Below are 265,654 nucleotides of genomic sequence, written 5' to 3' on the forward strand. Positions count from 1 at the left end.
TGATAATAATAAAGGAGAGAATACAATCAAACAGGTGAACAAAACAGAGCAATACACTAAATCCTGTGTGTATTTTGTTCTGTTTGTTAGAAAACTAGATCTCAAAATTGTAAAGAAAGAAAGAAAAATATATATGTAAATATATATATTTATATAAAATTAAGTATAATGAAAGGAAAGAATGTGACTAGGGGCATTACAACGCCTGACCTCAAGCTGTGTTACAAAGCTGTGGTCATCAGAGAGTGCACAAAAGCACACATAAATCAATGGAACAGAATAGAGAACCCAGAAATGGACCCTCAACTCATCTTCAACAAAGCAGAAAAGAATGTCCAATGGAAAAAGGACAGTCTCTTTAATAAATGGTATTGGGAAAATTGGACAGCCACATGTAGAAAAATGAAACTGGACCATTCTCTTACACCAGACACAAAAATAGACTCAAAATGATGAAAGACCTAAATGTGAGACAGGAATCCATCAAAATCCTGGAGGAGCACACAGGCAACAACCTTGTTGACCATAGCCACAGCAACTTCTTGCAGACACATCTATAAAGGCTAGGGAAAAAAAATAATAAAAAAAATAAAGGCTAGGGAAACCAAAGTGATAATGAAATATTGGGAGTTTATCAAGATAAAAAGCTTTTGCACAGCAGAAAAAACAGTCAACAAGACTAAAAGACAACCTACAGGATGGCAGAAGATATTTGCAAATGACATATTGCTAAAGGGCTAGTATCCAAGATCTATAAAGAACTTATCAAACTCAATACTCAAACAGTAAGTAATCCAGTCAAGAAATGGTCAGAAGACATGGACAGACATTTCTCCAAAGAAGATCTATGCGTGGCTGACAAGCACATGAAAAAATGCTGACGCCTGGGTGGCTCAGCAGTTAAGCATCTGCCTTCAGCTCAGGTTGTGATCCTGGAGATCTGGGATCGAGTCCCACATCAGGCTCCCTGCATGGAGCCTGCTTCTCCCTCTGCCTATGTCTCTGCCTCTCTCTCCCTCTGTCTCTCATGAATAAATAGATAAAATCTTGAAAGAAAGAAAGAAGAAAGGAAGAAGAAGAAGAAGAAGAAGAAGAAGAAGAAGAAGAAGAAGAAGAAGAAGAAAGAGAAAGAAAGAAAGAAGAAAGAAAGAAAGAAAGAAAGAGAAAGAAAGAAAGAAAGAAAGGAAGAAGAAAGAAAGAAAGAAAGAAAGAAAGAAAGAAAGAAAGAAAGAAAGAAAGAAAGAAAGAAAGAATGTTCCACATCACTGTGCACTGGGGAATACAAATCGAAACCACAATAAGATACCACGTTACACTGGTGAGAATGGCTAAAATTGACAGGTCAGGAAACAACAGATGTTGGTGAGGATGTGGAGATAGGAGAACCCTCTTCCACTGTTGGTGAGAATGCAAGCTGGTGCAGCCACTCTGGAAAACAGTGTGGAGGTTCCTCAAGAGGTTGAAAATAGAGTTATGCGACAACCCAACAATTACACTACTGAGTATTTACCCCAAAGGTATAGATGTTGTGAAATGACAGGACACCTGCACCCCAATGTTCATAGCACCAATGTCTACAATAGCCAAACTGTGGAAGGAGCCACAATGTCCTTTGACAGATGAATGGATAAAGAAGATACCGTGTGGGGCAGCCCGGGTGGCTCAGTGGTTTAGCACTGATTTCAGCCCGGGGCGTGATCCTGGAGACGCAGGATCGAGTCCCATGTCGGGCTCCGTGCATGGAGCCTGCTTCTCCCTCTGCCTCTCTCTGTCTCTCATGAATAAATAAATAAAATATTAAAAAAAAGAAGATACAGTGTGTGTGTGTATATATATATATATATATACTTTTCTTGGAAAGCAAACTTCTCCTTAAGTTCAAGGGTTATTAAAGACACTGGATCCCAATGTGGGATATAATATATATATATATATATATATATATATATATATATATATATATATATATATACTCTGGACTACTCCTTAGCCTTCAAAACCAATGAAATCTTGCCATTTTCAATGACATGGATGGAACTAGAGGGGATTATGCTAAGCAAAATAAGTCAATCAGAGAAAGTCAATTGTCATATGATTTCACTCATAAGTGGAATTTAAGAAACAAAACAGAGGAACATAGGGGAAGAGAGGGAAAAATAAAACAAGATGAAATCAGAGAGGGAGACAAACCATAAGACACTCTTAATCATAGGAAACAAACGAGGGTCGCTAGAGGGGAAGGAGTTGGGGAGATGGGGTAACTGGGTGATGGGCATTAAGGAAGGTACATGATTTAATGAGGCATGGGTTTTATATAAGACTGGTGAACTCTACTTCTGAAACTAATAATACATTGTTAATTAATTGAATTTAAATAACTTTCTTAAAAGAGGAAAAAAGGTCAGGATTGGGTAGCAACATACTGGTCAATGCTTCTGGATATCTTCATACACTCATAGGCATTACTCAGTTATTCCATGGAGTGAACATATGCCACCCAACTGGGGACATGGACAAAAGGACAAGTTGAACTGACTGCTATGAGGCAGTCCCTCCAGAAACAAGGATTAGAATCAATTATTCTATACATAAACCACATCTTCTGGTTTATGTATACAATGGAATATTACTCAGCCATTAGAAACGACAAATACCCACCATTTGCTTCAACGTGGATGGAACTGGAGGGTATTATGCTGAGTGAAGTAAGTCAATCGGAGAAGGACAAACAGTGTATGTTCTCATTCATTTGGGGAATATAAATAATAGTGAAAGGGAATATAAAGGAAGGGAGAAGAAATGTGTGGGAAATATCAGGAAGGGAGACAGAACATAAAGACTCCTAACTCTGGGAAATGAACTAGGGGTGGTGGAAGGGGAGGAGGGCGGGGGGTAGGGGGAAATGGGTGACGGGCACTGAGGGGGATACTTGACAGGATGAGCACTGGGTGTTATTCTGTATGTTGGTAAATTGAACACCAATAAAAATTAATTTATTAAAAAAAAAAAAAAAAGAATCAATTATTCTACTGCCAAGAAAAACCTCTCCAGCCAGGAGATGATGTCTGAGACACTGTCAACCAGGGTCCCCGACTGACAGATTCCATTTAAGTGACACCAACAATTATAAATTCTTTCTAGACCACCATTTGCATTCCAGGGATGGTAATTCTTATGTAGAACCCAGGCATTAATTTGCTTCCCTCCTGGAAATATAGTGACATGCACATTAGTAGCGGTTATAAAAGGTCTTCAAGTGTTTACAGATAACAAAAGCCCCGAAGATATCAGTTCACTTTAACTCACTGGCCAGGACTCTTAAGAATCATAGAATTGCCCAAGACTTCCTCTGTCGCCTTTGGTAATACATACTGTTGTACTTGAGTACTGCCTTCAGCCAAGTGGAAAGTTCAAAACAGAGTGAACCACCTGCATTTCCAAAGTAGACTCTGATGGCTTATAGGATTTGTTCAACTTGGGCCTGGGATTTAAGGGGGTGAGGTTGACACTGTAAGTTGGCCTCATCCTGATGCTTGGAGTCCTGTTAATAGTAACCTTAATTAAATGCTGTACAAGAGGATTTGAATGGATTTGGTTTTATTCTGTGTCAGTCAGATTAATGAGCATGGCTGACAGAGAGGCCTACTCATGGGAACATTTACCAGAATCCAAGATAATTGGGTTGAATGGCAGCCTTCCCAAAGATATGTTTGTCTTAGCCCCTAGAACCTGTAAATGTGACCTTTATTAAGAAAAAGGGTCTCTGCAGGTTAACTTGGTTAAGAATCTTGAGATGAAATTATCCTGGATTATCCAGATAGCCTCTAAATTCAATGCCAAGTGTCCTTATAAGAGACCCACGGAAGAGAGCCACAGAAAAAAAGGAGGAGGCTGTGTGAAGATGGAGGCCAATGGTAGAAAGACGTGGCCACAGCGAAGGCACACTTGGGGCCACCAGAAGCTAGAAGAGACTGGGAAGCATTTGAACCTTTGGAGGAAATATGGCTGTGCTAACACCTGGATTTCAGACTCCTGGCCTCTGCACAAGAATACATTTATGTTGTTTTAAGCCCGCCAATTTGTTGTTATTTGTTAGGGTACTCTCGGAACACTAATACTACTGTGTTGAAAAGAGGGTTGGAAATTACTGGGAAACATTTTTCCACACGTATCTTTTTCTGTTTATCTTGCAAGCAAGGCACTGACAGTCCTGGATTATCTTTTGAAGGAATAGATTTGGTAGAGCTAGTGTTCCCCTTCAGAGCAGTGGGCAGGTCTGATTACTGGCCCTTTTAGAAAATGTGAGCTTCTAGGCTCAGGCTTGTCCCCCTGTGATGAGATCCACCGTGTGTTCAGGTGTCACCTGGCTGCTCTGCATCAACTGTGGGACCTGGGGCTCAAGGGGTGGCTGGTGATGCTGATACTTTGGCTACTGCCATTACTGTGGGGAATATAATTGTTTGCCATCCCCAATCCCAGGGGATTCATGTCTTCTGTCAGAATCCAGGAAACTGGTAGATTAATTTATTAGTTTGAATGTAGGTGAATTCTCAGCATTTTCACAGTTCTTGACAGATACTATTCTTAGATGTTGTGTAATTAGGCCATCAGTACCTCTTTACCTCCGTCCCCACCTTATCTAAATGCCTAGTTCAATCCTGTCCCCTCTCTTACAATTCTCTGAAATTATGTGAACATTATTTGTCAAAGAAGTACATCATCTGTAAAGAGACTGACTTATTACAACATTTTATATTTTCATCAGTTAGTAAAGGGGGGTAAAGGAGAGGGAAATTCTTGCTTTTGAAAATCTGCTGAATCAAGGAATGGAGAGATTGATGCACACATGAGCAGGAGCAAATTTTTGCATCTTTACAAAGTCATATGGAGTCAAGAATGCTTTTGTTAGAATCTGTCATCCGTACTTGTCACCTCAAATTAGATGAAGAACTTCTCCATTGACAACTTCTCTACAGGCAGGAGATGTGATTCCACTCCTGGGCAGCCCCTGAGAGCTGAGATAAGCAACTGTATCGGTGCATGTTGAACTTTATGAAAAGACTAATGACTAGTCTTGACAAATTATGACTAATTTGTGCCATTTGTGGTTAAATGTCATCAATGCATTGTATCAACAATCCTGTCATCATTCAAAACCAGGCAGAGAAAGGAATAGGAAGAATGTTTTAGTTAACAAGCCTAAGCTGGTCAGGGCAGGCTAGAGACAAAGTCCTGAGCTGTCAAAGCTCATCCTGACTGCCACCCACTCCTTTGCTAAGCGTGGCACCTTTCTCTAGGACCTTCTGCTGCCTCCAGCTGCCTCTAGCCAGCACCCTTGATGCCAAAGCTCTGGGTGCTCCCCCAGGCCTTAATGTACTGCCAAACATACCTGTCCAGGAGTTTCCACATCATCCCCATTGCAAGCAAAAGGCACCCCATTCATCCTACCTTGCTTTCCAATTGGGTCACTCATGGAGGGCCCTGGAAGATGCAGGTGGCAACATTATAGCCTGAAAGCTGTTTTCCCCAAACCTGAGAGACTGTATCTGATGAGCTGAGTGGAGAAATAAATCTCTATGTTGTGTACACTCTGCCTTTTACTTCAAAGAAAGGATCATCCCTGCTCAGCAGTTCCAGAGGAGAAAAGAGTTGTTTCCTATATAATCTGCAAGATAAAGACTCTGGTTCCAGCCCAGGTCACATACCCATTTGGGGACACTTGCTGAACTGGGCAGGCCTGGGTCACAGGCCTAATGCTCTGCCTGGGATGGCCAGTTCTTTTGGGTAGAGGGTGGGTGAAGGGGTAGGGTGGAGATTCTAGCCAGATCCAAGATGGAGGCCCACTTCCAAAGGCTTATGTAGACCCAACTCTGATACGGCTATGAGGAGGCTGGGTGCTTCCACATCTAGACATGTGAGGGCTTGGGGAGTTCAGCACTCAGTCACACAGCTGGCTGGGGTTTAGTCTGCTGATCTCTGAAGTATTGGCCAAATTTTGATCACTAGCATCTAGGGAAAGTACTTTCTAAGAAGACCCAATGTCAGATAATGCCAGGTCACATGGAACTGTGTTCCTCAGCATCAAGGAGGCCAAGGCCCTTTAAACATTGTGGACTATTGTTCTCTGTATCTTATGCTGCACCTGTTGACAGTCATTAGGATGGCACAGCAGATAGTGGCATTCATTCTGCTACTCCTCACACTCATGCCTCTAGCAGGTATAACTGAGCCAGAAAGCACCTCAGAATTGTTTTCAACAAAGTTGTCCAGGCAGTCATTCCTGGTAGGTGAACTGGTATTGAGATAACACCTATTTGTTATCCTTTCACCATGCTGTCACAAGCCAATTAATTGATGACTTGTGTTTGCCATGTCTTGGCCATATGTGAAATTTCCAGTACTAAAATTGCATAGAGACTACACCAGTTTAGGGTGCCTGGGTGGCTCAGTCGGCTAAGTGTCAGACTCTTGGTATCAGCTCAGGCCATAATCTCAGGGTTGTGGGATTGAGCCCCACATCCAACTCTGCACTCAACGGGGAGTCTGCTTGAAATTCTCTCCCTCTGCCCCTCCCCTTACTTGTGGGCATGTGCACACTCTCTCACTCTCTCAAATAAGTAAATAAATCTTAAAAAAAAAATCAGACATTACCAGCAAGTGCTGAGCATTGTGAAAAAGCCTATCTCAATAAGGCCTCAGCAAAAATGTATACTGGAATGATATATAACTTTTCAGGCACAGCAGTATTATCCAAACTAATAGATATCCAGTAGATGTCTCCATACACATATGATCTTTCCAGATTTCCTTATTTAAGGATGAACAAACTGAAACAACAACATACAAGTAAGAAGGGCATGGCCCTGAAGACGCAGAGCAAATTCATGCTTTAAAGGAGATTTACTACTGGAAAAATGGAAGCCAACTTTGGAAAGTGGCTTCTCTGTGATCTCAAACAGTTACCAGAAAATAATAACTTTAAAAAATGATATAGGAAATACAAAGAACAACCGATAAGGATGCAAGTTGAGACAAAATAGAGCTGGATTAAAAGAACAAACCAAAAGTAAAACAGATGAGGGCAAGAGAGAGCAGCACAGCCAGTGTAGAAAACTGAATTTAAAATGTAAAATACAAGTTTAAGAGTCTTTCCAAAAACATGAAGGCATAACGACAAAGGACATGGTGATGATTTGAACAAAACAATGAACAAACTTCAATTAATGTGTATATATATATATATATATATATATATATATATATACCTGCAGTAGTTTTATAAATGAGTACTAAACTTTTAAGGAAAAAAATAAACTTTTAAGGACTCTTTATTATGTCTATGTTGTCATGGAGAATAGAAAAAAAAAGAAAGTTTCTCCATCTTATCTTATGAGACTACAAAGTTTCTTCATATTAAAACCAGACACCATCAGAGGAAGAGAAAACAGAATTATAGGTCAATTCTACTAATAAACATAGATTTTAAAAATTCTCAATAAAATGTTAATAAATCAACTCCAGCAACACATAATACAATAAGACATCATGGACAATACAAGGATATAGGATGTTTTAACATTAGAAAATTAGAAAATATGGGATCCCTGGGTGGCGCAGCGGTTTAGCGCCTGCCTTTGGCCCAGGGCACGATCCTGGGGACCCGGGATCGAATCCCACGTCGGGCTCCCAGTGCATGGAGCCTGCTTCTCCCTCTGCCTATGTCTCTGCCTCTCTCTCTCTCTCTCTCTCTGTCTCTCTCGCTGTGTGACTATCATAAATAAATAAAAATTTAAAAAAAAGAAAATTAGAAAATATAATTCAACCTATTATCAGATTAAAGAAGATAAACCTGGGATCCCTGGGTGGCTCAGTGGTTTGGTGCCTGCCTTCAGCCCAGGGCATAGTCCTGGGGTCCTGGGATCAGGTCCCACATCGGTCTTCCTGCGTGGAACATGCTTCTCCCTCTGCCTGTGTCTCTGCCTCTCTCTCTCTCTCTCTCTCTCTCTCTCTCTCTCTCTCCCTCTCTCTGTGTCTCTCATGAATGAATAAATAAAATCTTTAAAAAAATAAAGAAGATAAACCATCTCAGTAAAGCAGAAAATGCATTAGATGAAATTCAGCATTCATTTATAATTTATAAAAAAAAAAGAAATTTAGTCAACTGAGACTAGAAGGAATTTCCTTAAAATAATGAAGACATCAATCAAAATTCTACATCACACATAATACTTACTGTTGAAATGATAAATCTTCCCTTTTAAAACTAAGTCACAAAAATGCCAAGTATCAAAATCTATTCTTGGAGATCTTAGCTGCACAGCAAAGCAAGGAAAACAATAGAAAGGCCTAGAAAGGAAGAAGCTAAACCATCATTGTTCACAAATAACATTAGTTTCTACATCAAAAATCCAAGAGAATCTATAGAAAGATTATTCAAATTTATTAAACACATTTTATGTTATATATCAGTATGCTTAGGCATGTCCAGTGGATATCAAATGCTCGCCCTCTGCCAGGTATGGTGCTACATGTGGCGTATCGAATGGTGAATAAGAGAGATAGGGATCCTGCCTTCATAGTTCACAACTAGTGAAGGAGACAGGCAGTTAAACAAAAGGATAATAATAAAGTGAAATAAGTGTTATTATAGGGCGAGAATTTGTAGTGAGAGACTCTGTGCAAAGAGGGCAAATGGGTTAAATAAATCTTCCCCAAAGAATTGATATATAAGCTGGAATTGATATGAAAGCTGAAAAGCAGTTAGGCAAAGAGCCTGGGAAGAGCATTCTAGCAAGGTGTTGTTCAGAGTGTAACTAGCAGAGGATGGTAGAAAAGTTCTGCACAACTGGATGTGCAGAATCAGAGGGGAAGTGGGAGCAGTCAGCACAGGGCCTTGGAAACCATGGTGAGTAGAGTGAGCATTATCCTAAGGGTGGTAGATGCCATCCAGAACTTTTGAGAAGTTTGCATTTTACAAAAACAACCCTGGCTGCAGTGTGGTGAATAAACAGGGAGAGGATGTACCAGACTGAGCTAAGGAAAATGGTTGGTGGAAACTGCAATAATCCCAACAAGAGACAATGGTAGCCTATGCCAAGGTAGAAGCTGAGAGGAACTGGACAGGTTTGGGATGCATTCAGAAGACGGGGTTGGACCAGGAGACTGGTTGGATACAACATATGAGGGAGGAATGACATTCGAGTATATTGCTAGGGTGTACCAAAGACTGGAAACAAATGCACTCAAATGTTCAAATTATCTATAAGTCATAAATGTATGGATAATTTTTGTGTTCTTCTTATATTCCTGAGATCATAGACCTGAGCTGAGGGGTGCCTGGGTGACTCAGTCGGTTAAATGCCTGCCTGCCTTTGGCTCAGGTCATGATCCCACGGTCCTGGGATTGGATCCGGCAGTCAGGCTCCCTGCTCAGTGAGGAATCTGCTTCTCCCTCTGCCCCTCCTCTCCCTGCTCATGCTCATTCTCTCTCAAATAAATAAATAAAATCCTTACCAAAAAAAAAAAAAAAAAAAAAAAGACCTAAACCGAGAGCCAAACTCTTAATTGAGTGAGCCACCCAGGTGCCTCATCCCAGTTGTCTATGAAGTATTTATTCCTTTCATAATCAAGAGAAAATTATGAATAACTCTTTTCTTGTTCCTAACATCTTAATCCTTAGCACTTTTCTAGGAAAACTATTATAACACATATTAACAGAACGATGGGTTGTCCATGTGCTGTTCTCCCATATGATGTATTTTGCTTTTTATTGGTGGTTTCTAATGCCAATTTGTAATTCTGAAAGACTGCCTGGTGTGGAAGCTGGCAATTAATATGAAAAAGTGGGAATAGCCCAAGTTTTGTGAATACAGGGACCTCTATTGTTTATCAGCTTAGTAGTCTTGGGAAAGTCACCTAAAGTCTCTGGAAATACTCTCTCACACTTTCAGTGTGAAGTGTAATAATGTGTGTGAAAGCACTTATACAGATGTTAGTAGTTATGTGGCACCGTCTACAGGTCAAGTTCAAACACCTTCCCTGGCACTTTGATCCTTGAACAACTTTCCTGAAGTTAACCCTCCATTTCTGCCTTCTCACACTTCACTCTTCTGTTAAGCACTCCCCATAACTCTGTTATACTCACTCTATGCTCACTTTCACAGCTCCCTGTACATTTAAGTATTTGCAAAGTATGAAGTGGTGGTACACATATTTTCAAGATGATGCCTAATAGTTTGTGTTCATATGTCCTGATTTGCCTGTTGTCCTGGCATCTCACACATTTTACATTTATCTTTTCTTTTTACATTTATATTGAATAACTGTGTCCTTTACTGTGCATAGCTTTAGAAATCTGAGACCTCCTTGGCCTGCTAAATCCTGGTAGACTTTGGATTTGATCCCACAGGGCTCAGATCTTGAGCAAATGATCTCTCTCTGAATTTCAGTTTACTCCTCTATAAGTTGGAGGTAAGAATATCCACCTTATAGTGATTAGGAATCATATTCATAAAGTGACTGGCACATGGTAGGTGCTCAATAAACCCATATTGTTATTCCAGAGGTGCTGTAGTAATTATTCTGATAATTTTTTATTTTTGGAAAACAAGCAAAAATATGTTATTGTCATCAATATGACCAGCTTTTTGGTGAAGGAGAGATATGGATTTTTAAAAAATATCTTTAAAAAGATATTTATTTATTTTAGAGAGTGAGAGAGAGACAACAGAAGCAGGAGGGGCAGAGGGAGAGAGACAATCTCAAGCAGACTCTGCACTGAGCACTGAGCCTGATGCAGGGCTTGATCTCATAAACCTCAGATCACGACCTGAGCTGAAACCAAGAGTCAGTGGCTCAACCAACTGCAACAACCACGTGTTCCGGGATATGAGTGTCTGTTCAAAATAATATTTTACATATTTTTACATGTACAATTCTCTGTGCCCAGTCTACATAATTCTTTCATAACCCCCCTGAATTAACCCAAGTAAAGACCAACTATTCAATCAAGACAATAAGTCCCCCAAATCTTCAGCACCCCTGGAATAAGTTATCCAATGGAAAACCCCATCCTTTTACCCTCTACTCCTCTTACCTATTTTGTGGTTCATACTAGCTTTTCAGATGTGATGGATAAAACTCAGTGTACTAGGGCAAGGAACCAGAGGAAAATTTAACCATCAAACTTCATCACTTCCTGATGTAGGATGACATACACTCTCAATTAACATGTACCCTGGGAAAGCATAGAATAAAAAAGAAGCAGGCACTGTATAAATAAATGTAACCTTCGTCTTTTAAAATTATATTAAAGTTAGGTTTCACCCTTTCAAACATCCAGACTGTGAGCTGGATCTCAAAATCTTCCAAAGCTACTTCCTCCCTTGGATAAACAAGTGTCAACAGTCACAGCTGTTGAAGGATTCAAAGGGCAAGCCCAGGGATGCATCACCTTGCACCAGTCAGTCACCAAGGGAAACCAAGGACCTGGAGGTGCCAATTGACTCTGAGCAATGGGGAAGGCCCAGGGATAATGGGACATCTTTCAATTGGCCTTTGTGGGAAACAAACTTTTTCCCCCCCTTTTCTAAGACCAGGGAAGCAAAATTCCATTGACCATTGTTCCTAGAATTTTGGCAAGCAATGGTATCCTACAGGTGTTCTCACAGCCTGCCTTGTGGGGATGTTCAACCAGGAAGTGGGTCCATAAACAGGACAGAACCACACAGACACAAGCCATGTGAGGAAATCCCCAAGGAATTGGTCAGCACAGACATGATTTTCTTTCATAAGCAGAAATGTTCCTTTGGATTTCCTTTCACAGGGATGATTTAACTTCATCTATAATTCTTTTTTCTATCTCTACTTAGGCAGTTCTGGGAAAAAAGGCAAATTATACTATTAATGTGGCCATTTTAATTGTATCCCCATAGATGTCCTTCTTTCCCATAATCTACTTCCCATAATCTACATAATTTCAAAAAATTATTTCACTTTTAATTTCTTTTTCTACTTTCTGATGTCTTCCTCAGATATTAAAAAACAAATTATTTACAAACAGGAATCATTTGCAAATGGCCTTTTTCCCAGGAGAGAAATGTCCAGGACAGGTTGTAGATTAAGATAATCAGATGCACTATTTCCCAGAGATGAATCTCAGTTTTAATGAGTTTTAAATGTTTTAGGGACTTTACTTAGAGCTTTTAAGACTATGTCTTCATTTCACCTCTATTTTTAGGTTTCGAAGGGTGAAGACACTTGTCTATAAAAAATGAAATGGGATCCAAGAGAATTAGATGTCAGTGGGTCTCCAGGAGAGTACACTCTGTAGAACATGAGAAGGCCAATCACATGTTTAGGCAGTGAGTCTGAAGGCGTTTGGCTACAATTCAAGTGAGCATGTCCCTGGCCTGGAGCCAGAATCATGAGCTGCAGAAACCATTTGCACTTTGGACTGCCTGGAAAATGCTGGTGGTTTTTGAAGCATACACATACAGGTAACCTCTGCAGGACTCACACACATTCTACTGGGAGTCCAGAGTCACATGTTCTTTTTTTTTCCTATTCAGGGAACTTAGGCATATTCCCATTTCTGTGATTTAGTTTTTAACAGAAGAATTGGCATAATTCCTATATTCTGATCCTTCCCTGCAAGAGGAGTATTTGCATAGATTTCATTAATTTATGAGCTGAAAAAACATATAAACTGTTTATGGCTCCTTGGGTGAGACATGCAGTTGAGAGGTGACATTTTATATGCATTAGAGGCCAGAGGAGTAGGTCCTCCAGTTTGATATCTTTTTTTTTTTTTTTTTACCACATTATGAAGGAAAAAGGGAGCAGGATTGAAAAAACACAGGTTTTGGTGACAAAAGCAGCTCTACCTTTTATCAACTGTGAGATGTCTGGTAAGCAGTTCCATTGTGCTAACCAGTTTACCAGGGAAAATGACACAGAGTTTCCTTAGGTTACTATGAGATTCTCCCAGTAACAATGCTTGGCCTATGATGGGCAGTCGATAAATCTTAGGTTCTTTTCCTTACTCTAAATTTTGATCAACAGCCCTGAAAAATGTTATTCTAGCCCATTCATTAAACAAAAAACAAATGATCCTTTTTGAACACCAGAAATGTACAAGAGTATAAGCGCAATTTCCATCATATGCTCAGTATTGTTAGGTACAGTGAAGAATATTTAAACACTATAAAATAAATAATACTTAAAACCCAAGAATCAAAGGATGACCCAATCATCCATAATATATAAAGAACACCTACAACTCAACAACAAAAAGACAATCAATCCAATTAAAAAATGGGCAAGAGGGGTACCTGGGTGTTTCAGTTGGTTGGGTGGTTGGTCATGATCTCAGGGTCCTGGGATTGAGCCCTATATTGGGCTCCATACTCAGTGTGATCTGCTTGTCCCCCCTCCCTCTTCTCCTCCCCCCCCCACTTTCTCTCTCTCATAAATAACTAAAATATTTTTATAAAAAGGGACAAGAAATCTGATTATTTCTCCAAAGAAGGCAACTAATAAGCAGAAAAAAAGACGCTGAACTACACTGGCCATAGGGAAATGCAAATCATAATCATCTAGGATGATTATCATTAAGAAAACAGATAATGACAAGTGTAAGAAAGGATGTAGATCAATTGGTATGCTCATACACTGTTGTTAGGAATGTAAAATGGTACAGCTACTTTGGAAAACAGTGTGGCGTTTCCTCAAAACTTTAAATATAGAGCTACCAAATGACTCAGCAATCCCACTCCTAGGTATATACCCAAGAAAAATGAAAACATGTCCACAGAAAAACTTGTACATGAATTTTCATAGCAGCGTTATTCAAAAGATCCAAAGTGGAAACAACCCAAATGTCCATCAACTGATGAAGGAGAAACCTAATATGCTGTACCCATATAGTGGAATATTATTTACCAATAAAAATGAAGTATCAATGCTTGTTATAACATGGACAACCCTTGAAGACATTAAAACGCAAAATATTCATAGCAAAAGATTACATATGGTATAACTGTATTTATATAAATTGTCTGGAGTAGATGAATCTATAGAAATAGAAAGATTAGTTGTTGCCTAGGGTGGGTTGAGGGAGGTTTGGAAGAGTATATTAGTTTCCTAGACTTGCCATAACAAAGAGTTAAAAATTGAGTGGCTTAGAAAAACAGAAATTTATTCTCTGATAGTTTTGGAGGCTAGAATTCCATGATCAGTGTTGGTGGGGCCATACTCCTTCTGAAGGACATTGGGATAAAGGTCCTAGGCATCTACAGAAGAATCCCTCCTTACTTAATCTAGCTTCTGGTTACCTGAAATCCTTGGCTTTCCTTGGTTTGTAGAAGCATCCTTTCAATCTGACTCTGTCTTTATAAGGAATTCTTCCTATATGCCTATATCTCTTCATCCACATTTCCCTCTCCTTATAAGGACATCAAATCATGTTGGATTTAGGGACCACTCCAATCCAGTATGACCTCATCTTAACTTGAGTACATCTACAAAGACCCTGCTTCTGATTAGGTCACATTAATAGGATCTGGGGGTTAGGACTTGAACATGTCTCTCGGGGGACACAATTCAACTCACAACCCGGAGAAATGGGGAGTGACTGCTGATGGGCAGTGTTTCTTTTGGAGATAATGAAAATGTTTGAAACTTGATTGTGATAATAATGGTTGTCCAACTGTATGAAAATACTAAAAAGTGTTGGATTGTACACTTTAAGTAGGTGAATTGTATGGTATGAGAATTATATTTCCATAAAGCAATTATTTAAAAAATAAACTCTAAAACATGGTCCCTGTCCTTTTCTGTCTACAGTCTAATTAAGCAAATCAGTTTGTTCACGTGAAGCAAATGAACAACAGAAGTCACTATACAATGAAATGTCAGGTCATTCTGTGTGATGATCGATATTGTAGACACCTAGAAAAGACGATGAAGAGCGCAGCATAATCCCAGAAAGCTTCATAGGTAAGGTGTGATTCATATGGAATCTTGAAATATGAGTAGGATTTAAAATTACTTCTTGGGCAAACAAAGGGTTGCAGAAGGGGAGGTGCGGGGATAAGGTAACTGGGTGAGGGGCAGTAAGGAGGGCACATGAGATGAGCAGTGGGTGTTATACTATATGTTGGCAAATTGAATTTAAATAAAATAAATAAATAAATAAATAAATACACAAATACATACATACATACATACATAAAATTACGTCTGGAGGATTTAAAATGGCCTTAAATTCCCCCCACTGCTCCGTGCTCTTGGGTCTCCTCCCGCCCTGGCTTCCAGGGGCTGCCTCCAGCTTCAGCACCCAGCCCCAGCCCCAGGCCCCTCCGGGTAAGCCCCCCTTCCCACGCCCTAGCAGACCAGACCCCCGCGGGATGGGCTTTCCCGGTTGGTCCCCCGTTTCCCCACCTCTCCCGGTGCTGGGGACTTTATGGAAGTCCACTTGGTGTGCATCTGTTGAGCCTGGAAGGCAGCTTGCTGGTCACTGTAGATGCTCTCCTGGGAAGAATCAGAGAGATGGAAATTCTCCCTGTGTAACCCCAGGAAGCAGCAGCCCAGGCCAGGAGCCCAGGAGCTGCGCTGGGGAGGGAGGGAAAGCTCGGTGCGGAGAGAGGAGGAAGCCCAGAGCCCTAAGCGACTTTTGGAGGACTCGCTTTGGTTCCACCATTGTGGACTGAAAGGGATTCATTTCCCTGCGGAAAGTGTTTTTGCATCATTTTCTGAACTCTATATGGCTAGTAGATGATTTTTTTTCTGGCAACGGCCTGTGCCTGCACACCTGCCAGATGTCCTAGGCAACTGAGACGTCTCACCTGCTCATCTGTCCACGTTTCCCACTAGATCATAAGCAGCGTAAGCACAGGAACTGAGTCTTTTTCCTTAAGTGTCTCTCCCTGACAAAGCGCTGCTCCAGGAACATTGGGGCGGTTGATAAATTGTTTGCTTAGTAAATCCGTTAGTTTACAGATAGCTTAGGCACTGATACTTTGTTTTATTTAATACACTCACTGAATGCTGTCTTAATTTCTCAACCAAAAAAGTAATAAGTGCTTAGAATATTGTGAACATCAATTTTGATAGAGAGTGATTTTCCTATATTGTGCAAAGGTCAAGTAAAAATTAAAGTAATACATTAATAATTCTGTTACTGATTTAATTATTTTAAGTAATGCTGTTAACATTACCTGAATGCTTTCTGCATCATAATATGTAGGATATTTTCTTTTATCATATTATATCATGTGTCTAAATTCCCAAGAAATAGATGGGGCATTTTATAACAAAAAGCATATGAAAATGGCCAGTAATTCTCAAACTGCACTGAGCATTAGAATCCCTAGGGTATCCCTGGGTGGCGCAGCGGTTTGGCGCCTGCCTTTGGCCCAGGGCGCGATCCTGGAGACCCGGGATCGAATCCCACGTTGGGCTCCCGGTGCATGGAGCCTGCTTCTCCCTCTGCCTGTGTCTCTGCCTCTCTCTCTATCTCTCTGTGACTATCATAAATAAATAAAAATTAAAAAAAAAAAAAAGAATCCCTAGGATGTTTGTGTAAAATGCAAACTCCTGAGTCCCACTTCTATAGAGTCTGATTAACATGTCTATCGAGGGGGCAGGAAAGAGCATTTTTAACAAACAGCGACAGTGACTCTCCCTTAGGGCTGATTTTGAGAAACATTGCAATAGTATCAAACTAAAAATCAGGATCAAAGAGAAGGAAGCATATGAAAATGGTAGCTGAAAGGGCCAATGCAGTGTCTCAGATGCAGCTTAAATTTATTTTGAGGTCTTTGGCAACTGCAGAAAAAGAGAAAGATGATAATTTACACCGTTCTCATGACTAGGAAGGCAGAAGTGTACTATTCCTTAGGAGACAAGTGTTTTCCTAACACTAGATACCGAAAAATATTTTTTATATGAGGTCTTTACAGAAGAGATGCCCAGGCTTACTCAAGGCTGGGCGCAGAAAGGGGTGTTTGCTGAGTGGGAGGTTGTTACCAGTGGCTCTGCTCTCAGGAATGTGCCTGCCGCAAAAGCAGTGATAAAGCCAAACACAGATAAGTTCTGTTCAACAAATATTTATTTGCCATTTACCATGTGCCAGATACTGTACAAAATGCTGGTGAAACAGAGTAAAATAGCCCTGCTCCTGAGAGGCTGATGGCAAGTGACGCCAAAGGTTATAAGCTGAGCAAGCAGCTCACCGACAAGCATGCAGACTTCAAGTCTAGGAAGTAAGCAACAGATTATATGGGAGAGTTGCCTGACACATGAGCAGGAAGTGCCCAGGGGTTGGATGGAAGCAGGAAAGTGTGCTTTCAGTAGGGTGAGCTTTTAACGTGGGTCCTAGATCAGCTCACAGAATCCAGGCGTGATAGGAGCCCCACCAGGTCAGAGAGGCCACTTGAAGTGATGATGTGTGGTGTGACGGGTCCTCCACATGAGTTAGGTTCCAGATAGGGTATAGGAAAAAAGTTACATTTAATCAAAAATTTTCTCTTACAAAATTCCTTATATTGTTCATAAAATAAAACATGCATATACACAACATATGTAGAAGTATGCAGTATGGTAAATAGACCATGCACAAAATGCAATTTTTACTTATTTTAAGTTATACCATTTAAATAATTTCCTTTTTCCTACTCACTGTTGAAGCATAGATGGTTCACATAGTTAAAATCATGTATGCTGTGAAATGGATGATATCTTCAGTAGGATTTTTCTAGTTTTTGCAACAAATACAAAAAACAGATTCCACATGAGTGATACTTACAGCCATCTTCAGTAAAATCTGAATGCTGAAACTTAAAAATGATTCTAGCATTGAGTTCATAGGGTATAGTATTCCGTGGGCTAACTTGACTTAAGGTGGAATTTAAACAGCCCAGAAGTGCTGAATTCTAGATGCTTCATCCCTATGACATTCTCTAAATCCTGTCCCTCTGCACAGCTCTTTGTAAGAGTTGGCGGTAAACTGTTTAAGCATTTGATGTCTACAAGGGCTGCTGTGCTGGTCTTCCCCATTTCTGATTCAAGCCAGTTCCTTTAGGAAAACAAAGGAGGGGACTGTAGAGATGACGCTCAGATGTGAATATCATGAAGTGTAGCCTATGTTTCTGCCAGAATAGAAAGCTATCCCACGTTCACAAAGAAGGTGGCCACACAAATAAAGATTTTTCTCAATAGCTCTGGGTCGACTTTAGTACTTAAATACATTTTACCCTGAAATTTTGAGTTCTTATCCCTAAAACAAGGCAGAAATAGTTTTGGTATAGAAAAAAAATTCAAAATAGATGATACAGGTTGCCCACTATAGATGTAGAAGAGGTTCAAGAGGGGTTTTTCTGATGGTGAGCAGCGTGACACATCTCATAGAACCGTAAGAATAAGTTAGTCATAAAATGTATTAGGTTTCTGACTATGTGTCTCCTGCTTGCTTTCATTCCCTGGCTAGGCTCTGGCCTCATCTGCACACCCTCCCTGCCACCTGAACCTCAGCAGTTCTTGTGTTTGGATCGTTCCTAACACATGAGTACCAACAGCTCATAGTGACCTCACTTTGCTCAACAGTAGGTACAGGCTACTCCTTGAAAGGAGATCCACCATGAATGGGACTCCAAGGTAGCATTGCCCCAGAGAGCTTGAATGACAGAATGTAAGTCTCAAAGAGACTTTAGGCCATCATAGAACAATCCTGTTACTTCATAATTCTTAATACAAATTTTCCATGTGCAACATTATCTTATCCTGACAAAAGTAGCTTTTAATTATGATTTGGCTTATATAAGGGGTTGACTTTGTTATTTATTTGAGGAAATTATGGTCTCAATTTGCTTTCGTGCTTGCATGTTTTTACAAAATTTAGAATGTACATTCAGGTTAGCTGCTTTTGGCATACAATCTAATACATACCTGAGATCAGTGCATCCCAACTGGGGTAGGTCTTGTCAGAAGTAATACAGAGTGGTTCTAAAGCTATGAGCATGTTTCTGGGTTGCCTTCACTATCTCAAACACTTTGCAAATAGAGCACGGCTTCCATCTTCCCACGAAAGAGTGAGCCCACAATGTCTATGGATTGATCTTTGATAAGCTTGGAAATATCAGATTGTACTGGGCTCATTATAGAGCAGACAAAGTTCCTGAAAGCTATTAGGGGGTGGCACAGGATCCTCAGAGGTAGAGTTGCCTGTAGACCTAACTGCTTTGCAACCTCAAAGGGGAAATGTTGATGTGAATAGACAATTAGGCATGCCCTCCTTCTTTTTTTCCCCCATATTTGCCACTAGGTCCTTTATATTTTAGTGCACTGAACTTGATGATAAATCAGATCATAGGTCAGATCAGATGATAGAACCTACAGGAAACCAAAGCTCAAGAAGTTTGGCAACTTGCCTGAGGCCATATTCCCAGGAGATGGCAGACATAGGATTCAGATATGAGACTGTCTCCACATGACTGCATTGGCCTCCCATGCTGGGAATATTATGCAAAAATTATCATCACTTCATAATTCCTATAAGAAACTTACAGATTTAAAAAAAAAACATGGTTTTATGTGTGCAGATACACAGATGCTTAGTGTTTGCTCTACAAATGTTTTCTGGAAGGTTTCACTCAAATGAGGTGTTAGGCTTGTGAAAGAGTTCAGGCCCTGGGTTCTACCCTTTGTCTCCATCTCTGTCTAGGGCTGCATAATCAGAAAGAGTGGATGTAAGAATCAGCAGTTGAACGTAGATCAGAGCATAACATTTATATATAACTGATGGTTTTAATATAATGAATGGTTTTATATGAATAAATGACTGAGTAGGGTTTCCAGGAAACCATGCTGAAGAATGAGGCTTAGCACTGAAACCTGGGGTGTTCTGCTTCCTCCCTAAATCTAGACTTTTGGGGCCCACTCAGTCCACATACAGAGCAGCTGCCAAGAACCTCAAGCTGGCCTCATCTTCCCCATGGGCAGAAAGGAGAGAAGGAGTGGAAGAGAAGCATTTTACACACTGGGAACAGGAAGCAAGAGGCAGGTCATAGGCCGCCTGATGGCCAGTGGTCCCAATAGGGCCACAGGCCAGGCACCTGGGACCTGGGGCACATAATCCTGTGTTCTAGTAACGTAAGTCCCAGGAATGCAGGCACTCATTCACCAGATGAGCTGTCCCCTCACCAGCGTGGGAAGGACAGCAGGTGTCCTCGCTCCATGCTCCCCTCTCAGGCAGGGAACAACAAATCCTGTCCTCTTTGGAAACATGAACAAGGATGATAAATGTTCTTGAGCATTTGAACTATGTCCAGAGCATAACTGAAAACCAGAAATAAACAAGCAGCTTCGAGCCAAGATGAAGTTACAGTGACAATCTTGTTAGCCAGCAAACGTCTCGTGCTCGAAGGGTTTGGGAGTCTTGCGAGTGTCTAGCCAGAAGCAGGGCACATCACATTCTCAGCATCGTTTTCCTTAGTATTTGTTTGCTATAAATTTATATTCAACTTGCTCTTAAATTTCCTTAATTTTTGCAGTAAGATACTGTGCTCTATTGGAAAGTAGTGTCCAATTTTGTATTAAATGACTCCAAATCCATTATTTTACTGCTAAGTTTCCATCAACTTGCCCAATCATCAGCTAGGTGTGTCAACACAGCAAACACCATTACAGCTACTACTTAGTCACAGTAGCCAAAGAAATTTTAGTTTTTGCATTTTATTCATGTGGTGATATAATTTTCTTTAAAAAAATCAACAACGATGTATTTATTTTTAGGGAGAGACAGAGAGAGAGTGTGAGTGCGCACAGAGGGAGAGAAAGGATCCACAAGTAGACTGTGCTGAACATAGAGCCCATTGCAGGGCTTGATCCCAGGACCCTAAGATCATGACTTGAGCCAAAATCAAGAGTTAGTCACTTAATCACCTGAGCCACAGAGGCGTCCCATTGTGTAGTGATATAATTTTCTATAATAATTTCAAATATACATCATTCTTCTTGCCAATTTGACTCTTGAGCTCACTTTTCCAATAATACAAAGAACCATTGTCATTCATTAATTGTATGTAAATGTAGTTACATTAATTGTAACTACCATGTACACGGCACTCATCATGTGCCAGGCACTGTTGAAAATACTTAATTCATTCCATCCTCCCATAATCCTTTGCCATTATTAGCTTCACTTTACAGACGAGGAAATCAAGGCAAGTAAAATTTTGAAAGCTATTATGTTTTTTATATCAAAAGATGGGGATATAGTCTATATTACACCCACACACCCACATACCCACACATTCATGGTCTATTTTTCCTCACTAGCCAAAAGTGTGCATGTGTGTACATATTAGATTTTATTTCCCATGTACCCCCTACCCCATGCATGCATAGACTCCCTCTTCATTACCAACATTTCCCACCAGAGCGGTACATTTGCTATAATTGAGGAACCTACTTTAACACATTGTAACCCTGAGGTCAATGTTTACATTAGGGTTCATCTTGGTGTTGTAATTTCTGTGAGTCTGGACAAATGTATAACACCACGTATCCACCATTATAGTATCATACAGAGTAGTTTCACTGGCCTAAAAGCCTTCCACGCTTTGCTTATTCATCGTTCCCTTCCCCAAACCCCAAACAACCACTGATCTTTTTATTGTCTCCATAGTTTTGCTTTTTCTAGAATATCATGTAGTAAGAATTATACAGTATGTAGCCTTTTTGGATGAGCTGCTTTCACCTGGTAATATTTATTTAAGGTTCTTCATGCCTTCTTATGACTTGATAACTGGTTTCTTTTTTAGTGCTGAAAAATATTTTGTTATCTGGATATACTACAGTTTATACATTTACTTATCTATTGAAAGACATCTTTGTTACTTACAAGCTTTGGCAATTATGAACAAAGCTGCTATAAATAACAAGTGCAGGTTTTTGTGTGGACATGCATTTTTCAACACCTTTGGGTAAATACCAAGGAGTGCAATTGCTAGATCATGTGGAAAGAGCAGGTTTAGTGTTGTAAGAAACCACCAAACTTGTTTCTTCACTGGCAGTGATTGGCAGTCCCTGTTGTTCCATATCCTCCACAGCATTTGGTGTTTTCAGTGTTCTGGTTTTTTGGCCATTCTAATAGGTGTGTAGTGGTATTTCATTGTTTTAATTTGCATTTCCCTGATGACACATGATGTGAAGCATCTTTTCATATGCTTATTTGCCATCTGTATATCTTCTTTGGTGAAGTGTGTGCTAAAGTGTTTGGCTCATTTTTTAATTGAGTTGTTTGTTTTCTTATTGTTGAGCTTTAAGAGTTCCTTGTGTAGTTTTCATAACAGTCCCTTATCAGATATGTCTTTTGCAAATATTTTCTCTCAGTCTGTAGCTTGTCTGTCATTCTCTTAACAACATCTTTCACAGAAAAGAACTGTTTATCTTAATGAAGTCCATCTTATCAAGTCTTTCTCTCACACTTGGTGTTGTTGTAGCCAAAAATTGTCACCAAACCCAAGGTCATGTGAATATTCTCCTATGTTATCTTCTAGGACTTTTGTAGTTTTGCATTGTACATTTAGGTCTGTGATCCATTTTCAGTTAATTTTTGTGAAGAATATAAAGTCTATATCTAGGTAAAAACAAATTTTGTTCAGCATCATTTGTTAGAAAGACTACCTTTGCTCCACTGTAATGCTCTTGCCTCCTTGTCAAAGATCAATTAACTATAATTAGAGAGGTCAATTTCTGGGCTATTTATTCTTCCATTGATCTATTGTAATCTATTCTTCTACCAATACCTCACAGTCTTAATTACTATAGCCTTACAGTAAGTCTTGAGTTTGGATGGTGTCAGTCCTCTGACATTGTTATTTTCCTTCCATTGTATTGACTGTTTTGGGTCTTTTGCTTCTCCATACAAACTTCAGAATCAGTTTTTCAATACCCACAAAATAGCTTGCTGAGATTTTGATTGGCATGGTGTTGAATCAATAGAGCAAGTTGGGAAGAATGACACCTTGACAATATTGAGTCTTCCTATCCATGAACATGGAATATCTCTTTATTTGTTTAGTTCCTCTTTAATTTCTTTCATCTTCTTTGATTTTTTTTGAAGTTTTCCTCATATAGACCTGGACATGTTTTGGTACTAGGATAATGCTGACTTCATTGAATGAGTTAGAAAATATTCCCTCTCCTTCTGTGTGTAGAAGGAGAATGTAGTGAATTGATATTTCTTCCTTAAATGGTTACCTTTTGTATGTCTTTTAATTTTATATATATATATATATATATATATATATATATATATATATATATATCTGTAAATAGGCTTTTGGTAATGTGGTGGTGAGGTGTGAGAGAAGAGGAAGCATTCCATAGTACTAGTACTAGGTCTCAGTCTTTCCTGAGCTTGTACTTCAAGCTGTGAGCTTCACCTGTGCTTCTTGGTTGCCCCCTTCCCACCCCTTAGGTGGTACAGGATGGCTAGAATGGGCTGGAGTTGAGTATTTCCCTTCCTGCAGGTCACTTAGCCTCTGATAAAGCTCAGCAGATTAGGAGGCATTTAAATAGTTTTTCCTGAGGGCAGACTTTTTTTTAAGAAGAGCAGAAGGCTCCGGCATATTTTTAAATGCTTCCTTTCCCCCTTTTTCACCAGAAGCAGAGGGGATTTTCTGTATTTCACAAGAACCTAATAGAGCTCTAAGGGGTAAGGATCCCAAAATTGTGACACCTCTCCCTACCTTGTCCACACTGACCCTTCAGCAGTGTCAATCAATTACAGGCATACCTTGGTGATGTTGTAGGCTTGGTTCCAGATACTACAATAAAGCAAATATAGTAATAAAGCAAGCCAAATGAATTTTTTGGTTTCCCAGTACACATAAAAGTTATGCTCACCTACCATAGTCTACTAAGTGTGCAATAGGATTATGTCTAAAAAACAATATACATATCTAAATTTAAAAGTACTTTATTGCTAAAGAATGCTAAGCATCATCTGAGCTTTAAGTGAATCATAATCTCTTTGCTGGTGGAGGGTCTTGCCTCAATGTTGATGGCTGCTGCTGATCAAGGTGGTGATTGTTGAAGGTTAGGATGTCTGTGGCAATTTCTTAAAATAAAGGACAATAATAAAGTTTGCTGCATTGGGATCCCTGGGTGGCGCAGCGGTTTGGCGCCTGCCTTTGGCCCAGGGCGCGATCCTGGAGACCCGGGATCGAATCCCACGTCAGGCTCCTGGTGCATGGAGCCTGCTTCTCCCTCTGCCTGTATCTCTGCCTCTCTCTGTGTGACTATCATAAATAAATAAAAATTAAAAAAAAAAAATTTTTTTTTTAAAAAGTTTGCTGCATTGATTGACTCTTTCTTTCATGATCTTGCTATAATGTGTGATGCTGTTTGACAACATTTTACCCATAGAAATACTTTCAAAGGTGGAGTCAATCCTCTTGAATCTTGCTGCTGCTTTATCAACTAAGTTTATGTAAAATCTAAATTCTTTGTTGTCACTTCAACAATCTTCACAGCATCTTTACCAGAAGTAGATTACATCTCAAGGAAACACTTTCTTTGCTTATCCATAAGAGGCAACTCGTCATCTGTTCAAGTTTTATCATGGGATTGCAGCAATTCAATTACATTTTTAGGCTCTACTTCTAATTCTGGTGGTTTTTTTTTTCCTTTTCTTTTTTTGCTATATCTACCCCATCTGCAGTTACTTCCTCCACTGAAGTTTTGAACCCCTGAAAGTTATTCATGAGAGTTGGAATCAACTTCTTCCAAATTCCTGTGAATGTTGATATATTGACTTTTCCCCATGAGTCATGAATATTCTTAATGACATCTAAAATGGTGAATTTTTCCAGAAGGCTTTTAACTGACTTTGCCCAGATCCATCAGAGGAATCACTATCCATGGCAGTTGTAGGCTTACAAAAAGTATTTTTTAAACAATAAGACTTAAGAGTCAAAATAACTCCTTGATCTGCAAATAGATGTTGTGTTAGTTGGTATGAAAACAGCATTAATCTTGTTGTCCATCTCCATCAGAGCTCTTGGGTGACCAGGTACATTGCCATTGTGCTGCCATCCAGGCTTCGTTGGTGAATTTATAGGGCACAGACAGAATAGATTTCCCATAATTCTTAAGGGCCCTAGGATTTTCAGAATGGTAAATGAACATTGGCTTTAATTTAAAGTCATAATCTGCATTAGTGCTAACAAGAGAGTCAGCCTGTGTTTTAAACCTTTGAAAGCGGGCATTGAGTTGTCTCTATCTATGAAAGTTCTAGATGGTATCCTCTTCCAATTGAAGACAATTTCATCTACATTAAAAATCTGCTGTTTAGAACATGAGAGACTCTTAACTCTGGGAAACGAACTAGGGGTGGTAGAAAGGGAGGTGGGTCGGGGGTGGGGGTGACTGGGTAAGTCAAGAACTTTTCCTTTGCATTCAAAATTGGCTATTTGGTGCAAAAGGCCTAGATTTTAGCCTATTTCAACTTTCTACACATCTTCCTCACTAAGCTTAATCATTTCTAGCTTTTGATCTAAAGTAAAAGACCCATGACTCTTCCTTTCACTTGAACACTTGGAGGTCATTGTACGGTTATTAACTGGCCTAGTTTCAATATTGTTGTGTCTCAGAGAATAGGAAGCCCAAGGAGTGGGAGAACGGTGGGAGAAAGGCTGGTCAGTGGGGCAATCAGAGCACACACGGTTTTTGTGGTTCTTTTTTTTTAGATTTTATTTTATTCATGAGAGAGAGAGAGAGAGAGAGAGAGAGAGAGGCAGAGACATAAGCAGAGGGAGAAGCAGGTTCCATGCAGGGGGCCCCTTGTGGGACTCATTCCCGGACTCTGAGATCACACCCTGAGCCAAAGGCAGACGCTCAACCACTGAGCCACACACATTTATTGATTAAGTACACCATCTCATATAGGTGTGCTTTGTGGAGCCCCAAAATAATTATGATAGTAACATTAGAGATCCCTGATCACAGATAACAATAACAAATATAATAAAAAAGAAAAGGTTTGAAATATTGTGCGAAATACCAAAATGTGACAACAGAGACAGAAAGTGAACAAATGCTGCTGGAAAAATGGTGCTGGTAGACTTGCTCAACACAGGGTTGCTACAAACCTTCCATTTGTAAAAATACAGTATCTGTGAAGCACAGTAAAGTGAGGTGTGATAAAATGAAGTCTGCCTGTAGAGGTCAGGTTTTCCTATTTTGGTACTGGTTTTTGTGGAAGCTTTAACTATGGATTGCTTCTCCAGTAAGTTGTGATTCTCCATAGCCTTCTGTCAGTCTCTCCAAATCTGGAGGCAGCAACGTGACCTGTTCCCTTACTTCTCTTACAGATCTAAGGAGAGTTGTCAATTTTTCAGTTTGTTCAACTTTTTACTTGTTGTTAAAATGGAGCGGCAACTTCTAGGCTCCTTCCATGCCAGACCAGAACCCAAAGTAGATTTCTTAGTTTGGTTTTTGTCAGCTGGAATGAGTGGTGACAGAAAAAAAGTAGGAACTCAAGTTTTGAGTTCTTTTGACCTCAGAGGTCTGAATTTGAGCAGAAGTTATTGCATTTATAAGCCTTTAACATATATTCTATTCTGTCTCCAGGGGTTGGTGTGATTTCAATCTGTCTCTGAGGATATGGGGACATGAATCTGAATAAGACCAACTCCCAGTAAGATCTGATGGGAGCAGCTCTGAATGGTCTGATCCCATCTCAAATAAAAATTGGCTGGAAGAAAAAAAAAAATTTGCCTGGAAAGACCTAGACTGTCTGCCCTTTATCAAGTCACTACATTCTTCCATTATTTTCCACATAGTATTTAATGTATGAAAATATCTCTTCTGCAGTTCTGTCCTTCTACTCCAATTTTGCCTGATTCCTCTTCAGGCCAGCTGCCAGCTAGTGTTCTGGAACTTCCCTTCCTGGCACTCCTTGGTGGGACCCACCCCTTTTCAGAACCCATATCTTCTTGTTTCTTGTTTTACTCCTTTGTTTACTTGAGCATATCTTCCTATTACTTCTTTAGAAAAATACTTGAGAGATAGGCTTTCTGAGTGCTTGCAGTTCTGAAAATATTTTTGCCTGTATTCTACGTAATTGGTAGATTGTTTGGCTGCAGAGCTCTAGGATAAGAATTATTTTCCTCAAACATTCTATGAGAGCTGCATATATGTGTGTCTCAGCAGTATTCTCTGCTCTTGCAACTAAGTTTAACTGTGAACAGCTTCTTGAGTAGAGCCTGGAAGTGGGAAGGGGTATTCAGGGTTATGGGGATCCTATGTAGAGAGAGCCTGTATGGGACGTGGACCTTGACATCCTCCAGGCCAGAGAGAGTCTGGGGCCTCAGAAACGTTGCCTGAAGGCAAGAGTCAGAGCTCCAAAGTTATTGGAGAGAGCTTGGTCTATGAGATCCATAGATAAGAGGAAAGATGAGAGGGAGAACAACTCAGCTGACTAGGGTCACCAGGTTGAGCCAAAAAGAGAGACAGAGACAGAGAGAGACTGAAGGAGAGAGGGAGATATGGGACATCTAGTTAAATTTGAATTTGATATGAATAATAAATAAAATAGCTCTTTTAGTGCAAGTATGTCCCATGTAATATATTTTATTTGGCAACCCTACAGCTGACACAGCTGTCCTTGGAAGGATTTGCTGGTCTTTCTGGCCCTCAAGAGTGGCTGGTGATTTAATGGGTGAGCTAAAGCCTCTGTATCTTTGAGGCTGGAAGAGCACTAACCTTTATAGCTGAGGAAACCAGGATGCAGGAAAGCTTGGATGAGAAACAGGATTTTCCAGCTGATAACTTGTCTGTCTACAGAGGCAGAGAGCACTGACCTTCAATAACCCATGGGATCACTTAAGACTTGGCCCAGGGTGAATGATACTGCAGGTAGACAAAGTAACAACCAAGCCAGAGAGGGAAAGAATACTCACAGCACCCTGGATGGGCAGCTGCCAGCAAAATCGCATGGCTTGTACAGGGCAACTTGAACCAAAAAAACCAATTAGTGCAATCAAGGGGCTCCAGTTACAGCATTAAACCGCTATAACTGGAACTCAAGAACATGATTTTGAGTTTAAAAGTACAGCAGATGTATTGAAAAAGAGTATGGCAACTGCTGAGAAGTGAACACAGGCTTAGAAGAGCAAGTGGAAATATCTCTCCAAATAGCAAAAATTTATTTTATTTTTTTCAAATAGCAAAAATTTAAAGACAGAAACCATCAGAGCAAATCTGAGAGCCAGAAGACAGACCCAGAAGTTGTAATGTATAAATAAATAGGAATTGCAGAAGGAGAAATAGCAATAGAGAGAGGAAAGGCGCTATTAAAACAAATAGATGAAGAAAATCTTGCAGAGCTAAAGAAACCATTCAGATATAAAGGGATCTTTAAGATCCAAGGGACGGAGCTACACAAAAGGGAACAAACAAGACAAATTCCAGTAAAATGTGCTAATTCCAAGGATAATGACAAAGTTCTACAGTCCTCCAGATGGGAAGGACAAGCCATTGACACCAAAAAAGAACTGGACCACAACTCTGCAATCAGAAGACAGTAGGTTAATATCTACCGACAACTGTTAGTGTGGATTAAAAAAGCAAAACCCAACCACATGTTCCTAAAGAAACCCACTTTAAACAAAGTGATGGAAGTTGAAATTCAAAGGATGTAAAGAGATATCATCAGATAAATATAAATCAAAAGAAGCCAAGTCTGGCAATACCAATGTTGGAAGAAGCAGGGAGAATATTATTATTATGTAATATAAAAGGCAAATTTATAGATAGGTATAACAACCATTAACCATGTTCACCAATTAATACAGAAGCTAAATATATAAAGCAAAAACTATTAAGAGAATCTAGTAAAAATACATTTATAATAGGGATTTTAAGATACTTTTTTCAGAATCAGACATATCTAGCAGACAAAAAAAAAAAAATAGGAGGAAATAGAATAAAATAACCAGCAAATCTGACCTAAAAGATGTATGAACATTGTATCTCATAACTTTGTTTCTTTTGTGTTTTAACGGAACATTTACGAACATTTACAAAAGTTAGTCTTGTATTTGGTTCAGAATAACATCTAGGATATCTAATATCTAATTCACAAAAGTAGAGATCTTATAGGCCACATTTCCTGACCGTAATCCCAAAATGGGGAGAGGATAAGTAATGAAAGGGGATGCCCCCTAAGAAAACCCCTCTTGTGACTTGAAAATTGAGAACCAATGTCCCAAATAACACGTCAAAATATAAATACTATCTAAAATGCAACTAAATATAAAAGAAATATAATAAAACTATAATAAATATATAAATACATAGTTTTATATAAATATAAATAAAATTTAAATAAAGCCAAAATTACCCAAACTACCTACCAGGCAGTAATGGAGAAAACTTTATACCAAAACATATATGACACAGCTCAAACATTCCTACTGGGAATTTATAGCCTTAAATGCTTTATTATTAAAGAAAAAATAGAAAAATAAATTTAGAACTCAGTCTAAGAAGTTAGAACAACAACAGCAAAATAAACCAAAGAAAAACTTGGAAGAGTAAATGAAGATAGAAAATAATGAATAGAAAACAGATGAAGTAGGGGGTGCCTGGGTGGCTCAGTCAGCTAAGTGTGGGACTCTTGATTTCAGCTCAGGTGTGATCTCAGTTTCCTGAGATGAGCCTGAGTCCAGCGAGAGTCTGCTTGAGGATGTGCTCCTTCTCCCTCTGCCCTTGCCCCTGCTCATGTGCATGAACACACTCTCTCTCTTTAGTTATAAATAAATAAATCTATCAAAAAAGCCAAAAGCAAATAAAGTAGAAAAGAGAAGTCCATCTCAAAGCCGATTCTTATGGCAGACTCCCCTAAAGAGTTGAAGCCCCAGCCTACAGGAGGAAAACGCAGGGAGCAAAGGAACATGGTGCAACAACAGGCTTATTGAATTGACTGGACTGATCAGCGTGCAGTCAGCAAACAGCTTTGTTCTCTCCCACCACTGCCTCACACATTTTTTTCTCAGAAATATTTCTTTGTTTTTGGTGACATTTCCGGTAGACCCTATGACTTTTTACCCACTTTGGAGTCTAAAATCAGTCCCATACTTAGATATTTTGTAGTTTGATGCAGCCTAAATGAAAACATGAGTATCTCTTCCCATTCAGTGATTTTCCAGTCTTTCCCACTCAGATCTGATCCACTGCTTTGTAGACCATGGTGAGATAGGGGTGTGGAGGCCCATTTTATCTCCATTGGCTCCCCCAAGCCTCCTCCACTGTTGGGACCAAGAGTGTGCAGAGGGAAGGATGAGCCCACAACATTTATACCATTTCTTTTGTTGGTCGTTAGCCCTCCTTCTTGACTCATTTTCAAATTCTGGTTCTTTCCTGGTGTGCAGCAACCTTGGGAGATTTCCCTTGGAGACCTCTGCACCTGCAATGGTTTTCCCTGGAGCACCTGAGGCACATGCTAGCTAACCTCTGCAAGACTCCAGGTATCCCTAGTCCCTGCCTTCTGCCTTTTGCTTCTGTGGGGTTTTTTTGTTTGTTTCTTTTGGAATTCAATTCCCCCTGGCAAGCAACCCTCTTTCTAGGATTCAGTTCAAGATGACCCAGGCCCTGCTACCTATTGATACTATGGAAAAAACACAAACATGCTTTTGCTGTCAGATGGTGGAAATACACCTATTCCGACACAAGCCTGTCTCCCTGCCCTGGTTGTGCAGACTGCTCAAGGCCACCTGCCCCCTTAAGACTCTTCAAGGAAAAAGCTATAGCATTCTATTCACGAATGTGCCTCATGCTTCAGGAGACACAAGTCAAGTGTCAAGTGTCCTGGCACTCCTCCTGTGCTCAGCCCTGGCCCCAGCCAGCCTCCTTTCTATCAAATATGCATTCCTACAAATATATTTCTTAAAGCTTGCTGCAGTTGGTTTGTGACAGGAAGTGAAGGAAACAAGAGCCTTCCTCAGCACTCCCATCTAGACTAGCAGCTTCTGCCGAGTGGATTCTCGGCAATCCCACTTTTGAATTTCTTCTAGTTTTCTTTCTTATTAGCTGGAGGAGTATGTTGAAGTAAGCGATGTTGCACACCTGGCCGAATGGAATAAAATGACATATCTCATGCCATACCAGAAAAGATCTAATGGCTTAAGGAGGGCTGCTGTAGGAGGGGTGGCCAGGTGTGATTGTCAGAGACCAACCAGGGTAAGGAGCGTGTCTGAATGGAAGGACTCGGAGGAGACATCCCAGTGTAAGATGCCAGGGTGCAAGCAAGGCAAGGAGGCCCTTTGCATAGAAGGACATCATGTTGCAGGGTATCAGGACATTTGGGGTGAGGAAGTGGCTCTCCCAGGGGATTGGCCTGGCCCTACCGAACTAGGCTAGGGAGGGAGGGTATCCTGTGTGGGGAGCAGGATGGCTAAAGTGCCATCGTAGGGTTATGGGAGATTGGTTATAGGCCGGAGGATTGGTCAAAGAAGTAACTATACTAAGGAAAATGGGAATCAGGTGGAAGGAGTTATGAATAAAGAAAGGGAGAAAAAGGAATCAGCCCTGCAGTACTGATTGAAATTGGAAGTATCTTGAGATCACAGATTTCAATATATAGAGCTATAGAAATAAATATGGGTGCAAAGGTGTGTGTACATTCCTTATCGGTCCACTGAGAAGGTTCTAAGGGCAGAGATATTCCAAAAGCAATGAGCACAGTAGTACTAGGATCTTGATTTCTGAAAACCATTCTCCACTGAAAGGAGCCAGAGCCCCTTGGAGAAATGAGATTCTAGGACTGGGGCAGAGTAAGTTCAAAAGGAACCTGGAACATCTTATAGTGGCAAAAAGCAAGGAGTTGCTCAAAGAATTTGGGATATAGCAAAAACATACAGAAGCCAGTTTGAAGAGATGCCTACAAATCTGGGGCAAATTAAGCACCCAAACAACTAATGATGGAAATGCAAATATCCTTTAAATGAGACTGCAAACCATGAGAATACATACGCACGCACACACACACACACACACACACACACACACACATATATTGAAAGTGAAAGTTTAATAAGAGAATATTTACTTAATCTCAAAACACTCCCTAAGAAAATACCACAGAGAGAAAATGTAACTTTGCAGTGCAGAAGACTGGAAGACATTAATGTTAAATAAGTTATCAAACTGGACAACACTAAAAATAAATCATGTGCCACATGATAGGGTGTCGTGAAGAGAACACAGCATCACTTCTGTGGATTTTTCTCCAGAGGTACATAACCTGAATCTAATAATAGGGAATAGTTTTAAACTCAAGTTATATGAAATATCTAGCCTATAGGGACGCCTGGGTGGCTCAGTGGCTGAGCATCTGCCTTCGTCTCAAGGAGTGATCCCAGAGTTCTGCGATTGAGTACCACATTGGGCTCCCCATGGGGAGCCTGCTTCTCCCTCTACATATGTCTCTGCCTCTCTCTCTGTGTGTCTCTCATGAATAAATAAATACAACCTTTAAAAAAAAACAAAGGAAATTATTGGGGATTATTATTGTTATTGTTTTTGACAAAACTCACTGGTAATATTGTATTATTGTCAATGTCCCAGTTTTGATGATTGTGTTGTGGTTATGCAGGAAAATGTCTGTGAGGTGATGGGGCATCACACTGGCAACTCCTCTCAGATGATTCAGGAAAATGAAAGTTCTTGATATGTTTACTTGCAACTTTTCTATAAATTTGAGATTGTTTCAAAAATTTTTTTTAAAGATTTACTTATTTGAGTGAGGGAGAAAAAGGGAGAGAGGGAATGGTGGGGAGGGGCAGAGAGAGAAAATTTTCAACCAGACTCCCTGCTGAGCATGGAACCCAACTCGGGGTTCAGTCTCACTACCCATGAGATCATGACCTGAGCCAAAATCAAGAGTTGACGCTCAACCAAGCCATCTAGGTGCCCTAAAATGGTTTCAAAAAAATTTTTTTTAAATTTAAAGTTATGGAGAAAGTGAAAAGACTACCAATTGGGAATAATATTAGCAATGCCAATGTCAGAGAAGTAGCTAATATGTTTAACATAAAAAGTTAAACATGTTAAACTGATAAGGACTAACAAACTCAAGAGAAAATCAAAATGTGAATGATAAATAAAAGGTTACCTCAGTAGGTGTCAGGGACATGCAATTTAAAATATTAATCAAATATCATAAGGCACATATCAAAATTATAACAATATTAAAAAGTGGTGGTCAGAAAAGGTGATTTGAGGATGTGGGATGAGTTTTTTCATACGTTGATGGTAGACATCTAAATTGTTAATTGTGGAATGAATCCGGCAATACCTGTTAAAAATAGGCATTCCATTACAACTAGTAGATAAATAAGTTCTGCAGATATAACGCACAACATAGTGATTATAGACAACAATACTGTATTATAAACTTCAAAGTTATAAGAGACTAGATCTTAACTGTTCTTTACATAAAAAGAAATAATTATGTGACATGATAAAGGTGTTAGGTAATGCTATTGTAGTAATCATATTGCAATAGATAAATGTGTCAAACCAACAACTTACACAATGTCATATGGTGATTATATCTCAATAAAAACATTTTTTAAAGGACTTTCCCCTTGACCCAGAAATCCCATTCTATGGAATTCATTCGCTACATAAGGACACAGAAACAAGAATGTTTATTACAGCTTTGTTTCTAGTTACAAAAGACAAAATAGTGAATTAATAGTGAAATATTAATAGAAAAATGATCGGGATACAACCATTCCAAAGAAAACTATGCAATATAAAGAATGTTAGCTCTATGCCTGTTGACTAAAAGAGATTCCTACATTATAGTTTTTAGAGACAAAAAGCAAGATGCAGAGAAATATATAAGATACAATCCTATTCTTTCAGCAAAGTTAACTTCCCAATATATGTACATATATTTTATATTTGGTTACTTGAGCTTGTAGAAAGATACATGGAAATATATATATATGCTTGGGAGAAGGGGTGGATATAGATAAGAAGGAAAAGATGAACTTTGACAGTACTGCTCCGTTTTGACCAATTTCTATTGCTCTACAATCAAGTCTTAACATTTGGGTTAATTGATTACTGAAATGCTAGCAGTTTGGTTAATTAATTGAGAAATACTGTTACTTTGAAAATAGTAAGAAGGAATAGTCTGTAGATCTATTGCTAGGCCCCAACTGAGAAGGCTGGGATCTGAAAAAAATCAGCAGTTGGAAGCAGGACAAGTGACTAACATACTCAGCAGAAAATTTGTGAGAACGGAGGGCCAAGAGAAAGTTAAACTAAAATCCACAGGTGATGATCATTTACCAAAAGCGTGGGGAGGTTCGGGAGGAGGAGAGGAAGATTGCCAATGTGACAGTCAAGTGCCAGAGCATATTGCAGGCCAAGAATGTGTAAGAACTCCGACTACTCCTAATGGTTAGAATCATCCAAGTGGAAGATGAAGATGGGTATGGAGCTTAGTGATAACTCAGAGGAGTGAACTTGGTGACAGAGCGGTGTGGTTGGGTCTGCCTGTTGGCACTTCCAAACCCTCACCATTAAAAGATTTGGGCAGCTCCTTGTGGCACCTGGGTGGCTCAGTGGGTTAAACGTCTGATTTAGGCTCAGGTCATAATCTCGCAGTCCTGGGATCAAGCCACCACCGGGCTCCCCATTCAGTGTGGGGGTGGGGGAGCAGTTTTAGAGGTGGGTAGGGGTCTGCTTGTCCTTCTGCCCCTCTTCCTGGTCAGGTGCAACCACTCTTTCTTTCTCTCTTTCCTTCTCTCCCTCCCTCTCCCTCCCCCTGCTCTCTCTCTCAAATAAATAAATAAATAATTTTTTTTTTTAAAAAAAGAAAAGATTTGGGCAGCTCCTGGTTCCAATAGAAAGGGAAGAAGGATGGAAACCAATATATATATATATATATATATATATATATATATATATATATATACACAAGATTTAAGAATATAATTCTGTTGTTAGAAAAATGCTCCTAAATACTTCAATGAAAATAAATCTGTCAATACTAACATTAATATTAATACTAAGACTAGTTAAGGGCTCTCACTAAGGGCCAGTAAATTAGTTTTTCAAATGTATCCTCACTTTTAAGCTTCACAACATCCAATGAGGGAGGTACCATTATCTCCCTTCTAGAGATGATGAAACTAAGGCTGACAGAAATTGAATAATTTTCGGGGATCCTTGGGTGGCGCAGCGGTTTAGCGCCTGTCTTTGGCCCAGGGCACGATCCTGGAGACCAGGGATCAAGTCCCACATCGGGGTCCCTGCACAGAGGCTGCTTCTCCCTCTGCCTGTGTCTCTGCCTCTCTCTCTATCATGAATAAATAAATAAAATCTTAAAAAAAAAATTAAAAAAAAAAGAAATTGAATAACTTTCTTAAAGTCACATAAGTAAAAATTCCCAGAGCCAGGACTCAAACCCAAGCCTATCTGACTCCACAGTTAATTATTCTGTTTGTACAAACCCTGATATTTATAATGATGGCCTGGAGTCATCCTGAAATGTTAATTCCCAGTGCCCTTTATTTCAAAACTCAGGGAAACTTAAACTATATTTCAAATATTTTCAGCCAAATAAAACTGGGTTTTCCAGAATGACCCATTCTTTTTTTTTTTTTCAGAATGGCCCATTCTTCAAGGATTCTGGGTAGCTGAAGCTTTAACTGTACTCTGTAGCTTGTTACTAGATTTCAGTAATTATAGCTCTACAAATTGATTAAAATTGAGTTGCAAATAAAATTTTTATGAAATGCCATAAAATATATTGGTTGTAAATTTTGAGTAGTACATAAATTTTATCTATTGCATTTCCTTGCAAACTTCCTTTTTTAAAAAAAAGCCTTCTAAATGTTTTTGGCAGGATTTTTTTTTTCTAAAAAATACTTCAATATGGACTTTTTCTTGGCAATCCATATGATTTCCTGAACTCCTGCTGAGTATAAACTTACTACGTAAACATAAAACTTGATTCCCCCAGTAAAAGCATCAACCATTTGCAAATGCCAATAGGCTTTATAAGCAATTTGCAGCTTGTAAGTTCATCTTCTTTTTCCATATTTTCTCTAATGTTTGTAGTATGGGCCACAGAATCCTTAATAAAGCTATTTATGAATTCTTCTTTGCTTCAAGGCCTCCTGATCTTTTGACTAAACATTCCTTTATTTTCCTGGGGTAATGAATCTGATTTAAAAACTCTAGCTAACTTACCTGATCACATTTCCTCCAATATGTCAACTTAGCCATAACTGCTTTGAACATCTAACCTTTCCTTAACCCCCATCCCATTCATACAACTACACATAACAATATATACAGTTCCTTTCCATTTATCAAAAGAAAGAATCCTTGGGGAATAAAGATTTGACAGCTCCTGTTACAAGATAATTGTAATACTTAAAAAAGAGAGAGAGAAATAGAGAGAGAGAGAGAGAGAGAGATGAGACAGATGGTGTACACTGGAGACATGTGGAAGTTTGCTTGAAAATAGCTTCAGGAATTCAACTGAGACAGAGAAGAAATTATGCAAATTATAATTTTTGCATAAAAGCATCATGGAAAACAAGGAAATTATCTTCATCTTTAGTCTTCCACAATCTTGTAGAAGAGAAAAATGTCAACTGGATTGATACTATCTTGGTTTCCTATTTGTAAAAAACTCTAGAGCAGCTCATTTTGAATTACAGAAAAAAGAGATTGTTTTGAGTGAGATGATTAAAGACATTATCTTCTATATTGCTATGCTTAGGTCTAATTCATTAACACCAACCACTAATACATTTTTTTGATGAGTTATTCAATACTTGTAGCATGTGTAATTTACATGGGGAATGCTTTATAATAAATTTATTAGGTATTTCATCACATGAAGTTCAGTGGCATAAACTGATGATGGGAATTTCCTTTTAAAAATCATGTTTATTACTTCAAGGAGTTATTCTTTTCTTTAAAGATTTATTTATTTATTTTACAGAATGGGAGAGGGGCAGAGGGAGAGGTCCAGCAAACTCTGCACTGAGCACAGAGCCTGACACTGGGCTCAGTGCTGGGCTGGATCTCACCACCCTGAGATCAAGACCCTGAGATCATCACCTGAGCCAGAACTCACTACCTGAGTCAGATGCTAACTGACTGTGCCCCCTGGGCACCTCACTTTAACAAATTTTCCAAATTGTTCCTTTAAACTTTGCCTGCTTCACGCATGACACAAAATTTTAAAGGAAGAAAACATGTACAAGAAGCTATAAGAATAGAAATTCTAAGGAACAATGTGAAGATTGGCATGAATATTTTGGTGGTACAGGTTTAGGGGAATGAGGGACAGAAAATAGTAAGGAAATTGTTGACAAAAGGAAGTAAACCACTTCCTGAATTCAAGCCAATTTTCAGAAAAGTGAGTTGAAGTATAGCATGATCAGTACACGTGATGATAATTATGCTTTTAAAAACATAAATAAACACATTTTATTTGGGAGCAAGAAAGAGAGAAGGTGAGGTACTAGCTACAGAAAAAAGGAAATGTTATGATGGGATAATTTCTACTCATTATTAAATCATAGAATATAGGCTTCTATTCGAGTATACATGTGAATTAGGGTGAATAAATTGAGAAGGACCCACTTCTTCTGCTCAGTATTATAATGAAAAATTGAACCTGGGTCATGAGTCTCTAGTGAATTCAAGCACATGTCCATGTGTGTGTGTGTCTAAGCTGATCTATTTAAATGCATTAGAAAAGTCAGCCTTTATCTTTAGATTTGATCAGAAAAAGTCTCAAAATTGATAAATAATCTTTGATATATAAAGACAGGTTACCAAGAAAGATGATGGAATTTCATTTCCTGAAGATGGTTAGATAGAGTGATGGATATTTATCTACTCTCTTTAATAGTTGGGTCAGGTAAAGTTTGCTTAGAAGCAAAAAGACCACTTGAAAGCTTAAACTTTTAGAATGATAATGAAATTTGACAAGAGAAAGTATTTTTCAATAGAAAGGAAGAAATCCTATTATATTTTCCTCATGTAGGTTAAATTTTTCTTTGTACTTGAGTCAAAAAATATTAGAGGCATCTAGTTTTCAGTCATGTTTTCACTGAAGCTTAACAGTATTGAGCAAGAGGACCTTCTGAGGCTTGATATGGGTGACCTTCATCACATTTGAGGGTCCTAGGGCAACTTGGGGCCAGCCATGTGTGTTTCTCTGGGCAGACTAATATTTTACCTCCTTTCAAACTTATGTTCTTTAAAAATCTATCCAGTATGGGGTGCCTGGGTAGCTCAGTCGGTTAAGAGCCTTGCCGTTGGCTCCGGTGGTGATCTCAGGGTCCTGGGATAGGCTCCAACTCCCTCTACCTCTGCCCCCGCCCCCCCAAAACTCATGCTCTCCTTCTCTCTCTCAAATTAATAAATTAGATCTTTAAAAAATAAATAAATAAATAAAAATCTGTCTAGTATTTACTAAGAGGAGAGACAGCACTATATGGTGAAGTGGGCAGTGAAGAGGCATACAGACTAGAACGAATGGAGGTGGAAAATCTCAATGGCTCTTCTGTCCTCAGAAAACCAGCAATGGCTCCAGTCTCCCATATCTTTCTCAACAGCACCAAAGCTCTAGAGGGCCTTTTGGAGATGAATTTCTTTGGTCAATGCCCAGGGTACCTTCTTTTCATGTGCTTCTGGGTGACAGTTGGCTAGTGTTTCTCAAATAGTTGTCCCAGCATCCCATGCATTAGGATCACCTGATTCTTTAACCCCTGCTACACCTACTAAGTGAGAACCTTTAGGAACGAGGCTAAGTTGTCTGCATTTCTGACTAGCTTTGTAGGTGATTCTGACTGTGCTACACCTCAAGAGCCACTCCCTGAAGGCCAGGTTAGAATTAGAGTCAGCTTAGAGCACTCCAGCCTTCCCCAGGTACTCTGCTGTCAAACAGTTCCTCAAATATTCAGACCTGTTTCAAAAAGGCTGGAGGAAGATTCAGTTCAGTTACCTCCCACTCATCAGTCTTTCTCCCTAACATCATCCTGATTGAACTGAAATCTTTGGGGAGTGCCTATAAATACTCCATCTGCTCAGATTTTCTGCCAGACAGTGGCGTTTGCACCACCTTCCCACTACCGTAGACCAAAATAACTTCTTTGGGCTTTGCCTGACTCTAACTGATAAATGAGGGTGCTTCAAGACCACTTGGCTCTTCACAAGAGGAATCCATTGCCCTTAGATGTCCTTTATGCAGTTAGGATGGAGATACACTTTTCATGCTGGAAAGAACCTTAGAGATAATCAATCCAATTATGTGAGAAAAGGTGCAGATGTACATAGAATCGGAGACTGGAAACAAATATTATATTGAGTCCCCACTATGTGCCATACATTTTTTCAATGAGTTTTGTCATTATTTTTTTACAGTAAGCTTTCAAAGTAGATAAGTGTATTCATTTGTATAGATAAGGAAGTTAGAAACTCAGAAAATTAAGGAAATTTGCAGTCATTTCACTAACAGGTAGTGGATTCTGAATTGAATCTAGATTCTGATAAAAAAAATATGTACATATATATACATATATATATATATAGAGAGAGAGAGAGTGAGCACGGGCACACACTGCATAGGGTGGGGCACCGGGGCAAGGTGCAAGGGAGGAGCAGAAGAGAGGAGATATTACACAGGCTCCATGCCCAGCGCAGAGCCCTACTTGGGGCTCGATCTCACGACTCTGAGATCATGACCTGAGCTGAAATCAAGGACACTTAATCGATTGAGCTACCCAGGTACCCCTCTAATAAAAGTAATATTAACCATCATTTATTAAGCACTTACCATGTGTTGAGCATAGTTCCAAGCATTCTATTTTTCTAACTTATGTAAAATCTCCACAAATCCCTGAGGCGGGTAGTCATTTTAGGTCCATTTTACCAGGAAAGTCAGGCACAGAAGACTAGAAACTGGCCTGAAGTTCACCTGGTTAGTAGATGGAGAAGCTTTTGATTCCAGAGCTCTCTCCAGAATTCAGTACTCTCGAGAGACTGAAAGCTAGGAGAGGGATTTACTATTCAGGTAGAAGATAAACAGTCCTGAAAATAAGGTTTGGGAGAAGGGGCAGATTTAAAAAGCACTTCCGATGATCTTTGGATCATTTATCGGTGGGAGGGGGAGCAGAGGGAAAATGAGGGGCTGGAGAGAACTCTGAATTTTCCTGCTTGGTTGGAAAACAAAGTAGATGGTGACCAAGATTTAGAATGAAGACAAACTGGCATTGCATTTATGTTCTGTGTTACATAGCTGGCATTCAGCTTTTTCTGCAGCTTAACTGAGAATAGAATCATGGGTCCTTTTCATCTTCTACATATTGACCAATAGATTATAAGAAAGACTCTCCCTTTTTAAAAATTATTTATTTATTTATTTATTTATTTATTTATTTATTTATTTATTTATTTATTTTAAGAAAGACTCTCAATGGAATTTGGAACATTGCCCGATTTCCTATCTTTGGGGCAGTGAGGTACTAATATATTTGTAGCTTTAGGATGGGAAGATGTATGATTCTATACTTGATTAATTATTTGTTTGAGAACCATTCACTGGTACCCACCATGGTTGGCTGTCTAGGCTACCAAGGTGAAGAAGACAGACCCGGTCCATGTCTTCAGGTTGCTTATATTCAGGTAAGGGAAATAGGCAATAAATAAGGAATCAAAGAATGAGATTCTGAACAGTACTGTGAAGGAGATAAATAAAGTGCTGTGGTAGAGCATGATGGTGTAGAGTCCAAGTGACACGGGTTCATAAAACGGGAAAGATACATGATTTTTATTCCAAGTATGATAGAAAGAAATTGATGTTTTGAAAAGGGGTGTAATATGATCTATCATGCATGTTTTTGTATTTTGCTGTGGGTGTCCCTACATTCAGGGCAAGACTGTGGGGACAGGAATGGAAAGGAGCAGAGAAGCTGGTTAGGAGGGCCAGAAACAAAGAGCCACACTGGCTTGAAAAAAGGTGCAATGGAGATATTTTGGGGATAGCTGGCCGACTTGTTGATGGAGAGGGATGAAGAGAAATCGAAGACAACCCCTAGGTTTCTAGTTTAAACAACTGGGTAAACGGTGCTTGCATTTCCCAGTGTCACTGGAGCTGGGGGCTAGATAAGTTTTGAGGGATGGGATGCCTGGGTGGCTCATCGGTTAAACGTCTGCCTTCGGCTCAGGGTGTGATCCTGGAGTTCCAGGATCAAGTCCCATGTTGGGCTCCCTGCATGGAGCCTGCTTCTCCCTCTGCCTATTTCTCTGCCTCTCTCTCTCTGTCTCCCATGAATAAATAAATAAAATATTTTTTAAAATGTCACTATACTTAAAAAAATGTTTTGAGGGAAAATGATGATCAGACACACGTATGAACATGCATGTCTAAGCATGATACCAAAGCTTACAAAAGAGTGCTCTGGTCTGGGAATTCAAAAGCCTGATTTGTGTCATAAATTTATCACTAGAAGCAATAGCTGCCTTACACCTCATTTTTTTCCCATCTGAAAATGGGAATGATTATATCTATCTTTACTACTTCAGAGGGATGCTTAGAAGATAAATGAGATAACGTAAGTGAAAGTAACTTTGAAGTCTTGGGAGGATGAAACTATATTAAGTGAAGCTATCATTACTGTGTACAGGGTGTGTTTATATTTTTCTTGTATCTCCTCAGAGTCACAGGGGCCCTAAGTATAATATGTTTACATGTTCATGTTCAGTTCCCAGAAATGATAAGATGAACATGCTTCTCTTTCCCCAACTGTTCCTTCCCCTGTAGTATTCTCTTGACAGGGTTTTGCAATTCTGAGTTTCTCAAACTTTTCAAAGACCATGGGAAGGGAGGATTTTGCCCAGTCTAACTCTGCCTGGGTAATTTCTGGCAGGTAATGATAATGAGATCTTTCTTTAATAGAGATGTACAGATTACAAAGAATGAACACATTATTTCATTGACTCTTCCAAGGACACTAAGAAAAGTATTATTTTTTCACCATTTAACAGAAGAGAGATGGCTCAAGAGTTTTTTAGCTAGAGTAATGAAGGCTAATATTTGTGTTCTATAAAATATAGCGAACTAGCACCAGGGACATACAACTGCAGCCATGAGCCAGATAATATTTGTGGGACTGGGGGCGGGGGTGCTCGTGTTGATCACTGTAGTCTTGGGTATGCTGTCTTCAGTTCTCTGATAACGGGTGCGATGATTGATTTTCTTGCCTAGTTTCACAAGCCGCACCATTCCACACATGACCTTCTATACTGTTCTCTCTAAAAACAAACAAAAAAACCCCAAAATAAGAACAAAATAAAACAAAATTGTTCCTTGCTCTTCAGAGTAAATACATGATGAACAGTGTCGTCTTTCCCCTGGGAGCAGATAGAGTACACTTGGTTTTGCCTGAGGCGGTCTGTGAGAAAGGGTACTTGGAATCCATAGGCCCGAGGTTGAATCTTCCTTCAGCATTACTGATTGTGTGACCTGGGGGTGAAATGCACCTATCTGGACTTCGGTTTTAAAGACTGTAAACTGCAGGTACTCATAGTTACCTGTTTGTTGACTGTGATGGTATCCAGCCAGCCCCACTATCATCAGTATAGTCCAGATACAGAAGAAAACAGGCTATGTAGCCACTTTCAGAGTGCTTTGTGGATTATTGTTAAAAATTCTCCACCATGTTCATTCTTTTCCTTGCTTTCTCAGTTCACATGCATGTGTATTTGCTCACTCCTAATGGAAGGGGAAGTGGGCTGTTATTTCTGGTATTCACACAATAGGACTCTCAGCATATTAATCTATTTAAAACAAAGCTAAGGCATGATGAGGTCTGAGACTGCGTAAGGATCGAATTAATGGATGTTTAGATCATACAGCGAAGGATACATAATCATGAACTGCTATCAGGTTTTTCTTAGGTAAGTGATCTCATTGGTCTTGAATAGTTTAGCCGTGGCCTGGGTGGAGACGAGAATAATCCGGCTCCCCTTTGGAACGTCATCCTGTTTGCTGGCCAAGCAGGGATTTCTCACAAGATCTCTCTAGAACCCTTCTTATTTTCGTCTAGTTTCTGCACCCCTTGGAGGAAGGATATTTGGGATAACTTTTTCTAAGTTGATGGTACGTGCAAGTCACATTATGACAACGTTGAGATGATGACAACATTTTAATTTGTGTTCCCCTCTGAATCGAGTCTGAAAAACACATCTCAAAACCTGTGGACATGTTTTTCAAAACTACATTTCAGAGTTTACAGGTGTGCGCCTGGGGCAACCGAAGCAAAGATCACAGCGATGGTTAGGGCTGCTCCCAGGCTCGGAGACAAGAGGCGCCTGTGAGCGGGCCTGGACGGGGCCGGCCGCCCCGGGTCACCTGAGCCGTCCCCAGGAGGCAGGTGTAACAGCAGCCCCGCACACCTGGCGTCCTCGCCTCTGCCCTCCGGGTCTGTCTCTGGGCCTGCTGAGGTCTGTGCCCCGGGCAGGCCGCGTGATGCCGGGGACGGGACGGACAGCTGCCCCGGGGCTGTCCCCCTTGACTCCCACACAGGGGAGCCTCTCTCGGGCCTCGGGGGCACCGCACCCCACGCTCGCTCCGCCAGGCGTCTCCACAGGGCCGGGCGGACAGCGGCCAAGGAGGCGAGCCCCGTTCCGGCCCCGGCCCTCCGCTCGCGCCCCTCCCGCCCCGGGCACCCCCGGGCACCCCCGGGCACCCCCGGGCAGGAGGAGGACGTGGGCCCCGCCCGGAGGCGGCTCCCTCTTCACTCCCCGCCCACTCCCAACGCTCCCCCTCCCCGCGGCTTCACGGTCCAGGCCAGCTTCCCTCAGGAGCGGCCACCTCCCCCGCTCCCGGGGACCCCGCTTCCTGGGCTCGCGGCTTCCGCAGCGCCCCCTCCGGCCGCCACCCCTAGTGCCCGGGGCGGGCGGGGCAGGGACCTGGGCGGGGAGGAGGGCGCGCCCGCGGGGGGTACGGGCTGGGGAGGCGCGGTGGTGGGGGTCGCCCTCCCCCCCGTGCCCGGGGCGGGGCGCGGTGGTGCCGGGTCGCCCCCTAGTGCCCGGGGCGGGGCGCGGTGGTGCGGGGTCGCCCCCTAGTGCCCGGGGCGGGGCGCGGTGGTGCCGGGTCGCCCCCTAGTGCCCGGGGCGGGGCGCGGTGGTGCGGGGTCGCCCCCTAGTGCCCGGGGCGGGCGGGGCAGGGACCTGGGCGGGGAGGAGGGCGCGCCCGCGTGGGGGTACGGGGTGGGGAGGCGCGGTGGTGGGGGGTCGCCCCCTCCTGCCCGGGGGCGGGGCGCGGTGGTTTGGAGTCGCCCCTCCTGCCCGGGGCGGGGCGCAGTGGTGCGGGGTCGCCCCCTCGGGCCCGGGGCGGGGCCGTGGTGCCGGGTCGCCCCCTCCTGCCCGGGGCGGGGCGCGGTGGTGCCGGGGCGGGGCGCGGTGGTGCGGGGTCGCCCCCTCCTGCCCGGGGGCGGGGCGCGGTGGTGCGGGGTCGCCCCCCCGTGCCCGGGGGCGGGGCGCAGTGGTGGGGGGTCGCCCCCTCCTGCCCGGGGCGGGGCGCAGTGGTGGGGGGTCGCCCCCTCCTGCCCGGGGCGGGGCGCAGTGGTGGGGGGTCGCCCCCTCCTGCCCGGGGGCGGGGCGCGGGGGTGCGGGGTCGCCCCCTCCTGCCCGGGGCGGGGCGCGGTGGTGCCGGGGCGGGGCGCGGTGGTGCGGGGTCGCCCCCTCCTGCCCGGGGGCGGGGCGCAGTGGTGGGGGGTCGCCCCCTCCTGCCCGGGGCGGGGCGCAGTGGTGGGGGGTCGCCCCCTCCTGCCCGGGGCGGGGCGCAGTGGTGGGGGGTCGCCCCCTCCTGCCCGGGGCGGGCGGGGCAGGGACCTGGGCGGGGAGGAGGGCGCGCCCGCCCCGCAGTTCCCGGAGGTGCCCCGCCCGCCCCGGGGGGAGGCGCTGTGGTGCGGGGCCGCCCCCTCCCGCCCCGGGCGCCCGCCGCGGCTCGGCCTCTTCCTCCTCCTCCTCCTCCCCCGCCCTCCCGGCTGGGAAAGTGGGAGGTGGCGGCGGCGTGCGCGCGTGAGGGGGGCGGCGGAGAGGAGTCTCCGGGCGCCGCCGCGTCAGAGACCCTGCGAGCGGCGGGCGCGGCGGGGCCGCCCGTGCCTCGGTCTCCGCCGCCGCTGCGGGGCCGCGAACAAAGAGGAGGAGCCGCGGCGCGAGGTAGGGCGCGGGGCGCGGGGCGCGGCGCGGGCGGACCCCGGCGGCCGCCGAGGGGTGGTCGGGGCGCCCCTCCCCTCCCCTCCCCTCCCCTCCGTCCCCCGCCCGGCCCCGCGGCCGCGGCCTCGCTGCTCGCTGCCTCTGAGCCCGGCGGGAGCGCCCCGGGCCCGGGGCCGCGGACTCCCCGGGGCTCCCGCCTGCTCTCCGCGGCGGCACTTCGGGGGCCGCCCTCTGTCCGCAGCTCGAGGCTGGGGTGTGTGTGAGTCCTTGGGAACTTCAGCAGGCGTTCGGGGGCATTTCGTGCCCGGCCCGACCCGGAGCGCGGTGGGGACCCCGCTCCCCTCCCGCTCCCGCTCGGCCCGGGGCCCCCTGCTCGTCGCCGGCACCTGGCCCTGGGGTGTGTCCGCGGGCCTGGGCCACCTGTACCTGCTGGCGGCGCGCGGGGGCGCGGCCGGGGCTCCCCGACCCGGCGGGAGCAGCTGTCGGTGCCTCCGCCAGAACCTCCTTCCCTCCTCTCCCAGGCGCTCCCGCTGACACTTGCTTCGGCGGCAGGGGCGAGCGGCGCGGGCACTGGCCTCAGTGCTTTTCCCTGGATGGCCCCATTTTCATAGGATGCTCCCATTTTTCAGCCCAGCGTTCCATTGTCGAATTCTTTGGGCGACGATTTTGCCAGATTTTCTGAATGGGATTAGGACAAGCTGCTCAGAAATATGTTTCGGAGTTTGTCAACCCCTGCTCTGAAGGGTGCTTTCCTATTTCAGCTGCTCTCAGACAGACCTTTAGCGGTGTCCTCTCCAATGGTCAACCTTCGGCTCGTTTTGCTGGGGCAAGATGAAACAGTTCTATTTTTAAGAGCAGCGAAGAAACATGTGTATTTAATATTGGGATCATTTACCACAAGTGATCACGCGAGGCATGGTTTCTTAAACACTGAAGTGGCCTAAAGATTGGGAGGTTTGTTGGGTTTAAAAGTAATTTCAGGTAGAGGAAACTTTCCGTTGCTTCTGTTCAGCTTCTCATACGTATTGGAGACTTTATTAAGGCAGCCAGTATCACTTTGAGAGCTGAAGAAATTATGTTCTTTATTGCATTTCATAAATCCCGTTTTACTGCAGGAATTCTGTATAGTACCTGTTAGCTGTTTCTGCACAGTGAACTCCTAGATACCTTTAGGGATTAATTTTGAATTGTTTAAAAAGCACATTTTGTTTTTAATTGTTGACTTTGGAGTTCAGGAACCACATTCCAAAGCAAAGCTGCACTATTCAGAGGAAGCACTTTTGTGTACTCTTTGGTTCTTGGCTCCTCTGTGAACCTTCTCCCCAAATAACAGTACTAATTTTTTTTTTTTTGTCTTCTCTCTCCCCCCCTCCCCCATCACTCCAGAGCAAAGTCTGAAATGGATGTTACATGAGTCACTTTAAGGGATGCACGGAACTATGAACATTTTTGAAGCTTTTTTCTCAGTAAACTAGATAAAGATGGATGAATCTGCCTTGTTGGATCTTCTGGAGTGTCCTGTTTGTCTAGAGCGGCTTGATGCTTCTGCAAAGGTCTTGCCATGCCAACATACGTTTTGCAAACGATGTTTGCTGGGGATTGTAGGTTCCCGAAATGAACTCAGATGTCCTGAGTGTAGGACTCTTGTTGGCTCGGGTGTTGAGGAGCTTCCAAGTAACATCCTGCTGGTCAGACTTCTGGATGGCATCAAGCAGAGGCCTTGGAAACCTGGCCCTTGTGGGGGCAGTGGGATGAACTGCACAAATGCATTAAGGGCTCAGAGCAGCACTGTGGCTAATTGTAGCTCAAAAGATTTGCAGAGCTCCCAGGGAGGACAGCAGCCACGGGTGCAAGCCTGGAGTCCCCCGGTGAGGGTGAGTAGCCTGCAGAAGCAGTTTGGTGAATAAAGGTGGTGACAACTGCATTTTTTTTTTTTATGCTCCAGCTTTATATTTTCTAAATCACTTCATTGCCAAGGAAGGCACACTTAATGGAGCAGATAGGAAATTATACCTCACGTTTATTTTTTTCCCACTTTTGGAATGAGAATGGATATAAATAACAAAATTTTCATTTTTAAAAATTCTCTCCAGGACACCTTCGTGGCTCCATGGTTGGGTGTCTGCCTTTGGCTCAGTTCATGATCCCAGGGTCCTGGGATTGAGTTCTGCATAGGCTTCCCGGCAGGGAGTCTGCTTCTCCCTCTGCCTGTGTCTCTGCCTCTGTGTGTCTTTCATGAATAGATAAATAATCTTTAAAAAAAAAATAAAAAATAAAAATTCTCTCCAGATAGTTCCTAGTACCTTTTAAGATAAATTTTGAGAAACAGGTAGGCGTTATTCACTGAAATATAAAACAAAGCAGTTTTTTGATGCTCATTTTAAAATGGAAATTTGGTGTGATTTTTTTTCCCTTTTTCATGGAGTTGGGAGAACCATAATTACATATATATGTGTATATGCATAATATATGTTATAAATATGTGTGTGGGTGAATCACAAGTAGGAAATTAGACCTTAATTTTTATGTTGCATTGAGCCATTCTAGTCATTCTCTTGGTTTTATGAATGCACAGCACAGAATTTACTGGTTGGAGGAATTCTTAACAAATCATGGCCACAGGTAGCAGAGTTTCGTTGCTGTAGCAACGAAATGTCATTTAGGACTATGTCACGGAGAATCTAGCTTTATGTTGGGTTTTACAGGGAGTGAAATGAAATGTTTGCATCAGAATGATTTTTCTTGGGTTTTGGGTTTGGGCTGAAATGATTTTAAATGAAGCTATTTGGATAGTTACCACATTTTAAATTTCCTAGAAGGTAAGGTATTCTGAATAAGTCTATATTATGTTGTGGGTGATGGCATCCCAGTAAGACACATTTTTCTCATTTTTATAAAAATAAAAAGTAGTTATGGGCATCAGATAATTAAAACAATTTCATTTTGTTGGAAGAAATGATTTTGATAGTTGGCCTGACTGACAAAATAGGTTTTTAAAGAACAGTTAATTTGGATAAGAATTTTCTTTTCAAATATTCATGGTTAACATCTAAAGCTGACTTCTTTCATTTAGTGTGAGAACAGCCATTGGGATGGCATTAGATAGTATAAATTTACAGATGGCTATTAGAGGGTATACCAATTCCCTTCCTTCTTGAGCTCATCTTTTAAAATAATACAAAATATTTATATCACTAGATGTAAAGTAGGAAAGCATTTTAATTGCTAGGAAACAATTTCTTTATTAGGCTATCAGGCTTCTTTTGATTTGTATTTAATTTTTTTTTTTAAAGACAATGAAAACTTTGGGATAGGGAGATATTCTTTGCATATTTGAAGCCCATGTGTTGTGAAGTTGGTCTTATAGCACTTTTCCTGGATTTCCTTTATTTTATGGAGTTTACTGGTGCATTGATTAGTGTATATGGTCATTATTATTTTAACCTCACAACCAGTGATGAAGTTGGTCCTTTCTGAGACATCTGACCCAGGTCTGCTTAGCTTAGTGAGACAGTAGTTTTGCTTCTCTGGAGAGATTTTGTTTCCTTGTTAATTAGACTAGAGATGATGTAGCTTCTGGCTATGAATGAAGTATCTTAGTTGTTGACACGTTGCCTTACTTGTTGTGAGGAATGCATTGAATGTTTGATTACTGATAAAAAGGAATTTAAAGGGGGGCGCCTGGGTGGCTCAGTGGTTGAGTGTCTGCTTTGGCTCAGGTCTTGATCCCGGGGTCCTGGGATCGAGTTCATGATCCCGGGGTCCTGGGATTGAGTTCTGCATAGGCTTCCTGCAGGGAGTCTGCTTCTCCCCTCTGCCTATGTCTCTTGCCTCTCTTTCTGTGTCTCTCATGAATAAATAAAATCTTAAAAAAAAATAAAATAAAAAGGAAGTTAAGAAAAGGGCTTAATTAAGCATTCAACTTAATGTCCTTTGAATTTGTTTTCTTTCTTACATAGAAATTGACTATGTAATGCTGTAATGTTCATTTATCTCAACTGCTAAACTCTCAAAATTGAGCTCCATTTATCTTGGGTAAATTATTTTGGGATTTTGATGATGTTACTGTTATTTTTCTGTCTTATATGAATTCCTAATTTGCATCATGTTTTTTCTTTAGCGTGAGAAAAATTATTGACCAAGAGGCTGATGAACTTGAGCCTTATAACTTGGATAAAATAGTTGAGGTAAATAAAACAGAAGATGATGTCTGTTACTTTAGGGGATGGGGAGGCACAGATGGTAGAGGACAAAACAAAATTACACAGTAATTTGAGTTCATACAAATGCTGAAATACTTATAAAAAGAGCAGTTTTATTTTTTCTATTCTAAAATAATTTCTCATTGATAGTTACTGGTACCTTTTGCTTTCAAGTATTCAAAACAACCAGAGTAGGATGCCGGGGTGGCTCAGTGGTTGAACATCTCATCTGCCTTTGGCTCAGGGCATGATCCTAGAGCCCCAGAATCGAGTCCCACATTGTGCTCCCTACATGGAACCTGCTTCTCCCTCTGCCTATGTCTCTGCCTCTCTCTCTTTGTGTGTCTCTCATGAATAAATAAATGAAATCTTTAAAAAAACAAAAAACAAACAAATAAAAACAAAAACAAAACAACCAGAGCTGTACAAATAGTCCAAGTACCTGAAAGATAAATATATCTCAGACAATCCTCCTTTTAAAAAAGAAATCTGTAGCATTCAGGCATGTGGAGGTTGTAATGCACTCCTTTGGACACTTTCCTGAGGTGAGTGACCATAATAAATCCCAAACATGCATTCTTCTCTCTTAGATTTTCTGACACAACTAAGTGGTACATGAGCCTGTTTCCACATGTTGCGCAAAGCTGAAAGTGATAACATGTGGAATGTTGCTTCAGTGTATTAGTTATGTTCTATGTTCTATTAGATTGTGACCATGTGGCTTCCTCATGCATTTAGCCGAGGTAGATTGAGTGTTATCAGCAGACACAAACATTTCCAATGTGTGACACAGATCTTCTTCCCAGAATTTTAGTGTTTCCTGCCTAATATGAAGGAGAAAATGAAAAAGTGTTGGATTGGAGTCACTGTGGGAATCCTTCAGGTCTCTACCTCATGTAAAGAATTCCTGTTGGTTTTAGGCCAAAGTTGAGCAGTGGAATGAGCCACAGGGTGAGGGGCATTGCAGATATTTGCTTAAATGGATTAAAAATGCCCACAGAAGATAGATAATATATAAAAAAATATATAAGGGCACCTGAGTGGCTCAGTGATTTAGAGTCTGCCTTTGGCTCAGGGAGTGATCCCCGGGGTCCTGGGATCAAGTCCCACATCGGGTTCCCCATGGGGAGCTCGCTTTTCCCTCTGCCTATGTCTTTGCCTCTCTATCTCTGTGTCTCTCATGAATAAATAAAATTAAAAAAATATATATATGCAAAATTCCATATGGGAGACATGTTTAAGTAATTTCTACAGAATTATGACATAGTAGAATGGTTAAATTTCTGTTTTCTATGAGGGGTTCCATTCGTTCAAGATCTATTCATACCTGTGCACCTATCTGTCTGTCTAGGAATTATTAATGGTTTCACACTGCCTCTATCTCAAAGTGAGTTTATTCAGCAAAAATAGATCCGCATAACCACTGATTTATGCTAATTCACACTTCGTTTATTCTTTCATTTATCTAACAAATGTGTATTGAGCACGTACTGGGTGCCAGGCACTGCTGTAGCTGTTCAGTAGATAATGATGAATAAATGAGATACAAATTCCACTTACGAACTTAGGAGTATGTGTCAACCTTGGGGGAGAGACACACATTAATAACACAGCAATGCAAGTACGTAATTAAACTTGGTAAGTGTTATGACGGAAAGCTAGGGGAGAGGATAGGAGAAAGACCTGTGTTTAGTGTGAAGGTAAATGTGTGTGTGGGAGGTGGTCAAAGGAAGCTTCCGAAGCTTCCTTGATGAAGAGGCATTTGAGCTGAGATCTTAAGGATAAAATGATTTTTATTAGTTGAGAGAAGACTGGGCAGGTGAAGGAGCAGGGGGAAGAGTATTCCAGTGGCTTTGATCTGTTGTGGGACAGGGTATGGATTCTGGGAAGAACCAATGTAAGGGGAATGTGGACTAAGCAAGGGACAGGGATAGTGACCTGAGATGAGGCCTCAAGTGCAGTAATGCACAAGGCATCCAGAGCCACCACAGGCCACAGGAGGTTAAGGGCCAGATGAGCAATATAGCTAGTAAGTGCTCTGCATTTGGGCTTACAGTTATGAGTCATTAGGACTGAGATCATCAGGGCTCCGAATGGAAATGGCAATTTCGTGTCAGAGGACTGAGAGAGAAGGAAGGTAGGGAATTCTAGATTTGGGTGAAATTTCCTTCTGCAAATGTAGAATATGCATTCATTTCTCCATAGCTACACTCACAGCTCCTTTCTCTCCCTTTCCCTATTGCTGACTATTAGAGGCTGAATTGTGTCCTCCTCTACCTTATTCCCCAGATTCATAAGATGAAGTTGTATCCCCTAGTACCTCAGAATGTGACTGTGTTTGGGGAATAGCAACTTTAAAGAGGTGATTAAGGTCAAATGAGGTCATATGGGTGGGCCCTAATCTACAATATGAGTGATATATCTGATATATATATATATATATATATATATATATCATCTATATCAGCCAGTCATATATATATTTTATATATATATATATATTATTTTTTTAGTGAGAGAGAGAAGTGAGAGGGGCAGAGGGAAGATAGGGGAGAAAGTTGAGTCTACAATGAGGCTCCAGGTAGGATGTGGGAAACTAGTGCTATGAATTGCCCCATTGGCCATCTGTAACCTCCATTAACAGGTACCTGTGGAGAATTTTTTTCTGGCTCACTTCTATGCTATGATACATCGTAGAACAGAGGTGGCATTCATGCATGTTTTTGTTGAAAGAGAGTGTACATTATGGGGAAGTAAATAAAAGAAACAACAAATAAGGCAGTGTATAGTGAAGCATCAAGCTATGGGATAAGAAATGGAAAAAGTCTCTGTGGTGAGGTTTGTGTATTGTGGCCCCTGGATTAAGTGTGTGGTCCAAGAATGGAGTGAGTGTGGATTAGGGTGGACTGGACAGGGCAGGGTGTGCTTCCCTTCAGTGGAAGACTCAGTCCAACACTGATGCAGGAATAGATAGATGTCTTTAGTGGTTTGGATGATGGAGACGTTTGGCTGTTTCTGAATGGCTGAGTTAAAATAGAAAATTGTGTTTGTTTTTGCCAAACAATGTTTGTTGGAGAAATTATTGACTTTTATTGATCATTTCATTCCTGACCCCTGCTTTAGTCCTTATGTTCATCTTGTCCTTGACTTGACTTCTATTCCCGTGTCATCCTCAATGGCTAGGGCTCAAGCCTCAGATTTGGGACTGGGACAGAAGGCAGGGATGGAGAGGAGTCTGGGTGCATACTGATGAGTAATTAAAAAAAGAAATGCTTAACGACTCTTTTCTTTATTACACAAAGTATCATGTGACCATTATCATGTAAATCTTGCAACAACCCTCTGGGGTTAAGTACTATTATTATTTAAAAAGTTAAAAAGAATGTGAATTTCAAAATGAGTTCCTAAAAATATTCTGGTGGTAAAAGAATTCAACAATATAGATGTATAATATTATGAAGTGTGCATAGCATTCCACATCTCTTCATATATGTTTGTATGTATGTATATGTATATATATATATTTACGTAAATGGAATTTCACACTCTGTATCTGATGATTTGATAGTTCATTTAATATATCTGGGAAACCTTTTCATGTTTGAGCACATATATCTGTCTCATTAAAAACACACCTCTTTACTGAGGTATCATACACAGAGAAGTGTACCTATTTTAAATGAACAACTCATTTACCATGCTTCATTCTTTTTAAATGACCTGGAATTTTCTCCCTATTTAAAAAAATTAAGGAATACACACTCATAGTAAGAAACTTAATGGTAGAAAAGGATGTAATGGAGAAAAATCAAGGCTTTTAATCTCTCCATTCTTAACCTCTAGGAGTGACTACTGTGAAGAGGTTTTTTGTGTGTCCCCCCCCCCCATTTATAGAAATAAGATCACATTATATATGTTCTTCTGCAATTTGAGGTTTTTTTCTTTTTTCTTTTTAGAAAAAAGGCTTTCCATATCTGCTCTCACTGATGTCTAAGAGGGTGTTCTGTACTATCATTCTCATTTTATGAATGTGGAGAGGATGGCAGAAAGAGGCTGAATAACTTGTTCTGGGTCTCCTAGCTAGAACGTGGTGGAGATGGGCTTTCACCCCAGAGCGTCTGGTCCCAAGAGCTTCTTTCCCTCCTTTCCCACACTCTACTTAAGTGACAGACATTCTTCCAGGGTCCTCATGCTGCTTGTAACAGGGACAGCTTTTAAGTGGAGGTACTTGTGTCATTACTGTCGGTGTATGCATTGTTGTTGTTGTTTAAAGGGACATTGAAGCTCCTTTACAGTGACAGTAGACCAAGAAACCAGATTTTGTTTAGCTTGGCACATGGAAGGAGTGTGGTTTCGAAGAAGAGGTTGTGGCCTCAGTTTCTAATGCTGCCATCAACCAGCTGTTTGGCTTTTCTGGGTTTTGTATCCTCAGCACAGAAGTGCAGAACCTTAGGTCCCTAAGCTCCATGCAGGGGATGGGAGGACAAGAATTGCTGAGTTTGGTTTATCTTGCACTTTTCAGAACCCTTTGTGGTATCTGGCACATAGTATGCATTCAAAAAGAGGTTTGTTGAATGAATGTTTGTTAGTTTTCTGGGGCGGCTATAGCAGAGAACTGTGAACAGGGTGACTTAGAACAACAGAAGTTTATTTTTTCACAGTTCTGGAGGCCAGAGTCTGAAATCAAGGTATTGGTGGAGCCATGCTCTTTCTCACACTTTCAGGGGAGAATCCTTCCTCGCCTCATCCTAGCTTCTGGTGGTTCTGGCAGTCCTTGGCTTGTAGACGCATCACTCCAACCTCTGCCTCTGTCTTCACATTCCTTTCCTGTGTGTCTGTCGAAATTTCCTTCTTCTTATGAGGACACCAGTCGTTGGATTAGGACCTCCCCCACACTAATATAACCTCATCTTAACTTGATTACATCAGCTAGACTATTTCTAAGTAAGGTATTGGGGGTTAGAATTTGAATATGTTATTTTAGGGGACACAATTCAGCCCATAACAGATTGAATGAATGCAGGGATGAATGATTGCGTGACGTGAATTCTATTTTTTTTTTAAGATATTATTTATTCATTCATGAGAGAGACACACACACACACACACACAGAGAGAGAGAGAGAGAGAGAGAGAGAGAGAGACAGAGACACAGGCAGAGGGAGAAGCAGGCTCCATGCAGGGAGCCCGATGTGGGACTCCATCCCTGGCCTCCAGGATTATGCCCTGGGCCGAAGGCAGGCGCTAAACCACTGAGCCACCAAGGGATCCCCCATGACGTGAATTCTAATCACCTTGTAAGGATCCTTAGCTGTGCGTTCCCTCAACAATTTATTTGTACATACCCCCTTTCTTCCTTTTAATAGGTTGCCTAGTGGATAAATGCAAGAATTGATGTGCAAACATTTAGAAAATTATAAAGTCAACATAAATGGATGTATTATTGTTAGTATCATTACTATACAAATTATCAGTCCTCATAGGGAATATAATATCACTTCTACTTGGGTGACAAGAAACAAATAATTGAGAAGAAGTATAAAATTTCACAAAATGAATGTAGAGCTACACAAAATGAGGACATTAGCTCAGTTATTTTGGTCCCTTACCTGCAGGAAACAACCTGATGTATGTTCATTCTCTTCGGCTACCCCTGAGGGTTCTCCCCCCATTTCCCCCACTTGATTACTATTCCCTTGACCCTTATTTCTCCTGGACAAGACTGAAAGAGAGGAAGGGAAGGGGAGATTATTCTATTGTTGCTAGCTGGACAGAGAAAGGGAGGATAATGAGATAGTCTAGTTTTGGTTTAGTCACAAGCCCTTGCCCTTCTTCCTGTTCTCTGAAAAGTCCTACCTCTGCTGTGAGTTCTCTGGCTTCAGCCTCCGGCTCCTAGCTCCAGCCTCCGCTGGTGTGGAACCTCTGTAGTTTGTTCACTTTTCTGTCTTCTAGCCACCTTGCATTGTCCTGTCATGCAACCATGGTCTGCGTTTTCCAAGTAACTGAGAGGAGGGATATGAAAGAAATGGTGGAACAAAGAGGAGAGCAGGATTCCTGTGTCGTTCCATTTCCTTCCTTGAATTGTTTTTCCAGGTTGCATTCACAAATTGCTCCTTTTTCCGTCATGATTAGTCAGTCTCTGGGCTGGGGAAAAGAAAGATTAAAAAGATTTAAAAGATTAAAAATAGATACAAAAAAGATAGGGGCAGTCCTACCTCCACTTCACCATTCCAGGAGTCCCTGGCTCTTCTTTGCACACCTCCATTCCTTAACTCACCTCCTCTACTGGGAAGAATGCTTGCTTTTCCCCACCACCATCAGGTGCTCACTCTGTTTATGAATCCATACGTCTCCAGTCCATTGCATTGATATGGTTTAAGCAAACCTGAGACAGTACTTGAAAAGCCTTTTTTATTTTAAGCTCAAGACAGATGACTTTGTAATTCGCTTTCTAGCAGGATTCTTTATGAGGATTCACAATAGTAGAGCAACATAGTATACGTAGTACAGTATAGTGACAATACTTGAGATAGAAATATTATGTATAGCAACATAGTATAGTGAGGAACTTGGATATCAAATCAGATGTCAAGTCAGGCAAGCCTCTTTTACATAGTAACATAGAATAGTGAGGTGTACTTGTGATAGAAATACTACACTTGGAAACAGTTTTGCTAGTAAGGCTCCCTCATTGTGGAATTTAGACCTCTCACCCGCACAAAGCTTTTATCAGAAAGAATGTGTCTATCCCTCTACCTCTTTATTTAAAAAAAAAATTTTTTTTTAATTTCTGAGACCTTGAAAGTAGTAACCTTAAAAAGAAAAATTCTGAGCCCCAATCCCCCTTCTTCTGTTCCTGCAATCCTTTGCAGTGTATATGCCTGCCAGTGCTTAGTCAAGAGGATGGTAGCAGTTGTTTCATGAATAGTGACATATGGGTAACTGTAAACACAGCCATGTTAAAGATAAATGTGTGAATGGGCTCTTCCGGGGTAGCAGGGAAAGGAATGGAGGTGCCACTTCAAATGGTTGACAGTAGCAGTTAAGTAGTAGACTATTTGAGTTGTGAAGCATGGATAAAAGGGAGCAGTAGGAAGATGTGCAAATGAATTTTTAAGTTATATTAAATATAGTACAGAGAGGCAAGGACTGGCAAGTTTGAACATTTTTCTGTTAGCCCAAGAAAATAAAAAATTCCTTATTTTTGCAAGAAAAAAATCCTTTTTTAAAAAAATCCTTTGAAACAGTGTATGTTTATTGTTTCTAATGTTGCAATGACTAAACAAGAGTGGATTTTCATTATTTTAAGATATAGTGAGTAGTCCTAAGCAATGAAGAATTCTACAGAAGTAAAATTGAGGTTTATTACAAGGTGCCCCATATCTAGTTTTTATTTATGTGTAAGGGATGCCACCCCTTCCCCCAGTAAAACAATAGCAGTAGAGTAAAAATATCAGTGCGGGATACTGACAGCTCTGGCATCTGTATAATATTCTTGGAAGTATGGTTGAGCACTAATGTTTAAAAGTTGAACATTGATTTGTTTTAAGGAGATACAATTCCTGTAGAGCTAAAAGCATGTGTACACTCCTAATTACATAACTATTCAGTTTTTAAATAATTTTAAAAGTTCTTTAACACAGATTAAATATTATATATAAAAAATTAAATTTCAAATTTTTATTTGTTCAGCCTATTCAAAGTGACATGTAGTTAGCAAATCTCAGTTTTTCCCCTGATAAGCTTGTGTTTTAAGCACACTTTCAATGAACTATTTCTGGTATTTCATGTTTTTACTTTTTTCCTCCACAGTTGAACACCGCTGAAGAGCTTAAGTCTGTAGGCTAAATATTTTTGGCATTTTTGGTGGGCCTAATTATTTTCATTCAGTATTTATTTCATAGTACATGATACTATGTGCTGGAATTAACACTTTCATTTTCCTCTCTTCTGTTCATTTTTATAAAACAAGTCCAGAACATTAGATGATATTAAAAACCTGATCTTTGCTGTACAAAGACAGTGATGCAGCTGTCTAGAGTGTTCATTGAAAGGCACCATCATGTGACAGCTCAAAATGTTTATATATTTCAAGAAAGTTCCACTCCTATATCAAAAAAGTATTGAGTGTCAGTATAGGAATATGAAAATGTATGCTGTGCAGAAGTTGGCAATCACCTACACGGTGATAAGAATGATGGTTTTTACTACTGGCTGTGTGGCTGACTTTATGCTGGTGATTTCTCTTTTATAGGCCATGGTTTCCTTTTGTAAAATGAGGGCCTATTTGATATCCCAAGTTCCTCTGCTTCCCTGATTTTTTTGAAATAATTAAGCTTTGACATTGAACATGATGAACAAACTGAGGTTGGTGTCTGCATATCATCTTGGTGCGATGAGGTGAAAGGTGGCTCTCAGAGTCACCCATGGACACCAGACTCTAATATCCCCCAAGAAGCCCACACTTCTGTCTGCCACAGGAACCTTCAGAGGAACTGTTGGATAATTTGGGAGTCTAGATGTGAGGTAGAATAGAGAAGCAAGGACAGTGTAGGGAGCCTGACTTGGGATCAGGCTCCAAGGAGGGCTGGTTTGCTTGATGGGCCTTTTTTCCGTGGAATGGTCTACCTCGATCATGCCTGAATATTACCTTCGTGTAGTAGTCACACCGCTGGAAAATCTGACAATTAGAGATTGTCCATATATTAAAATGTTCTGCTCTTTAGAAGGGGTATGAAATCATTGAAATATGTTGCTTTTCCCATTCTTACTGACTTGAGAATACTTGCTCCGATGGACAGAATTCTTTATGCTGAAAGGGAGAGATGGAAGTAACAGAGTTTCTTTTGGGGTCAAAGAAGCCTGGATGAAGGGAGTGCAGAGGGTGGTTAGTGGAGTGACCATGTAATTTATTCTCTGCACTTTGGAGTGTAAAGGGATGCTTTTGATAATTTTGCAGAGTCAACGGGGTAAGCTGGGTCTGTCTGGGACAAACAAGGCCATATGGTCATCCTAGCTGAGAGCAGTGTGAGTGAGCCCAGGAAATAGAAGAAAGTTTCATCAAGTATGGGGAAGATGCCAAAGAATACAGAAGCTCTTTCAAACATTTTCAGGCTAAATGCAAGAGAATTGATTTTTTCCTGTGAATGCTTCTTTCTGTGGGCTCTGTGGTTTTTGCTGGAGAAAAAATGTTACATAGTGTTGGAAAGGCAGGGGATTTAGCTTTAGGCAGACCTTCCTCTATTCTTTGTTATCCATGTGGCTCTTGGGCATGTTACTTCATTACCCTAATATATTTATTTGTAAAATGATGAAGATCTACTTTCCAGGGTTGTGAGGATTTTATGAGATAAAGAATGTTAAGTGCCTAGGACCTGGTTAGACGTTCAGTAAATGTTAGTTCTATCTTTTCTCTTTCCAGAAATTAGAACTTTTAGCACCTTATATCAGTTACATTGTAAAATTATCTGTGTGTGTATGCATGTGTGTGCACGTGCATGTGGGTGTGTGTAGTCTGGTTATTTAATTAATCCACATTTCCAATGTTAATGCCGCAGAAGATTTTGTTCTCTTTAACAGACAGACTTTAGGTGCACAAGCTGTCCATCAATTAGTGCCTGCACATGATGCTAAATATCTGGTTTAAGTCCTGCTTCTAACACTAACTCTGGTGTGACACTGGTTCTTCGGGCCTCATCTGTGAAAGGAGATGGTGAGCAACATTATCTCTCATACCTCTTCCTGTTCTCTCATCCTATAAGACACAGCCAGCAGAATTCATTGTATTAGACCATCTGTGACTGTTTTCATTGCCTGCCTGCTTTCCTTCCTGCCTTCATTCTTGCTGTGGGGAAGATAATAGTTCAAATAATTTAAATACTGATCTTTGTATTTAAAGACTTAGTACTAAAAAGACTTAGATCTCTAAAACTTCTGTAAAGGAAACTAGATGTGCTTTTGTAGTGCAATTTTTGTTCAGTGCACTAAGTTTTAAAAGTTAGTGTCAGGAAGGATTTTTATGCCTTCACACAGGTTCTTAAATGCTACGTGTTTTATTCCTTTGTGGCTGATTTTTGTTTACCATTCCTACCCTTTCCTACCCCTCGCGTCCATAGAGCATCAAGATTATGTTCCATGTTTTCATTATTTTTATATCTCCTGTCTAGAGCAACTGATTGCTATTTTTATGTGATTAGAGCTATCTTTGGCTAAATAAATGCATTTACATAACTGATAACTTTCTGGTGAATTTTTAAAATGCTGCAACGGTAAAGAGCCTTGCTGTGCTTCAACTTGAAGCAAGTTGGTATTTTTTTTTTTTTTTTTTGTTAAATGGAGCTTCTATTTATAGTTAAAATATTCACTTCCTGAGTTTGAAGGGTAAAAAAGGACACTGAGTGAATATTTTATGAATATGGTCATCTACTGTATTTTAAAAAGCCTCTTGAAAGGGGCATTTCAAAAGCTGGTTGGTAACTTATTCCTGTGACTTGCAAGCTTCATCGCCAGGAAGTTCCTTCTTTTGTATCAAATACAAATCCCTGTCCTTGCAATTTAATCACATTCCTCTAGTCTCATCCTTAATGGAAAAGAAGTGCTCCCTTGTACGTTCTCCTTGTAACCTTGCAGGCCGTTGTGCCGCTGACCTCCTCACTCAGCCATCTTTTATCTGGCCTAAATAACTGCATTTCCTTTACAGGTCCTCTTAGGACTCATTTCCTGACATTTTAATCATTTTAGTAGTTTTCCTTTGGATGCTGGCCAACTTCTCATCTTGCTTGGGTTCAGGTCCAGAATAGCTCTTAGCATGGTACTGAAGTCCCAACTAGACCATCGTGCTGTGGAAGGCTGCTAGCACATGATCCTCCTGAGCTGGCTGCTCGTTTGTACTTCCTGATGCTTATGTATCTTTAAAAATAACTCACTGTTGCTGATTCATACTTTGCTTAGACCCTCAGAGTTTCTTTTATATAAAATTTGTTTTTCCCCTACCTCTTACTTGAGTGGTTAGTTTTTACTACCTTTCTAATTAAACTGCCTCCTGTTGTTTCTGTAATCCTTATGGCAGCATCAGCAATTTGCAGCTATTGATGGGAACAGAAAAATGTCAATCCAAAATGCTATCTCTTTAATAGGTATTTGTAATTATATGGATGCTTGATCTTAAACACATATATAACCTGTTTATCATATATATTTTGAGTATCCTCTGCCCCCATTAGGTTTTTGGTCGTTCTTTAGTTAATTATGTTTTAGTTTTGTCTCTGAACCAAGTTGTAAATAACCTGAGAGCAGGAACTCTTGTGTTTTATATCTCTTTTCTGTTCTTTACTGTTGAAAACTCAGTGTTCAGTAAGTACATCTTGATGGGATTGATAGATTCTTTGCATTCCAGAATCCCAAAGTCCGTTTGAACACAATTACATCTTCATCGGAGAGAGTGCCTAACCACATGTATATTTTTGGTGCATTTAATCATATTCAGTTCTCCATTATTTAAGTCAGCAATGAAAGTATTACCCAAAGGCTGGGTAAACCCTCATGAAACTTGACTGTAACTGGATCCTGAGTAATAGTTCACTTGAGGGTGGCCCTCAAAACATTTGTGTTACACCCACCATGGTGGTCTGGAAATCATGTTTTCCTAGTTTATTAGAAAGAATGTTCTGTTGAATTGAATCGGAAGTCTTCACAAAAGTTAAAATATGTCATCTGTTATCTCCTATCCCCCAGGCACCCCATCGCTCTGACATAGAGGAAAATGAAATGGATATAATAGGAATTAGCTACCCAACAGTCAAGCTGATCTTTACCAAACACCTTGTGATTTCTTTGCTTGCATATCTACTTTTGGAATGCAAACATTACATGTAATAAAGGCCTCTGTTTTGATGTAGATTTTCTATATACTAAGTAATTCCTATGGTAGGTAATCCTGTGGATGGTAGGAAGCACAGGTAATGATGTGGTTTGTAATAGCACCTCCACATTCTAATTCCCATAAGAGGCAACATGCTCATTCAAAATAAAATTAAAATTCTCAAGAATGAAGTGGAAAGGGGGGAAAAAGGCAGTTAGAAGAATAAATTAGCCCCAAGTGACTCTTTCCAATTCTCAAATTATAAGCCAGTCAGCTATGATATGAAACATGACAAGGACCCCAGGCTCTCTAAGTCAGGTAGCGGCAAGGCTGATATTCTATGATTGTTAATATATCAAATATTTAACTATAATGTGTGGAAATACCTCGAGTTATTATTACCCCTCTCAGGAGACTAAGCTATGTGATACCTACAAATAAGTAACACTAGATCCACCGAACATTTCATTATAGATGAAAGAGAATGGCATATCTCCAGGAGCAGCATTTTAGGAAGGCTTGGTAACTTTAGAAATGTGTCATGCTGTGGTTTTTAGGTATGCAGTGAATGAAGAGCTTTGTGTGGAAGGGGTAAGAATACTCTGAATACTTATTATGTAAATTTGCATATGTTGCTAGGTTTATGTACGTTTTTCCTTTGTGATCCCAGCTTTCTTTATTTCCTGGACTGAGAAGCAAGTTTATTTTTCACATCAACCCAATATGTAAATTGGTCAGTCCTTGCTGGTGGCTTTCTCCTTCCAATTTAGTGGTGTCAGGTTAGTATCTGGGCAGAGAGTTCCCATCATTAGCAATTAGTTAGCATCTTGTCTGTGTAAATGCAGCCATGCTATGAGCCACCCAGCCCTTCTGTAAGTGGAGGCTTTTGACCAGCTTGGGATTTATTTAACGTGGTTTATGTTTAGTGATATATGTTGAAATTGAGAATGTATGAAAACCGAGATTGTGTTTAGTGCAGGCATGTTATCAGTCATTAGTACACATTTCTTTGTGTCTGGAGTGAAAGGTCGCCATTTCTTGGTACTCTTACCAGACAGACTGGGATATTAAGCCAAAGAATTCAATAGGTGGGTTAAAGATAAATTGAGACTAAAGTTGATTTATAGTTTATTTTATTTTATTTTAAGATTTATTTATTTATTTATGATAGACAGAGAGAGAGAGAGAGAGAGAAAGTCAGAGACACAGGAGGAGGGAGAAGCAGGCTCCATGCCGGTAGCCTGACGTGGGACTCAATCCCGGGACTCCAGGATCGCGCCCTGGGCCAAAGGCAGGCGCTAAACCGCTGAGCCACCCAGGGATCCCCGATTTATAGTTTAATACTTAATATCAATTTTCCTAGTCCAGTGTCATCTGAGAAGCATGCAGAGTTGCTAATTATCGACAGCCATGTACTGGATAATATGCTCTGCACAGGTGGGGAGTAATTAAATCACAATGATATATCTGTAGCTTTAGGATGAAAATAGTAGTAATTTTAGTTTGACTCCAAAATCACATTTACATGATCATGAAATCATTTTATGAGCTGATCACATGGAAAAATGTATATCTGATTCAAGAAAATAAGTTCTTTATTACTTGCCCTTAAGGGAAAATATGTAATGATGTTTTGTGATCTTGAGTGAGCTAATGAGTTGAGTGAGCTAATGAATTTGAGTAAACTGATATTTTGTAATTCTGCTCTGTTTGTTGCATCTAGGTTAGCAATGATTGAATTCATTCTGTTCTTGAATAACTTATTTTGCATTGATATCACTGAAAAAAGCAAGCTATAGTAAATTTCATAAGCTGGAAAACTCAGGATGCCTTAGAATGTGAAAATGCTGAGCTTCCTTTTATATACTGAAACATCGGGTTAATTGCCTTTATTTTCCACATCTTACAAAGTTCTTGAGTCTCTGGACAGCATACCAAAGTTCTTATTTCTGTAGATATGCATTCTTTGTTTATAGTCTACAACTGATAAATACCCTTATTTGGCACAAACACATATGATCAAAGGTGATCTGAACAGTATACAGGTTTGATTAATGAATATACTAGGCTTTCTTTAGGTTTGAACAAAGAATGGTATCACAATCGGTTTTGTTAATAAAATAAATAGAGGTTAAAGATTAGAACTCTTTCTGGTAGACTGTGCAGCCCTAAATCATTCAAAAGAAATGAAGCAGTTTTTTGAAACAGATTGTGTTTCCTTACGAAGGAAGCCACCTTTGTTCCATGTCACTGATGCATTCTTTATAGGTGAGGTCACTCTGCATTGCTGATATCTTTTTCCTTTCATAAAAGGGAGATGTGGACCGCTCCCAGTGCATTCCATTTCTCACAGCCCATAAAATAAGGCTTAAATGTACCTGTCCATTAAAAGCTTTTGAAGGACGAAAGCCAACCTCAGAGGCTTTGTGAACCATGAATTGACAATAAAAGACAGTATGCTTCTGTTTTTCAAATAGCCTGTTTAAGGACAAAAGAACTATTCACTCCTACATGACTTTCATGTAGTTATAATAAAAGCTAGGAGGATGGTCATCTTGTTTTGTGCATGATTTTAAGGCAGCTCGACAGATTATTTGAAACAATATTTTTGAGTTATTTAACAAAGTCACTGAGAGGGATGTGTGGTATAAAGTCTATAAACACACCTTTATGTCTGTTTCTTTAGATAGAATTAAATTTAAGAAGTTAGCTCCTCAACCCCCACAAAATCTAAAGGGTTTAAAGTATTTATAGAGTATCAGATTGAGCTTTAACTATTGAAATAGTCTCCTAACTAATCTTCCTCTTCTACTTGCATCTCCTGGCATTCCCTTACATCTCAATGTGAAGGGACACTCTCTTGCTTAAAACTATGCAATGGCCCATTAGACTGAAACAGTATGACTGAGCCATATCTTTTCCTCTACCTTATCGTTTAAGCTTATATATTTTGCTTCAGCCATACAAATTTTCTTGCTCTTCATCAAACCACCTGGGGCCATTTGTACTCATTCTCCATGGAACCAGGAAGGAAGGTCTGCTTTTACCCAGATTTCAAGATGGCTGCTTTTTTTTGTTTTGTTTTTTAAGATTTTATTTGTTTATTTGATACAGAGAGAGCACGAGCAGGGAGAGTGGCAGGCAAAGGAGCAGGGAGCCTGAGGTGGGGCTCCATCCCAGGACCTGAGCTGAAGGCAGACACTTAACCACTTACCCGAGTGAGACACCTAGGTGCCCCAGGATGGTTTGCTTCTTCAATTTGATTTCTTCTCAGATGTCACTTCCTTGGAAGGGTCTTCTCTGGCCACCATATTCAATCTTTTAGTCTGATATTTTCTTTTTTTTTTATAAGTATTTTTTTTTTAAATTTATTTATTCAGAGAGAGAGACTGAGAGGCAGAGACACAGGCAAAGGGAGAAGCGGGCTCCATGCAGGGAGCCCGACGCGGGACTCGATCCTGGGTCTCCAGGATCAGACCCCGGGCTGCAGGCGGCGCTAAACCGCTGCGCCACCGGGGGTGCCCTGATATTTTCTTTATAGCACTTATGTCCACTTAAAATTATATATTTACTTGTTTACTTTGTCCCCACCCCCACCCCCATAGACGGTAGCTCTATGAGGGTCAGGACTGATTAAATTTATTGCTGTCAGTATACCCAGCAGCTAGAACACTGCCTGGTACACAGTACGCCCTCGGTAAGAATTTGTTTAATTAACAAATCAGTGAATGAGTTTTACTTGATGTATGTTGGCCCTAATAACTCTGTAAACCTCATGTTGAAAAAATAATGCAGGGATGCCTGGGTGGCTAAGCGGTTGAGCACTTGCCTTTGGCTCAGGGTGTGATCCTGGAGTGCTGGGATCGAATCCCACATTGGGCTTCTTCCATGAAGCCTGCTTCTCCCTCTGCCTATGTGTCTGCCTCCCTCTCTCTGTGTCTCTCATGAATAAATAAATAAAATCTTAAAAAAAAAAAGAAAAAATAATGCAAATAGGAATATGATTGTTGATCATTCAGATGTTTAAGTTAGAACTGAAAAGTTTTATAGATAAGTGAATTAAAGTGTCCTATTTGCTTCCTTAGGAATTCATTTTGTATTGTTTGGCTTATGACTGTAAAAATGGAATGATTTAAAAAATAATTTTGCCATGAGCCTTTTTTTCCAGTACAAGAGGTGAACAGCATGATTTCAAACTATAGCACTATCTCTGTTTTTAGCTTTTGGAAATGAATACACACCCTTTATAACTGATACTGTCAGCATACTTCAGTACTCATACATTTAAAGCTACCTAGAACACCCAAGATAATGAGAGCATGGAAAGGAGCACTGTCTTTTTCATATATTTCTGCAAACTCCTATGCTTAACATATTCTTTAGAAGAGAAGTGACATTGTTTTCTGTACCTAAAACTGTTTAAGGAGTGGGTGGAAACACCTATTAATCTTGGCTGTGTCGTGACTTGAGAATATTTGCTCATGGGATGTTGTGTAGATTCAAATTAGCCTACAAGTATCCATTTTTTTTCCTTTGCAAAATAATACTACTGAATTGTGGGTTGATACTGTTGAGTGTCCTGAGCCTATTGTTTAATGTTAGAAATGAAGTTCTTTTTCTAATCTAATGTATGTGCATTATATGTAAAATTCACTTAAGTGTCTCTGTGTAGACACTTTATAAACATGATCACCATCACTTTCCATCATTTACCATCCTTAAATCTGTATGTGTTTTTTCTAGCTTATTGACATGGAGTCAGAGCTTGCTAAAAATTTATTTTTCCTATTGTTGCCCTGTGTGCTTCTATGAGAGGGATGGATCCTTGTATTTTTTTTCACTAACAGATAATTCTGTGTTTTATCATATATTGGTACTGGTCTGCTTTCCACTTAGAATTAGAGGTTGTCTAGCACCTAGGTGGCTCACTCAGTTAAGTGGCTGCCTTTGGCTCAGGTCACGATCCTAGGGTCCTGGTATGGAGTCTCAGGTCCAGCTCCCTGCTTAGTGGGGAGTCTGCTTCTCCCTCAGCCTGCTGCTCCCCCTGCTTATGTGCTCTCTCTGTGTTAAATAAATAAATAAAATCTTAAAAAAAATAGAGGTTGTCCCCCCTACCCACTAATGATTCTGGGGCAGTTCTATAAAGTCACTGTACATAGGCCCATTATTAAAGCCAGGCTCTAGCTTGCACCTTTAGTGTTGCCTCACATGACCAGGCTGTGTCCTGTGTTAGTCAGTGTCCCCTGAATCAAGTACATATCCCTGATGTTGCTGTGGGTTATCCACCATTCATTCGCTCAGTAAATATTTACATGGGAGAAGATCCTTGAGCTACTTTGATGATGTCTTCTTTTCACCCACTATGGTCTCTGTCTAAAATATATCAAGCTTGTTTTTTCTTTTCTCATTTTTTTTGCTTGCCTCTTTTTTATCCCTATTTATTACCCACTCCCAAATCTCCAATTTGAGTATCTCAGTCTTTGTTTTATAGTCATCCCTCATTTCCCAGTAAGCACATCATGTCTTAATGTCCTTTTTAAAATTCTTTAACCGGGGGATCCCTGGGTGGCGCAGCGGTTTGGCGCCTGCCTTTGGCCCAGGGCGCAATCCTGGAGACCCGGGATCGAATCCCACATCAGGCTCCCAGTGCATGGAGCCTGCTTCTCCCTCTGCCTGTGTCTCTGCGCCTCTCTCTCTCTCTCTCTGTGACTATCATAAATAAATAAAAAAATAAATAAATAATCTTAAAAAAACCTTTTAAAAAAATAAAATAAAATTCTTTAACCGTATGGTTAAAGAATTATGGTAGAAAAACCAATGGTGAATAAAGCACATAGTAAAAAGAGGCATTAATAAGTATACTTTGCAATTTTTCTGCAAAATGGAACTTTATCTCCTTTTACTTTCCCTTTTTAGATGAAGAGCTATGAAAGTATTCAAGTTTTTCTATAGCAGTTTTACAGGATTGTCATAATAACCTGGGATTATTTTATAGATTAAAAAATTTGGATTGGCTTTTAGTTTCAGAATAAAATAATTGCTAGTTAAATGACATATATTAGTCGATCAGACCTAGTTAACATAAGTTTGTGGCTCTCTTAAAATAAAAGTTGAAGAATTAAATTTGTTTCTTGGTAATTTGATTTGTAGGAAGTCGGGAACAAAGGATTCCAAACAGGGCTTTTAAAATCAGTTCTAATTAATCGCGTGTGCAGATGCATCAGCAAAGATTGGGAGGCAATTAGTCTAATTATGTTTAAAATACAGTTGCATGCTTAAATAGATAATCACACCCTCAGGCTTGCCTATCTTTTTATACTTTATCCTTTAGGCACGTAGTGAATTTTTTGGCCATTAAGCATGACCTCATCAGTGTCTGTGGAGCAGAACAGAGTGACAGAATGCAGATGAGCACGATTGCACGATCTCCCAGCTCAGAGTTCGTTACTTCAGTGATAATACCTGCACAACACACCTACATACAAAGATTAAAACATACTACAGAAAATTTATGTTCTCTAGCTCACCGCTCCCCTCCACCACTGCCAAATCTAACTTTTGGAAAGCTGAGCTCTCTTTATGAACTCTTTCTTTCGTACTCCAATTTGGAGTAAACTATGGCTGAGTCCTATTCTGAGTGTTATGAAATAATTTGAGTTTCAGAGTAAACCTTGAATAAGCAACACCTTGCCTAACAGCATACCATTTGCATGACTCAGTTACAGGCGAGGTAGAGGGGCCAGGTAGAAGTGCCATCTGGGCTTCTGAAGTACTTTTTTACCTCTCAGGTCTTCAGTTGCTGCAGCTTACAATGGATGTGACACACCTGACAAAACTGTTTTTCTTTTCAGCTTCAGCAATTGCTATCTGGACAGGTGAATGAACAGAGATGTCTCACCTGTCTTTCATTAAAAACTAATGTGACCATTTTTCTCTTCAGTAGATTCAGCTTTATTGGAATCTTTTGAAGGTGGTCTTGTGTAAATATTCCCCTATTGCCCTTCCTTTGGTTTCTGGTAGCATTAAAAATGATTTATAAATTACATTTTCATTTTATAGGCTATTCCACAGTTAGAAGACTACAGTCTTTATTACCAACCTACCACAGCGATTTTGCTTTTTCTTTCAGCTGCATTTGCTGTATTTCTGACCATATTATTTGTAGCAGAAACTGAGGTTTATTATCATTGCTCTATTTATAACTGGATTGTGTGGTTTTCTCCACGTAGGCAAAAACAGAATCTTGAGGATAGATAGCTAGTGATTTTAGGACAGTTGGAGCTTTGCTTTCTGGACTATTTTTGCTAATCTTGGTAGGAGAACATGGTTTACTTCATCTGTGGCTATCAAAATATAGTGGATTTAGGTGAATGATAGATAGACTTGGATGGAGACTTGAAACATGGACATTTGAGTATGCAATTAATATTGGTTAATATGGCTTGTGCTCTGACTCCAGTATGCGCCATCATTAGGGCATTTTGTTCACATTTCATGCATGGACATAGGCTTAAACCTAAGTAGATTTGTTAGATTTTTGTTGACAGTACCATTTTACTTCTTCCCTTGAGATTACCTTGTTAGAGTTGGTAGTTAAGGTTGTGTTTGAGACGTTTATTCTTCCTTTAATCTTTAAAACAAACTACTCTTATTATGGTAAACACAAGTTGTTTTCAAATTTAGACCAATTTAGGAATTTGGTTTGTAATACAAAAGATAAATGTATTATTTTAGCAGGTTTTTGGTGCCAATTGTGCTATCATTATGATGGAATAGCTGCTTATAGAATAGAGGTATGTTTACTGTAGTGTATAATACCTCTGTGTGTTAAGTGATTTATATAAGTATGTAACCTGTGTTTTTGCATAACCATTACTAAAAGCTGGATGAATTTCAGTGTTTCTTTTCATGATGAGTCTTATGTACCACCCTCTTTGTTTCTTATTAATAGGATGTTAAATGATAGTACAATTTAAGGATATTAAAGGAATTAGGTTAGAACAACAGAACTGAAAACCATTGACTAGGTTTAGAAAAGCTTGGTGCTGCAGGGTTGTCATTGTGTCTTGGTTAAATTTGTGCAACTCAAAAAATCATTATTCTCTTCTATATATTATTTCATTAGATATCCTTCACATACATATCAGTTTATCATAAGTATTTCCATGTGCATTTTGGGTAGTTAGGACACTGGATTTTATATGTCTTTCTCCTTCAAGTAATGCTGGTTATAGTTTGATGAATTTAAATTTATTAACTTATGGACTAGGAAAGTTTAGATTGATTGACATTCTGGCATTAGCAGTATAGTGTATTCTTGAGTCCACAAAAAAGATGTATTGTGAAACTCTAGAATTGGGTAGAAAGAGATCATCTGTGTAGTGGCTTCAAAAAAACTGGGAAGAGCTTTTACAAAAGCAGCAGGAAGTACTTACTGAATCAGCACTCGTCCATTGTGTGAAGGGGTTTGCAGATTTCTAATTAAGCCACTGAATACTTACAGTCCTCAATTCACATGGAAAAATTTTAAAATGGTGGCGAGGCGCGTGTACGTATGTGTGTTTGTATAGGGCAGCTGCTTGTAATGATTGAGAGTGAAAATTAGAAAAAAATAATGTATGTGGAAACAGCAAGAAAAATTGAAATAGAGCGTCTTTAAAAAAAAGTAGAACCACCAAAAAGTTACTCCGTGTAATTTTGAGACCAGACAAAGGGATGGCCAGAGCATAATAGGAGCATGTAGAAGCCTGTTGCTAAATCAGAAATGAACAGGAATGCAGTTCAAAACCTCATTTACTACTCTTTAGTCTGTTGCCCTAGAGACAGACTTAACATATTGACTTTGGCAACTCCAGGGTAGCCTGCCATGTCCGCAGTTATTTAAGTGAAAATCTGAATTTGTGACTTAAAAATATAAGTTTTCTGTATGTAGTCAATACAGTCAATTACATTTGGTGGTGGGGAATTTCCAGGAGATTTTAAGTCATCTTATGGAAAATAATGAAATAAATGGATAAACAATTCTGATTCTAAAAAGTTCAAATAAGAAAACACAGTAAATGAAAGCAAGACTTAATGAAAACCCAGTGCAAGAGCTGTTGAGACTGATTTAAATTTCAGGCACCGTCTCGCTTTATAGCATGAGTGAGGTAAGTGGAGAACATAGATAACAAAATTAATAGAGGAGTGCTTAAAATATTGTTTAAAGATTGAAATGAGTTAGTCTAGAATGGTCAAGATCCCATCTAGTCCTAATTTTAAATGATTCCTTAGAGCAAGTGAGCTTTTCAGCTTTCTCTTACACCATCTCTGCTGTGTCTTGCCTTCTGGCATTGTTATTATTCTGTAGTTGCAGTGAAAATGGCATTTCAAAGATTTTCCTTGAGAAACACTAATCCAACTAGGGATTGTTTAAAAAGTGTCAAATGAAAAAAAATCATGGAGTTGGGATAAGGGGCTTGAGGACTGGACAGCTGTAATGGAAATGAATTCTTTTCCCTGCAGTGCTATTTTCCAAGACCACCTGCATGAAAAACGCCAGGGTGCTCATTTAAAGTGCAGGTTCCTAGTCCCAGCCCAGAACCAGAGATTTTGATTTCCGGGGACTGGGACACAGGAATTTGTATTATGAACAAGGTCTGGTGCACACTTAATGTTTGAGGGAAACCAATTCCAAAATGTAAATGCAAATCTTGCCTATTAAGCTGCACAGATTGAATGTTTCAAATCTCTCTTTCCTCTGAGTATGATTTTAGAAGTGATATTTCATCCTAAAAATATTGCCTAATAGAAAAAGATTACATAAATGCTAGAATTTGGGCCACTGAACAAGTGAGGTGCCTGTGGGGGGAGAAGAGTTTTCATGGGAAGCAGTTTTATGTTTGTGATTAAATCACACATCAGCTTAATGATTGAAATGGTTTTAGGCAGAATATTTTCCCTTTGGGGAGAGTGACAGAATCATTTAGCACTATATTTTTTTACTCCTCTGTTAAAAAAAATATTCTAATTGAAATCGAAAAATATTTGATTAAGAATCAAATCCCTTCTTTCCTACCAAAGGATCCTCTTTATAGCTTTTTTGGCATTTAAGGATTATTGTGTATATATATCATCTTCAGATTTTATTCAAAATATGAATGACCAGAAACTCAAATGACCTGAAACTTTATCTCCTATTTTTTTTAAATTCTTTTTTAATCTTTATTTATTTATGATAGTCACAGAGAGAGAGAGAGAGAGAGAGAGAGAGAGAGGCAGAGACATAGGCAGAGGGAGAAGCAGGCTCCATGCACCGGGAGCCCGACGTGAGATTCGATCCCGGGTCTCCAGGATCGCGCCCTGGGCCAAAGGCAGGCGCTAAACCACTGCGCCACCCAGGGATCCCCCTATCTCCTATTTTTTGAAAACAGTTTTTGATGCTGTGCTTTCTACTGATTAACTGTCTGCTTAACAGACTTAGGGACTTCAGCCATAAGGACAGAGAAGCCCACACTGACTTTGCCAAGGGTCAGAGGGCCTTGTAGGAAGGAACTAGCTCCTGTGTCCCTGGAAGTGCAGTATGTATTCAGTGACTACACTACAAATGACATTTCAGCAGGATCTCAGCCTGTGCCTTTAATTTTTCATTTTAGAAAGATAACCACCTTCTCCTTTTGGTTGTTCCGATGCCTGCCTTCCTTCCTTCCTTCCTTCCTTCCTTCCTTCCTTCCTTCCTTCCCTCCTTCCCTTTCCTGATGCATTTTTGGAGCATTCCAGGACGTGCTGGTTTTCTCAGAGTCAGCCCAGGTAGAGCTCAGGTGTGCCCCTGTTGACAATAAGCCTATGCCAAAGCACATTTCATTTGCTCAGATACATTCCAACACTTTTCTATCCCTAAGGCCTTTACTTTAGTGGATAATTTAAGACACAAACAGAACCCCCCAAAATCATGTCAACAATTCTATATGGAATTGGAGGTCAAGTTCACTGCCTATTTGCTGAAGGATGAATTTGAATCTATTGAATCTATTCAAGTGCCTCCTCAATAGTATTTAGCATGTATTTCCTGTTAATTTGAATGTTTAAACTTGGTCCATTTCACAGACTTGAGCAGTGGCACTGATTTGAATTTTTTAGACCCTAGTAAACCTTTAAACAGAAGGCTTCACTTACTTCAGGAAGGCCTTCCTGATGAGAGGATGATGCTTAGGTGAAGTTCAGTTAGGTCTTGTAAGCACATGGATCGTTGTACTGAATGAGAGGCTGGTGTGCAAGTGAGTTGAGTAGTATATAAAGCAGGTTAGTATTCCAAGTTGAACACGGTTTCTTAAATTGCTTTCTTAAGTGGTTTATTATAAAACACCTTGGGAAGTTTTAATTGACTTTGAAAAAGTTGCTTGTCTTAGGATTCCACTTTTTGATATCCCAATGTCTATTTTGGGTTTATGCTTTGTAAATCTTACTGTAGATCTTAATGATTTTTAAAGAAAAGTTTTTCATTGGTAGTTTCATGTTATAATTTGCAATTAATTAATGGCAGTTATTCTGAGTACTTCTCAAATAAGGTACTCATTTCATTGATATAGGAATGTTTGATCATGAGGTGTACGTTGCTAAAGCTTGAATGGTTAAAAGTTTTAAAACTTAGACTGCCTTTTAATTTATTTGGAAGTCTCTGAACAGTTATTTGGTAAAAACACATATTTACACACTGATTGTGGAGCAGTGACTAGTTCCAGGGTTGATCCTTACAGATGTCTGTCTGTTTTGTTTTCTGAACAACACTTGTAACCCAGAAATCACTTCATTAACCTCTCATTCTATCCGTCTATGCTTGACTTCTTGAACTTCAGCTTTTTTTCTGCTTGCTGCTTGTGCGCTTGGCCTGCATTATATCCTTCATAGTTTAACAGAGATAAGTGATGGTAACAAAAATACTCCCTTTATACAAAGTGGGTAGATTTAAAAGCTTTCTTACTGGTGCAGTCTTGGCTGAAATAGTGACCCACAGATGGTTGTGAAAAGGCCAAAATCCCACATGGAGGAGGAATAAGAAGAAAGATCAGTGCAGTATTACTTAATTGAGCAAATGTATCTAGTATAGTCTGTGTATAGTATAGTCTAGTATAAGAATTAACCAAGGCCAGTGCCGAGCAGTTAAGGTATCTTTTGTGAAAATGCTTGCAGGACCCGTATGATATCTTGAGACTGGAATTGGGCAAGGAAGGAAGAAGAAAGAAAGGCTAAGCTGGGAGATTATTTACCTGTCAGTTTTTATTCCTGAAATAGTTAAATAGCCTAAAAATCTAATAGGAAGAAAGGAATGGGCAGCTGTAAATGCTGCTTCTGACAGAACTAAATGTGAGGCAGTAGGGAATAGGAGGAAGATGGTATCGCAAAAGAGTTCTTCACAGCATTCTATCTATTACCACAGCCAACATGTTTTCAGAATGGAAGTGACTATTCCCTAAACTAATGAGCCTATAAGAATTTGTATTCAGCAGTCAGATGATGGGAAGAATAAACCCTGGCAGCATAGTTGGCTGAGTTGTGCCAGAATAAAGGAGGCAATGACTTGTTTCTTGTGAAGAGAGCACAGAGCTGATGCTTGACCTCTGTGCTGTCAGATCTGATCTTGCAAAGTCATTTTACCCTGGTAGACAACGACCCATAATTCTCAGCCTCATCTACCTTATAGGCATCTAGTAGGAGGACAGAGCTGTAAGAAGGTACTGTGTTTGAAACCGAAGTGTCCTATAGTTTCATAGTATTGGTAAAATGGGAATGCAGCAGAGAATCTATGGCAGCTTAATATTCTGTCTTTTTCTCAGTGGTGAAGATGGCTAGGGCCAGAGTTCCCTACAACCTTTCACAGTAGGATTGCTGGCTGGGCTCCCTTCTTCCTGCTGTGATGAATTTTACCTGTATAGGCTGGATTTGGGCTGCTGTCTCAACCCTGGACAATCTTGGAGATAACATTTCAGTCTCAACTTTTTTGGGGAGGGAGGGGGACTTCTAGTCTTAGTATTGTCATTTCTCACCATTAACATTATAGAAAAAAATGGCAGCATTTGAGCATTTTTCTAGAGGCACCCTGGAATCGTGGCCAAGTGCTTATAGAGGCTGTGCCGACCTGTTGGCTTATCTTCTTGTCTTTCAGTCTCTTGTCAGACAGTTGTTTAACTTAGCATCTTCCAGTTCCAGGAAAGGAAGTTTCTACTACTTTCTCATTTCTTCTCCTTGACCTTTGACATAAGTCTAGAATAAGTCTAGAGTATCCAGAAACCTCTGGCATTTTTCTCTTTTCTTTCTTAGGAGCTTTTTTTTTTTTTTCAAGATTTTATTTATTTATTCATGAGAGACACAGAGAGAAGGCAGAGATACAGGCAGAGGGGGAAGCAGGCTCCCCGGAGGGAGCCCAATGTGGGACTTGATCCTGGACCGCCAGGATCACTCTCTGAGCCAAAGGCAGATGCTCAATCACTGAGCCACCCAGGTGTCCTTCTTCTGAGTTTTTGAGAGAATTGTGTGTACGCGCACTTTTTTTCTTTTTTGGAAAGAAGGTTCATACACTTTTTCCTCAGACTTTCCTAGGGCTCCATTACCCCAAATTGTTAAGAACCACAGATTTCAAATAAGCCTGTTTCTTATATTCTAATTAGTGCTGTAGGGCATTCTCTCTCTGCAGTCTTATTATTAATTGCTTATTAGTAATATATGTCCATCTGACTTTCACTATTTTTATTCTTTTGCTGGCCTTTCTGGTCTCAGGGCACTCTTCCTTAATTATTACTATTTTTTAAAATTATTACTATTATTATTTTTTAGAGAGGGAGCGAAAAGGGGTAGGACAAAGGGAAAAGGAGACGGAGAGAGAGAATCTTAAGCAGGCTCCATGTGAGGCTCCATCTCACCACCCGAGATCATGACCAGAGTCAAAATCAAGAGTCAGGTGATGCTTGGGTGGCTCAGCGGTTGAGCATCTGCCTGCTGCTCAGGTCATGATCCCGGGGTCCTGGGATCCAGTGCTACATCAGGCTCCCCATGGGGAACCTGCTTCTCCCTCTGCCTATGTCTCTGCCTCTCTGTGTGTCTCTCATGAATAAATAAATAAAACCTTTAAAAAAAAAATCGAGGCACTTAACCCACTGAGCCACCCAGGTGCCCTACCTACTCTTCTTAATTTTTTAAAAGCTCTGTAACTTGCCACAGCCAAGCTTCCTAGATTTCATCACTTTACCTGTGATTTAGCTGGATATATCATTCCCTTCCATTAGCCACATTCAGGGCTTTCTAATTCATATTTGCATTAAAAAATATGTAAAACTCCACAAATACATATTATTATAGCAGCCCCCTGAGTAGGTTAATTTTTAGTAGAGTAGGATATTTTTTCAGTATGTCAGTGTGGTTCTTCTCTACCTTTAAGAAAGCCTTCCTCTATTTCTTTCCCCAAAACTGTCTAATAAAGACTTCAGAATTTTGTCATTGTAGCATGCTAGTTTTTGATATGGGGAACCATCTTATGGGCAGGTACAGCCATTTCTCCTCTTGAAATCAGTTGTAATGATCTCCTGAGTAAATAAAGCACCTGGTGAAAATGGTCTTTGAATGATTATGCTTTTTAAAATGTTTTATGATTCTAAGCATGACCCTATTCCTAATCAAATCACCTTTACTCTGTGTCTAGAACATTCCAAGTTGGTTTTTCCACATCACATCACTTCTTTTCTATCTGCTTATTCTATCCCTAGCTACTTGATTTGTGTGCTGGTTCATTAGTAGACATTACTGTGCATGTCACACAGCCAATTGGCACCACATTTTTGGCTCCTTCTGATGAATCTCTTTCTAGTTGGCTGGCAAATTAAATCTGTTCATTGAGATGGGTGTGTGTGTGTATGTGTGTGTGTGTGTGTGCGTGTTTATATTTATATGTGTAGTACTGGCAGAGGATGGGGCATAAGCAAAAGTTGGTTTGGTTAAATATAGTTGTCTCTTCTCTATCTTCCTTATTTTTCCTTTTTCATCATTTTATAGCAAGTGGATCATGCATTTTATTATTCAGTTTTTATGCCTGTCAGTCAATTATTTGTTAGCTTTTGGATCTGTATTTAGCATTTTATTATTAGAATAATGAGAAACAGTGTATATATTTACATATCCATTCCTCATATTGTAAAGACCTGTGACCATAGTGACAATGTAAGTTAGCTTGCATGAAAGTATCTAGGATCAGGGCCCCTGGGTGGTTCAGAGGTTGAGCATCTGCTTTTGGCTCAGGGCATGATCCCAGGACCCGGGACTGAGTCCCACATCAAGCTTCCCGCAGGGAGCCTGCTTCTCCCTCTGCCTGTGTCTCTGCCTTTCTCTGTGTCTCTCATGAATAATAAATAAAATCTTAAAAAATAAAAAAAGTATCTAGGATAAATAGTGGATACTTAACTGTTTTCCAGACAATGTTCTGGGTCCCTTTTTTATTCTTAGAACAACACTATAAGGTAGTTGCTATTATGATTATTGAAGATTTTATTTATTCATGAGAGACACAGAGAGGCAGAGACACAGGCACAGAAAGAAGCAGGCTTCCTGCGGGGGAGCCTGATGGGGGACTCATCCCAGAATCCCGGATCACGACTTGAGTCAAAGGCAGACGCTCAACTGCTGAGCCACCCAGGTGCCCCTATGGTAGTTGTTATTATTATCTCCATCTTACAGACGAGGTAATAGACACAGAGAGGTTAAGTAACTTGTTTAAGGTTACACATCTGAAAGTAACTGTATTATTTAGAATAAGTTTTAAAAAAAAAAAGAATAAGTTAAGCTTTGGGGCACCCAGGTAGCTCAGTTGGTTAAGTATCTGACTCTTGGTTTCGCTCAGGTCATGATCTCATGGTTCTGGGATCAAGCCCATGCCCTGGGCTCTGTACTCAGCAGGGGAATCTGCTTGAGAGTCTCTCTCTGCCCCTCCTCCCATCACCCCCACACTTGATCACTCTCTCTCTCAAAAAAAAATAATCTTTAAAGAAAGAAGAAATAATAGGTTAAGCTTTGGTACAGTAATGGACAATATGTGTAGTACCTTAAATATGAGAGGCTCAACACAGCAAAGACTTATTTCTCACGATGCATGGCCAATGTGAGGTACCAGGGGGCTCTCCTCATTGTAATTACTAAGAGACCCCAGCTGACATAGGCTCTGTCTAAACTTATACTTTTAGGAGGAACAGGGAGTCAAGCTCTGGCTCTTAAAGTTACCTGCAGTGACACATTTACTTCTGCTCACATTTCATTGTCCAAACCAAGTCACTCAGCCATGACTCCATTTAAAGGAGGTAGGGAAGTGCAGTCCTGCCATATGCCCAGAGGGAGAAAAGGATTGGAGTGTTTGTGAAAAGGTCTAACAATTACTACAGTGGTGGACCTGGACTGGAAAGCAGGCAGTCAGGTTACAGAGGCTGTGACATTGTTATAGCACAGTGACTATTACACAACAGCTTCTTGAGGCATGTACTGTCTACAACAGTTTTGTCACTTAGGATGCAGAGGAACTGTCATTGAAAGACATTAACAGTTCTCAGTAATATGCTCATTATTATGATTTATAATTATTAATATGACATGCTAGTATATGAGAGACGTATAGCATATTAAGTGAGAACATGGATTCTGAGTTATGCTGCTTGGATTACAGTGCCAGCTCTGTCACAGATTACCTCTGTTACTTTGGGCACATTACTTAACATTTCTGTTTAATTGCTTCATATTTTTTTTTAAAATTTTTATTTATTTATGATAGTCACAGAGAGAGAGAGAGAGAGAGAGGCAGAGACATAGGCAGAGGGAGAAGCAGGCTCCATGCACCGGGAGCCTGATGTGGGATTCGATCCCGGGTCTCCAGGATCGCGCCCTGGGCCAAAGGCAAGCGCCAAACCACTGCGCCACCCAGGGATCCCAATTGCTTCATATTTAAATGGGAAAAGTAGTAGCAACTATCCTACAGAGTTATTGTATCATTGAAAGGGATTTTTAAAATTGTGTTTGTTTGGTGCTATTAGAATAAGTATGAAATACATAATAATTTTGAATAGATGCTACCTACAGTTTTTTACTATGAATTTTATCCTGCTACAGAATAAATGGCATCTTTAAAAACTTAACTATAGACAAAATAGTTTAATGACTAGGTTTGTCTGTAAGGATATCACTGTGTTACATAAGCCAGATTATTGTAGTGCTTGGGTACTGTTTAACGTTTACATGTTTTCATTTGTATTCGTTAAGAATTAGAGCAGTGTTATACTGAGTCTGATTTCCACAGTAGGATAATAGGTAGAATTCTGTTTTAAGAATATCAACATAAAAGAACTTGTTAATTTAATTATTAAAAATATCTGTGCCCAGCAAACCTAAAACATGAAAATGTAGATGTAGAAAGCTTAAATTAAGGTTGTTTTGTGTGTTTGTGTGTGTGGCAATTTTATACGTTTATTTGACAATCCGTGGCTAGTTCTCATCCACATGAATGGTCTGCAGATTTTTGACAGTAATGACAGGTACCTAGATAACCAGAGTATAGAGCTTAGAGTTTCTTTGGTGACTCTTCCTCTTCATTGTATTTCCTGGACAGCAGCACATGGATATGGCATTAGACATGACTTACTCCTTTGGCCCAGACACCTTTGTTCAACTTGGTGTTGAAATGTACATCTGGACTTTCCATCTCCTTCAGGCAGATTTCAGAATCGAGTGCCCAAGTGGCATGCTTCTTGAAACCTACTCCTTGGATGAGCTTATGAATGCTGGTGGTATATTTTCTGGTCCCTACCTCCTTGATGGCAGGATGGCCTATCTTTTCACCACCCTTCTATGTGAGAGCCATTCCTTCGGGCCCAGGTTGGAAAGCTGGCTTTTGTTTCTTAAAGTTCTAGAATAGTGGTTGTCAGTGGGGGTAAGGGAGTGATTTTCTCTATCCCTGCCCAGGGGACATTTGGCAATATCTGGAGACATTTGTCATATTGGACTGGAGGAAGTGGTACTACTGGCATCTAGTGTCTCAAGGCCAAAGATCCTGATAAACATCCTCCAATACACAGGATAGCCACCCTCTCCAACCAAGAATTATTAAGTCCAAATGTCAGTAGTGGCAAGGTTGAAAAACCCTGTCCTGGAAACAGAAATCAATTTGCCATAGATTGCTTTAAGTAGAAAGAATCCTTAGAGTGCAGGTAGATTCCTGTTGTAAATACCATTATAATGACTTATTGGAAATAGTATGAGGCTATTTCTAAATACTGCCAAGCAGCTCATTCTAGCAAAGGTGTACTGTGAGGTATAGCAATGTCTATTAAATGATAAGTCTGGTCTTAGAAATGTGTTAATTAATCCTCATGAAAGGAGCTATTAGGATATCTCTGTATAGATGTAAAAAGTGTTCTTCACCAAATCTGATATTCTTTAACCACCATGGCAGTATATTTGAAGAGTTTTGTGTTAATTTGCTTCCTGGGAGAAGTGGAAGATTTGGTACTTGATTTTAGATCATGTTCTAGATGAGGGTGTCTTAGCTTTGAACCATGGACCTTTTGGGCTAGATAATCCTTTTTTCGTGAGGGTTTGTTTGTAGGATGTTTGGCAGCATCTCTGAAATCTACCCATTAATAGATGCCAGTAGCAAAATCCTCCCTATCCCCTCCATCTGACCATTGTGGACAATAAAAAATTTGGCATTGCCAAATATTCCCTTGTGGGATGCACCTAACGAAGAACTTCTGTTCTAGAGTAATTGGGATGAGGACACTGCTTTCTCTGGGGTGTTCAGGTTGACTAAATGGATAGGTTTAGTAGAGTGAGGTAGGAATGGGGAAAAAAACCTCAGCAAACCAGGAGTACTTTTCAGCTTTAGGAATATATAGAAAATCAGAATGATAGTTGGAGAAGATTTCAGAGTACAGGATGAGGAAGCAGATGGTAACTAGCAGGGACAGAAGATGTTTTATAGTGGCTCTGGAGCAGGGGTCAAAATAGAGAAATCGAAGGGGAAGAAAGACCCTAAGACTTACCTGAAAGCGAGGTTTTCAATTATGTGCCATAATGAAATGTCAGCTTGTAAGGGCAGAGCTGACAAGTATGAAGGAGTAATGGTTCTGTGAAATAATGGTGTAGAGAGAGGCGGTTTGCTGATTAAGTTGCTCATTATCTGGAGGCTGTAAAGAAAATCAGTCAGTGAATTATGGTGGTGAAATCTAACTTTTATTTTTCCAGAAGCCAAACCACTCATCCTCACAAAAGAACCTAAAATAACTGGGTTTGTTTTTCATGACTTAACAGTGGCAGTTCTTGTTTATCAATGAGTTGGTAAGGTAAAATATAATGCAATGAGTTAATAGATTTAAAGAGCTTGGAAGAGTACCTGTCCCATGGTAACCTTTCCATAATGCCATCAGCTGTTCAAATGAAGACCATGAATCATCATATTCAATATGGTTTTAATTTTAAATTATTTTATTATAATAATGCTTTGAAAATTGTTAATTCTTCTGTGATATATAGCTTATATGTTGCTTTCCAGATAATCAGAATAGTAAATTAACCAGAACATCCCACTTACCAACTATTCTGAGGAAATCAGAGTTTTGATATTATAATCTGCTACCTTTAAAGACTTAATATTTACAACCGGGCAGTTTCCACCTTTGATTAGAGTTGTAGATTACATGATGTTCAGAGTTTATGGATTAAAACTAAAATCCTGCCTTATTGTTTGATATTGTGAACATTATTTGGGTATTTGTGCACATCACTGAGAAGGGTAAAAAATACTTAATAGTAGCCAACTTTCAGGACTGAAGTGCAGTTTATAAAAATGTACTGAATCAACTTCATTTTGTACAGCTATGGTGTATGTAATAGGCCGTTTCGATCAGAAAGTATCTGATTAGTTAAGTCCAGTTCATTGCCCCAGCTAAACCAGGTTGGCTACAGTTCTATGATATGACCAAAGTTTGCCTTTTATTTTAATTTCATGGGTTGGGAGAAGTTCAGTGGGATGAGAAGACCTGGATTCAAGGGGCCTCTTAGCTATTATTTGGTCACCATTATGTGACCTTGGGCAAGCCTTTTGATCTTCGTGAAGCTCAGTTTCCAACATTAAATATGGGAGTAACAGAGGCCACTCCACACAAAGTTTTTGTAAGAGTGTTCTAATTTTGAAGACGCTGGGAAAAATCATGAAGCCTGTGGACTTGGCCTACCTGTTTTTTCTAATTTCTGTTTCTCTATTATTTTTATTCTCCACATTGCTCTAGTGATTTTTCCCAAGTATGGATCAGAACCACCAACTCCCCTGTTTACCTGTTTAAATCTCTTCAGAGCCCTCTATGAACACAGAATGAAGTCCAAAACTGTTAGCACAGTGTAGCACAGTCTAACAGAGCCTGTAGGATTTCACCTCCTCTGACTCTCACTGCACAGGGCCATACCAGTGCCCTCACTGGCTATCTAGTATATAGACCACTCTCAGCAATTCCTGCATGTCTGCCTTTGTGCAAGCCACCCCCTTTACCTACAATGCCTTTCCTCCCTTTCTTCCTCTGACTAGCTCCCTGGCCTGGCACTCTCGCTCCTCAGCAAGGATGTCAGGCCTTTCTTTTTGCCAATACTCTGTCTTAGATATATTTTCATTCTGGAATTATTTATTTATTTAATTTTAGTTTTCTTTTAAAGATTTTATTTATTCATGAGAAACAGAGAGAGAAAGAGGCTGAGACACAGGCAGAGGGAGAAGCAGGTTCTCTGCAGGAGCCCCATGTGGGACTTGATCTCAGACCCCAGGATTACGCCCTGGGTCAAAGGCTGAGACACCCAGGGGTCCCTCATTCTGGAATTTTTTAAACTGTTGACATCTTTTCGTTTGTTCTTTTTCTAGGCTAATAGGTTTTGAAAGACAGGACTTGATACTACTATATCTTTCTATTTCCAATGTCTGGACAGTGCTTGACATGGAGTAGATATTTGAATATGCTTGAGTGAATCGATAATTGAGGAGAGATGGTTCAGGTAGAAGTAGAAAAAGGCATTGGAAAAAAAAAAAAAGAAAAAGGCATTGGTTCAGGACTGTGATGGGAACAGTAATGGGTAGTAGGTTAATGGTTACAGAGAGTTGGCAGAGGTGTAGGTATCCTGTCACAGCTTTGGGCCAAAATGAATGTTGGCAATTTAGATAGACTCTTCAGAAATGTATTTTTCTTTTTATTAATGGCAAATTTAGGGCAACAAACATGGTCAGAGACAGTGTAGTAAAAACGGTAATATAATAACTGTAATATAGTAACGACACATTTGTTGAGTGCCATGTGCCAGTACTATTCTAACTGCTTGGCATATTTTAACTCAGTTAATTCTCACAGCAGCCCCACGAGGTAGGTGTTATTACCCTCTCCCTTATATAAATGAAGCAGGGTGGGCTCTGAGAAAGTGAGCATGCCTACGACGCACAGCTGCTGGGAGGCAGAGCCGGATCCCACTCCAGGCCCCAGAATGTGTGGTCTTTCTGTTGTTACTTAACATCTCACAGGAGCAGGACAATGATCAAGACATTGTTTTTCAACTTGTTGAGCCTCATGTATTGTAGATCCCATTTGTATAGAAGTTTTAAAAAAGGGGAGTCAATAATATTTGAATAGTTAACATTGTAGGATTAAAGTTGAAATTTTATCTTAGATGTAAATAATTCTAGAATTTATTGAAAAACAAGGTGAAAACAATTTGAAAGAAATTCCCTATCATTTTAGAATTAACCTCAATGTATTTTAATTAAATGTTAGTTTTTATTAACTCAGTGAATGAAGGAAAAAAACTTTTGACATGCCTTTTATGAATCTACTGTGTATATGTAGTGGATGGAACATCCATCGCTCTATTTGAGGGCCAGCATTTTGAATGAGAGACATTTTGACTATTTATAAACATGGCATGGTCTGTTTATACTTGGATCATTTAACGTTATGTTGAGTTAAACAGTATTTCTTTTAAATGACCCATCCATATAAATACAATTAGAGGCTACAATGCATTTTTTTTATTTGTGTTGTTTCAAGTAAACTTAATCATAGTTGCAATTTGGCATTGATTCTACATTTGACATTTGTACCTATATTTCATAAGCTCTCATGAGCTAAACTGGGGTTGCTTTTGTTCCCAGTTGTCTTGTGAATGCTCTGGGTGCTCAAAAAAAAAAAAAGAAAGAAAGAAAAGAAAAGAAAGTGGCCAACAGAAGTATTAGGTAATTTATTTGAATTTGACAAAAGAATCATTCTTAATTAAATTCAAATACTTTAATCATTTTATGTAAGTCTCTTCACCTAATAAAAAAAGAATTGTAAAGATGAATCCATTTTCCCATAACTAAAGTTGAAATTAAAATGTCATGATTTATTTTTATTGGAAAGCACTGACACTTGAGACGGAGTTCAGATATCTTTGGTTAACTGAATGGAGACCTTGAGAATTTCTGGAAAGACTCACTCTTTTGAGATAAAGTAAAATTAACAAAAGTGTAGCCATAGGTCATCCTGCCTATAGCAGTATGAATTAAGACTATGGACAGGAGCCTTAGGACCTTTTCTAGAATAAGCCTAAAATGAGATCATAGTAGATATTAAACTTTGTGAACCTAAAAGAGTTATTCATTGGGGTTATTGTGCTTTTGTTATCCTACTTTTTGATCAAAGTAAGCTATTTTCTGGTTTGCACTCTTTGAACCATCTGTTATTTCTTTTAAGAACAGATTTTTAAAAAACAATTTTAACACTACAAAGTTATAGGAGATATTTGTGGAATTATTCAGCATAGTCTAGAATTCATAAAGTAGAACAGAAAAATCTAAAGAATTTTGTGTGTGTGGATATGGTATATGTCTTTGTATCTATGTGAAAAGATAAAATGGTATGTGTACTAATGGATGATTACAAATTGTGCCAGGCGGGATAATGCCCCTCTCCCCACAAGATGTCCACATCCTAATCCTTGGGACCTGTGAATATGTTGTTACCTGACAAAGGGGAATTAAGATTGTTAATCAGCTGACTTTGTGATGAAGAGAAGATCCTAGATTATCCAGATGGGTCTGATGTTATCACAAGGGCCTTTAGAAGCAGGAGAGGGAAGCAGAGTTAATGCTAGGTTGAGAAAGACTTAAAGCTCTGCTACTGGCTTTAAAGATGGAAAAAGGACCTATGAGCCAAAGAATGCGTCTGGTGGGAAAGGCAAGAAAATAGATTCTTTCCTAGAGCCTCCAGAAAAGAATGCATCCCTGCTGACACCTTGATTTTAGCTCAGTGAGACCCATTTTAGACTTCAGACATCCAGAACTGTAATAACTTTGTGTTACTTTAATCTGTGAAGTTTGCAGTAATGTGTTACAGCAACCATAGGAAACTAATGCACATGTATACTGTAATATGTTTTGGTGGCTCCCTGTGTTTGAAGACTACTTGATTTTATAGCCTGTAATTTTCTAATGCAGATTTTTAGAAGATACACATTTAGAGTATCTATGTATTTAATGATGATGTACTTACTATTCATGGAAACAGCTTGAAAAGTAGAATAGTGAAACAACTTTGAAGATTAAAATTGAAATGCATTATGTTACTTTTATAGGAAATAAAATCCTTTATAAAGTTCACATCAGGCATTTGGGATTTAGTATCATTTTATGACTCCAGAATTTATGGGGTTCCCTTCATTCACTCTTGTGGCATTATTTTTTCAAGGTTTTCCTTAAGAATTTTCTAAGGTGAGGTATTTGGGGATGCAATTAGATTCTGCTCAAGTATCCAGAGATGGTATGTTTCCAGTGGGAAACTGTATTGTAGCTATCCTATTGCCCTTTGACACACCTCTTAAAAGTGACTGGGTTTATCTCAATGGCACTGTTCTGCTTCCTGGGGATGTTGTCTCTCTACTCTCAAGTTGTTTCCAGTCTACTGGTGGAAAAAGGCACACAGAGAGAGTAATTATAGATTAATATGGTAGTATAGAAAAATAAATAATGCATGGATGCTGTACAACACCCAGGGATCCCAACTACCCCTGCCAAATGTTGTTTCAGAATATAAAATGCTAATTCAGATTTAGAAAGAAACATTATGCTGCTGTGGGCTCATCACAAGTTGTAAAGCCTAAATTCCAACTTGACACCTGACACCTGTTAAGAAAACCACATGCTTTTGTAGCCATAGATGGTCTCCATTAATCATTTTGCCATTTACCTATCAGTGAAAGATGAAATATTTGGTGATAATTACAGCTTTTTCAACAGGAATATTTTAAAAATATGTGAAATAAGGAGTAGTTCTTTGTTTATCATCTGCCATTCAGAACTTTTTAGTGTCTAATAAATTAAGAGTTCTTTGAAAATAGGTTATTGATTGTTGATACAGTCTAGTGAATTTTTAATTTTTTTCCTGTTGCTATTTTGTAATTGGAATTAACTGAACTCTCGATTCTTTTTTGTGTGTTTTTAAAACTAGTTTGGTAATTGAGATATAGTACAACTTAGGTTTAGAATTGGGGTGAGTAATGCTGTTTTAACTTATTCAGGATGTCACCATTCATAGTTCTTATAAGACTTTAGCTTCATTGATAATTTTGGCAAACTATATAAAATATATTTGCAAAGATGCATTTTCATTATCTCTAAATGTTTCCTATAAGATTGGTGATACATCATGACCAATTACTTTAAAAGCTCCTGATCTAAAGACAATTGCTGCTGCCTTGTGCTTTTTCTGTAGTTTACTTTTTGGGGGGAGGGCTAGTTAAATGTGGTTAGTATGAGCGATGATTGATTATCTCGTTAATTACTTAGCTTATCTTTGTATTCTGTTCTTTCCTGCTCCTTTTTGAAAAATCAAGCTCCATCAGATTTTTTCTCATTATAGCACTCTGTATATTTTGCTTTTCAATGCTATGGAATGGTAGTGTTATGGTGGCTTGGAAAAAACTTTACGGATATACACAACTACAGTAAAAAGCAGAATTTTTTTGATTTATGAATTTGAAACTGAATTGTAAATGTCAAGTGATTGAGAAAGACAAACTAAGTAGGAGTTTAAATGAATTTCAGAAACAAAACATACTGTTTTATATATAGCATGCTAAACGGTGTCTAGAAGATTGTTCTTCATTCATTTACCAAAGATACTTAACCACCCACCTCTTTCATTCACATCAAGTGCATTAAACAAAAGAGACAAACTGTGAATCATAACATTCAGTTGTTCTGATGTCATGACATTAACTAGAATAATGGCATTAGTCAGAATATTGATTCTTCTAGAATGATTATTAGTTGTGTTGCCATCTATAGCGTTATTCCTTATCTCATCATTCACTTCAGAGTTTCACATACTGTTGACACCAGTCTGTTATGCTGTCAGCGACATGGCGGCCACCATGGGTCACAAGGCCTGATGGTGTTCCCTTCTTTGTCGAGGAAGAAACAAGGATGCCTTTTCCTCTCCAAGGATGTCTTTCTGCCCGTCTCTTCTGTTATCCTCTTCCTCAGCAGAAGGTGTCATCTTGCAGTTTTATTCTCTGTTTGCACTGGAGTTCTTCTCTTTAAGCCCCGTAAGTTAACTCCCACTGTTAAGACATTTAGGCGCACATGCACTCACACAATCTCCTCTCAGCTCTGCCCAAGCTACCCCCCTCCTATGTACTTCCTTTTATCGCCACACCTTGACAAATAGTGTACTCTCGTGTTGGTTTCCTAGACTGACTCACTTCTGTTAGCACTTTGCAGTCACTTTCTCTCTCTCTTGATGAAACTGCACTGTTGGCAGTTCCTGACTCTTAGCCACAATGTCCTTTGGCCTTTTTCAGGCTTTCTCACCCTTTACATCTGTGCATTTGACCTCACTGCACACAGTTGTGTTCTTGAAACTGCTTCTTCCTTTTCTCCCATCACCACATTCTGTATCCACGGTTTTCTCTGCCGACCTTCTGTCTGGTGGTGGCGCTATTTCAAACTTGTGACTTGATTGGTCATCATCTTGCTAATGACTCCCAAAAAGTGATCTCCAGCCCTGATGTTTGAGCTCTGGCCCCACATATTCAGTTGACTTTCCCACTTGTGAGATTGGCCAGCACTCAAACCCAGGATATTATCTGAAGCTGATGCTGGACATACTCCTTTTCTTCTGAAACCCTCTCCTCTCTCTCCATAATGCCCAGCTTTGTTCATGGTCCTGTCATCCCTCTGTCAGCCACAGTAGAATCTCAGTGTCAGCCAGTCATTAACTGGCACTGCCTTTGTCTCTGTGATGTCTTTTGGATTCACCTATGCAGAGCCTGCTTCCTTTACCCCTATGGATGCTGTAATTGGCCTCACTCCTCTGACTGGTCTCCTTCTTTTCAGTTTCTCCTTTTCCCATTTAGTCTGTACACTGCTATTGGAATACTCTGCTGAAAGCATGGAGTGCTTCTTTGGCACCCTGTTGCCTACAGGATGAGACTACAGATTTTGAGCTGGCTCTCTAGGTCCTCAGCGATCTCTTCTCAGTTTCCCATTCTAACCTCATCTTTGATTTTCCCTTTTGAAGTATTTTGCTTCACCTGGATGAAGCTACATCATGCAGATTCTAATGGCTCTGTCAACAAAATGCCCCTAGTCTTGCTACTTTTCAGCATCTCCACTATAATGACCCCAGTTCAAGCTGTCACAATTAGCTGATTATGGTAGCCTTGTACCTGGTTACTGTGGGGCTACTTTGATCTAGACTCACTTTTTTATACAGTAGACAAAGACGTCTTTTAAAGATCGAATTCAGATCATAGTTCCATGAAAGAGACAACATGCTATTTCCTATGTTCCAACTCTCTAGTGGCTTCTCACTTATGCTCAACAAAATCATATCAAGTATTTATGACAATAAAGCCAAACAGGATCTACCTCAGTGGTTCTCAGTGGGAGATACTGCTCCCTTTTTGTCACCTATAAGAGTGTTTAGAAATAAGTCATGGTTTCTTCTGTCATTACAAGGATGGTGCTATTGGTATTCAGTGCTTCAAGGACCATGATACTGAACAGAAAGAAGCCAACATTATCCTGTCCCAAATGACAACAGTGCTCTTACTGAGATGCTCATTCTTACTTCACTTACCTTTCCAGAAGCATTTCCTGCCTTTTTTCTCCTTCACTTATTCTACTCTTGACACATGGGTTTTCCTGCTAGTCTTAGATAATGCCAGACTGTTCTGCTGCAGGGCCTTTGCACATACCTCTCCCCACCCCACCCCCGCCTCAATCTTTCCTCTGTTGGAATCATTTATTTTCTCACTTGATTCAGGTCTGCTCACATACCACCTCACTGATCACCCTTAATAGAAATCCTCCTAAGCCACTGTGCCCTTGCTCTGCTTTATTTTTCTTCTTTGTACTTATCACTATCTGACATGAACTTTTATATTATTTGTGGATCTCTTTGTTCATCTCCAGTGGAAAATAAAGTTGATAAGATCAGTGATTTTGCCTTTTACAGTGCATCCTCAGCACCCAGAACAGTGCCTGTGACTGTGTGGTGTTCAGTAAACATTTGTTGACAGTGATTTTTAGATATGAATCACTTTTGAATATGGAGTAGAATAATTTGAGATAAATATTGACAGAATGAGCAGATGTTAAACACTTGCGAGCCTCATGCTGTGGTGTCTCCTCTTTGTTTACCTATAGAGTGTATTTTATTCGTATCTCCAATTCCCACCCATCCTTTGAGGGTCTTTGTCAGCTGTCCCCTCTTTCATAGTCCCTTCTATGATCTTTCTAGCTCCTCAGAACTCTCAGAGGACTTTGTAGCTCTTATTATGTGTGCTGACTTCTGTTATTTATGTTTCAGTGTTCCTTGCTTGTCCATGCTCTATGTCCATTTCATCCTACTATCCCTGTGTGCTGAGCACAGCACTTTGCAGTGGGTGTCTGTTATATGTCAGTTGAATAGGTATCCTTTTGTGTCTGCCTGGGAGAAAGGGCCCCCCTCTTGACATTTATGCCTGGACAGCCCTGGAGCACTGCCATCAGGGAGTCAGCATGTTGGAGTACTGATACCACTTGGGAAGAAAAGTAGAAGCAATATTGTGTGTGCTTCATCTTTGTAAAGGGCTACAACTGAGCAAGCCACATGAGGCATGATACTACACCTCCTAAAAACTCACAGGAGGGCAGCCCAGGTGGCTCAATGGTTTAGTGCCGCCTTCAGCCCAGGGCCTGATCCTGGAGACTGGGGATCGGGTCCCAGGTCAGGCTCCCTGCATGGAGCCTGCTTCTCCCTCTGCCTGTGTCTCTTCCTCTCTCTCTCTGTCTCTCATGAATAAGTAAATAAAATCTTAAAAAAAAAAAAAACTCACAGGGGTACAGGGATGCTGTCCACACAGGCTTCATAGTCTGCTCAGATCTTTCCATTTGAGACAAAATTTTCTCAGCTGAACTTCTGTATTAGAGATGTGGCAGGGAGCAGGACAGAAATGGGGAATAAACATGTTCTATAAAAGTTATGTCACAAAATAGAGAGTTGTTAATGTACATTCTTTCTCAATTTTAATTATAAATGCATTTAAGGAAGTGAAAGATTAACAAGGGAAGCAATAAACTGAAATGTGTCCTCAGATTACGATTCCATTTTTATTGAGGCAGAGTTTGTTATTATTTTGTTATGGTATTTATCTAGCAATGTGGTTAAAATGGAGTTAAAGTCTGTTATCTTAAATCCCTGTTGGTAAGGTGTCAAAATGTACAGAAAAGCCAATGATTTACAATTTATTAATTACAACATTGCTGATTTTATAGTGTAGTATGTTTTGCCTTTGGAAGAAAAGAAGTTGACCTTAAAAGAACAAGCAAATGGATTGAATATATATATATATCATTATCATCAGATAGTAGACATCTACACTTGATAATATTACAAGGAAAAATTAGTATTTTCTCAGTGGATGAGGGGAGGAAGGCTTTATTTATTTTTTTAAAGATTTATTTGAAGGGGGGGCAGAGAACTTGGGAGAAGGAGAGAGGCAGACTCTCCACTGAGGTTTGAGCTCCACAAGAGGCTTGATCTCACCGAGATCATGACCTGAGCCAAAATAAAGAGTCAGATGCTAAACCCACGGAAGCCACCCACATGCCCTGGAAGGCTTAGTTTTAGAAGGATGAATTTATGTAGCTCTTATTACTGAAATCCATTCACCCACTAAGCACTAGAGTTATGCTTTAGCTTAGCAATTCACTTAGGATCCCTCTCAAAAAGGCTATCAGAATTGTAGAATGCAGATATTATGTAAAAGAAGAATTTTAAGATTCAAGGCAAATTTTAGGGAGTAACAGATGAAGTGTTGTATCATCTTGAACCTAACAGCTACATTCTTTTATTATAAGGCATAAAAGATACTGCCTTTAATTGTACATAGGTATGTTACAAATAGAGTGTTTATATGTTAGAATGAAATGCTACATATCAAAAGTTTTAGCCTAATCCATATATCTGGTTGAAACCTGTTTTCCTAGTGTTAATGTTTTTAAAATTTTCCCAGAACAGAGTTGTTAGTATAGCTGATTATGGTAAATCTTAAGTTATACATTATTTTTCTTTGATGGAGATCAAAGTAGTAATTTGGAGAATTTTTGAGTTTTATTTTTGTGGAAACTAGTTCTTAAAAGTGTTTCCAAATCTGTGTCTGCAGGATGAAGACTCAGCTGGTTGACTGTCTATCACACTTTGTAAGAAAGATCTGGGTTTTTTTTTTGTTTTTTTTTTTTTTTTTGCATTCAGATGCTTCTGAGAGTTCTGTTTATAAACATTGTCAGAAGCAAAGAGTGTTAGGAATCTTCCACTTGAAAGGAAAATGACAAAAAGAATAAAGTCATTACTTGACTTGCCTGTGGTTTCATGCTCAGCCTCTCATCTTAATGCCATTGAGGATTACTCTTGCTCACTAGAGAGCACAGAATGATGTTGTGTCAGCAAATTGAAAACAGTATAAAATGCAGTGTGTGTGCCTCTCATTTCTGATTAACCACTTGAGACCTTTTGATATTAAAGTTAAGTTGTGTTCAAACTATTTTGATACATGATGTTCAAAGTACTTTTGACCGAACCAGAATTATTTGCCAAACTTCTAATTTTAAGGCAAATTTTACCTGTTGACTGATCTTTAGTCTCATTACTTTTAACAGTAATCAGAACCTCTGCAATGACTTTGTTCTTGAAAATTATAAATACTAACCTCATAAGATTTGTAGATTCTTACTGTAGATTATATTTTCAGGTAATTTCAAGTTCCTCTGTGCATTACTTACCAATAAATAATAGGAGGTTAGTAAAATCAAGCTTTGTCTTGCATGATGGTGAGATCTAGGGCTTTGTGGGTCAGTTGTTTGATTGAGGAGTGATCCCTCTGGAGCTGGGTACCCAGGTGCCCAGACTTCTGGAAAGAGGGCAGAACTGCACATTGCTAAAATTGCCAAAGACCAGAAGACGGCTGCTCTTGGAACAAAGCAAGTGTTCCTCATCCCCAACACCTGCCCCACTCCTCAACCCACCCTTGTGAGAATATGCACTCTAAAAGTACCAGAAAAAGGGAAATTTATCCTGTGGAAGAGAGGAGCAACAGAAGTTCATTCGGTTCATTCAGTTTTGACTGAGGAAAACTAGTGTAAATATTTAATCATAGAACTTGTGAAATGAAATGTATTTAAAATGAAACCTAGTTTTCATCAGTCTTCATGTGAAGAGTCAGCTAGCTGTAGACACCACTTGCCACTTTGAGTTATAATTATAGGAAGTTCATAGGAAGGAAAGAAAGAAAATTATGTTAATTTTAATTTCATTATTAAAACAGTAAAATTATGCAGTTTATAACACAAAACTATTTCTTACATTAGTTGCTTTTCTCTTAGTTATAAATAGGCCATGTAATGTGAGGCATGCTGGTAGACAGATGATTCACTTTGGCTGATTTGAAGTAATTTTAGTATTTCTTTGAAGCATAAACCAAAAGTTTCTCCTTTCTCTTTTCTTCTTTCATCCCTTCTGTCTTTCTCTTAATTTAGATTACATAGGCTAACTTGAATTGATTGCATTAATGTTGATTGTTAATAACAAACTGTCTATTCAAATATCATTTCAGGGCAGCCCCAGTGGCGCAGTGGTTTAGCACCGCCTGCAGCCCGGGGTGTGATCCAGGAGACCAGGGATCAAGTCCCACGTCCCGCTTCCTGCATGGAGCCTGCTTTTCCCTCTGCCTGTGTCTCTGCCTCTCTCTCACTCTCTCTGAATGAATGAATGAATGAATGAATGAATGAATGAATGAATAAATAAATAAATAAATAAATAAATCTTTTAAAAAAAACAAAAACAACTATCATTTCAGTCAGCTGAGACAAAATACAAATCTGGGAATAAGCAGCATAACCTATATGTGAATAAAATGATTTTACACAAGATAACAAGTAAATAAATTATTCTGATGATTGTTTGATAAGGACTGATAGTAGAGGGGCACAAAGGAAGAAATAGTTTCACCTTTAAAGTGTGTAGACCCCTGGCTTCACCAGCAGGAACGCATGAACAGTGTTCTTGAGTTTGGGTTCTTTAGAGTAATCAGAGCAGCTATCTACTATTGGCCCTTTGCCTGCAAATAGGCCTAAAGGAAACAGAAAACAGTAGACAAAGAACAAACACAAGCTGCCCCTTATCCTTCACATATTTGGTAAGGGATTTCGGAGGAAAGTACATTAGTTTTTTAGCAGGCAATCTCTGGTGGCGTTGAAGTAGTTTCTTTTAGGAAGAAAAACTTGAAAATAAAGCATGGCTCCTTTATTTGGCACTGGCTAGGAAATAAGGTATTCTCAGGGATGAGTATTTAATCTAACTGGAGTTTATTCTGTGAGAGTCCAGAACCCTTTTTCTTTTCTTGTAATTTTTATTAAATCTTTCCTTCCACACATGAAGGGCTCCCTACGTCCACCGAACAAAGACTACACAGCATAGATTAACCTTTTTCTGGGGGTTTAGGATTACCCTTCCACTTATTGTTGAGCAGTCTCAACATAGTGCAGTCTGTTTCTTTGTCTTTTGTAGAGGTCAAGCTGTCAGTTATCACCTCTTCCATGTTGTTATGCTTGCATCTGTCAGCTACTCCTTCTAATTTTTTCTGAGTTAAGAAATCAGATAACTAGGTTTATTGTGAAGTCTCTGTTATATAAGGAAGGGTTATTAAGGAGTTTGAGTATGGAGGTTTTGTGATAAGCTGTATTTTGGTGGGGTAATCATGCTTCTGTGTTCAGTGGCTATATTTTAGATTTATTTTATAAATAAATTTTATATTTATTTTTGCAGATTTGTAGATCTGCAAAAGTCTGACTTCCAAATAGTATAAATTACAGTATTTTTAAAGTACCTTGAAAGAATTCCCAGGTACCTGAGGCAAAATTTTACTTCTAGATGCCCTTAACATTTTTTATTCTTAGATGCTTCCTTCCATAAATTAATTAATTTATATAGTTGTTAGGCACAACACTACCTACTTTGCAGACTTACAAAAGCATTTCAATATTAGCTTCAGGCAGCTATGACTAGGCAGTGAATGTGGCTCTGATTTTTTTTTTAAACTTTATTTATTTATTCATGAAAGACACACAGAGAGAAAGGGAGAGAGAGGCAGAGACACAGGCAGAGACAGAAGTAGGCTCCACGCAGGAAGCCCAATGTGGGACTCGATCCCAGGACTCCAGGATCATGCCCGGGGTCAAAGGCAGGCGCTAAACCGCTGAGCCACCCAGGGATCCCCATGTGGCTCTGGTTCTTAAATTAACAGTAAATGACTGATTTCTCTGTATTTAGTGTCAGGATGGTAGTATTCTCTTTTGGTCTCTGCTCTGCAGCCTTTCCTCCCTGTATTGAGGGTGGCTGATCCTCCATACCCAGGCTCCTGGTCCCAGTCCAAGGACATGGATAAAAGAAGTTTTAGTACAGGCCAGAGACTTTGACGGGAGGAGAGTCAAATATTTTACTTAAATATTTTAAGTAATAAAATATTTGCCAATCTAAATGTGTGTTGTATGTATATATGTATGTTTATGATTTATAGTTAAACATGGCTGTGTCAACCTTGATTCTGATGCAAACTCTGGCTACTGCTTATTCTTGCTATATATGAATGCATTCACATTTGAATTACACTTGACCCTTAAATAATGTGAGTTTGAACTGTGCAGGTCCACTTATGCGAATTTTTTTTCAATAAATGCAATATGGCACTGTCAATGAATTTCATTTACCAAAAATAGCAGGAAAATACTGAAGACTGTTAGCTCGCTTTCTAGAAATAATTCATGAGTTAGCAATTAATATAAAAGAGATGAGACAATAATTCCCATTAATAAATTTGACTGCATGTTTAAGAAAGCTGTATTAAATCAAGTTATGAAGATATTTTCCTATGTTTTTGTGTTGCTATTTATAGTTGTGTAACAGACCATCATTGAATCTGATGTCTTAAAACAACAATTTATTATTTCTTATAATTCTTAGATTGGCTAGGCTTAACTGTGCAGTTGTTCTGTTCTTGTGCTATCTGCTGGGGTGACCTGACTGGGGCTTGAACGTCCAGGATGACTTCACCCTCAGCAGGTGCTGCTTTGGCCTTTCTCTCTCCATGTAGTCTCAGTCTAGTCTAGCTTCTTCACATGTTGCCAATATGCCAGGATGGTTTTTAATTTATTTTTTATTTTAATTAAAAAATTTTTTTTAATTAAAAAATTTTCTTTATATTTTTAAAGATTTAATTTATTAGAGAGAGGAAAAAGAACACGAGTTGGAGGAGTTGCAGAGGGAGAAGCTACTCCTTGCTGAACAGGGAGCCCGATGTGGGACTGGATCCCAGGACCCTGAGACCATGACTTGAGCCAAAGGCAAATGCTTACTTAACCAACCGAGCCACCCAGGCACTCCTATTCTAATATTTTTTAAACTTTATTCCTAATGTATTTAGTTTGTTTACTGTTAACTACTTTAAATAGTTAAATACACCAAAATAGTTGTTTAATTATTATATATAGTTTATGTGTGTGTGTATATCTAGAAAACTAGAGTACAATTTTTGCTTGGAGTAAGTAGGCAGTTACGCTGTTTTGCATATGTAGAAAATTCTCAAATGAAAAACAAATTCTCAAATGAATTGCCCTCAAGCTATTCCTAAATATTAGAGTGCAACTTAATTTTTTTTTTTTTTTTTAAGATTTGTCCATTTATTGTAGAGAGAGAGAGAGAGAGAATATGTGAGCTGGGGAAGGAGCAGAGGGAGAAGGAGAAAAGCAGATTCCCCACTGAGCACAGAGCCCTATCTGGGGCTAGATCCCACGACCCCAAGACCATGACCCAAGCCTAAACCAAGAGTTGAATACCTAACTGGCTGAGCCACTCAGGTGCCCCAGACATGAGTTTTTGATGTAAAAACATGAGGAGAAAGCATTTCTTGTTTCTGGACATTTTTTACACTTCATAGTAGTCGTTGCATAGATCTTGTTTACACTCACGCTAATAGCAGACTAAGTGCAGTTATAGGAAATTTTACCTAAAAAATAAGATATTTCAAATACTAGGAGGAAACAATGAAAAAATGCCTGGCTATTTTAAATTCAGGAATCATAAAGATAAATGCTAAATTAATATTTTAATGGTTAAATGTCTTATTTTTAAGCATTATAATTTCAAATTATTTTAAATTCTTTATTCTTTATAGAATATGGGCTTTTAAAGATTCTTTATTATTTGTCTGCATTAGAAATAATGAGTTAGGCATATAGCTAATATATACATATACTACATTACCTATTAAAAAACAAGTGAGTATGCCACATATTCACAGATAATAAATCTGTGAATTTCATATTTCTGAGAGAAATAAAATGGAACTTTCATAATAAACAAATGATGTAATTAAATAGGAAATCTAAATAAGGCTAAATCTATTAAAGAAATTGAATCAATAATTAATAATCTTCCAAAACAGAAAACACCAGGTCCAGATTCACTGATAAATTCTACCAAATGTTTAGGAAAAATTCTATCAATTCTCTGCATTCTCTTTAAGAAGATAGAAATAGAGGAGCTCCTTTCTAACTCATCTAGGAGGCCAGGATTACTCTAATACCAAAATTAGATAAAAACATTATAAGAAAAGAAAACCATGGACTAATATCTCATGAATGTGGATGCAAAAATCCTCTAGAAAATATTAGCAAATTGAATCCAACAATGTAAAAGGAATTATACACCATGATCAAGTGGGATTTATCCTACGCATGTAAGTCTGTCAAGTTCATCATTTAAAAATGAATTAATGTAATCTATCACATCAACAAGCTTAGGAAGAAAAGGAACATGATTATCAATATATTCAGGAAAAACATTTGATAAAATCCAATGCCCATTAGTTATAAAACTCTTATTAAACTAGGAATTGAGGGATGCCTGGGTGGCTCAGTGGTTGAGTGCCTGCCTTTGGTGCAGGGCGTTATCCTGGAATTCCGGGATCAAGTCCTGCATTGGGCTCCCTCCATGGAGCCTGCTTCTTTCTTATGTCTCTGCCTCTGTCTCTCTGTGTCTCTCATGAATAAATAAATAAAATCTTAAAAATAAATAAACTAGGAATAGAGGGGACTTCCTCAACTTGTTAAATAACATTTACAAAAACACTATGGCTACCATTATTCTTAATTGTGAGAAACTGGAGACTTTCTCAGTAAGATCAGGTACAAGACAAGGATATTGCCTCTTCCCACTCCTTTCCAACATCATACTGGCTAATGCAATAAGACAAGAAAAGGAAGTAGAATGTATCCAGATTGGGAAGGAAGTAATGAAAGTGTCTTTGTTCTCCACATGACATGATTGTCTATTTAGAAAATTCTGAAGAATTAACCAAAAACTCCTAGAGCTAATAAGTAGTTATAGCAAGGTTGCAGGGAGCTTAATATACAAAAATCAATTGCTTTCATATATACCAGCAATGTACAAGTGGAATTCAAAATTAAAAACAGTACTATTTACATTAGGACCTCCAAAATTAAATGCTTATATATAAAGCTAACGAAATTTGTATAAGATCTGTATGAAGAAAACTACAAAACTGTGATGAAAGAAATCAGAGAAGAACTTAATAGGTATTCCATGTAAGTGGGTAGAAAATGAAAGAAAATGAAAAATGAAAGAAATCAGGGAAGAACTTAATAGATATTCCATGTAAGTGGGTACTGTTGATCTTTCAGTACTGTGAGAATACCAGTTCTTCCCAACTTGATCTCTAAATTCAGTGCAGACCCATGCAAATCCTAGCAAGTTATTTTGTGCATATCAACAAACTGATTCCAAAGTTTATTTAATAGGTAAAAGACCCAGGATAATCAGCACAATATAGTAGGAGACTAATAAAGTTGGAGGAATGGTGTCGTCTAATTTTAAGGCTTGATGTAAAGCTAGAGTAGTCAAGACAGGGTGGTACTGGCAAAAGAATAGACAAATATAGATATATGAACAGAACAGAAGGCCAAGAAATAGATCCCCATAAATAATCAACTGATCTTTGACACAGGAGCAAAGACAACACAGTGGAGAAAAGATAGTTTTATCTTCTGGACATCAACATGCAGTAAAATGAACCAAGACAGAGACTTTACACCTACCAAAATAATTAACTCAAAATGAATTATAGACCTAAATACAAAAATGCAAAAATATCAAATTCCTAGAAGATAACTTAGGAGAAAATCTAGGTGACTTTGGCTATGATAATAACTTTTTAGGTACAACACCAAAGGCATGATCCATGAAGGAAAAACTGATAAGCTAGACTTCATTAAAATTAAAAATTTGCTCTACAAAAGATAGTCAAGAAAATATGACAAGCCACAGACTGGGAGAAACTATTTGCAGAGACACATAAGATAAGGGACTGTTACCTAATATCTACAAGAACTCTTCATATTCAACAATAAGAAAGCAAACAACCCTATTAAAACTGGGCAAAAGACCTGGGCTGGTACCTCACCCAAGAATATACACAGATGACAAATAAACATATGGAAAAATGTTCCACGTCATATATTATCTGGGAAATGAAAATTAAGATAATAATGAGACACTGCATACCTATTGGAATGGCCAAAATACGGAATACTGACAACACCAAATGCTGTTGAGGATGTGGAGCAACAGAAACTCTCATTCATTGCTGGTGGAATGCAAAATGTTATAGCTACTTTGGAAGATAGTTTGGCAGTTGCTTACAAAATAAAACATACTCTTAGCATATAATACAGCAGTTATGCTCCTTGGTATTTACTTATGTTCACACAGATGTTTATTCATAATTGCTAGAACTTGGAAGCAACCAAGATGTCTTTCAGTAGATGAATGGATAAAGAAACTGGTATATTGGGACAATGATATATTTTTTTTTTCTGAAGATTTTATTTCTTTATTCATGAGAGACACACACAGAGAGAGAGGCAGAGACCAGGCAGAGGGAGAAGCAGGCTGCATGCAGGGAGCCGGATGTGGGACTCAATCCGAGGACTCCAGGATCATGCTCTGAGCCAAAGGCAGATGCTTAACTGCTGAGTCACCCAGGCGCCCCAATGATGATATATTCTTCAGTACCAAAAATAAGTGAACTTTGGGGTGCCTGAGTAGCTCAGTTGGTTAAGTATCTGAGTCTTGATTTTGGCTCAGACCATGATCTCAGGGTCGTGAAATGGAGCCCCATGTCAGTCTCTGTGCTGGGCACACAGCCTGCTTAAGATTCTCCCCTTCTCGCTCTGTTGCCACCCCCCATTGGCTCTTGTGTGCTAGCTCTTTCTCTCTCAAAAAAAATAATAAAAATAAAAATGAATGAACTATCAAGCCATGAAAAGACACAGAGGAATCTTTAATGCATATTTCTAAGTGAAAGAACCCAGTGTAAAAAGGCTAAATATTGTATGATTCCAACTGTATGACATTGTGGAAGGGCAAAACTGGAGACAGTAAAAAGGTGAGTGGTTGTCAGGAGTCTTGGGCCGGGATGGAGGAATTTTGGAGCAGTGAAACTATATTCTATATGATGCTATGATGGTAGAATGTTATACATTTGTCAGAACCCGTAGAATGTACAACATCAAGAGTGAACCCTATTGTAAACTTTGGACTTTCATAAGGATAGGTTTATCAATTGTACCAAATGTACCATTCTAGTGGGGGATGCTGATAGTGGAAGGAGGTGTGAATGTGTGGAGCTGCAGTGGGTTTATGGGAATTTCCTTAAACTTCCTGTTCAATTTTTTTGGTACATCTAAAAGTGCTATACATTCTATTTAAAAGGAAAAAATGGGAGGAAATGATGAAAAAGAAAAAATATGTATTTTGCTTAGATTTTAAAAAGAGTCCTGAGGTTATTGTGTCAATATATTGCTTCAAACTAGAAATGTTTACTTTGTCTTTGCTATTGATTAAGTATTTCAGAGAATATTTTAGAAACTAACGACTAAGATATTACATAGAAACATTTATTTCTCTTTAGCACTATTCATGAAAGTCTAAGTGATTTAACATCAGTTGAGTCCCTGAATTGTGCTAGCATTTACTGGTACAGTACAGTATTATTTGTCTATTATGTCCATTTTGCAGATAAGAAAACTTGAGTATCTTATGTTATAGTGTGAGTTAATGGTAGAACCAGGATTTGAACTCCTTATTTAATTTTTCTAGTAATATTTACTGACCTTCATTATAGACCAAGCTTGACATAAAAAATACTACAGTTACAAGGTAGTTAGGATTCTTGTCCTCATACAGCTTAAATTCCAGTGGGACAGGCAAGACAAGTAACTATCCAGGTTCGGTGCAAGTGATAAATGCTGTAGATAGGAGAATGAATGCAGTAGGAGAATTTAGGGTGAAAACACCTGACACTGACTTGGCATCAGGGAAAGCTTCCTGGATGAGGTAGATTCTTGTTTGAGAACTGAAAAATGAATGGACAATGACCACTCTCCTCTCCTATAACAAACTGCCTTTTCTCCTTTGTTTGGTGTTTTTCATCTCTTTCTTCATTTCTGTTCTTTTAATCCCTTATTTTTCCGCCATAGAAACTCAAGTTTTGAGAAAAATATTCATATCTGTATTCATACCTGGGGATTTATGCATGGTTGAGGCTCCCAGCCTACTTCTTGGCTTTGTCCCTTGAGTTACAAATGACTTGGAATGAATGTTTGGTAACTTTCTAGGAGCAGGACCTGAATGAAGGAGGTAGATAAGCCTGATACAGCTTCAGGGTAGATGTATGATGCTTAATTCAAAACTCTATGATCTCATTTTGTCCTTGGGATGCTAGGACAGGGTGAAATTGGTATAACTAAGATGGCTAGTAGTCATTTACTGGTCTTCTAGGTTATGTGTATTTGATTTAATAGGAATGAAAATAGTTATTTACTAGTTAATAGGAATGATAATAGTTATCCAGTTTTGCCCTTCCACATACAAAATTAAATAAGGAGTTCAGAAACATTTGACTTCTTAGCAATTGTTAAGTTTAAAAAAAAAACGAACATAAAATAGATGTGTGTGTATACACATGTATTTTTTGAAACTCTTGTGTCTGTCTTGCTAAAAAGGAGTATAGCTTTATGGTATTCAAATTTATTTTTCATCTTTTTCTCTAACCTACCCAGTGATAACTATTTCCTTTCTCTATAAAGAGTTTCTGTAGGAATGTAAATAAAAGTGAGAGGGAAAATGAGAGCACAGTGGGTTTCAGTGGGTAACAAAAGGATGAATGGAATTCCTCCAGAAGATAAAGTGGGTGGAAGGGCAAAGGTCATTTAAACTCTGGGCAGAAACTACTAATACTTGGGGTCAGACAGCAGGGATGTGGTTGGAGAGTTAGTGAAGGAATGTAGTTTCCTTTTAGGAAAAAACAAAACAAAACTGGAAGCCTTAAAGTCTGAACTAAATCTTTACATTTTTAAAATAAAGTTCTTTTATTTTAGTATGTTTCATTTTATCTGTTCCATACTCGCAGACAGGAAAACCTGGCAAAGCAGACTAGAAGCTGTACTTACCGGGTTTTGTTTGGGTTTTTGCCTAGACCCTGCTCCTCTCTCTGTGGAGAATCTGCTCACCCTCACTGCCCACTGCCCCCCACCATGGTGTTGTCATTAGGCCTGTGATGTGAGTCCGGCCCTGTAGGGAGGGTTGCTCCTGTGAGTGCCCTTTGGAGAGTGGCACCTGTATAAACAACCCCATCTCCTGTTGTCCTCTGTTGCATCTTGGTGGTTTTTGACACGGGGATAAGCAGTTAAGGATAAAGTAGCTTTCTAAACAAGGGTCCTCTCCACAGAGGTAGATGTGCTGGAACTGGCCTAGGCATCACAGTCCGCTGTTGGGTTTATCTCTCAGCAGAGCTCACAGCAGCCAGAAGCTGGAGGGCTGAGCTTCAAGAGTGCAGAAGACCACTTGAGCTGACCACAGATATGGACAGAGCTCTCGGGTTTTTTTTTTAAGTTCTTTCTAGGGTAGTGTTGATTGAGAGGCCAGAATCTAATTCTAAATGATTTTAGTATATTGTGGTGAGTTATTTTAAAATGTAAGAATTTTGGTTTAGCAGATGGAATAATATCCAGAAGTTAGCATATCTCATTTCTTTTTAGATTACTGCCCCATTTACTTTGTCCTTAACTTGTTTATTCATTTCTATTGGTAAAATGACAATAGTACTAAACTATAAATTTTCTTATATCTCATGTGGCTTGGTGTATCTTCTGCTGTGTACCCTATACAGATTGGACTTTTGATATTCCTAGGGTATCCTAAGAGCTTGAGCCTGAGATTCTCAGTACAATTTTCCCTTACTATCTGAAAGTAGAGAGTTCCTGTGAAACCTTTTGTAGGCCAAAATGGTGCAAAGTGAAGAAGCAAATACTATTAATTTATGTGGGAAAGTTCTCGAGTGTTCCCAGGCTCAGAAATAACCTCTTTCAGGCTATTTTGATACCTTAAGACACATCTTGCTGACGGATGCACAGAATAAGTCAAGATAAAGGAGAGATACTCACAGACACGTTCAAAGCTATGGAGCTTGGTGTTGAGATGCTGAGTATAGTTCGAGGAGAAGGAGCTTGAGGATGCCCTTCTGGCTGCACCAGGCTCAAGCTGCCTTTATAACTACTGCAAAACAAATGATGAATGCTGTTTTCACTTTTGCCTTTTTTGATAAATGCAGAAGTCCTTTTGGGATTTCTTTTAGGTTACCTGGAACAGGTACAGGTTTCCCCTGATATCCTGTGAAACCTTTCATATGTCAAAATGTCTTATAGTGAGGAAGCAATTACCATTTTGTAAAAGTGAATCCTCAGATTTCTTCTGGTTAGCAAAAATAGGTGGTAATGTAGGGTCCTTTATATAAGTGAAGTGGTATAAGGTGAACTTTCAGAATGTAGGGGATACCTGCATAACTTAGCTTTATAGTAACTTTGTGGAGCTTTGTATATAGCAAACACTTTTTTTTTTAAAGATTTTATTTATTCATGAGAGACAGAGAGAGAGAGAGAGGCAGAGATACAGGCAGAGGGAGAAGCAGGCTTCATGCAGGGAGCCTGATGTTGGGACTCGATCCCAGGACCCCAGGATCATGCTCTGAGCTGACGGCAGACGCCCAACCACTGAGCCACCCAGGCGTCCCTATGGCAAACACTTGACCCAAATATTTCTAGACTTCATTTATTTAATTTGAATCTTATGAGCAGTCTTTGTTGTACATTAGACTTAAGGGCAGTATTGGCACACCCCTGTTTGCAAGAGGTCATGAATCCAGTGGAACCTCAAGCATCCCCTGTAACCAGAGTCATATGTATGGCACACAAAGGTGTATCATTTTCAAATATTTGGAAGTACTGTGTCATTTATAGTAGTAAATGACATTTCATACATTTTGTCATATTTTCTTAATGTTCTCTTGAAATGTTCTGATATATTCAAGAGTGCTCTTTAGAACAAATGTTAAGTTCCTTGAAATTACTCATCTGATTGTAAGTGCTGTGTATGCTTCTCAGGTTTCTGTGTTTGCTGCATTCCAGAATTCCATTACTGTTTATTCCATTTAAAGACATTAATTAAGATGCACCTGGCTGGCTTAGTTGTAGAAGCATGAGACTCTTGATCTTGGGGTCATGAGTTCCAGCCCTACGTTGGGTGTAGAGAGAGAGATTACTTAAATAAATAAACCTTAAAAAATAAAGACATTAATTAAAAAATGTATTTATTGTACTTGGTGGAGAGAGGAAGAACCAATTATAAAAGGCCCCAGATTTTAAGCTTAGTTCAAATGTAAATATCTCTAATGAGCTGGAATGAGGTGGTTTTGCCAAAGGGGATCTGAGAATATCTTTGGACAAGGTTTGCTTGTTTTCTTAAGTCAGGATATGGATATTCATTCTCTCTCTCTCTCTCTCTCTCTCTCTCTCTCTCTCTCTCGTTAAAAAATATTTTAAATATTCTTGATCTTCTCTTTCCTTGAGTCAGAAGAATTCCACTCAGTATCAGTATGGTATGTTGGCAAAATTCAAGAAAGGGGAAGATAGAAATTTATTAGTCCAGTTAAAGATATCATTATGTCTGTTTAAGGGCTCCTCTCAGAATTACTGTCTAATATTAATAAGTGAAAAAATATGCTGGAAGATTTTTCTGACAGGTGAATATTTGTTAACACTTTAATGAGATGAAATGGCTTAAAAATAACCCAAGAAGGATATGCTCAGTGCTGCAGTATGCCCCTTAGTGTAGGGCCATATATTTGACACACCTGGAAGTTGGCCTGCATTTTTAGGTGATTTGATCTTATTTTTACAGAATCATAATTATTAATATAAAGAAGATAATGCATGAGAGACTTTGCCATGCTTATTATTGCCTTATCAGTGGTATTACAAAAATATACTTTTCATCAAGAAATCTGAGAAGTCATTTCTGTTTCTCCAAAGCCCTACATGTGGTGTTAATTTTGACCTGATTCATAGGTCCTCTGATACCCTAACACACAAAAAGTTGTGTGTAAAATAGCTAGACTTATTGGCATTAACTTTCTTGCAGCTCTTGCCAACAAAGAAATACTATGTACTAAATTTGAATCTGGTTTCAAAACAAATGTCAAAATTTTAAAACACTGGATTTACTGTAACATAAATAGCGTATTTAATGAAGCTATTTCTCTTGACTCCCTTGTTACTCTGTCAGCATACGGCATGTAGCTAGTAAATTTACATTTTAATATATGATTCCTATCTTCCCTTCATTCACTAATGACTGAGACTGAGAAAGGAAATTTAGCCTTTTTATAAAATCTTTTAATTAGCAAATCAACTTCTTAATATTATAAATTGCTTCAAATTCCAGAAACAAGATAGATATGAGCCTGGATGGTTCAAAGGGGAGAAGTTGCTATCTGTGATAACTAGGCAAGATTCAGTCTTATCTGTGTCATTTAGTTATATATTAAATACCCAACATCATACTCTCGTTGTTTTTAGCATTGTAGAGTCTTAAGTATGCTTTGGGAAATTTTTATGTTTGAGGGTTTTTGGAGGATAGAGACAATATATTAACATAAAAATATGCTGTTCTGATTTTGAGGATGATAAAGCCTTTGACAGGGAATAAGGTAATTTAATGAAATTATGTGCTGGAAGTTTTGTTGAATTAGTTTAATTGAAAGAAGATGTACACTTCAAAATTAAAAGGAACTACAGTATTCAGGACCTTTAGGTAAATAGACCAAATAGTATTACAGTTGTTAGAAACTAATTCTCTATTTTATCATATTCATTGTGGGATTTGTTTTGCCTTACTTCATCTTATTTAATAGCCTACCATGAAGTTTACTTATCCTTTGAGTTTCTTTTTTCCTCAGGGTTAAAGAAGTTAGAATGATGGAGAGAGAGAGAGAGAGAGATTACTAGTAACTTTTGAATCCCTCTGAGTGCCAAAATTATACCAGGCACTTTCTTCACAGTAGTCTTTTGGGATAAAAACAGTTTTAATTCCTGTTTTGCAAAAAGTAACTGTTCAGGATCACACAGCTAGTTAGTAGTGCAACTAGACTTTAAACCTTGTTAAGTTTAGCACCAAGCTCTGTATTCTTTCTTCTGTAAATGTGCTTCGAAATCAATGATTTCATAGAATCACAGATTGCTGCTACCTCTCAGGGAGTCTGAAGAACAGAAGAGTTATCTCTTGACTAGAGTTGGGGGGGTGGGGGTGGGGTGGGGTGGGGGGGATGCAAATTATTCAATCATTCATTCAACAAATATTTTTATATGCCAGATACTGTTCTATGTGTATCCTTAACCAAACAGGCAAAAACAGCTTACTTTTTTTTTTCTTCATCATTTACCTATAGTATACATTTATAGAAGAGACCTCTTATTTATGGTAGGAATTGTTTGTTTTTTTTAATTGATAAATTTATTTTTTATTGATGTTCAATTTGCCAACATACAGAATAACACCCAGTGCTCATCCCATCAAGTGCCCCCTCAGTGCCCATCACCCATTCACCCCCACCCCCACCCCTCCCCTTCCACCATATGGTAGGAATTGTTGAGCATTTAGAACAACTCCAGGGTATCTTTATTTTGAAGGAACTATAAAAAATATTTTGAGTAATGAGTTAATACTCTTTGATGCAATAATATATCTAGCAGCTATGTTAATATGTGGCATAATTGGAAAGTACTACATAACATTTCTTTAGGTGTGTTCTTTTTATTTTATTTTATTTTTTATTTTATTTTAATTTTATTTATGATAGTCACACAGAGAGAGAGAGAGAGAGGCAGAGACGTAGGCAGAGGGAGAAGCAGGCTCCATGCACCAGGAGCCTGACGTGGGACTCGATCCCAGGTCTCCAGGACCGCACCCTGGGCCAAAGGCAGGCGCCAAACCGCTGCGCCACCCAGGGATCCCCTCTTTAGGTGTATTCTGTGAAGTATTTGGTTGAATCATTTTGGAAAATGTTTGGTTAAAGAGATTTCTTTACTGCAGAACATCTTAGAGCCCTTAATATGCTAATGTGCGTTGTCAGTCTTGTGCAGTATTTCCCAAACTTATGAACCTTGTTTTTCTAAGAGATGTCTAGCCCAAATAGTGTGCAGGAGAGCTTCTAGTACTGTCTAGCTATAGAATGCTGTATCTTCCTTCTTTACTTGTTTTTTTTCCTACTCAGAAAGCACATAATTGTGTCCTTTAGGGTTCCTTTTATTGAAGACCATCTCAGCATTTCTAATGGTAAATATATTAATCTCTAGGTGCAAAAATGAAATATCTGATGACAACAATGTGTGTAAGGAACTCCAAGGAACTCATTTGTCATAAACTCTTCTCTGCTTGTCATGAAGTTGCTAGGTAAAATTATTATGTTATTTCTTTAGAAATAGGCACTTACACGGGCCTGAAATTAATTGATACTTTGATTTTTGAAGGTAGATATTTACTACCATTGTGTTTTCAGAGGTTCAGACAATTGTCAGTATACTTTAAACCCAAATAATAATTATAAGCTGGCTGCGAGATGAAGACTTTTATTCACTTTTAAATTACCCTTTAAAAAGAACCACATCCCTCCTTCAGATGAGTTGGCAAATTGAAATAGTATTTGGACTCCATTTTTCATCTACACAGAGACTCACTGTTTGAAGTTATTAAATGTGTACTCTTTTTGCCTAGATGTGTGGGCAGGAGAGAAAATAGAGGGCTGAGCTCGAGGTTGATCTCATATCAGGAACCAGCCTCCTGTAGAAGGAGGTAAGCATTAAATTGAAGAAGCAGGGTAAAGGAACAGTTTTTGTTAGGGCTGTAGTCCAAACATGGTTCTTTATGGTCCCAGCATTCAAGCGTTGTGTGGCACAAAGTAGGCACTCAGTAAATATTTGCCCAGTGACTAAAATCATAACTTCCTCTTTAATTCTATATCCTGAGTTTATAGTTCTGGGGAACTCAAAATTTTTTTCTTTTTTTAGGATGACATTTGCTAGGTTTTATGCTTAAGTGTTTTGTGTACATTGTCTCATTGTAATTCTTACAACTGTCAAATGGAATGCTTTTCCATTTGACAGATGTGTAAACTGATGTTTGAGAACATTAGATACTGTGCCCAAGGAGCCTTATTTCATAATCAATGGAGCCTAGAATGAATCCAAGTAGGCAGATGCTGGTACCTGCAGTTTTAATGAGTATCCTGTGCTACTAGGTTTCTCTACTTGCCTCTGTAATGATGATAGATGGGATATTGGTTCTTATTCCTAGAACTTTTAATAGTTAAGTCTTTTATTTACATTAGAAAGAAGAAAATCAATGTATGATTCTGACTGGGAAAGAAGAGCTGCAGGGGAAGCCAGTAATGTTTTCTCTGTGACATCACAGAAGTTACCATGGAAATGATTATGGTATTATGAATACAGAATTATAACCTCAAGTGGGAAATAAGCTGCCTAAGGAGACAAGGCTGAGAAATAGCAAAGTTGTTGTCATGACAGTGCCTTTCAGGTTTTAGATGAACAAATTTAGCAACGTGAGGTCTAAATGCCCAGTCCCTCTAAGCATGCCTGAAACATCAGTGTTAAATTATTTTAACTCTCCCTGGTTTTGTTACTATTTTTGGAACTTGTTGAAAGTAAAGTAATTCCCATGTGTGTATATGTGCTTTTAGTTTAGCAAATATTGTTGGGCTTTTTTTTTTTTTTTCCTGAATCTTCCCTGCCTAGCTTCCTCTAATTCCTTCTTCACGATATCCCCAGTGGAGATAAACTGTTTCCTGGTTTTTGCATCAACACATTCCCTGTAGAGTAGGTTAGCACTGGTATTTATTAATTGTTAAAGCCAACTCTGGCAGTTGCGTGGAGGGAGTGTAGTAAAAAAGTGTTATTTTGGGGGATCCCTGAATGGCTCAGAGGTTTAGCACGTGCCTTCGGCCTAGGGTGTGATCCTGGAGTCCCAGGATTGAGTCCCATGTCAGGCTCTCTGCATGGAGCCTGCTTCTCCCTCTGCCTGTGTCTCTGCCTCTCTCTGTGTCTCTCATGAATAAATAAATAAAAATCTTTTTTTTTAAAGTGCTATTTTTCCAATAGCAAATTTAATTTCAAATTCATCATTTCTGTATCTGTTTAAGAAATGCAGTCCTTAAAAAAAAAAAAAAGCAGTCCTTTCCAAAAAATGCTTGTTTAAAAAAGATTGGTCATGTACTCTAAACTTTGTCAAAGAAAACTGGAAGTGGTATTGCTCTTAATTTCTTTATGTTTGTAATCCTCTTGTGTTTTTATTTATTTAACTAACATTTTGTCTGACTTTACTCTGACTTGCTGCAGGGTACACCGAAGACTTTGTTCTCTTATGGCTGTCATTTTGCTTTGAAAGGGCTAACAATTTTATACAGGAACTTCATAATTGTCTGGCACTTAAACTTTAGAAACTTGCCGATTTACTTATTTCACTTAGTACCATAGATTACTCTGGGATCCAAAATCTCTTTCCAATCTCTTCTGGGATCTGAAGTATTTTTCTAATCTGTGATTAGAAAGAGAGTAGTGAGTAACTGGAACTTTCTTTTCAATTAGAGGGAATTTAAAAATGGTAAAAGGAACAGAGAGAGTTGAATTGGTCATAGGTTATGTGACAGTGTGTCAGTTGACAGTCAAGCCTGAAACAAAAGAAAGACTATGTAAGGTATGTGTGTTATAAGACTTATATGTAGATTGGTGAACCTGTTACGCAGGTTAAGAGTCAGAACATTACCATTACTAGTAAGGTTATTTGTATGTTCATTCACTGTCCCATTTGTCTTCCAATTTTTGTGTTTAACATTTACTTGTAAAAAGAGTTGTGTAGTTCACCACATAAGTACAAGTAGTTTTGAAGTAGTAGTAACATACAAACTGTAGCAATTTGTTTTTCTCATTCAATATTGTGCTTCTTATTCATCCATGTTGTTTTGAGCTGTAGTTCATTCTTACACATACACATTTCTTTTCCAGTCTTTACTTTGACTTTATGACTTATTTAGAAATGTTTAAAAATTTTCTCAGCATATGAAGATTTTAAATTTATTTTTATATTATTGATTTCTAACTTAATTGCTTTGTGATTTGGGAACATGGTCTATATAACACCTATTCTTGGAAATCCATTGACACTTCTATTGTGGCTTAGCAAATACAAAATCTTTGACAATGGGTATATGAAAATAGTGCATACTCTGATTATTTGGTGCACTGCATGTGTTCACTACCTTGAACATCTTTTGGAATCTCCTACTACATGATAAGTTTACTAATTTCTCCTGTGTTTATTAAATTTCCTTTATTCACATTTGAGGCTATTTTTAATAGGTATATGGATAGAATTGTTATACCTTCTGTTAAGTTAAATTTTTATCATTATGTGGATGCTCTCTTTATATTGTTTTGAAGCTCATTTAAAAATGATATTAATATATTTTAACATCATTTATTTAGGTTAATATTTGCCTGGTATTTTTTTCCATGTTTTCAGTCTTTTTATGTCTTTATGTTTTAGGATCTCTTTAGTATTGCTGGATTTTAATACTCTTTTAAAATGCATCACATCAGGGGCACCTGGGTGGCTCAGTCGGTTGGTCATCTGACTCTTGATTTCCTCTCCAGTCCTGATCTCAGGGTCATGGAATTGAGCTCTCTGTGGTGGTCTGCACTTAACAGGGAGTCTGCTTGGGATTCTCTATCTCCCTCTGCCCTGCGGCCCCTGCTCAAATAAATAAATCTTAAAAAAAATTCATTATAACAATCTAATGCTTAACTGGCAGATTAATTTATGTTTATTATGATTGCTGATATATTTGGTATTACCACCGTCTTATACTTTCTGTGTGTCTCACTTTTTAGTCTTTCTCTTCTCCATTTTATTGTCCTTTTTTAATTGGTTGAATTTTGTGTTCTTATTACACTACACTATACTTCTGGTTTGGAAGCTATAACGAGACTCCCAGGTGAGCTCTTGAATGTATATCCTCTTCTTATTCTTGAGCGTACAACTCAACTATATTTCCCATCTTCACTTGCTATTAAATATACCATGTGGTTGAGGTCTAGAGAATAGAATCTGAACAGAAGTGATGTGTGCCATTTTGGGACAGAGGCTTTTAGGAGTGCCTGAACCTCATCCATATGCTTTTCTACCTCTGGTTTCTGGATGTAGACGGTGATGATACTCTAAGGATTGATGGAGCCACAAGATGGAAAGAACCTGAGACTTTGTGTGTGGAGGAAGATCACTTGCTAACTAAACCTTAGACTGTTTTGAGAAATACTGTATTAAGCCAGTGAAATCTGCGTGGTTTGTTATGGTAGCTGGTGTATTCTTGAATAATGTAGAAGTTGTACACTCTTTTTGTTCTTTTAGTGGCCCCCTTGCCCATGTATTGCTAGCTGAGTCTGAAGTTAAACCTGACTTTAAAACCCTCCCCCACAACGCAGGGATCTGAGAACACAACTCCAGTTGCTTCCCTCTTATCTTTCATGCTTTATTTTTTTTTCTTTTTTTGTAAATCCTAGACATTGTTGTTGTTTTGCTTTGCCTTCATTTTACCATTTTATTTCCTTGCTGCCTTTTCTCGTCACTCAGACTTGCTTTCTAGTCATTTACCTTCTTGAAGTATGTTCTTTAGGAGTTCCAGTAGGTAAAACTCTACTGGTTATAAATCCTCTTAGTTTTCACCTGTATGAATGTGTCTTTAATTTTCTCTTGTTCTTCAAAGATACTTTCACGAACTTTGGCTTTTATTTCTTTTGAATCTGTTTTCAGCCTAATTGTCATCCTTTGTTAGTCTACCTTTTTCTCTTTTAAAGTTTTATCTTAATTATTGAACTCTGCCTTGCAAACTAGTGATAAACTATGTTAATTAATTGAATTTAAATGAAATTTTAAAAATTTAATCTTTGTGTTTGATGTTCTGTAATTTGATTATAATGTATCTAGGTGTGGTTTTTTAATTTATTCTCTTGAGTATTCATTTTGTTTAATATATTTATTTATACATTTTAAAGATTTGGGCAAATTGAATATCTAAAAAAAGGTCAATCATTTGATTTATTTCCATAGAAAGTACATTATTTTTAATAAATTGATTTACAAATATACAAATCTAAATACATGTGTTGGTATGTGTATATTATATTGAACATGATATAAAAATGTATTAAAAATATATATTTTATTTATTTACCTTTGGACATTTACAAAGGTGTATTAATATCAAATACAGGGATCCCTGGGTGGCGCAGCGGTTTGGCGCCTGCCTTTGGCCCAGGGCGCGATCCTGGAGACCCGGGATTGAATCCTACATCGGGCTCCCGGTGCATGGAGCCTGCTTCTCCCTCTGCCTGTGTCTCTGCCTCTCTCTCTCTCTCTCTCTGTGTGTGTGACTATCATAAATAAATAAAAAAATTAAAAAAAAATAATATCAAATACAGGGCAGCCTGGGTGGCTCAGCAGTTTAGTGCTGCCTTTGGCCCAGGGCCTGATCCTGGAGACCTGGGATCGAGTCCCGTGTCGGGCTCCCTGCATAGAACCTGCTTCTCCCTCTGCCTGTGTCTCTGCCTCTCTCTCTCTCTCTCTCTCTCTCTCTGTCTCTGTCTCTCATGAATAAATAAATGAAATCTTTAAGAAAAATCAAATACACATTTATATTGACCAGTCCTATGGAAAGTTATGGAACATAAAAAGTTAAGAACCTGGTGGCAACATTCTTCTCTATGTAGACTATATATACAATGCAGAAGGAGAACGCTATTATCAATATAACCAGGAATGTTAAAAATATTCATTTGCCCCTATTTTAAGAATTAGGCCTTTATTTGCATTTTAAAGTGTTGAAAGCTACAATAACCTAACAATTTCTGATTATAGAAAGCAAATGAAAGGTGGAGACAAGAGAACCTTGTTGTGGACCTTTTAATAATATAATTTACCTTTTGCTCCAGCCTAAAAACATTGCTAGAAAGGGCGGAAAATCTTATTAAATGCAATAATTTTGGACCAATTGATTTTTCTAAAGTACTATTAATGAAACTTTTTCATTTCTCCCATCAAAGGAGAACATTTGGGATTTTGGGGGTCACTTTGTATTTAGCAGTCCGCTCATGTGTATCAGTTGTTTTCTTTCTTATACAGCAAAGAAAACAGTTCAAACAGTTGAAACTTTTAATATTTCCACTTGATCAGTGTCCTGTAGCTAAGTGCCAACTTTTAGTCATATTTTAAAAGGCGGTAATATTGTTTTAACCAAAACTTGCAGGAGAAATTTTATCATTTATCAGTTATGAAAGTACTAGGTCTGTTTAACTTCTGATTTTATTTGTTTTTTTTTAATTTTTTATTTATTTATGATAGTCACACACGGAGAGAGAGAGAGAGAGGCAGAGACACAGGCAGAGGGAGAAGCAGGCTCCATGCACCGGGAGCCCGATGTGGGATTCGATCCCGGGTCTCCAGGATCGCGCCCTGGGCCAAAGGCAGGCGCCAAACTGCTGCGCCACCCAGGGATCCCCTAACTTCTGATTTTAATACAGAATGTCAATTTTATATTGAAAAGTTTATTCCCATTCTTACCATTCCAGATACAGTTTGCTTTATAAAACATAATACCACAAACATAGTTATTCTAGAGTAGTACAGTTAAAAATAGAAGTGATAGAAATATAGATATTTTTCCTTTTACCTTTTTTCCTCCTTAACAATGTAAATCTGGTTTACACAGTCCTAGCAACTAGAACTTGCAAGACCAAGGTGTTAGTAGGGTTGGCTTCTTCTGAGGGCCTCTCTCTTTGGCTTACAGTTGTTTGACTATGGCATCTTCACTTGGTCTTCCCTCTGTGTCATCTTTTACTTGATTGTTTTGTTTTGTTTTACTTTGAGTGTTTCTTTCTCAGTATTTTTAGACTTAATGTTTTAAGACTATTACCTATTTAAAGGACTTCAAAAGTAGAGAACAACATATTTTGTTGGATAAAACTAAAGCAATAATAGACAAATTCATGGGTTAATATGGTTAGACTTTGAGGAGATACAGTAAAGGAACAGCTTGTGAAAATAAAACACAGGGCCAGGGTAGTGGACTAGGTAATTTAGGTTAACCCTCTTGCTGAGGAAGATTGGAAAAGCAAGTTAAAATATTAAAAAAGTCTTCTTGGAACAACCAAAATGTCTTTCAGTATGTAAATGGATAAAAACAGACCCTGGTACATCCAAGTGTTAGAATATTATTCAGGGCTAAAAAGAAACAGGCTCTCAAACCATGCAAAGACTTGGTAGAATCGTGTCTATTGCTAAGTGAAAGACTCCAGTCCTAAAAGGCTACTTCCTGCATGATTACAACTCTGACATTCTAGAAAAGGCAAAACTATAGAGACAGTAAAATGATGATTGATTGTCAGAGAGTAAAGAGTGGGGGAGGATGAATGGGCAGAGCATTGAGGATATTTAAGGTCATGAAAATACTCTGATTATACATGTCCTTGTATATTTGTCCAAATGTGTGGAATGTACAATGCCAAGAGTGAACTGTCAATGTAAACTATGGACTCTGGGTGATTATGATAAGTAAATGCAGGTTTTCAGTTGTAATGCATGTATCACCCTGATGGGGGATGTTTGTAATGGAGGAAGCTATGCATATGTGGGGGTAGGAGGGTTTATGGGAAACCTGTACTTTCCTCTCAGTTATGTTGTGAACTTAAAACTGCTTTAAAACATTAAGTTTTGGGATCCCTGGGTGGTGCAGTGGTTTAGCGCCTGCCTTTGGCCCAGGGCGCGATCCTGGAGACCCGGGATCGAATCCCACATTGGGCTCCCAGTGCATGGAGCCTGCTCCTCCCTCTGCCTGTGTCTCTGCCTCTCTCTCTCTGTGTGTGACTATCATAAATAAATAAAAAGTTAAAAAAAATTAAGTCTTTAAATTAAAAAAAAATGGGGGATCCCTGGGTGGCTCAGCGGTTTAGTGCCTGCCCCTGGCCGAGGGTGTGATCCTGGAGACCCAGTATTGAGTCCCATGTTGGGCTCCCTGCATGGTGCCTGCTTCTCCCTCTGCCTGTGTCTCTGCCCCCCCCCCATCTCTTTCATGAATAAATAAATAAAATTTTTTAAAAATCTGCTTGGAGGCATTGGGGAGGTTATAAGATAGTGAAGAGTTGTGAGGCCAGATCAGGGAGATTAGAGGCCCAGCTTCTAAGAAATCATCATTTCCTGAAATTAGATTAAGGTGATTCTAGAGTAGTAGTCCCACAAGTATCTGGCAGAAATAAGCCTAAATTTTTTCTGTAAGAGTATAACATCCTAATCCTCAAGTTATTTTTACTAACAATTTTGCGAAAACAGTGTCGGGCAGTCAAAAATAAACACTTGTGGAAGAAAGACAAATATCAGCAAAACCTAGAAAAACAAGAGCAATAGAAAAATGCATAGAGGGATCCCTGGGTGGCGCAGCGGTTTGGCGCCTGCCTTTGGCCCAGGCTGCGAGCGCGATCCTGGAGACCCGGAATCGAATCCCACGTCGGGCTCCCGGTGCATGGAGCCTGCTTCTCCCTCTGCCTGTGTCTCTGCCTCTCTCTCTCTCTCTCTGACTATCATAAATAAATAAAAATTAAAAAAAAGAAAAATGCATAGAAGCTTTATATATTGGTGTAACGAGAATCAGACTTTAAAATATCATGTTTACTATTTTCAAGAAAAGATAAGAATTCAGGAGAACTTTCTAGGTTAAAGAAAATATGCAAAATAAAACGGAGCAAAAGAATAAGAAAAAGAAGAGAGGTTAAGAGACATAAAGGATGTGGTAAGAAGCTTTGACACTCTTGTAATTGGAATCTTGGACGTAGATGAGAGCTAAAATAGCAATATTTGAATAGAAAATGGTTTAGAACTGTTAAATAGCCTCCATCTACAAATTTAATAAGTCCTATGAACTCCAAGGATAAATGAAAAGAAACTCATATCTAGACATATGGTTGTAAAACTGATGAGAACAGAAACAAAGAGAAGATCTTAAAAGCAATGAGAGAGAAAAAAAAACTACTTTCCAAGGGGCTATACTTATACTAACAGCTGATTTCTTAGCAAAGATAGTGGGAGTCAGAAGGCAATGGGATGGTTTTTTTTTTTTTTTTCAAATTTTTATTTAAATTTTAGTTAGCATCAGTGCAATATTGGTTTCAGGAGTAGAATTCAGTGGCTCATCACTTACATACAATGCCCAGTGCTTATCATAACAAGTGCTTTCCTCAGTACCCATCACCCATCTAGCCCATTCTCCACCTATCTCCTTCCATCAACCCTCAGCTTATTATTCTCTATTATTAAGAGTCTCTTATGGTTTGTTTCCTTCTCTCTTTTTCTTTCCCTTCCCTAATGTTCATCTGTTTTGTTTCTTAAATTCTATATATGAGTGAAATCATATGGTTTGTCTTCCTCTGACTGATCTCACCTCACACAGTATATTCTTGCTCCAACCATGTTTTGGCAAATTGCAAGGTTTCATTCTTTTTCATGGGTGAGTAATTTTCCATTGTATATATGTATTTACACATCTTCTTTATCCATTCATCAGTCGATGGACATTTGGGCTCTTTTGATAGTTTGGCTATTGTTGATAATGCTGCTGTAAACATCTGGGTACATGTGTCCTTCTGAATCAGTATTTTTGTATCCTTTGAGTAAATACTTAGTAGTGCAATTGCTGGGTCATAGGGTAATTCTATTTTTAAGTTTTTGAGGAACCTCCATATTATTTTCCAGAGTGGCTGCATTGTTTTGCATTGAGATGATACCTTTAAACTGTGGAAAGAAATAACTGTCAACTTAGAGTTTTCAGCACAACAAAAATATTCTTCAAGCATGAGGGTGAAATAAATTCATTTTCAGACAAACAAAACTTGAAAGACTTTATCCCAACAGATTTTAACCAAAGAGAATAATAAAGGGTTTTATTTGGAAGGAGAAAAATTATCCCAGGTGGTCAGAAATGCAACTTCAAATGAATATGATTAGATTATAATTAGAGAAATCTAATACCTTGTCTTGTATAAAATAGTAATAATGTCTTTTTGGATTTAAAATATATACGACAAGTAGGTTTTGAAACCTACAAACAAACTAACCTAACAAAATGTGTTACAGGAAAATGGGAGATAAAACTACATTGAAATACCACTATACTCGGCAAGTATGGCAAGGATATGGGCTACCTGGAGATTTCAGAAACTACTGGTGGAGAACGTGAATTATTCACCCACTTTCGGAAAGTAGGATAATGTGCAGACATTATGATATATACATGCCCTATGATCCAGCTTAATATAAATGCATATAAAAGACACATTAAATAATCATAACAGAGCCATTCATGATAACTAAAACTTGGAAAGATCTCCAGTGTTCACCAAGATTAGATGGACAAATTGTATATTCATACAGTGGAATATATATACATATACAGAGTGAAAAGGAATGAACTAACAACTACATGTAACCACCTGGATACATTTCACAGACATAAAATGGAGCAAAAGAATCTGGGCGTAAAAGAATATAAGACTGCACGATTTGCTTAAATAGCATCTTAAAAAGACAAAAATGGAACCATAGTGTCAAACAATGCATACTTAGGCAAAAGATTGGTTGGTTGCCTTTTGGGAAAGGGAGGAGCTAGTTATTAGGATCATGAGGGAGGCTTGTAGGTTCTGGCAAGTTCTATTTCTTGACCTTGGTAATGGTTACATGAGTGTTTTTCCTGTGATAAATCTTTGAACTGCCTATTTTGTTTTGTGCATGTTTCTGTATTTCACAACAAAAAATGTTAAAATGCATACTCATACAATTTTCAAACCATACAGAAGAAATTTTAAATGGAGAACTATTTTAACTTCCTATGATCTAGATGTGTGTCTGTTTGGGAGGTCCTTTTGGTCTAGTTTTTTTTTTAGCAGCTCTCATGCTAGCCATCAGGAGCATGCTAGTCCCCTTTTACAACTCTGGCCCAAATATGAACAAAATCCCTCACAATGTTAGCCCAGCTGAAAAAAAAAAAGATTTTATCAAATATCCATGGAAGAAAAGCAGAAAAAATATGAGCAACAACAAAGGATCATAAACCTGAAAAACAGTCTCTTTTGTTCAGATATTGAATCTGACAAGAGCTAATTTATTCCCAAAGCTCATAGACTCTGTCCTTTTCCATCCCTGAGAGAGTGTCTATTAACTGCTAGGAGAGACCTCATACTCCGTTCCAGTTTGTAGGCCAAGGGACCTATTCTTCAGGTGACTGGCAGGACTGTGTGATGAGACCCTCCTTCCTTATTGTATCGATGGAGTGATGCATTCCCTGACAGGTTTTACACTGTAATAATTACTTGGCCATGCAGTGAGCTAAACAGTCTTGGTAATAGGGCAAAGTCTCCTTATTTGTCCCAGAGGGAACAATTTTGGAATGACAGTTCTAATTTGCAGACTTAATATCTGTATATATCGAAGTAGAACATAACAGCCCTGGAATAGCTACAGGTATTTATTTATGTTTAAAAGAAAAAATACGCCCCAAATAACTCTCTGGGGGTGGAGTCCTTGTGCTTTGTCTGTTGGAGGCTGACACATCTGCAGCATTCTGCCGAAACTTAAAACATAAACCTAAACTTAACTGGGGGAAGGGGAAAAGGGGAAAAGGAGCTGACCTGCACCGAGCATAGCCTACTTCTGTTATCCTTGGTGCTTTGCATGCTCTCACCACCCCTTTCAGCCCCACAGAGCACTCAAATGAAGAAAGCGAATGTTAAGGAAGTCAGGCAGCTTGCCTCAGAGCAAACAGCTACTAAGCATGGTGGAGCAGGTCCCAAAGCTTGTTCTTTTCCTGTGCACTCTACTTTCTTTAATAATGTAGGGAAATAAGAATTTTATTTTTAACCTAGGGTATTGCACTAATGGCCCCTGAAGCAGAAAATTTCTGAAAATCTGTAAAAGAATCTCTAGAACGAGACAGCAATAATGTATTTGCCTTCCCACCCAGTTCTTTCCCTGTCCTAATGCCAACGTTTAGATTGTCATGTCCAGAGCTGCGATGAGGAGTAAGAAAAAATTCATACTAACTCACCATGACTTCTGCTCTCTGTGGCCCCACATAGAACTCATCGAAATGTATGACCAGATCTTTAAAAGAGTGGTTTTTGTTTGTTTGTTAGTTAATATTTTATGTATTTATTCCTGAGAGACGCACAGAGAGAGAGAGGCAGAAACATACATAGGTAGAGGAAGAAGCAGGCTCATCATGGGAACCTAATGTGGGACTCGATCCCAAAGACCCTGGGATCACCACCTGAGCCAAAGGCAGATGCTCAACCACTGAGCCACCCAGGCACCCCATAAAAGAGAGTGTTTTAATGGGACTAAAATTGCAGCAAAATATCAGCACTAAGAGCTGATGACTTTCCTGCTTTATGACTTATTTGACTAATTTCAGAGAATCCTTTCTGAATTGATAGAAATGGCTTGGGAAGGGGACTGCGTTCACTGTTGTGATACATGTTTGCTTTGTTCTGGTGGCTCTTGAATGCAGCATCAATGAAAGCAGAATGGTAAAAACCACAGTGTGTTCATCTTAGACACTTAGAAAAGCTTCTATTGAAGTGGTCAGAATGTCCTTACAGTAATTGTAAGCCAAAGCTATATTTACTAGAATGAGACTGCTATTTGTTTCCCCAGAAATTTTCATTTTCAGTGTGTATATATGCGTTGTGCCTCTGTGTGTGTGTATTTTTTCTTTTTCAAGGTAGCTAACTTCTTGAAAATGTCAAGGTGATTATATAATTTCATTGAAAAAGTCAGTTACAACCAGTACATTGATAAACTATTTCCTTAGCAATGCAGCCACCAAAATATTGGAGAAGAAAAGAGCACGTGTGTAACATTCCCTGCTGAAAGCTTGAAGCACATACAAAAAAATAAGATAGGGAGTATGGAAGAAATTATTTTGCCAGTTTTGTCCACTTCTGCACAAAGCTTTTCACTTAAAATTTATTGAACTGTGGCAGGCAGGTTGAAATTATTAAATAAGCCAGAAAAGCTGTAAAGATTTTGAGTATGTCGATGTTTTTAGATGTGGGCTTTTTTTTTTTGTCAGATTTTCAGTGAATTATGATTATAACTACATTTTCATTATTTTTTTGTACTGTAAAGAAGGGAAGCGTTTTCAGAAATGGTTAGAGAAAAACAGTGTATCATTCCTCAGTGGTCATACTGTTAGGATCAGTGGTCATACTGTTAGGATAATAAGCATGTACACTGCCTTTTTTTTTGTAGTTAGATTTTGCTCTTACCTTGCAATAGTCTAAGAGCAAAGAGCTGCCTGAAGGTATGAACACTGGTGGTTACAATGAGAGTGATGAAGAAAGTATAAAGATTGTGTTGTTAAACTGAGTAGGAATTTCCCCCAGTGTTATATATCTTTGCTGCATTAATATTTTACTTGAAGAATGAATGGTTGTGGGAAAGCCGCTTTTCTCTATCTAAGCATGCCTTTCAGCCAAAGATATTAGTTTCCTAGGGCTTCTGCAACAAGTTACCACAAACTGGGTAGCTTAAAACAATAGAAATTTATTTTCCCATGATTCTGTAGGTAAGGAGTCTGAAGTCAAGGTGTTAGAAGGGCCATATTCCCTCAGAAGGCTCTTGGGAAGAATCTTCTCTTCTGTCTTCCTAGCTTCTAATGATTGCTGGCAATCTTTGGTATTCTTTCACCTTCATCATTCCCAAGTTGGCCTCTGATATCACGTAGCCTCCTTCCTTCTGTGTATGTCTTACTGTGTCTTCACACAGCCTTCAAAGAAGCAGCCCTTGAACTTAGAGCCCAGAAGAATCCAGGATGACCTCATTTTAACAAATTACGTCTGCAAAGACCTTATTTGCAAATAAGGTCATTTCTGAGGCTCCAGGTGGACATGAAATTTTGGACTGTTTAACCTAATACAAGTGTACCTCTTTTTTTTTAAGATTTTTTTTTTTTTTATTATTCATTCATGAGAGACACAGAGAGAGGCAGAGACATAGGCAGAGGGAAAAGCAGGCTCCCTATAGGGAGTCTGATGCAAGATTTGATCCCAGAACCCCAGGATTACGACCTAAGACGAAGGCAGATGTTTAACCAACTGAGCCACCCAGGTGCCCCTGAAACAAGCTCATTTAAAGCTTTTAACCATAAACTAGAGAGATAGTTGCTAGTAGCCCTAATAGTTTAAGAAATATCAAAAAGAATCCTTTTATATAAGACAGAGATCTTGAGATTTTATAGAAAATCTTAATTTACCTTGGAGTGGAGATTGTACTAGAAATTGAATTTAAACAACAGATTCTTTTTTTTTTCTTTAAAAAATTAAAATTCTGGCATAGTTAATATACAGTGATATATTAGTTTCTGGTGTACAATATAGTGATTCACCAATTCTATACATTACTCAGTGCTCATCAGGATAAATATGCTCTTAATTCCCTATTTACACCCATCACCCCACTGATCTCCCCTCTAGTAGCCACCAGTTTGATCTCTATAGATAAGAGTCTGGTTTTTGCTTTGTGTGTGTGTGTTTTGTTTTGTTTTGTTTTTGTCTTTTTCTTAACATATGAGTGAAATCATGTGGTATTTGTCTTTCTCTGACTGATTTCATTAGTAGTATACCCTCTAGACCTACTCATGTTGTTACAAATGGCTGAGTAATATTGTATATGTGTGTTTACCACATCTTCTTTATCCATTCATGTATCAGTGGACATTTGGGCAGTCTCTATAATTTGCTATTGTCAATAATGCTGCAATAAACTTAGAGATGCATATATTTTTTTGAATTAGTGTTTTTGTATTCTTTGGGCAAATACCCAGTAGTGGAATTACTGGGTCATATGGTAGTTCTATTTTTAAATTTTAAGGAACTTCCATACTGTCTTCGACAATGGCTGTACCAGTTTGCATCCACACCATCAGTGCACGACAGTTTCCTTTTCTCCACATCCTCATAACATTTGTTGTTTTCTTGTGTGTGTGTGTGTGTGTGTGTTTTAGCCATTGTGACAGGTGTGAGGTGATATCTCATTGCAGTTTTTGATTTGTATTTCCTTGATATTGGGTGATATGTAACTTTTTTTCATGTATCCGTTGGCCATCTGGTTGCCTTTGGAGAAATGTCTTTTCATGTCTTCTGCTCATTTTTTCCTTTGTTTTTTGGGGGTGTTGAGTTGTATAAGTTTTTTATATATTTTGGGTAATAATTCTTTATTGGTTATGTCATTTGCTAATACCTTCTTCCATTCAGTAGGTTGTCTTTAGTTTTGTCGGTTGTTTTTCCTTTCCTGTACAGAAGTTTTTTATTTTGATGTAGTCTCAATAGTTTGTTTTTGCTTTTGTTTCTGCTGCCTGTGGAGACATACCTAGAAAAATATTTTTACAGCCGTCAAAGCAATTACTGCCTGTGCTCTCTTCTAGGATTTTTATGGTTTGAAGCCTCAGATTTAGGTCCTTAATCCATTTTGAGTTTATTTTTGTATATGGTGTAAGAAAGTGGTCCAGTTTCATTCTTCTTCTTTGTTTAATATATATATATGTGTATATATATATATATTTATTTATTTATTTATGAGAGAGAGAGAGAGAGAGAGAGAGAGAGAGAGTGCACACATGGGGGGAGGGGTGCGGCAGAGAGAGAATCCTCAAGCAGACTCCTTACATCCTGAGATCATTACCTGAGCTAAAATCAAGAGCCAGTTGCTTAACTGCCAAAGCCACTCAGGTGCCCCCCAGTTTCATTCTTTTGCATGTTATCTCAACACCATTTGTTAAAGAGACTGTCTTTCTTCAAAGGATAGATTCTTACTGATAGGATATTTTAATAGTCAAGAAAATGTTTATTTGTGGACATATTTTTATTATTAACATTGGCATTTTCTAGTATATGTGCTGCTGAAGCGAGCACAATATTGGCATTTTCTAGAGAATATTTTGGAATATGTGAAGTTAAAGAATCCTTTTAAAACAGTAAGTGTAATTTTCATTATTTCGTGTACCTAAAGGAAAAGAATAGTTTATAATGGAATCAGAAAAAAAGATTGATATAAACAATCATTTTATAGTCGATCTTTGAGAAGAAATAACTTCAGTTTTATAAAATGAGATACCTAAGCTGCCTAAACAAATTACTAACAGTAAATTTGGGCACCTTTCAGCCACTCGAAAGTTAAATACTCAGAAAATAGGACAGTCATTCCTCATGTTGGAAGAGGAAATCCTTTCTTTACTTGCAGTAAAATTTTCTATATAACCTGCAGTTCTCTAAATCTTTTAGTTCTATATCATTACTCTTATCCTAATAGTTAAAAAAAAAAATGACCTGAGCCCCCATCTCACACATTTTGGGAAGTCCAGTGTCTGTCCTAGTGTTTCTGTGGATCTTGGGGAGGTGGGCAGTGGAGAGTAACTTTGGTGGAGGTGTGTGTGCAGGAAGCTCATGATGTACATTATTCTGGTCCCTGTAGCTTTGAAATCCTGTTCCCATTGGGCTCTGATTACTCTGTATACATACTTCTCAGCTGTGATTTGCTGCCATCTTTCAGATGTTGCCTTAAGCTGGGGGAAGAATCCCCCTCCTTCATCCTCAAAGCACAGTTTATCCAAACCTGTTGTGTATAGCAGCCTCCCTCTACTGAAGGCTTGGATGGATAGAGGAGGCTGAATTAGGACATAGTTTAAAATGGACAATTTAACACCTTCAAATTCCTATCACTCCTAAAACCTCTGGCTTGAGGCTGTGGCTGTGACATTGGGCTCATCCCTACCCTCCCACCCTACCTCTCACCCCCAGACCCATTTTCCCCTCCTCTGGGGCTTTATCCTGTCCTTCTTCCCGCTGTCCTGCTCCAGTTTCCTCCTGGGTGAGCAGAGCCTGGACAGCTGTCCAATTCTTCTTACCTAATTATGTAGAATAAATCAACTCTTCTTTACTTCTCTTCTTTCCTGTCCACACCAGCTTTGAGGCTGTTAGCAGTTGATAATCACTTTTTTTTTTTAAGATTTTATTTATTTATTCATGAGAGAGAGAGGGGGGCAGAGACATAGGCAAAGGGAGAAGCAGGTTCCCCACGGGGAGCCCGATGTGGGCCTCGATCTGGGGACTCTAGGATCATACCCTGAGCTGAAGGCAGATGCTCAACTGCTGAGCTACCCAGGTGTCCCGGTAACCACTTTTTAACTAACATATTTGCTTAAAATAAAAGAACAATATTCCTTAATAGTACTTTTTTTCTGTGCAGCTAAAGAGATCAGCTGAGACTGCGATTCACTCTTGAAAATTTGAGAATTCTTTTCTTTCTCTTTGCTATATTTAGAATATTTCAACAGTTTGAGAAGGAGTTAAAAGTTACCATTTCATCCTGCCACTGTTTCTCTCCTGGCAGTTGTCCCTGAATTCAGGTGTGGGCCCCCCAAACTGCAGAGACTATCCTTCTCTTTCATCATTTTATTCTCAGTGCCTAGTCCAGTGCTTGGTATGTGGTAGGTACCTAGTAAATATTTGTGGGATGAAAGAACAACCTCTGTCTACACAGAGAAGGAAATCGTGAAATTCCCATTAAGACTTGTCCCTTTTGATTAAAACTTCATCCTAGGAAGCAGATGACGCAAATAACATACTTGTAAGACATTTGGAATAAGGAGACTTTTTCCCTGGTGGTCTTGTGGCATCACTATTTGAAACCTAAGGTGAGGCACAAAGAATTTGAGTCAGGAAAGTAAACTATCAAGCAAATTAATCTTTCACATGTATAATCTTGTCCACTGCTGTCCATTTGCTACTGTTAAGTCCACTTTAGTTTTAGGTAATGCTATTCAAATATAACTTAGTTTGTTGTACACCCTAGGGCACAGACGTTCTCTGAAATATTTCCACACATTGCCAGTGTGCAAAAAATAACAAACTGTCTTACCTCAGATGATTGGGAAGTTAGGAATCTTTTCTTCACCAGCCTTCTTCATACAGAGATAGATATCTTCTTTTTGGTGGCTCATAGTTAATTAGTGGTTGCTGTGGATTGCATTTAAAGGTCATGAGCCTTAGCTGTCTTCAGAGTATTATTACATGGTTAGTTTTGAATGGGTCAAAAGGGAAAGAATAGCTAGTTCTCCTCATGGGAGGCTCAGAAAAGTGAAGTAAGTTGTGATGAAGTGAAGCAGTTTGGATTCAAGCCCAGGTCTAGCTGACTTCACAGTCCATGTTGGTTACACACTGCTTTGTGGCCTCACCATCTGGTTTTCTAGAATCTTCCAGCATGGAAGGTCAGATCTATTTTTTGATACGTGCATGTGTGATGTGCCCTGGTATTGCTGATGGAGTTAGAAACACCTTAAAATTTAGAGTTGAACAGAATGTGTTGCCGTAAAGCATTCAGTAGATAATTTGCCTTGAGAAAATAGACATCTGTGGGAGATCCTCCTACTATAGCAAATGGATTTCAGAGGTAGGGGATGTAGGTCCGCTGATGGGGTGCCCTTGAGGTCTGGTACCTTCTGTGAGTGAATTTCTGTTAGTCACCAAGGATTGTTAATGCTTTCCAGCTTCCTTACTACTACATCCCAGGTAACAGATTGAGGCAAAAAGAGTGACATACCCTATTATTGTTTTTAAAAACAAACAAGCCTTCCTGTTGGCCTTGCTAATGGAGACAGTCTGTCAGCTTTTTCTTTGTAGTCTCATAAACTTCATGATTTTATGGAAATAACATATCTCTTTCCTACATTCCTATTATCTCAGCAAAGGCTTCCAACAAGTCCTAACTCATGTCCTGACTCATTTTTTTGGTGACATTAGAAAAAAAAGTCAGCAGTTATTAAAAAGTCTTGGAAAAAACCACTAACAACCACCTTTCTTCTCTGATGATAGAAAAAGGCAATTAGGGATCCCTGGGTGGCACAGCGGTTTGGCGCCTGCCTTTGGCCCAGGGCGCAATCCTGGAGACCCGGGATCGAATCCCATGTCGGGCTTCCGGTGCATGGAGCCTGCTTCTCCCTCTGCCTGTGTCTCTGCCTCTCTCTCTCTCTCTCTCTCTCTCTGTGACTATCATAAATAAAAAAAAAAAAAAGAAAGAAAAAGGCAATTATTTACATACTATTTCGTGATATATTCTCTTTAAGAAAACAGAGTAAGCATCCTAATACCTGGACAGTGTACTGTTAGTCTTTACACTTGGCCACTTTGCCTCCTTGAAGTCCTACTAAAAAAACAAATATTCAGCTGAGTAAATATCAAGATCAAATTGGCTTTATTTAATGATTCATAAATCAGGCAGCATCCTATCTAGTAAATAGAAGCACCATTGAGCCACAGAAGAGGAAAAGTTAGTAAAGGCAGAAAGAGGGTGGAAAAAAGAAATTATTAGCAAAAACTGGATTGCTTCAGGCAGAGTCACCCACCCTCATCATAAGGGGAATTATTGAAAAGATCTTTTGGGCAGATGACCTCACTGATGCTTGATCAGGTAATCCCAATTTGGGTGGTTAAAGGTTACATTCCTGGGAGAGGTTGAAGCTGCAGTTAGGTTAAGTATTAAATCTTGGTTTGCTGATGTGGGGCTTAGCACAGATGACTCCATTTTGGGTATGTTGTCTCTTAAAAAATTGCCCTTTTTTTCAGACTCCACTTAATTGAGAGATGTGATAAAAATTTAAGATATTAACACCACTCTTAGCTACTGCTGTATAGTTCTTGTAACTTTTTTGATCCTTTGTGTGGTATTCACAGGCCATGACATTTTTTGCTTAATCTCTGTATAGGCCATGATTTTAGGTTCACAGTTTTTAGGTTGGTCATTGTCTTTATTTGTTTTCTGACATTCCAGTCTTGGGGAAATCATTTGCTTGACGGTTAGCAGCTGTGAATGTGCATTGAAAGATTTGAAAGAACACAATAAACTGGGGAGATTAGTATGATTATTATAAGCAGGGTAATTCCTAGTGTTTGGAGTGTACGTTGGATCTATGGTCCACAAGACCCAAACCAATCAAAATCAAGTAAGTCATGGAAAGACTGTATTGAAGGAGTCCCCTTTTAAGCCAAGTGGCTTACTCAGTGATTTTATGTGGGTGAGTTTCAGTTTCTCCAGGAGTGTTAATCCAGGTGCAGTGGGTGGTGTTGGCAACACAGACACCTCTTTGCTCAGTTAAAGGATAGTTAAGAGCTATTCTATTATCAAGAACAACTTTGGCCAGAGAGTCTAATGCTTTTGGTCAGGCATCTATTGTCTTAGCAGTGGATTCTGCATTATTTTTAAATGTGAAGGGGAGGTTTTTCATTATAGATTTATTTACATTTACTTCTAACCAGGGATATAGGTCTTTACCAAAGGATGTGAATCCTGAATCATAAAAGACTTATAGTAGATTCTTTCTGTCTTGATAGCATAAATTCAGCAGAGTTGACCAAATGATTTGTTAATAATTAGGTGCAGTTAGATAGCGTAAGAGGCACTTCCCAGTTATATGCCAGCTCTCTAGGTATTCATAGGCCCAAGGAGAATGACAACCACCACAGACAAATCCTGTCAGGGCACAAACCACTCCCATTGGGGTGGTACTTTTAATGGTCATATTGGAGTTTTGATAACAAATCCAGCAGTCTGAAAGGCAAGGTTTCCCTGTCTTAGCAATGGCTTAAGAAATATGTATGATGTTTTATCTTTCCTGGCCAATGCCAGAGTAAAGGAAAGAAAGAAGAAGAAGATGTTTTATGTTTAAAGTATGAAATTTTGATTCGATGTCTTGGGAGAAAGCAGTCTACCTCACTATCAGTTACTTCTCTTCCTGATTAATTTGACTTGGACACGACCAGATGATAAACGGAGCCTTTTCATCTGTATAGTTCCAAGGAGATTGAAGGGCAGTCTTAGTGATTCCAAATCAGAAGGCTGAGAGAGAATTGGAAATATTAGTTTGGTGAGTTGTAGCCAGATATTTGAGGAAACTTGAAGAATTTAGGATTCAGTTCAGCTTCAAAGACAACAGGATTAGAATCTACTATAGACAAGGATACAAACATAATTTTTTTTCTTTATAGTATTTCCTATTTTTTCTCCCAAGGATAATAACAGTAAAACTAATTTGTTTGCATTAGACTTGGCCTGGTTATTTACACAAGTACAAGACTAGTAATTGACCATATAAGCTTCTTTTATGATTGCTTTGTAAGCAAGAACCTTGTAAACAAGATGGCAGGCTGAATTTTTCAAGGGGCTTTATTAGTTCTATAAAGTCAATCTTGGATCCTCAAAACTGTGTGGTCAAATATGAGTCTACACATAGCTCTCTCAAATACAATATTCTAGTCAAAGCCTTGATGATATGAGCAATGTTCCCAATTGGGTCTTGTTACAAGGAGAATAGATTTTTATTGGACTTATGCAAATAACTATATTGTTCTAGAAAGAATACTCAAGAGTTTCTGAATTCTGGAGGGATCAGGTAGGAAGAAAGGTAAATGTTTCATCTTTGTTCACAAAGGCATCTTTACCACATTGTCGATAGTGTAAGGAAAAAGAGAAAAAGGCTTCCTAAGATTTGGAAAAACAAAGTATTAAAGAATCAGAGATGTTTCAAACAATAAGTCTGAAAAATGATTATTCTTCTCTTGAATTTATTTAGTACCATTGAATTAATACTTGTTTGATTTGTTCAGTTTTTTCATTAGTTCTGGAAATTGCTATCCAGTTCAGTTTTATGATCTTAAAGTTATCAGAAACCATGTTCTAGGCTTTCCATGTGAGTGTCCTTGAAGATGAAACACTTTTGCAAAAGCATTACAGTGATGTCAGTAAATGACAAAAGACTTAAAAATCCATATGATTAAAGATCTGGTGGAAAGTTCATTACAATGCAGCTGTCAGAGCAATTTGGTTATTTCATTGATAACACTGAATGATAACATTTCAGGATAAGAACTAGAATTACAAGTAATAACATACCAGGACACAGTTTCATATGATTTCTGAAACATATTAATAACATATCTATACAAATATAATCTAAGAAGGTTTAGTATCATGTATTTGATAATACTTCCCATGTAATTTAACAAACCAAATAAACCTAATTTGTGTAACATCTCTCTTTTTATAAAAAGAGTGAAAAAATCTTTTGAGATGTTATAGGGACCCCACTAGAGAGTCCTGAAGTTAATTTCATATCAAGAAGATGAGTGTGATTTTTGGGAAGTTTGTCAAGAATATCAAAAGGTTTTAAAAACTTGATTAAATAGACAAGTGATTATAGGTCACTGTGAAACAATACTTAGTTATCTATTTAACCATAGTACAGTTAAAGACTTTGAAGGCAAATATAGAAAGTTAGTTTTTAAAAACCTTAGCTCTTTTAATAAAGAAGACTCAGTCTTCTTAAGTAATCAGAAACCTGATAAAGACGCAGAATTTTGACAAATTTTTGACAAGACACAAAATCCTTGTTTTCTAGGCAGATGATTTAAAAGGTTAAGAAAACCTTTTATAGTGTCTTATCAGGAGTAGAAAAAACCAAATTCTAATTTTGTAGTGACTTACTTTTGTTATTAAAATTCATTTAACCTAATTAATTTTATTTTTTAATCTTAGCCAGCTTGACCACACATTAAACACATTAAATTTTTTTTCTTTTTCCATAAACTTACAACTTTCTTACATTTATATTTTGTCCTATGTTTTCCTCCTTACCATTTTTAAATAATTAACCTCTCTTTAGAACAAACTTTCATTTCCCTCTAACAAAAATGTATTTTCATTCCTCATACCTTCTTTTTTCTTTTAGGATTTTATTTATTTATTCATGAGAAACACAGAGAGGGAGAGGGAGAGAGAGAGAGAGAGAGGTAGAGGCAGAGACACAGGCAGAGGGAGAAGCAGGCTCCTGTGGGGAGCCCAATGTGGGACTTGATCCTGGGTTTCCAGGATCATGCCCTGGGCCTAAGGTGGTGCTAAACCGCTGAGCCACCCAAACTGCCCCCTCATACCTTCTTTTACTGAAAACACACATTCTACTTCTATTTCATTTGGAGATATTTTCCTTCTTTCTAGTGGCTTTAATTGAATCTATTAGAATTTTTAACCCTCAAGAACCTTAATTGTTAGTGAAAATAAAGAAATATTATCAACTGTCTTTTATAATAGCTTTCTGTGGCTTGGCAAATCTAAAACTACTTTTTATAATTTCTAGAAATATATGTTTTTCAATAATTTTTCAGCATAGCAAAAAACACATGTTTACTAATAGACCCAAATATCTTTAGTTCCTCTGTAAAAGGAAACAAAAAGTAGATAAGCCTGTGTTCAATAATTGATGTTTCAGCATTTTATCTTATTTGGAAGTGATCTGGCTACATAATGAATTTAACTTAACTCACCATTTAACTTAATTTAGCAAAACTTTAAGGTTTTAGATTACAAAAAAAACTGGGGGAAAGTATTTGAAAGTTTGCTAAAAATGACTTCTATTTCACTTAACATCTTTTTCTTAACAATTATATTTAGACTACCCACAAAAACTTAATGAGACGTTAGACAAAATCAGCCACATGCCAAGCTATTGTTCTTGCTGACAAATTCCGTAAGAGATAAAATGAACTTACTTGATTAGTAAACCCAGGTAGAATATAAGTTGTGTGTCTGTATTGTGTTTTATGCTGGTAACTCAGAAGACATGCCTATTTTAATGAAACCAAACTCAAGCTAGTTTTTATTTGTCAAAGGTTAACCTGGATCAGTGAAACTGAAAAGTATTTGGGTTTGTTTCTGTTGTATTTTTGAGAATTTTTATGAATACTAATTTATATAAGCACTTGATTTTCTTTAAGACACTTAAATAGAGGTCTTTCACAAATTAATTTTGGCATTGCCATCTAGAGGTAGAAAATATCACACTCATCTATAACACACACATATATAAACACATAAACAGACAGATGCAAACAGAGACCTTATAGTTTCACAACACAAGATTTCCCATTAGCCCAAGCTCCAATGACTTCCCCCTTTTGTTTCTCTTTTGATAAGAACTACTTCTCTGAAGTGTGTACTTTAACATTTACATCCCAAAGCACCGGAAAGAATGCAGGTTACAAGAATTTTAAGATAAATGGGGAAAGTTTGGGGATTGGTAAAGAGGAATATGTGGAATTTAAGTTGCCCCTAGAGTTGCATTTGTAGTTTTGCAGAGATTTTTAAGTTAAAGATAGTTGCTCTCAATTCCTCAAGGGATGGGGTTGCACCTTCAATGACCTGACAGGTTGATCCACTCATAAATCATTTTACAAGGGCTTTGGGAGGTTTTTCTTCTATCCTGGATACATAGTTTTATTTTGTAAAAATAAAACTTCAGGGAGAAGGCTTAAACGTTTTTTTTCTATCAGGTTCTGTGGTTGGCTAGTTTTTCACAACAGAACTACTTTAGTTTTTAGTTGAGACAAACAGTAAATATTTTTGGCAGTATTGGATAACCCCTTGGACTCAAGACACATCTCCAAAGAAGGATACAAGAGAGATTTTACTTCCCTCTTTCTTACCGGGCACTATAGCAGAGATCCAGGAAAACTGAGGCTGGTAAGAATTGTCACCTTTAACCAGCTTCTGCCAGTTTTCCCAGGATTCCATCTACAGGCTCTTGAGCAATGTTTAAAGGAGGTATAGCTCCAGTATCCAGAATTTGGCAAGGTTTTTCATTAATTTTTAGTTTCCCTTGGCTGATTAAGAGAATAACATAGCAGTTTCCCAGAAAATTCCTCAGAGTCTCATCAACTCTGGGAGAGGCCCATATGGACTCCTTTGAGGGCAGATATGAGTTCATTTGAGTTGATGTTGAAAAATTTGCACAGGCCCTTTGAGAACAATCTCTTTCCCAGTGTCCTAGCTGATTACAACTGAAACATCAATCCCTCACCGTTGTTTTCATGACGGATTCCTAGGAGAATGCATTGCAGGTATTTTATGTGGCTGGCCTTGGAACTGTTGTAACTATAAAGCTAATGGTTTGGCAAGATTTTATTTACAGTCCTGTGTCTTTAGATTTTCATTAGCTTTCTGCAGTGAACTTTTTAATGAAGCTGTTACGGAATCTTTTTTTTTTTTTTTTTTTTTTTTTTTTGCGCTGTTACGGAATCTTTTTTTTTTTTTTTTTTTTTAACAATCAAACTTTATTTCCTTGTACATAACATAGATTGACAGCAAGATTTCTAAGTAATCATCCCTTTATTTAGTTTAGATAAAGACTTCCAGCACAGAACTCTGTTAGAAATTAACCATTAGGAACCATGTAAAAGAGATGTAAGGCACGTACCATATAATGACCAAACAGCAGCTTTAATTTTTCTACAGAATTTACTGCAAGTTACCACATAATGAAAACAAAAGCAGGTTACTCTAAATGTGTTGAATTTGTTTAGTAATTTAAATAAAAACATATGACTCCCATTATACAGATAATTCTAAATCCTCTCTGAAAAACAAATCAAGAAATATCTATCGGGAGATGACATACCTATCCTAGCAAACCAAAAATTAGGCTGTTCTCTTCACAGAATATATGGAGAATGAGTAACTATCAACACAGTGAATGTTTTAATATTTGGGGGAATATTGGAAACCTATTTGTTAAAAAACAAATTTCTCTGGACATTGTTTATCTCGTCCTTGTAGATCCAGATGAGATTAGTTCAGAAAAGCAGTCTTCTTGAGTCTAGAAAATCTTCAGTCCAGGACAGTTCTGGGCTAATCAAAGAATCTTTACAAACAGGCTTGGATATCACATAGTAGTATTTTAAATTAGCTTGCTTAGCCAAAGGTATGGAATTAATGATCAAGTACCAGGATTTTCTGTTAAAGCACCCAATGCCAAACCACTACGGGCTGACATTCTACTTCCTACCATGATGAGTCTGATTAGAGGTAGATGGGAGGCATAAAGAATATGGTGAACTATAAATAAATTGTGCTCCAATGCCCATATCTCTAAAGATAAATCTTGGTTTTTTTTTTTTTTGTTTTAATATAAGAAATTCACTAAATCAAATGAATGCTGATTAGAGCAAAGGTAGTGTAAGTAAAACTGGGGGTAGGAGACCTCTATTTGCATTGGAAGTATATGAAAGAATGAATCATTCTAAGAGAAGAATCATTTTCCCAATAGTCCCACTGCTGTGGATGATATTTTCGTGAGCCTGGACCACCTTCTCCAGTGAATACTGAGAACCTATCACAGGTTTCAACCAACCGATTTCCATTCCAGCTTGAAGGGCCATTGCAAATTTCCTAAATTCCTCCTTAGTTGATGAATAAAGAGCAGTTCCAATTATACTGGTTTCCTTTGGGATGGTGTCCCGTGGGTTTATTTCAATAGGACCTCTGCTGCCAACAACTATTACTCGTCCTCCATACGACAGAAGATCCAAATCATTACTAAGATTTACATTAGCTAGCATTTCAATGATCACGTCAATGCCTTTTTCACCAACAGATTTCTTGATTTTATCAATATAATTAAGTTCTCTATGATTAAACACTTCATGGGCTCCATTCTGCAAGACAATGTTTTGTCCTTCCTCGGTACCAGCCGTACCCAAAACTTTTAGGCCGTAAGCCCTGGCAATCTGGCACGCTGCTATTCCAACTCCTCCGCTAGCCCCATGAACCAGAACACTTTCTCCGGCTTTCGCGCGGGCACTGTGGAGCAGAGCTCGGTACGCGGTAAAATACGGGATGCCGATGGCAGCTCCTTGTTTCAAGTCCAGTTTCTCCGGCAGTATGTACACAGTGTGATCTGAAGCAAGGGCATACTCAGCATAGCCCCCAGAGATGGTGGCGGTAGTGAAAACTCTGTCACCTTTCTTGAAAGTAGATACATTCTCTCCAATAGCTTCTATTATCCCAGCCACGTCTGAACCCGGCGTGTAGGGTAAGAGTGGTTTTCTTCTGTAAGTACCAGACCGAATATATGTTTCCACGGGGTTTACACCACATGCGTGGACTTTGATCAGAACCTGATGGTCTTTTGGAATTGGTACTGCAACATCCGACTGGAGTTTCAGCACTTCTGGTCCACCAAATTCAAAAACTCGAATCGCTCTCATCAACTTCCCTGCAGTCGCAGTCGCCATGGTGATCGGCTCCGGGGCGAGCTCCCGCCGGAGGGGGGACGGGCCTGGGTACTTAACCGGCCGGCCCCGCCTCCCTGTTACGGAATCTTAAAGACACTTTTGGAACCTTCTACACACCAATGAAAATAGGTATCCCGTTCTGTTTATTTGATATGGGAACCCTTAATTTCAAATACCCTTCTGAAATCAATTTTGTCTAATTGGAATATTTCCCATAATGGCCATTGTAATTCTAAGTTGGCTTTTGTAAGATTTTGTTATTTTTGTAGATATTTACAGCCTTTAGGACTGCAGTTCTTAGACATAAAATAAGGAAGTGTGCCAGAAGATGGCATGCTTAACTGGTGTTTGAAGATCTCATTTTTATTACTACTACTACTACTACTGCTACTACTACTATTACTACTATTATTATTTTAGCTGGGCCTTTGGGTCTGAGCCAAATTAATACCTAAAAGATGTATGTCATGGGGTTTGGAATGGTGTGCTGTTTTACAGTATACCTTATTGCATGGAAATTTTCTTGAACCTAATGGGTAACCTAGTGTCCATCTAACTTGTTCCATGACCAACTTATCCTAACGTGGGAATTTTTTAATTAGGTGGTGAGGGCTTTATCATCTTTTAAGTGCTTGACCTATGCTCACCAATTTTGTGGTTTTTTGACTTCAAGATTCTTATTAGCAGTTAGCCTTTGTCTACACAAAACAAGACAAACATTAACATGTGCATCTTAACATACCAGCAGTAACCAAGGATTTTAGTGCACAGTGCCCAAGAGATGGCTGTGAACACCACCAGCAGTTCGCACTATGGATTAAATCAGCAACTCCAGTAAGTGGGGACTCTGGACTGGAACTGGGGGAAGTGATTACAAACGACTGGTAAATTGCCAGCTGAACTGTTAGAGGTGGAAAGTCTGCATTGTGTGAATGGGGGTCTTGGTCTTTGGATTTTGCATGAGAAGATTTCCATGGGGGATCCACTCTAATAAAGACAGCCAGAAGGAAAGTAGCAAGCACAAAACAGTTTATAAAGCAAAAGTACACTCTCTAGGTATGACAGTGGGCAGATGCCTTGAGGTGGAACCAGCCCTAAGGTTGTTTGAGGATTGGATATTTGTTGTGCCTCTCTGGGCTGGGAGGAGCTGTGCCATTCAGTCTTGCTGGTCTCTGATGGAGGTTGTTTCTGGTCATTTGAGGGACCCCTCCCACAGGTTGGGAGGGGGAATTTTTGACCGTACAAGGTATGGCAGCCTCTCTCCATTGAAGGGGCTGTACCCACAGTGCAAATGCATTACAATGAGCCTATGGGTTATTCTAGGGCAGAAGTAGAAGAGAATAGTGCATGCTATGCACCTGTGGCTCTTGATCTGTCAGCCCCAAGGCCTTAGAAGCCACAAGGTCAGGATGTTGTGTTCCCAGGCTTTTAATATATAGCTTATTTATCACCATTCTTGCCTCCAGCACATGTCTCTGTCATTCCCTCTTTATGGACTTGGAACTATACCTCAGGGTATTCCTTCCACTGTTCAGGTCTAGCTTCTGCCTAACAGAATCAAGGGCAAGGAGTTGGATTCTGGATGGAACTGTCTGCCAGCTCAGACTGACCTAATAAGCCCTGGATTGGAAAGCTAATTAGATTAGGAGCTCAAAGCAAAGAGAGCAGAACTCTGAACATAGGAGAACTCACCCATGGCCCTCAGAAGAGTTGAGAAAAAATAGTGAATTCAAAAGGGTTTGTGGGGTATCATGCCTATGTTTCTCTTTGTCCCTGAATGCTGTCAGAAGTTCACTTCAGATCCCACCACTGCCACCAAATCTGATAAAAACCAAAAATTCCGCTGAGTAAATTTAAAGATCAAATTGGCTTTATCAGTGATTCATGAATTAAGCAGCATCCCACCCAGCAAATAGAAAAGAATTCTCCTGAGCTACAGAAAAGGAAAGAATTTTAAGAGTGTAAAGGGACAGAAAAGGAAATTATTAGCAAAGAATATGCATTGTTTCAGGCAAGGTCACCCTCCTAATGTGAGGAACAGGAGGGGTCTATTGGACAGATTATTTCATGGTGCAATTCAGGTTAATTCCAGATTGTCTGGTTAAAACCTACATTCCTGGGAGAAGTTGAAGTTTCAGTTAGGTTAGGTATTAAGTCTTGGTTTGCTTACATGAGGCTTAACACAAATGACTCCATTTTGGTTTTTTAATAGACCTTTTTGCAACAGAACCAGCTATGAAGAGAGGCAAGAAGGGGATGATGGTAATTAACAGGGTGCTGAGCTAATCGTTCATGTTCAGAAGAAACATTTTCCATAAGCCCTTTGTAAGTCACATTAGAGCAGAATTGGTTTTAAAAAACCTAAAATTACTCTATGATAGAGACTAATAAACGAGTCTCTTTTATTTTAAACTGTACAGGTTAGTTTTTATGTTAGTTTCCATATTCTAAAAGCCCCCGTAATAATATTTTTGAGGAGTTTTGAATTTTCCAGGTAATGTTAGGATATTAAGAATACTTTGAAGATAGAAAATATTTTGGCATTCTTAATTATATGTGTGTTGAAACATGTATACATTCTATGCTATGTCTTTGTGTACAAGCCATTGCTTAGTAAATGATATTTTTGGTTATATTCTTTTGGAAATGGTGGTGTTTTATACAATCATTGGTAATTTGGTTATAAAAATGAGCTATTCCTAACAAATCAGTTGTAATTTTTTTTCATTTATAGAATTAGAGTAAAATATAACTAACTTGAAAGTTACTAAATCACGTATTTGACTTTTCCTGAATTAATCTCTATTTCAGATAGTCCATTCCATTCTCCACATAAGCAACAAAAACTTCATTTATTCATTAAACAAAAATTAGGTAAGTACTTACCTCATGCCAGGTACATTTTCAGGCACTGAGGATACAGCAGTGAGTAAAATGAATATGATCCCATTCCTCACTTTAATAGAAGAGGCAACTGTCTCTATACAGCAAAAAAAATAGGTACCTAATAGAACATCATGTATATATGCATGCATGGATAGATATGAATTGAACTGTAAACACCATAAAGAAAAATGTAGCAGAGTAAGAGGATTTAAAGTGTTAGGAACAGAAATGTCAGATCATTTTTTTGTCAGACCATGCATCTTTAATTTTTACTTTAGAAAATTTTGTCAGCAGCGCCTTTTTGCAGCAGGGCTGGTGAAACCCTGAAGGGAGAGGTGAGTTCACTCGGGCTCTGGAGACCACTTGCAAGAATGGCCATTTGGGTGACAACCTCATTTTTAGTTCCAAGAGCTGAAGAAGTTGGAAGTCTCAAGTGTTGTGTGGCCTCGTGCAGATTTCCATCCCATTCTTTTTTGGCACCACAATCTTAGAAAAATGAGAATAAAAGGATAAGAGTAGTAGCTTCAAAGGGCAGAGTGGGCAAGATACTACATTTTGAGGGTAGAAAGTTTCAGTTATGCAAGATGAATAAGAAATCTGCATAAGATTGTGCTTACAGGTTAGCAATACTGGAGTATACCCTTTAAAATTGTTAGGAGGATAGAGTGCATATTGAGTTCTTTTACTACAATAAAATAAAAAATAAAGTAAAATAAAAATTAGACAAGATAAGGATTTAAATTTGAATGTAGTGGATAGTTACCAACATGATATACATAAAAGAGTGTTGGGAAGACTTTTACACACTCAAATATCATCAGAATGCCTCAGATTTCACCATTATTTTCATTTCTTTGATACTTAAATCATTTTATTAATCTTCAGGAGGCTTCTCTTAAAAGGGTTTTCCAAAGTGAGTGTTTGCTAAAAAGTATTTTGGATATGGGATATAGGGAGGGAGGGATGACATGAAGATTAGGTACCAACCAAATAAGGGAGGAAAGAACATGATAAATTACATGGAAAGGTCATTATTTTCAATATGGTTCCCTGGATGAAATATGAGCCCCAGTTCCTCTTTCTGCGCTTTCCCTGGAATAGTGGCAGGAGGAACTGACCCACTGTGGAATGCTCAGTCAGCAAGGTTTTATGATTTCATTGCAACAGGGGAGAAAAGATATTGTGATTCTGTTTTTCTATAAAACAAAAGGAGTAGAACAGATGATTTCTAAACTTCCTTCCAGATTTAATAGTTACTAGGACTGTGATCTTAAATAATTGTAAGAAAATACTTTGCGTTTCAATGGAAGGATTGAGCATTTCTCTACAGTATGTGTAAGAACGCTCAGGATACTGTATAGGATTTTCCTAAGTACCTGGGTTAGGCTACATTTCAAATTTAATTTACTTTACTAAGAAAGAATACAGCGCCCTTCATTCCCTAGAGTGAACACATGATTAAAGAGAAAAGAAAGGGTCACTGGCAGGTGAAACTCTTCCTCTGGTTAGCGAGGGGAATGCTAATAGGTGCCTGAGACATCTGAGATTTTTTTTTTAAAGTATTGTTTGTTTAGGTTAGAGTTTAAAAAGTTGAAGAATAAAACTGAAAGTATTGGGTTTAAATTGTGGGTTTTGTTGGGGGAGTTATGTTAAAGTTTACAAAGTTGAAGAGTAAAAGTGTCTTGAATTTGTTTCATGTATACACTAACATGAGGTAAATTAGTATTTATTTCCTATATCACAGTGTGTATGTGGTGCTTTTACTGAATTTTACTTAAGTAGGCAACAGCTAAAGGCTGAACCAATTAAATAAACACAAAAACAAATGGGGTGGGTGGGGGGACTAGGAACCCAAATCCTGGATGGACTAGACTCCTCTTGTTTACTCTGTGTTAGTCTGCATACTAAACGTTCATCTCTTTTCTTTTTCCATTTTTGCTTTGAAGCTCAGCACAAATGTAGCTGGTGATGGGCAATTCACCAGACTAGTTAAAATTCCTCTGGTTGTGGCAGTTTGTTAAGCTGTAGTGTTATTATTGTAACTGGCTAATTATGTAATGTCAACAATTCAATGAGGTGGAGGATCAGTATTTATACAAGCAGGACTTGGAACACGAGCCTTTGGCCTCTCTGGTTTTGGCACATTTTTCTCATCTACAGGTTTTCAGTTTAACTCCTTTTTTTTTTTTTCCTTTCCCACACTACTTTATTCTTCATGGATAATCCCTTCCCAAATCAAGACACATTAAGTTGGAAATTGGAAAGGAAATAATCAGTTAAGGCTTAGGTCTCATTTTGCTGCATTTGCTTCTTTTGCCTTTGGTGTTATGCAGATGGTCTGGTGTTGGTTGTTCAGCACTAGAACTACAAGTTTTCTTTTTAATTCTGCTTGCCCCTCCATGTATTGGATGTGGCAAAGATTTTTGCAGCTTTCCTTTGCATTAAATTTAAGGTATTTTATATATTCACACCTTCCTGTAAGAAGCTTATTGAGGAATGGAAATCTAAGGGATTTGCATTCACTCTGTAATCTACCATGATTACCAAGGCTGCTGGTATGACTTAGTGGGTGGAATATGTCTTAGGAAAAAAATACATAATTCTGACAAGATGCTTTTTGAAAAATCCCAACCAGCTGTTTCAAGTAGAACACTGTAAAATTTATTCAAAGTCAATTTTATTTCACTTGGAAGCAAATGTAGTTCAAAGAATGAGCTAAAGTAAACAGTGAAATTTAACTTATCCAGAGTTCGAGCAGTGTTGTCTTTGTATAGGGCTTTCAGCAGCTTTCTTTTCCATTGTCAAGCTGTGTACCATTTTACTCAACTTACCCTTGTCTAACCTGTGGAGTGTGGGGAGTTCCTCAAAGCAGATGTGAGGTCTGTCCCAGGTGGCCTCAGATGTTGGACTGGCCAAGGGATGAGAATGTTGAATATGGAGTCACATAGTGAATTAGTTTATCTTGGCTGTAACAAATTAACATAAATTTAGTGACCTAAAGCAACACAACCTTATTATCTTATAGTTTTATAGGTCAGAAGTCTAACACAGGTCTCACTGGGCTGAAATCAGGGCACAGGCAAGGTTGTTTTGTTTTTTGGATGCTCTAGGCGGAGAATCTGTTTCCTTGCCTTTTCCACTGTCTAGAGGCTACACAACGTTCCTTGGCTTGTGGGCTTCCTCCATCTTCATAGCCAGCAGTAATTCATCTCTGCATCAATATTCATAGCCAGCAGTGTTCTTCCATAGTCATATCCGCCTCTGCCTCTGCCTCTGAACTCAGCTGGAAATGTTTTCTGATTTTGAAGACTTTATGACTATGTTTAGCCCAGCTAGATAACCGGGGATAACTTGCCCATCTCAAGGTTCTTAACTTCATCACATTTACAAAGTTTCTAGCTGTGTGGCTTTGGGCATTCAGCTCACCTTTCTGTCCTGATGTGTGGGAGTTGGGCTAAATAATTTTTAAGATCCCTTTTAGCCCCAACATCCTTTGAGTTGATGCCTCAAAATAAGGTAGGTTCATAATTTCTAATTGTGATTTTTCTTTTAAACTCTCAAAGATGTCATCTGTGAGAATCAAGGCCTTAGCGCCTCTTTATCAGCCTTGTAAGTGAATATTTGTATGTGTGTTCACATTATACATGCATATATGTGATGTTTTCCATTCCATATATACAGGGAACTGTATATATGAACTAACTACATATATAGGATCTTTTTTCTTTTAACCTCTTAACTCCATTAAATTTGTTTACATATATGTAAGCAACTTTAAGGTATAGAGATATTTTAGGGGCACCTGTGTGGCTCAGTTGGTTAAGCATCCGACTCTTGATCTCAGAATTGTTCAAGTCCTGCTTTGGGTTCCATGTTAGACATGGAGCCTACTTTAAAAAAGAGAGAGAGAGAGAGATTGATTTTAAAACATTCGAGTATTTTTTAAATGGTAGATAATACCATTTACACGTGGTTAAGATGTATCTCATTGTAAAATTAATAACATGAGGGACACCTGGGTGGCTCAGCAGTTGAGTGCCTTCAGCCCAGGGCATGATCCCAGAATCCCCGGATCAAGTCCCACATCGGGCTCCCTGCATGGAGCCTGCTTCTCTCTCTCTGCCTGTATCTCTGCCGCAACCCCCCCCCCCCACGTGTCTCTCATGAATAAATAAATAAAATCTTAGAAAAAAAATTAACATGAAAGATAGCTTTTACTAGACTAATCTTTTTAGTGATATGGACATATACAATGGATTATCAATGGATTATGAATATTCTTTCATGGTGCAGCCTGAGTAGCTCAGCGGTTTAGTGCCGCCTTCAGCCCAGGGTATAATCCTAGAGACCCGGGATCGAGTCCCACATCGGGCTCCCTGCAGGGAGCCTGCTTCTCCCTCTGCCTGTGTCTCTGCCTCTTGTGTGTGTGTGTGTGTGTGTGTGTGTGTGTGTGTGTCTCATGAATAAATAAATAAAATCTTTTAAAAATATATTCTTTCTTGTTTATTTAATAAACTTTCATTGCCTATACAGATTGTGTGTTCATTCGAATCAGTGTGGGGATCTTTTGATGCTTAATTTTGTAACTTCTCTGTGTTTCTGTTCTTGCAAGTGTTGTCCTTTATTTAGTTGATGTCTTATTAATTAAAGGATGAAGAATGCCTCCTTTGGTACAAGCGGGTATTTATAAAGTAAAGATCTCTAGAGTACAAGCTGAGGAAGTCTTTAGGAAAAGATCTATCTTTTCTGAACGTATTTAAAATTGGAAGACAGAGATAAGCAAGACCCTATTTGTGAGTACACTTGCATCTACCTTGTGTTCGGAGTTAACAAAGGATGGCATAACATCCCTTACTTGTTTTATAATAATTGAGTGCTGGACTTTGAGATGGCTTATCATTCTTTCAAATATAACTAGCTAACACTGCTTTGAGGAGTTGTAGACATTACCATTCAGTGTTCTGTGCTGTATTTAGATACAAGATATCTAAATGTTTCCTTTTCCTTCAAAAAGGAAACATGTTGAAAATTAGTGCTGAGAGAAAAAAGGGGTCTCTGAACCCCCACCCAAAATTGACTATTCTCTGGGCAGCAAAGGGACAGCAGGTTAGCCAGCCTTCACATGAATACTTGTTATTGACTAAGAAGGAACTCATTATTAGAAAAAATGTTTCTTTGCATTGAAAATGAGCATGGCCCGTTGTAACTTCCCTCTGTTGTAGTTTTAGGCCCTAGAATTATAATACTGCTCCATATGTCAACCCTTTGAGTGTTTAAAGATTATACTCTGGAATAAAACCCACTTACTGAATGTGTAACATTGAGTAGGTTACACAACCTCTCTGAGCCTCAGTTTCTGCATCTGTTAAGTGGGAATAATAATAGCCTACCCTACAGTGTATTGTGTGTGTGAATGTATGATGGCACATTGAGAATGCTCAGCAACTACCAACTATTATTGTCTTCACCTTCTAGGTTTTTTCTCAAGTCTTCTAAGTCATTTAGGCAAATGTTCTTTACTATGATTTCTAGACCATTCACTTTTCTAAAGATCAGTTTATTAATATTCCTCTTATAAGTTGGGATACGCAGAACTGAACAAGATTCTGTAGATGTGGCTGATCAGTCGGTACATGGAAGGTCTGTTCCTTTCTCTAATTGCCACCAGCATCTCATTTATGCAGGCTAATGTTCCAGTGAATCTGACAGCATCCTTGTCTCTCGTGGCTTATATTGAACTTGTGGCTAGCAAAAGTCCTTGAGTCTTTTTCATTTAATCTGCTTTTAGGGCAGGTCTTTTGTAGTTTCCTATACCTATGCTAGTGGTTTTATTTTTATTTTTTTAAAGGTTTTTTTTTTTTTTTTAATTTATTCATGAGAGACATACAGAGAGGCAGAGACACTGGCAGAGGGAGAAGCAGGCTCCCTGCAGGGAGCCCGATGTGGGACTTGATCCCAGGACCCTGCGATCACATCCTGAGCTAAAGGTGGTTGCTCAACCACTGAGCCACCCTGGCATCCCTGTGCTAGTGGTTTTAAACAATGAAATACACTAGTAAATGTTCATCCCAGGAAATACTTGCTTTGTTTGGTCCGTATTTCTCATTGATGAAAATCTTTCAAAATCCTATTTCTGTCATCCATCATTTTAGTTGGCTAGCACTTCTAGTTTTGTGTCACTGGCAACTTAATTGTGTCCTAAATGCTTTCATTGAAATCATTACTAAAAATGCTGGACATCCCAAAGGATGGACAGTTACAAAGCTTTGGGGTACACCACAGAGCTCTCTACCCAGGTTACTTTCTGTTGATTCATTTATCCATTTTACCAGAGTCAGGTTTCTTTAATAAAACACTACAGACTGTGGGGCTTAAGCAACAGACATATATTTCTCATAATTTTGGAGGCTGGGAAGTCCAAAGTCAAGGTACTGACACATTTGTTTCTTGTTAAGGGCCTGCTTCCTGGCTTGTAAATGGCCACCTTCTTACTGTGTGCTCACATGGCTTTTCCTTGGTGTACTTTTGTGGAGAAAGAGAAAGGAAACTCTGGTGTCTCCTCTTAAGAGCACTAATCCTACCAGGAGAGCTCTACCCTCATGACCTCATCTAAACCTAATTACCTCCCAAGGGCCCTTCCTCCAAATGCCATCACATTGGAGCTTATAGCTTCCATATATGAATTTTGGAGAGGCCATAAACTTTCTGCCCATAACAACCAACATGCATTAGAGTCTCTACAACTTGTTAGGGATGGACATAGGCTTATGATCCTTACTTGAATAAGGTAAGCTGGGTTTTAGAGCTTATGTTCTAGTATTTTGGAGTGGGTGAGGGTAGACAATAAACAAGCCAACAAAGGAATGACTAGTATAACTTCAGGTGGTGAGAAATGCTGAAGAAAATGAGCATGGTAGAAAGAGTAAGGTGAGGACATTATGATAGATGTTGGTTGTGGGAGGCTATTTGGGGATAGTTAGGGAAGGCTTTTCTGAAGTGATGTTGGAGTAGACACCTGAGCAATGTGCAGAAAAAAACCTATAAAGAATATTGTAGGCATAAGGAAAAACAAGAGAAAGATCCTGAGGCAGAAAAGAGCTTGTAGTGGTTATAAGCATCAACAGGGTTAGGAGTTAGAGGTTAGAGTGAAGGAGGTTGGTTAAAGATAATGCAAAGCCTTGGAGGCCATGGGAAGGAGTTTGTATTTTAATATAAGTGGATAAGAAAGCCATCGGGAAGTTAACAGGCAAGAGAGTGTAGATACCAGACTCTAGGGGTTCAAGAGTGGCAATATGGAGATAATGTTATCTTAGGTTAGTAGCAATCGAAGTTGTAAGAAATGCACCAGTTTAGGATATATTTTGAAGGTAGAGCCAGCAGGATTGGTGGTGAATCAGACATAGAATATGAAAGAGGCATCATGATGAGGCTCAGTTTTTGGGTCAAGGCAGAATGGTGGGGCCATTTACCAAGATGGGAAGAAGTGGTAGAGGATCAGGTTTTGGTGGAGTCAGGTGGAAATCAAGAGGTCTATTTTAGACAGGTCAACTTGGAGACATCTATTAGACGTTCGATAGGAGAAATAGAAGCACTTGCAGCTCAGGGGAGAAGTTGTAGCTGAGATCAGGCTTGGGAGATATTAGCATGTAGATAACAGGTCTTGGCCCTTTATTTTTTTTATTTATTTATTTTTTAAAGATTTATTTTATCTATTCACTCATGAGAGAGAGGGGGGCAGAGTCACAGGCATGAGAGAGAAGCAGGCTCCACGCAGGGAGCCTGACGCAGGACTCGATTCCAGGTTTCCAGGATCAGGCCCCGGGCCGAAGGCGGCGCCAAACCCCTGAGCTACCAGGGCTGCCCGGTCTTGGCCTTTTATATGGGAACCATGAAGGAGCTTTTAAAAAAGCCTATATTTCTGACCCAACCCTGAAATTTTTGCTTCATTGGTTTGGGGTGGGGGTTTTTATATAACTTTAAAAGAACTCCCTAGTTGATCCTAATATGCAGCCAGAGTTGGTAATAGCTGGCATAAATGGTGTTAAAAGAAGGGAATAGATGAGATTGGCTTGGGAGTAAACTTAGAAAAGAGAAACTGTTAAAAGCTTGAATCCTGGAGCAACTGAGGAAGAAGAATCAGAAAGGACATGAGGAAGGTGACTGATCCCTGATTCCCATGCTGCTCAAAGTATGGTTCCTGGACCAGCAGCATCACCACTGCTATCTCCCAGGAGCTGTTAGAAATGCAGCCTCTCTAGCCCTACCCAGACCTACTGAATCAGAGTTGCATGTAATAGGAACGAACACCAAATGACTCATAGGCCTGAAAAATAAAGTTTGAAAAGCACCTGTTTTGATTTTGTAATCATGTTAAGGCTTCCACCAAGTATGAATTCATTCATTGGTTCTCCATTTCTCTCTCACACTCAGGGAAAATTAAAATGGAAGTATCATGCTATATCCTTAAATCAGATTGGTGGTATTGGGAGCTGCCCTTATATTTCTAAAACACTTTGTGAGAAAGAGAAATGGCTTTATTTTCAACATTTTAAAAGCTATCTCAGATTAATGAAGTTTTTTTTTTGACTGTGGCTCTAAGAATTCATATACTATCAACTTGCCTCCTACTCCCACCCTACTCCCTGCTTAAAAGTAAATGATGAGGTAACTGATAGTTGGGATGATATGTTGACTTCTTAAGTTTGCATGAGAAATAGATATTTTTGAAAGTGACATGTATTTCATAAGTTTAGTAAACTAACCTCTTTTGATCTGAGGAAAGGCATTATGGTTTTATTTCCTCCAAAGCTAACATGCTTCACTCTCCAGGCCCCATGATCTACAGCATGTCAGGAACACCAGCTCCCAGACATAAAGTCTTAAGATGAAATCACATTGATTAGTGTGGCCAGGTCTTACAGAAGTGGGAGGTATGGTTGTGGAACCAATTTATGTCTTTTTAAAAAAAAAAATTTGTCTTATTTTATACTATTGTTCTATTTTTAATAGTCATAAAGATAATTAGCATAGCAAGCTAAAAAGTCTGTATTTTTATAAGAGAATTTGAAATAATAAATGAGATAGTAGGGGTTTTACTGATGTTCTGTTGATATTGCATTAAAGTGCCAGAGTCAATTATTTAGTGCAACCAAATATCCTAATCAGTAATAGGATTAACTGGAAGTGTGAACAGGGGGTCTGTATTTAGGGTCTACCTAACTTTTCTTCTTTTCATTTTCATTTAAAGGTGATTATGTGGTTGCTTAAGAATATATAAGTGGCCTTGACTGCATTTAAAATGCTGTTTCTCAAATTACATTGTAGGTACAGAGCTCTCTTTTATAGTATCCATCTTCTTTGCATATCTGAATTATTTAATAAACAAGATAATTAAAATTTATAGTTGACTATATTAGAATTTTACACACTGCATTCCTTTTTCTTATGCACTTTATTTTTAAAGTTATACCTGTTCATGATATAAAATATGTAACCACACAGAAGAGTCTAAAATAGAAAATTAAAGTGTCTCTTCTCTCATACCCTAATCTTAGTTTCCAGAGCTAAGGGCTTATACTGTGTTCTGATATTTGGTTCTTCTACTGGTTTCATGCACAACCTCAAAAAATGTGTTTCTTTTTCTTGATTCCTTAGCCTTGGACAATATCAATTTCGGATACTAAGGGATAAAATTGAGATTCCTTCTACTTCCCATCTCCCCTTCCCTAACTCCTGATTTTTGTTTGTTATATTATCAGAGTTTATAGAGTTCTGTTATGAGGCTGTAATTAATTCTTCTTTTCTATGTTTGGAGAATGATTCTATAGGTTGAAACTCCATAAAAACACTTTGTGGTATTCTGATTATATAAGCATTATTCACTGCAGTGTGGTTGGGTCCATTAAAAAGGGAAACATAACCTGTGTCACCAGATCCTGCTTCAATATAAGTAGGATGAATGTAGCTTCGAAGTTCTATGGATTCTCCTTAAATTTCTTTTCCATTTTCTTTATGTCTTCTAGATCATTTTTAGCCATCCATGTTTCTTGTATCACATATCCTCTCTCTAGGAGTCTTCTGTGGGCTTGTTGGGGGTAGGATGGGAGATACTTCCTTGAACTTTTTTTTTTTTTTAAGCTTTATTTATTTATTTAGAGAGAGAGCAAGGGATAGGTGTGGAGGGGCAGATGGAGTGGGAAAGAGAGTCCCAAGCAAGACTCCACACTGAGCGCAGAGCCTGATGGGGGGCTAGATGTCACAATCCTAAGATCATGACCTGAGCTGAACCGAGTCAGATACCTAAATGACTGCCACCCAGGCGCCCCTGAACTTTTTTTTTTTTTTTTTTTTTAATCTACGATAGTCACACAGAGAGAGAGAGGCAGAGACACAGGCAGAGGGAGAAGCAGGCTCCATGCACCGGAAGCCCGACGTGGGATTCGATCCCGGGTCTCCAGGATCGCGCCCTGGGCCAAAGGCAGGCGCCAAACCGCTGCGCCACTCAGGGATCCCTGAAATTTTCTTTTTTTTTTTTTATTTGAAATGCACAGGGGATGAACTTCCTGAGATTTTGTTTATTCAAGAATATCTTTCTTTTTTCCACATAAATATTTAACAACTTAGCTGGCTGAGTTTTTCTAAATCACGTTCCCTTAGAAATTCAAAGGCATTGCTCTGTCGTTTTCTTTTATCCAGTATTGCTGCCAAAAAATCAGATTCTGGTTCCATAATGGTAAACTTTGCCCTAAATCTTTGAGAATTTTTTCCTTATCTTTGGAATTCTGCAATATAAAGTGATGTCTCCAAATATGAATATTTTTTTCCTTGTTAACCTTAGTACTTAATGACATTATTGTAATTCAGATCTTGAGTGTCTTTAGCTTATGAAACTTTTCTTCTAATCCTATTTCTTTCATTATTCTCTTCCCCCTTATTTTTTTTCTTTATGATTCTTACTTTAGATTGGTATTAGGCTTTTTTAGAGGTACCTTTCATATCTCTTAAATTTTTGGTTATTTTTCACCTCTGTCTTTTTTCTGTATGTTTTGTGATACATAGTTGACTTCATGACAATGGTTACCATCCTGGTATTTAGCCCTGCCCCATATATTTTTCAATCCAGCCACTGAAAATTTTTCTGATTCCATTTGCTTTCGTTTTTGTAGAAATTCCTAAAGTTTTCTGGTATGTTTTCCCTGTTCTCTAGAGCTCCTGTGGTTTATTTTTTAAAAAATATTCTTTGTTATTTCAATATGACCTTAGGAAAAAAGGTCACTCAAGCAATTAAATGCATTTGTTTAGCTCATCATTGCAAAATACTGCCTTGATATAAGTCTCTTTCTTTGATTTCTTTGCTTAGGTCAGATAAAATAACAAAAATACAAGTAGACACCCATGTCAGTCAGTGCCCTGACCTTCTGCTTGATTAGTACATACAGGCAGTTACCATGTGGGCCACTCTACTAATTTTCTAAGTGGAATTCCTTTGAGTAGCACACCAGACATAGACTGCCAACTTGAATGGAGAGTGCAAGATAGGAGGGGAGAAGCTTCCTCCTCTTTCTTAGAATTATGTAGTTGATGAGAATTACCTAGAGGGAGAGACTGATCTAATTTATTTCAGTAAATATGTTTTCTGTATATAAGATACATTATTAGGCTCTACAGCTGATTCAAGAAGGTGTGAGAGACCATCCCTGCCCTCAAAGTGTTTTGAGTCTGGTAGCATATTAGTAAAATACTCAAATATATATAATAAAAGGTATCATAAAGCCAAGAGAGAACTGTAAACAAAACCTTCTGAGGTTCATAAGGAGAATATACATCTATATTGGACGATAGAGAAGGGACTTGGGAAATATGATGTTTGAATTGTGTCTTGAAGCCTGGATGGACTTCTGACAAGAGCTCTTTGGGTGGAAGGAATGGCAGAGAAAAGTCCCATAGGTTAGGGAAGAAGGATCATATCAGGGGAACTAGAGTGCATCTGTTTGGTTAGAATGTTGGAGATATTCCAACAAGTATTTGAAAAAAATAGTTTGGAGTCAGACTATGGGCATCTTAAGTGCCAGAGAGAAGGGTTTGAACTAAATTTGTTAGGAATGGAATTTAAAAAGGTTGATGAGACAGATGATTTTGTAAAAGCTGTATTTTAAGAAGATGAATCTGGCAAATTTCTGTAGGATGGAATGAAGTAAGAGGCAGGCAGAAATCAGTCATCCAACGAGTTGGTTCTGTGCCATGTTCTGGGCAGTCTGGATACTAAGATGAATGATATCCAGACCCTGCCCTCAGGTCGCTCACAGCCTGGTGCACATGAAGAACTAGTTGCCTTATTCAAAGAAACATTTAGTTAAATCATTTTAAAAAACATACAGATGTGGTATTTTATATTAGTAGGTATTTTAAAACCGTAATTTAATTGGTTGTCAATGGCTATCTCAGATGATCAATTTCTCATTGTCTCAAATTTTCTATTACAAATAGAGCTAGAATGATGTCTTATCTTCTTTGTGCAGTATGTATTAAATGCTTAATGAAAGTCTTGGATCCACACATATGGACTCTGCGCATAATTTTTATATTCTTTGCTATATATTTAATCACCTAGAAATGTAAAAAACAATATATCATTTTCATATAATGGTTCATTTTGGTTGAAAATACCTATAATTCATATCCTATTGTTAATAAACAATATATATAATATATATATAATAAATATAGGGGAAAATAGAAGAGCTGGATTTGGGCTCCTCAGTGTTGGATTAGTTAGTAAATCTTCTCCCCCTTACACTTCTTATTTCATATTTTTAATGATCAATATACTTAAAGTGGAATACTTATTTTTTTTAGAGAAAAGTTTCAATAAACTACTTATTTCAAATTAATTATCTATTGGTAAAATTATCCATTGAAAATATTTTTTTCTTCATGGCATTTCTTGTGCAGTCATGTAATAGAAAAATTAGATTAAAAGCAATTTGCATTTTCTAGTAACACTTATTTAAGTATTGCAGAATATTTACAGATATTTTTAAAGTATCATTTTACAACAGACTTAAAGGTAAAAGACATTTGTTGAAATAAGTATAAGATTGTCTCTACATTCAGTTAATACTTAAATTTTTGAAAGCCAAAACTCCAAAGCATATGCATGTAGATTGGGTTTTTTTCTTTTAATGAAGACTTAATTATCTTTTAAAGATCTTGATTCTACCCTATGGGTTTCACAGGATTGGTTTTATGTCCTTGTAATAGATTTATTTCAAAGTAAGAGGATATTATCCTGCAGTAATTACTTAGTCTTCACTGTGTAAACTTCATATTAATTAACTGGCAGAGCACTCTTGTGGAGAGTAGTAACAATAACACACATATTATGTATTACTTTTTGACATAAAAATAATGAGATAAAAGAGGACCTGGTGTGACTGACCATAGCTGAGCTTGCCTCTACTTTTGCAAGTAACATTGCAACCGGTTGTGATAGATTTTGGAGTATTGAGGCTGACTTGATTTGATTTGATTTCTACAAACTAATTCATATTCTCCTTTTGTTTTCTTTCTAAATGCCCTCTACTAGCTCACTCTCCCATACCTTAGTACCTTCTTTATTCTTGAGATTCCACTCTTAAAAAAAGAAACAAATGACAAAATCATCAAGAATACAATTGCTCTTTCAAATGGTCTTATTGCCAAAGAAATCATAGTCTTACCAGATCACACATCATAATCTTTGTTCCTTTGCCTTTGGACAGAACCAAACTTGTGAGATTGTCCTATTTTTAAAAGTCTCCAGTGAAAGAGATAGAATAATCCATTGCAGTATTTAACAACCCTCACTGGCAAGAAATTCTTTTCTCCAACTTAAATAATACATACATCAGTTTAAGCCTTTATTTTTTCTTCAGTGAATATGAAGCCAATTTACTTTCCTTGTGTAAAGCCTTTTCATTGTATTTGAATACTTTCTTTTTTTTTTTTTTCAGGGATGATGTAGCTGTTTTATTTTTATTTTTTTTTAATTAATTTTTATTGGTGTTCAATTTACCAACATACAGAAAAACACCCAGTGCTCATCCCGTCAAGTGTCCACCTCAGTGCCCGTCACCCATTCCCCTCCAACACCCGCCCTCCTCCCCTTCCACCACCCCTAGTTCGTTTCCCCGAGTTAGGAGTCTTTATGTTCTGTCTCCCTTCCTGATATTTCCCAACATTTCTTTTCCCTTCCTTTATATTCCCTTTCACTATTATTTATATTCCCCAAATGAATGAGAACATACACTGTTTGTCCTTCTCCGATTGACTTATTTCACTCAGCATAATACCCTCCAGTTCCATCCACGTTGAAGCAAATGGTGGGTATTTGTCGTTTCTAATGGCTGAGTAATATTCCATTGTATACATAAACCACATCTTCTTTATCCATTCATCTTTCGATGGACACCGAGGCTCCTTCCACAGTTTGGCTATTGTGGCCATTGCTGATAGAAACATCGGGGTGCAGGTGTCCCGACGTTTCATTGCATCTGATTCTTTGGGGTAAATCCCCAACAGTGCAATTGCTGGGTCGTAGGGCAGGTCTATTTTTAACTCTTTGAGGAACGTCCACACAATTTTCCAGAGTGGCTGCACCAGTTCACATTCCCACCAACAGTGTAAGAGGGTTCCGTTTTCTCCGCATCCTCTCCAACATTTGTTGTTTCCTGCCTTGTTAATTTTCCCCATTCTCACTGGTGTGAGGTGGTATCTCATTGTGGTTTTGATTTGTATTTCCCTGATGGCAAGTGATGCAGAGCATTTTCTCATGTGCATGTTGGCCATGTCCATGTCTTCCTCTGTGAGATTTCTGTTCATGTCTTTTGCCCATTTCATGATTGGATTGTTTGTTTCTTTGGTGTTGAGTTTAATAAGTTCTTTATAGATTTTGGAAACTAGCCCTTTATCCGATATGTCGTTTGCAAATATCTTCTCCCATTCTGTAGGTTGTCTTTTAGTTTTGTTGACTGTATCCTTTGCTGTGCAAAAGCTTCTTATCTTGATGAAGTCCCAATAGTTCCTTTTTGCTTTTGTTTCTTTTGCCTTTGTGGATGTATCTTGCAAGAAGTTACTGTGGCCGAGTTCAAAAAGGGTGTTGCCTGTGTTCTCCTCTAGGATTTTGATGGACTCTTGTCTCACATTTAGATCTCTCATCCATTTTGAGTTTATCTTTGTGTATGGTGAGAGAGAGTGGTCCAGTTTCATTCTTCTGCATGTGGATGTCCAATTTTCCCAACACCATTTATTGAAGAGACTGTCTTTCTTCCAATGGATAGTCTTTCCTCCTTTATCGAATATTAGATGACCATACCTTTCAGGGTCCACTTCTGGGTTCTCTATTCTGTTCCATTGATCTATGTGTCTGTTTTTGTGCCAGTACCACACTGTCTTGATGACCACAGCTTTGTAGTACAACCTGAAATCTGGCATTGTGATGCCCCCAGATATGGTTTTCTTTTTTAAAATTCCCCTGGCTATTCGGGGTCTTTTCTGATTCCACACAAATCTTAAAATAATTTGTTCCAACTCTCTGAAGAAAGTCCATGGTATTTTGATAGGGATTGCATTAAACGTGTAAATTGCCCTGGGTAACATTGACATTTTTACAATATTAATTCTGCCAATCCATGAGCATGGAATATTTTTCCATCTCTTTGTGTCTTCCTCAATTTCTTTCAGAAGTGTTCTATAGTTTTTAGGGTATAGATCCTTCACCTCTTTGGTTAGGTTTATTCCTAGGTATCTTATGCTTTTGGGTGCAATTGTAAATGGGATTGACTCCTTAATTTCTCTTTCTTCAGTCTCTTTGTTAGTGTATAGAAATGCCCCTGATTTCTGGGCATTGATTTTGTATCCTGCCACGCTACCAAATTGCTGTATGAGTTCTAGCAATCTTGTGGTGGAGGCTTTTGTGTTTTCTATGTAGAGTATCACGTCATCGGCGAAGAGGGAGAGTTTGACTTCTTCTTTGCCAATTTGAATGCCTTTAATGTCTTTTTGTTGTCTGATTGCTGAGGCGAGGACTTCCAGAACTATGTTGAACAGCAGTGGTGAGAGTGGACATCCCTGTCTTGTTCCTGATCTTAGGGGAAAGGCTCCCAGTGCTTCCCCATTGAGAATCATATTTGCTGTGGGCTTTTCGTAAATGGCTTTTAAGATGTCGAGGAAAGTTCCCTCTATCCCAACACTCTGAAGGGTTTTGATCAGGAATGGATGCTGTATTTTGTCAAATGCTTTCTCTGCATCTAATGAGAGGATCATATGGTTCTTGGTTTTTCTCTTGCTGATATGATGAATCACATTGATTGTTTTATGAGTGTTGAACCAACCTTGTGTCCCGGACATAAATCCTACTTGGTCATGGTGAATAATTTTCTTAATGTGTTGTTGGATCCTATTGGCAAGTATCTCGTTGAGAATTTTTGCATCCATGTTCATCAGGGATATTGGTCTGTAATTCTCCTTTCTGGTGGGGTCTTTGTCTGGTTTTGGAATTAAGGTGATGCTGGCCTCATAGAACGAATTTGGAAGTACTCCATCTCTTTCTATCTTTCCAAACAGCTTTAGTAGAATAGGTATGATTTCTTCTTTAAACGTTTGATAGAATTCCCCTGGGAAGCCATCTGGCCCTGGACTCTTGTGTCTTGGGAGGTTTTTGATGACTGCTTCAATTTCCTCCCTGGTTATTGGCCTGTTCAGGTTTTCTATTTCTTCCTGCTCCAGTTTTGGTAGTTTGTGGCTTTCCAGGAATGCGTCCATTTCTTCTAGATTTCCTAATTTATTGGCGTACAGCTGTTCGTAATATGTTTTTATTTTTATTTTTTTATTTTTTTATAAATTTTTTTTTAATTTTTTATTTATTTATGATAGTCACAGAGAGAGAGAGAGAGGCAGAGACACAGGCGGAGGGAGAAGCAGGCTCCATGCACCGGGAGCCTGATGTGGGATTCGATCCCGGGTCTCCAGGATCGCGCCCTGGGCCAAAGGCAGGCGCCAAACCGCTGCGCCACCCAGGGATCCCCATAATATGTTTTTAAAATCGTTTGTATTTCCTTGGTGTTGGTAGTGATCTCTCCTTTCTCATTCATGATTTTATTAATTTGAGTCTTCTCTCTCTTCTTTTTAATAAGGTTGGCTAATGGTTTATCTATCTTTTTAATTCTTTCAAAGAACCAACTCCTGGTTCTGTTGATCTGTTCCACAGTTCTTTTGGTCTCGATATCATTTAGTTCTGCTCGAATTTTAATTAACTGTCTTCTTCTGCTGGGGGTGGTGTCTATTTGTTGCTTTTTCTCTAGTTCCTTTATGTGTAAGGTGAGCTTTTGAATTTGAGTTCTTTCCAGTTTTTGAATGGATGCTTGTATTGCGATGTATTTCCCCCTCAGGACTGCTTTTGCTGCATCCCAAAGATTTTGAACGGTTGTATCTTCATTCTCATTAGTTTCCATGAATCTTCTCAATTCTTCCTTAATTTCTTGGTTGACCTTTTCATCTTTTAGCAGGATGGTCCTTAACCTCCACGTGTTTGAAGTCTTTCCAAACTTCTTGTTGTGATTAAGTTCTAATTTCAAGGCATTATGGTCTGAGAATATACAGGGGACTATTCCGATCTTTTGGTATCGGTTCAGACCCGATTTGTGACCCAGTATGTGGTCTATTCTGGAGAAAGTTCCATGTGCACTTGAGAAGAATGTGTATTCAGTTGAGTTTGGATGTAAAGTTCTGTAGATATCTGTGAAATCCATCTGGTCCACTGTATCATTTAAAGCTCTCGTTTCTTTGGATATGTTGTGCTTAGAAGACCTATCTAGTATAGAAAGAGCTAGATTGAAGTCACCAAGTATAAGTGTATTATTATCAAAGTGAATACTTACTTTCATACTGCCCCACTGATACATTTCACCTTCTTCAGCTTTTCCATCGTATTTTCCAACACTTTTATCATCTATACCACTCCCCATGGAACATGCTACAGCTCTCTGTTCATTCTGTTTATGGGATTCAGAATGTAGCATGGACATCTACTGAACACCTGACTGGTGCTAAGTGTCGGGTCAGATTATAGCAGAGACCCTATATTACATACACATACTCTGTACGTCAGTGATGGGTTTCTTTTTCAAAAAGGAGCCATCTTTCTAGGCACTAATCTCCATACATCTGGGCTTCAGATTTCTTATATTGCCAGTTTTGCTGTTCTCTTGATTGCCATAAGTTATTCACTGTGATACTTTTGTATCTTTTCCTCCATGTGCATACATGGTCACATATTCGGTATATGTGGTTATTTCAATATTTATTTCTAAGTGCTGCTACTGTTTATATATATATATATATATACACACACACACACACACACATACATATATAATTTTTTAAAAGAATTTTATTTATTTATTTATTTATTTATTTATTTATTTATTTATTTATGAGCGACACAGAGAGAAGCAGAGACACAGGCAGAGGGAGAAGCAGGCTCCTAACAGGGAGCCTGATGTAGGACTCGATCCCAGGATTCCAGGATCATGACCTGACCCAAAGGCAGATGCTCGACCACTGAGCCACCCAGGTGCCCCTATATATTTTAATATTGAGATAAAATTGGCCTATATGAATTGTAGTTCTTAAGTGTACAATTTAATATGTTTTCACACATTTGTATAGCTGGGTAATCATCCCTTCAAAATGTAGAATCTATCTCTGATCTCAGAAATTTCCATCATTCACCCTTCCATTTATATTCCCCAATCCCTATGGACAACTACTGTTCTGATTTATATTACAATAGAATGATTTTACCTATTCTTGAGGTCATATAAATGTGTAGTATTAATTTTATTTTTTTCACTCGTGTATCACTTTTTTTTTTTTATAACTTAAGGATTTCATTATCTTTTCTCTTGTTGATGGACATTTGTTTTTCAGTTTTTGGTGTTATAAATAGTGCTGCAATGACATTTCTGTTACTGGTCTTTGTGTGGACATATGTCTTCATTTCCTGGTTATTACCTAGAATTAGAATTGTTAGGTCATAGAGCAGGTATATGAATAGCTTGATAAGAAATTGTCAAACAGCTTTCCAAAGTGGTTGTACCATTTTAGACTCTCACTAGCAATGTATCTGAGTTCTGTTTGGTCTGTATCTTCGACAGCATTTTCTGTTATTTATTTATTTATTTTTTTTAAAGATTTACTTACTAGAGAGAGAGAGAGAGAGAGATGGAGAGAAGGACGTAGGAGGAAGAGGGGCAAAGGAAGAGGAAAGAGAATCTCAGCCAGACTCTGTGCTCAGAGACTCAGAGCTTGACACAGAGCTCAAACCCACAGCCCATGAGATGATGACCTGAGCCAAAACCAAGAGTCAGATAGATGCTCAACCAACTGAGTCACCTAGGCGTCCCTGTTGTCAGTCTTTTAAATTTCATTTTAATGACTGTGAAAGAATATCTCATTATGGTTTTATTTTGCATTTCACTACTGGTGCTGAATACCTTTACATGGCTCTGTAATCAATCATTTCCTTCTTGAATTATTATCTTCATATCATGTCTGTTTTTAAATTCATTGTTTATTGTTGATTTATAGAAGTTCTTTGTATTTACAGATTAAAATTATTTTCTCAATTGTCTTTTGATGGACAGAATTTTTCAATTTTATGAAGTCTAATTTATAAATTTTTATGATTGATGTAATTTTTGATCTATCTAATCACTAATCTGTGCTTTCTTCTGGAAAACTTAGTTTTAACTTCTACGTTTGGTTTTTGGGGCTCATCTCAAATTATTTTTGTATATGATGTGAGGTAGGAGTCAAGACTCATTTTTCCCCATATGGGCTTCCAATTATCCCAGAACCATCTGTTGAAAATACTTTCTTATCTTAAATTGAATTGCTTTGGCACTTTTGTCTAATTGCCCGTATACATGTGGGTTTATTACAATGTTATTTTACTCTGAAACTATGAACTGTCTTTCATAAATAATATCATGTCTAAATTATGAGTGTCTCTCTTTGGGATATTAATGGAAACATTGGATTTCGCCCCCCCCCCGCCAAAAAAAGTCTAAAACCAGGCCATTGAATGAGATTGAAGCCTTACCTGATCTTTCTATTTAAATTAAAAACCTACTCCCACAGACCCCTCTGCCTCTGTATTTTTGACTCCCCTAAATTTCTGGGTTTCTGTAAGGATTAGGCAAGGGCCACATAGCATTCTGATACACAGTCATTCTTCTTCATCTAGTCCCATGCCCCCACGGGCAGGTGGGAGGTTTAGGAAAGGGCAGGGGCAGATTCCTTGCCAGGAATCAAACTTTTTCAAATAGACAGAAACTTGACCTTTTACCAGGAAACATCCCTCATCCTGCCATGAGTCCCCAAGATGATAGCTCATGTTACTGCAGAGAATTTTCCCAATAACTTTTCCTCCTCTTTGCAAAACACTATTGTAATTATTAAACATGTGATGAAACAGAAAACTAATATTCAGGGCAATGAGTGACATAAATTTCCTGAATTTTATTTCTGTGACTGCATTCGCAATAGCTGTCTTCCCTTAGAGAAATACAGTAAGATTTTTTTCTGTAATGATTTGCCTGTCAGTTGGATACCCCCTTCTTAAGGCCAGCTAAGAAAAAAAGCTATATATCAACTACGTGACTATTTCCTCATAACCGCCAGATGAGTTTGAAAGGAAAATATTTGTTTGCTATGGTTTGGTATATAATTTGTTTCACATTTTTTAAATGCCAGCATTTTGTTTAGTACAAATTCAATTGCCCATTTCCAGAACAAATCATGTTTTTAGTCATGTTTCTAGAGCACATTGAAGTGGACACCAGGTGAGCAGACTTGCTCACATTTCCTTAGGGTTTTCTGTGGCACCTTCATGTGCTTCACGCTTCCCAGCAGCCTTTGGGAATGAGGAATGAAATTCTTTCCACAGTGTTTCTGCTCCTCCTACATCTCAGTGTCAAGCAGCCACCATATACTGTGTTCCATAGGAGGCACTGAAGACAGTTTCCAAAGGATGGGCTCACGATCTGCTATTCATGAGGAGTACAAGAGGCACAGAAATACATAGGTGCATATATTGTACAATACATTTCAGCTGGTGAGCCTGACTATCCACAGAATTGTCTTTTAAGTTGCTTTTCCTTTAGGTATGCTATTTTTACATTTCGCCTTTCACGTCATAGACCCCAGCCACCTAGAGATAAATTCATTAATTTATTTATTCAGCAAGAATTTATTCACAGACATTGAGGTAGGTTATCGTGGTAGAAAGATTCTGCTTGTTCTCTTCCTACCTCTCAAATCCTTAGGTTTTTTTTTTTTAATCTCTTAAATCTAGGTATTTCCTAAACAGTGCGCTCAGTCCACTTAGATCACTCTCCCCCCCCCCCCCCCCCCCCTTAACACAGCTCTTCATACTGTGCTTGAGTGCCCCTTCAGGCCTTCCTGGACAAATAGGAGAGGGGAGCCCCATTGAGGCCTGAATCTACCCCACATAGGTGGATTTATCTATTCCCTATACTGCAGTCCTAGAAAAAATTTTAGAATCTCATATAATTTTTTTTCTTAAGTTTGGAAAACTCTGTCTTCATTCTCTCTCTGGATGTTTGAACATAATCTTTTGACCTCAATGTATTTCATTCTGTATTTACATTTGATTATTGATTAAATAAATGATTATGTATTATCATTTGAGTAAGAAGCAGTGAGAATACTGCCCAGGGAAATGGGTGAGAAAGAGGCTACTTTGTCTCCTCTCTTTTAAACCTTGGGTTTGTTTTTTTCTCCCTCCACCCTTTCCCTAAAACACTGATATCACTGAAACAACAAGGCTGAAAGCTGTAACTGGCTGAGTGCTGTTTAGTCATGAGTTGGGACAGAAACTCCATGAGGGCTTGTGGGTTGGGCTGCAGTTGCTGACGGTGAGGAGAAGGAGCAGACAGGGAATAAATGTGAATGAAGAAAACATGTATTTCTTCATTTTTGTTTATTCACAACTACCATCCTCAAAGTGCTGGCAGATAATGATTGAAGTGAGTCTGATGAGAAGATTTTATGTGACTGTCTTGGGATGGATGGCAGATGGTAGCTTAAGAAAGTGATCATCAGATAAAATGTCCTAGCACAGTACTCTCCATAAATAAAGTTTAAAGGAAAGTACAGATAAAAAGATGGACTATCATGGGATTATGGGATTCTCAGTCCTTTCTGATACTGCTTTGGAAAAATAACTTGTAGTATTCATCTTGGATGTTGGTTATATTGAAGTTGAAACATTCCAAGTGATGGAATAATAGTTGAGTAATAGTTGAGTAATAATCCAACATAGGCATCTTGCAATCAATACTTAATACTTATTAACTATTAAAGAATCAGTATTTTTGTGATATACTATTGGTATATTCTGATAGATTTTCACATTGTGGGTAAAAGCCAACATGTATTTTGTTGTACAAAGGACAATTAATTAATTAATTTATTTATAAAAGATTTTATTTATTCATTTGAGACAGAGAGAGAGTGAGAGTGCACAAGCAGGGGTGGAGAGGGACAAGTGGACTCCCTGCTGAGCAGGAAGCTTGGTACAGGGGTTGATCCCAGGACTCTGGGATCATGACCTGAGCCAAAGGCAGATGCTTAACTGACTGAGCCACCCAGGCACCCCTACAAAGGACATTTTAAAAATCCTTTTTTGAACCCATTTTGCTAACTGTTACTCTGTGTATAATACTTTATATTATTGTAATTTCTTTGTGCTTCAGTTCTTTCTGGGAAGTTTCTGAAAGTCAAGTAGAAATCAGCCATAGTTTGTGCCCATTTAGTTATAACTAAATTATTAAATTATACACCCTGTGGTACTGCTCCTACAGCAAGAGTATCTTCCAGATACTCTTTTTAATAGGTCATTGAATCTCTTTTACTTTATGGAGCAGTAAGAAATGCATGAAGGGATTTGAATTTAAAGACGCTGTCTTGCATGTATATCTGGGCATTGGCATTTAGAGTCTATAAAATAAATTGGCAGTGAATGTTTTATTTACCCATCAGAATCTCAGCCACATCATCAAGTAGCCCTTTGCCAGATATATTGGAATACACTTGATGGTACAAAAATGGAGTGTAGAGTGTTTAATCAAAAATATTTGTGTGCAGGTCTCATAAGGATTTTATTTTTTAAAGATTTTATTTATTTATTCATGAGAGACACAGAGAGAGAGAGAGGCAGAGACACAGGCAGAGGGAGAAGCAGGCTCCATACAGGGAGCCAGATGCAGGACTTGATCCCTGGACTCCAGGATCACGCCCAGGCCAAAGGCAGGCGCTAAACCACTGAGCCATCCAGGGATCCCCACCATAAGGATTTTAATGTTATATAAAATATCTGTATACATTAAAAAAAAATCTGTATACATAATGTAGAAGGAGAATTAGTTGAAGAGTAAAACTGGCCCATTGTCATATTTATTCCTTTTAAATAAGTAAAATAGTCACTATTTATTGAAATGTATTTCTGATTAAGAATTATTATAATAATAGCTCACCTATCTAAATTGCCAAGGTTTTTGATAAAGCTGGCAGCATGAATGACAGCTGCAAACCCAAGGTTAGACTGCAGAGTCAGTTTCTCTCTGGCTTTCTCTCCTTTTAAGCCTCCCTTTCATGTGTAGCCAAGTGAAATGTAAGCTCTGCAGATCCTCGGAGGCCTTGGCCTGATGAGAGGATACAGAAGAAAGGCAGCCGTTTGGAAAGCCTGCTGAAGGCATAAAGGGCAAAGGGCCTGGGCGATGACATGACTCCCAGACCTTTCCAAGGAGATGAATGAGAAGGCATTGCCTCCTTGGGCCTGGGATGTATTTTATCCACAAGAGTAGTCCGAGGCTATCAAACCAATTGTTTTGGCTTTATCTTTCAGATGTTGCAAAAGGAAAATGCGTTCTTTTATTGCTTTTCCAAGTCGTTTGACCATTTATCCTTAATCATCTGTAGTCTGTGTGGGAATAAGTCTTTTAAAGATCACTGAACTTTGCTTGATTTGAAATCAGAGTCGAATTCATTTTATTTAATGTGGGAAACCTTCTTTTGAGAAACTTAACACAAACTGGCTTTTTAGACTCTTAGAATTATTTGAAAAAGAACACCATGGAAAAACACAGCCAGATGCACAAATGTCTGCTCAAGGATTAGATTGCCATAAGCTTTATGATTCTTTCTCTGTGGTTATTGATCATTGAAATAACCTTAGCAGTCCAGATTTGGCAAATCAGTGTGAATTAATGAATTTTAGGTTGCAGTCTCAAAGATGTAACTAGGCTAACCATAATGTATATCACTGTTATCATAAATTTTATCCTTGCCATTCATTGTATTAAGAATGTGTGATTTTAGGAATACTGAATAGATTTGCTTTAGTAGAAAAGTTAATAAGCCCATTGGGCTAGTGGTGTGTGGAAGTGATCTGTGAAGAAATAAATTCCTTTAGTTCCCACATGAGCATGTCACAAAAGAACCATACTGTGGTTTTTTGAGAATTTTACAGATCTCTTCAAGGGGCAGTTCAGAGTAGTTTCTAAGAGTGCTAAGTCTTGGTGCATGGATTTGGCTGGCATGGATTTGGACAGAGTGGGCCAAACAGAGCTAATTGAGGTGGGGAAAAGATCAAGAGAATAGGCCATAATGGTGAATAGAGTTATTTGTCACCGAGTTTGTAATAGGATTTTCAATTAATTCATGCAGGCTTCCAATGCCTTACATTAGCCCTGTCAAGATGAACTACAGCCACATCTAAAATGCCATCCCCTATTAAACTGTGCATGTCAGTGAATTTGTAATTTCTTCTGTTCAACCAGAAGATGAATGGATTTCACTTAGAAAACAAATGTGTGCTTCAGAAATTCACAGTTTGAAATCCCAGCACTTCCTAGGAGGAACATTCTTTACATTGCTATATAGTGAATATGTATTAAAAATATAATTGTTATGTGAATTCATCCAAAAGGAGAAGCATCCAGCTGCATAGACACAAATACATTTCCAAGTGCTGTGTTTCACTGGTGAACAAGGCATTTCGTACTGGACAATGATGATGATGATAGTTCATGCATGTAGCACTTACTAACTGCTGGGCCTTTTGTAGTGCTTCACTAAATCCCCAGAACAACCCAGATGAAGAAATTGAGGCACGGAGAGGTTAACCTTCTCAAGATCTCATAGCTTGTGAGTGGCTGAGCTGGGATTCAAACCCAGGCATTCTGGCTTCCAGCGTCTGTGTTTCCAACCTCCTTGAAAATGCCTGATCATGGTGCTATCAACTTGTTCCAGAAGTTGGTTTATTACAGTACTTGCCAGTGCTCTGTCTCTGGTTTGATCACTCTTGCCCTCTTTCACAGTGATACTTATTTCTCTGTTTATTTACTGTTACTTTGTCAAATCTGTCTTGGGAAAATTCGTTATTATGATAACCTGACTTCAAGAAATATGTAATAAAATAGAGAATGTAGTGAGGCATCTCTGTGAGAGACAAAAATTAGAATCATCCCACAAAGTTGGACACTGAAGAGATACAACTAAAGTTCACAGGATTGTGAGGCACCAGATTTCCTGATGGGCATTTTCCTTCTGCAGAAACCAAAGGGCACAGCAGAATTGTTTATAAGATTCATGGCCAGATAATAGGAGTCATGCTTTCATAGGCAAGATCTTAAGGCAGGGTCCAAAAGTCAGAGGGCATGTGACGGTTTCAGAACTTCTGGAAGGCTCAGCTCCCACCTCCTTGGGATATTGGCCTTGAGAGCAGCTCTCATTAACCAAATGCAACATCACATGGATCAAGCCAACACAAGATGACTGCCAATAGCATTTCGAGAGCCAAGAATTGGCTATTCCTCTTAGGCCAAACAAAAATATTTAACCCAAAAAAAAAAAAAAAAAAGTTTGGCTAGGGAGTAGGCCAGACTCTAAATCTCTGACTAGAAACCAAAGTAAATTTTAAAAACTGTATTATGAAGTTCTGTTGCCTCAAGGGTATAAAACTTAGAACCACTTTTTTGGGGGAGTGGGGAGATGGAGGAGCCCAGGGAGAGGGCAGTACTATGAGTAATGTTTCATATTCCTCTACTTCATTAGAAAGATTAGGCTGTAAAAAAAATTTTTTTTCAAGTAGTTTAGGCCTGTGCTTTGCTCATAAGCTGTCTGCCTGCCTGTCCCCTTCTGTCCGTTTCCCACTCTAATGCCAGATTCATCTCCTGACACATGCTTCTTGCCATGGCCATCTGTATTTCACACCTGTGAGGGCTTGTCATTGCCTGAAGGACACAGCATTTGAACCTCTTTACCATGTTTTTCAAGACCCTCCATGAATTAGCTTCTGCCTACTTCTCCTACACTTTATGTTCTGTAATTCCTGTCTGGGAACACTGCATTCTTTAGAAAACTCCAGTCCCTCTGCACAGCATGCTCCCTGTCTTTACGGGTGCTGTCCTATCAGCTTTGAATGCCTCACTTTTTTATTCTTCCACTCCAGCTTTGTGGCTAACTCCTATGTGTCCTTGAAGACTTGGCTCATGTGTTACTTTCTCCAGGAAATGTTTCATTTTCCCACCCACTAAACGCTAGAGACCTGGGCTCTATGTTGAGTTAGTCTTGACTAAAGATGATAACACAGTTAAATTTTCAGACATTTTTGGATCATTCTTTAATTAAAACTCATCTCTTTCCTTAAGGGTATACCTCAGTTACCTTGTGCCAAAGCGTTATACAACTACGAAGGGAAAGAACCCGGAGACCTTAAATTCAGCAAAGGTGACATCATCATTTTGCGGCGACAAGTGGATGAAAATTGGTACCATGGGGAAGTCAACGGGATCCATGGCTTTTTCCCCACCAATTTTGTGCAGATTATCAAACCGTTACCTCAGCCCCCACCTCAGTGCAAAGCACTTTATGACTTCGAAGTGAAAGACAAGGAAGCAGACAAAGATTGCCTTCCATTTGCCAAGGTAAATTTAGAATGAGATTTTCTGTTTGCTGCCTCTTCCTCTGGACCCGGATACACAGCAGTATGGCCGGTATTTCTTTTTGTAAAAAGATAGAAATAGTTTTAGTATTTCACTGTGCTTTTAAAAATACCCAGAAGCAGTTTTCTTAAAGTCACAAAAAAATATTTTGTGCATAGGCTGTTCTTAAATGAAAGATAATTTTGGTTGATATTCTTTGTGGTATCATTTTCATATTTAGAGCCTAAATTTAATTCTAAGCCACTTTATAGGATGTGTGTGCAACTGAGGGATTTTAATTTACTGAATTATGAATAACAAAATAAAACATCATTATTTTCTTATTTTATACATAAATTTCTTTGCTGAAAGCACACAGGAGTATATCCACTGAATTGATAAAATGCTTTAGAATTTTAAGTAGATTAACACAATAGTGTTTTTAATAAAGAAAAGCAGTAGGATATGCATTTTTTAAATGGGCATTTGGTATATTTTGAGAGAGAATGTGAGAAGAGCCTGAGAATCAATCTAAAACAGAAGTTTAAGAGCCTGAGATGGGTAGTATTTGAAGTTATAATTTGTGGATCTAAACCAAATGCGCAGCCAACCCTTGTATAGAAGGAGTTCATAGTTTTATAACTGTCTGAGAGGACCAACAGTTTGATTGTGATAGTGGCCATTTAGTTCGTGATAACATTGGATTCATGTACTAAAGATATGTCATAGCATTTTAATTCACGTACTTTTAAAACTTGAGCCCCTTTATTGAAAAGGAAAATTAAATGATGAGCTAAATGGGATTAAGTAGACTAATGTTTGCTGTTTCTTCAGGATGATGTTCTGACTGTGATCCGTAGAGTGGATGAAAACTGGGCTGAAGGAATGCTGGCAGACAAAATAGGAATATTTCCGATTTCATATGTTGAGGTAAGTTAATCTGTAGAAAATCCAATCATGTTAGTACTCAGCTTAGTAGACAAATCTTATTTATGCATTTTGGGCATTAAGAAGTTCTCCCAGGAGTCCCTGGCTGGCTCAGTCAGTAGAGCACACAACTCTTAATCTCAGAGTTGTTGGGCATAAGCCTACTTAAAATAAATTTTTTTTTAATTAAAAAAAAATTAAGAAAAAAGAAGTCCTCACAATCATTTTGCAGTGTATACACACAGCAAATCATTAGGTTGTACACCTTAAATGAATACAATGTTTTATGTCAATTATATCACAATAAATCTGGGGTTAAAAAAAAGAAGAAGAAAGACAAAAATCTAGCCTGCAGAAGACAGGAGGAGGAGAAGGAGGAGAAACTAGAGAAGAACACATAACACAAAGAACCAGGAATGCCCTGTCCCAGATCACTGGGTGGATTAGGAAGAGTTCTTCCATCGTGCCTACAATTACTGAAAACTCTGAGATGTTTGAAGCTCCACTTTGTCCCTCTGCTAAAGCATTCTTGTGTCTTGTTAAATGGTACTTAATGCTTCCTATCAGTACCTATACTGTTTCCAGGTGTTCTATTTCATTTGCCAGCTTTCGCATCAGAAGGTTGATGAAGTTCTGAATAAGGTGGGAGGTGAGTGTGTATTTGTTTGCTTATTTTTTTTCATTATCTGCCAGGTGATCAGAACTATAACTGATTTGCAAAGTAGGCCTCTAACAAACATAAAGTAAATGAATAAAAATTCCCCCATGTCATTCTCTGCAACACCTCCCACCTCTTTCCCCCTTTTTAATCAGCTTTACTTGGAAAGGTTATGGCCAACCTGACTCACTGAAGTCTTTATAGAGAGTATGTATAACATGATTGTATTATTTTAAAGAATAACATAAATTAAAAATGAAATAAGATGTTACAATTATAATAGGCTGCATTACATCATACATCATAAACATTCATGTCCTCTAGTCATAAGAGTTTCTTGCTGAAGACAAATTAAAGGCATTTTTAAAGAATGAAACAGTGCAAACAACCATACAAAGTTAGCTGGGATCACAGAAGGATTCTGGAAGAAGTGAGTTCTTTTTTTTTTTTTTTTTTTTTTAATTTATTTATTTATTCATGAGAGACACAGGCAGAGGGAGAAGCAGGCTCCATATGGGGAGCCCGATGTGGGACTCAATTCCAGGTTTCCAGGATCACTCACTGAGCCACCCAGGTGTCCAAAGAAGTGAGTTCTTAGTACATATCTGTGTGATGGATAAATAAAGGTTAACCAAAATAAATGGAAGAAATGCATTTTTATGGCAAAAAGAAGATCCATGCAGGAAGACTGGCATGTGCAAGAGCCAAAAAGTAAGAACACAGGTTGTTTAGGGTAATTGAAAGTAGTTCTGTCATTTAAGATATCAAAGCATGTGTTTTAAGCACATAAAAAAAAAAACCACCATTACTTATTTTTCCATCTTTTTGTCTGAGGCATTTGTTTTGGCACGATTTTTATTTTTTTATTTTTTTTATTTATTTATTTTTTAAATTTTTATTTATTTATGATAGTCACACACAGAGAGAGAGAGGCAGAGACACAGGCAGAGGGAGAAGCAGGCTCCATGCACCAGGAGCCCGACGTGGGATTCGATCCCGGGTCTCCAGGATCGCGCCCTGGGCTAAAGGCAGGCGCTAAACCGCTGCGCCACCCAGGGATCCCTTGGCACGATTTTTAAAACTAAAATGACAAATTGTGTCATTGAAGTTAGCACTCAGCTTCTCCCATAGACAGTAAGATTGCCAAAATTTCCATTAAAAATCTGTTTGACTACTGTATACCCATGGAGAAATAATTCAAACCATGTATGAACCTTGAATTTTATCCATACCCTTCACATGTTCTCATTTATTGAAACATTTTTTTCTCCTTTGAAAGTAAACAACAGAAAAAAAATTCCTAACTCTCTGGCAATCCTTACTATATATTATTTATATATTCTAGCTGTGGGTCATGGAAAATTACAAGCATTTCCAAGTATCTGAATAGTTACACTGAAAAGCATGGGTAAGCACAAAATTAGTAATGAAAGCCTGTCTTTACTTGTTAGGTATTATCAATATTACATGCCAATACTTGGTTTGTGATGCATGAAAAAGGATTGCTATACTTTTGTTATTGAGCAGGTGTAAAATTGCGCAGAGAGGCATAAAAGATCCACCCCTGGCAAATCCAGAGTCATTTTGAGTCACTTGGGATTATTTATTCTAACTTAAGTTGGAAAGATAAAAGTCTGTCCAAGTGGAAGTTATTTTCATTCTCCTGCCTCCTTTCTTTCAAATGAATATTTTTCTCATTCGAACCAGAATTTTGCTAGTTGAGACGAGATAAACAAATCGGCCATCTCTAAGAAACTGTGAACATTTCTTTGATGTCAGGCCATCAGATTGAATTTTCTGGTAGGAGCAGAGCATCTGGGGATTAGTAACACCTGGTTTAGCCTGCAGGGGAATTGAGGGGAGGTGGATTTCAATAGCAACCTACCAAAATTGAACTGTTTAAAGTATAGACTGTCTTACAAGGCAGTCTTAGATGGGTTAAAGCCAACTATAAGGAGTCAAAAACTGAGCCTTTTTCCTGAAATGGTCTTTCTCTTGCTCTGTAAACCTCTTCAGGACCCAGACTATCCCCAGTATAAAAACAGTCTGTGTTATAAAAATCCATTTACAAAACATTTTCTTGAATCTTATAAATATACTTTTAGGTCTCTATGATTGTTAGGTGCTTTTGGTTTTTTCACAGTGCTTCAAAAACTGTTACCTTCCCTCCCAGATGCTCTGAGAGGATCAAAAATTTAAGATATTTTGAGGGGTCTGGCACTGCTGTGTTTTATGCATAGTGTTTGGAGCTCAGATTAAACTCTAATCCAGAATATGGCAGAGTATAGTAATGATCAAATAAGAGAATCTCACCACTACATATAATGAAAGAAATGAGTTCAGAATTGAATTCTGCGTCTCACAGTGACATCTCTGATCTCCACAGGCCTGTCAGCAGAAACTGGAACTCCCCCTCAACTCCTGCTGGTTGGCTTTGCTAATGGCAATGCTCAAGGGACTTGGTTATGGCAGACATGCTAGAATGGGCCTAGGGATAGGATCGTGGACCTAGAGTAGAATCATGGGGTCAGAGGTTCAGCTGTGGAATTAGAGGGTGGGGATAAATTGAAAGGAGCTGAACATTAGAGGTGGGTAAAGAGAATTGAGTGGGAGGATTGAGATACTGAAGAACTAGAAATGCTACTGGAATAGTTTGCCCTCCCTTCTTGTCTTCTTTCTCTCTCCCTTAGCATCTCATATCTGTGTACTACAATCTGCACCTGTGTTAGAATAAAGTAATAAAATGGTTGTGTGGTATAGCCACAAATTACCCTTATGAAAGTACAAAATTCTTCAAGATTTGAACAGAGTGGGAGCTTCTGATTGAGGAAAGCGAGTAGGACAAAGAATGGCTATATAAATGGCCTTGAATTCTTCTCTTGGAGCCTTTGTTTAAGCTCCTAAGATTGGGGTTGAGCCATAGAGGTTGTGGATTCTATTCTGCTTAGACAAGATCTGCCTAGATTTGAGCAAGCTGGAAAGTCGGAAGAGGTAGGGGACTCTTAGGGAAATCTGAGGAATTCTTGAAGACACCATGCCAGGATATGTATAAAAGGGTATATTTGTCAAGGACTGAATGTAGCTTAAAAAAGAAATCAGTAGCTTTCTTCTTTATTTGTTAAAAAATACCAGTCTTCTGCAAAATAGGATGGAAGACTTTAACAATGTCATTAATTCAGAGCTGACTCATTCAAGTTTAGCACTCATTTGAGCAAGTATGACATGATTCTTAGCAAGCAAAAAAGTTTGAATGAAGTAAATGCTAACTATGGGATTTGGGATGTTTTCAACCATTGTGCATTGTAGGTTCTGGTGAACTATAAATTTCTATTAAGTTTATCATTTTATTTTGATTCTTATTCATTTGAAATATCACTCATTTTTTAACAGCTACAAAAAAAATTATTTGGCAACCTGCTACTCTGCTATAGCTATAATATAAAGATAAGCATTTTTTATGTGCAAATGGCATGAAGTCGATATGGCCCAGTAGACAGACAACTATGTTTACTCTTTAGTTCCTGCCAATAAGAAGGGCTATATTTCTCATTTTTCAGATCTCTGATCAAATGTCACTTCTTCTGACAGACTTTTCCTCACCACTTTATCTAAAGTAGTTCCTCCTCTTCCACTTGCTTGACCTTATACACATGGTGGTTGTAGGGAGAAACTTGGACTCTAATCCCAGATGGCTGGGATTCAAGTCTTTGCTCTACCACTAAGTGTCTAAGTGACCTTGGTCCTTGTCTCTTCTTTTGTACAATAGAACTACGTAATAGGGTGAGTTAATTCCAATGATGCTTAAAAGCAGTACTGTAGCACCTAGTTGGAGCTGTTATGTGATAGCTGCATTGTTGTTCCTTTATAGCATTTTATATTCTCTGCAACTACTTGATGTGGTTACTATTTCCCTGCCCCATTAGGAAGTGAGCTCCTAAGGGTAGCACCTTGTCTTATTTCTGGTTTACCTTGGTCCCCTGAAGTCCTTGTACAGCATCTGCCTATTGGCTCTCAATAAATATTGGTTATATGAATGAATGAGCAACCTAACAACCTTTAGAGTGAAAGGTTCTAAACAAAACCATATTGATTTTCAGATGTTGCCAGCTTTTACATTTTTCAGCTAATACTCCCATCATTCACTACCTAGGCATCTAGTTCCTCACTGATTTATCTTAGTGTTATTTCAGGAATCTCCGTTTCTCAAAGCCTAGAAGATCTGTTGTATGACCTTAATAAGATCTTTTTTTTTTTCTTTTTGAATGAGGTTGGGTGAGTATTTGGTTGTGCCTACTTTAGAATTTTTCCAGACCAAATAATGATAACCATATTTTGTGGGTTAATCTTGAATCCTCTACTGATTATTTATCTCGAATACACAGATGACTCCCTAATACTTTCTGAGATGAATTTTCACCTGCTTAGGATTATTCCTTTGACTACTTTGAGCAGAGCTGCAGTGGCCTTATTGTCAAAGATCCTCAATTTTTAAAATAACATTTTTGAGTTATAAGTGTCATTACAATAACTATACATATTTAAAGTATACAGTTTGATCAGGTGCTATTTGTTGTTTTCAACTTTTAGAAGCAACTCATAGGCAAATCTTGGGAGATATTTCTGTGGCTAGGAAAGAGAATTAGTACTATCAGCCTTAACAGGGAAAAGTCATATGTGCAGGTCTCAGAGATCATAAGTGACCTTAAGGATAGGAGTGCTAGCCTTCTCCTCTATGGTCATGGAATCGGGAGATAATCATCTGTGCTCCAGAAAAGAAGAAGTAGAGGTTTAGGTACATAGTTGGAAGTTGCCAAGGTGACTGATCCTTGGAGAAGCTCAAAATAGCAGTAATTTTCTATCTTAACCTAAAGCCTTTGCTCTAGAGAATAATGAGAGCAGAAGACCAAAATAATAGTTTGTGTGGGGTTTTTTTTTTTTGTTTTTTGTTTTTTTTGTTTTTGTTTTTTGTTTTTTTTTTTAGAGAGAGAGGGAGAGTGAGAGAAAGGAGAGGGGGTGGAGCAGAGAAAGAAGGAAAGAGAATCTTAAGTAGTCTCCATGTCCAGTGCATGAGCCCAATCTGGGCTCAGTCTCACAATCCTAAAATCTTGACCTGAACCAAAATCAAGAGTCAGATGCTTAACTAAGTTACCCAGCTGCCCCCAAAATAATAGTTCTTGTTTATTAATCGTGATTTAATAATCAGAGTTGATTGAGCATTATAAAAAGATATTCTATCTGTATTTTTCAGTGTATTCTTTTCTTTTAAAATTACAAAGTAGGGACACCTGGGTGGCTTAGCAGTTAAGTGTCTGCCTTCAGCCCAGGGCGTGATCCTGGAGTCCCGGGATTGAGTCCCACATTGGGCTTCCCGCAGGGTGCTTGCTTCTCTCTCTGCCTGTGTCCCTGCCTCTCTCTGTGTCTCTCCTGAATAAATAAATAAAATCTTTAAAATAAAATAAAATTACAAAGTAAAATGTTCAATTAATTGAAATCATTTTTAATAAAAGAAATGTAGGAAAATTTGGAGAAAGTTGGAGAGAATAATTATATTGCTTAGCATCCAAATTTCCCCTTTATTCTGAAGTAAATTAATTTTTATAAAAGAAACTTAGAGAAATTGTTGGAAATTCAGAAAGGCATAATTACTATGTTGCTTACCACACTTATTCCTTCAGTTCTGAGGTAAATTAATTTTTACAAATGAAATTTAGAGATATTGTTGAGAAATCAGTAAGGGAGAATTACTCTGTTGCTTAGCATCATACTTTTGTCAGCAAGACTGAAGGGCAAACCAAAGGTTTTTATTTGAGGTGTGAGAACTGCAATTCAAGAGACGCAGATTCGAGCAGGAGTTGAAAATGTGTTCCAAAGTGTGTGGAAAAGAGGAGGGCTTTTAAACATAAGAGGGGATTTCCAGTAAAGCCACATAAATTGTCAAGAATTATGATTGGTGCTGACAGGCTGAAGCTATTCTGTACATGATTGGTTGCTAAGGGCTATCACTAAGTAAAAAGTCCATTTGTAAGTCAAAGAAAAAGTTCATTTCTCTTGAAATGGCAGAGTTGCAGCTGGTGCTCTGGGATGCTTGTGGTTTGGCAGTGACCTATACTTTAAAGTTTACCTTTTCTTTCAGGTGGGGATATGAAACAAGCCTTCCTTTCTTAATGGCCTCCTGGCTCCATTTTAAATACCTCTCCTAGCAAGACTGACTTCATTTTGATGCTTCTTTCACATTTCTCCCTTTGATTGAGATCTTTCCTTGGAAAGATTTGAGGATCGACTAGTAGGTCATCCAACATTAGTATAGGTATCCTCAGCTCTAGGAAGGCTCATTCTTATAAAGTCACATCCCACAGAGGAGGGAAAGTAGAGGTAGGATTACTGGTATATTTGAGGAGAGCTTGTGATCGTATTCGCACAACAGGGAGGTTTTTAGGAGACAAGGCTTGAGTAGTTTTTCTAATTTATACTCGAGTAGTTTTTCAAATTTATAGGTGTATCAAGAAGGTGTTGTCATCATATATGGAGGGATCTTCATCAGGGTAATCCTCATTTATATTAAGGACTCTCTTTTGTCTTCCAGATTTCTGGGAACCTTGAGTTACTAGTTTAAGAATTGTGAGTGGAGTTGTTAAATAACCCAGGAGACATTGTCCAGGGAGTCTCCAGCTATGTAAATAGTCAAATGTCTATGGTTTATTTTTATACGTACAGATATGTGTTCCTGAGGGTACATAAACTACCCTTGCCAGTGTCTGCTTACTTATAGATTCATTTACCAGTATGGAAGAGGGTATATGATCAAACCAGGAATCTGTATGTAGGTTGGTGTAACTGTTTTTTCAGGCATTGATTGGCTTGTTTGCCCAGCCTATAGATCTCATTCTAGTTGGGAGAAGGTGTTATATAGAAGGCCAGGGGAAGATATAGTAGGAAAATATTTATTTTTGAGTGAAACCATTGATAAAGGAGAGCTAATGGATATTGTAGGTACTCCTGCAGATAGGAGGAACCCTAAAGCATTGGGGGTTTGCTTTACCTGGCAGCAAAACTATTTTGACACAATAAGTGGAGCTTGAAAGGGTTATTTGATTTTTGGTGCAATTCAGAAGGGATGAAAAATTATCAACAGGTATAAAAAGGGATCAGCTGTTTTACCATAGTTGGTAAGGGGCTGATGACGACGTATCTAGCAATCAGATAAGTTTCCTGCTTTGGCGATAGCCTAGAAAAACCAAATAAGGGTACTTTTATGTTTCCATATGGGCTAAGGACAGAATAAGTAGGATTACGGGAATCATCTTGGGTATAGTAAAATCAGAACTCTTTAAACAGAGTTAAACAATTACAACCAGGAGGAATAAGAAGAAATCAAGCAGAGTGCAATTACTGCTTTAAAAAGGAGTAGGATACCCAATAATTCATGAATGTCCATTGGCTAAAGAGTTTAATATATGGACCTAGTCTAGATTCTTGGAAAACAATCTACATCAGGTGTCATTTGCCTGGTTGGGTGGTAGTCTTCAAGGTAGTCTTGGGCTCTGGAGACTTTTAATTTGAGATCCCCCAAGGCTCAAGATGACCACTCAGGACTTGATGCCCTTTAAAAATGAATCCATGAGTCAATACCCCTGAGTTTAGTAGCACAAAGATTGGTTAATAATTTGGTATGGTCTTTTCTATTGGAGCTATAAGATACCATAAGGATGATGTTTCCAATAAACAGAATCACCAAGTTGGAGGTCATGGTAACGTATATCTTTGTCTCCCTGCAGCATGCTGTGAAAAGATTGCTCTGTGAGCAGTAGGTCAATTTTGAGGGCTTTTATGAATTCTTTGCAGTAGGTTAAAAAAATCTTTTAACAAAAGTGGTTCATACATTCCATCATGTAGCCTCATAGGTCTGCCAATGATCATTTCAAAGAGTGACAATTTGCTTTTTCCTGTAGATGTGGACCTAAAGCTGAGTGATACTAAGGGTGGAATTCTGGGCCTAGGCACTTTAAAGGATTCTGTGGTTTTTGCCAATTGATTTTTGATCATCCTATTGGTACATCCCACCAGTCCTGAGGACTGGAGATGGTAAGCACAATGAAAATGGTGGACATGCCAGATTTTACAAATTGAATAACCTGACCAATGAAATGGAAACCTCTGTCACTGTGGAGCTCTAAAGGAATATCCCAAGCAAAAATACTTTTTTTCTAATAGTATTTTGCTTACTATTACTATATACTATATGCTATTATAGTATTTTGCTTACTATTACTATATATTATATACTATAATAGTATTTTGCTTACTGATGAGTCTATGGCTCTGTGTCATGGAAATGCATCTACCCAATGATAAAACATACCAGTATAATTACCAGTATACCAGTAAACATTACCAGTATAATTTTGTATCCCTAAGAAAACAGCAACTGGATGAAGTCTATTTGCCATAAACCAAAGGGACTTGAGGCTAAGGGAAAATGTCCCATAAAGGTATCAGTGGATTTCTAGGGTTATGTTTTGGACAGATTTGACATTTCTGCTACACTTGGGAAGGCTTCCAATAGTACTGTTTTCCCCTTAAGATCATTCTGTCAGTGTTCCAATCAGTTAAGTCATGGGTATATTAATTGTTAATACAGGGAGGACTGGCCATCCATTTGGTCCCACCCATAAATTCCTTTTTATTTTAAATTTGCATCCTTGTTCAACATATTTTTTTCTTATTTTGTTGGGCAGCCAAATGTGGCCCATCATATCGATAAAGGACTCAGGCAAGGTTAAGGATGTCCTGATTGTCTTAAAGGGTAAATTGAGGGCTTCTCTCTTGACAGCTCCATCAACCAAATGCTTTCTCTTACTTTCTTCTCTATTTGCCATAGAGTGTATAGGAGTTTTCATAGACTAGAGTTTTAGATAATTGAATGGATTCTAAAAGGCTTAAAACACAAGTGCTATTTTTTTTTTAATCTTTTGTCCAGAGGAGATCAGAAAACTTCTTTGTTTCCAAAGCATTGCAAAGTCATGGGTAACACTAAAGCATATTGACTGTCAGTATAAATATTGGCAATTTTTGGCTAAGACACAAGGTCAAGTTAATGCATGGGGTTCTGTTTTTTGGGTGAAAGTTGCTTAGGGCATTGTGTCAGCCTCATTTGTTCATTTAAGGAAACAATTACGTAACTGGCCTGATACTGTCTTGTTTCATCTTTTAGGTAAGGTCCATCAGCAAACCAAATTAATTCAGTGTTTTTAAGAGGGATTTCCTGTAAATCAATTCAAGGAGTCAGCAGTTGGGCTGTCAATGTTAATCATGAGGAAGTTTATTTGGAGGCAAAGGGAGAAGAGTAGCAGGGTTTAGTGTATTGTAGCAATCAATAGAAACATTAAGAAGACGCCTAATCAATAGTTAGGGTGCCCTGGGGCAAGAAGGTTGTGGAGGCTCCCTTTTTTGCTAGTTCTTGAAGAAGATAGAGACTGGTTTTGAGAGATGCCTCTCTAGAAGTTGAACATGGGAGGAGTTATGTACATATTACAGAAGGGAGAACTGGTGTGGAAACTCATTTATTGGCGATATCTGCCTTCAAGATTTGAGAAAAGTAGGTTGGACTCTTAATGTGACCTTGAGACATTACTGTCCACGTGTACTGTTGTCCTCCCAAGTGAAAATGAATAGAAACTGACTTCTAGAGTTGATAGAAATGCTGAAAAAGGCACTTCAGAAATATATAATTGTAAAGAATTTGCTTTCTGGTGGTATGGCTTAGAGCAAGGTGTGAAGATGAGGCACAATGGAGCTCTGGGGTATAACCATATTGCTTATTGGTCTCAGATCTTGGACAAAAAACTCCATCCCTTTCCATGAGGTTTTTGGAAAGGATTGGAATGTTTCAAGGACTTATGAGAACAGTGAGACCTTGCCTAATATATTACTCAATAATGAGCTTAATTCCTTGAGTAACCTCTGCATTTTATTGATGAGTATTAAGCAGGGCTTATTTTCATCAATTCATATTTTTAATGGAATATACAATGAATGTAGCCAATATCAATTGCATTGTAGACCATACTTCAGGTAGAATGGAATCTAAGAAGGGATTTGGTTCAGTTACGGTGCCTGAAAAGACTGGGATAGCCATGGACAAGTCTTCTTGAGGATTGTCAGTTGTCTCTTTTGAAAAAAAGAAATGTGAGCTTTGTATGCCTCAAAGAAGTCTTGTCGTAGGAGGTGAATAGGGGCAAAAGGAACTAAAAGGAATTGATGAGTTCCTTGAATGAGTCCATGATGAAAAGGAATAGGAAGGAATTTAGAAACAGTGGATTGTTTGAATTGGATTGACTAGAAACACCCACCATTTGTATAGTTTTGGTACTCTGAGAAAGGAAAGATGAAGCTGGTGGGGTTGAGGACTGATTATAGCCGCAGTGTCTGTTAGAGCCTTAGTTACCTCATTTCCAATGAGTAAGTCTATTTTCCCCAGGGAGTTAGTCAAAAGCATGAGGAAAATCCTCATTTGATCCTTGGAGCATCCCTACTGTTGAGAGTGTTTAGGTTGGAATCCCTGGAAGGAATTACGGTTTCAGAGTCTATTGGTCTTATAGGAGCCTCTTATGTTGTAATACAAAACTTTTCCCAGTGTTTGGGATTTTTTACAGTAGTGGAAAATCCCTTTAAGGGATGGCTTGCCTGGTAGATTTTGAAGGCAAGTTTCGTTAAGTGTTACATTTATAAGCTCATTATTTGAGTGGCTTAAATCTGGGTACTTAAAACTTGGGTGGCTTTTTTCTTATTTTTTGTTTGGATTATTTGGTTAAGTGTTCAGGCAGGTTGACTAGGTTGTGAGGATCCACAGTGCCTCAGTTAAGCTACTTAGGTTAGACAAGTGTGCTTAGTTCTTTATTGAACCAGTTCAGGAAGGTTGAGTTAAGAAGGGTGGACATTTCATAATTAATTGAATCTAGACAAGAATATTGTCTTTAGATTCTTTCAGGGAGATTAAGCATAAGCATCTTTATCAGGTTTTGAGTACATGTTGGATCTTTTTCTAGTCAGTAATTTTAGGAAAAAGTTTAGGAACCTCATTTTAAATTTCTTTTGCTAGTTTGAGAACATTTAATCAGTCAGTTGCTCTCCACTTATTGAAATTCTCAAAAAGACTTTTCTAATTTACTATATCCATTCTTTAGCTCTACCTTCACCATTGAGCATGGAAATCAGTTGGTAAAGATTGGAGTAACCTAGTTGATTAGTGTGGATCACTAGGTTAAATTCCTTTGAAAAGCTTACAGGATTATATTTAGGATCTGAGAACTCTGTAGTAATAGCTCAGAGTTCTGTTTTTGTCCAAGGAGTGGAGGTCACGGGTGGGGTGGAGGGGGGCGTAAACCACCTTCATTAGGTTTAACCTTAAAGGCAGTGGCAAAGTCTAGTAGCTCAGGATCTGAATCATTATGGAAAGAAAGTTCAGCTAGTGAAATACAGAGATCTGGTGGGCAAGCAGAAGGAGCAGAGGGAATACAAACAGACCACAGATGAGCCTTCAGAAGACTCCTCAAGTTTAGTGAGTCTCTGAGACAGCTCAGAATTAGCCTTGGTTAATTTCAAGTTAGCATTCTGCAGGAAAGCAATTTTGGAAGTACTTATGCATTTAGAGGTCTTGAAATGTCGATGAAAATAAGCTTCCCACTCAGGCTGTTTTGTCTTACAACATCTTTCAATTGGCTGCACAGATAAACCAATTTAGGCCAGTTCAGTTGTAAGTTATCCTGAGTAATCATCGGTCAGCATGACAAACATTTGTAGGACAAAGGTCCATAGTTTTTTAAGAGTTCCAGAAGGAGACTGATTAGTAGCCTTCTCTTTAGAGAATGAACTACCCATTTTAACAAAGAGTGTGTACTCTCCAGAGACAAAACAGGAAATCTTACAAAGGCTGGCAACACAGTAGACCCAAATAGAGCCTGAACCTTAATTGAGATGGGAGTTCCCCGACCAAGCGGACTACTAATGCAACCCGAAAACCTTGAGGAGATGACCGAGCATAATGGACTCTTGTAGGCACCTTACTTGAATCCACAGTGGCAGCAGAGGTGGGGAGAGGAAGGCCAGTCACTTTGAATCCCACTTCTGATAGCATGGAATGTCAAATGAGAAATGCAGCACGACTGAAGGGCAAACCAAAGGCTTTTATTTGATGTTTGAGAATTGCAATTTAAGAGACACAAATATGAGCAGGAGTTGAAAATGTATTTTGAAGTGGGGAGAAAAGAGGACTTTTAAAGGCAAAGGAGATTTCCAATAGAGCTACAAAAATTGTCAAGAATTATGATTGATACTGGAAGCTGAAGCTATTTCTATCTGTACATGATTAATTGCTAAAGGCTATCACTAAGCAAAAAATTCATTTGTCTTAAAGCAGTACAGTTGCAGCTAGTGCTCTGGGATGCTTCTGGTTTGGCAGTGATCTTTTCTTTCAGGTGGGGACATGCAGTAAGCCTTGGTTCCCTTAATGGCTTCCCGGCTCCATTTTAAATAGCAATACTTGTTTCATTTTGATGTTTCTTTCATATTTCCAGTTTTAAATTCTGATAACTGAACACATAGGAGTGGATTTTTTTTTCTTTTTTAAGCATTGTGGGCTTTATCTCCTAGTGCATGTTTTTTTGTCTTCTTTCAGGAGATTACTTGATACAAGTAATTGTTGCCTTTTGTTCTGCCATAATGATTAGAAAGAAAAATGAGCACTGGTTTCTGAATTTCTAAGGGCAAAGGAGGGTCTCCTCTGGACTCCAGGAACAGCTGCTTAATGCATATGGCTAGAAGCAACTTGACTAGACTCAATCTGACAAGAAGGCCTTTAAATTAGGTAATGAACTTTATTTAAGGCAGTTGACAATCTATTATTCAGTAGCCTCTTTCTAATTTAAGTTTCCTTTTTGTTTTCTATCTCAAGGAGCTGAGATTCTTAAGATCAGCTAATGTTTATTGAATTCTCACTGCATAAATGGACAGTTTCCAGTACTGAGTAGTTTTAAAGAACATAAAAATACAGGTCTCCTGTAGTGCCTTCATCAGAGGATGAGGATAATGACTAACCAGAGTCTAACATACACAATGATTCCCCATGGAACCCTCAAATTACTAAGCCTGGCCATATCCCCTAGACATACCCAGAGCCCTAGCTAAGTTAATCTACTGATTGTTCCTGAAAAACATACCTTAGAAGTGCTGCCTTTATGGCTCATCTGGTATATTTTTTTTGTCCAACTATCTGTGGGAAGCTCACTCTTTCTTCAAGGTCCAGATTAATACTGCCAGTTCTCCTAAAGTCTTTCTTTTCTAATTCTCCTATACAGAAATAAAACAAAAACACCCAGCCTCCTCCTTGCTTTGGAGTTCTGTGATACTCAGTTTGTACCATTATAGATCTGGCACATGCTAAGAGTATAATTATGTGTGTAGATGATTTAGTGTTTTCCTGTGTTCCTTGGGAGCCACATCTTACATAAAGAATATTTTTAATGATTTTATTTCAGTAATATAATCACATTGTGGAAAAGTTGGAAAAGAAACAGCCCTTAGTATCATCACATATAATTTTGGTAAATATCTTCCCATTCTTTCCCCTTATGCTTTAATGATAATACATACATGATTTTTCCATTCTCTACATTATTATAGTACTACTAATCATCAGGTTCTTAAACTACATAATAAACATTTTGGTAGCTAAAATCATAATTTAGTTAATTTTTCCCCCTCTTTCAAACAAGTTAAGTGTCTTGTTTAGAGACACCCAGCCAGTAACTGAGAAGTGAATAGTGGTATCTATTCTGCTGTCCATTGCTACCCCATACTTCTGCCCCACAGTAGCCTTATAGCATATGTAATACTAGTGTTCCTAATACTGGTACAGAATCACTGTTATGCTTTGCTTAAAAAGTATTTAGGACATTTTCATTTTTCATCAAGAATCATGATAGCTTTTCAAATTTCTAACACCTAAGAGGTTAATTTTCAGAAATGACTCATCATTCAACAATTTCAAATATCTGAGGTTGCCTTTTTTTTTTTTTAAGAGAAAAGCCACAAGTTAATTAAAACCATAGTATCTTAAGGCCTTTTAAATTTTATTATTTATTATTTTAAAGTTTTATTCTATTACTGTATACATCTTAAATTTGGTAGTAACTAAGGCTTTAAGAAGCAAAATAGATTAATTTTAATTAGCCAAGGGTTAAGTCCTTTCTTGTATCTTGAAGAAGATTGGATAAATATTCTGTATTATTCTGCACATTTGTGTGCATATGTGGCATATAAGCAGCATGAAAAGAAGCATCTTGATTATTAAACCACTAGGGAACAAGCTTCTCTAAAATGAAATCAAATGTATTTCTGGAAAATTTTTCTTAAGTGTTGTAAAACAGTATTCCTTTTAAAATAGTGTTTAGTGGCAATGTGCCTATTAGGCTTCACATGTGTGTAGAGTAAAAATTTCTCTATGCTGAGAAGAAGGGAGATCTTAAACAAAAGTGCAAAGTCATAGTGATCAATATTCTCAGTATTTTTCTGTATAAGATTACTTCTTGCTGATTAGCCTTCCACTTTATTCCTTATAACCTATCACTGCTTCATACACTTACACTTGAGGTACCAGGGCAGGAGAAACCTTGATTCACTGGTTTATTAACTGATTACGTATCACTTTGGAATTTCTGTCAGTGTGTCATTTCACACTGACAAATTTTTACTTAGAATTTAGTGACAACTACATATCTTAACCTCCTGATACATATTCCAGATGTGGCATTACTAACTACCTCTGGTAATGAGGTACTTGAAAATAAAATGTGTCATTGGAATGTATCCTTTTGGTTTGTAGACATTTCTTATTTGTGGTGTGCATTTGGTGAACAAATATCAAACAGAATGAGACACACACAAATCTAATATATTGTTAGAATTATAGACACGGAGAACTGAAATGAGCTCAACTTTTAAATTATTCATTGGTCTGTCTCTCTCCTTGGCATCATAATAAGATTGCAGATCTGTTGCTTCAGAATTTAACAGGAATGACTGCCTCTTTAGCATTAACCTTTAGGGTAGAGCTCTGTAACCTATAAAGCTTTATAAGAATGTGAGTTATTCTCACATTAGCCTTTCTCCCTACTCCTTTAACTTCCCACTGCTTCATGCATTCACACACACACACACACTCTCTCTCTCTCTCTCTCTCTCTCTCTCTCTCACACACACACACACACACACACACACACACACTTTAGGTCCCAGGGCAGGAGAAACATTCGTTCACTGGCTTATTAACTGATTATATATCACTGGAATTTCTGTCGATTCTCAGAAGAATCACAACACTTGCTCAGTGCCTCTCTGTGATTACCTGCAATTAGCCCTGGGCTACTTCAGCCCCTGCAACTGCCCTCCTGGCTGCCAATGAACTGCCTTTTCTTTTTTTTTTTTTTTAATAATAAATTCATTTTTTATTGGTGTTCAATTTGCCAACATACAGAACAACACCCAGTGCTCATCCCGTCAAGTGCCCCCCTCAGTGCCCGTCACCCACTCACCCCCACCCCCCTTCCTCCTCCCCTTCCACCACCCCTAGTTCATTTCCCAGAGTTAGGAGTCTTTATGTTCTGTCTCCCTTTCTGACATTTCCCACCCATTTCCTCTCCCTTCCCTTCTATTCCCTTTCACTATTATTTATATTCCCCAAATGAATGAGAACATATAATGTTTGTCCTTCTCCGATTGACTCATTTCACTCAGCATAATACCCTCCATGAACTGCCTTTTCTTAGCTCTTATTTTGTTGTTCTATTCTCCCAGTGACATCCACCACTATTTTTCCTTTCTTTTTCCCCTCATGGGATTAATCATCCCAACCACCATTCTTAATCTTCCTGAACCACTTGCTGTTTTCACTTCTGGGGTTTTGGTTGGTGGGTTGGTCTGGGAAACTATGCAGGGCCCTTCTGTAGCCTGAAATGCTGAGTGCCTTTTGCTTTCCCTCCTACTTGTTATCTTCTCTACTTTTTCTTCCCTAACCAGAGAATGCCAACTAATGTGACCCCACAAGACTTTCATGCTTAGCTTGCAGAGTGGGTTTGTTTTAATTCATTGTTAAGATGGAAAACTTAGGAGATTTCACATAGGCCTAAATTGCTAGCTTTCCTTAAAGAAAAATCAGCTGACACCAGCAAGAGCTGCCTCTGGAGAGAGGACCGGCACTCCCCTGTGCAGCAGAGAGGCCACTGTTCCCTGTTGGTTTCTGTCTGACCTTCACTCGTTGACCTCACCTGCCCTAGCTCTGCTAACCCATCATTTTTGCACCTCTTACTTTTAATGTTAGAAATCCATTGTGCTATTTCTGAGGTCTCTTTTTCTCACAAGTCAGAGGGCGTGTGTCTGTGTATCCCTTTTCTCCTATGTACTGCGCATAGTACTATGCCTGGCTTATAATAGTCACTCAGAAACAAAACAAAACAAAACAGAACCACACATTTGAATGAGTGAATGACTCCATTAGGTTTGATTGTGGTCACCGTGGATCTGAGGGCTCTATACTTGACAAAGAGGTCTTTGCCTCTGAGTATTTTGAATGGGATGCTTTTGTTTTGGGTTGAGGAAAAGTATCAGTACTTTACATAGGAATAGAAACTTTATAGATATTAAGTCCAACTTCATGTTACACACAGCACATAGGAGACACACCCAAGATAAAGTGACTTGCCCAGGGCAGCAGAGCAAGTGAAGGACCAGTTGGGATCCCTCTGAATAATGAGAATAACTCACATTTATATAGAGCTTTATAGGTTACAGAGCACTTTAACCTGTATTCATTTTTACCTCGGGTATACAGAACTGATGTTACCTTTCCCATTTTATACAGCTAAGGAAACGGAAACCATGGAATTTAAATGGTCTATCCAAGATCACTTAGCTAGTGAGAAGAGACCTGACTCCAACCCAGACCTTGCAACTTTACATGCCCAGCTTTTCCTATGGTTTTCTTTCTCCAACAATCCTTTATTCAGCTCACTAAGACAAAATTCTTTTTAGGCTTTCAATGAATAAACACCCCCTCGTCCTTTACATTTCAGAATTAGAAACCTGAAAAAGAAAATTCTGGTTTTTTTTTTTTAATGGTTGGGTCCAGCAGAGGTGAAGAAAATGAAATAAGCAAAGGAACTAAGTAACTGATGTCTCACCTCCTAACCTAGTGCAGTGGGACAGTTACTTTGAAAATCCTTTTCCCTTGGACATCATGAAGGTTGTATTGAGTTTGTTTTCCTCACCACCCTGCTGCATAAAGGAGTAACCCATATTACCAGAGAACTGCCTCAGGGCTCCAGAGGCTTCAGGAATGTAGGCTAGGGGAGACAAGGGGAGAAGTTTCAGTTGTCCTTTTTCTGTTCAGCAAATTCGTTGTGCGTGCTTAGTGAGCCTCGGGACACAGCTACCTTGGGTGCAGCTCCTCTCTCCTCAGAAACCTCTGAGAGTCTAGAGCTGTGCTATTATGTACGTGTAGATACTGAGCACTTGAAATGTCCCCATCCAGATTGGGATGTCCTATAAGTATACAATATACACTGGATTTCAAAAGAAAAAAATGTAACTATTTTAATAACATTTTAATTTTTTAATATTTATTCAATTTCTTTTCTAAATATTTTACTTATTTGAGAGAGAAACAGAGCACACGCAAGCGAGAGAGAGAATAAGGAGAAGCAGAGGGAAAGGGACAAGCAGACTCTGTGCTAAGCACAGAGCCTGGCATGGGTTTGAGTCCCCCAACCCTAGGATCATGACCTGAGCCAAAATCAAGAGTCAGACGCTTAACTGAGCTACCCAGGCACCCCTATTTCAATAACTTTTTAATGTTGATTATGTATTTATCTTGGATAATTTGGATTAAATAAGATACATTATTAAAATTAATTTTAGCTGTTTCTTTTTAAATGTGGCTATTAAATTTTTTTATTACACATGTGGCTCATATTATACTTCAGTTGGACAGTGCTGTCCAACTGAGAGAGCCCCTTCTTCCCTTAATAGTTCTAAGAGACTGACATTTTTATTCTTTCAACAAATATTTACAGAGCCCTAAATGGAGCTGTTGGCTGAGGGAGGCTTTCAGATCAATTTAAAAGACTCCTGAGTAATCCCTTCAGTCTTTCTAATTATTCCTTTTTTGTGAGGGAGTCTTGTATTATAAATGAAGACTGAGCTTGCTTTTATATTTGGATCATCCAAAAACAAAAATCTTGTTACCTAAATTGCAGGGAAGAATGGAGGACTAATGGAAATAGAAATTCTTCATTGCCATTATGTAAAAACATTTTGGAAAGGACTGTAACCTGAGGCAAAATATTTTTGCTAAGAGGAGTAAATGGCATGAATATATATCCTATAGCATTTGTTGACGGCTGTTATTCAAAGTGTATAACTGTCTGGAGAAAGAACAGTTGGACCTAACAGTGCAGCAGAACACTAAAGTATCTTTTTAAAACATGGCTTTATGAAGGTGCATTTCAAACCAGTGAGGAAAGGGAGACTTAAACAAACAGTGATGGGCCAGCTCCTGAGCTGTGTGAAAAAAACAGCATGCTATCCTCACCTTATTCTTTATGTAGATGGGCACATGGTTTGAAGATTGAGATGTAAGAAGGAGCCATTAAAATATTAGGAAAAAAAGTAATTTTATTTTTAAAAATAATTATAGAATAAGATTTTTAAAGCGTGGTAAATTGAGGGGTACCTGGCTGGCTCAGTTGATGGAACATCCAACTCTTGATCTCAGGGTTGTGAGTTTGAGCACCAAGTTGGGTGCAGAGATTATTTTAAAAAATCTTTAGGGGCACTTGGGTGGTTCAGTTGGTTAAATATGTGACTCTTGATTTTGGCTCAGGTCATGATTTCAGGGTCATGAGATCCGGCTCCATGGTTGGCTTCATGCTAGTCATGGAACCTGCTTGGATTCTCTCTCTCCCTCTCCCTCTGCCTCCCACCCTGCGCTCACACATGCATCTGCTCTCTCTCTCAAAAAAAATAAAAATACATAAAAATAAATAAAAATAAAATATTTTAAAAAATAAAATCTTTTTAAAATTAAATAAATAAATAAAGCCTGGCAAATTGAGATGGCATAATGGAAAAGATTGATAAATTTGGCACATAAAATAAAAAGGTATGTATAACAAACATACCAAGGTAACAAATTGGAACAATATTTTTAATTTGATGGATATATATACATATATACACATATGTATTATATTAAAGAATGGTTTATATATGAAGACCAGTTATAGATCTATAAGAAAATGATTGATAATACCCAATACTGTTAACAATGTGGAGAAAGAGACTTTTTAATTGACTATTGGAGGTATATCTTCAATTTACACAATGTTCTATGTCAAATATATTGCAATAAAAAACAGACCCTGGGTGATTTGTGGTTCCCTGAGTGACTCAGCAGTTTAGTGCCTGCCTTCGGCCTAGGGCATGATCCTAGAGTCCCAGGATCAAGTCCTACATCGGGACTCCTTGCATGGAGCTTGCTTCTCCCTCTGCCTGTTCTCTGCCTCTTTGTGTGTGTGTGTGTCTATCATGAATAAATAAATAAAATCTTAAAAAAAAAAAAAAAAGAACCAGACCATTGGAGATGATGAAAATTTGACACCTTTTTGGAGCACAATAAGGCATTAACCCTTCCTTCAAAAGGGTTTTAAGCCTATTCTTTGATCTAACAAGTTCACTTTTAGGAGTTCACCCTGCATATATACCCACACAAACATGCCAAGATATATTAAATGAAGACAGCTCTACATAATGAAATACCATGCTATCAACCTCTCTCTATTGATACGGAAAGATGTTCATGTGATATTGTAATAGAAGAGAGTAGTATATACTCCTTGGTTTCACTTGTATTAAAAATTAATAAAATAGATGCATAATTAACAATGTCTACATAGAAAATATATGGAAGGATATGTTCTAAACTATTAAGCTTTGATACATCTGGGAAATGAGTTGAGGGGAGACATGTGGGAAACAGGCTTTTCATTTTTACTTCATATTCTATACTCTTTCTTATAAAAATAACAGACATACATTTCTTTTATAATATCTTTTTTAAAGTCTATTTGCCTTTCTTAAAAAACCTTTTATGTTTAAGGGACACTCTAATGGGTTGTGAATTAGAATAGGCTCCTTCCTCAGACCTACTGTTTATATTCTCTGGTGCTCAAAAACTAGACTGATTCATCTATAAAGCTTCATATCAAATAGTGACTATTCAACATAGTTTTTGTTAAACATTTTTTTCTCTTTTTAAGACATATAAGTTTCATCTTTTAAAAAGGTCATATTGTCTTTAGCAAAGAAGATAGCTACATGCACACACAGATTATTTAGACATTTCTTCAGCTGCTTTGTTGTTATTTTTATTATAATATTTTGTCAGTATTTCCTTTCTCATATTTAATTATACTTATAATAATCCTCCATCTGAATTTTAAAGTTTCCCAAAAACAGACATTACAGTTTAAAGAGATTACCAAATCCCATTTGTCCCTGCATTAGCTCCACTGTACTGAATTTTACCTTGTGGGCAACCTAGGTCTCATCAGATATTCCTTACCAAGTGTTTGGAGAAGGTATATTATTAGGACACAAATTTATTTTGCAGGTGACGATACACTCCTAAACCTAAAGGTCATGGTTAAATAAATGTCACAGAAAGCCTACATGAGTGAGCTCAAATAAACATTCATAAATGAATGTTAACAAAATTCAATTATAAGCTGCCAGATCCTTGCTTTCCTGTTGTTGCTGAAGGTTAAGTTACACTGAGAATAAAAGTGTCTTTAAGTTTCTGCCTGATTTACTTAATGCCTTTCCCAAATAGTCTTGACTTTGTGATATTCTCTGGGACTTATAAAGGCAGCTGATAGCATTTTTTAGTACTAACCTCTGCTGCTTCAGAAAAAGTTTAATTTTAAATTATAGCAACATTCTGTTAACAAATATAACTGCCTGTGTGTAAAAATGAAATGAGGGAAAAATATAATAGGTGATTTAGAGGAAGAGAAATGAATGATGTAAAATAGAAAAATGAATTATATTTGCTTAAGGTGAGATAATGCATTACACATATGGACAGCTAAAAAAACAAAAACGGTCATTGGCTCCAACTGTCTCATTTTATGGATGAGGATCAGAACTGTGGTCTTTAGTCTGCAATTCACTGGTTCCCACTGTACCACGATGTGTCTACCTGTATGCACATACTTCTGCATGTGGACTTTATGTTTCTAAACATGCCTACTATGGCCCAGCAGTTCCATTTCCTAGGCATATAGCCAATATCTGGATGAGTGCTTATGTCCACCAAAAAATATGCATGAGATTATTCATGGCAGCATTGTTCTTGATAGCCAAAATCTATAGGAAGGAAAGAAGAAGAAAGGGGGGATCCCTGGGTGGCTCACCGGTTTAGCGCCTGCCTTTGGCCCAGGGCGCGATCCTGGAGTCCCGGGATCAAGTCCCACATCAGGCTCCCTGCACGGAGCCGGCTTCTCCCTCTGCCTGTGTCTCTGCCTCTTTCTCCCTCTATGTCTATCATGAATAAATAAATAAAATCTTTAAAAAAAAAAGAAGAAGAAGAAGAAGAAGAAAGGGAAGGAGGGGGAAAAAAGAGGGAACAGGAACCCAAATATAAATCAATAATAGAATGCCTAAATAAATTGTAATGTATTTGTACAATGGAATATTCCATAGCTCTTTTAAATTAAAAGACTGATTCATAGGGCCATATGGATGAATCTCAAGTATATTGTTGAATGAAGGAAGCAAGACGCAGAAAAATATAGAGTGCATGTGTTTCTTTATAAGTCTGTTTGTAAGCTTCTTGAGGGCAGGGACCATTAGTCTGCATGTGTAGATCTCTAGCATCTAGTGTATTATCCAGCAATGGAACATGTGATCAATATGTATTTATTTTGATGGCAAATATATGATAGAGAAGAAGATACAGGGAAGCACCTAGTATTTTTATAATGAGAAAAACAATAGGAAATATAGGGAACAATTCTTTATTTCCTGTGTTTATTCCAGGACACAGCATACAGAAACCTGAAATTTTAATACAATATTAACTATAACTGACACTTGGCTGGATGTGAACAGGACTAGAATATGATAATATTTCAAACTGTTTCAAAGCAGACATTGCCAATGGAACCTATGATTTGATCCCAGGATTCATTTAACTGTAATATCAAGTACATGTCATAGTTTTAAAAATTCCTATTTTTGGCCTTAATGGGGAGGAAGTTTTCTCAGCTCCTTTTCTTATTTATTACTCAGTGCAACATGAATGCTAAGTTAATTGGCCAGATTCCAGCATATGGATACATCATGCTTTTGAGGCTTTGTGCCTTGAGATCTAAATGAGCTTATATTAGAAGGCATTTTCTGACTCCTTTTCTTCTGGCATTGCTGAGGTTTGGGCCACTCTCACCATAATAATAAAACATTACATTTCTTCCTTTGGGCATGTGTTTTTCTTGGGGACCACCAGGAGATAAGAGGATAGACCAAAGTAGGATTTATAAATACTACCTAATTTTTTTTTTTCAAAAAATATAATCCCAGTATTCTAGGTAATGACAACCGTCAGTCAGATTGGTGGTATTGGTTATCCCTAGTGTCCTCCAAATGGTAAATTCAGGTTTTGGAGGGTCCAGTGATCTTATGCAAATGGTAAAATTTCAGGGTAGAATAGCAGGTCAAGGAAGTGTGAATTATGGATCTCTTGGGAGATGCCACTATCATGTTATAAGGCCAGCCTTTAATAGTACTTCATTTCTTCTTTCCTAAACACATAACACAGAGTCCTTATGATCCTCTTTTGCCTGCCATTTGTACCTGAGGCATTGATTGTGTTAATGATGGCATTACAGCCTTTTACTCTTGAAAGTTTATCATGTGGAAAAAACCCTGGAAGTCTGAAGGAGAGGCACGCTCCTGTTTGAAAAAGATGTACCCTACTAATTGTAGATTACACAGGCCAGATGAATTCAAGTCCTGGGGAAGCCACAGGAAGAAATAATCAATTTGCAATCATCTATAGAAGCAGTGGCTACTGAGCTGCGATTAATGCAGTGTTGTGAGCAGCTAGTTGTACCAGAGCAAGTTCACTTTGTAAATATTGACTGATGGGATTTCCATTCTTCCAGTAGGACATTTTCATCAACAGGGTAAAGAGACATGATCCTAACCATTTAGGTGGGTGGAAAATAACATCTGATGGTGATATTTTTTCTAAGGGCATTTGTGAAGTGCTGAACATGCAAAGCTGAGATGAGAAGATCCTATTGTCCTTAATCTTTACCTACATTACCTTTTTAAGAAGTCTATTCTTTTTCACTTTAACACTTTTTTTTTTTATGAGAGGTTAAATTAAGTGCTCAATGATTTCCTATTACTGTAATATCTAGGTGAGTTCTATACAGCTTGTTATTATTGCAGCTTTCTGGAAACATTGTATTATAGCTCAGGGAAAACAAATTTTTTGTTCTTTCCTTTCTTGCTGGTGTTACCAGCCCAGAGCACAACTTTGGACCCCTTGGACTCTTTGTAATCAGAAAACTTTTCGAATAGACAAAGTTAGCTTGCCAGTAGCACTTAGATTTCATGTTTTACCCCCTTGTGATTTTAAAATGTAAGCATGTATGAAAAGAATTGATGCAATGACATTACAAACAGGTAAGAATGTCTACCAACCTTTTTGTGAACTTCTCCCAAAATTCACAGAGGCAGGAGGTTAATTCATTGGAAATGGGTAAGTTCACATATAATGCTTTCATTCTTTGTCGTCTTGCCCATTTTTACCAAACCCAAGAGTTGCCCCTTAGTGTTCACTTGTGCTCTGAGCAAATACCCGGCCATTATCAGGCAACAGAAGATTTGGTCAGACTTCTTTCTCTCTCTCTCTCTTTCTTTCTCTCTTTCTTTCTTTCTTTCTTTCTTTCTTTCTTTTCTTTTCTTTTCTTTTCTTTTCTTTTCTTTTCTTTTCTTTTCTTTTCTTTTCTTTTCTTTTCTTTCTTCCTCCCTTCCTTCCTCTCTCCTTCCCTTTCCTTCCCTTCCCTCCCTTCCTTCCTTCCTTCCTTCCTTCCTTCCTTCCTTCCTTCCTTTCTTCTTTCTTTCTTTCTTTCTTTCTTTCTTTCTTTCTTCTTTCTTTCTTTTTCTTTCTTTCTTTTTCATTCTTTCATTCTTTCTTCCTTTCTTTCCTATCTTTCTTATTTTTTCATGAGAGACTCAGAGGGAGAAGCAGGCTACCTGCAGGTGGGCCAATGCAAGACTCAATCCCAGGACCCAGGCATCATGACCTGAGCCAAAGGCAGATGCTCAACCACTGAGCCACCCAAGTGTCCCTAAATTTTCAATTGTTCTTTAAATTTCATCAGTGAACTGAAATGAATCTTCATTTGTTACTGGCAAATTTTAAATTTAGATATTCTGAAAATATCTTGGGGAAAAATTTTTTACCTTATTGGTCTCAAATTAAAATGGTTTGTTCTTAATTTAACATCTGTTGCTTAAAAAAAAAAAAATCTATTGGGCAGCCCCGGTGGTGCAGTGGTTTGGCGCCGCCTGCAGCCCGCGGCGTGATCCTGGAGACCCAGGATCGAGTCCCACGTCAGGCTCCCTGCATGGTGCCTGCTTCTCCCTCTGCTTGTGTCTCTGCCTCTCTCTCTCTAGCTGTGTCTCTATGAATAAATAAATACAATCTTTAAAAAAAAAATCTATTGCTGACAGATATAATGAAATCCTGGTATTGAGAGAAAAGACATCTCACATGGAAAAAAAGAAAAGATATACTCACAAATGCAAACTCTAAAGTGATAACGTTAAGTTTTAGATAAATGCTGGTTGAAAGGGTACCTGGATGACTCAGTTGGTTAAGCATCTGCCTTCAGCTCAGATCATGATTCTAGCAATGTGGGATTAAGTCCTGCATTGGGCTCTCTGCTCAGTGGGGAGTCTGCTTCTCCCTCTCCCTATACCCCTCTCCCCAGCTTGTGCTCTTGCTCTCTTGCTCTCTCTCACTCTCTCAAATATATAAATGAAAAAAAAAAATCTGGTTGAAAACAAATCTCAGTGAGTCCCTGAGAATTGTGTAACGATCTTATGTCGATTTCTTGCTTTGCAGTTTAACTCAGCTGCTAAGCAGCTGATAGAATGGGATAAGCCTCCTGTGCCAGGAGTTGATGCTGGAGAATGTACCTCAGCAGCAGCCCAGAGCAGCAATGCCCCAAAGCACTCTGATACCAAGAAGAACACCAAAAAGCGGCACTCCTTTACTTCCCTCACCATGGCCAGCAAATCCTCCCAAGCATCCCAGAACCGCCACTCCATGGAGATCAGCCCTCCTGTCCTCATCAGCTCCAGTAACCCCACAGCGGCTGCGCGGATCAGTGAGCTGTCCGGGCTTTCCTGCAGTGCCCCTTCTCAGGTAAATCATATAAAGGTATGAAAAGAGGTTGGAAACAAAGTAACCTACCCACAAACATGTTTGTTCACTAGCTGGAAAATGCTATTTATTTTTGCCTTCAAAAGATAGTAACTTTCCTTTAAAAAAAAAAAAGAGAGAGAGAGAGAGAGAGAAAATAATAGCTCTCCTGGGAAGCCTTTTTCTTTCTTCATTCTGTAGATAGAAAAATGGAGAAGAGAAAAACTAACGTGAAACTACTCAGCCATTTTCAAAGGAAGGATCAGAAATTACAAAATGATTTAAGTAGTAAGTTTCAAGCAACTGCTCAGTTTTATAGAACCTTGTCTGTCATGGGGCTACTTTGGAAGTTCTTGCCAACTAAAATTTTATCATCATCCAAACTGAAGATGCTGTGGTTGAAACTGATAGTTGACAGTTGCTTTCATCTGTGTACCTTACCCTGAGACTTAGGCTTCCCAGTAGGAGTTATAGAGAAAAAAAAAAAAGAAAGGACATGAAGAAACATTTAATTTAAATTAGAAATTAACCATATTTTTTTTAAATAACCTCATAACTTCATCAAGGCTTTGAACTATCTTCAGAAGTAGCTGCACATTATTCTTGTGTTAGTAAGAATACACAAGGTGATTGGATTTTTTTTTTTTAATTTTTATTTATTTGTGATAGTCACAGAGAGAGAGAGAGAGGCAGAGACACAGGCAGAGGGAGAAGCAGGCTCCATGCACCTGGAGCCTGATGTGGGATTCGATCCCGGGTCTCCAGGATCGCGCCCTGGGCCAAAGGCAAGCGCCAAACCACTGTGCCACCCAGGGATCCCCACAAGGTGATTGGAAACACGCATGCAGTCAGCAGGCATTTATTGAGTGCCTCATTGTTAGATCCTCCTAGGCACCATGTACACTGCAATAAGGAGCTATAGGACTTCCCTATATTAGGCCTTCATTCTGGACTGTAAAAGGAGCCCACCTAAGTCACAGGGCTACTATAATTATCCAGTTAGATGACAGCTATATTTTTCCTCAACCCAAAGGTCAGAGAGCCCAATCCAAAGCAGTCTGTCATAAAGGAAGAAATTTCTTTCAAGTCTCATATTTAATTTTTAAAATTCATGCAGATTTTACATTTTTTAAACACAAGAATTATTTCCTTTAAAGAAAACAAAGAAACAAATACATAGTCTTGGTCCTCAGAAAGTTTTCAGTTTAATTAAAATGGCTGTTTTGGGCCACAGAATAAATATGTACAACATAGTTTTCGGTATTCCTTGCCAATTTTATTAAAAATTTTTTTCTCAAAAAAAATTTTTTTTTCTCTCAGCCTCATTTCTTTGACCTTGCTCCCTTAGATTCATCCTGCATGTTGTGAGTTAAATGCATTCATTTTCTGAATAAGATTCTGATTTGTTGGTGTTTTTTAGGTGGTGGGGAAATGAAGCTTTTGATCTTATGAGGGAATGAGGATATACAGACATACCTCACTAGAACATAAGTGTGATGAAGGGAGAGGTCTTTTTGTTCACCAATATATTCCAAATGTCAGACATACAATAAACACTCAGTAAATATGTATTGAATGAATGAGACACTTGAAAAATAGGTAGAAAGGAGAGCTATGTTACTTTATATGTAACTTTATATGTAACTAATTGTACCTATGTGAAAAATAAGCATGGGTTATAGATTGGAGTAAGGAATACCAATTGAGGTCGTTCTGGAAAGGTTCAAAAGATTTTTGAATAAGGTTCTGATGGAGGTGGCTAGTAAAGATGGCCATTCAGTATAAGAAAATTGAATCATTTGTGTTTTTTATTTGTGACCTAGCAACGTTTGCACAATGATGTTTTGTTAAAATAAAAGGTATATTTCTGGTAAGATAGTGGCAACTCAGAATAGGAGTAGCTTTAAAGAATAGACAGTAATCTTTTGGCATTAGAGAAAATTAAAAGAGAAAGGAGGATAAACCTAGCATTTATATCTTTTGTAGAGAACTCAGCAGTCAGGTGTGAGCATGTCTGACGCTGCCACACCAGAGCTGGGAATGAAGACTATAAAAGTAGAGCTATTTTTGTTTTGGTTGGAGTAGCTTAGGAAACAAGGCTCTCTCTGTGTTCCATTAAAACAGCTTCCCCTTCAACTGTTCCACCCCTCCTCTTGTATTCTAATTCATTCTGTTTTAGGTGGTAATGTGTTGCCTCAGGGATGTTATTTCAAGAAGCCTATGGGAGATGTTTCAAGTGCTGCCTGGCTTCTCCAGCCCAGGTTTACAGAAAACAATTCCCTGTCTAGCTCACTGTGTACATTGGAGGGAACCACAGTCCATGATCAAGCAATACGTGTGTGTAGCATAGGTGATGGGCAAACACTCTCCTACCTGTGGAGATCAGTGTACATGGAAAGATGGCTCATGTTAATACTGTTGAAAATAGGACTGTCCTTTTTCTCTGCCCTGCAAAGGACCAGTCAAGAGATTTGACTTCTCCTGCTCTGACCCTTTTTCCTTTTCTTTCTTTTTATTTTTTATTTTGACAATGCTGAGAAGAAGGATGTTTTATTATCCTGACTTGGCCCATTTTCTCTCTTGCTTTTCCTTAATTAGGTTTGGTTGCACTTAGAAAATCTGAAGTAAGGAGCCCAAAGAAGTGAGTGTTCATTTTTCTATCACCTGAATGGAATCCACATGTAGGTAGTCAGTCAGTGATGGTGTGATGGTGCTTTTCAGCTCACCTTTCCAGCATGGGGGTAGAACCTTATCCTTGTGTGTCTATATGGAATTTAGAGATCTCTCCATGACATCCAAATTCTAGTCAGCAGGATGGGGAAATGGACAGAAGAAAGGAGCAGAGGGCTTGCTTGCTATTACATTTGGTGACTATTGAGTGAAGGCAGAATTTTCAAATACCTAAATTGGGAAATTATTTATAGACTGTACTGTCCAGGTGGGTCACCAAAACAAATACACACAGATGTCTGTGACATCTGTGAAAGCCAGATGATGCTCTAAGTAAATAAGCCTTTTTGTCTCCTTCTCTGTCTCCACTCATATTTTTTGGTCTCTGCCAGCTGCAGGAATGCTTCATAATATTAAGTGTTTTTGTGGCATTTTTTTGAATTAACAATGGCTCCAAGGGAGCCAGAGGTGCACCCACTCATTTCCATTTGCTTTCCCTACCTCTTTCCCTCTCCACAGAGTCCTTGTGGAGGAGCCAAAACTAATTTGCAGTTCCATGAGGAAGAGAGAAAACAGGAGAAAGTTGTTCCCAACTCCGGCATTTATTCTGGGCATGCTCACCGCTCAGCCAGTTTACTTGTGCTTTAGTCATTCTCTGGTGACTTTTATCTCTTATTTTACTCAGTGTTAGGAGTGGCCCTGTGTTGGCTGGGGTTTGCAGAAGTCTCAGTGTTCACTGCTTCCCTCCCATGTCCATGATAGCGGACACCTTATAGGGCATCTGGTCCAGCTTGTCACAGGCTGTGAGGTGTTTTGTCTAAGACCATGAGCTTGTTAGCAATTAACTATCTTGACTCCCAGTCTGTGGCTTTTAGAGAAACATCGATCAATCAGGAGATCATTCTTAGGTATCTATAGGGTCAGGCCCAGGAAGCTGTATTTTGGTGGGTTTTTTTTTCTACCCTGAAGATTCCATAACAATGACATGCACTTTGAAGTGAGGTTCATTGTATCTTCTGAGAAAGACTCCATCTTTTATGTGGTGCCAATTTACAAATGTTCTTGTGGTGTGTATGTATATAAACAGATTTATTGGTTAAAACAGCTAAAGGCCATTGGATTTTATCCTAGAATGAAAACTCACTGTACTTCCCATTAAAAATTGATTGGAAATAGGCTTTGGTTCACAGGAGAGACAAAAAAGGAGGGTTTTGGGAGAAATTCTTGTTAGGGCATCACTTGGATCTGCTTAGTTTAAGCCTTTGGTTGAATTAGTATCTGAGCAAACAGGTGCGGATGTGATTTTAAAAGGATGTGGATTCCATGTACAACACAGATTTATTTGTGAAAATAAATTGTATGCCGTGATGCTGGTTTTCCCTGGCCTTGGTGAGGCCTAACTCAGCGGGGAAACTCAAGTTTCCTTCAGGCCTCTGGGAACTAATCTCTGAGCTTTTCTTTGTCCTGATAATCTTTTTCTTAATTTATAGGAATTGAGGGAACTACGTTTGGGATTAAGTTTTATTACAAAAGGCCCTGCGTTGTTGGAGTATCATTGTTTCCTTGGGGAAACAAGGCACCAGCCAACCACATTCCTTTAATAGTGGAGGAAAATTGCCCCATTTGTACAGGAACCCACGTGCCTCCATCTGCAGCATCAAGTGATGACAGCATTCTGCAGTTGGACCTGATATGCAACCTGAGTGAAATTGATTGAGTAACTGAAAACAGGCAATGAAATGGCCTGAATAACTCAATTTCTTTCTAGTAAATTAATCTTGGATAGTATCAGGGATAAGACACCTTTGAAAACAGCTAATTTTGCTTGACATTGTTCCTTTAAAGGTTTTATAAATAATTACCTGCTCTAGGCATGTCTAGGCAGCTGCATTTTAATTATGCATCCCCACTGAAGAGTAGAAGTCATGAAAAATGATCCTGAGAATAACAAAATACCTTAAGCACTTCACAAAGATTTGCATATTGATAGACAGGTGAGTATTCAGCCATGACTTACCTTCCCAGAATCTTCAGGAGAATTGCTAGTGGGATCCTCAAGCATCAGACTATCTGAAAGGTCAGTTTGGTTCACAGTGGCATCCCAAGTGAGGCAGCATGTCATTGCAAAAGCCAGCAGCAGTTGAATTCTGTATGTAAAACATCACAGTGGCCAGTACTTATCACATGACCACCCAGTGTTGAGTACCAATTACGTCATCAGTAAATGTTGACTGATTAAACTGAGTTTCTGCCTTCCCCAAATCATAAAAACTTACAGATATTATTTTTTAAAATTATAACATCTCCCCAAGGTTTAGTCTGTACAGTCTATTGTATTAAATGTAGTTGTCTTTCAATTAACTTTTTTTTTTTTTGACAGGTTCATATAAGTACCACCGGGTTAATTGTGACCCCACCCCCCAGCAGCCCAGTGACAACTGGCCCCTCATTCACTTTCCCATCGGATGTTCCCTACCCAGCTGCCCTTGGAGTGAGTACAGCCTCTCTGGTCTCTGTTTCTCTCTTAGGTATTTAGTCCCATTAATCTGGCACACCCACCTCCTAACACCTGCAGTTTATATTGACACTTGCTAGGTGGGGGTGGATCTCTTTCATCTGTTATCTCTGTTAATCTTACAGGAAAAATGAGAAGGTTTCTTGCCTACAGCCTGCATAATTTTTAACAGTAAGGATCAGTGGCCTGAAGCCATTAGAAGAGTTCTATAGAATACTTTTAATTTTCATTAACGTTCAGCCTGATTTCCTGAAGGCTTAACCTAAAATTTCTTTTTCATTCTTTTGAGTTTCTAGACTTTACTTATTTCTTTCAAAGACACATTTATAGAAATACTGAGGAAACAGGAATCCCAAAGCTAAGCTGTTTGCTTTCAGTCACATGATGAGTCGATTCCAAATCTCTCCATTTATGATTCAGCTTTTGGTTTCTTGTCTTCCTCTACGATAGCTGCAGCTTTGCTGCCTTGGAAGCCTCCCTCAGATTGTCTTTTCTTTGTGAAGACATAGCATCGTACAGAGTCTAAACACTAATTGCTTTACAACACCCTCATAGGAGGAATTAATAGGAGAAATGAGGGCAGCCAAGATACATAGAAGGAATACATAGATACATAGATACATAGAAGGAACACTATGGAGAGAAAATTAAAAGAGAAGAAACAAGCAGTTTCTAAACTCAACCTTAAATAGCAGAAACACAATTGTTTACATCCCAGTTTCCTGGGGTACCTGGGTGGCTCAGTGGTTGAGCATCTGTCTGCCTTTGGTTCAGGGCGTGATCCTGGGGTCCTGGGATGGAGTCCCACATAAGGCTCCCCACAGGGAGCCTGCTTCTCCCTCTGCCTATGTCTCTGCCTCTCTCTGTGTCACTCATGAATAAATAAATAAAAATCTTTAAAAAATAAAAATAAATAAATCCCTGTTTCCTGAAGTTACAGGCAGTTGAACTACAAGGAACCAGCAATTGTGAGACATCTCTCATCCAGGCCATTGCTTTGGCTTATGTTCTCAGACTGTTTCTTTCAGTGCTAAATCAAATGAGAATAGAAAAGATGACCAAATCAGATCTCCCCAGTGGGCCCTGCCCCTGTAAGTTGATTTATAGAGTCTCACCTGGCTATGATGCTCTCAGAGAAACAGCATGGCCCAATGATGTGGCCACAGACTTGGATTGGAAGCCCAGCTCAGCCACTTACTTGTTTACATGACCATGAAAAGTTACTCAACCTCTTTAAGCTTCAGTTCCTCTACCTGTAAAATGAAACTAATACTATCTACTTTGAAGAGTTAGTACCATGCCTAGAATGTAGTAGGGGATGACTATTACCGATCTCTCTATTGAGGACTGTTGCAAGGTGGGCCTGTGATATGTGCGAATGCCTTGGAGGGCCTGCCTGGTCCATTGTGTTATGGTTTCTCTGCTCTCTGTACCAGGAATAGGGAGGCTTCTAAGCAGCTGGTTTGTTTTTAGGTTGTAGATTTTATATATGTTGTAAAGATTATGTTTCCTTCTGCTAGAATGCTTAGAGCCAAATCTGTACCCCCCTCCAACTAAGACCTCACAACATATTAGCACATTAGTCAAGATGTTGGCTCCATCTAGTTTTATTGTCCTCATGTTCCTCTTGTCTCACTTTACTTTGAAACAAGGTGGGATATAAATAAATGTGGAGTTATTACTGAGCCTGACTTAGACTTTAGAAAACTTTTTATAGAGTTAAGCATGTTCTTGTATTTAAATGGAAGTTAATAATGTTCTGGTTAGGAGTTAAAGTTGTATTTTTTTTTTTTTTTAATGTTCCCAGAACAATTATAGCTGCCTTGATAGTACCACTGTTTGGTGTAAGAAAAGTTGTGTTGATTCTTCTGGGTAGAAAAAATTCAGTTAACTTTTATTAAAATGTGGTTTCCATGAGATTCTGTTAACCTCGGGTATTTTGACCAGAGCCAAGTTCCATAATCACCCTGCCCTCCTTTCTCCAGAAAAGACTCTCCTTTCCTTCCTGCTCTTCTACCCCAGTACATACACAACCAGTTGGTATTTCCATTTCCAGATGACTGCTTCACATGGAAAAATTCTAGCATAATTTCTTAAGTGAAAAAGGCTGCTTTTTCTGATCTTAGAAAAATTAATTAGTGGAAAAGACAGAGCTGGCTGAATTTCAGCCCTTGTGGGCTGAAAATTTTACAGTGTAGTAAAAGGCCAGTTGCTCTTCACTAGAGGCAGGCACACTGTAGGGCAAGTCAATGGGACAGGTCACAAGAGAGTATGAATATACAAAAATTAATTTACATTCAACCATTTCATCCTCGGATTATATAAGAAAGCCTGCATGTTAAACAAGAGGAAGGTTTATTAAACAGTATGTCTACTGTGCCAATTCCATTTAATGAAAGACTAATTATAAACAGACCTGTCTGTCATCCCAGGAGATGTCTAGATCTCAAAGTCCCTGGTAGGTTGGCAGAAATATTTTGGATTTAATATGTTAGGTTTAAGTGGAAAAAAAATCTCAGTAACATGTACCCTCTATATCTTACATTAATCATGGCAAGTATCCTATTTAAAATCTGAAATATTGGGACACCTGGTGGCTCAGCGGTTTAGCACCTGCTTTTGGCCCAGGTCATGAGTTCCACATCAGGCTCCCTGCATGGAGCCTGCTTCTCCCTCTGCCTATGTCTCTGCCTCTCTCTGTGTCTCTCTGTTTCTCATGAATAAATAAATAAAATCTTAAAAATAAAATCTGAAATATTTTCTAAGAATTTGAATACTGTCACAGCAATAGTATGCAGCTTGGTAGAAAGGAAACCATGTTTTTTGTGGTGTGGATTTATTTATTTATTCATTTTTAAAGATGTTATTTACTCACGAGAGACATAGAGAGAGAGGCAGAGACAGTCAGAGGGAGAAGCAGGCTCCATGCAGGGAGCCCGACATGGGACTCGATCCCGGGTCTCCAGGATCACGCCCTGGACTGAAGGCGGCTCCAAACCACTGGGCCAACAGGGCTGCCCTGTGGTGTGGATTTATTAGGTAATAAATGCCAACACTAGAATAGGAAATGAAAATTATTTCTAGTATTTTTGTCATGAATTGAGACTTTGGAATCTTTTATGCAGAATGAAATTAGGAGCATATTGTCCTATACATTTCATATATAACAGTTAAAATGTTAGATATCTAATATTAAGAGCAAAACTGGCATTATTTCTATCTAATGTAGACATCTGGCTATTAATAGTAACGAGGGATTTTTTTCCAATTAATTTTATGAAGGGAAGAGGGTGAGGATCTATGTTAGTCTTGTATTTCTGCACAAGGGCAGAAGAACTCTTAAATAAGTGATTAATAATCCCTGATTCCCTGTACCAGCTGAGAGGTGTTTTAGCTGCAAGATGTCACAAGTTAGGCAGGTCAGTAAAGGCCAAATACAGCCCATGGCCAACTTATAGATAGATTGCATTCCAAAAATGCGTAACCCTAACTAAAAAAATTTAACACGTACACACATAGTGTGTGTGTATTTAAAGAAGTAAATTAAATGAGGTCAGGTTCTCAGAATAGCCAATATGTACTTAGCCCATTGAAGCCCATGGTGGAAGGCTCAGTAGGACTTAACTGCTATTGTCAGCATCAGAGAAGGGCTCTGGAAGAAGGGTAATGAACTGCCAACCTCTGTAGTTTGAGAGGTACAAGTTGAGCCTTTGGAATTGATGGGAATTCTAAAAATCAGGACTAGGGGTAGGATGTGGCCAGAATGTTCACAGCAGCAGCAGAAAAGGACTCTGGCATCTCAGGAACCGAGGCCTCTCAGTCCGTATCATATTGTCCTAAGGGAGGTAGAAGCACAGAATGTTTTCTCATTTGCAAAAAGCTCATTGAGGATCTGTTAACGTCTGTCTATGGAGCTGGGTGACAGCAATATAAGGATGAGTAAGACAGTTTTCTCACTTCAGAGTCTCATGAATCATAATAACAGCTTCTATTGATTGGGTTTGTGCAGTGCTTGAGGGCACCGGGAAAGGCAGCTTTACCTAAGCTATTATAGTTATAACTCCATCTCACAGATTGGTATATTAAGGCATAGAGACCTTATGTAACAGATACAAAGTCAGTTAACTAGCATTAGGTATCTCTTCTTACAAATCAAATCTAGAACAATAAATCCATCATTTGTGAGAGAAATTCCATTCTTGAGAGATTTTTAAAAAATTGCCAAATTCTTCACTACATCTTCCCTTTGAGACATAATCATCTAAGCACCTATTTCTATTTTTTTTATACATTCTTTAATTTTTTTTTATTTTTCTTCATAGCTGTACCCACAACTGATGGGCTTAATTCGGTGAGCATCCAGTTGAAACTTAAGACTTAGGACCTTCCATCTTTATCTTAATTTTATTGGATTCTGACACCTAAGTTTTTTTTTTTAATCACTAGTGTCAGTATTCTCACTTTTCTTCTTCCTACTCATTGTCATAAACTAAAGCAGACCATTTATATAATTGCACAAACACTGCTTTACACAGCGATGCTGCCGAAATTGCCAACACTCCTGACTTGAGGGAGCTTGACCATGCAGCAGCTTCAACTGTTTCTCCCCTCAGCCTATATACATGCGTCTGAGTTCAGTACACAGGGAGGCTGTTCAGAGATGTTGATGTGTAGGATGAAAGTGGGTTGATTGGAAATCAGATGTTTAGGAAAAAAAGGATGCTGGCATTGGGAGATATCACATGCTATTTGCCCAGGAACCCAGAAATGCCCAAAGTCTCTCCTGCCAGTCATTCTTACCTGGGAAATGAAATGCGTGTGAGGGAAATGCACACCTAAAGGGCAATTGGAAAGAAAATGAATCTTTTATTGTCAGTTGAACTTGTGCCCCAAACTCCAAACTACTTTTCTGGTGAGGTGGCCTGCAGCCCATGGCCCAGGCTTAAACCCTGCTGGATCTTGTCACCTTTCTTTAGCCACATTCAGACCTAACCACTCTTTGGTCGCATGAAAGAGCAAAAAAAGGAGAAAGCACCAGAAAGGAGTGGTATCATCCATCCCCATGTACTTAAGCTTTTCACTCACAATGTCCACTAGCACTTGTGGCTTGTCTGGCTTAGAATCCAGCCCTTTCAGAGAGGACAGTTCTTTTCTGGTGTTCATTCTATCAAGGGCTGCCCCAAGAGGCTGAGCCAAGAATGGAATCTGTGTTTTTTGAGCCCCAAAGCCCATACTCCTACTGTGTAAAGCTGATGCTGCTCTCAAGATCAGTAGGTCAGGGCAACAGAACCTGGATATGGCAAAGGATGATTACTACACATTAGCAGACTACAGTCCTGTTTTTAAGCTAAATGTTATTCAGAAATAGTAATTCTTGCCTCAGACCATTAGCACAGACTATAAACAGAAGATCTGAATCTATTAAAATGTAAGGAGGAAGCTCATTTTTTAAAAAATATTTTTTAAAAAATTTATTTATTTATGATAGACATAGAGAGAGAGAGAAAGAGAGAGAGAGAGAGAGGCAGAGGGAGGGAGAAGCAGGCTCCATGCCGGGAGCCTGACGTGGGACTCGATCCTGGGGCTCCAGGATCATGCCCTGGGCCAAAGGCAGGTGCCAAACTGCTGAGCCATCCAGGGATCCCCAGGAAGCTCATTTTTAATATATATTGGAATAACTTCCAATTTTCTACATTAGTATTTCTGTGATGTGGCACATAGTTTGTAGACACCTGTGCTGTGATAATATAAACCTGCTACATTTCCATAAAATAAAATTATAAGTGAGCTGCTTTTTAAACCCCTGTTAAGTTAGTATGCAATGTCTAGTGAAAATGGCATTTAAGTGCGACATTTGGTTCTCAACGATATTAACAAAATATTATTAGCAAAATATGATCTGTACTTCTTGCAGGTCCATAGATGTTTTTTGCTGCTGATGGAGATTGCATCTTGGCCTCTGAGGCCTGGTCTGGGCTGGACTATGAAATAATAAGCAGGTCTCTAGGTCATCTCCGGGTGAATGAAAGGCTGTGGTTTGCTCTGTAGAAATTTCAGGTCTTGCAGGATAGCAAACTGCCTGAAGCACAACACATAGTGAATTACCTTTTGAACTTCCACATCACCAGATTATTTCAGTTTAAGTTGTTTATAAAGCAACCCACAGAATTTCCTAGTCTGTCCCAGCCCTGGACTCACCAGAGCCCTATCATTTTACCAACCCCACAGGGCTGAACAACATCTAGGAATCTGATTTTAATCAGACTTTCTCTCTAGGTCTTTGTGTGCTTATGTTCCAAGTACACATGCACACACATGTGCACATTTCCCCAAAGATATGTAACCCAAGAGTGGGAAAAAAAAATCTGCCCAATTTTATTAAAACTATTTCAACCACAAAAAAAGAGATAATGCATTTTCTCTCAAGCACAACCTTTGGGATCTTTCAGAATATCCTCTTCTAAGCTGTATCTCAAATGACTTCTAAAAGTACTCTTTGTGAAAGGAATGTACATGAAGCATTTGTTTACTGTATTTTTTAACTGTCTTTTTTTTTTTTTTCACTTTGTTAACAGAATATGACAAGTTTTTATCAGGTCTGTAGTTTTTGTTTTTGCCGTTTTCTTCTTAGGGCTAATTTAGTGCAGCCTCTGTTTTAATAAAGTTAAGATATGACAGACTATTTTAATTTCCTTTCCTCTTGAGAATAGAATTCTACTCAGAGCGTGAAGTGGATCTTTTTAGTTCTCTGCCTTGGGTACTATTTTAAGTAATTTCTAGGAGCAGTTCTTGTTGGACTCCTTATGTGCTCGTGCAGTGGTCTTCGTGTCTTCCTCCTTCCCACAGCCACACTGTTTGGAGATTGGGCTTTGGAAGATTTAAGTGGAAATCAATTGAGTGGTAATTTTACAATCTCCATATATTATCCCATGTAGAGTCTAGACTTGTTATCTTGCCTGACAAGTCACCGATGTGTTGTTATTACCAGTGAACTGCCCAGGTCACATGTCCTAAGTGTTTTTACCAGGATTATCTTTGTTTCTCTCTATCCTGTCACTGGGAGGAGCCCGATTGGAATGAATGCTTGACCTTCTCCTGATTAAAGGTTTTGAAGACTCTAAGCCCCTGTATCTGCAATTCCAGAGTTGTAGCAAATCTTATGGCTGCCATGTTTTGTATGGAGAGCGTGAGTGATGTTCATGCAGTTCTAACTTTTTGAACTGCCCTCTGCCTTGTCCAAGTTAGTACTCTGTAAGCAGCTCTGCACCTCATTTATTTCTGCACTAAGTATTCCACAGCACCTCCAGCTTCGGTATGGGAAAAAATCCTTCTTGAAAGTCATTTCAGCAAAAAATTTAATATAATGTGTGAAACAGTTGTAAGATATGTCTAGAATTCTGAAATTTTTTTCTACTCAGTGTATTGTGTTTCTGGAACTATGTATATTAACAGGCAAATGAAGCAAATGTTGATGAGATGTGAATTATTATTTCAAAAAATAGAAGCAAGGTGACTGTTATGAACTATTTTAGAGACCGATTTTAGAGCCATTTATGCTTTCTTAGGTGCATTCTCTAGTCTCCTTATTTCTCTTTTGATTCATTTTTTACATTTAGTGGTTCAAAGATTTGGGGAGGTGGGGGTTCAGGCAAGTCTTTGTGTGCCTGTTTTCCCAGGAGTTTCAGTATACAGACCCTAAAGAATCATCTGGGGTTTATAGATCAGAAAGTAACAATTGCTCCATTGATTTTCAAAAGGCATGGAATCCTGTAGGCAGAACCCCATTAGGCTGTGCCCATAAAGGAACCAGCAGCTTTTCATTGGTGTACTTGTTAAAGATTACCAGCCTTGATAGTACTAAATTTCAAAAGCTGGCAAAGTTAAGAAAAGAATAAGCAAAAGTGGCAACAATAGCCTAGTGATTGTGGCTTGCTATTGTTTGGGCTTTTTTGGAAACCAGGCATCAAAGGAAATTTTCTTCTGAAAGAGTCGTTTGAGATATAGTGCAGCTAAATTGTTTTGTGTTGTGTTTAAGTTTCCAGTTACAGAAACAATCACAAATTAATTCCTAGCAAGCAGTGTGATGTTATAGCTGCCCCCTTGAAAAGCGTTGGAGTTCTTACCCAAGTCGATACTAAAAAATGCTATTAATCATAAAATTACATGCTGTTGTTCCATTTTTTTCTTTCCCCCTTCCCGAGCGTCCTTACTCACCTGTTTGCTGAAAAAGTTGCTGTGGCTCTAAGATCTTAAAGGAGAACAAGAATTTTTTTTGTTTTTTGTTTTTTGTTTTTTTAAAGAGGCTTTCATACAAGGTAGCCTGCTGGTTCTGCTCCCTGTGGATTCCATTAAAGTCTTTTCCAATGGATTCCTGATTCCTCTTCCCTCCCACCTCCCACGAAAGATGTAAATAAATAAACTGTTCATTCTTTTCTTTCTTTTCTGCCTCTCTTTCTCCCCCCTCCACTCTCATACCAGACGATGAATCCTCCTCTTCCGCCGCCCCCTTTACTGGCCTCCACACCTCCAGGCGCTGCTGCTGCTGTTGCTGCTGTTGCTGCTGCTGGAGTGGGACCGAGGCCCACAGCGGGACCCGCTGACCAGATTGCACATTTACGGCCTCAGGCTCGCCCCAGTGTGTAAGTGAAGATGTCATTTATTACTGCTTTAAAGTTCACTTCAAGCTAGGCCCAAACAGCAGAGGTAGAGAAACACCTTTCTGAGAAGAGCTGGTGACAGGCTTATGGCTCACCAAAGTGGTTTGTGTTCTGCAAACTTACACCCAGTCATGCATATAATGAGGAAACTGCTGAAACAAAATGGGTCCAACACATGAGCTCGCTAGGCAGCCATCGTGCAGCCATCCCTTTTACAGTTTAGGGAAGCATCGTGTTTGCTTCTTCATAATAGTATATGTACACGGAACCACCTTTTTGTATAATTCCTGTTTGAGCTTTTTGTCTTCATTTTCGTTTCTTGCATGAGGATGCTAAGGAACAGGAAGGTATTCCCACACAAATCAGACTTAGAGGGAGCGTGCATGTGGAAAGCTGGAAATCCCCAGCAATAAGTATGCAGAAGAGCCTCATTGTCTCGTTCAAAGTTTACTGATGGCAGAAAAGAGCTACATTTTTGTGGCCCCATCATGTGTGATTTTATACGCGGAACAGTTTAGAGCCCTGGTGAAAGAAAGGAAGGAAGGAAGGAAGGAAGGAAGGAAGGAAGGAAGGAAGGAAGGAAGGAAGAAAAGAAAGAAAGAAAGAAAGAAAGAAAGAAAGAAAGAAAGAAAGAAAGAAAGAAAGAAAGAAAGAAAGAAAGAAAGAAAGAAAAGAAAGAAAGAAAGAAAGAAAGAAGAAAGAAAGAGAGAAAGGAAAGAAAGAGAAGGAAAGAAGGAAGGGAGGAAGGGAGGGGAAGGGAAGGGAGGAAGGAAGGAAGGAAGGAAAGAAAGAAAAAGAAAAAGAAAGAAAGAAAGAAAGAAAGAAAGAAAGAAAGAGAAAGAAATGAACTATTCATTGGTTGGTGTTGCCTACCTAGTTTCTATTGTTGGTGGCACAGTCACCTTGCACTGTGGGGTGGTTTTGCACTGTCTATGATCTGGACTTTTTTTTCCTTTTGACTTTTTCAAATTCACTATTTTTCCTGGCTGAGCATATGAAAGCAGGTGCACCCCAAACCTCTAGGTTCAGCTTGTGTGTGGAAGGCAGCATGTTGTGCCTCCCAGTGGGATTTCATGCCATATGTCCTCATTTGGGGCTACTTCCCATGTCTAACAAGTGCCATTTGAAGAGCTCAGGTTTCCTGGTAGGTCCCTAATCCCCAGCAGCAAGCTAGACACTTTGGGAAGCTGGGTAATTCTTTCACACCCCACGAATACCATTTGGTTGGATAGTCACCTTCACACTGAGGGGGACCAGGTTGGCACTTCTTAATCAGGAAGGCCTCTGTCAATTGTAGGCTGCAAAAACTCTCTCAATGGCAAATCACCAATGCTACTCACGGGTTAAACCATTACATTTTCTCTTTACACTTGTATGGAATATTCAAGACTTTGTACCAAGGAAGAGTTTTTGAGCATTCAGGGGCTTGTCTGCTACTCAGCCTGAAATTAAATATTCTTTTTTATTTTAGGTATGTTGCTATATATCCATACACTCCCCGGAAAGAGGATGAGCTGGAGCTGAGGAAAGGGGAGATGTTTTTAGTGTTTGAGCGTTGCCAGGACGGCTGGTTCAAAGGGACATCGATGCATACCAGCAAGATAGGGGTTTTCCCTGGCAATTATGTGGCACCAGTCACAAGGTATGGTCTTGAATAAATGGTTTACTAAGTTCTAAACAGAGAAGCTTTGTTCTTTCCCATGGTTTTCAGCCTATCCAAGATTCCTTCTCACACTATAATTGTCTGTTACATAGCCAACATTTGAAAATTTCATATCTCTACTTGCTGAAATCCCTTCTAATTCTCAAATTCTTAGCTTACTTTTCACATGAGTATATGTGAAATTATAGGTTTCAACCAATAAATGTACTAGGTTTTAAATTATTTGCTTCAAGTTATATGTGAGAAGATCCAACTATACCACTTTCAATATTTTTCTGCTCAAAAATAAAAAATAACATGTTTAGCATCAACAAAAGCTATATTATTACATGTTTGTGTAACACTTCCTATATGCCAGGCAGGCAGATTTTGAAATGCATGGTACACATATTAACTCAGAGTCCTTAAGCAACTTGTTGATGTAGTTGCTATTATTATTCCCACTTAATAGATGAGAAAATGAAGGCACAGAGATATTAAATAACTCATCTGAGATGGTACAGTGAAGAAGTACTTAACCTAGGTGTCTAGTTCTATATTCATTACAATAGCTTGTTGATGACCTCAAGATTCTGAGTTTCTTTTTTAAAATTTAATTAATTGTTTAAAATTTAAATTCAGTCAGGATGCCTGAGTGGCTTCACGGTTGAGTGTCTGCCTTTGGCTCAGGATGTGATCCTGGAGTCCCAGGTACAGTTCAGTGATTCATAAGTCTTCTTATATAACACTCAGTGCTCATTATATCACATGCCCTCCTTAATGCCTATCACCCAGTTACCCCCCATCTCCTCCTCCACCTCCCCTCCAGCAACCCTCAGTTTGTTTCCTATGATTAAGAGTCTCTTATGATTTGTCTCCCAATTAATTTCTCTAATAAAGTCAGAAATAAATTCCTTAAATATGACATTGATCCTTCATCCTTCTCAGTTAAGGGTGATTTTGCTCCTCAAGGGAATTTGGCAGTGTCTGAACACAGTTTTGATTGTTACTATGGAGGATGTGGGAGGATGTTGCTATTGGCATGTGTTGCATAGAAGCCAAGGATGCTGCTAAATATCCTATAGTATACATAATAGCCTCCTACCAAAAGGAATTGTCTGGCCCAAAACATCCCTGAGGTTAAAAAAAAAAAAAAACTCCGTTATAGGATAATAGGAAGTAAGAGCTTTAATTATACAAAATTTTCATTCCTTTTTTAAATTTTTTTTTCTCAAAATTTTTTTAAAGATAGCTCACCTTCTAGTCACTGAGGAAAATAGCCTTGGAAACTGAATGAAAAGACCCATAATGGCATTGAGGGAGCCTCAGATTTTAACCACTGTGCTTTTAATAAATGGTCCAGGTTTAGCTGTGTTAAATCATTCCTCAAACACCCTGATTTTAAATAAATGGCTTAATGAACTGACATGTTTGTCAGCTGTTGGCCTTGATTTATAGGTTGGCCAGCAGCCTAATCAAATGAAGATCACTATTGTTACAGATGGTGACAGAATGTTAGCTTTAATTTGACTTGCAGATTTTTAATCAATATAAACCTTCTTTTCTGTGTATGTTAAAATCTACATTCAGGATCCAGAAGATGGCAGATAGACCTTCCCTGGTTAGAAAACAAACAAATAAAAAACCACCATCACAACTGAGGGAAATAAACCACAACAAAAGACTAAGTTAATGAAGGAAAGCATTTTCATAACCTTCAAAAACAAATTATTAAAAGTCTCTGGGGATATGCTTACTTAGAATAAATTTTCTGTTATTTATCATAATAAATAATATGGATGTTTGAGTTAATGAAGTATTCTACTTTGTAGAAAGTTACAGTACTATACTTTACTATATAGAATATAGTAACTATACAGCTATACTATACAACTCTACTATGTAGAGTTATTTAAATGAATTTAGGATATAAAAAAATACATGACACAAAACTACATTGAACCTATTTTAATTTAATTTAACCTATGAATGCTTCTTTAGAGCTGTTTCAAGAAACTTTTACTGAATCAGGAGTATTTAATAAAGAATTTACACGCTAAAAATAACACATTTGGTGATCAAGGGCCATAGAAGGAAGAAATTCACGTGAAACCATAGAATCATAAGGTCTTCAGCCTAAGCCTTAGGAATGTCTTCTCTAAAAGAAGAGATTTCTGCTGGGCCTTGAAATATACATAAGATTAAGACAGGTAAAGAGAAGCTAAAGAGAATATTCCAAGAGTGTGTGCATATGTGTATATGCACACACATACATGTTCACAGGTACTCGTGTGATCTGAGCTGGGAGCAGGCAGAGAAAAGGGCCAAAAATGTGAGCAAAGCTATGAAAAAGTAGCAAAACTGCTAATGTTATTAGCAGCAATAGCAAACAAATCAACTTCTTTGATAGCTGAAGCAGAAGAATCCAGGACCTGGAAGGCAGTGGCAGGTGCTGAGCCTTGATATGGAAAGCTGAACCCAGTAACCACTTATTCTTGAGCAGATTATGACGTGTAATGTTCTGTGACTCACAATATATTTCCAGACCTTTCTCTCCCTCAGGGCCATCTTTACTTTGAATTTGTGATTTTTACATTTTTTACAGAATATAAAAATCCATTAATTCTTTTAAAATGTTCTGTTTTAAAACCCCAAGTCATTTTTCTTGCGTTTAATGTTTTCTCCCCTATTTTGCTGTTTGATTGGGCTCTCTGTCTCTGTCTCTGTCTTGGCAGGGCCGTGACAAATGCTTCCCAAGCTAAAGTCCCTATGTCTACTGCTGGTCAGACAAGTAAAGGAGTGACTATGGTCAGTCCTTCCACTGCAGGAGGGCCTGCCCAGAAGCTCCAGGGAAATGGTATGGCTGGGAGCCCCAGTGTTGTCCCCACAGCCGTGGTGTCAGCAGCTCACATCCAGACAAGTCCTCAGGCTAAGGTCTTGTTGCACATGACTGGGCAGATGACAGTCAACCAGGCCCGCAATGCTGTGAGGACAGGTAAGGGGGAGACTGGAATGGAAAGTACCAGGAAAGGGGCTGCTAGCCTAAACCAGCTCTTCTCCAACAGGTGTTGAGAAAAGCAGATGTTATGTTACGGTAATGAAGAACATTAGGAAATGAAGTAGGCACAGTCTAGTTAGCAGCACTCCACATCTGCTTATTTTGGCTAAGCCTGCCCAACACATTAATTCAAGCTTGATCTCCAGATTGAAAGTCTGAAAGAATTAGGCCAATCCTAAGAATAGCAATAGACTTGAAAATATGACGTCTGCAGTTAACACCGGAGGAGGTCAAACCTCACCGCTGTCAGCTGTGTGACCACGACATTGTACTCTACTAACTGGTGTGCTGATTTCTGATGAGCTTAATCCCAAATCTGTTTTAGACCCAATAAGATCTTAAATAACTTTCTATTTTCCGTAGTGGTTTTGAAAACCTACCCAAGATTCTTGGGTAACAATGGTGGGGTAAACTTGTAAATTCTATCAGAAAAACCAAAAGAAGGAAAATGGTTACTAAGAAAAGGGAGAAGAACGTATGTATGTATTTTATTTTATTTTATTTTATTTTAATTAATTAAATTATGTATGTATTTATTTTTAAGAAAAGAGAGAATCATTTTGAAAAGGCCTGGAGGCCAAACTAATCTGACACTGTAGAGTACCATCAAAGACAGGCTATGTCTATAAATATGTGGAAAGGCCTTCTCTCTAACTGAACAGCATGGAGTTATAGCTAAGCTTCTAAGCTCTCAACAGAATAAGAGCTGATCTGAAAGGAAAATAATGTCTAGGGACCCAGCTAAGATTAAGTGCTTTTAAACCACCAAACATCCGTTATTTATTGTAAAAATGCGATAGCAACCTTTCATTACGGTCTGATATAGTGAAATGACTCATGTTTTGGTGAGTAGCATTTATTATTAGAAAGTCGAACTTTGCTGTTTTCTCTCCTGTCATTACTAGTGGCGGCACATAACCAAGAACGCCCTACGGCAGCAGTGACACCCATCCAGGTACAGAACACTGCCTGCCTGAGCCCTGCGTCTGTGAGCCTGCCTCATCATCCCTTGGCTTCCCCACAACTTCCAGTTCCAGTGGCAGGCCCTACCACCCATGTGGCTGCCATCAATATGGGTCGAGTCAGTGCTCCCCTAGCTTGTGGTTCAGCTGCCTTATTGACCTCTCCGAGCATCACCACTGCCTCTCTGGAGACTGAGCCCAGTGGCCGGGCAGTGACTATTCTTCCTGGACTTCCCACCTCTCCTGACAGTGCTTCACTGGCTTGTGGGAACAGTTCAGCAACCAAGCCAGACAAGGATAATAAAGTAAGACCAACATCCCTCTCCTCTGCTTATGTTGTGTTCCATCCTTTCTAACTAATGAAAGGACTCGTTGTTCAACAATCCTTCAAGTGCTTACCATGTGTGAGTCACCATGCCAGGTGCTAGATTCATGATTTTGTGCGTTGAAACACCCACTAGTTGCCAGGCCTTGTACTGGGTGTTTAGGGAAACCACAGTGAATAAGATTTAGCCATTTCTCCTGCAGCTTACGTCTCATGAAGGAATTTCCTTACCTCTTTAGTTAACTCATTTTTTTATCATTGTGCCATCCTTAATTCTTCCTCTTCAGTCAGTTCTGAAAAAAATAAAAGGTAATATGTGAAAGGGTTGGAATTGTTGATCAGAAGTGTTATTTGTGGATTTATTTTTTCTGCAGTGTATTTAATTATAATCAGCATGGATAGTGTTCCTCTTGGTTTGAAGTATGGGTGAAAAATGATTTCCTAAATCTATAGATCTTCTTTTTTTTTTAAAGATTTTATTAATTTATTCATGAGAGACACTGAGAGAGAGAGAGAGAGAGAGAGAGAGAGAGAGAGAGGCAGAGACACAGGTAGAGGGAGAAACAGGCTCCATGCAGGAAGCCTTATGTGGGACTCGATCCCAGGTCTCCAGGATCACACCCTGGGCCAAAGGCGGCGCTAAACCGCTGAGCCACCTGGGCTGCCCTAAATCTATAGATCTTTTAAAAACTCTCATTTGGGGCTGAATTTCAAAGAAAATATAAATAAAAAGCTGTGTTTGAAAGACTAACGTGTGTTTGGGTTTGGAGACAGGTGGTTTGAGACAAGGGAAATTGATGGTGAGTAATTGTGAACAGAAATCGAAGTGATAACAAAGTCTGGATAATTGTATTACAATCAAAGGAAGTAGCAACCTGAGGAAAATCCTGTTTTCCTCAGTATTTTGTGTATTTTCTCCACAACTCTAGCCCGATTCTGGGAAGTTCTAGGGTAATCATAAACTCTTAACCATCTGGTTCAGTGGTAATGTACGTCGCTTATTTTAAGTGGTTAGGTAAGCCTGTAAATAGGAGTTTATAAGGAAATAAACTTTACAGCCTACTAAAAAGTTAATATTTAATTGTTCAGTTAACCTTAGTGTTTTTGAAAAAGATTGGTATCTGTTCAATGTTTATAATTAACTACATTAAACTTGTACTCAAGCTGACATGTTCAACTTTGTCAATATCTTTAAAGAATTGTTTTGTAGTTTAGAATTTAAGATTTCAGGACCCTCATCATTGAGAACAGGGGTTCTTCAACTCCTGTCCTCCCAGGAAAGAATAAATTGAATCATAGACTTGAAAGGGAGCTGTGCCAGAGAGAATAATGGCTCCCCAAAGATGTTCACATCCTAATTCCTGAAAGTTGAGAATATGTTTCCTTATGTGGCAAAAGGGATTTTATCAATCTCTTGAGATGAGGGGATAAATCTGAGTGGGCCCATATAATCACATGGATCTTCCTGAAAGGGAGGCAGGAGGATTGGGTCCAGAGGAGATGTGACATCCGAAGCAGAGATCAGAGTGATTCAAGGAGGGAGCCACAAACCAAGAAATGCAAGCAGCTTCTAGAATCTGGAAAAGGCAAGGAAACAGATTCTTACCTAGGGCTTCTGTAAGGGATGTAGCCCTTGCTGAGACCTTAGTTTTAAAGCCTGATTTTTACCACAAAGTTTGTGGTAATTTGTTACAGCAACAATATAGGGCCTAACAAGTTACCTGTTGAGTCCCTGTCATTGACAAATGGCCTCTGTTTGGACACCCTAACCAACCATTAATGCCTTAGGTCCAGAGTGTCCCATGCCTTTTTCCTTCTGTTGAGGGGCTGCATAGAAAATGTTGCTCTCCTTTCTATATGATGCCTTGACTTACTTCCGAGTTACCTTCTTTTTTAAGGCTATACTCTTGAAGTTTTTGTCACTAGTACTTATGTCACAGATTATAAATTTTCCTTCCTAAATCTCCTACCTCATTTAATGTTCCAGATCCACAGGGAGACTTCTCTTGGTTAATATAAAATCCATAATTCCATGACTAACATGACTGGAGTGTCATTTAGTTCACATTCCTCCATCAGGTCTATAAGGATATCATGGGAGAACTTATCAGATACCTGTCAAAATCCAGATGTCTTTTATATTCTCCCATCCAAACTATTCCCCAGTCCTCCATCATTTTAGCTGTTACTCATGTTAGCAAGTGTCTCCTGAAGAAGTCTCCTCAGAGTCTCATTTCCTTTCATTTAATATATTGTTCTAGAATTTTCCAGACAGTCTGCAAAGTACATTGTTGTCTTCTTTTTGAAAATTAGGATTATACATCCCTTATTGCCCTGTTGAGTTGACCTGATCTCAGGTTCACCCACATTTATCAAAGATTATTTGGTTGCATTTCAGCTGTTAATTTTCTCTGTATGCTGGGGTGAATTCATCCTGGCAAGTAATTATTGGATCTCTAAATCCCAATCTCTTCACCCATTTCCCTCTTATCAGGGTTTGGTCTTTCTAGTCTGAAGATTATACTTCTCTTTCTTCTTATCTTCTGAGAACCACCATCCATCTCAAGCAGCAGGTCTGTATCTTTCCTGTTCTTCTCATTTCAAACATAACGTTAAGGCTACCCCCCCCCCTTTTTTTCCCCAAGTTTAAACTATTATGGGCCATAATACATTCTTTCTTATGGTCCCTTCTCTTGATCTTTTTGTATTGAGTCCTTTAAAAATTTGAGCCCATTAGGCCACTCTCTGGGGGATCACATTAGCGCCGTTAGATGCCTCTACATTTTTATCTATTCAGATAATTTGCAGTAGTAATGTTGGAATTTCATTCTGGAGATCCCTCCCATTCTTCTTGAAGTATCTTTCCTTTTGAGTTCCAGGTCATGCATATATTTTCTTTGAACTTTTAAAATCGGTTCTTTTAAACTTCAGAGTTCAAATCTCACTATAGCCAACTTCTCTTTGGGTGCTTACTTCGAAGTTTTCAACATTTTTGCTTCACCTAATGAACTTTGCACCTCCTACTGGTCTCTACCATTTCCCCAGTTGATCAGAATTAGATCCAAAGTGAGATTAAATTATCAACAATTCAAGGGAAAAGTATATCAGAGATTCTAAGTGTATAGAGACCCTAGTTTTAGTTGAGACTTCAGCAGATAGCTAGGGATTTGACAATCCCCTTGTTATCTCTATCTGCTTTCATCATTTTGTGATTAGCATCATCCATTTACTGAAACTCCTTAGATAGTGTGTACTATTTCCCCCAAATAATAGCTTGGCGAATGCCCTGTCCTTTTCTCTATACATAAATCGTCTGCAGTGAGCTACCACTGGTGTTCCATAGAGACCTATAACTTTTTGATGTGCACACAGGACTGTTGCAGCTCCTAGCCTAACTAAGCTATTCCTTTTGAACAATATTTTATTTGGAAGTCTTATCTCAAATGTGTTTGTCCTTGACTTTAAGAAAAAGTGTTTTTGTCCCTGTAGCTAATTTTGTCTGGTAACTGCTTCTGTGATTTGATAAATAAGCATCTGAAACTGTGTAATATATTTCCAAACATTATCTCAGTTATTTCTTCTTTGAAATCCTGGGCCTTTCTGCCATTGTTATTCTTCATGTCTTCTACAGTTATCAGTTTAACAGCTTTGTCTGGACATTTTTCTAACTGCATGTTTAGTTTAAAGGCTTCATTATTAAAAAAATAATAAAGGCTTCATTATTTGACCAGCTAATCTCCAGGCAAATGTGTTTCCCAGTCCTTATGAGATACTTGGGCCCATGTGCATATGTGTGTATATTTTATTGTTTTCTTATTATAAAAAATTTAAAATCTACATATTTATTTAGATGTGAAAGAAAATCTAAGTATCCAGATAGAAAACCGAAGTATGATCCAAGATTTCAAAGACAGCCATTAATACTATGGTGTGTATATACTTTTTACCCCCCTCACATACCAAAATACAGTAAATTGTTGTTTTGGTATGCTAAGCTTTTATCCAGAAAATAAAATCTTTTTTTCCAACACCAATTACATAATTGGCTGTTCTTATATTTCCTAAGTTTTATTTGAAGGTGAGCTGATATATATTAAAAATTCTAAGACTTCAGTTGAGTAAAAAATGTATACAAATCAAGCAGCACCAAACTGAAGTGCTTAGGAGCACTCTACCAACAGTTGTGCTGAGGCAAGGATTACATAGAGGACACCTCAGAACAGAACAGGGAAGTTATTTGATTGGCTGTCTGCACACAGTTGCCTTATTTGGGAAAGCCCCGTTGGCTGTTTATGATTGGTTGTCCTTAGGTTTGATTTCTTAACCTTGAGGTGTTTACAGGCCTAGGTTTGGATTTGCTAGTGGTGGCTGGTAGGATATTAGAATCCCCTCAGTCCTAATGGCCTCTAATCAAATCTCTAATGATTTAGTCAATTTAACAGAATTTACCCTCACATAGGAAAAGAGAAGAAACCATATCTGAGGCCCCACTTTCCCTCACATGCTTCCATTTCCTTCCCCTCCCTTCACAGTGTAAGTCTTCTCTGACATTGTCATTTATTTCCCATACCAATCAGCAGAAGTAGGTGTGGGTTCTCATGCCCTCTACCACATCCTAGATTTGTTCCTAAACGATAACATTTCTACAAGTAGGCCACAAAAGGTCAACATTTAGTGCCTCAGATGTTCCACCGCCAAAGTCCTTGTGACTCTCACCCTTAAGGAGCCAACCTTTGTTGTGGACCTATGCTCTTATTCTTGGTTTTTTTAAGCCAAGGGTCCATCTAGTTTTTAAATATCCATTTTTGGGGTCCCTGGTTGGTTCAGTCAATAGAGCATACAACTCTTGATCTCAAGGTTGTAAGTTGGTGTAGAGATTACTTCAAAATAAAATCTTTAAAAAATAAATGCCCATTTTTTAAAGATTGTATTATTTATTCATGAGAGACACACAGAGAGAGGCAGAGACATAGGCAGAGGAAGAAGCAGACACCCCACAGGTAGCCCCATGCAGGACTCGATCCCAGGACCCCGGGATTACGCCATGAGCCAAAGGCAGATGCTCAACCACTGAGCCACTCAGGTGCCCCAATACCCATTTTCTTCTGTTCTTGAACACTTGTCCTAGAGCCCCTACTGATCACTTTCTTTGCCCACATGATTTACCTTCCTCCCAATTCTTAGTTCACTGTCAAAAATAAGTTGATCTGTGAGCTTCACCATTTCATTTTCTCAAGGAGAAGCCACTGTTGTCCATATTAAGTGATCAGAGTCACATACCTGCCCCTGTCAATAACTAGGATCCAGGTCTGGATGGTGTGGATGTGCACACAGTGACCCTTATGATGCACAGTCCTTAGGCAAACATACCTGCTCTTTTCATTCCATCGAGTAGATGTGCTTCTAGAAATGTTCCCTGTGCTGAACTCTCAGAAGAGAAGAGCAAAAGCTAGGTTCAAGTCCCACTCCCACCCCTTACTAGCTGTGTGATTTAGGCAAGCTTAGAGAGGTGTAGGCAATGAGAATAACAATCCCTAGAGTTTCACGTGGCCTTTCTCTCTCCCTGCACTTCTTTAAAAAAGCCTTTCCTGAGCGCCCCCCCCCCCCCCCATCTCAGACAGCATGGCGTGGTCATTCATTTTCCCCTTCCCCTGCTTTATTTTTCTAGAGAGTGCCTGATTTACTGTCTCTAGTCTCTGCTAGAGAATATGAACTCCTTCTTGTCTTGTTCACCTACTGTATTCCCAGAGCCTAGCACATTGTTGGTTCATATTCAACACTCAGTAAATATTTGCTGAAGGAGTGATTATTATTAGACATCAGTTAAGCTTTTGAGATCCCTTATCTAGGAAGAGTGACTGATTGTTGGGAATATGTGTAGATTTTTGATGGCAATGGCCCAGAAGACTGTTTATCTCTTGCTACTTTCTTTGTACATATGAAGGCAAAGAGAGGAATAAAGAAGACATGAGGTAGAATGTAGTTCACTATATAAATTGCTCAAATTTATTTTTGCTTGGTCAGGAGAACTTGAGATTTCCTATATTGTACTCATCCTCCATGATATGACTAATAGAAAGTTATTTAGGTGATGTTCAGAAATGATTTTTGTATGTAAAAGTTACTCTTTCTCATCATCTAGTAATTTTCCGACCAAATAGTTCTTTTTATACATGAGTTGTGATTTTAAATCATCAGGCCTTCTAAAGAAAAAATTATGAGTATAAAAATATTATTCCATCTAGGAATAATTTCCTAGAAAACCCATAGGAGGAGAATTGTTAAGGTTTATGTTAAAAGATATGTCTGTTTTGCGTGCATGCTAACACTACATTTTAAAAATTGCTTTGCTGAAGTGTAGTTTTTATTCATCTATAGTTCTCATTTCTGCTGTTTTGATTTTGAAAAAAACAAAGGTACCCTTACATGCTAAGTGTCTGTGTTTGCAAAATTGTTTCTCTCCAGTGGCAACTGTTCTGCTAATGTAGAAAACATCAGAATATGCTATTAAAAGCACAGTTTGGTGAAGCTAGGGCAGTGTGTTTTCCGTGTTAGCACTCCCACTTCGTACCCCCACACCCTGCCACACCACCTCATCTTCTGCCTTCTGCTCCATGGTCGTTGGCATCAGCTAATGATGATAACAAATCCCTTAGAAGTCATTAAAGCAAGCTGTATTTAATGTGCTTAATCATTTTAGATGAACCAAGTCATCTTTCTTCCTAATCACTTTAGAGGCTCTTTCCTGAGCACGATTCAGTTAACTGAATTTTTCTGAGTGCCCAGAACTGAGCTTTTAAGAAACATATGTAGCTGTGGCTTGCTGAGATTGTAATTCACTTGATCTCAGTGAATCTGTCGGGATCCAGGGATTAGAGTGTGCTTTCTTACATCATGGAAGGAATAGCTGGAAATTGTGGCTGATAGGCCATTCGAAGTGTAGACATTATTCTTTCTCAGCTTGTTTGTCGGCCCTCCAGACCTCAGGCTCTCCTAAAGAAGTATGGTAGTATCTTTGGCAAACGTTTGGTCAGCCTACTTCATTGGCTACTGTATAAAGGGAAATCTTCATCTCCACAGGATTTGGGAATTGCAAATGCCTTCTCTTAGGCCCTTACCCTGGGACTAGCCAAATCTTTCCCCTTCCTCCCACCTGTCTCATCCTCTTTCTGGTCTTGACCACACTTAGCTCAGTAGGTGCAACTCTGCACGAGGCACCGGGTGGATAAGGTACAAGCACTCAAGCAGGTAGCCCAAGTGTATAGGGTCATTCAGTGGGATGTATTAATAGCCCTTTGGAAAATGAAGCAAAAGCCAAAAAGGTGAGTTACGGCCAGGCCTTGAAGAAAAATGCAAAAGAATCTTCCTCAGGCTGGGATGGGGAGAAAAGGGGTGGGGATCAATTGACTGATTCTGCTCATCTGCAGCCTGAGTCGACCGGTCCAGAAATGAATTCAGCACTCCCTACCATTCTTCCCTGTCTTCTGTTTCTAACCTGTGGCTTATTTCGAACTGTGAACAGTATTTGGTAAATGGAGCCTACAGTTTCCTAGGATGCTTTTTTCCTGGAATGCTTTTTCATCATCTAGTTAAACATTGCTTTTGTCTTGTCTTTTTTCTGCCATTCTGTCTCTAATGGAACTGTGTTATTATGGATTCAGACCCCTTTCCCCAAGGGATTTTTACTGAGCATGAACTAACTCATATTCTAAGAAAAATTCCTCAGTGTTCTGTCTTTGTATGGGCCCCTCATAATCTAATTCCCTTTTTCAGTAGACCATAATGATTCCAGTTTGCCTATAGAGTTTTCTAAAGAATTATTTCTCTATGAAATGTTTTATTTCCAAGCAATGCTTCCACTCAGAGGACTTTATGATGATGTTGACATCTTAGTAAAATGATGTAAAATTATTATTGTTAACTATGCTTGGTCGTCAGAAAGACCATTGACATGGGTTTTGGAAATGAAGAAAAGTTAGCTCTAATCTGGTTTTCCTAGCAGAGCAGAGAACAAAAGTGTCAAAAGAGACAAAGATTCAAGAGATGGTTTTTTATGGAGTAAGATTGCTGGAAAGAAAATGTTTTTCTACATTTGCTAGCAAAGAAACATAAAAATGTTTTCGATTATACTGAAGCTTTATTTAAAATCTTGTGGAGTCTTGGCTGTCTAATCCAAGACATTCTTGCACAATAGAAATGGTTTGACTTCTGTCATTATTGGCTTACTGAGAAGTGTTTTAGTCCTTAACCCTGATCAAGACATCACTACCTGTATATGATAAGAATCAAGTCTGTGGATGGAGAGTAAAATGCTATGATATTTAAATCAGTAAGTTCATAATCAGAAATTTCCATTTTGTCCTAAAATGTCTGTTTTTGCCTTCACCAAGCCTGAGATATGACTTGGTGAGTTTTTTTGTTTCACTTCTGTTTTATCTGCTTATTCTACTTTAATAGAAGATAGTGATGAACATTGGAGTGTCCAAAACAAGCACCAACATGCAGGCAGAAAGGGAAAAGAAGGAGAGGCAAAACGTTGGATTAACAGCATACAGGAATTGGGAGCTAGATCACAAATAACCAAATATCCACAGAAATAAATTTTAAAATACCAAACCAGGGGCACGTGACAGGTTCAGTGGGTAGCACATGCGATTGTTGACTCAGGGTTGTGAGAGCCCCATGTTGGGTTATAGAGATACTTCAAAATTTAAAAAAAAAAAAAAAAGGTTAAACCCAAAATTGAAACTGTGACACCCTATTGATTACAATAACAGCAATACCTTCTGGTCTCCAATTAATGTACTTTTTTTTTTTTTTTCCTAGAAAGAAAAAAAGGGTTTATTGAAGTTGCTTTCTGGCGCCTCCACTAAACGCAAGCCCCGAACATCTCCTCCAGCCTCACCTACCCTGGAAGTGGAGCTTGGGGGCAGCGAGTTGCCTCTGCAGGGAGCAGTGGGTCCTGAGCTGCCGCTCGGGGGTGCCCATGGCAGGGTTGGCTCCTGCCCCACGGATGGGGATGGCCCAGCTGCTGCTGTGGTCCAGGATGCTCTTGCTCTGCATCGCAAGACCAGCTCTCTGGACTCAGCTGTTCCCATTGCCCCACCACCTCGCCAGCCATGCTCATCCCTGGGCCCTGTCATGAATGAGTCCAGGCCGGTGGTTTGTGAGAGGTGAGTCCACTGTTGTTCCTAGTGACCTTCATGCTGAACTATTTATCCTGACATTAGAATACATTTCCACACCCTCCTATGTTTTTTTTAACCAAGTTTGTAGTAACAAACTGGCTTTCTTTTCCCACTTGCTGTGTTTCTTCCATGGGTTAGGCCGCCAGCGCTTTCTCTGTGTATTTTCTCCAGACAACCACTCCAGAATTGCATCCAGATGAAATTTGTGAATCCCTGGAACTTGGTTCACATCTCTTTCCTTCTTGCTGCTCTTCCACTGCCAGCAATTGCTCCCTTGTTTTGTCCTTTGCCTTTTTCATTAAACGTTTACATCAGTACCTGCTAGTTGCACAGCAGCTGGAGATTCTGACAACTGAGAAGGCTCTTTGTATTTTTCTTGAGTGAGGACAGTGTGACCCAGTTCTCAGAGACTTGAGTCCTCTGCTGACAGAGGCACTCGGTTTGGTTATACCTGGAACTAGGAGTCCTGTTGTAGTGATTCTGGCTTTGAATAATGATTACAAATCTGTTTTATACAACCAGTGGGGTTCCAGGAGTACGCTGGGAAAAACTATATGGGGAGTAAGACTAATATCTGCTAGGACTACATGAATTTAAAAAGTATTGTTGGGGGATCCCTGGGTGGCTCAGCAGTTTAGCACCTGCCTTCAGCCCATGGCATGACCCTGGAGTCCCGGGATCGAGTCCCACATTGGGCTCCCTGCATGGAGCCTGCTTCTCCCTCTGCCTGTGTCTCTGCCTCTCTCTCATGAATAAATAAATAAAATCTTTAAAAAAAATAAAAAGCACTGTTGTGGGGCACCAGGGTGACTCAGTGGTTGAACATCTGCCTTCGGCACAGGGCAGGAGCCTGAGGTTCTGGGATCAAGTCCCACATCAGGCTCCATGCAGGGACGCTGCTTCTCCTTCTGCCTATGTCTCTGCCTCTTTCTCTCTCTCTGTGTGTGTCTCTCATGAATAAATAAATAGAATCTTAAAAAAAAATTTTTTTTTAAACACTGTTGGTTGGCCAGGAAAGCATCATGAAGTACACTAAAAATAGTGGACAATTTTCACATCATGCATAAATAATACAAACATTTATTTTTAAAAGTGTCATCTGTTTTATTGTGTCTGTAAGCTTTATTCCTTGTGTACCTGCACTTTATAAATGAACCAATTGTCTAATTTGTGGCAGTGTTGCATCTTAGGTAGCATTTTAGGTTACTGATTTGAAGTCTGACTATAAAATGTTACACTTCAAAATGACTTAAATTCCCTCAGGTCTGTATTTCAGATGAACATCTGTGCCCACTAAAACTTGAGGCCTTCATTCATATAATCTGGGGGACATACCTACTTACCAAAAAATAAACCAGAAAAGAATAAACTTTGAACAACCTATGCGCATTAAGTACAAAGTACATGGTTTATTACATATTTTCATGGTTAAGTGAGATAATTTTCCCTAGTTCTCATCCTTATAGAACCAGTTTTGAAATGAGAAATTACCCTAAAAAGTGTTCCTCTCCCACAAATAAAATCATTCTCTTTCCCCTCTTCTGCTATGCTCCTGCAGTATTACACCACTTGAGGCAGGCTCCTTCTTTCCTTCCCATCCCCAGGCATTGATCTGCAGTTTTTCCTTTGTGCCCTGTATCTGTCTCCTCTTTTCCCTGTCATTTGTGGTGTTTGTGTGACTGTTCTGAGCGCTAGTTCATTTTGCCCAGCCCCTCCCTGGGCACTGGCTCTGGCACTGCTGCCTGCCTCCCCCATTATGCATTCCTTTTCAGTTGCCAGATGTCCTGGATCTCTGTGGCTTCTGCATTCCGGCCCTTGTTTCTAACAGCAGGCCCTGCTGTTCAGTGTGTCTGAAAAGGAGAAATCGCTAATGCAGACAGGTGATGGTGGTTCAGGGAGCAGGGGATTCACATCACCTAGGGTACAGGGAGAATTTAATGATGGAACAGATGGGCACAGGCACTCTGGAATTCTCTGGCAGGTTTTTTGTATAACCATTTCAATTTTTACAAGTGGAAAAGGGGTCTTTGGAGAAGATTTCTGCTGGATTTTATATTTTTATAATCCATATGTTCAGTGGCATATTAAAAATAATAGCCAGACTGATCAACTTTTCACAGCTCCTTTGCCTTCATACAATGATGATAGTATTTATTTAACTTGTATTCTTAGGTCTGCCTGACTATAAAAACAATAGGGAAAATGTGCGGAAACAAGTAATATGGGAAAACATCTTATCCACTGGGAATGAAATTTTTTGGTTAGTAGAAAGCTACCAAGTATATCATTTAGGGATTATCTGTTTTGACATTTCAAATTTTTTAACACAATAAAAAGTGCTTAATGCTAAAAAAGAAGGGAAGATTAACTTTCACATCAGTATGATTCTGAAAGTATCTCAGGATCTTAGATTCCTTGATTCACCATGTAAACATCAACAGCTCCTGCTCTGGCAAAGTGCAGAAGCCTGCCTGGGTTCTTCTGGTAGAATTTTTACTGATAGAATTTCGTAGAAGTAGTTGTCACTGTAGTATTGGTACAGGGTGAGATAGAATTCCCCTACAGGTTATAATGAGAACAAGCATAAAATTTCTCCTCAAACCATGGCTCTGTCCCATAAATCTAAGGTAAAAGAATGCGAGTAGGGCAGCTGGTGCCTTCAAAGGAAAGAAGCATTCACATGACATAAAGACTTAAGCAATCTCACAGTAAGAAAGGATGAACCTTGAGGTGTGTTGACAGGTCTTGGTGTCAGCTGAGACAATTCTCTGAGGAACAAAAGAATCCTTTTGTGTTTGTTAGAGAGGCTGAGGAAAACAAGCAAGCGATGCTATATCCTGGAGGCAAGAGATGTATAATTGATGACAGCAGAAATAATAGAACAAATATTTTAGGTTCTATTTTAGGTAATGGAGGAAAAAATAATTTGAAAATTGTGAAGAGAAAATAGAAATAAAATAATACTTCGGAAGGGATGACAATAAAAGAAAGTATATGTGACAGGCTTTTTTTTTTTTTTTTCTCTACTGAAAATGAATAGATAAGGGCTTAAGGAAACACAGCTCACCATCTCTGTGTGTATTTTGAAGCTTAGGAATTAAACTGATAACCACATACCTATAAACCCATCTCCTAAATTGGAAAAGAACCTATGATCTTTGATCAGGGATTAAGCTAGAACACTTGGAAACACACAAATTGGATAGAGATAGATTTACAGAGAGTCAGTCAGGTTTAATCAGCATGATTAATTTGAGTTAGTGACAATGAACCCACTGAGTGAAGCAATGGATATAATTTACTTGGACTTCAAGCAAAGCTACAAAGTAAGCTAGTATGGTTTTGCCAGTGAAATACTTAATTGGATATTAGATTGCTGTAGCAACTGGCAGAAAGCAGTGCAGGTTACTTACCCAGGGTGATGGGCAGAGTGCCTCCCAGAACCCCAGGGGGTCCAACTTGGACTGTACCAGGAGAGATTAGAAACAACAACAACAAAAATGTTTGAATTGCAGAGAATGCAAGAGACCAGAAAAATAAAGGAAATAGAAAATTTATAAAAATAAAGATTGCAAGTGCTTATTACGTAGAAGCCTGAACACCATAGCCCAAGCCTGGAAGATTGGCAGTGGGATGGCAGTGGAGCTTCTTTGTTGTTGTTTTTCAAATTTTTTTTATTTAAATTCAGTTTGCGAACATATCCTATATAACACCCAGTGCTCATCCCATCAAGTGCCTTCCTCAGCCCGTCACCCAGTTACCCATCCCCTCACTCACCTCCCCTTCTGCAACCTTTGTTTCCCAGAGTTAGAGGTCTCTCATGGTTTGTCTTCCTCTCTCAGGTTGTTTTTCCCCACTCAGTTTCCCTCCTCTCCCTTGTAATCCCTTTCCCTATTTCTTGTATTAGTGAAGCTTCTTTGTGTAGCAAGCCTCTGTGTCTTGAATTCCATCCTGGTAACCGTCACAAAAACTGAAGGTCAGAAAGCCACCAAAATGCAGAGGCCCATTCAGGGCCAAGTCTGTGAGCCGTGCTGTATGCCTCACACTGCCTCTCAGGTGCTCTGTTCAAATGCATACTTTACAAACATTCATCTTACCACTCAGCCTTCCTTTTTTTTTTTTTTTTTTCATTTTTCTTTCTTTTCTTCCCCCTAATCTTTCCATTGTTTTTTTATTCACTCACTTATTCATTTATCTTATTTTTAAATTGTGTTAAAATATACATAAAGTTTACCATTTTTTTAAGGTAAAAGTCAGTGACATTAAGTAAGTCCCTATTGTTGAATAACCATCACCACTATCCATTTGTAAAACTTCTTTGTTATTCCAAACTGAAACTCTGCACTCACTAAACAGTAAGTCCCCATTCCTTTTTCTGGCACCTCTTGACAACCACCATTCTACTTTTCTATGAATTTGACTGTTGTAGGAACTTTATAGGTGGAATTGTATGATATTTGGCCTATTGTTCATGGCTTATTTCACTTAGCATAATGTTCTCAAGGTCCTTCTATGTTTTAGCATTTGTCAAATTACATTCCTCTTTAGGGAGCTTTGCACTTTTTGGAAATAGTTTTACTATACATTGTGCTTTTTCTTTTGTCATTCAACATGCTTATTAAGAATTATCACAAGAGGCACCTGAGTGGCTCAGTCAGTTAAGATATCACTCTTGATTTCAGCTCAGGTCATGATCTCAGGGTTGTGAGATTGAGCCCTGCATTGGTGGGCTCCATGCTGTGTGTGGAGTCTGGTTAAGATTCTCTAAAAAAGGGCAGCCCGGGTGGCTCAGCAGTTTAGTGCCGCCTTCAGCCTGGGGCGTGATCCTGGAGACCTGGGATAGTCCCACGTCAGGCTCCCTGCATGGAGCCTGCTTCTCCTTCTGCCTGTGTCTCTGCCTCTCTCTCTCTCTCTCTCTCTCTCTGTGTGTGTGTCTCATGAATAAATAAATAAAATCTTTAAAAAAAAAAAAGATTCTCTAAAAAAGAAAGAATTATCATGAACTATACTAAGTGGTATGAGGCATATAAAGTGAATTTACCGTCATCTCAGCCCTCAAGCAGATTATGGTCTGGGATAATAAATGAGACAGGGATGGAGATGATACCAATACAATGAACACTGTGCTAAGTGCCATAAGAAACGTACATGAGGCCTCCGGGATCCAAGCGAGCATGAAATTACTTCCGGCCATGGGACTAGAGAAGATTTTGCAGGGCAAATTGGAGCCAGGCTGTGGGGGGCTGATCAGGTGTGGATGAGCAGAGATCCTCACAGGGAGTTCCCAATAGAAGGAACCACATGAGCCAAGGAGTGGAGAGATAAAAGCTATGTATGGTGGGCACATTCAGGTTTAGAGACCTGTTTCGTTCATTTATGGAGATAATCGTAGATACAGATAGAGGGGAAGGTCAGATCATTGAGAGCTTTACATACCAGGCTAAGGATTAGCCTTATTCACCAGCTGAGGATTAGGCTTATTCACAGGCGTTGGAAGCCAGTAATGATTTTTGAGCTATAGGCAACTATAGGTAGAGTTGCCAGTTAAGAAAGAGCTTGTCAGAAAAAAAAAAAAAAGAGCTTGTCAGGACGCCTGGGTAGCTCAGAGGTTGAGCATCTGCCTTTGACCCGGGGCGTGATTCCCGGGTCCTGGGATCAAGTCTGCATGGGGCTCCCTACATGGAGCCTGCTGCTCCCTCTGCCTGTTTCTCTCTCTTTCTGTCTCTTATGAATAAATAAATAAAATCTTTAAAGAAAGAAAGAGTCTGTCAGTTCTGTATAGAATGGAATGGGGTCAGAGAGGACAGGTAGTTTATTTGACCAGGTGGAAGGTCATGAATTTGCCAACCAGGATGGTAGCAGTGACCATGAAGAATAGATAGGGCGTGGCTCTGAAAGTGGGATTAGCAGGTCTGTGAAGATTATGGGAGAGGGATCTTTGACTTCTGAGGTTCACTGTTTCCCAGAAGCCCTACTCAAAGACAAGCATAATCGAAGTGAGGCAGAGGGTGAAGGAACAGATGTGAGGGGCCTCTGCAGCTGTGCCTTACATCTGTTTGTTGGTCTGTAAACATTCTACTTTCCATGCCTGAGATGGTTGGCCAGTTGTGCCCAGAATTTGGCCTTAAGAGTCTATGTTAGAAATCTGTGTACATACTACCTCACAAGGCTCGAGGCCAGCTTCGGAGCTGGAAGATTTCTAAGTAGAGTCTGTTACCGCTGCACCTGGTAGTCTTCATACAATCAGGCCTGTGTCACAGTTTCCATTATGCACATGGTTTCTCATTCCACCTTCCTCTCCCTACCCCCCCCCCCCCCCCCCCGCTGAGGTTTATAACTGAGCAATGAAAATTTGCTCCCACTGGGAACTTGGCAGGAAGATTATGTTCTTAGCCCAGCAGCAGTTCTAATTCAAAAAATTTTTTGACAAAATTGGTTTAGTGCATTTTATAAAATGCAAATATTAATCTAATTCACTTCAAGTTTTTCAAGAACTATTTTTGTTCCATTTCACCTTTAAGGCAGCTCACAGAGAACCAACAGGGAATACATTTCATGAGAGATCTACTCTGAATATAATGTGAATCACTTGTATGCTTCTTTCCAGACTTACAACACTTTGCTCAAATTTTAACTTGCCCCAAATGGCAACCTGTTATATTGCTTTTTACATGAATTTTTAGCTTGTTGGCATCAGACTTGAGAAATCTTTTCACCTGGATTTCTTCCTTCAGATAAGTGTATGATGAGACTATTTGTCTTGCTTTTAAAGGTATCAAAGAAGGAATTCCAAAACCTAACTTTATCATTCTAAAGTGTCAGGTGTCATTATAAGGCAGTTCTTTAGGCTGTGGTCTGAGTCTCTTTATAGTAGAAGTGGCCAGTGACTTCCTGGCCTATCCTTCACCTCCTTGAAGTACCAGACCCCTCCTGCTTTTGCGTAAGCCATGTGATCCCAATAGGAGCTAGTGTTTTGGGATATAAACTCTGTAAGAGACACCATGCTAAGAGCATCACACTTAGAATATTACTCCATTACATGACAATATCTGTTTAAGTTACTGCGATCTTTTTCTACAGATAAGGAAGCTGGGACCAAGAGATCAGAGATAATTAGCCCAAGTGACGCTACTCCAAATGACTTTTAAGGCCACATCAACCCAGCCCAGAGCTTCACATACAGTGTCTTTGCACACAGTGCCAGGCCTGCTCCCTCAGTTCATGCTTGATTGAACACTGAGCCTTGTAATTCATGTTTGAATTAACAGAATCTTTCTTAGAAATAATAAGTCAGCCTCTATGCTGTACTTTTGCTTCAGACCTTAGAGGATAATTTGGTTCATGTGCCCAAAGTAGCTCAGGAATTGTTTGGGAAGCCATGTAACTTTTGCAGAGATGCCGCCCACCCCCTTTTTTTTTTTAATAGAGTAATAGTCTGGGGCTCTTGCTGTGGTCTTTCTTAATGAGAGTCTATTCTAGTTTTTATGAGATGGAGATTGGTGAAGCTAGCAATCTTCTTAAAGGACTGGGCTCTAATCGGTTTCATACTTTAGAGGCAGTTCTATAGTACTTGTTACAACTACCATATTTAAGCCATACCAGTCTTTACTTACAGTCAAGAGTGAGTCCCTGTGAGGCTTTGGACTTCTTTTCTAACTTTAAGAACCAAACAAAAGTAGTAACTCAGAATTACCTTTATGACTAAATATTGCATAAAGCCAATGGAGAAAGATGTATGTTCACATTTTTTAGTTATCTATTGCCATGTGACAAATTACCCCCAAAATTGAGTGGCGTAAAATAACAAACATTTTGTTACCCCACAGTTTCTGTGGGTTGGGAACTTGGAAGTGCCTTATCAGCATGGTTCTGACCTGGATTATTTCCTGAGGTTGCAGTCCAGATATTAGCCTCAGCTGTAGTCATCTAAAGGCCTGACCAGGTCTGGGGGATTCTCCTCCAAGATGGCTTTCTCACATCACTATTGGGTAGTTAGTTGGCTTTTAGAAAGATACCTCAGTTAGGGACAGCTGGGTGGCTCAGTCTGTCAGAGCATCTGATTTTGGTCTCAGCTCAGGTCACAATCTCGCAGTCATGGGATCGAGCCCTGCATAGGCTCCATGCTCAGCAGGGAGACTGCTTCAGATTTTCTCTCCCTCTCCTTCTGCCCCTCCCACTGCTGCTTGCTCTCTCTCTAAAATAAATTAATTAAATGTTTTTTAAAAGAGAAAAGAAGGGCAGCCTGGGTGGCTCGGCGGTTTAGCACCTGCCTCAGCCCAGGGCATGATCCTGGAGACCTGGAATCAAGTCCCACATCAGGCTCCCTGCATGAAGCCTGCTTCTCCTTCTGCCTGTGTCTCTGCCTTCTCTCACTCTCTGTCTTTCATGAATAAATAAATAAAATCTTAAAAAAAAAAAAAAGAAAAGAAGAGAAGACCTCAGTACCTACCGTGTGATCTTCTCCATAGGAATGTAGAGTTTTCTCACAACATGGCAGCTAATTTTCTACAGACTGTGTGATCCAAGAGATACTGATATAGAAGCCACAATGCCTTTTATGATCTAGCCTCAGAAATCACACACTTCCACAGTATTTTACTAGTCATCCCTGTGCATTTATGGGAAGAGATCACCCAAGAGAATGAATACCAGGAGACGAGGGTCATTGGGGCCATCTTAGAGGTTGGCTAGCATATACCACCTGTTGGGAATAGCAAGAGAGGAATAAGGGAGGGCAATAATACTAATTACTAATCATAATTTTCCAGGAGACTCAAGAGAGAGGAAGAAGGGAGACAGATAATATTAAACCAATAAGGCTTCTGGGGTTTTTAAGTGATAATCATACTTTCCCTACTAATATCTGAGTTGAGAACCAATAGAGAAAGAGACACAGTTATCAGACTAATGGAGAGCAGAATGTCAACCTCCTTATTGGTGGTACTGGATTGGATTTGTGGCCATTGTGCTCCCCTCCCTGTCTAGACCTTAGGACAGCCTGCCCAGGGGTGGATTTGGTTATGTAAGGGAAATGAACTTCCTTAGAATCCCTGCCTCATCCATGTCAAGGCCCAATGTAAAGGACACAGAGAGACAGACTTCAGATCCACTTCCAGAAGGCAGGTCTGCCCCTCTGGCCCCTGACCATTGCATGCTTCCAATGTGGCAGCAGAGGCAGAGCGGAGCCCAGAGGAAGGTAGCTCAGGAAGGACTGAAACCACCTACTCAGCTTCTCCTAGTCTCACTAATCCAATAAATTCACTCCTTTCTTCTTGGAGGAGAGGGAAGGACAGGGCATTTCCTCCTAGGAAATGGAATAACATTTTCCATATGGGAGGGGACAAGAATAGCTCTCCCTGTAAACGTCACTCAAATAAACCAGTCTGAGTCATCAGTAGTGGACTGTGAAGCACATCCAAACTCCAACAATCTCTACAAAACAGAGAATAGTGTATTTTGAGTTATTTTACAAATGTTATAAACAAACTTATGTTATTTCCTATTCTGTTCATGTTTAAAGCTATGTGTATTAGTAGTACACCTTTTTTTTTTTTTTCACTACTTTGTGTGGCTTTAACTAAAATATATCTCTTTTTTCTAGGCACAGGGTGGTAGTTTCCTATCCTCCTCAGAGTGAGGCAGAACTTGAACTTAAAGAAGGAGATATAGTGTTTGTGCATAAAAAGCGAGAAGACGGCTGGTTCAAAGGCACATTACAGCGTAATGGGAAAACTGGCCTTTTCCCGGGAAGCTTTGTGGAGAACATCTAAGGAGACTAACACTGAGAAGGGTGAAAGTCACATCATACAACAAAGTAGCACAAAGCATTTTAATGGAAAGAGCACATCTGTGGACTTCCAGATAGTCAGGAGATGAGCAAAGGATTGGTGCGTGACCCCAGTGCCCCCAGCATGGTTAGGCCAGCCAAGAGCATGAAGAAGGGGTGCGTGCGTGTGTGTGTGTGTGTGTGTGTTTGTGTGTGTGTGTGTGTGTGTGTGTCTTGTCACTCTGGATTCGGATGTATAAGGTGTGCCTTGTACTGTCTGATTTACTATACAGAGAAGCCTTTTTTAAAAAGATATATAGCTAAAGGACAATTGTTTACAAGGCTTAACTAATTTATTTGCTTTTTTAAACTTGAATTTTTCTTGTAATAGATAAATTCATTGGATTGTGATTTTAAGGAATTATTAATTTATGAAATGATAGCTAAGGAGAAGCTGGATTATCTCCTGTTGAGAGCAAGAGATTGTTTTTGACTTAGAATGAACCCCCCTTCTCTCCCCCTACCGGTGTTACTCTTTGCTTCTTTAAGATAGAAATGCCAGTTCTCTAATTTGGTTTTCATCTTTGGGAAACTAAACATATAACTGAATCAAGTATCAGTAAAGGCCTGGGGTAGGGAGACAGAAACTTGAGAGAAAAGAAGTTAGTGGTTCCGTCTTTCTGGTTTGGTCAGGAATCCTCCTTAAGACCTAGTTCTCAGTATAATTTAGTGGGTTTTAAATTCCTAGAATGAAGTCAATGAAGTGATAAGGAAAAATAAAGCACAATCCTTGAACAAAAATGTATTCAGAAATATATTTAGTTTTATAACAGAAGGAGCTCAGTTCATTGTTGGAAATTGGGAAAATTGAAGTTGTGCTCCTGAGAGTGGCTATGAGATATAATCTCCTATTTTTACCCCAAGTGATCTGCATGCCCAGGACACAATAAAACGTTTGTGAGATCGTGGTGGTGATGCCCTCGTGCTGAAGTTAAAGGCTATAAGAAACACTGTGAAAAGTTTACATTCATCCATTGTGGTTCTTTTCCCACCGTCTTGCATGTGTTACTGGATCCCCACAGTAATATCGACTGTGCATGGAGTGTATATTTCACTGCAGTATCCTGTTGAGGTTAGTTTGTGCTCAGAAGTGACCAATGCAGGAGGTGTAAAATAAACAGTATTCTTTTCGCTCCTGACCAAGGTCTCTGGGTGTATGCCCTCCCTCCCTGGCTAAGGCATCCATCAGCCATTATACAGTCATTCATGAAAATGTTCCTTTCTGTCCTCCTAGCCAATTGAGGTAAAGGATGAGCCAGGAGGCTGTTGCTGTTACTGTTGATGCCCCTTGATGCTCCCTTGCAGCTCTGGGAGGCCTTGCTCAAGGGAAAATGGCCACACCTTACAATTGCAGCAGGATCCAGCTGAGCCTGCCTTTTTATATCCATTCTTTGATGTCATTGGCCTCTTCTCCCCATTACATTCCAGGGCCACTGCAGTTGTGGGTCTGGGTAGTCCTAAAAACAAAAGGAGGAAGACAGCCTGGTAGTGAATGAAATTGTTGCTACAGTTTTCTTGTGGAAAAATTTTTTTTTTCATTTTTTACTCTTAAGAATTACAACTGGGATATAGAAACATGAACTGAAAAGTCTTCTTGCAATAGCAAGAGGTTTCATGGTCTTAAAAAAGATGTTATATGGTTGAAATGAAATCATTCCTAAATTAACCTTTTAGTTTTTTTTATATATATATAAAACACTGTACATTATGTTCCTGTGTGTTGATTTTTTTAAAAAAATACTTGGATATTCATGTAATATATAAAGGTTTGGTGAAATGAACTTTAGTTAGGAAAAAAGCTGACATCAGCTTTCATCTGTGTAAGTTGACACCAATGTGTCATAATATTCTTTATTTTGGGAAATTAGTGTATTTTATAAAAATTTTAAAAAGTAAAAAGACTACTACAGCTTAAGATAATTTTTTACCTGTCTTCTCCATATTTTAAGCTATGTGATTGACGTACCTCTGTTAATAGTTTCCTGGTATGAAGTTGGTTAAAATTTCATCTGTTAATAGATCACTTAGATGATAAATGTATGGGTTTTCTATTGGTTTTTTGGAGACAGTAGATGGAGATTTTGTAACAAGGGCTTGTTACACAGTGATATGGCAATGATAAAATTGCAATTTATCATTCCTTTCCATGTTAATAGTTTGAAGACTGGAGAAAAGGTTCAAGATTAAAATTTGATGTTCAATCATGTGTTCCTTGTGTTAATTCTTAAAATTTTTCTTTTTCTCCTTTTTAAAAAAATTTTTTTAAATTTTTTAAATTTTCTTTCTCCTTTTTTAAACCTAAGACACATTTGACGTAAATTCTACTTTATAAGAACCTTTTGCATATACCTCAAAAAGAAGGTGTCTACAATAATCAGTTTAGTGGTTATGATACATTTTACCTCTCCAACTAACAAACCTTCTTTGGTTAGTTCTCCAAGAAGCTTAAAGTCTTCTTAAAAGAGCTTATGGGTATTACCACTTCTGCTCCCCTGCACCTTTCATGGCAACTAAAATGTCTGGTGGCCACTAGAAGTTGTTTCTTAGCCACAGAAAGAAGTAGTAGACCTATAACCAACTGTATAATAACCAGTAGGCCTCAGCAAAGCATGGGAACATCATCTTTAGACTCTGATTTTACTCTTCCATGGAATGCCAACAAGTTGTAAATTTAAAGAAACCATGTACATCCTGTTAAAAATATTTTCCTAACCTAACTTTTAGTTACTATCAAATTACTTACCAGAATTAAAAATCAGGAATTCCAGTTTATAAATCATAGCTTTGCCAAAACTACCTTTGTGACCACTTGGGCAAGTTACTTATTTCTTAGTTTCCCCTGTTACTGCCCTGTTTGCCACACTGAGACTTGTTTGAAAAGTGCTATTGTAGTAGGTGGCATTATTTTCATATCTGGTTTCACATATTTCCTCTTATTCTCTTGGAGTACATGCATGTAATTCCATTATTGAGTCTAATTAAATTTAGAAGGAACATATTAAGGTGATGTTTCCAACTGCTATGCATTTAATTTTTTGTTCCTGATGAGAATAGGACCTTTTTCATATCTCCAGAAGTTCAGGTGGATATTTCACAACATTAGAATTCAAGTTTGGAAAATGCTTTTAATAGATGTTAGGCTAAGTTGTTGTGTGTATCCATGTGAAATTTTTTAAAAATTTGTTTGAACCAATTAAACTATGTTCTTACCAAAGTGGCATCCTAATGAAATTATTCCTTTCCAAGAGAAAGAATTTGCCGAGCTACCACAGTAATGGAGAGGATTAGCCCGTGTCCAGGCTTAGCAAGGCCTTGCCCTTCCTGAACTCCTGTCAACTGCAGACTGTAATGGGGCATGCTCTGGTACATACAGATATATCTAATGGGACTTTGCTCTGTTCCTGGGAGTAATGATCATCAGAGATAGTAAGAAGCTTTTGGAACAGTAACCAGCCGATGTGAACTGTGACAGTTTTAAAATACTCTCTCTGATTTACAAATGAATGTTTCTTTTATTTATTTTGCATTTCTTATTAATAACTTCCTGGCTTGGCTTGTTTGGATTTCCATCTTGAAAACACCACCTTGGTCTCATTTAGGATGGACCTGCAATTCACATTAATCTTTGAGCCACCATTCAATACTACTATTATATGGCAAGACTACTTTAGTGGTACTGTTAAGTCTCCAAAGACAGCAGAACTATCTCTACTGGTAATCAGTGAGCCATACGTCACTGCTATTGCTTCCAACTTAAATAAGAAATTTGGTTCCAGAAGGCTCTGACCTTGAGTTGACTCTTTCAAGGTCTGAATTCTTATAAAAGTACTGGAGAAAACCATGAGAGATTTCAGAGTGAGAAGGCCTTCCTAACTATGACATAAAAACCAGAAGCCATGAAAAAAGAAAACATTGATACATTCAATACAGAAAAAGTATCCACATGACAAAAGACCATAATCAAAATCAAAATAATAGGGAAAAAAGTATTTGTAACTCCTGTAACAAACAGAATTTCATTTACATATAAAGAGCTCCCACAAATCAATAAGAACATAAGCCCAAAAGTAAAATTGACCAAGGATCTGTGACAGAAACTGACAATTGCCTCCTAATATTCATTTTCCTATTCTCCCTTATGAACTGATATCTGGGCAATGTCCTCAGTTAACTGCATCCAGTTTTTCTTGGGTGCATCTCTGTTACTAAGCTTTTGTTGAGAAAACAGCTTAAGTGTTAAAAGAGACTTCTGGTAATTTTTCTTAAAAGGGCACACTTCCTTTGACCATTTTGCTTTTCCTTCTTCCAGCCTGCAATGTAGACTTGATGGCTGATACTCTAGTAACTGTTGAACCATAAGATAACTTTCAAGAGAGAAGCCACATTTTAATGTGATAGAGAAGAAAAAAAGAGCCTGAGACGTTGATATACTTATGGCCTTCAATTCAGCTTGCACTACTCAGCCTTAGAGATGATTTATGTGAGAGTAAGTCCCTTGATTTTAAGCCACTGGAGTCTAATCTCTTACCCTCAACTGCCCTGACTGATACCAATGTAAATCAACAGTTCAGGGATGGCTCAGGCAATGGAGTATGTGGCTTTTGATCTCAGGTCTCCCACTGGACATAGAACTCACTTAAAAAATAAATAAGGGGCACCTTGGTGGCTCAGTCAGTTAAACGTCTGACTCTTGATTTTGGCTCAGGTCAGGTCATATCTCAGGGTTATGAAATCAAGCCCTACGTCATACTCCACACTTAATGGGGGTCTGCTGGAGATTCTCTCCCTATGGCCCTCCCCTTACTCTCTTTCTCTAAAAAATAATTAAATTGATGGTTCATCAAACGAAATTCAAACGTATTAAAAGATGTTCTACTTTGTCCCCAATATAAATGGCACATTAACAACAGTGAAATACTTTTCATCTGTAACATCGGAAACTAAAAAATTAGAAATCACTGTGTTGGCAAAATGAGGAACACTTTATACTTTGCTAATGAGAATGGAATTTGATAAAATATCTAGGGAGAGCAATCTAGAAAAAAACAAAATTGCAGATGCACTTACCCATTCTACTTTTAAGAATTTGTCCTCCAAGTATATTTATTTATCAAGTGTAAAATGACAGTTCCCATATTTGTTGCAGCATTTATACATTGATTTTTTGCTGTGTGGGGCACCAGTGCCCCAACCCTTATGTTGTCCAAGGGTCAAGTGTATTTAGAAGAGAGAATGAGAGAGGAGACAAACATTAAAATTTTTTTAGGAAAATGAGATCTTTCAAATTAAGTAGAAAGCAAGGGATTTCTCACTTTAGTGAGAATGATTCATCATTTTACTATTGAGTTCAAGAACAGATAGAAAAATGATGTCATTTAGAGAGGGTGATCCCACATTTCCACTTCTTTGTTCAGAGCACATGATCTACAAGAGCGCAGGAGAGCCCAGAGGTTGACTTTCCACAAAGGATTGACTTTTATTCCTCTGCCATTACTTTGGGAAATTGAGAGACTTGTTTTAGAGTACAATGGATCCCACAAATAAGACCTTACAAAATAAATTGGATACACAACAAGGTCAATAATTAGATTCTACTGGGGCCTCTGCAGGTAGTCCCAAGATGCAGAACTCCTAGATTTGCCATGGTACAAAATGAAGGAAAAGTATCAACAAAAGATGAATGTTAGGGTGCGGGCTTCCAGCCTTGGATCTTGTGTAAGGACAAGTCTGAAACAAGGCAGGACTTCTGTCCGTGGTCGTCCGTCCCATAAACACTGCTACAGGAGTACTACCTAAATACCCACAGAAAGGGATTCGGATATTCACCATTCGGCTCACAACCAGGTAGTCGAAAGTGAGACAGCAAGAGCAATGGTGATCTGCTTGGCAAACGTGAACTCACAGGCCTCACCCAGTCCTGTTGATTTTTGCAGAACCACGAGGCCTTCAGCCTTAATCCTCTTGGAGGAGCTGCTGGAGGCAAGAGGATGAGCAGCAAAAAACAACAAAGCCCACCAAGGCCTCCCTCCCAGAGCAGAAAGATTTGATCAAGTAAGATGTAAAATTCAGAGTCCTATCTGGCCACTATCACTATCCTCTCTTTCTCCAGGTCTTTCTGCAGTTTTTCAAGCTGACCTTCCAAGACATTCAATTTCGGAAGCTGGAGCTTCCAAAAGACCCATCATTGAAAGAGATCAGTGTGCCACACCCTGCTAGCCATTACATGGCAAAACCTAATTGGCGGTTGAGGTGGTCTAATGGCAGCTTATGAAAATTACATTTGAGCTGCTAATTAAGTGTTTGGCTATTCTGAATATACGTATATATGTGTGTGTGTGTGTGTATACATGTATATATGCATAGGTGAGAAATAAACTTCATCACTATTTATTTTCTAGATCAGCACTGTCTCATAGAACTTGTGCTCCAAGAAGTAATGGAAAGTTTTACAGTTGTTTGTGCTGCCCAGTATGGTAGCTACTAGCCACGTGTGGCTCTTGAACCCTTCAAATGTGGCTCCTGTGAAGTGAATCTCTAATCTGATTTAGTTTTCATGAGTTAAATTTTAAAGTAGCCCCATGTGGCTAATGGCTACCATATTAGGCAGTGCAGTTTTAGAAAATACCTATTTTTAAATGATCAAACCAAAAAAAATGTAAATACCAAAATGTGGCCTTATCCAGCTTCTCATTTGGAGGCACCTACTTATAAGTTAAGGATCACAGAACTGGATTCTAACAAAGAACCCCCTCAAGAGAGGTGAAAACATCTTAACTGGGCAATGGAGATTCTTTCATTTTGAGTGGTTTTTCCCTCCCACTGCCCACCAAAAAGTAGACAAAGCAAGAAGTTAAAGAAGAGAATTTGGGGATCCTACTGAAGCTTTTTGGGGTGGCTGAGAGGACCAGGACCCATCCATGAACACAGAGATCCCAGCATTCTTCAAAGGGCAGGCCTCTTCTCGTTCCTTGATTTTAGCATTTACCTTGATCTTCAGCCAACTAAGGATCGCCAGACTGAGCACATGACTCTCAAAGCCATTAAGATGACGATCAGATGATCTGCCCACTGGGAACTTAATGAACATTTTCTCCACAAACTGAGGTTGGGGTTTACAGAGGGAAAGAAATGGAACTGTAGCCCTCTAATTAAGCATGAAGTGACACCTGTGGAAGAAAGGCCATGCTGCTTATTCCCCAAGCCCTGGAGCAAGGTCAGCTCAAGTGAAGGCTGGTGCCTTATCTTTCCAATCACATCTAGTTCATTTATTTTGCCAGAGAAAATTGAAAGCTTAACGGAATTACCTTTTCCCTTTAAGCACTCAAGGGTACTACATGGCATAAAGCAAAAACGTCCTTTTGAGTAAAACCAATTTCCTTATAAATTATATCACAAAAGCACATTCAATAAACTCCCTAAAGGCAGAAACAAAGTGAAAACTGAGGCCTCACTGCCAGCTCACTCCTGAACACAAGCCAGTTCAGCCCTTGAGGGCCTCCTCATCTGTAGCCCCTCTTCCTTTTTCCCTTTCTTACAAAGGTTTAGTAGGAGACTCTGTTAGGAACTGATTAGGGTCAAGAACCTTAGCTTTGCAGAGGAGGGAAGATTCTGTGGGTAAAAACCTTTATGTTTTAGAGGACACCAGATGACGGGGCACGTGGGTGGCTCAGCGGTTGAGCGGCTGCCTTCGGCCCAGGGCATGATCCTGGAGACCGGGGATCGAGTCCCGCATCGGGCTCCCTGCATGGAGCCTGCTTCTCCCTCTGCCTGGGTCTTTGCCTCTCTCTCTCTCTCTCTCTCTCTCTCTCTCTCTCTCTCTGTGTGTCTCTCATGAATAAATAAATAAAATCTTAAAAAAAAAAAAAAAAGACACCAGATGACAGCATCACCACGTCTCCTGGGTCCTATGTGTGAAACAACTGCCGGCTGTAAACTCTTCCATACTGAGGGAGACCACCTTGGTTGTTGAAACCCTCTGTGTGTCAGCGAGCCCTCTTCCCCACTATAAGCCACAATGGTTAAAACCAGAAGCAGACAAGCCCGCTGACCTCATGCTCTGTGACCCATTGTGCTTATTTCTTACCGCACTTTCTTGCACCGATAAAGGTGTTTTGTAATGACCAGAACATTCTAACTGCCAGGCTAGAAAAGCCCTCTATTAACCACAGAAGGCCTGTAAGACCACAGCCCCGCATCCCCTCCCCTCCCCGGATGGCGCTGAGCACATGCCGCCCCTACCCCTGAGCTCCAGCCCTCCGCCTGCTCCCCCGCAGGTGCCCCTCACCCCCAGGCTCCCCTCCTAAAACTCTAGGTTTCCCATCTTGTGAGCAGAGAGGTGGCTTGTTCAGGCTTGAGCCTGCCCCGCCCCCGGCTGCTGGAGCCCGAAATAATTGTCTCCCTTTCTCTTTTCCCAAGACTCCATTCTTGAGTCCTTGACTTCTCCTGTGACGGATTTCTCGGAGTTGGTTGGGGAGTTGGTTGGGCGAGTGTGGGCAGATCCAACCAGGAGCCGCGCTCTGCGTCTGCCCAAGCCCTTCGGGATTCCCGGAGGGAACAGTCGGCCCCAGCAGCACGCCAGGGCTCCCCTTGGCTTCCTGAGTTAAGGGCTGTGACACAAGCCGCACATGTGGACAGCAACCATGGACATAGAGGACAGTTGTTTAAGCGACACGGCGCTCCAAGGAGGCCCATATACTGGCCCCGTGGTGCTCAAGCAGCCAAGTCTACACAAACAGCCCCCTGCAAGGACCCAAGCCTAAGGTGAGGAGCAAGGCATCCTTCCTCTATTCCTGACTGCAAAGGAAGAGCTGGGCTCATGAAGATCGGAGGAAGTATGACAAGCTGCCTGCCCCCAGTCCTGCCCCGGCCACCGCAGCAGTAGGGCAGCCTCCGTGTAGGGCCGGCACTGCTTGTTCCGCTGGGGTAGCAATTGTGGGATTGCTCTGATGTGGTGATGGCAGCAGAAATCAAAGCTGGGCTTGAATTTCTACCCCTTGCTAAACTGTTCTTTCCTGTGATTTCTTTGCCCACTGAGACAGATGTGTGGGATTGGCATGTTCTCAGTCAGCCCCTGTAATAAAACTGAAATGGGTGAAGCTTTCAGGAGGGTATCTCAAAAGAAATGCTTCACATAAGCAAAGCTGCAATAATCTCCCCCACCATCTAAATTCGCCCAGTGGCTTAGGCCTGAAGAACACAGACTCAATACTTTTAAAATCAAAATCTTACCCTTTGATCCTGAACTATGCCTTATGACAGAGAATACATTTTTTTCTTTTCTTAAAAAAAAAGTCCTACAGATTGAATGATTCCTCTCTTATCTCACTGTCTCCATCTCTGCCTCTCTCTCTCCCTCTGCCTCTAGCTCCCACTCTCACCCTCTGTTTAGTATAGGTGTTGGGTGATGGAGTTGGTGTCTGCTGGAACGTTCCATAAACGAGTGTCCTCATCTAAAAATGCTTTTATCATTAACTACTCCTGTTACATTTGCATCTGAAAATCCATTGAGGGTTTTTGTTGTTTTGTTTTCCCTTCTCTCTCTCGGTTTTAGTTGTATTAAGTCATTTTCAAGGTACCGGAATATAATAAAAGACAACACAGCTGAATCAGAGGAGGAAGAAGAAGACTTAAATGATTCCATTTAAACTCCAACTTTTAAAGAACTGAAATGTATTTTCTGTTTGCCTGAAATTCATACACATATGCCTCACTATATTTCAAAACCAATTATATTATTTTATTGAGTGGGTTCCCACGCTCCACTGTGTCTTTAGCTAGCATAATCACAGTTACTGTGACAGAAACAGAAGAAATACTTTTTTATACTGCAAATGTTTGGAGGTAGCTTATGAAATCCTATAAAATAAAAAGACTAAAAATAGGTATAATGGGGATCCCTGGGTGGCGCAGCGGTTTGGCGCCTGCCTTTGGCCCAGGGCGCGATCCTGGAGACCCGGGATCGAATCCCACATCAGGCTCCCGGTGCATGGAGCCTGCTTCTCCCTCCGCCTGTGTCTCTGCCTCTCTCTCTCTCTCTGTGACTATCATAAATAAATAAATAAAAAATTAAAAAAAAAAAAAGGTATAATGTATGATCAGGGCAAACAGGACATGGAGAGGAAGAGATAATCAGAAGAAATAAAAGACATTGTCCTTGTCCTCAAGGAGATTACAGTCTGGGGAGAAAACACCAACCAAAAACTGTACAAAATAGAAGACGCGGCATCATTATAATCATTCTGAGGTAAGGTGACAAATACAATGTAAGCTCAGAGAAGAGAGAGGCCAACAGAAGGCAGGAGCAAGGGTTAGATAAAAGGGTGATAGGACTTGGACAAAGAAGAATGGAGAGATTTTGAATAGGTATCAGGGAAAGAAAGGACGTGCAGGGGACCAGACTCGAAGCAGAATAGCTCAGCAGCAGACATCAGGCAGGCATGTTTGTGTGGAGATGGAAAACCCACAACGAATACAGAAAATGTATAGTCTGTATCCTGCTTATGGCCAAATGCTGACAAGTCGTGAAAGCAAAGCAGAAGTGTTACCTTGATGCTGCTGAAGGTTTCCCAATTCAGGAGATGTGGCCTGCAACTGTCTGTCAGGCCAGGGTAATGGAGATAAGCAGGGGGGCAGGGAGTCAGGGAGAACATGGGGAGTCAGGAAGCTTGATCTCTACCTCGACGGGGGACGGCGGACAGCAGGAAGAGGAAGGAAAGCCAGGAGAGACATTTTGAAATAAAATAGCCAAACACCAAAGATTTGTATCTCAGTGACTGTAGTGGTGGCCTTCGGGAGGGACGCAGAGGTTGGAAAGGAAGAACATTTCCAAGTAAAAAATGTTAAGTTTTGTTTGGGGGAATGTTGAGTTGAAGTAATGTCAGGAGTTTAAACTGTAAATGTCACGTAGGCAGCTAAAAACATGAAATTTAAGTTCAGATGAGGTGAGAGTGAGAAAAATGCCAATGGAGTGATTTCAAACTCCTTCAGGGAAAAGCAGTGTGAGCCGTGGACAAGCCCAGGACCACGGGTGGCCGTTTGGAAAGGCACACAGGGAGGTAACTGCATGAAGAGGAACATTGCACAGTGTTGCCTTCTGGTAGCAAGGTCAGGATAAGTCCCGCGTCACAGAAGCCAGGAGAGCAGTTTCCAGAAGTAGGGGTCAACAGGATCTATTGCAGCAGAGACAGGAGTGAGAAAGAACTTTCTATTTCCCAGTCTCTTCTCACGTCACTGACAATCCAACTGAATCCCTGAATGGGATGTGACATTTGACATTCTGAGGGATTTTGCCCAGAATGCTTTGGAACCAACCCAAGAAGCTCTTGGCAGCTGTCCTGACCCTTTTCCCTCCTCTGTTAAAAAATAAAACAAAACAAAAGAACAAAACTTTTTTTCAAAGCTATTGCTCTTCAGGAAAAGAATGCAAAGATCTTGTAGACCCAATCAGAGTTGAAATACCATCTCGGTGTTCTCGCTATAATGTAATTGTGCAATGATGTATAAATCCTGCTGGCAGATCATATAAGGATTGACATACAAAATGGACGTCTTTAAAACCATATAAAAGTCTCATTGTACACAGCATGATGTTTGATGTATAAATATGACCGTGTTTTCCTTACATTGATTTTTCTTATATAAAATAAGAACAGATCATTTATGAGAAGTCACATGTCCCCCTTGCCTACTGTGCTGTTCGTGTAACAGTGTGCGGAGAACCCACAGGCCTGGTATGAGTAACAACTTTGGCAAGTGCTCGCTGCTGAGAACACTTAGAAGCTTTCCCATTTGCTATTGGGATTCACATCTTGACTGGTCGTTCCCCTTATGTGATTTTTCCCCCATCTCTAATCATTTTCTCTGCTTCTTATATTACACTGCTCGCTCTGGGTGTTCGGCCACAGAGAGGGAAGAAACACACATCGTTGTGGATCCTGCAGTGCTTGTGATGTCAGTTAAGTCTGCTGGTGATTTCTCAAGATCAGGAGCATGGGGTGACTTTAAGAACTGTTCCCTTCGTGATAGGACAAAATGGAGGAGAAGTCTCCAGAACTGTTTGTTCCCTCCTGGCAGAAAGGAACCGTGGTGGGAGCCAGACGACTCTTGGCTGATCCTCAAAGACAGCTCGTCCAGACCGTGGATTCCGGTCCTCAAACTGCAAAGTGCGTTCTCTGCACTAAAGCTGTGGGACCCAAGCTGCCCTCCCAGGGCTGGCTTGGGCTCGTTGGGAGACCTGGAGCAGGTGTCTCTGCTAGGGCCCCAGATTCTACCAGTGCCCTGTGCTGGTACCTACTCGCCTCGATCCTTCTGTCTGCACTGGCAGGTTGACACACAACCCTGAAGGACAAAGGGCCTGGCGGGTGTCGCGGGTTCCAGCCTCTGGGGTCCCAGGCAGCTCGGGAGTAGGGCTGCGAAGCCCTGCCTTGCTGGAAGGGCCCTTCGGGGCTCGGCTCTGGGCTCGGCTCCGCCGTAACTACCTGCCCGCTGTCTGTGCGGAGGCGGCCGAAGGAGGCCTGATGTCATGATTTATAACGGTGTTCATCCCGGTTCTGGCGCAGAGCCCTTAAAACACTCGGAATTTCCTGAGGTGTCTGTTATGTTAATGAAGTAACTTCTGAGAGCACTGGAGGTCAGGGGAGCCAACCGGGCCCTGAGAGGGTTGGAACTTCCAACCTCTTCAGAGAGAGGAGGGGGCCTAGAGGTCGAACCCTCACTAACGGCCAATGAGTTAATTAATCTTGTAATGAAGGCTCCATAAAAACCCGAAAGGACAGGGTCAGGAGAACTTCTGGATGCCTGGGGGTGGCTCAGAGGTTGAGCATCTGCCTTTGGCTCAGGTTGTAATCCCGGAGTCCTGGGATCGAGTCCCACATCGGGCTCCCTGCATGGAGCCTTTTTCTCTTCCCTCTGCCTGTGTCTCTGCCTCTCTCTCTGTCTCTCACGAATAAATAAATAAAATCTTTAAAAGAAAAATAAAAACATTAAAAATACAAGTTAAATATTCTCTAAGCATTTCTCCTGTTTCTTGCAATATTCTTTGAGAGGGGCTATTTGGTTTGGTATCAGGTTGGTCTCCTCTGCAGTGTGCAATCTTTTCATATGTCTGGTGATTTTTTTTTTTCAGTTGCGGTTTTGTTGATCCTTAAGGAGAGGAGTCTCCATGTATCTGGTAATGGAAATTAAGATGTGTTCTTTTAGGGTAGTGTGGATTCAACTGCAAATCTTTGGGAGAGAGAAATGTTTAGATTTATTGTAGTTTTTCTTTATCTTACAGATAAGGGTGAGGGTGGGTGAGGGGTTGTGGGTACCAAAGGCAATATTTTTTGGTCCTAAAGATTTCTTGGAGAAATAACATGACCCATTCTATCCCAAGAGATCAAGCATTCAAGAGCTTCTGTAATGGCAAAGAATCTAGATGTCAGTCTTCCTGATATGCACCAACCCCTTCCTTCATATCTGTGTATGAGTTTTCTGGTAGTAGCTTGGATGTGGAGGTCGGTCCAAATGGGCTGGAGCTCATGTCGGTAAGTGATTAGGATGGAGGGGAACCGATGGCTGAATAGAGCCTCATGTTGGCAGGTTGTAGCCAGAGCCCAGAGCTGGAAAAAGCCCTGAACTCACCTAGTGGCCAAGGGTATTTAGTATCTCCTATAGAAATTGATTCTCGGGGATCCCTGGGTGGCTCAGCGGTTTGGCGCCTGCCTTTGGCCCAGGGCATGATCCTGAAGTCCCGGGATCAAGTTCCACATCAGACTCCCTGCATAGAGCCTGCTTCTCCCTCTGCCTGTGTCTCTGCCTCTCTCTCTCTCTCTCTCTCTCTATCGTGAATAAATAAATAAAATATTTTTTAAAAAATAAAAATAAAAACTTGTTTAAAAAAAAAAGAAAAGAAATTGATTCTCAACTTTGTACCCCATCTCTTCCTTTACTGGCCAAGTATCTTCAGGTTAAAGATATTCTACTTTACCTTCATCACCATATAGGAGGATCTGAGTCAAACCCCTTTAATTCTTCATCAGCTCATGGATATAGGGTGGTGGACAGAGCAGCTAAGGAGTTGGGAATGGTTGGCTTTACTCATTTGAAGGGGGTGGAGTAGGGATTGAATCTGTTCCTGAATTTTGTGTCCTGTGCCCCTACCATTCCATCTGGGCTGCAGCAAAACCCTTTTGTAGCAGTTCTGGAAACTAACTCCTTAGAACTGGGCTTGGTTGTAAGGAACTCATTCCCTCCTAGGCCAAAGCCCAAAGTATTACAGCCCTTAAAGACCAACTCTTTCCTCATAAGCACATTCAGCCCGGGAACATAAACCCACCCCCAGGAGGTGGGCCCCAGCTTTGCACAACTGCAGAGAGCACCATTGTTGTGTCCTGTGTGAATGATGCCTTCTGGAGTAATGCAGTAGTTCTGCTGGAAGCCCTGGGTTGGGTGATTTCTAGCTCACCATTCTGTGGCCCCAGATGTTCTTCAGGCATCTACTCTCCAAGAGATGGTACAGATTTCAACTGAAAACCTCAAAGCACAAAGTATCTTGTGAGTTTGACTCTTTCTTCCAGGTAATGTGGGTCCTTGATGCATTCTTACTGTCCTGAAGGTTGGTCTCCTCTTTCTCTCTCACCAAATAAGGGAAATAACACAAAGTTAATTTCTGGCAAGGCATCGCTTTAAACTGGCACCAACCACACGTGTGTCTCATGGCTATCTGAAGTTATCCAGGGTGGTGATCTTCTTCAAATACACATCTGCCCTCTTAGGAACCATGGTTGAGAGGGACCTGACTGGTTCATCATCCTATTTGTGCTAAATATAAGTGCCAAGCACTACAGGAAGATGTCCCTGGTGTGGAATCCAGCATCTGATAACTTCTAAAAGACATCCATGGAACAAGTTGGTCCTGTCCCAACTGCCCAGTGGCTTCACTTCAGGCCTTACTCTATCCTCATCCAAACCAGAGAGGTTGGTGGCTTCCCAGTGGCAATGCCTTTCCTTCTCTCAGGCAGGACTTTTCCATTCAATGCAATGGTGTTTGGTTGATTGTCCTTTTTCTCTTGTCTTGTAACCACAATCCATGATAAAAAAAAATTTCTCTTAAGTTTTTGGCATGTGATGGTACTATCCTTACCTATCCTTACAGTTGTGTAGCTGTATTACTATCCTGTTTTCTTGAAGAATAGGAGGCATTTCAGGTAGAATGCATCAAGAATTCTTCTGGAATGCTCTATGGAACCCAGCTTCTACCGCAGAAGAAACATCTCCATTCTTCCAAGAAGCCCCGGTTGCTGCGTGCTGCTTTGAATTCCTTAAAACAGTCTGCCCATATTTGAAGCATATACCATTTCCAGGACACATTTACCATTTTCAGGACATTTCCAGAGTTGTCGCCTGACAGCCCTGATGACTTAATTCTCAGAAAGCCTTTATGTGAGGGTGCTGCTCCTCTGAGAGGGAAGTGGATTGAGTGAGGACATGCCCTCTAGCAAGTGGTAAGCTTAGGGAAATGGGTTTGAGGACACAAAAAAACAAAACACTGAGTTAAAGCAATCAAGTGGGTACTGAACATACACATATTTTTAAAGATTTATTTATTTTAGAGAAAGAGAATGAGCAGGGGGAGGGGCAGAGGGAGAGGGAGAATTTCCAGCAGACTCCCTGATGAGTGTAGAGTGGGATGCGGGGCTCAATCTCGCCACCACGTCCTGAGCCAAAAACCGAGCGCCTGACACTCAACCAACTGAGCCACCCAGGTGCCCCCTGAGTGTCTATGTTTTATTATTTATTTATTTATAGATTTTATTTATTTATGAGAGACACAGAGAGAGAGAGAGAGAGAGAGAGAGAGAGAGGCAGAGAGAGAAGCAGGCTCCATGCAGGGAGCCCCACGTGGGACTCGATCCCGGGTCTCCAGGATCAGGCCCCAGGCCAAAGGTGGTGCTAAACCGCTGAGCCACCCGGGCTGCCCCTATGTTTTAAAACTAAAAAAAAGAACTATTTTCTATCATAGGGTGTCAGGAGGAGGCCAGGAGCTGGGTGGCGGATTGTGGGTTTCTCTCCTGCATCTTTTCTCCCCTCCCCCTGCCCTTCCTCTCCTGGCTCTGCCTCCTCCTTTTTCCTGTCTCTCTCTCTCTGTCTGTCTCTCTCTCTCTCTCTTTTTCTCTCTTCCGTCTCCTGCCCGTTTCTCCACCACCTCTCTACTAATATTCTTTCATCTTACTTTCCTCAATCCGTCTGGGAGTTTTATTCTTTAGGAATTAAATGGGAGCCTGGAAGTTTTGCGTTCAAATTGCTAGTTTGCAGCTTAAGCATATTTTGCAGGAATTACAGAGGATATAGAAAAATTTAGAGAAATTTGGGGTATAGAATCATATTACCCTGGATATAATCATTCTCCTTGAGAACCATTTCTCTCCCAACTCTTATCTAACCCTACTTATTGTCCTCTTCCTTTTCTGGAACTTTTGCTTTCTCAGTTCCCACCCCATTTCTAATGGTCTGAATATCTCATTAACCAAATAGTGGATATTTGCACTCAAATTCACTGAACTTAATATGATGATTTTAAGACCCATGATTCTAAGAAACAATTTGAAATAATCTTGCATTGCTTTTGTTGGCCAAAACAACATTAAGTGAGCCTGAAAGGCGACATTTAATGAGGTTAATTAAGGCCTGGTTAATATAAACTTTTACATGATAATTTATATTTTTCTGTGGTAGACTCTTTATACAATGATAGCTGGGAAGTTCAAAGGGCAAGAAGGTATGCCCGGGAGATGTTGCAGGTCATTCGTTAACTTTGTTCCTCTACCAACTGTAAGGCACTTACTATGTATGAAGATGATGTATACAGACTTGAGTTCTGACACTTGACATGGCAGACAGACAGACAGACACCTTGCCTTGGTCTTCAGGGATGTAGAAAGGCTTTGAGGTAGTTCTGTAGTGAAAACTAGATGGTATGGTATTGAAAAATAACAGAATTTTCCTAGTAAGGAAAATAGGATCCCAGGGTGTTGAGAGAATTTGGAGATGTGACTGAGAAATCTTTTGAAGAATCTTTGAGGAATCACACAAAAAAATAACAGAGCCACAAGAGATGGGGTAGTGGAATTATAATTCTCAGAAAGTGAAAGAAGGCAAATATTATAAACTATAGATGAGTGAGCTTGATATTGATTCTTGGTAAGAATCTTAAAGGGAATACTATAAAATGGTTTCTGAGCTCTTAGAAAGGGAATGAGTAGGGATCCCTGGGTGGCTCAGCGGTTTGGCACCTGTCTTTGGCCCAGGGCGCGATCCTGGAGTCCCGGGATCGAGTCCCACATCGGGCTCCCAGCATGGAGCCTGCTTCTCCCTCCTCCTGTGTCTCTGCCTCTCTCTCCCTATGTCTATCATGAATATATAAATAAATCTTAAAAAAAAAGAAAGAGAATGAGTAAGAGAAAGAGAATCAGTGAGTATGAAAAAATAGCACAGGGTCACTAAAAACACGTTGTGTCTGAATGTTTTCATCTCCTTTTCTGACTGGCAAGCTTATAAATGAGATTGATACAAAGAATGTACATTCCAGGAAGGAATCTGACATGGTCACTCCAGTTCTCTTGGCATAAGGGCTAAAGCCGGATGTCATTTCCTGTTTTTAGGTCATAAACAACGGAAACAAATTCTAACTAGTTTAAGGGAAAAAGGGATTTTATTTGAGGATATGGAACAGCTCTCCTGAAGGGCTAGACAATCAGGTTTGGATGTCACAAATCAGAACCATATCCAAAAATCACAGAGGTGGTCTTGTGAGCATGTGACAGCTTGTCAACACTGGCATGAACACCACCATTTACACTGCTGACACCGCTGACCCTGGTGTCCCAAAAAAAGGGTGTAAAGCTGTCCCTACCCTCTGCCAGAATAGAATCCTTAAAGTCCCAAATTATTTGCACCTCCAACTCCTAGGTCTACCGCTCAGCACGATGCCTCTGATTGTAGAGTGTAGATCATGTGGTGAACCCCAGGTGCAAAGGAAGCTGAGCCAGCCGGGAGCCAACATGTTTCTTCTTTCATCCAGAAAGGCAGTCTCTGGTTTCTGAAAGACGCATAAGGTAGGTAATTGCCCCAAACAGAAAAGTTTCAGATGATGGCTACTATGAAGATCGGTTAATGTCCTCCTCATAGGGACTGAGGGATAGGGTAATTGGGTGTTTATAAATAGCAGAAGGACCCTAGCTAAAGCTTGTTCATTAATCATTCCTTTTCAATCTTAAAGTTTTTATTGGCATACCACAGAACTCTGCATTTTTGTGCTAGACAAGATTTTTTTTAATGAGTGGCTGGGCTGAAGACAGAAAAGAAGCTTATTTTATTTGCAGGTGACACACAGCTAGACTGGAATGCTAATGTATGCAAGGGCAAAATCAGAATTGCAAAAGATCTCTAAAAGTGTGAACCAATCAGCCTGTGTTACAAGACAAAGTCTATCAGTAGTAAATGGCAGGCTTTGTTTTAGGGTTTTAAAAATCCAGCTACTCAAATATGTAGTGGCTGCTAAGAAACAGGACATAGTTTAATTGGTTGCCAAGAAAGCTAATTAAACCTTAGGCTGCATGAATAGATGCATAGTACTTAGAACAAAGCCTTCCTCACTCTGCGCTAAATGGACCATAGCTGAGCACTGTGCCAAGTTATGAGCACCGTAGTTTACCAGGAACCAACAAGTTGGAGGATGGTCAGGGAGGAGCACCGGGATGGTGAGCAATCTCAGACCGTTCGGATAGGAAGGATGGCAACTACAGAAACTGAAGGAGCTTGGTCTGTGAAGAGACGCCTTGAAGAAAGTGGCCACCAATTACTCAGAGCTGGCACGTGGAAGCAGGGCCAGGTTTATCCTAAAGGGTGTGAAGAGGTGAAAGTAGGGCCAAATTGCAAATTGTAGGCAGTCTTTTATGGAAGGAAGACAGACTTTCCACCTGAGTAATCCAAAGGTGAAGAGCCTTGTGCTGGAAGGTATAAATTACCTGGAGATACTGGATGAGAGATTGGTTGCCAGCATTTAGAGGTGCTGTTGAGGGGCCTCAAACTATGTTTAGATCAAGTCAACTTTCAACTTTTATTTTTAGTTTCAACATTTAAAAAATTGATTAAAATAGAATAGACATAACATCATACTAGTTTTATTTTTATTTATTTTTTATTTTAAAAAATATTTTATTTATTTATTCATGAGAGACACACACAGAGAGAGGCAGAGACACAGGCAGATGGAGAAGCAGGCTCCATGCAGGGAGCCCGACGCGGGACTCGATCCCAGGACTCCAGGATCGTGCCCTGGGTTGAAGGCAGGCGCTAAACCGCTGAGCCACCCAGGGATCCCATCATACTAGTTTTAGCTGTACAACATAATGACTTGATATACATATATATATATATATATATATATATATATATATAGTGAGATGATCACCGTAATAAATATAGTTAACATCTCTCACCCTACATGATTACAAAATTTTTTTCTTGTGATGAGAACTTTCAAGATCTACTCTTTCAGCAGTTTTCTGTATCTATGAGCTCATTTGTGTGTGTGTGTGTGTGTGTGCACACGCATGTGTAAGATTCTACATATAAGTGAGATCATCAGTATTTGTCTTTCTCTGTTTGGCCTTTTACTTAGCAGAATGCCCTCAAGCCCTATTTATACTATCTCAAATGGCAGGACTTACTTCCTTCTTTTTTAAAGCTCAATAATATTCCACTATACATTCAACAGTTTCCTTATTGATTCATCCATCAGTGGACACTTAGGTTGTTTCCATCCCTTGGCTACCGTAAATAGTGCTACAATGAACATGGAGGTCACATAGCTTTCAGGTTAGCATTTTTTGGTTTTTATTATTTTTTTTAAAGATTTTATTTATTCGTGAAAGATACACACACAGAGAGAGAGGCAGAGACACAGGCAGAGGGAGAAGCAGGCTCCATGAGGGAACCTGATATGGGACTCGATCCTGGGACTCCAGGGTCACACCCTGAGCCAAAGGCAGGCGCTCAACCACTGAGCCACCCAGGCGTCCCCATTTTTTGGTTTTTAAAGTAAATACGTAAAAGTAGAATTGCTAGATCATATGGTAGTTTTACTTTATAAATTGTTTGAGGAAACTCCATACTGTTTTCCATAGTGGCCACACCAATTTACAATGCCACCAACAGTGCACAAGGGTTTCCTTTTTTCCACATTTATGCCAGCATTTGTTATATGCCTTTTTGTTTTGTTTTGTTTTTTGTTTTTTTTTTAATAAATTAATTTTTATTGGTGTTCAATTTACCAACATACAGAATAATACCCAGTGCTCATCCCGTCAAGTGTCCCGCTCAGTGCCCGTCACCCATTCCCCCCCACCCCCCGCCCTCCTCCCTTTCCACCACCCCTAGTTCGTTTTCCAGAGTTAGGAGTCTTTATGTTCTGTCTCCCTTCCTGATATATCCCACAGAAGAAATGTTATATGCCTTTTTGATAATAACCACTCTAACAGGTATGACATGATAAATCATTATTTTGATTCATTTGCATTTCCCTGATGATCAGTGATATTGAGTATATTTTCATGTACCTATTGGCAATCTGTATATCTTCTTTGGAAAAATGTGTTCCAATCCTCTGTCCTTTTTGTTTTTAATTGAAGGATAGTTGACACAATGTTACATTAATTTCGGGTGTACAACATAGTGAGTCCACAACTCTGTACATTATGCTGTGCTCACCATAAGTGTAGCCATCATCTGTCACCAGACGATGCTATTACCATACTATTGACTGTATTCCCTTTGCTGTACCTTTCATCCATGTTGCTTACTCTTTTCAAAACTGAAAGCTTGTACCTCCCATGCCCCTCACTCCTTTTTGCCCATCTCTCCACCTCCTCCCCTCTGGCAACCATCCATTTGTTCTCTGCACTTGTGGGTCTATTTCAGCTTTTTTTTGTTTGCTCGTTTGTTTAGTTTCTTAGGTTCCACATATAAGTGAAATTATACAGCATTTATCTTTCTCTAACTTATTTCACTTTAGCATAATTCCCTCTAAGTGCATCCATCTCATCACACCAATGACAAGACTCCATGGGTTTTTATGGCTTAGTAATATTCCAGTGCATATATAATATCATATCTTCTTTATCCTTTCATTTATTTTTTTAGAGGGGGGAGAGGCAGAGAGAGAGGGAGGTAGAGAATCTTAAGTAGGCTCCATGCCCAGCGTGGGGCTTGATCTCACCACCCTGGGATCATGACGAGCCAAAATCAAGAGCTGGAGGCTTTTCATTTTGTTGATAGTTTCCTTTGATGTGCAGTTTGATGTACTCCCATTTGTTTAATTTTGTTCAGACTTCAAGATTCTATTGTTTATGAAAATGTAAGGCATTACAAAGGTAATATAACAAGTTCTAATGTACATGTGAGCATTTTATAAGATTTTTCAATATAAAAATGCACAAAGATGTTTTGTGGATGACCTGAGGCTGATGGAGTTTGCTTAAGAAGCCCCAAGGACAGAGAGGAGAAATGCTGCATGGTAGGGCTCGTTAATGTCCAATGGCAAAAATCTTCCTGGGCTTGCTTGGTTTGGGCTTTGTGCATGTGAACCACACTAGCAGAAATAAATCGCCAGGAATTCAGTTGGTCTCTTGAGGAAGGTTTCAGAAGAGTGCCAAGACTGCAATCCCAGGGAGCTCCCCGTGTTCAGGCAACAAGCTGTTCCCTTAGGACAACCAAAGCAGACGACCAGTAATCTCTGATTTTTGTCTCCATTAAATGCTTGGCCTTCACCCCATTTAGAGTGGAACTTAGAGAATGTCCTTATTTTTTCTATAGGGCGTGTAATGCTTCTATTTCAATTACTCATGAATCCTTATAGGCACATAGGCCTGTGAGCCACAGCTTCCTTGTACAGAGGGGAGCGGGGATTGAGTGAAATTACTCCAGAGAAAGCAAACAAAGACCTTTAGCTCTAGGGTACTTGGAGAACTACAGCCTGAGCCTTTCACCCACATATGAGGAGAGAAATCATTCAGAGGCCTAACAAAGGGAAATGTAGTCATACTGGTTGAACAACTGGTAGATTGCACCCAGCTAGACAGGAGTGCTGTCTTCAAGGTATTCCTAATCATTGTGGATACCACTTAGAGAGAAAAGTTGTAGCAAATGTTTTACATTATAATTCTCTGCTTCCAAGATAATAGGTTAAAGGGGGGGGGGAAATAGTAGACACTATGTTTCTTATATTATCTTTGATTAGGATGTCGTGATAGTAATTAATGATTGTTAGGATGACATTGGGGCTACCCATGTTCATGTCTTTGTGACCTATGTGAGATGGAACCAGGTGTTTCTGTCTCTCAAATACTTTCCCAAATTAGATTTATTTTATTTTATTATTTATTCATGAGAGACACACAGAGAGAGGCAGAAACACAGGCAGAGGGAGAAGCAGGCTCCATGCAGGGAGCCTGATGTGGGACTCAATCCCAGGTCTCCAGGATCAGGCCCTGGGCTGAAGGCGGCGCTAAACCGCTGAGCCACCTGGGCTGCCCCCAAATTAGATTTCTGAAAACTCATAGAAGTGCTTTGATAGTAGTAGATTTTTGGAAGTTCAAAGTATTCCTGGATGTCTGGTTCAGGTCCTGTTAATCACACCACAAAACATAGGCAAATTCTCAGCATACAAGGCTGCCTTTGTGATTGGAATATTTTGGGGCATAGAGAGGGAGGGCAGGGATTTCAAATGCATGTAGAGGGTTTCAAATTTATAGTGACATCTCAGACGTGCAAAAATGAAACTATTTCTCTATAACTGCACTCAATTTGCTTATGAGGTAGTGGAAAACTCAATCTTGCCACTTTAGGATAATTGACCCCATTCTGGCTTAAAAGCCTCTTTTGGGTAATTCCTCTGTCAATTCAGGATTTCAGCTCCAGCCAGGCAAGATGTTTTCCCTCATCTTCTCCTCCTGGATAAGTCCCGGGTCTAAGTTCCTCACTTTCTGTTCTCTGTTCCCAGTTGGCCTTCTTGGACACACCTTGCTACCTTGGGTGTCTACGTTGGTCCCTATTGACTTTACCATTGACCCTCCTTGTCAAGTCTGTCAGGCGGCACGTGGAGGCTGCTTCGTGCTCTACAGGGGCTGATGCTGCTCTCACCAACTCTCCATTCTCTTCTGCCTTCCTCACCCCTCCTAAGGAGCTATGGGATCCTTTCTTACTCTCCACACACAGGAAGAAGTGGGGGAGACTCAAGGAGGGTGGGTGGTTGAGGCCCACCATCAGTCCAAGTCTGCCCTTCTGACCTTCTTCCCTTCTCCTCCCCCCCTCCACAGTATGTACTCTCATAACTCTCTCTCTCTCCTCCCCCGATCTGCCTAGGCTCTGCCCCCACCCCTCTGTTCTCAGTCAGGAAATACTTTCATTGCTTGTGTGCATGTGTGTGTGATGGAAAAATGACCTTATACCATTACCTGCATCCTTTAGAGGGTAACATCTGTAAACTCTATGCTCTGGTCCTCCAAGCTTTTACTGTTATCTTCAAGTTGAGCCCTTTTGGAACTCAAAATAAGACCACTTCTCCCTCACACAGGACTAGCTCTTTCAAGTCTCTTCAACTTTAGATGTTGTGAATTATGAATCCACTCAGCACCTCCACTGACTGCTTTATTCTGGCTGTTGCCACTTTCTCCTTAAGTAGCAAATGCCATTGAACCAATGGGTGGAGGACCAATAACTTTGAGAAGGAAAAGAACCTCAATTAAAACATTTTTTTAGGGATCCCTGAGTGGCGCAGCGGTTTAGCGCCTGCCTTTGGCCCAGGGCGCGATCCTGGAGACCCGGGATCGAATCCCACGTCGTGCTCCCGGTGCATGGAGCCTGCTTCTCCTTCTACCTATGTCTGTGCCTCTCTCTCTCTCTCTGTGACTATCATAAATAAATTAAAAAAAAAAAATTAAAAAAAAAAAAGGTCAACTGATTTAAAAAAAAAAAATTTTTTTTAAAGATTTTATTTATTTATTTATTTGAGAGAAGGAAAGAGAGCAGGAGCAGAGGGAGAAGTAGACTCCCCACTGAGCAGGGAGCCCAGGACCCTGGGAGCAGGACCCTGGGAGCAGGACTGGAGCCAAATGCAGACACTTAACTGACTGAGCCAACCAAGCATCCCTTCATTTAAATTTTAATAGTGTTGTTTTAATCTTTGTTAACCCACATGCCTCCATTTCAAATCAATAAAGATTAAATATGTGAATAAAAGTCGAGATAACATCTAGTTTTCTTCCACTCCTGGTGCAGCTTGAGGAAAGAAAGGCTCGTGTCCCCTAGTATTATTAGCTCAAAGCAACTCGCCAAGTTTGTCAGGATTTCTGTTTTCAAACCATCCCCCCTCCACATACATGAATCACACGTAAGTCACACTACCTTTACTAGTGGATGCTTATACCATCTGGATTCCTGTTCTCATCTATAAAAAACTGATTTTTAAATAAGCACCATGGTCATGATTTGTTCTGTAGCTTATTGTCATAAAGACTTTTAGAGGAAAACTACATTTTTGTTTTTTACATCTGCCTTGGGCCAGCTTTTTGTTGCCTCTGATGTATTTTTTGTAAATGTCTCTTGTGGAAAATATGGTGCTGTGCAGGGCCACAAGTGGTGATTACCAGAGTAGCTTCTCAGTCTCCCGAGGCCTTTCATGGAGGTGTTGCTGCCAATGCAAGCATCACCAGCACTCCCCTCACTTGCAGAGATCATCCTCTCCTCCACTATGTCCAGTCCATCTGCAGTTTCCCGGATCTTGTAAGTGTTGGTGTCCATCTCAGCAGAGTTGTTGAGCTTTTGATGGATGATCTTGATGGCAGGTGGAGAAAGTGGTCAAGAGGCAGCTCTAGGGGACCCAGAAAGATGTGTGAGCTTGATGTAGCTGAGTCTGGGCTTGTTGGCTATGCAGGGGGAGAACTTAAAAAGCAGAGGAAATGATTTAACATTAGCATTTAACACAGTGAACATTTAGAGTATACTACTTCCAACATTTTACCCAACAGTTTTCTACATGCTGTGAAGAATCCTGGCTATGTGAAAATGATCTATACAAAATTCGTTATGACATAATGAGTAAAGAAATCACAACAAATTACATATTTTAAAAAGTTAACAAATAGTACAAAACACAAAATCCAGAAAAATAATACAATATTTTTATTAGTTGATTGCCTGCTATACTTCTATAATACTTTTCCTCTCTATATTTTTTAGTTACCTTTTTAAAGAAAACAATTATATAATTTAATTTCCTCTAGAGAGCATAGAATCATTCAATATTTGCTCTGGCATGGTTGATTGAAATTTGTTTATTGAAAATTTAAAAATAAAGATTATTGGTAATGTCATTTAAAAGTCTAGGGTTAGGGGCACCTGGTGGCTCAGTATTTGAGCATCTGCCTTCAGCTCAGGTCATGATCCGGGGGTCTTGGGATCGAGTCCCACATCAGGCTCCCCGCTGGGAGCCTGCTTCTCCCTCTGCCTATGTCTCTGCCTCTCTATATCTCTCATGAATAAATAAATAAAATCTTTTTTAAAACTTCTAGGGCTATGTTAAATTTGGGATAACGTCTATCAAGTTCCCTTTATATAGAGGCTGTGAAATCTGGAAGAGTTTTCCCAGACAGGCTTCTGGCTCCATGTGTTTCAAACTATGTTTTAGGTTCACAATCCACAGACTAGTGGGTGCCAGAAGCCACAAAACACATCTAGACTGTGATGCAAGCTCTGGCCCCCCATGTTCTGGTCATGATGCTGGGTGAGTTGACACAATGGGTGGCAGTTTTTCTGGAAGCCATGCCTACATCAGGATGACTAACTATAATTGTAACTATACACAGATACGTCTATGAACCAGATGAATGTATCCCACCAAGTCCAACTGACTGTCCAACTAAATGTATTTCTCTAACTCAACTTCTCCTTAGCTGGATTCCCAAACACTCCTGCCCACTTCTGTGCCATCTAAAACAAGGGGGCGTAGGGTGGAATGCGAATGGTCTTAACCATCTGAGGCTCAGATATTTCACATCTGTACATTTATTAAAAAGCTGACAAACACACTGTGAGGGGTCCCTCCAAGGACATCGGAGAGAGGCAGTGCAGGTGAGGGATTTGAAGGCTTCCATTTCATTTGTTTCACAGAAGAGCCATAGCTGATGAGGTGGAGAATGCTGGACAAGGACAGAACTCAGATTCTTGCTGAGAAGACCAGCACAAAAGACCATGAAACCACACTGCCCCCTGTTCAGTGACTTGCTGACCATGTCATTTTGAAGGAGAGGTGAAGGGTGGGGGATAAATAAAGCATCAAGTGGCCCCTCAGAGTGAAGGCAGATGTCCTGTGGGCTCCTGAGCATTTGCTCACCCCCGTGTCCCCTAGCAGGGTCCAACCACCTGCTCCCCGACCTGGACAGCCCTCCTGTGATGAGTTTCAGGAAGGACTTAAGCCATGCCTTTGCTACCTTAACTTTGTAGACATTCAAGTGATGCGACTTTTGCCATCACTGTTTCTCTTCTGTGCTGTGTTAGTGCTGCAAATGGCTGGTGGAACTTGGGGTTTGGTGACAGAGCTGGGAACAAAGGGCATGTTTCAATCCATCTGGAAGGCAGTGACTCTTCCACTGTAGTGTGCTGGGGTTTGGTGGTGGAGGGCATGGACATAGAGGCCCCAAAGGCAGCATTTACCTGAGGAATCACCGTTGTTACCCACTGGGGTATATTTTGCTCTGCCTGGAAAAGTTCCCATGTTTCCTGGCTGCTACCAGGGAAGGATGGAAGTCCTGGGAGATCTTGGTTCAACAGTGGCTGCCTGTGTAACAGGTCATTCATTTTATACACAGAACTGGTTGTGGGTCTGCCCTTTCTGCCTTTGATTCAGGAGGGAAAAGATAAAGCTACATGGCCATGGGGACCTCTTCCTTCAGAAATGTCTTTGTTTAATCACTGATGACAACAGAGTCAGTATTGAACAGTGAACATATGCAGTATCCTACAGGATGGTTACACTCCCTGTTTTACTTATTCATCCTTCCCTCTCCCATAGATAGTTGGGCCATTTACTAAAATAAAAAACCTTCAAGAAGAATCCCCTCTGTGAATATTAAAAAAGAAAACCATAGCTGGGGCATCACAATGCCAGATTTCAGGTTGTACTACAAAGCTGTGGTCATCAAGACAGTGTGGTACTGGCACAAAAACAGACACATATCAATGGAACAGAATGGAGAATCCAGAATTGGACCCTCAACTTTATGGTCAACTAATATTCAACAAAGGAGGAAAGACTATCCATTGGAAAAAAGACAGTCTCTTCAATAAATGGTGCTGGAAAATTGGACGTCCACATGCAGAAGAATGAAACTAGACCACTCTCTTTCACCATACACAAAGATAAACTCAAAATGGATGAAAGATCTAAATGTGAGACAAGATTCCATCAAAATCCTAGAGGAGAACACAGGCAACACCCTTTTTGAACTCGGCCACAGTAACTTCTTGCAAGATACATCCACGAAGGCAAGAGAAACAAAAGCAAAAATGAACTATTGGGACTTCATCAAGATAAGAAGCTGTTGCACAGCAAAAGATACAGTCAACAAAACTAAAAGACAACCTACAGAATGGGAGAAGATATTTGCAAATGACATAACAGATAAAGGGCTAGTATCCAAGATCTATAAAGAACTTATTAAACTCAACAGCAAAGAAACAAACAATCCAATCATGAAATGGGCAAAAGACATGAACAGAAATCTCACAGAGGAAGACACAGACCTGGCCAACAAGTACATGAGAAAATGCTCTGCACCACTGGCTATCAGGGAAATACAAATTAAAACCACAATGAGATACCACCTCGCACCAGTGAGAATGGGGAAAATTAACAAGGCAGGAAACCACAAATGTTGGAGAGGATGCAGAGAAAAGGGAACCCTCTTACACTGTTGGTGGGAATGTGAACTGGTGCAGCCACTCTGGAAAACTGTGTGGAGGTTCCTCAAAGAGTTAAAAATAGATCTGCCCTATGACCCAGCAATTGCACTGCTGGGGATTTACCCCAAAGATACAGATGCAATGAAATGCCAGGACCCCTGCACCCCGATGTTTCTAACAGCAATGTCCACAATAGCCAAACTGTGGAAGGAGCCTCGGTGTCCATCGAAAGATGAATGGATAAAGAAGATGTGATTTATGTATACAATGGAATATTCCTCAGCCATCAGAAACGACAAATACCCACCATTTGCTTGGACGTGGATGGAACTGGAGGGTATTATGCTGAGTGAAATAAATCAATCGGAGAAGGACAACCATTATATGGTCTCATTCATTTGGGGAATATAAAAAATAGTGAAAGGGAATAAAGGGGAAAGGAGAAAAAATGAGTGGGAAATATCAGAAAGGGAGACAGAACATGAGAGACTCCTAACTCTGGGAAACGAACTAGGGGTGGTAGAAAGGGAGGTGGGCTGGGGGGTGGGGGTGACTGGTGATAGGCACTGAGGGGGGCACTTGATGGAATGAGCACTGGGTGTTATTCTATATGTTGGCAAATTGAACACCAATAAAAAATAAATTTATAAAAAAATAAAGATATTTTTCTACAAACTAACAATAAATTACCTATACAAAATTTTAAAAAAAGAATCCCCTCTGTGATATCTGTACCATTGTACCATAGTCTTTTCATGCATTTAAAAAATATTTTATTTATTTATTCATGAGAGACAGAGAGAGAGAGAGAGAGAGAGGCAGAGACACAGGCAGAGGGAAAAGCAAGCTCCCTGCAGGGAGCCTGATGCGGGACTCTATCCCAAGACCCTGGGATCACGACCTGAGCCAAAGGCAGATACTCAACCACTGAGCCACCCAAGTGTCCCTCATGCATTTTTTAATAAAAGTTTTTTTTTTTTTTTTTAAGACCTGTCCTTTTCTCAACCTTGTTCCACAGAAAATAACTTTTGCTTTCTTATTTATTACCAGTTAGAGGGCTACCTTGATTTTTCCCAAGAACATTTTAAAAAAAGTAATCAACTTGATTTTTGAAAGTAGATTCAGATTTATAGAAAAATTCTGTCAAACGTAGAAAAATTCTCATATATTCTTTCTCCGCACTTCCCACAATTTTCCCTACACACTTCGCACTGGTGTGGTACATTTGTTACAGTTCAGTAACCAATGCCAATACATTATTATTAAATTAAATCTGTAGTTTACATTAGGGCTCACTCTTTGTGTCACACATGGCATTATGCATTTGCAAATGCATAATGTCATGTATCCACCCTTATAGTACAGATGTCCCAGAGGATATCTTTTTGCAGATTTTTCATCTTAGTAAATGGCTCAATTGTCTGGTTGTACAAACTAGACAACTAAAGGTCATTTTGACAGCAACACAGAGCCCCCTCTTGGTTGATGACCAAGTCCCTAGGTGTCTTAGTCCGTTCAGGCTGCTATAAAAAAAATAGCAGAGACTAGCCAGAGACTTAGTCCGTTCAGGCTGCTATAAAAAAATAGACTGAGTCACCTGAACCACAGACATTTATTTGTCACAATTCGAGAGGCAGGGAGGTCTAAGACCAAGCCCCAGCAGATTCGGTGTCTGTTGAAGACCTGCTTCCTGTTCACAGATGGCATATTCTCACTGTGTCTTCACATGGTAGAAAGGGTGCAGGAACTCTCTGGTGTTCCTACTGGGCACAGTTCCCATTCTTGAGGGCTCCACCTTCATGACCTCCCAAGGACCACACCTCCTTATACCATTGCATATGAATTTTGGGGAGGGTGGGCACAAAGTCTCTATCACCATCCAGGACTGAAGTATGGCAGTGTTGGCAGCGTACCGCCCAACACCAGGAGACATGGCTGACAGACCACAATCTCGGGGGACTTGTCTTTTGCCATGACACCGCTGTACAACAAGTTGTCATCACATGTGGCCTCTTAATTGGTCTTCTGCCCAGCCCATCCTTGGCTCTTTTCTCTCTGTCACTGCCTGGATCCAGAGCAATCTTTCAAAAGCACAAATCTGATTGATTCTCTCTTTTGAAACTCTTCATAGCTTGCTTATTGTCTGTCATCTGTTTCCTCTGCAGGCTCAGCCATACTCATTTCCCACTAATCTTTTAGTTCCACAAGAGCATCATGCCTTCTCCCATCCAAGGCCTTTGGCAGTGCTGGGAATGCTTTTTCTTTCTGCTTTGCTCATCCTTTGGATCTCTGTTTAAAAATAACTTCTTTAGAGAAGTCATACCTGACCTCTTGACTAGACTAAGTCCTGCTGCCATTAAACTCTTTCTTAGTTAGTCCCTTATATTTTTATAATTCTGTGTGACTGATGAATGCTTCATGCCCAGCAGACTATGAGCTCTTAGGGAGCAGGGGCTGTGTCTCTTTCATGTGGCATTTCCCCTTCAGTGCCCATCACAATGCTTAGTCTATAGTAGGCATGTATTAAATATCTGTTGAATGGGGATCCCTGGGTGGCGCAGCGGTTTGGCCCCTGCCTTTGGCCCAGGGCGCGATCCTGGAGACCCGGGATCGAGTCCCACGTCGGGCTCCCGGTGCATGGAGCCTGCTTCTCCCTCTGCCTGTGTCTCTGCCTCTCTCTCTCTCTCTGTGGCTATCATAAATAAATAAAAATTAAAAAATATAAATATCTGTTGAATGAATGGATAAATGACCTGGAAAAAAAAAACTGGACTTACATTGGGCAGTGTGGGTGATATTGAAAGCACCAATAACCAATGTGTGACATTGAACAGAGTATAGAATCTTTATTGACTTCAGTTTCTTCCATTGAAGATGAAGAGATTGAAGATTATCTTTACTTTCCCCTTTAATTATGAAGCTCTTTGATTATATGGATGGCCATCTGTTTCCTGATTTTTTTTCAAGAAGTATGTATTAGGTTGTAGTATACTCCAAAAAATACTTTGTACCTGTAAAATGCCACATTGCAATGTATAGTATTGCTTAGCACGGGATATATATATAAAGGTAGTTTAGAAAATCTTAAAATGTGGGCCTGAAAATTCAGTGGAAAACATTATAAAAGAAACTTCAGTTTAAGCTGAAGCATCAACAGTAACTGGCCAGGACAGTGTTCTTAGGAGATATATCCAAGGTAGGCTTAAGCCCAGCAAACTTGGCAAGGTGTAAATCTCAGCTTGATACATGCCTAATGCACAGTTTTTAAAAGAGTGTTTTTTTAAATAAATTATTTTTTTCTGTGTGGTGAAATCTGATAGTTTCATAAAGCAAAAAAAAAAAAAATCTCTTTCACGGTCCCCCCCCCACCTTCTTTTAAACAATATCTGTATATTTTATACTTCAGGGGCCATTAAGATTTAAGATACTTCCTAGGCAGTCAGTATGTGTCCTCTAGATGGCAGAACAGGATTTCATTTTGCGCTGTTGAATCCTTTTGGTCATTTAATTGAAGATTTCCTATTGCAGAAAGTTCTTAGTGATCTTGCAACCGAAAGACTCAATATATGTCTAAGAATTTCTTTTGTACAGATAACACTTGACCAATCCAAAGTCACAGACAGAAGAAGCAAGGTGCATTAGGAGAAAATCTGAACAATGAATTAAAAAAAATCCAAAATTTTTGATGTTCTTAAGCTACTAAATTATTTTGAGTCAATTGCTTATTATTTTGCCATAATGTAGATCCTGCTAGACTGGCTTTAAGGGGGCAGCCACGGTGGCCCAATGGTTTGGCGGCGCCTTCAGCCCAGGGCGTGATCCTGGAGAACTGGGATGGAGCCTGCTTCTCCCTCTGCCTGTGTCTCTGCCTCTCCTCTGTGTCTCTCATGAATAAATAAATAAAATCTTAAAAAAAAAAAAAAGACTGGCTTTAATGGACAGATAAGACTTGTTGTCAAGTTGTTGACCTTTATTGTTGCTACTTAATAAATGTTGCTGGAGTCCCTGGAAATTATTCTCTCACCTAGGTTAAAACTGCTGTTACATTTGCCCGTATACTGCAAATTTGCTGAGTAACATATTTTCTTCTCAAAGAGATTTCAAGAATAAATTTTAGAATAGATTTACCTGTTATTAGGAATTTTGGAACGGTCACGTAAGCAATGCTTTCTAAGAGTTTGTGATACGATGAGATGTCATCTCTGAATACAGCTGCCATGGAGGATCTATTAGCTTTCTGCCATCTGTTAATAACCAATTCCTACCAGGGAATACATTTTCCAGAGAGCAGACATGCAGTAAATATTTATGAATTTGAATGGACTTGAATACAGGTCACATCCGAAGCTTGGATGTGAAACATCTCAAGAGACACACTCAAGAGCTGGAGGTTAATCTTTCTGAGAGAGACCAGGTTTCGTCCACAGAGAACTTGGATCTCATGTTTCCAAAATGAAGGTCACTCTATCCACTAATATAGATAAAGTAATGAATGCTAATATGTGGGTTTTAGGTTTGCTTACATGGAGGGCCAAGTTCTCTATTCCTTCTTTTAGGTAGCAGACAAAAGTAATAAGATCTGTGCTTTCTCAGTCTCTCATAATTTTGCCTGCAACTGATGACTGCAAGCAACAGTGACAAATAAACATTGTCTGGAGTATACGCAGTTACGGCTTCTAAGAGCTTTGCTGGGCATTCTGAGGCCAAGTCTGCATTCAGAAGGGAAGAGGAGGTGATCCGTGAGCCTCTCCTGCCCCGGGCTACCCGCCGCCTCGGGCGCCCGGCGGGCCCGCGCATCAGGTGGCATCCGGGGCGGGGCCTGCGCGCCGGGGGGGCCTGGCCCCTCCCAGATGCCTCCGCGCGCAGGCCGCCCCCCAGCGCGCGGGCCTCCCGGTACCCAGTGCGCAGGCGCCGGCGGGGGGCTCCGAGCGTGCGGCGGGCTGGAGCGCGGTGGGAGCGCGCGGCGGCGGCCCCGCGGACTGACGGTCGGGCGGACGGACGGACGGGCCGCGCGCCGTGCCGCCCTGCGCCTGTGAACTCCGAGCGCCCGAGGATGTCTGCGCTGAGGGAGGTGCGAGCCGCGGGGGCCGCGGGCGGGCGCGGGCAGGGACCCCGAGCCGCCGGGGCGCACGGTCTTGGGCTGCGCGCGGCGGCCTCGTCCCTCGGCGGGGCTGGGCGCCTCGCGGGCGGGGCCTCCCGGACCCTGCGCTCCCGGGGCGTGGGTGCGGCGCGGAAGCGGGACGGGCTGCGCGAGCTGCGGGGACGGAGGAGGGGGGCGGCGCCCGGCTCCGGCGCGCGGGGCAGCCGCGCGGGGACAGGGGCGCAGGCGGCGGCGGCGCGGGTTCGGGGCAGCGCCAGCGGCGGGACGGACGGTCCCTGGACGGCTCGGGAGCCTCCGGCCACGCCGCCCGCCGCAGCTGGTGCCGGGTCGGTCCTCCGGATGCGGGGCGCCGCCCCCGGGCGCCGAGGCACGTGCGGAGCCGCGCGCTAACTTCGCGGCGCCCTGGCGCGGGCCGCGCCCCGGGGTACCCGCCGCCTCGGGCGCCCGGCGGGCTCGCGCCACAGGTGGCATCCGGGGCGGGCGTGCGGGCTTGGGGAGCTGCGGGGACGGCGGAGGGGAGAGGGGACAGGAGCGCAGGCGGGCCGGGGCGGGGCGGGGCCGCTGGTGCGGGGTCGCGGGGAGGGGTGGCCGCCGCCCGCTCTCCAAGTGGGAGCGCGAGCCCCGGGCTTTTTTTTTTTTTTTTTTTTTTTTTTTTCAATTCATTTATGATAGTCACAGAGAGAGAGAGGGAGGGGCAGAGACACAGGCAGAGGGAGAAGCAGGCTCCATGCACCGGGAGCCCGATGTGGGATTCGATCCCGGGTCTCCAGGATCGCGCCCTGGGCCAAAGGCAAGCGCCAAACCACTGCGCCACCCAGGGATCCCGAGCCCCGGGCTTTTATCGGGGCGGCTGCTAACGCGGAGCTCCCGGCGCAGGGTTTTGTAACCGAGCCTCCCCCGGCGGCGGCTGTTCTCGGCTCGCTCGCTGAGGATCGCAGAGAAATAATGAGGATGTGATGATTGCAACCTGCGCTGCCAGGGGCGGGGGCGGCAGGCACGGGAGGGAGCCCCAGCCCACCTGGCCGCCCGCCTTGCGCGCACGGGGCGCCCCGACCGAGGCTTGTTAGGTGGGAAGAAATGTTAAATGAGGGCTGGTATGAACATTGTCAGTTTATTGGTGAATATCATAATGTCCATATTCCTGTAACCTTGGATTGTTTGGGAATTGGATCCTAAATATTCAGAAGATAGGAACCTCTACGTTTGTATTAGTATTTTCTTTATTTTCCCAACATTTGTTTAGAGAGAGAGAGAGAGAGAGGAGAGGGGCAGAAGAAGGAGAGAGAATCTCAAGCAGACTCCACACTGAGTCCAGAGCCCAACATGGGGCTCAATCTCATGACCCAGAGTCCATGACCTGAGCCAAGATCAAGAGTTGGATGCTTAATCAACTCAGCCACCCAGGCACCTCTGTATTACTATATTCAGTGACTAGGCTTCTATGAACTAATTTTAAGTCTTTTACCTATCTTAGTTAATTGAATATATGACTTGAGATAATTATAGTTGTGTAGTAGAAATTTTCCAAACATGATGGCGATAAGCAAATGCTGCGAAGGTTAATAGCAAAGCTCTGACAAGCTTAGCCGTTGCAGCCCTGGCACAGCCTTATGAAAACAATTATGTGAAAATAATAATCCTGTTGCAGATTCAAATCCAGGTGCACAAAAATCTTAATTGATTTTTTTTCTTTCAGAAGTGCTAAGTTGCCAGTGGAAACTGCCCATGGGCCACATGAGAGACCACGGATCCTGTAATGCTCGGGATGCATAAAGCTGGCACAGAAGTGCTGCAGAAAGGCTGTCACCAGTTAGAGGGAAGGAGCCAGAGAAGCAAGAAGTGCGGCAACAGCCAAGGGTCTTCAAAGGTAGATGGGCTGTGCACCCCCTTCCTGAATGGGAGACCAGCACAGAGACCTGGGGGGGGGTGTGTGTGTGTCACGCCCCGCCCCGCCCAGGCCCCGCCCAGCCCAGCCCAGGGCGCCCAGCCCCCGCCCCAGGTCAGGGCCTTGCGCTGGCTCACGTGACCACGCAGCAGGCTTGCAGAGAGGCTGGCTGAGCTCTGCCAGGCCAGCAGGGTCTGTGCCAGGCCTGGTGGACTGCGAGGACAAGGAGCAGGTGACGGCCTTTCTGGAGAACATGGAGGTGGGGTGCAAGTACCAGTGCTGCTGTGAGAAGGACCCGGATGGTGAGTGCTGGCAGAGCATGTGCGAACACTGGGAGACGCATGGGGATGGCCGGGGGCTGCAGGGGTCACGAGCCACCTCTGAGGAGATCCAGAAGGGGTCTCTGGTCTAGGTAAGTTGGTGGGGCCAGGTGTTTGAGGACCCCTAATCCTCTGCCATCTGCCCCATTCCCCAACTGAGTCAGATTCATTTAACTTTTTAAGGCCAGAAAAAAAATGAATAATTTTGCAGGACATGGTGTTTGCTGTAACTGACAAAGGAAGAGATAGAAAACCTAAATGGAGAAATTTCCAGACACCACCCACAAGAAATAAAGTTGGGGGATGAAGCTGCCCTCCGTAGTGTATCCGATCCACCTGGTTTCCCATGGGAATGCCATAAAACACTTAAAGAAGAGATTACTTTAGTGGCGTTGAGATGATTTGAGAGCATATAAAAAGATTGAAACTTTCCACAGTGTAAAAAAAGAGCGGAAGGAGTGTAACACTGATACTATGACCCAATAAAGACAGGACCCGGAGAAAAAAAACCAACTTCAGTTGAGAGAACTAATGAGGAAAGTCTCAGTAAGATATCATCAATGGATTCCACGGCACATTAAGTGACCAAAATATCTAGCCAAGTGAGGCCCCTTTTGGCAAAGCCACGATGAGATGGGGAGTATCTGGAAATTTATAAATAAATTCTGTAAATAGAATTCCCATATTACCTGGTCACACCAGGAAAACACTATTGGTATATATGGTAGAAAATATTTTGTGAGATTGAACATTAATTACTAGCAGTAATTTTTACTTTCATACGAACTTCATATTTAAAATTATGTCCT

General features: G+C 39.5%; 2 protein-coding genes and 1 long non-coding RNA gene across 3 annotated transcripts; 1 reads left to right on the forward strand and 2 right to left on the reverse strand.

The window, feature by feature from the left end:
* Positions 1-44,989: 44,989 nt before the first annotated feature.
* On the forward strand, positions 44,990-232,599 carry SH3RF1 (SH3 domain containing ring finger 1). The gene is made up of 12 exons (XM_041766082.1): positions 44,990-45,279; positions 46,663-47,150; positions 163,297-163,572; positions 164,404-164,499; positions 190,401-190,703; positions 195,751-195,861; positions 204,364-204,524; positions 206,014-206,184; positions 208,920-209,179; positions 210,148-210,509; positions 219,356-219,702; positions 229,319-232,599. The coding sequence occupies exons 2-12, from the start codon at positions 46,758-46,760 to the stop codon at positions 229,485-229,487; spliced, it is 2,649 nt and encodes an 882-aa protein (XP_041622016.1). The 5' UTR covers positions 44,990-45,279; positions 46,663-46,757; the 3' UTR covers positions 229,488-232,599.
* LOC121497046 (quinone oxidoreductase-like) lies at positions 131,714-133,644 on the reverse strand. Its single transcript, XM_041766083.1, has one exon. The coding sequence runs from the start codon at positions 133,634-133,636 to the stop codon at positions 132,638-132,640; it is 999 nt and encodes a 332-aa protein (XP_041622017.1). The 5' UTR covers positions 133,637-133,644; the 3' UTR covers positions 131,714-132,637.
* Positions 164,516-204,499, reverse strand: LOC121497047. Its single transcript, XR_005989390.1, has 3 exons — positions 204,361-204,499; positions 195,388-195,517; positions 164,516-165,759 (listed from the first exon to the last, which is right to left on the reverse strand). It is a non-coding gene; the product is annotated as an uncharacterized LOC121497047 (long non-coding RNA).
* Positions 232,600-265,654: the final 33,055 nt, after the last annotated feature.

This window comes from Vulpes lagopus, chromosome 8 (assembly GCF_018345385.1).
Source record: "Vulpes lagopus strain Blue_001 chromosome 8, ASM1834538v1, whole genome shotgun sequence".
NCBI classification, from domain to species: Eukaryota; Metazoa; Chordata; class Mammalia; order Carnivora; family Canidae; genus Vulpes; species Vulpes lagopus.

Bases quoted from the DNA above. Each gene is read 5' to 3' on its own strand.
- SH3RF1 (XM_041766082.1), top strand. From the start codon at position 46,758: ATGGATGAATCTGCCTTGTTGGATCTTCTGGAGTGTCCTGTTTGTCTA. The intron at 163,573-164,403 runs GTAAATTTAGAA...CTGTTTCTTCAG, and splicing joins ATTGCCTTCCATTTGCCAAG to GATGATGTTCTGACTGTGAT. The intron at 209,180-210,147 runs GTAAGGGGGAGA...TGTCATTACTAG, and splicing joins CCGCAATGCTGTGAGGACAG to TGGCGGCACATAACCAAGAA.
- LOC121497046 (XM_041766083.1), bottom strand. From the start codon at position 133,636: ATGGCGACTGCGACTGCAGGGAAGTTGATGAGAGCGATTCGAGTTTTT.